Source organism: Mercenaria mercenaria, chromosome 17 (genome assembly GCF_021730395.1).
Source record: "Mercenaria mercenaria strain notata chromosome 17, MADL_Memer_1, whole genome shotgun sequence".
Taxonomy (NCBI): Eukaryota; Metazoa; Mollusca; class Bivalvia; order Venerida; family Veneridae; genus Mercenaria; species Mercenaria mercenaria.
Genome location: NC_069377.1, coordinates 22,839,907 through 23,128,264, shown reverse-complemented (window position 1 = coordinate 23,128,264; position 288,358 = coordinate 22,839,907). Strand labels below are relative to the sequence as shown.

At 34.6% G+C, this 288,358-nt stretch overlaps 7 protein-coding genes and 1 long non-coding RNA gene across 37 annotated transcripts; 5 read left to right on the top strand and 3 right to left on the bottom strand.

Annotated features, from left to right (window-relative positions):
* The first annotated feature begins 3,012 nt into the window (after positions 1-3,012).
* Positions 3,013-56,462, top strand: LOC123536168 (uncharacterized). Its single transcript, XM_053529258.1, has 11 exons — positions 3,013-3,182; positions 7,062-7,101; positions 15,009-15,176; positions 17,267-17,394; positions 17,594-17,732; positions 21,632-21,822; positions 26,843-26,890; positions 41,688-41,793; positions 42,803-43,066; positions 44,879-45,013; positions 54,970-56,462. Exons 1-11 carry the CDS (start codon positions 3,096-3,098, stop codon positions 56,238-56,240), a joined length of 2,577 nt encoding a protein of 858 aa, XP_053385233.1. The 5' UTR covers positions 3,013-3,095; the 3' UTR covers positions 56,241-56,462.
* A 13,133-nt stretch (positions 56,463-69,595) lies between these two features.
* Positions 69,596-111,182, bottom strand: LOC123537534 (uncharacterized). 11 transcript variants are annotated; one of them, XM_045321333.2, is made up of 2 exons: positions 111,045-111,182; positions 69,596-72,145 (listed from the first exon to the last, which is right to left on the bottom strand). In XM_045321333.2, the coding sequence occupies exon 2, from the start codon at positions 72,125-72,127 to the stop codon at positions 71,012-71,014; it is 1,116 nt and encodes a 371-aa protein (XP_045177268.1). In that variant the 5' UTR covers positions 72,128-72,145; positions 111,045-111,182; the 3' UTR covers positions 69,596-71,011. The 11 variants fall into 11 exon arrangements, with proteins under 11 accessions (XP_045177268.1, XP_045177258.1, XP_045177264.1 ...); XM_045321323.2 differs by lacking the exon at positions 111,045-111,182 and adding an exon at positions 99,587-99,745; XM_045321329.2 differs by lacking the exon at positions 111,045-111,182 and adding an exon at positions 93,127-93,222.
* Positions 111,183-112,357: 1,175 nt separating this feature from the next.
* Positions 112,358-118,811, top strand: LOC123537345 (uncharacterized). 3 transcript variants are annotated; one of them, XM_045321029.2, is made up of 6 exons: positions 112,358-112,491; positions 113,959-114,011; positions 116,271-116,414; positions 116,998-117,111; positions 117,578-117,706; positions 118,145-118,811. In XM_045321029.2, exons 2-6 carry the CDS (start codon positions 113,990-113,992, stop codon positions 118,216-118,218), a joined length of 483 nt encoding a protein of 160 aa, XP_045176964.1. In that variant the 5' UTR covers positions 112,358-112,491; positions 113,959-113,989; the 3' UTR covers positions 118,219-118,811. The 3 variants fall into 3 exon arrangements, with proteins under 3 accessions (XP_045176964.1, XP_053385231.1, XP_045176966.1); XM_053529256.1 differs by lacking the exon at positions 112,358-112,491 and adding an exon at positions 113,481-113,499; XM_045321031.2 differs by lacking the exons at positions 112,358-112,491; positions 117,578-117,706 and having other exon boundaries at positions 113,720-114,011.
* Positions 118,812-123,276: 4,465 nt separating this feature from the next.
* Positions 123,277-133,408, top strand: LOC123536292 (glyoxylate/hydroxypyruvate reductase B-like). Its single transcript, XM_053529255.1, has 10 exons — positions 123,277-123,609; positions 123,863-123,991; positions 124,712-124,749; positions 125,089-125,231; positions 126,469-126,545; positions 128,256-128,352; positions 128,590-128,710; positions 129,433-129,500; positions 130,251-130,380; positions 130,952-133,408. Exons 1-10 carry the CDS (start codon positions 123,468-123,470, stop codon positions 131,048-131,050), a joined length of 1,044 nt encoding a protein of 347 aa, XP_053385230.1. The 5' UTR covers positions 123,277-123,467; the 3' UTR covers positions 131,051-133,408.
* Positions 133,409-133,537: 129 nt separating this feature from the next.
* LOC123536290 (glyoxylate/hydroxypyruvate reductase A-like) lies at positions 133,538-175,206 on the top strand. Of its 8 annotated transcripts, none has more exons than XM_045319339.2 (11): positions 133,538-133,748; positions 146,870-146,998; positions 148,068-148,105; positions 148,894-149,036; positions 149,612-149,688; positions 150,349-150,445; positions 154,584-154,704; positions 155,411-155,478; positions 156,302-156,431; positions 157,258-157,380; positions 157,666-159,440. In XM_045319339.2, the coding sequence occupies exons 1-10, from the start codon at positions 133,601-133,603 to the stop codon at positions 157,354-157,356; spliced, it is 1,050 nt and encodes a 349-aa protein (XP_045175274.2). In that variant the 5' UTR covers positions 133,538-133,600; the 3' UTR covers positions 157,357-157,380; positions 157,666-159,440. The 8 variants fall into 8 exon arrangements, with proteins under 8 accessions (XP_045175274.2, XP_045175276.2, XP_053385227.1 ...); XM_045319341.2 differs by lacking the exon at positions 133,538-133,748 and adding an exon at positions 136,884-137,041; XM_053529253.1 differs by lacking the exon at positions 133,538-133,748 and adding an exon at positions 139,635-139,855.
* Positions 175,207-180,021: 4,815 nt separating this feature from the next.
* On the bottom strand, positions 180,022-195,224 carry LOC123535564 (transgelin-3-like). Of its 5 annotated transcripts, none has more exons than XM_045318240.2 (7): positions 195,074-195,224; positions 191,137-191,223; positions 188,841-188,927; positions 188,246-188,304; positions 184,952-185,174; positions 182,983-183,048; positions 180,022-180,485 (listed from the first exon to the last, which is right to left on the bottom strand). In XM_045318240.2, exons 2-6 carry the CDS (start codon positions 191,203-191,205, stop codon positions 182,983-182,985), a joined length of 504 nt encoding a protein of 167 aa, XP_045174175.1. In that variant the 5' UTR covers positions 191,206-191,223; positions 195,074-195,224; the 3' UTR covers positions 180,022-180,485. The 5 variants fall into 5 exon arrangements, with proteins under 5 accessions (XP_045174175.1, XP_045174176.1, XP_045174174.1 ...); XM_045318241.1 differs by lacking the exon at positions 191,137-191,223 and adding an exon at positions 192,053-192,238 and having other exon boundaries at positions 195,074-195,195; XM_045318239.2 differs by lacking the exon at positions 182,983-183,048 and having other exon boundaries at positions 195,074-195,222.
* A 15,145-nt stretch (positions 195,225-210,369) lies between these two features.
* On the top strand, positions 210,370-229,750 carry LOC123535642 (transgelin-3-like). Of its 7 annotated transcripts, none has more exons than XM_045318383.2 (7): positions 210,370-210,522; positions 216,907-216,993; positions 219,202-219,288; positions 219,932-219,993; positions 223,958-224,180; positions 225,227-225,297; positions 229,258-229,750. In XM_045318383.2, the coding sequence occupies exons 2-6, from the start codon at positions 216,928-216,930 to the stop codon at positions 225,290-225,292; spliced, it is 504 nt and encodes a 167-aa protein (XP_045174318.1). In that variant the 5' UTR covers positions 210,370-210,522; positions 216,907-216,927; the 3' UTR covers positions 225,293-225,297; positions 229,258-229,750. The 7 variants fall into 7 exon arrangements, with proteins under 7 accessions (XP_045174318.1, XP_045174316.1, XP_045174315.1 ...); XM_045318380.2 differs by lacking the exon at positions 216,907-216,993 and adding an exon at positions 216,362-216,542 and having other exon boundaries at positions 210,379-210,522; positions 225,227-225,292; XM_045318378.2 differs by lacking the exon at positions 216,907-216,993 and adding an exon at positions 216,362-216,542 and having other exon boundaries at positions 210,379-210,522.
* Positions 229,751-245,895: 16,145 nt separating this feature from the next.
* On the bottom strand, positions 245,896-258,943 carry LOC128550353 (uncharacterized). The gene is made up of 3 exons (XR_008368238.1): positions 258,785-258,943; positions 256,019-256,104; positions 245,896-249,376 (listed from the first exon to the last, which is right to left on the bottom strand). It is a non-coding gene; the product is annotated as an uncharacterized LOC128550353 (long non-coding RNA).
* Positions 258,944-288,358: the final 29,415 nt, after the last annotated feature.

The following is a 288,358-nucleotide window of genomic DNA, read 5'->3' as shown; positions in this document are numbered from 1 at the left end:
AATTCAAGTAAGGCGCCGCCATCTTGGACTCATGCATATTCATTACAAATAGTCTCTTTGACAATGTGTGAGTCAATCTTTAGTGAAATACAACTACGTAATAACAGACCTACAAGAAACAATAATATAGTTTGAATCATATAACTCCTAAATCTAACATGTCATAATGTAGAATAGAGATTAATTAAATGAATATGCATCATCTAAAAATAGACTCCCGCCCAAAATCATCGTCCGCTATTATTCTTCTTGGTTGCAATTCTTTGCTTTCAAAGGATCTTTTACAGGTTTTATTTCATATCAACTATATATAAATTTGACGTTAAGTATTACCATCAAAATATACTGTACTTATAAAGTAATTCGAGATTTTTTCGCTTGTCTGTCAATGCTATTTACTTTTTTTCACTTTTATTGAGCTATAAAATGTTCCGAACTTACTTTAATGCCTTTTGATAAATTGTTTTGTAAGACTCAAGCTGTGAACATTTTGTACGCATTTTTTTCAAACCCACACGAGTGTTGGTTCCCTACTTATATATATGCCCTTGTTCTTCTAACTTAATTTTAAGGGCCCAGATGGCCATATATCCCGAAATTTTGATAGAATGATGATCTGTATTATTTATTGCCGGTTGATAATACTTAGGTAGAATCGCTTATCAAAAGAGGAGTGATTATTATAAATTAAATAAATGTTTGTGTGAAATAACTTTAATACTTTAAAAAAGACAAGAATGCACGTAAACTTACAAAACACTTTTTTCATAATTGTTTTATTAAACATCTGTAACAGGACCCTTTAAAAGAATATTAAATATGCGCTAGAAGGAATCTTTTGGTAAGCTAAATCTTGTTTATTTATTAGTTTTGTCCGTCTTTAAATATTTTTGAAATACCAACAGAAATGCATGAGATGAAGTCATAGTGGTAACTGTTTTTTGATATTATATCAAGCACTGGAATATCATTCTTCGGTTTGGAATATAACTTAGATGGACAAACCTTCATCAAATAAGAATAACCCAATTTGTCGCCGAAATTCTATAATCGAGACTTTTTGTATGTGCAACAGTGAACCATGTCATCTGACAGAAACAGCGGGTCTGAACAATGAACGTATGCCTCTAAACTTTTCGCAAGCAGTCCCAGTTCAATCACCCTTCTTCCATCGTTCCATCCTAAAATGTCGTCTGCGTCGACTGTATCTTGTATTTCCTTAACGTTTATAAGCGAAATGTGTCGAGGCATAGTTTTATTTTTGTTATGTCGTTTTGAAGCAAGTTTTCACTCAATACGGTCTTGCATTGTGAATTCACGTTGACATTTCAAACTTCTTGCACTAAGCGGCGCCAGAACGAACTTTATTCAAGAAACCGTTACAAGTACACAGACTGAATTACATTTTTTTACCGTGAGATGCATTATCTCATTTATTCATCATCTGCTTCAGATTCCATAACAGAACATATTATATAATAAAACACATTGATTTTATTCATTGAAATATTCAATGTTAGAATGTAATACACAATAAGGTTATAATGAAAATCAAAATCCCTAAAAAAAGTTATATATAAAAAAAAAAAAAAACCCCACAACATATTAATGTTTTTGCCACCGTTCAAAATGTTACTTTTTGTTAAATATGTATTTCATTTTTGTCTGGAAAGCAGTTTCATCACATTTTGTATCTTATAAATAGTAGATTCGTTGTTAGCTTCTAGTCACTTGAACGATTGAAAAGCATGCATAAGGAATAACATTACAAAACTGACGTTCAGTTTCGTACTTGAACATTACATACAAAAGGTAAAATGTAAATTTGCAAAGTATATGTCGTGAAGATACCTCTTTTTATTTTATTTTCTTGTCGGGAAATAATTAAAGAAATCAATTTTGACCGCTCCGTTTTAATTCATAGTGGCCAAACCGATATATTTTTTCTCTTAGATTACCAAAACAAATAAAAAGTAAATTTACAAAAAAAAAAACAAAATGCCGTGAAACCCCCCTTTTTTATTTCATTTTCTTGTTGATTAAAGAAGAAGCTATTTTCCCGACCCTCGGGACAGCTTGGATAAAAAACCTCGCTAACGCTCGGTTTTTCATTCCACACTGTCCCTCGGGTAGGGAAAAACCTGTCTTACACAGGCAGGCATGTAAGATCCTTATATGTAAAAATTTAAAGATTGATTTCAAAGAGGGTACTGAGATAAAAATGTTTATACGAAAAATAGGAAAGGAAAAAAAGAAAACTGAATTTGCACAACGAATATCAATAGCGATGTAAGACGTTATAGAGTTTTACAGTTGGTCCATTGGGACCATGGAGTCAAATCAACATATGTGTTATAGAGTTCCGCTTCAGCCGGTGCTATGGGGCGTGAGAAGGGCAGAAGAACGTTTCATTACTTCTCATTAACAGACTCAGTCAAACCAAGTCTGCAATTATTCCTTTGCTTCCAAAGGATCTTTTCAGGCAGATCACAACCGAAGCAAATGTAAGCCTCACAAGTGGTCCAAAATATTAATAATGCTAATCTTTTTTCCTTTCCTATAGTGTATTTTCTAAATAGCAAATTTACCCTACCGCGTTTCAGTATGTATCACCTTGCACTTTATTGGAATTGGCATCGCATGCTAGGTAGAATTTAATGTCTCTAAAAGTGTAATTGAAATAAGCGAAAAAGTGGTAAATTAAGCGGGTTGTATTTAACAAACTGTAGATTTCTTATATAAAAGTTAACATCCCCTTTTTTTGTTTTTCTAAAAAAGCAATATAGTTCTTTACGGGAATATGTCTCTGAAAATCTGATATGCTAGAAAATGTCGAAAAAACGTTAAAAAGTAAGTGCATTTTATATGAAATAAAGAACAGTCAGATTTAGTAGTGTTCAGCCTTTATAGATTTTATTAGTGTATTGCGACCAAGAAAGAGAACCAGTCTACAACTTCGGTAATCTCCGTTCACCAATCATTAGCCGTCATTCCTTCCGTAAAAATCCGTAGTTCCAGGAAGTAAACAAACTTTACACAGAATCGGCATGTCAATATCTCCAATTGTGGATTATAACAGAAAATCATAACATGTCATGATGCGAACAATTATCTTTGTTTTTATAAGTGTTATTTTTAAATCAAGGGGATATGGGAAAATTGTTGGTGATTGTTCACCTCAGGTAAATTTTAATTTCTCTGTGTTGTCAGGTTAGGCCAAAATAATTTATTATTAATTTAGACCTGTAGCATGCTCATTTCACCTTCAACATTCATTATCATTTTTTTCTTATTTTACATTTTATTTTCACATCAACGTCTACTTCCTGTAAGTGGTTTGACATGAATGGCAGAGAGTTAGATAGACCAATAGTCGAACTAATCCGACGTATACAGTTTGTTTTATATTGTGACGGTCAAACTGTAACGTGGCTGCAAAAGTCAGAAATTAAAAAGCAGCTGCTCAGCGACAGTAAGCTTGTCTAGATAGACCAACAGACCTCAACATGTAAAAGAACACCCAGCAGGCACAGCAACCTAAATAATTCAAATTTGTCGAATCAACGTTGAACTTCAACGTTTGAATTTATATTTGATTTTGAAAGTTGAAACAATGTTGCAGCTTCAACCATTATTCAACATTGATTTTAAGGTCGAAATAACATTGATTCAACATTGTTTCAACGTTGATTTAACATGATTACATGTATTTAATATTATTTAATTTAGGCTGATTCCCAGCAAGTAAAATTTTTGCTTATCTAACACTTAATTGTAATCAGCATGTATATTTTCTGTTCTTTATTTCATAGATCTGTGATCGTATTTTATCTAAGTAACATAGTAAGTCCATTTATAGCTTAATTAGTTCTCAAAATCTTCATCACGGCAAAACAACTGCACCTGGTATCACCTGAAATGTATTAAATTACAGTGTTTTATCATTTTCCTTAAATTAAATGAAAATGCAAACTGCACAGTGTTGATGAATAAAGGACTGATAAAACAGTTGATGGAAACATTTAAAATGTTATCAAATTTTTCTGATTAAACAATCCCCTCCAACTTTTTAAATGAGATATTAAGAAAAATGCAGATTAAAAGAACTAGATAATTTATAAATACACAAATTCAAATTATTAAGTTATAATAATGTTTAAAGTATTATTTATGTACTCACTTCCTCTGCACCAGGGTACCCTTTTGTACATCATGTATAAACAGCTTAATCCTCTATCAGACTAACTGAATATTGTGTAAACTAATACCGGGATACAGGCATGACTAATATAGGTAAAATGTGTAGAGAGAGATGGACCCTTGGTTACCACTTTAACAAATGTGTGATAAGTATTCCCAATGAAGTGCAAAAATATGAAGTTTTAGTCCAGTTTCATGAATTTTGGAACGCTTAAGTAAATGATTGTATTTTGAAAATGCAACAAAAATATGCTATACCTGTCACTTCTATTATGAATTAAGGAAATTATCAACCTTTTGAACCAACATCTATCTACTATCTGATATGATAGTTTTTTTCCAAACAGTTTAGATACATATTCATTTTTTCATGGAAAGTTAAGGAAGATTTCTTATACATGCATGTATAGATGTATGCCTGTAATTTTATGAATTTTATTGACAACTGTACATAGAAATAACTAGAGTTACATGTACACACTTAATTCAGATATGTTAAAAATGTATCATGCCACATGCACAGGCAAAATTTATATTATTTATATATGATAAATAACACTGGCAATCTGAGTGTACAAGTTATAAAGGAAAGTCAGTATAGTATTGATCTTGAAACAATTATCAAAGCACCTCCTTTTATCTTAACATTGAAAGAAGGTCAAAACATAACCAATATTCAACATTGATTCAACGTCAGGTAAGCGGCCAAATAGCAAAAGAGCATCTCCTATGGTTGTTGAAGGTTGAAATAAGCTTGATCAACGTCAAGACCAAATTTCGACATTGAATCAACGTTGTTTCAACATTGTATGCCTGCTGGGATATGTGTCTAGGGGTACAGATCCACACCTTTAGAATCTGATGCTAGAGGTACGGATCTGTACCTCTAGACAAGCCTGTCTAAAGGGGTTTTCTAGGGCTATGGACCTCCGTTTTTCAAGAGATACTTTCGGAACATAAATAACTGAGGAACACCAAATAAATCACGAGGATTCGAACTGGCAGAAAAAAGATATGAAGATGAAGAAAACAAAACAATGTTGAATATTTTGGGGAAAAATATTTTTAATGATAATTAATTCTTAGTGTATTTATGTTTTCCACACATTTGGTAGCCGTAACGAGATACAAGGGACATTTTCACAAACACTTTCTTTTACTTAATGTTGATTATTAAACAATCAGTTCCATCGCAACACAACTTTAAAATGACCAATTTTTAACTAAGTCAGGAGCCATAACTCCTACATGACTGAATGAATCTGGATGCGAAACCCCAGGTGCACAACTGCACATGCTGACCAACATTCCTGTAAACTTTTGTGACTCTATGTCAAATACTTTTGGAGCTATGCACGACACAACTTTAAAATGACCAATTTTTTACTAAGTCAGGAGCTATAACTCCTATATGACTGAATGAATCCAGACACAAAACCCCAGGTGCACAACTACATATGCTGACCAACATTCCTGTAAAGTTTTGTGACTCTATGTCAAATACTTTTGGAGCTAGGCGTGATACAACACTAAAATGACCAATTTTTAACTAAGTCAGGGGCCATAACTCCTACATGACTGAATGAATCTAGATGCGAAACCCCAGGTGCACAACTACACATGTTGACCAACATTCCTGTAAAGTTTTGTGACTCTACTACGCGCGACAAAACATTCTCGAAAGAACGGATGGAAGGAAAGAAGGACGGACGGATGGATGGACAAGAGAAAATATATAATTATGCCCCCACCACAATTGGGGGTGGGGGGGGAGGGGGCACAAAAAAAGGGCTTATTTTCTCTATGTGTCAGCTTGAATACTGTTCTTATACATCAACATCTCCTGTGTACTGCCCATCAATCAATTCTGATTATAACTGGGAGGCACGTGTCTCTAGAGGAAAGACATTCTTCTATATGGCACCCTTGGCAAAAATCCCTCACATACAAAATTGAACGAATACAGTGAATTGCAGTTCGATATGTATGTAGCAACTATTGCCAAACAAGCAGCATCACTCAGATGCGTAAAGATCTCAAGAGGGGGCCTCCGTGGCCGAGTGGTTAAGGTCACTGACTTCAAATCACTTGCCCCTCATCAATGTTGGTTCGAGCCTCACTCGGGGCGTTGAATTCTTCATGTGAGGAAGCCATCCAGCTGGCTTACTGAAGGTCGGTGGTTCTACCCAGGTGCCCGCTCGTGATGAAATAATGCACGGAGGGGCACCTGGGGTCTTCCTCCACCATCAAAGCTGGAAAGTCGCCATATGACCTATAATTGTGTCGGTGCGACATTAAACCCAACCAAAAGAAGAAGAAAAGATCTCAACTGGCAATACCTTGAACAACGTCCTATCAAAAATTCTCTTATCATATCTTTTTGAAATAAAGTACAGTCTTGTTGCAGTTGACCATATATAACCATCTCATGCCTACAAGGAACCTGAACTACTTGATCCGGCAATCTCATACCCCATTACCTTTTTTTCAAGAACAATTAATACATTTCTGGAATGATCTCCCACTATACATACGGTCCCTATGCATTATAGATTAACCTCACAAACAATTTATGGCAATAATTCAATACTTTGATAGCACCAACATTATGTAGTATGGATGTAGAGAATTTCTATTCAGTTTCTGTTCATTTTGCAAAGTGAATACTTGTCAGGCAGGGTACATGTACATGTAGGTTACGAGGCAGAGCTGTATGAAAAAAGCTTGTCAACTCAATATCTTACAAAAACTTGCACTTCAAGGAAAGCTAAAATGCAGTGTCATAACCCCAGACAGTAATGCTATGGTTTCAGTGATGATTTTATTACTGGTCACTACTTAATTATTTTGTTTTCTTTCAGGTGGACATGCCATGCATATTACACAGGTTGAAAGGAAATGGTATGTAAAAGCCTTGTGTTTTCCATGTACATTTTATTTCAAATATAATATTATCTGCATTGTGTGAAAATCATCATTGCTGTTAATGTGAAACTTCATTACTGTCAAATCATTTAATTTCATGGGCACAAAGTTTCATGTATTGTGCAAAACAGGTGTTTTTATGGTATGAATTGTGAATTTCAACTTTTTAATGTAAATGAATGGGATTTATACTTTTACTTTGGCATGAAATTTCATTGTTGACTCGATCAGCCACTGAATCCATGAAAAAAAATCAGTGCCCCACAAACATTAATGATATCACAGTTTATCACAGTTTATTATAAAATAAAAATTATGTTGGGCATTAACTCAAAACAGACATTGATATGAGGGAAAATGGAATTATGTTTGTGAAAAAATCTTTGTTTCAACACCTAGGTCTTGTGATAATATGTACTACATGTAAGATACATATAATATTATTTAAACATTAAAATATAAGTTATTACTGTCCTCTCAAGCATCTATCACTGTTTTTTATCTTAAGTTGGACTAGAAAATTCATTCTCTGATCCATACTTAAGTTTTTTTGAGATTGTTGCCGGACTGTTTATAACTTGCCTTAGGATTGACATACTGTTATCAAAGTTAGTGTAAAGTTGAATGTATTTGGGGACACTGTTACTAAAAATAGAAAAAAGATTTATGTTCAGTAACATTAAGACAGACAAATTTTGTGGCATTATGTCAATGTCATGTTACTCAGGTCAAGCCATTTATCAATTTCTTTATAAGTTGCAGAATAGTGAAAATAACCTTAGTTTTTTATGCCCCCAAAGGGATGCATATAGTTTTTGAACCGTCTGTTGGTCTGTCAGTCTGTTGGTCTGTCCGCAATTTTCGTGTCCGGTCCATATCTTTGTCATCGATGGATGGATTTTCAAATAACTTGGCATGAATGTGTACCACAGTAAGACGACATGTCGCACGCAAGACCCAGGTCTGTAGCTCAAAGGTCAAGGTCACACTTAGACGTTAAAGGTCATTTTTCATGATAGTGCATTGATGGGCGTGTCCGGTCCACATCTTTGTCATCCGTTGATGGATTTTCAAATAACTTGGCATGAATGTGTACCACAGTAAGGTGACGTGTCGCTTGCAAGACCCAGGTCCGTAGCTCAAAGGTCAAGGTCACACTTAGACGTTAAAGGTCATTTTTCATGATAGTGCATTGATGGGCGTGTCCGGTCCATATCTTTGTCATTCATGCATGGATTTTAAAATTATTGGGCATGAATGTGTACCACAGTAAGACGACGTGTCGCGCGCAAGACCCAGGTCCATAGCTCAAAGGTCAAGGTCACACTTAGACGTTAAAAGTCATATTTCATGATAGTGCATTGATGGGCGTGTCTGGTGACGGTCCATATCTTTGTCATTCATGCATGGATTTTAAAATAACTACGCATGAATGTGTGGCACAGTAAGACAACGTGTCACGCGCAAGACCCAGGTCCATAGGTCAAAGGTCCTAAACTCTAACATCGGCCATAACTATTCATTCAAAGTGCCATCGGGGGCATGTGTCATCCTATGGAGACAGCTCTTGTTTTTTGTGCAATTTTAACTGCTCTTATTTTTGCCATGTTTTCCATGAGGTACATGCACTGCATTGAATATAGGGAGTTTTCTAATGTCATTAATTTAGTTTCATATCTATTTTTAGTGTCTTGTAACATTGATAAAATGTGTCACAAGGCATTTTATTTTTTGCATACCTATAATATTAAAGCATTTATATTTAGATTAATTGGAAAGAGATAACATATGGCATAGAAAGGGTTTAACTTAACCTTATTAATAAATTATGAAGTTTGATGATATTTTTAAGAATGAATAATTCTATTAGAATGACATTTCCTTTGAAGATGCAATAATTATCAAAATATTTTGATATATTTAAATGATTAATGAAGTCCTTAAAAGATTTGTAATGCAAACTAAAAAAATTTAATTTTAAGTGATATATATATATATATATATATATAAGTAAATTTTCAGATTTAGACCAGAATCAAAAGATTAAAAAAATATATTTTCTGTCCTAAGGAAAAAGGTTATGATATATTTATCTGATGGTATATAATGGAATTTTTTATAAAAACTTTAATTTTGGGAAAAATGAGACCCCTTCCCAGAACTTAATCGTAAAGCTTGTCACTTACAGTAAGCTAAGTTTTAAATTGAAAAACATCAACTGTAACTTCAACTGTAAGTGTAGCCAGTACTGGTGTCTCTGGAAGCAGATCTACAGCATATCTTTAGTGTGCTCAAACCTGTAACCTCATGGGTATTTTAAAAGAATGGTGAGATACAATTATTGCCATTTATTGAGGTTGATAAATCTTCATAGACTGTCACCACATTGTTTTATGATTCAGTGTAAGAAGAGTCCATGTATGGATACTTTACACCTAGCATGCTTAGAAGAACCAGGGACGCTTCTGGAATTTAAGTGTGTCTTCAAAAAATATTAATTTACAGTTTTCTGGAGGAGTAACATTATATACAAATGTTTATTATCTGAGTGTATCAAGTACAATAAATTAGATTAAATATGTAAATTACAAATCAAAACTTGCAATCAGTGCAGGAAAAGATAAAACGCAGATTAAACTTTTATACATGTATGCATTGATTTTCAGCCTAAGTAATACAGTCAACATTTTATTATCCCCCGCCGATGAAATCGGGAGGTGGGTATTGAAATGGCGTTGTCCCTCAGTCCGTCCGTCCATCTGCAGCCATTTCTCAGTAACTGTATCTGGTAGAATTTCATAAAACTTGAAATAAACATGCACCAACATACTGCAATGTGCACGTCAAGTTTTTTTTGGATTGGTCAATTTCGCTTAGAGCTATTGCGCTTGATTTAATGAAAAATCCACGACTGTAGCCATTTCTCAGTAATAAGCTGGTAGAATTTCATGAAACTTTACATAAATATGAACCTACGTAGTATTACTTTGATGATGCCTGTCCTTTTTTTTTTAATTGGTCAATTTTCCTTAGAGTTATTGCCCTTTAATTGTTTAAAAATCTACAGATTTGTACATACTCCCCCCCCCCCCCCCCCCCAAAAAAAAAAAAATCATTTTCTGTTAAAATGATGTTGACTAATGAAATCATTTGCTTCTTAGTAACATCCGTAACTTTTTGGCGGATATATTTTTTTGCTATTCCTCACCACAAGCCTTTTTGGTGGCGGATACTGCTTGTTGGTTATTGTAACTGAAGAAGAAAAATAAATATTAAAGAGGCAATAAATAAATTGAAATGGTTTGAAGTTACGTGGCTTTCTATACAAATGTTTAAAAGGTATGTTTTCAGTTGACAAGCACATGTTACGAAATATTGATGTGAAACGTGACTGAGCTTTAAAGATCTTTTGTTCATTGTTTGCCGACAAAAATTTTGTAATTACAAAATAAGGTTTGAACTTGAAACTTGATATCAAAACCAAAAACTGAAAAGATTTTAAAGTGCGGGGTAATTTAGTGAAATAATGTTGGCAACAAACATAAAAGTTTCATAATTAAAACTTTAAATTTTATGCTAAAAAACATCCAAATAAATCTTGTGCATATTTACATGGTTAGAGAAGCGCTTTTAGCTCAGCATGACTTGTGAACTTTAACCTTTAGCATGCTAGGTAAATTGTCGTCTGCTGGAAATGTCGTCTGCTAAAATTGTTAAGTTCATTCAATTTGCTCCAAAATTGGAAGAAATATTGTCAGAGTAGCAAACAGCTTGGAACCTGATCAGACGCCGATTTAATCGGCGTCTGATCTGGTTCCAAGCTGTTTGCAAAGGCTGTTAAATTCGCCTGCAGCAGGCTAAGGGTTAATAGTTAGAGCCATAAAGGGAGGTAATCAGAAACAATAGGTTCAGTAAAACTTTTAGCTATGTTCATCATTTATAAATATTCATTCTTTTCACAAATATTAGAGAAAACATTTATTAGAAGTAAGATTTTAACAAGGAGTTGATATATTTTATGTTCAAAATGAAAAATGTGGCCAGGCCTTTTTTTATGCTGATTTTAAGGCCGAAATTCGGCCCCATTCCCCAATCTAAAAAGTATACTTTTTTCCCCACCTTGGCCAAAAATTCCCCATGCAAAAAAAAATGAAATTAGTTTTGATTTTCAGTCCTGATTTTAAGAACTTTTCAGCAAATATATTCCTCCAAACATTGATTTCGCGACGTAAATTTCCCCTCCAAAAGGGACCTGGTACCCTTCCCCAAATTTACAAAAAAAGGGCTGGTGGCAGTTGCTGTTTTGTTAAATAATACATGCTGTTCAATTTTCATGAACACTTTCTTTCTATGATTTGGTGTTGTTTGATTTTTGTTTCTCAATTATATTAAAATGACATTTCCCTTGAAGATACAATAATTATAAAATTATTTTCTATATTTAAATGATTAAGTCCTTATTAAACAAAGGCATTATGTCAGACATTATTGACAGTAAAGAATAGAATAATCAATTCTGTTTAAAAATCTTTTTCAATTTTGCCATTGAAGTTCTCATTTATCTAAGACAAGGTGTCAAGTCTTATATATGTAACAAAAGACTAAAATTTAGTAAGAAGTTCAAATACAAGGAAGTGTTCAAATTATTATGAAGGAGTGGCCTAGTGATCTAAGTTATCATATATCAACATAAACCCAATGACACCTTGATACTCAGTGCACTTCCTGTATGGTTCCAAGAAAGGATCTATACCGTGTACTATAAATTTATCTTTTTTTATCATTTGTTCAAAGTAATCTGAATTAAGGTCAGTTAATATTTAGAAATTGTATATTTTTTCTTATAAACCCAGTACATTTTTAGAATCTTTTAAATCACTACAGATAAAACTCAATTGATCGTTTAGCGCATGGATGACTTAACAAAAACTTTATAGGCCTCTTAATTATATGGACTAATATGTCTTACTTTTGAACATTTTAGTTTTTAGCTCGACTATTCGAAGAATAGTCTAGCTATTCTACTCACCCTGGCGTCGGCGTCGGCGTCGGCGTCACACCTTGGTTAAGTTTTTGCATGCAAGTACATACAGCTATCATTTAAAGGTATATAGCTTTGAAACTTATTTATTCTTTTTCTAGGTCAATTACCAACCTCTCTGGGTCAAGTCCCATAACTCTGACATGTATTTTGAGCAAATTATGCCCCCTTTTGGACTTAGAAAATTTTGGTTAAAGTTTTACATGCAAGTTACTATCTCCAAAACTAATGCAGATATTGAACTGAAACTTCACATGTGTCTTCGGGGTTATAAAACTAGTTGATAGCACCAAGTCCCATAACTCTGACCTTCATTTTGGCCAAATTATGCCCCCTTTTGGACTTAGAAAATTCTGGTTAAAGTTTTGCGTGCAAGTACATACAGCTATTACTAAAAGGCATATAGATTTGAAACTTATTTTTTCTTTTTCTAGATCAATTACCTACCTCACTGGGTCAAGTCCCATAACTCTGACATGTATTTTGAGCAAATTATGCCCCCTTTTGGACTTAGAAAATTCTGGTTAAAGTTTTACATGCAAGTTACTATCTCCAAAACTAATGCAGATATTGAATTGAAACTTCACATGTGTCTTCAGGGTTATAAAACTAGTTGATAGCACCAAGTCCCATAACTCTGACCTTCATTTTGGCCAAATTATGCCCCCTTTTGGACTTAGAAAATTCTGGTTAAAGTTTTGCGTGCAAGTACATACAGCTATTACTAAAAGGCATATAGATTTGAAACTTATTTTTTCTTTTTCTAGATCAATTACCTACCTCACTGGGTCAAGTCCCATAACTCTGACACGTATTTTGGGCAAATTATACCCCCTTTTGGACTTAGAAAATTCTGGTTAAAGTTTTACATGCAAGTAACTATCTCCAAAACTACTACAGATATTAAATTGAAACTTCACATGTGTCTTCGGGGTTATAAAACTAGTTGATAGCACCAAGTCCCATAACTCTGACATGTATTTTGGGCAAATTATGCCCCCTTTTGGACTTAGAAAATCCTGGTTAAAGTTTTGCGTGCAAGTACATACAGCTATTACCAAAAGGCATATAGCTTTGAAACTTATTTATTCTTTTTCAAGGTCAATAACCAACCTCACTGGGTCAAGTTCCATAACTCTTAACATGTATTTTGAGCAAATTATGCCCCCTTTTGGACTTAGAAAATTCTGGTTAAAGTTTAACATGCAAGTTACTATCCCCAAAACTGATGCAGATATTGAATTGAAACTTAACATGTTTCTTCGAGGTTATAAAACTAGTTGATAACATCAAGTCCCATAACTCTGATATGTATTTTGGTCAAATTATGTCCCCTTTCGAACTTAAAACTCTTTTAATATTTAACATTTTGGGTAATAATTTCCTGCTTCTGTGACAATATTTCGAATAGTCGAGCTTGGCTGTCTTACGGACAGCTCTTGTTATACAAAAAAGTTACTAATATAGCAATTTATGTTCTCTTAAGTCCCGGCATGTGGATGTTTTGCAGATACTTGAAAAAATTATTATCATGCTTTTTCCTTCTCCAGGAAATATGTCATTCTTCAGAAATAAAAAAATTCTCCGCATTTTGCAGTGTGTGCGTGTAGGGGAACGGGGGAGGGGCTTTGTTGGATGGTTATAAAGAAAGAGAATATTATATTGTGAATTTCCTTAATTGTTACAAGAAGGGATATAATTATTACTCATAATCTTACTGTATTTATCAGTTGTTCAACATAATATCTGTAAGGTGTGGGACTCTCACAATAATTATGTGTCTTACAAATGGGACAAATAACATGTTCTCCGCTATGTTTAAACAGTAGTCTCAGTACGTAGAATGGAAAAAAGAATTCAAGTTGGCAGCCAGACTTTTTAATATGCATTGCACCAATATGTTTGTTGATGTTGTGTGTCTACTGTAGAAGTCTGTTTAAAAAGTCAGACACTATGTTTAATATTAGTAGGAAATAACTCATGACTCTGTTACAATTTTATGTAATTATGTCCCTTTTCTTAAAGCTAGGGTGAAAGTCAAATTTTAAATATACCTCTGATTTAACTTTGAGCTTTAACCCTTAGCCTGCTGGTGGCGATTGGTTTTGCCTTTGCGACCAGTGCAGACCAAGATCAGCCTGCACTGTTCGCTATTCAGTTAGTAAATTTTCAGTGAACACCCCTTCGAATAATAAATGGTATTGCCCAAACTGAATGATGGAACAGTCCATTTTAGAAATTTAGCAGGCTAAGGGTTAAAATCAACAAAAAATCAATTCAAAGAAGTGGGTGACCATGAAATATTATGATTGATACTTTTTTTCGAAACTACTTAATAGTATAGCTAACACGATCCGATTCATTTTCCTGTTAAACAAAGAAGGCTGAAAACAGTGAATTATTATACAACAATTCACTGTTCTGACGTCACAATTATTATGTCATAGTGTCAAACGGCATAGTGGCGCGCTGGAAAAGAAACCAATTGAAAACGGACAAATATTTAATAAATGCCGTCAAGGATGTACTTCAAAGTCCTTGGTAACGGGTTAGAATAGAAATGATATATCTCATTTAGTGATTTGCTCTTGAATAAGATCAAAACATGTAGGGTTTGTAAGTTCTAATACCCTCTATGGAAATATATGGGGTTTGTGTGATAAAAAAGGGGACTAGATTAAATCGCCTTGTTGGCGTTTTATCATACTGCCCCCTATTTATCATACTGATCCCACATATTTCCATTGAGGGTCACAAACAAACCCTGAGTAATTTAAATACTGATATAACTGCTACAGCAAATAAAGAAATCTTCTTTTAATCTGTTCATTTCTCTTTTCAGCTTGTTCTCCTGTAAACCTGAGAACAGAATTTCCATTCTTTGAAACAAACACTGCGAAATTTCCTGGGAAGCCTGGATCTTTTGATGCAGTGGGAAGTTATCGATATTATCCAACTTATAACAGATGGTTTCCGGAGGTCAACTTAACGTTTACGACGCCGCAAAATGGTAAGAATAAGGGTTTTACATGTGACTTGATGTATAATATATATACTCTTTTATTATTGTTTTAATTTTAAATATTAGTATACTACATGTATATAGTTTGAAACAACACTTTACTTCAAAGTCTAGTGTTGGAAAAATTATTTTGAAGAAAATTTTCGAATTTGATTTATGTAAGCAGGTATCTTATTGCTTGCTAATGGGAATGGAGTGAAACTTCACACATAACTTATCCAGGGCTGTTGAGTAGTGGAGTGTTACTGGCCTCTCATAGCTCCTGCTTGATTTACAAAATTGTTCAATTGACACAGGCATAGTTACAGAAGAGCATTTAAGTGCCAGGTGTGTTTTATTTATTAACCTTAAATTTCGAGATAGAAAATCTACTAACGTGAGTTTCGAGTTAATAAGTCAAAATTTTGAGTTAAGTAACTCAAAATTTTGAGTTAGTAACACGAAACTTCGGCTTCTTATCTTGCCCTTCTATCCACAAAATTTGAATGTCTGTCCGTGTGTCACTCTGAGGCCAAAAATGTAATGGACGGCTTGACTCTTCAAAGTGGAATCTTCTATCTACACATCTATATATTGTACCTAATATGTAGGGACTTGAACAATGAATTATACTACTATACTTCAATGTATGACCTACCCCATAGCCACTAGAGCCAGATTTCAAACTTTATCTAGGATATATACCTTCATTTACATGTATAGCATTTTCTGGAGACAGGGCTTGAACTTGGTCTGAAACCATCCAGATATGGTCAAAATGGTGAAATATTCTAAGTTTGAATACTTCCAGTCACCTTCAGTGACCTCTTCTCAAAATCTAGATCTATCCAGGTACCCATTCTTGGTCAAACTCATTACTACATGTTCATGTAGGGTATGTCTATATTTCCTTGCCACATGGGCTAAAACTATGTGTCAAACCTTCCAGACTTCCAGACTTAAACATGGTTTTAAAAAGTGATATTTTTTTATGAACAAACGCTGCCTGGTCATCTTAATCATATGACCTTGTAGGGCTATCTGTTGACGGTAGGGTGTAGGGATATCCGTTGGATACAACAGGTACCTAATTTTGGCCAGGACCTGTACATTAACGTAAACTACTGTAGTTAGTAACTCGAAATTTCGAGTTAATAAATAACATACAGCCGGCACTAAATGCTCTTCCATACATTGATAGAAAACTATTAAAGTTATTTTTAAATCATTTTTATGCGCCTGGCATCTACTGATGTGGAAGGCATATAGTGATTGTCCTGTCCATCCATTCGTCCGTTTGTTTGTTAGTCAGTTTGTCTGTCCGTCCGTCTGAGGTTAACCAGATGGGACCGTTTCGTCTAGCATCAATACCACTTACAAGAATGAATTGATACTAATACAGATGTAACCTGTAACCATTCCTCACCTTCAAACATCACCTGACCTCAGTTTGACCTTGACCTTGACCTCATTTTGGTCTAAAGTTGCTTTATATGGGCCATCTCTTGGTTAACCAAATGGGACCGTTTTGTCTAGCATCAATACCGCTCACAAGAATGAATTGATACTAATACAGATGTAACCTGTGACCATTCCTCATCTTCAAACATCACCTGACCTCAGTTTGACCTTGACCTCCTTTTGGACTTAGCTTGCTTTGTATTGACAAGGATGCTACCGGGGGCATCAAGCGTTTATTCAACGCAGCTCCTTGTTCTATCAAATTTGTTAAACTCCTTGTTCTATCTAATTTGTTAAACTTTGCTGTCCTTGTATGTCATGAATGGAATTATTATGTAACAATGGCAAAAAGCAGAGTGTTTCAGTCATTAGTTAAAAGAGCAGTTTTAAGGTAGTGGACTGGTTTAATGACACTTGGCAATTTCCATATTATTACATAAGGCATTTATTCAGCATTCTTCAGATTTAAAATGCAGCTAAAGGTGGCTTCGCATAAAAACTGGAGAAAGTCGACATCGCATGTGTATAATACATAATTTGCTGATTGTCATTTAACAGGTCCGCTACCTTAATTCAGACTTATAACCTACATTTGTATTTTCTTTTATTGTAATGTTATCCTTCTAATTTTTTTTCAGCTGGGAAGAATTACGTGAAGGGTTTTAAAGTTACTCGTTATGATGCATCAAGTAGTAAAGGACCCACTTGCTACATACTAGATCTATCAAACGTAACTTGGGATGAAAATTCTTTGGCAGAAATGGATGTAAGTTTAAATTTGATTGTACAAAGCATTAGGAGAGTTTGCATACTCATTTCTTGGAACAATTTTATTTCATCATTGCTTTGTGTACAAGAGATTAGCACTGGAATAATTTGAAAACTATTTTAGTTGATGTGCATTTAATCATAGCTTTTACAAAACTTTGAAAGACTTAATTGTATCAGTTTGTTTCCCGTTTCAGACAAAGTTCAGATTGGACATGTATCCCCTAAATCCAGGAGAGCCTAGATATTTTGCATTTGATGTGTATGCTTTGCCAAAGCAGGAAAATAGGGAGGACAGATTTGACCAGTATTTACAAAAGTTTATTCAGTTTCCAGGTTAGTGCCAGAAATGTATTCATAGAGAATATTTGAGCCGCGCCATGAGAAAACCAACATAGTGGCTTTGCGACCAGCATGGATCCAGACAAGCCTGCGCATCTGCGCAGTCTGATCAGGATCCATGCTGTTCACTTTTAAAGACTATTGCAATTAGAGAAACCATTAGCGAACAGCATGGATCCTGACCAGACTTCGTGGATGCGCAGGCTGGTCTGGTCCATGCTGGTCGCAAAGCCACTATGTTGGTTTTCTCATGGCGCGGCTCATTTGAACTACATTGTTGTAATGTATACAGTTAAAGCTCCATGTAGGCACTGTAGGCCCAGATCTGAGTATTCTTTTTATGTTAATATCGTTCACTGAACCTATTCAAATGACTTACGGAAGGTAGATGGTTCTACCCAGGTGCTTGCCTGTGATGAAATAATTCTCATACGGGCACCTAGGGTCTTCCTCAGCCTTTAGAAGCTTGAAAGTTGCCATACGATATATAAATGTGTCAATATGACGTTAATCCCAACAAATAAGGCATGCCTGTTTGAAACCAACTTTTTTAAGTCACTTCGACAAAAAATTTAGGACACATATTATAACCTGTCTTTTTATTGAGTTAATTGTATAAGTAAATCCTGACTCTTTTAAAAATTAGGCATTCACATCAAACTCTAAATTGCAGAAAATTTTTCATTCAAGTATACAGAACTGTCGGAAAGTGGACATTATAGCCATAATATTTGCAATCGCCCTATTTTTTCCATTGAAAATTATGACGTGCATTTCGTATGAACAGCAAAAAGGAAAGGTGCGAAAGTCACGCTGCTTAGTGATAACGGACCGCTGTTTTGACGCTGTTTATAGTCATGAAGAACTTACCTTAGATGACGTCGCAGTTGTTCTGTCTGGTGAACAGAATGGCCGCGAAGCTGATTTTATTGTTAAATGCAACAAAATATTTGCAAATTATAAATAAAATCTTGTTTACAAATGGAAAGGAAATATAATGTAAATATAAGAAATGAAACTTTTTTTTGTTGTTCATGCAAAATGAATGACAGAATAGGATCGGTAAATTAAACATGAATCATGGATTTGCCGATCCTGGTCTGTCATTCATTTTCGCATGAACTCCAAAAAAAGTAAAAAATTCTTTTCTTAATTTTCAGTAGTTTCCCAAATTCTGGAAATCTAAAAATGACTGATTTTACTATGGACAGTGATTTTGTTGAGTCGGCTAAACGATGTAATCGTTTTGACGAGTCCTTGCTATCCAGCGATTCTCTAAGTCTAAATGGACCAAATAACACAGTGAAGCGATGTAGTTCCATTAGATTTCTCAAACTTCAAACAGTTCACTGCAAGAATGAAGTTAAGTTGCGTGAATTCCCTTTGCTATGACCAATATACGATGTAATCTGTCATATTTATGACTTGTAATTGTGCAATACTCGAATGTAACTCTTAAGCATAAATGTGCATTTTATGAATTGCGCAGGCTTACAAAGCTTGCGTAACATCCAGCGAAAGACAAAAAATAGTTCCACAGGGCTCCAGATAAGATGCGTATTAGCGTAAATTACGTATAGAAATAATGCAAATACGCATGTCTAATAATTTCTAAACGTATATAAAATTACAGAAATGCACACAATGCTTTTTTAAAAACAAAATCTGAATCGTCTGGATGCGTTAGGTAACATAGCCGATCCCGATCAGCCTTAATTCTCCCACATTGAACGTATACACGCATCGTATGATTTCTATAAACTTTGCGTGGGTTTCTACACACACACAAGAATTTTGCAGTCAGTAAACGGATAAATTATCGGAAGAAGAAGCTCTTACTGGTTTGTTTAGTTACTACAGATATTAAAAATGATTTTAATTCTTATTTTTCGAGAAATAAACAAATCGGAGAAACATTAAATTGTATTTTCTTGTAGTTTTTGAAATCGAAAGTAGATCGTCTATGTTTGGCGAAACGAAACAACTTTTTTTATGAAAAGATTTAAATAAGAGGTAATTTAACCGTAAACTTCAATGTCAGATACTGCCAATTGCTGCTAAATGTCTTCGTATCATCACAATTTGTAAAATATATTGTTCAAACTGGAGAAAAGTGTAATCGTATCCGTATATAATATTTTGGGTAAATATCGAGCTGTGTTATGAAATTTTAAGAAAAAAAAACTAAAAACAAACTGAAACTGGTAGACTATACTGACAGTACATCAATCATTAGCCAACTCAGGCCATTCAGGCCTTTGATTATTGTGTGTGAAGAGAGATGTACCCGGCTCATAAAACTTTGAAAGCAAAGTTGTTATGTCTTTCAGTGTATCTGTTGAAATTTAAGGCAAGTTGCATTAATGCAGAAATTTTTGAAAAATGTTATATAATATTGTTTTAAAAAGAAAAAACAGCAACCATATCTATATTGGCCACATTTTCTACTGTATAAATTATTTTGGCATAAATTCTTTTTGAATTTCTTGTTAGCTAGATTGTGAAATCATAATTTTTTTTTCTCAAAATATTATTATTATTTAATATTACTGTATTCCATTTTACAACATGGCAGCATTTTAATTTTTTTATTTCATTACAAAAGATATTGATGTAATTCTATCTAATGAATGCTTAGAGTCGTACTGCTGCTGTAACTGTATTCACTTATAAATTAAAATAATAATTTTTATGCCCCCGAAGGGAGGCATATAGTTTTTGAACCGTCTGTCTGTCTGTCGGTCTGTCAGTCTGTCCGCAATTTTCGTGTCCGGTCCATATCTTTGTCATGGATGGATGGATTTTCAAATAACTTGGCATGAATGAGTACCACAGTAAGACGATGTGCAGTGCGCAAGACCCAGGTCCGTAGCTCAAAGGTCAAGGTCACACTTAGACGTTAAAGGATAGTGCATTGATGGGCGTGTCCGGTCCATATCTTTGTCATCGATGGTTGGATTTTCAAATAACTTGGCATGAATGTGTACCACAGTAAGACGACGTGCAGTGGGCAAGACCCAGGTCCGTATCTCAAAGGTCAAGGTCACACTTAGACGTTAAAGGATAGTGCATTGATGGGCGTGTCCGGTCCATATTTTTGTCACCGATGGATGGATTTTCAAATAACTTGGCATGAATGTGTACCACAGTAAGACGACGTGCAGTGCGCAAGACCCAGGTCCGTAGCTCAAAGGTCAAGGTCACACTTAGACGTTAAAGGATAGTGCATTGATGGGCGTGTCCGGTCCATATCTTTGTCATCGATGGATGGATTTTCAAATAACTTGGCATGAATGTGTACCACAGTAAGACGACATGCAGTGCGCAAGACCCAGGTCCGTAGCTCAAAGGTCAAGGTCACACTTAGACGTTAAAGGATAGTGCATTGATGGGCGTGTCCGGTCCATATCTTTGTCATCGATGGATGGATTTTCAAATAACTTGGCATGAATGTGTACCACAATAAGACGACGTGTCACACGCAAGACCCAGGTCCGTAGCTCAAAGGTCAAGGTCACACTTAGACGTTAAAGATCATTTTTCATGATAGTGCATAGATGGGCCTGTCCGGTCCATATCTTTGTCATTCATGCATGGATTTTAAAATAACTATGCATGAATGTGTGACACAGTAAGACGATGTGTCGCGCGCAAGACCCAGCTCCGTAGGTCAAAGGTCCTAAACTCTAACATCGGCCATAACTATTCATTCAAAGTGCCATCGGGGGCATGTGTCATCCTACGGAGACAGCTCTTGTTATTTTATTTTTTGGCCATATTTGAAGGAGAGGGGAGGGAATTATTAAGAAGGGAGCGTTTAAATGGTTGTACACGGTAATCATGAACTTATTTCTAATCATTTTATGAAACCATAAAACATTTTTTGTTTACAGTCTATATACCAGTAAATAATAGAACTGCAAGAAACTGGGCTGCAACAATATATTACACAAATGACAGTAATAGTGGAACTATAAATGTCACGATAGAACAGCCTCCAGCAGAGTATAATTTCACCTTGTTTGAATACAGTTTGGTTCATAGTGGATCTTATGTGCCTTTCATGCTGGAAAATTCAAGAAAGGTAGGTAACTACAGTGTCAGAATTAGTTTGAAATGAGTGACTAAAATAAACAATCTTCATTATAAGACTAACTGCATTTTAGGAACTTGGCTTTTCTTGTTGAATATTCATCCTTGCTTTTTCCCACTTTTGCCCCTGTCCCCAATTTTTATAGTTTGAATAAAAAGTATTATAATAAAACGTACTTGCTGCTTGGTTTTTGAAGCAACCTGTCTACTGTATTTTTCCATTACAGTTTCTTTTTGTTGTGGGCCTACTTTGCAATCCGTGGCTCTATGGCTGTGTTTGGGAATTAAGCTCTGTGCTTCAGGGAAATCTACCTGTACCTTTTATCCTGTACTGTGTATCATGTTTTATCCTGTCACTTGCAGTATTTTCGGCCCGATATCAGGGTGCTGTATATCTTTCTTGATATACCGTCAGTTTACACGTGACCAGTGATATACGGTCAGTTGATCGTGTGACCTTATGATCTATATTCATTGAAACCATCACCATTGTGTTGGAAATGTATGACCTAAGAAAATGAGTGGTCAAATAATGAGTTTTTATTCAAAAACGAAGAAGTTATTGCGATTTTTCAATTGTAACCACATTACTGTGTCGGTGATGACGTCATTATATAAGTGACGTCATTACGAATATGACGTCATTAAAATGGTTGTCGCACACTAATTTTTGTAAAATAAATTGCCAAATATTGAAAAATGAAGTAATGACAAGATAAATAGAATAATAGGTTAGTGCCTAAGATGGAGAAAGTTTATCTAGCTTGGCTCCGGACGTAATCAGGTTCGCCTTCGGCTCACCGGATAGCCTACTCCACCTCGCCAGATAAACTTTCTCCATCTATGGCACTAACCTATTATTCTCTGTGTTCCATCCTGTTTTCCAGAAACACACACAGCGACCTTGCTTTTACTTACAATGTAGTTTGCTGAAGTGAATGTGCTGCCCCCACCCCCTCACCTCACATTCCCCTCCACATTCACAGGTTGTGCTTGATGCTTGTACTATGGGAACAAAAAAAACTTTATATATCAAACTATAAAGGCTTCCGAGTTGTGAGTCACTTGATTTATAAATCATGGTTCAGAGTTAGGAATTGAACCAAGAGGTTGTTTGCCTGAGAAGTTAAGTATTTAAGCGTCTGAGAGATGAACTATGAGGACAGTAAACGACAAGAAGGCCTTTATTGTTTTCATTGTTACAATTGCTCATTGAAATATTTTAATAAAGGATATGCTGGACTTCATGTATCACAGTAATAATGAATTGTAGGTCATGCCACAATTTGAAGTCATGTTATTTATTGCAGGATATTACATATTACAGCCTTTTTCTAGGCTTGAACTGGTAATCAGATTGAGCTTAAAAAGGAATTCTCTGCAAAAGATGTTTACTTTTTCATTTTATGAAAAGGAAAATTGCTGTAGTCAACAGTTACTACTTTTGTCTTTTACAGCTCACAGCAATATTCTGCCAGCTTGCAACTTCACTATACAAAATGTAACAGATTGCAGTTACTTGTATAGCATAGCCTTAAGGAAACTTTATATTTTGGCTGTATTAAATTCAGTCTGCTTGCAATCAAAATTCTGTAAAGTTGTTTTTATTAAGGATATTATTGTGATATTGATACATAAAAGTTAGCAGAAACAGAAACTGAGGAAGTTTGTTAGATTCATCGTGTTTGAACATGATATTTAAGGAAAATATTTTTAAAAAATATAAATACGAGTATAAAATTGTTGTATTGCCATGTCAATGTTAAGCTGATATAAATGTTCATACTTCCCAATGTCTATCTGACCAAGTAGTAAGTGGAAAGGTTGCTGACATTGAATCAACTCCACTTCTAAGCTCAGTGAGTTTGAAACCTGTGTAGAATTCTTTCATGTTGGGTAGCCATCTGTCTCAGCTTGCATTAAATTTTGAAATAATGTGATATACCTCCTCCTTCCAACTATTGTATTTGTTTTGCTGTTGAAGTATCTGTGTATTGACATTGATTCATTATTCAACATGACTTTGTTCTATATCATAAATCACCTTATCTGTAATGTTTACATGCTAACCTGAACATTTTTGAAAAACAAGATATTAATACAGACATTTGATTGCATTGTACATATTTCCTTCACAAAATAGCTGAAGTCTTTGGTGGTCATAAGAAATAAAAACAGCCGAACTTTGTTCACTCGATTTCAACGAGATATTGATATTGCTATCAGTTTTAAATTATTTTTTTTTTTTAAATTTTGATGTTTATCTGGACACATGTCTCTTTAAACCATATTTTTAGCTCGACTATTAGAAGAATAGGGGAGCTATCCTACTCGCCCGGGTGTTGGCGTTAGCGTGAGCATCACACAATTATGTTAAAGTTTGCGTTACCCACCCCAAATATTTTCAAAGTCCATTGTCAAAGTATTTTGACTGAATTATGGCCCCTTTTTGACTTAGAATGTGCTTATTGTAATTTTAAAGTTTGCGTAGCACCCCAAATATTTTCAAAGTCCATTGAGATATTGCTTTCATATTTTGCATACTTGTTTACCATCATAAACCCAGTCTGTAAACAGGAGCAGAAAACTCTATCAAGAATTTTGACTATATTATGGCCCCTTTTGGACTTAGAATATGCTTATTGTAATGTAAAAGTTTTACTCATAGCTTATATCATACTATCAAGCACTGAGAATAGTCGAGCGCGCTGTCCACTGACAGCAATTGTTCAAATTGTGTTAATTCAGTTATGGCAGTTTTGAACTTGATTTGTTTAAGGGCTCTCAAATAAGGATATTTGATCAAATACTGCATCTGTTGAAAAAGAAGTTAGTTTCTTAAGGATGTTTGATCAAATATTTCATTTTTCTTTAGAAATTAGTTTCTTAAAAGATCCTGTAGTTTAATATTTGACATTTTTAAGTGCATTGGTCAACATCTGATTAGGAATTTTCATCTAAATCAGGATGTTTGTTCTTAAATTTTAAAGTGCTAAAGCATTTTGATTGGCATTCAAAAAATTGCAAACACTTATAGGTATTTGATCAGGGGTTAACCTGTTTTCACATTGTCAGGGTTTAGTTAAGGTCACAATTATAAAGTTATTATTAACTTTTGTCATGCTAGACACGACTGATTCTGTCTTTGCAACCAGTGTAGATCATGATCAGCCTGCACCTCCATGCAGTCTGATCATGATCTGCACTGTTCGCCATTCAATCATTATCTTTTTGGTAAGCACCCCTTCTAACAGTCAATGATACTGTCCAAATTGAAAAATGGACAAGTTCATTATAGAAATATAGCATATGGTAAGGGTTAAATAAGGTCTTGCAGCAATGTACTACTTATTGTTACAGTAATTGCCTCGCTACCTACTGCAACTGCCTTGCTACCTGTAAGTCCAAAGGAAGAATTTAATGCTCTAAGTGCCTGCAGATATTTTTCACCAGCATGGTTTATTTCTGTAAAATATTGAACATTTGTAGGGGACAAGTTTTTTTGTTGATGTCATGATTACCTCAATATGAAATTAAATCTCAACAAACATGTAAAATTCCCAGTCATTCTCTCTACATAACTTGACATTGACAAATTTTACATTATCCCCTTAAAATACAGATAGCCACTTTTTCAGGGCAGCATACCCGCAAGATCGCACTAATTTGTGTGTATGAATGTGAGCCTGCACATTCATTTGGCCTAGTTACACCACTTTCTTGATTATATTTTCTGTAAGCAAGCCCTCTGATATAAAGATATCTTCGTTTCTATGTATTTACTATGCTGGTTATTAGATATAAACTGAGTTTCACCCCTTTACTTATCAGGAAAATGTAACATGACACATGATAAGTATTAAAGTATTAAAAGTACAGTTGATATCAATAGCAAATAAAAGTAATTGATTAGACTTGACTCCTGCAGCCAAAAATTCTTGGTTCTAGTCCTAGTACAGTCACAGTTATTCAAGGGAACTCACAGTCTTTGTCTGAACTAGATTCCAGTTTCAGCTTAAATGTAACTGGGCACCACCATTGCCGAATGGTTAAGATCACTGACTTTGAATTACTTTTAGGACACTATTCAGCTGCCTCATGATTCCAAGGTGCCTTGGTGCCTGTGATGAAGAAATACACGGATAGGGATCTAGGGTCTTCTTCCAGCATTTGTTGCTGTGATGTCAGACCCAACAAAAATATGGATCTTCTTTATGGTGTTGTTTTTTAAACTTCTAGGAAATGGTGGTGGGCCCGTAACGAGGGGAAATTTGCATCGTGATAAAAGCAGTGTTTTTTCATAAATACTTTACAATAAACAAGAAAATGATTTAAAAACACATTGTCTTCTATTTTAAATGGTACAGTTTGCTTTATAATATCATGTACATCTAGAAAGGGTTATTTTGGTTGGGATATGTAAAAAATATTTTATTTTTTTTTAGGGGAATTTTAGTCAGAAATAGGGGAAAAAACATACTTTTTTGAAAGGGGAATAGGGCCAAATTTCGGCCCCCAAAATGCCTTAAAAACACTGTATTATTTATAGATGTTTTAAATATAGTCATAATTATTGTTCTACATGTGTATGTATAGAGGCAGACTATACCCCTTAATCTAAGCATGCCTGCCCGCTTAGCTCAGTAGGTAGAGCGTCGGTCTACGGATCGCGGGGTCGTGAGTTCAATCCTCTGGCGGGGCCGTGACTATTTGATAAATGACATTGTGTCTGAAATCATTAGTCCTCCACCTCTGATTCATGTGGGGAAGTTGGCAGTTACTTGCAGAGAACAGGTTTGTACCAAAACAAACAAACAAACAAATAATCTAAGCATTGTTTATTTCATTTTCCAAGAAAGTTGCTGTACGTATTTATGCTGATGCCAAACAGCTTGTAAGATAAAAAATTACTTTATCAGTTTCACATGTTAAATTTTATTATACCTGTTAAACATTTTATCTCAATACAGAAATAAAAGAAATTTACACAGTCATATTGATTTCATTTTCAGACATGGTACCAGTTTACAAGAGTACCGACTGGGGTGTATCAAATTTGGGTAAGTTTATGGTAAAAAGCATTATGTTATACTTTTCAATTAAATACTTAAGGTTACTGTATTTGTATCGAGAAATATGCATGAGTTCTGCAAATATAATAAATAATCTTTTTATAACAATTATGCATTATCTATACCTGTAATAAGTATATTAATGAGGTAAAGTTTGTTTGTTACAGCCTTTGTAAAACTGAAAACATTTAGGAACATTTAAACATGATGACATACATGAAACTGATGTCATAAATGAGGCCACACACCTAATATGAAATTTGAACGTTATTGTGGAAAATGTTGGCTTCAGCTAGGTTCAATTTAAACTTTTTACATGAGTATGTAATAATTGGAATTATCAGTGAGACTGTGAGGGGTACAGCTTTTTCGATTTCTAATTTTTCATGTAAAATATGAAGAAAATTGTAACAGACTGGTCCCTCTTTGTTCTTTATAGTATATATATTTCATGATTAAAACTTAATTATGATTCAAATAATAAAATGAAATGGAACTTTGTATTGTGGTCATCTTCACAATGTCACAAGACGTCTGACATCATTTACATTTTTAGCTCGACTATTCGAAGAATAAGTAGAGCTATCCTACTCACCACGGCGTCGGCGTCTGAGCGTCGGCGTCACACCCTGGTTAAGTTTTTCGTACCAGTCCACATTTTGACAAAGTCTTTTGAGATAAAGCTTTGAAACTTTCAACACTTGTTTACCATCACCATGTCCAGTTATAGGCAAGAGTACATAACTCTGTCAAGCATTTTGACTGAATTATGGCCCCTTTTGACTTAGAAATCTTGGTTAAGTTTTTCGTACCAGTTCATATTTTGACAAAGTCTTTTGAGATAAAGCTTTGAAACTTTCAACACTTGTTTACCATCACCATGTCCAGTTGTAGGCAAGAGTGCATAACTCCATCAAGCATTTTGGTTGAATTATGGCCCCTTTTTGACTTAGAAATCTTGGTTAAGTTTTTCGTACCAGTCCACATTTTGACAAAGTCTTTTGAGATAAAGCTTTGAAACTTTCAACACTTGTTTACCATCACAATGTCCAGTTGTAGGCAAGAGTACATAACTCCATCAAGCATTTTGACTGAATTATGGCCCCTTTTGACTTAGAAATCTTGGTTAAGTTTTTCGTACCAGTTTATATTTTGTGTAAAGTGTTTGACATATGGCTTTGAAACTTTTATATCTTGTTCAGTATAATAGTCTCTATCAATAGGCAAGAGTACGTAACTCTCTCATCTTTTTTGTCTGAATTATGGCCCTTTTTGAACTTGGAAATTGGTTCTGTTTTGTATATGTCCATGTTTTGTCAAGACTATTTGACATATGGCTTTTAAACTTTAAACACTTGTTTATCATTATGATTTCCATCTGTATGCAAGAGTACATAACTCTGACAACTATTTTGACTGAATTATGGACCTTTTTGGACTTTGAAATTTGTTCGTTTTTTTTAGCTCACCTGTCACAAAGTGACAAGGTGAGCTTTTGTGATCTTGCGGCGTCCGTCGTCCGTCCGTCCGTGCGTGCGTGCGTCCGTCCGTAAACTTTTGCTTGTGACCACTCTAGAGGTCACATTTTTCATGGGATCTTTATGAAAATTGGTCAGAATGTTCACCTTGATGATATCTAGGTCAAGTTCGAAACTGGGTCACGTGCCGTCAAAAACTAGGTCAGTAGGTCTAAAAATAGAAAAACCTTGTGACCTCTCTAGAGGCCATATATTTCACAAGATCTTCATGAAAATTGGTCAGAATGTTCACCTTGATGATATCTAGGTCAAGTTCGAAACTGGGTCACGTGGGGTCAAAAACTAGGTCAGTAGGTCTAAAAATAGAAAAACCTTGTGACCTCTCTAGAGGCCATATTTTTCATGAGATCTTCATGAATATTAGTCAGAATGTTCACCTTGATGATATCTAGGTCAAGTTTGAAACTGGGTCACGTGGGGTCAAAAACTAGGTCAGTAGGTCTAAAAATAGAAAAACCTTGTGACCTCTCTAGGGGCCATATTTTTCATGAGATCTTCATGAATATTGGTCAGAATGTTCACCTTGATGATATCTAGGTCAAGTTCGAAACTGGGTCACGTGGGGTCAAAAACTAGGTCATTAGGTCTAAAAATAGAAAAACCTTGTGACCTCTCTAGAGGCCATATTTCTCAATGGATCTTCATGAAAATTGGTCAGAATGTTCAGCTTGATTATATCTAGGTCAAGTTCGAAACTGGGTCACGTGGGGGTAAAAACTAGGTCAGTAGATCTAAAAATAGAAAAACCTTGTGACCTCTCTAGAGGCCATATTTTTCATGAGATCTTCATGAATATTGGTCAGAATGTTCACCTTGATGATATCTAGGTCAAGTTTGATACTGGGTCATGTGGGATCAAAAACTAGGTCAGTAGGTCTAAAAATAGAAAAACCTTGTGACCTCTCTAGAGGCCATATTTCTCAATGGATCTTCATGAAAATTGGTCAGAATGTTCACCTTGATGATATGTAGGTCAAGTTTGAAACTGGGTCACGTGCGGTCAAAAACTAGGTCAGTAGGTCTAAAAATAGAAAAACCTTGTGACCTCTCTAGAGGCCATATTTTTCAATGGATCTTCATGAAAATTGGTCAGAATGTTTACCTTGATGATATCTAGATCAAGTTGAAACTGGGTCACGTGGGGTTAAAAACTAGGTCAGTAGATCTAAAAATAGAAAAACCTTGTGACCTCTCTAGAGGCCATATTTTTCATGAGATCTTCATGAATATTGGTCAGAAGGTTCATCTTGATGATATCTAGGTCAGGTTCGAAACTGGGTCACATGGGGTCAAAAACTAGGTCAGTAGGTCTAAAAATAGAAAAACCTTGTGACCTCTCTAGAGGCCATATTTTTCATGAGATCTTCATGAAAATTGGTGAGACTGTTCAGCTTATTGATATCTAGGTCAGGTTCGTAACTGGGTCATGTGCCGTCAAAAACTAGGTCAGTAGGTCTAAAAATAGAAAAACCTTGTGACCTTTCTAGAGGCCATATTTTTCACGAGATCTTCATGAAAATTGGTGAGAATGTTCACCTTGATGATATCTAGGTCAAGTTTAAAAGTGGGTCACGTGCCTTCAAAAACTAGGTCATTAGGTCAAATAATAGAAAAACCTTGTGACCTCTCTAGAGGCCATATTTTTCAATGGATCTTCATGAAAATTGGTCAGAATTTTTTATCTTGATGATATCTAGGTCACATGTGCTGAAAAACTAGGTCACTTTGTCAAATAATAGAAATAACGACATCATATTCAGTTCAACACTGGGTCATGTGGGGATAGGTGAGCGATTCAGGACCATCATGGTCCTCTTGTTTAACAAGTCAGCGTTTTGTCAAAACTATTTGAACTGTGGCTTTGAAACTTTTAACACTAGTTTATCAACATGATTTCCATCTGTAGGCAAGAGTACATAACTCTGTCAACTATTTTGACTGAATTATGGCCCTTTTTGGACTTGGAAATTAGTTAAATTTTTCATATAAGTCCATGTTTTGCCTAACATATAACTTAACATATTTGCCATCATGGTCACACATTGCCATTTAGTGTAAGACTAATCGAAATCCACAAATACAGGAACATTTTTTGTTTAATCCATTTTTTTTGTTTAGTCTGAAAATCTATGGAAATATTTTGACCCCATTCTTCAATCAATTCTTCGAATAGTCGAGCGCGCTGTCATTAGACAGCTCTTGTTTGTCTGTCTGTCCCCATACTGAGGTAAGAATTTATTGCAAAATGCAAATTTCAGTGTAAATAAGCAAACATTTCAATATAAATAAGAAGCATGTCAATGTAAATAAGCATAAAATAAAAGGATTTTTTTCTCTGAAATTATATGGAATATATCTCAGTTGTTGAGTGAGACAATTTTCACAGTTTCTCAGGTGGTTATAATTCACTAGTGAAAAGACATAAATTAATTGTTATTGTCTCACTTCTCAGTGAGAAATGTTGTATATTCACTCAAAACGAACAAAATTTAATGTCCTTTACAAATGTATATTGTACGTCATGTAATAAGCCAGTACGGTTAGGTCAGTCGGTAGAGCACATGCCTGTGAATCAGGAGGTCACTTAGGCCTATTTGTGACTGTTTGGCAGAAGACATTGAGTCTGAAGTCATTTGTCCTCCACATCTGAATCATGCGGGGAAATTGTCGATTATTTGTGGAGAAAAAGGCTTAGTATTGGTGCAGAATCAAGAAAGGATGGGTTTTTTTTTGTTACTTATAGCTTATATATTTGACAGACAGTGAAATACAGTGTTAAATCTATTAAACAGAAATAACCATTTTATGGTATCCTTATTAAAGAGATTGAGATTTCATTTGTGTACATGTATGTGTACCTGTAATAAATCCTTCTACATCAAAATATATGTGGGCTAAAATTGTCAGATAACTTTAATTAAATCGCTCTGTACAAGTAGTTTAGGAAACACCTCGGTTAAGGAAATGAATATCCTAGACAATGCATTGACTATCATGAATTTATAAATATTAATGTGTGTAATAGAGTACTGCCATCCTGTTTACTCATGATATTCGTGTCAATATTCACACAGCATCTGCTTGAATGATCATTTTGATTGAAATTAAAAATGATAGAACATGTTCTTAAGTGTTTATATTGACTGTTATCAGTATTCCAGGATGGGAAGTATTAATAAAGTCAGTCAATGGGTTCATTGAGGTTGTAGTTTATGCATGAAAATTTTGATTTGATAGTTTGAATTAATTGTTCTGTTGGTTTAAGAAGAGTTTTTCTTAAATTTTGTTAATTTTTGATACTTTTAAAAACTTGGGAAAACACAGTTCAGAATCTTAATATGTATTCAATATATAGAAAAAATTGGTGCCAATGTAGCCATACTAGTAGGGAAACCCTCAGTCCATCAATCAAGGGGTTGGGTATTTCAACCTAAAATAGGCATAAATCTTTATAATGCTGACAGGATTAGCAACTCTTTCCAAATATATTTCAAGTAGTGAACAAAAAAATTTATAGAGACACTTTACAAAACTTGCCATAATCTTTTGAAATACGGCATTAAACCTTATCCTAAGAAGCATTCTCAACTCAGCATTAATAAATTTTTTGCTCCTTATTTGCAGAGTACAGTCAAACCTGTATTAAGCAGCCAGCTAAGCGGGCAACACAATATGGCCATTTAAGACAGGTGGCTGTTTAAGACAAGCTGGAATTTGAGAACAGTTTATTTTGGAAGTTAGCTGACTCAGGCTGCTTAAAGCCAGTAGCTGTTTAATACAGGTGGCTGCTATGGCAGGCTCAGTTGTGTATGGTGAATTTGCAATCATCAATATTTCATATAGGAATTGAAACATTTTAATTATTTAAACTGTAATGCAAAGTTTTTTATCGCTTTTTAGCTCACCTGAGCACAAAGTGCTCAGGGTGAGGTATTGTGATCGCTCACCGTCCGGCGTCCGTCCGTCCGTCCGTCCGTCCGTCCGTCCGTCCGTCCACACTTTCCTTTAAACAACATCTCCTCCTAAACCAACAGGCCAATTTTGATGAAACTTCATAGGGATGTTCCTTGGATGGCCCCCTTTCAAAATTGTTCAAAGAATTGAATTCCATGCAGAACACTGGTTGCCATGGCAACCGAAAGGAAAAACTTTAAAAATCTTCTTCTCAAAAACCAGAAGCCCTAGAGCTTAGATATTTGGTGTGAAGCATTGCCTAGTGGACCTCTACCAAATTTGTTCAAATCATGACCCTGGGGTCAAAATTGACCCGGCCCCAGGGGTCACTTGATTTTACATAAGAAAATCTTAAAAAATCTTCTTCTCAAAAACCAGAAGCCCTAGAGCTTAGATATTTGACATGTAGCATTGCCTAGTGGACCTCTACTAAAATTGTTCAAATCATGACCCCGGGGTCTAAATTGACCCCGCCCCAGGGGTCACTTGATTTTACATAGGAAAATCTTCAAAAAATTTCTAAAAATAAACCAGAAGGCCTAGAGCTTAGATATTTCACATGTAGCATTGCCTAGTGGACCTTTACAAAATTTGTTCAAATCATGGCCCCCGGGGTCAAAATTGACCCCACCCCAGGGGTCACTTGATTTTACATAGGAAAATATTTAAAAAATCTTCTTCTCAAAAACCAGAAGTCCTAGAGCTTAGATATTTGACATGTAGCATTGCCTAGTGGACCTTTAGTAAAGTTGTTCAAATTATGACCCGGGGTCAAAATTGACCCCGCCCTAGGGGTCACTTGACTTTACATAGGAAAATCTTCAAAAGTTTTCTAAAAATAAACCAGAAGGCCTAGAGCTTAGATATTTCACATGTAGCATTACCTAGTGGACCTCTACAAAATTTGTTCATATCATGACCCCCTGGGTCAAAATTGACCCCGCCCCAGGGGTCACTTGGTTTTACATAGGAAAATCTTCAAAAATTTTCTAAAAATAAACTAGAAGGCCTAGAGACTAGATATTTGACATGTGGCATTGCCTAGTGGACCTCTACAAAATTTGTTCAAACCTGGTCCCCCGGGGTCAAAATTGACTCCGCCCCAGGGGTCACTTGATTTTACATAGGAAAATCTTTTTAAAAATTCTAAAAATAAACCAGAAGGCCTAGATCTTAGTATTTGACATGTAGCATTGCCTATTAGACTTTTACAAAGTTTATTCAAATCATGACCCCTGGGGTCAAATTGCCCCTGCCCCATGGGGTTACTTGATTGTACATAGAAAATCTTCAAAATTTTCTAAAAATAAACCAGAAGAGCTTAGATATTTGACATGTAGCATTGCCTAGTGGACCTCTACAACAAGTTTTCAAATCTTGTTTTTAAAGTTACTTAAAGAAAATTTCAACTATATTTTCTCATAATTCTTTTGATTGATTTCTATTATGATCTTTTGACCTTGAAGACTTGTCCTTAAGTGCAATGATAACAGGTGAGCGATATAGGGCCATCATGGCCCTCTTGTTAGGTAATCAGGTCATGTTAACATGATAAAACAGCTCAGCATTAAGAGGGAAACTCGCTTTTTGTCTCTCATACCCTCGTACTGATGGATTCCCTCAGGAATGAGGTGTCGAGAGTGATTTATATAAGTTGTAGAACAGTCAACCTAAATTAAATTAGTATAAACTAAACTATTAAAGAGCTCAAGCACTGTTTCATTTCAGCAAAACTGTCAACAGTGTTATAATGAACAAAAATGCACAACAAAACTTGTCCTTTGTTTAAGGTACTGGGACCTGTAGTGACAGTGCAATTTCATCGAGGGCTTAGAGCGATACTGGTCTATCTGCTTCTGTTTCTTTAAATAGATAGACAAGTTTCGCTCTGAGTCCTTGACATGTCCTTGAAAGGCAATTGGGCATTCTCTGGAAGTAAATGTACTCATTTCACACAGTTTTCTGTAAAAATAGGAGAATTCAGAAATCACACTTTAGAGAATACTTAATTTGCTGATTGTCATTACTGGTCCACCACCTTTAATCAAATTAATTTCATGCAAAAAAGTTGTTGTTTTTATACGACCGTTTGAAAAACGGGACGTATTATGGGAACGCCCCTGGCGGGCGGGTGGGCGGGTGGGCGGGTTGGCGGGCGGGCGGGGGGCGGCGTCCACAGACCTTGTCCGGAGCATATCTTCTACATGCATGAAGGGATTTTGATGAAACTTGGCACAGTTGTTCACCATCATGAGACGGAGTGTCATGCGCAAGAACCAGGTCCCTAGGTCTAAGGTCAAGGTCACACTTAGAGGTCAAAGGTCAAATTCAAGAATGACTTTGTCCGGACCATATCTTCTTCATGCATAGAGGGATTTTGATGAAAGTTGGCACAATTGTTCATCATCATGAGAAGGAGTGTTATGCGCAAGAACCAGATCCCTAGGTCTAAGGTCAAGGTCACACTTAGAGGTCAAAGGATACAAGAATGAAAACTTTGTCTGGAGCATTTCTTTCATGCATAGAGGGATTTTGATATAACTTGGCACAAATGTTCACCACCTGAGGTGGAGTGTCATGCGCAAGAACCAGGTCTCTAGGCTAAGGTCAAGGTTCACACTTGAGGTCAAAGATCAAGAATGAAACCTTGTCCGGAGCATTTCTTCTCATGCATAGAGGGATTTTGATATAACTTGGCACAAATGTTCACCACCACGAGACGTAGTGTCATGCGCAAGAACCAGTTCCCTAGGTCTAAGGTCAAGGCCCACATTAGGGGCCCAAAGGTCAGATCAAGAATGACTTTGTCCGAAGCATTTCTTCTTCATGCATGGAGAGATTTTGATGTAACTTGACACAATTATACACCATCATGAGACGAAGTGTCATGCGCAGTTCCCTTCTTCGATTACTTCCTTTGTTGTTACTATAAATGCTTTATTGTAACTTTTTCATTACTAGTCGTAGGGAAAAACGAGACCACTTTTCTGTAGTACAACATGCATTGCTACATCCAATTTTGAGGTGTATTTTGACCAGTCTCTACCTGGAAAAGATTTTTGTGAGGATTTTCAATTTTTTTTTTTGATTTTTTTTTTTTTTTTTTTTTTTTTTTTTTTTAAGATTAACTTCCCTTAGTTTTTACTATAAATAACTTTTATTGTAACTTTTTTATAATTGCCCGTAGGGAAAAACCAAGACCACTTTTCTGTGGTACAACATAGAGTTTACTTTCCATTTTAGGGGTATTTTAAGGTATCTCTACCTGGTAAGGAGTTTTTTGTGGACTTAAAAAAAAACAAAAACACTTAGTTATTACTAAAAAACCCAAAAAATTTAAAAATTCCATTTGCAAATACAGGTGCTAGAGTAAAGAAATTTGCTGTGACGGGCGTATATTGTGACATTCTTGCACTCTTGTTTTTCAAAGAGATTAATACGCATGTGTTTAACTTTATGGTGGAATTATATTTACATTTGGTAGTTTTGTATTTTATTAATCTAATTTGGATGTTTGAACGTGAGTTGAATGTTTACATGACACAAAAAAATTGTAGCCTTCAACTTCTCAGTGTTTATCGGATAAAAAGATGTTGAATTGCATGTGGCTGATATATGATATGTTTTTTTTCGTATATAACTTCCTTATTTTATTTTCAAATATTAGTAAGTAACACTTGAGCCCCACCATCCAAAGATAAAATCTAGATTTGAAGTATGTTTTATTCATTTTCAGTGTAGGAAAAAAACATTTATCAAATAGTATGACTCAGTTTTGACCTTTTTTTGAAAATGATTTTTATCAGTATGAATTGGCTTTAAGTAGTCAGCTTTTCAACATTTCAAATCTTCCTTCTCCAAGGTAAATGGGTGTAAGGATAATAAATTTAGAAAAATTGAAGTTTATAACACAACTGAAGAGTGTGCTTGCAACATAATAAATATTTTGTTTGATTTAAAGTCATACTGGCACAATATTAGGTCATAATTTATGTGAACTTTCCAGCTTTTTGTTGGTGGAGGAGGTCCGAGAGTGTGTCCCCAGGGGGTTTCTTTCAGGCACAGGATGGCGCCTGAGTAGAACCACCATCCTTTCATGGTTTGCTCATATGAAAGAATTTACATCCCACCCACAAAGGTGGGAGCAAGCGATTCTAAGTCTGCAACTTTAACCCTGCAGACACTGAGGTCCCCGAACTAATAAATAAGGATGTCCCCAAACATCACTACATACCCTATCATTGCCAGCATTCAGACCTTCACTTTTTGCTAGTTTTATTAAATTTGTTTTCTTCAAATTTCATTTTCTAACCTTTTTATATGCCCGCCGAAAAACGTTTTATATGCCCGTTTGAAAAACAGGACATATGGGAACGCCCCTGGCGGGCGGGTTTCGTCCACAGACTTTGTCCGGAGGAAAATTGTCTTCTTCATGCATGGAAGGACTTTGATGAAACTTGGCACAATTGTGCACCATCATGAGACGGAGTGCCGGGCGCAAGAATCAGGTCCCTAGGTCTAAGGTCAAGGTCACATTTAGAGGTCAAAGGTCAAATTCAAGAATGACTTTGTCCGGAGCATATCTTCTTCATGCATAGAGGGATTTTGATGTAACTTGGCAAAATTTTCACCATTATTTTTTTTAAACTGTTTATAAAAGAGCGTGAAGAGGAACAACATGTCAAACACCGGGTATAGTTTACTAATTTAATAAAATCTACCGGTTTCGGTCATATAATGACCCTTTTTTATTAGCTCACCTAGTGAGTTTTTGTGATCCCTTGATGTCCGGCATCCATCGTCTGTCTGTCGTCTATCAACATTTAGCTTGTATATGCGATAGAGGCTGTATTTTTCAACTGATCTTCATGAAATTTGGTCAGAGTGATTACCTTGATAATATCTAGGCTAAGTTCAAAACGGGTCATCTTGGATCAAAAACTAGGTCACTAGGTCAAATCAAAGAAAAACCTTGTGTATGTGATAGAGGCTGTATTTTTTAATTGATCTTCATGAATTATGGTCAGAATGAATACCTTGATAAAATCTAGGCAAAGTTCGAAAATGGGTCATCTGGGGTCAAAACTAGGTCATTAGGTCAAATCAAAGAAAAACCTTGTGTATGTGATAGAGGCTGTATTTTTCAATTGGTCTTCATGAAATTTGGTCAGAATGATTGCCTTGATGAAATCTAGGTCAGTTTTGAATATGGGTCATCTGGGGTCAAAAACTAGGTCATTAGGTCATATCTAAGAAAATACGTGTTATATTCAAATCACTCTGCGTCTGTGGTCCGTCCGTCCGTCTCTGTAGAAACTACTTGGGGGATTTTGACAAAACTTTGTCAGAATGATGTATTGATACCCTAGTTGTGTCCCCCTGAAAATCAGACTGGTTCAGAAATTTTTTAGTGAGTAAAGGCCCTTTGTTTATTTCTATAATTTACATAGATTTATATAGGGAAAAATCTTCTTGTCCAAAACCGCAAAGCCTAGGGCTTTAATATTTGGTATGAAGCATCATCTAGTGGTCTTCTACCAAAATGATTCAAATTATTTCCCCGAGGTCTAATATGGGCCGCCCCGGGGGTCACATTGTTTATATAGATTATATAGGGAAAAACTTTGAAAAACCTCTTGTCCAAAAAACCCCTGGGGCCCAGCGCTTTGATATTTTGTATGTGCATCATCTGGTGGTCTTCTACTAAGATTGTTCAAATTATCCCCCTAGGGTCAAATATGGCCCACCCCGGGGGTCACATGGTTTACATAGACTTATATAGGGAAAAACTTTGAAAATATTCTTGTCGAAACCGCAAAGCCTAGGGCTTTTGTATTTGTAATGTAGCATCATCTAGTGGTTCTCTACCAAGTTTGTTCAAATTATCCAGCTAGGGTCAAATATGGCCCCACCCTGGGGGTCACATGGCTCATATAGATTTATATAGGGAAAAGCTTTTAAAATCTTCATGTCAGTAACCTACAACATTCAAATTTGTCCACATGTATGGTTTTGAGTGGCAAGATGAACCTTGACATGAGTTGACCTTGATTTTAACCTAGTGACCTACTTTCACATTTCTGTAGTTACAGCCTTCAAATTTGGACCACATGCATGGTTTTGTGCACCGAAAAAAAACTTGACATTGACCTAGTGACCTACTTTCACATTTGTGAAGGTACAGGCTTCAAATTTGGACCACATGCATAGTTTCGTGTTCCGAAATGAAATTTGACCTTGATTTTGACCTGGTGACCTACTTTCACATTTCTCAAGCTACAGCCTTCAAATTTGGACCACATGCATAGTTTTGTGTACCGAAACAAACTTCGAACTTGACATTGACCTAGTGACCTATTTTCACATTTTTGAATGCACAGGCTTCAAATTTGGACCACGTGCATAGTTCTGTGTTCCAAAGTAAAATTTGACCTTGATTTTGACCTAGTGACCTACTTTCACATTTCTCAAGCTATAGCCTTCAAATTTGGACCACTTGCATAGTTTTGTGTACCGAAATGAACCTTGACCTTAAGATTAACCTTGTGACCTACTTTCACATTTCTGTAGCTACAGGCTTCAAATTTAGACCACATGCATAGGATTATGTACCAAAACAAACTTTGACCTTGACATTGACCTATTGACCTAGTTTCACGTTTTTGAAGGTACAGGCTTCAAATTTGGACCACGTGCATAGTTTTGTGTTCTGAAATGAAATTATGTCTCCCCCAGGAGACATATTGTTTTTGCCCTGTCCGTCCGTCCGTCCTTCCGTCCGTCCGTCCGTACGTCACACTTCATTTCCGAGCAATAACTGGAGAACCATTTGACCTAGAACCTTCAAACTTCATAGGGTTGTAGGGCTGCTGGAGTAGACGACCCCTATTGTTTTTGGGGTCACTCCGTCAAAGGTCAAGGTCACAAGGGCCCGAACATTGAAAACCATTTCCGATCAATAACTAGAGAACCACTTGACCCAGAATGTTGAAACTTCATAGGATGATTGTACATGCAAAGTAGATGACCCCTATTGATTTTGGGGTCACTCCATTAAAGGTCAAGGTCACAGGGGCCCGAACATGGAAAACCATTTCCGGTCAGTAACTTGAGAACCACTTGACCCAGAATGTTGAAACTTCATAGGATGATTGGACATGAAGAGTAGATGACCCATATTGATTTTGGGGTCACTCTGTCAAAGGTCAAGGTCACAGGGGCCTGAACAGGGAAAACCATTTCCGATCAATAACTAGAGAACCACTTGACCCAGAATGTTGAAACTTCATAGGATGATTGTACATGCAGAGTAGATGACCCCTATTCATCTTGGGGTCACTCTGTCAAAGGTCAAGGTCACAGGGGCCTGAACATTGAAAACCATTTCCGCTCAATAACTAGAGAACCACTTGACCCAGAATGTTGAAACTTCATAGGATGATTGGTCATGCAGAGTAGATGACCCCTATCGATTTTGGGGTCACTCCATTAAAGGTCAAGGTCACAGGGGCCTGAACATTGAAAACCAGTTCCGATCAATAACTTGAGAACCTCTCGACCCAAAATGTTGAAACTTCATAGGATGATTGAACATGCAGAGTAGATGACCCCTATTGTTTTTGGGGTCACTCCGTTAAAGGTCAAGGTCACAGGGGCCTGAACATTGATAACCAGTTCCGATCAATAACTTTAGAACCTCTCGACCCAGAATGTTGAAACTTCATAGGATGATTGAACATGCAAAGTAGATGACCCCTATTGATTTTGGGGTCAGTCTATTAAAGGTCAAGGCCACAGTGGCCTGTTCATGTAAAATCATTTTTTGGAAATAACTTGAGAACCACTTGACCTACAATGTTGAAACTTAATAGGATGATTGGACTTGCAGAGTAGATGACCCCTATTTATTTTGAGGTCAATTGATCAAAGGTCAAGGTCACAGAAGCCTGAACAGTGACTTGAGAACCACTAGGCCAAGAGTGTTGAAATTTAGCGGGATGATTGGACATGCCAAGTAGATGATCCCTATTGCAGCCAACCATCAGTGTCTCTTTGACTTTTGCTCCTGACCCCTATTGACTTCTTGCCTATAGGACTTTGCATTGGGGGAGACATGCGCTTTTTTACAAAAGCATTTTCTAGTTTGACCTTGATTTTGACCTATTGACCTACTTTCACATTTCTCAAGCTACAGCCTTCAAATTTGGAACACTTGCATAGTTTTGTGTACCGAAATAAACTTTGACCTTAAGATTGACCTAGTGACCTACTTTCAAATTTCTCAAACTACAGCCTTCAAACTTGATGCACAGGCATACTTTTGTGTACAAAGAACTTTGTCTTTGAAATTAATCTAGTGACATACTTTCACATTTCTCAAGCTACAGCTTTCAAATTTGGAACACATGCACAGTGTTATGTACAGAAATGAAATTTGACCTTGTTCTAGTCAATAAGTCATGAAATTTGGAACACTCAAAAATGGCACATTGGTGGGCGCCAAGATCACTCTGTGATCTCTTATTTAAACTCAAGAGGCCACATTCTTAGCCCAATCTTAATGAAAATTGACCAAAATATTTGTTTCCATGAAATCACTAGGTTAAACATGTTTACACTGTGAAAGAGTGTTTCTCAGGTGAGCGACCTAGGGCAATCTTGACCCTCTTGTTTTAGATTAACTTCCCTTAGTTGTAACTATAAATTACTTATATTGTAACTTTTTTATAATTGACCGTAGGGAAAAATCAAGACTTCTTTTCTGTGGTAGGTGTTACTTTCAAATTTAAGGTTATTTTAAGGTATCTCTACCCGGTAAGGAGTTTTTTTGTGAATTTAGAACAACAGAAGAATTACAATAATTACAGTAACTACAAAACCAAAGAATTAAAATTCCATTAGCAAATACAGGTGCTAGCATATGTTGTGACATTCTGGCACTCTTGTTTATCTTTGGTAAATTAATTAATGGCAAGAACTTTTGTTCTGGGACTTACATGTTTTCCCCGTCGCATCAGAACAGACAAAATAACCTGAAGCTTAAACCAGTTTTTCATAATTTTCCCAGATGTACTTTAATGTCATTACAACAAAAGAGACACATTTTTTGAGAGAGAAAAAAATCATGTAAAAAATGTCACTGTCACTTTAGGCATAATTGTTGCCCCTTATTTACTTGCTGATGTATTCATTTGGTTATTTTTTTTCTGAAACTATTGTTTATGCTTATATTCATCACACATTTAAGGAAATACACTGATATAAATGTAACAATAACATGTATTTACTTGCAGGTGAAACCAGTGAGAGACGAAGGCCACTGTCCATGTAAAGATGTATCTGGCCAGATCTGTGATCACTGTGTGACCACTAAGACAAAGAGTTTCTCCTTTACGTACAGTAAGTATTTTATACTATATACCTTTGAATAAACTGGACTGGACACAATCCTTTAAATATATAATTTATGGAGTAATGTTTTAGCTCAAACCTAGCATTCATCCTCCTGAATGTAAAATTTCAACAAAAATGGTATGTTGCTTGATAATACTTTTAAGAACACAAGTCATTTTAGCGCCTATCCCCACCCCTTTCCTTCTGGCCGAACCATATCACTCCAACAACATTTTAAAATTTCTAAGTTGGGCCATGTGAGAAACAAATTTAAGTGCTCTCAACATCATAATAAATCTTTTTGCAAAATGTTTATTTAATGTTATTCAGTGTCTGGTAATTTATTAAGGGCTCATTGATTTTTTTCTGCTACCCTATTGCTTTGTATAAGTAAGCAATGTATTTGCATACTGTGGTGTTTTTTTTACTTTGAAACTTTATATCAATATGTTGGCCTGAATGAATAGGTAGTTTCAAAAGTATATTTCTTGTTAAGGAAGCAGAAATTAAACCTGCATGAAAAAGGTGACAGATATAATAACAAATCCACACATCCACTAGCCTATTAGTCCCCTACAGGTCAAGGTCAGGTTTATAGACTATAGATTTGAACCACTTAAGTGACTCGCACTGTATGGCTGTCCTAAATTTTTTGTTTGGCCAATAACTTTGTTTTGATTTTCAAATAACATGGCACAAAATCAGAATATATATCACATGCAAGGCATGACCCTTAACTCAAAGGTTTTTCAAATAGCATTGCACAAATATTCAAAATATATATTGCATGCAAGACATGACCCTTCCCTCAAAAGTCAGGGTCACTTAAACAGAGCTTTTATTTTCCTGTCCACACTATACTTTTTGATGTATAAATGACTGAAAGAAGCTGACGTGTTGTGACTAAGACTAGGACCTCTCATAGGGCAAGGTCGCTTTTTGAGGTCAAAAGTTTCGTCAGTTTTCCGCATGCATGAATAGTCTTTCACTTGTTTTCTCTGTACTTTATATTCAGCTGGTCTGCCTTTCCCAACAACAAGGACTACATCCCCACAAGTGGAAACTGTCAAGCCTGTAAATGTGATAACAACAACTGGTTTGACATCCAAAACTTCTGGAGGTGGAACAGCTACTGAGAGTATGAAAAGATTGACAACGGAGAGTCCTGAAGTCTCCGAGGTGCAGGTTGCCATGGCAGTAGTTGGTACGATACTGGGACTCGTGTTTGCTTTGATTGTTGCAGTATTCATATATATTCGTAAATGCAGGCGTACTGATGGTGAGTAGATAATTCATAGTTTTGTTTTTTGCCGATTCAAACTTAACAGAATTTCTAACGCCTCCTCCCTCCTTTTGTCGGTGTCATTCATATTAGATCTACATAAAATACATTAATTTTGTAAATTTGTTCACACTTTTGCAGAAATATGTGAATAATTAATAAACTTATTGAGATTTGAACAAAATCAAATAATTCAGTGATACCTGTCTGTTCACTGATGAGTCTCTACTCATGTTTAAAAAGTTTCAAAAATACACATGAATGTGTTCTTTTTATTAGATGAGCTTATAACATTTATATGGATACTAAATTTTCACAGAAACATTGTTAAATGTCCAATCGTATTTCATTTTGATTATGATAGGATAAAGAAGTCATTCTGTTTTTGTAATGTATTTCCTACTGTAATGAAAAAAGTTCATCTGTAAATTTTAGCCATTTATATAACTATACAGATGTGACTTTAAAATCGGGTTGAGGCTGTAAAGTTAATAAGATGATACCATAGGACTTAAATAGCAGTAAAATAACACAATTTTTATGCTCTTAAAGTTTTTTTTAACCTTTAGCCTGCTGGATTTCTAAAATGGGCTGGCCCATCATTCAGTTTGGGCAATACCTTTTATTATTTGAAGGGGTGTTCCCTGAAAAAATACTAACTGAATAGCAAACAGTGCAGACTGTGATCAGCCTGCATGGAATCACTTGCTGCTAGCAGGCTAATGGTTGAATCATTTTTGCCATTATGCACAGGTTGCAGCATGCCAAGTGGAAAGTCTTCTATAGAAACAACCCTGCAATTGCCAGATTTTATTCTAAATGGGTCCGGCATTTGGGTGGTGTGTGTTTAAAAGACTTATTTTAGCATCCTGCATTATAAAGTATCCAGCCCCCATAAATGCACTACTATGTTGGATAGTATAAGCTTCAGGATATTAACATATTAAGTCATCTTTACTCCACTCACATGCTGAACCCTTTGGTTTATTCCTTCTTCTGTTCATCAAATATTTACTGTATAACTACCTCAATAAGTAGCCCGCCCGCTTAGCTCAATAGGGAGAGCGCAGATCTGCGGATCTTGGGGTTGTGAATTCGATTCTCGGGCGGGGCTATGTTCTCCATGACGATTTGATGAAAGACATTGTGTCTGAAATGAGTCGTCTTCCACCTCTGATTCATGTGGGTAAGTTGGCAGTTACTTGCTGAAAACAGGTTTGTACTGGTACAGAATCCAGGAACACTGGTTAGGTTAACTGCCCGCCGTTACATAACTGAAATACTGTTGAAAAGCGGCGTTAAATCCAAAACAAACCTAAGTAGGTATCTTGTCTACTATATTTACAGGATACACAAGTGTTTGAAATAACTATTGTGTGTTTTTTACTATTGTTCTTTGTTGCATTCTATGCTTCCAAAGGATCTTGTTACAGATTTTATTTTACAGAACCTTTATGTTATTTACAGTTTCTTTCAAATGAAAGTAGCATTACAAATTCCAAAAACAGATTGACAAATCTGTAGGCATGGTCAGAAGAGAATATTTCTCAGCTTGATAAACCAGGCAGAGATGGGTCTCTGGTATTGCCAGTCAAAGAGGTATATTTATTTGTTTGTTCTTCCAGAAGAGAAAAACACCCAACCAACCTGATACATTAGTCGGAGATGGATCTCCAGTATTGCCAGGCAAAAAGATATAATATGTATTTGTTCTTTAAGAGAAAATTTATAACGTATCCTGGTTTATGCAGCCTGGCAGACCAGGCATCGGTTGAAATCCAGTATATGTATATGTTTTTGTTGTTTCAGAAGAGAAAATAGCTCAACCTGATAAACCCAGCATTGACGGATCTCAAGCTTTGCCAGGCAAAAATCCAGGCTTTGACGAAATCGCTTCCATTATGACTTTTCCTATCATTGAACAGGGCATCAACAATGTGAATGGTATGATTTTATACAAGTTTAAGTTTGTTTTGTAAGTGTTAATGAAAATCGGCAAATTGCATATTCTCCATATGCGATTTTGGCAATCTCCAGATTCTGTGGTAAGCCATAAGCGTGTGGAGCTACATTTACAATCAAAGAATGCCAGATTGCCTAAAGGCAATAAGAAATCATATGGTTATTGACAAGTTCACTACATTAAGCCTAACAAACAAAATTTATGTTATATTGGGTCCTTCCAGCTTCTATTATAAGAAAAATACCTTGGGTAAAACCATCAGCCGGAAGCAAACCAGCTGGATAATTATTAACTTCTTTACATGATGACACATTCAAGTAGGCCTCAGACTGATAGAGGTGAGAGGCAATTAAGTGATGCTTTGTCTCCTGCCTTAACCACTTGGCTTTAACCTTTACCCTGCTAAATTTCTAAAATGAACTGGTTCATTGTTCAATTTGGTCAATGCCATTTATTGTTCAAAGGGGTGTTCACTGAAAATTTATTGACTGAATAGCGAACAGTGCAGACCATGCTTACCCTAGCTAGGCCTGCACAGATGTGCAGGCTGATCTTGGTCTGCACTGGTCGCAAAGGCAGAATAACTTACTGCCCAGCAGGCTAAAGGTTAAAAAGAAAGTTGATGAATTTTTCGATATTGCAAAAGTGGATTCAAGATAATTGCAGATAGGATTTTTAAGACACGGTGTTTCTGCAATATTTCATCAAATAAATTGAAAACATAATGAATGATATAAATTTACGTAAGCAAAATTTCTGAAAACTGTTAGGCTTATAAGTGTCACAAGAGCGGCTATTAAGTGCAGTGTGTCAGCCGTACAATATGTCTCCCCTATACTTGCACTCTGTGTTTTTGTATGTTCTGGTCCTTTGGGATCATGTGCATTTGTTTATTATTTTTGCATCATAGAGAGTTTAGCTTAAGCCAGAGCTAAGGGGCATGAGAGGTTTTGCATATTTCAATAGACTCGATCAAATTAAATCTGTTATTATTTTTAGCTCACCTGAGCCAAAGGCTCACGGTGAGCTATTGTGACCGCTCAGTGTTCGTCGTCGGGTGTGCGTTGTGTGTCCGTCAACATTTTCTAAAAAAATCTTCTTCTTGATAACCACTGGGCAGAATTACACCAAACTTCACAGGAATGATCCTTGGGTGGCCCCCTTTCAAAATTATTCAAAGAATTGAATTCCATGCAGAACTCTGGTTGCCATGGCAACCGAAAGGAAAAACTTTAAAAATCTTCTTGTCCAAAACCACACGGCCTAGGGCTTTGATATCTGGTGTGTAGCATCATCTAGTGGTCCTCTACCAAAATTATTCAAATTATCCCCCTAGGGTCAAATATGGCCCCGCCCCGGGGGTCACATGGTTTATATAGACTTATATAGGGAAAACTTTGAAAATCTTCTTGTACAAAACCACATGGCCTAGGGCTTTGATATTTGGTATGTAGCATCATCTAGTGGTATTCTACCTAAAACTTTCAAATTATCCCCCTAGGGTCAAATATGGCCCTGCCCAGGGGGTTACATGGTTTATATAGACTTATATAGGGAAAACTTTGAAAATCTTCTTGTACAAAACCACATGGCCTAGGACTTTGATATTTGGTATGTAGCATCATCTAGTGGTCCTCAAATTATCCTCCTAGGGTCAAATATGGCCCCGCCCGGGGGTCACATGGTTTATATAGACTTATATAGGGAAAACTTTGAAAATCTTCTTGCACTAAACCACACAACCTAGGGCTTTGTTATTTGGTATGTAGCATCATCTAGTGGTCCTCTACCAAAATTGTTCAAACTATCCTGCTAGGGTCAAATCTGGCCCCGCCCAGGGGGTCCCAAGTTTTACATAGACTTATATATGAAAAAAAGTTAAAAAATCTTCTTGTCTAAAACCACAACAATTAGACCTTTGATATTTGGTTTGTAGCATTGTCTTATGGTTCTCAACCAAAATTGTTCAAATTGTACCCCTGAGGTGAAAAGAGGCCCTGCCCTCGGGGTCCTAAGTTTTATATAGACTTATATAGGAAAAAACTTTAAAAATCTTCTTGTCTGAAACCATACAGCCTATGCTTTTGATATTTGGCATGATGCATTGTCTAGTAGTTCTCTACCAAAATTTTTCAAATTATGTCCCTGGGGTTAAAAGAGGCCCCGCCCTGGGGTCACTTAGTTACTATGTGAGTTATATAGGAAAAAATTCTTAAAAAATCATTTGATCCTATTTCCAAGACTGTTTAATTATAATTACCTGATGACCCCTAGTAATATGATGTCACTTGACTGTGACCTTGACCTACTGACCTACTTTCTTGTTTTTAGCTCACCTGAGCACTTTGTGCTCAAGGTGAGCTTTTGTGATCGCCCTGTGTCCGTCGTCGTCCGTCGTCCGTCCGTCGTCGTCAACAATTTGACTGTTAACACTGTAGAGGTCACAATTTTGGCCCAATCCTAATGAAACTTGGTCAGGATGTTACCCTCAATAAAATCTTGGACGAGTTCGATATTGGGTCATCTGGAGTCAAAAACTAGGTCACCAGGTCAAATCAAAGGAAAAGCTTGTTAACACTCTAGAGGTCACAATTTTGGCCCAATCTTCATGAAACTTGGTCAGAATGTTACCCTCAATAAAATCTTGAGCGAGTTTGATACTGGGTCATCTGGGGTCAAAAACTAGGTCACCAGGTCAAATCAAAGGAAAAGCTTGTTAACACTATAGAGATCACAATTTTGGCCCAATCTTAATGAAACTTGGTCAGAATGTTCCCTTGATAAAATCTTGGACGAGTTCGATATTGGGTCATCTGGGGTCAAAAACTAGGTCACTAGGTCAAATCAAGGGAAAACTTGTTAACACTCTAGAGGCCACATTTATGACTGTATCTTCATGAAATTTGTTCAGAATGTTAATCTTGATGATCTCAAGGTCCAGTTTGAATCTGGGTCATGTAGGGTCAAAAACTAGGTCACGAGATCAAATCAAAGGAAAAGCTAGTTAACACTGTAGAGGCCACATTTATGACCATATCTTAATGAAACTAGGTCAGAAGGTTAATCTTGATGATATATAGGTCAAGTATGAATCTGGGTCAGATGGGGTCAAAAACTAGGTCACTAGGTCAAATCAAAAGAAAAGCTTGTTAACACTAGAGGCCACATTTATGACTGTATATCCGTGAAACTTTGTCAGAATGTTAATCTTGATGATCTTTAGATAAAGTTTAAATCTGGGTCTAATGGGATCAAAAACTAGGTCACGGGGTCAAATCAAAGGAAAAGCTAGTTAACACTCTAGAAGTCACAATTTTGGCCAAATCTTAACTTGGTCAGAATGTTAACCTCAATAAAATCTTGGATGAATTTGATATTGGGTCATCTGGGGTCAAAAACTAGGTCACCAGGTCAAATCAAGGGAAAAGCATGTTAACACTGTAGAGACCACATTTATGACTGTATCTTCATGAAACTTGGTCAGAATTTAAATCTTGATGATCTCAAGGTCCAGTTTGAATCTGGGTCATGTAGGGTCAAAAACTAGGTCACCAGGTCAAATCAAAGAAAAAGCTAGTTAACACTGTATAGGCCACATTTATGACCATATCTTAATGAAATTCAGTCAGAATGTTAATCTTGATGATTCCTAGGTCAGGTGAGCGATACAGGGCCTTCATGGCCCTCTTGTTTAAGATACAGCCTTGAAATGTTGATGACATACACAGTTTTGCACACCAATCGTAAAACTGAATTTCATTGACCATGAATTTGACTTACTGACTTTCTTAGTATTTTATCATCAGTTTGACATTTGAAACATGTAGCTCATATTACTCAGGTGAGCGATCCAGGGTCATCATGACCCTCTTGTTTCACTTGGTTCCGGAGGATCTTTTTAATAGATATATTTTATTCTAAATATTTACCATTGTTCTATGTAGGTAGAAATAGACTCATACAGAGTTTTATTTGATACTACAGCAAAACATTGAGGCACATGGATGCATTTTACGAGACAAAATTTAAAAGTAAACAAACAAAATATACCTGAGATTATCTGTTAAAATTTTGCCTCCTCTGTCTATATCACTGTTCTGTTATTAATAGATCTGTCAGAGAATATATATACATGATTTGGAATAACAGTTAATAAAAAATGGATGAGGGTAAATAGGGAGATTCCATAATCTTCTTTCATTGTAAGTAAACAAAAGGAAGAATACATAAATAGATGCTGTAAACATCAAATTCAACTTGTCAATGACCAATTTCCTCAAATTAGAGTAATGTTGAAATTTATCTTCATAGACAATCTTTAATCAAGGCATGACCTTAGTGCACTTATAACATGACCTTAGTGCACTTATAACATGACCTTAATGTGCTTATGTGGTGATTGCTATCAAACAAGGAAAAGTTGCGACTGACTAAAGCATGTTCTTGACCGGGTTGAAAAGTTGCCAATTAAAAAAATTTTAGACTACAAACTGTTGAATACTTAATTACTAATACTACCTCTGCTCTTAGAATCATGCATGTAATCTTGAGGAAAATTTTGAAAATGAATGAGGCATACAACAGGATTCAGTGTACCATTTTTATTAGCTCACCTGTCACATAGTGACAGGGTGAGCTTTTGTGATCGCCCTTCGTCTGTCGTCCGTCCGTCGTCCGTCCACCTCTTGTCTGCACGATAGAGGTTTCATTTATGATTTTATTTTAACCAAACTTGCACACAACTTGTATCACCATAAGATCTTGGTTCCTTTCTTGAACTGGCCAGATCCCTTTATGGGTTCCAGAGTTATGGCCCCTGAAAGGGCCAAAATTAGCTATTTTGACCTTGTCTGCACAATAGGAACTTTATTTATGATTTGATTTTTACCAAACTTGCACACAACTTATATCACCATAAAATCTCGTTTCCATTCTTGAACTGGCCAGATTCCATTATGGGTTCCAGAGTTATGGCCCCTGAAAGAGCCAAAATTAGCTATTTTGACCTTGTCTGCACAGTAGCAGCTTTATTTATGATTTGATTTTTACCAAACTGGCACACAACTTGTATCACCATAAGATCTTTGTTCCTTTCTTGAACTGGCCAGATTCCATTATGGGTTCCAGAGTTATGGTCCCTGAAAGGGCCAAAATGAGCTATTTTGACCTTGTCTGCACAATAGCAGCTTTATTTATGATTTGATTTTAACCAAACTGGCATACAACTTGTATCACCATAAGATCTTGGTTCCTTTCTTGAACTGGCCAGATTCCATTATGGGTTCTAGAGTTATGGCCCCTGAAAGGCCAAAATGAGCTATTTTGACCTTGTCTGCACAGTAGCAGCTTTATTTATGATTTGATTTTTACCAAACTGGCACACAACTTGTATCACCATAAGATCTCAGTTCCTTTCTTGAACTGGCCAGATCCCGTTATGGGTTCCAGAGTTATGGCCCCTGAAAGGGCCAAAATTAGCTATTTTGACCTTGTCTTCACAATAGCAGCTTCATTTATGATTCGATTTTAACCAAACTTGCACACAACTTGTATCACCACAAGATCTTGGTTCCTTTCTTGAACTGGCCAGATTTCTTCATGGGTTCCAGAGTTATGGCCCCTTAAAGGTCCAAAATTGGCTATTTTGGCTTTTGCAGCCATATAGAGACTTCATTTATGGTTTTATTTGATACAAACTTCCAAAATAACTTCAACAACAATAATTCTTGGATTCCATGACAAATCAGATCCAAGCGTAGGTTCAGAGTTATGTTATATCTGATTACCTCCCCTGATTGTAATCAAAATGGATTTATATCAGTAAGTACTTATAGTACTTATTTGAAATTTCATTATTGTCATTAGTTGGACTGAGCCAATCAGGGTAGATAACTATGGACTGATTTTATATCAAATTACCTCCCTTTATTTCAAATTAAAATGGGTATATCTCCGTAACTAATGAAGATACTGATCTGAAATTTCATTTATGTCAACAGATTTATTTGGCAGATCCTTCTTTTCTTCACTTACAATAATTTTTTTTAATTACTTCCCTTTTACGTTACTAAAAATAGCTTATTTTTAGTAACTTTTTTATTATTGGCCGTAGGGAAAAACCGAGACCACTTTTCTGTGGTACAACATGGATGGTACCTCCAATTTGTAGGTGTATTTTGACATATCTGTACCTTGTAAGAATTTTTTTTTTCTTTTTGGTTAAATTTCTTCCCTTTGTTGTTACTGTCCTTTGGACTTAGATATTTTTTCTGAGGACCTTCTTGTCCTCAAGTGCAATGATAACAGGTGAGCGATATAAGGCCATCATGGCCCTCTTGTTATCACTTAAGAAAGCCTATGAGATGCTATTATTTTTTCCTTGAAGATCATACAGAAAGTTTTATGTGAAGACACAGTCATAAAGAGCTGAGAAAAAAAATGCTACTTGACATCTTTTTCCACTTCTGAGATTATACTACATTTTCTGTATCAAGATTTTTCCTTAATTTGTCTTTAAATGTAGGACAATATCATTCTTGGCATACATCTTTTTATATTTGTTGATGAATTGTTATAAACTGTCAAGATATCTTTGGTAGCAATTAATTTAACACAACATTTTTATATGAAAATTCTGAAATTTTCTTAGGCAAGAATTTTACACATGGTAAAGTATGTTTTTAGCCATAAAATTTAAAAATTATCAGAGATAACAGAAAAATTAGGAAATTGTTCCACTCCTGTATCACCCAATGTACATTATATGCAGTGGTGCATAACTTATATTTGAATCTTGCAAAATACAGCCGTAATTCATGAAAAACCCCTGTTACAGATTTGGTGATTCAAACGTTATTGTCATAATGTTGTGTTGAAATCTTTTAACTTATTTGAAGCACACTCGACACTGCTTCCTAGAAGAGTAAGTACTCATGTTAAATGAGAAGAGCTGATATGTGTAGCTGAGACCTTTTGCATAAAACCACTGCCCCCCATACTTTTTGATATTGTTGTTCAAAATTGTTTTGAAGCAGTTTCCGGAGTTCATATCACACTTCATCTTTTTCACTTTTTTCCCAGCTCGGTTCCTTGAAAACATTGTGTTTTTAGTTTATGGAAAGGCGGTAAAACGATTAATTTATGAGGGTATAATTGACATTCAGGAAATGGTTCAAGTTGTTGTTTTTTTCCTTATTTCACACTTCATGATATTATCTAATGCACACTTGAAAACTACTTGCGTGTTAATTGACATCATTTGTGTGTAAAATTACGAAAGGAAAGCAGTTGAAAGATGTTTTTTTTTTCCCTTATATTTATCCTTATATTTATCCTTATATAAAACTTTATTTTGTACACTTCTATATTGACTCAAGTGTTAACTGACATACTTTTTATGAACAATGGCAATTAAAAGTCTTTTGTTTTAGTTTTATTTCAAGTTACCTTTGAAGGTTGCATATCATCTTAAAGAGTCAGTTTTTTTTCCTTATTTACTTACAGTTTAGACACTACATCATGTGCAAATATTTGTTAAGATGTATTTAACGTTTAGCCTGCATATGATTCTGCCTTTGCCACCAGTGCAGACCTGTAGCTCAGCCTGCACTTCTGTTCAGGCTGATCATGGTCTATGCTGTTCACTATGCAGTCAGTAAATTTTCATTAAACACCCTTTGAATAATACGTGGTGCTGCCCAAATTGAATGATGGATCAGCCCATTTTAGGAATTAAGCAAGGTTAAGGTTAAGGAATTATATGCTTGTCTTTACCATCTTGTTATAAAAAAGCCCTCAAAATTCCTCATTAGATTTTGCATAATTATTGCCATCAGGTTTTAATGCAAACTTTAAATACTGTTTTCAAACTGTACATAAGTTTTTACATCATGAACGGATAGGTCTGAGTCAGGTTCCATAACTCAGATTTACAGTTTACAAAACTATGGCCCTTTATACAAAGAAAAGCTGGTATATTATGTGGATACAGCTCTTGTTACAGCTGTCCTCTTCCCCCCCCCCCCCCAACCCCTGTCTCTTCCTCCCCCTTTTTCTGTATTTTGCATAAAATTAAAATGTACCTGTTGGATTTTTAGCTCACCAGAGCACAAAGTGCTCAGGGTGAGCTATTGTGATCACTAACTGTCCGGCGTCCGTCCGTCCGTCCGTCCGTCCATCGTCCGTCCGTCCGTCCGTCCGTCCACACTTTCCTTTAAACAACATCTCCTCCTAAACCAACAGGCCAATTTTGATGAAACTTCACAGGGATGTTCCTTGGATGGTCTTCTCTAAAAATTGTTCAAAGAATTGAATTCCATGCAGAACTCTGGTTGCCATGGCAACCGAAAGGAAAAACTTTAAAAATCTTCTTCTAAAAAACCAGAAGCCCTAGAGCTTAGATATTTGGTGTGAAGCATTGCCTAGTGGACCTCTACCAAATTTGTTCAAATCATGACCCCGGGGTCAAAATTGACCTCGCCCCAGGGGTCACTTGATTTTACATAGAAAAATCTTAAAAAATCTTCTTCTCGAAAACCAGAAGCCCTAGACCTTAGATATTTGACATGTAGCATTGCCTAGTGGACCTCTACTAAAGTTGTTCAAATCATGACCCCGGGGTCAAAATTGACCCCGCCCCAGGGGTCACTTGATTTTACATAGGAAAATCTTCAAAAAATTTCTAAAAATAAAGCAGAAGGCCTAGGTCTTAGATATTTCACATGTAGCATTGCCTAGTGGACCTCTACAAAATTTATTCAAATCATGACCCCCGGGATCCAAATTGACCCCGCCCCAGGGGTCACTTGATTTTACATAGGAAAACCTTAAAAAATCTTCTTCTCAAAAAGCAGAAGCCCTAGAGCTTAGATATTTTGACATGTAGCATTGTCTAGTGGACCTCGACTATAGTTGTTCAAATCATGACCCCCGGGGTCAAAATTGACCCAGCCCTAGGGGTCGCTTGATTTTACATATGAAAATCTTCAAAAATTTTCTTAAAATAAACCAGAAGGCCTAGAGCTTAGATATTTCACATGTAGCATTGCCTAGTGGACCTCTACAACATTTATTCAAATCATGACCCCAGGGTCAAAATTGACCCCGCCCCAGGGGTCACTTGATTTTACATAGGAAAATCTTCAAAAAATTTCTAAAAATAAACCAGAAGGCCTAGATCTTAGATATTTGACATGTAGCATTGCCTAGTAGACCTCTACAAAATTTCTTCAAATCATGACCCCCGGGGTCAAATTGGCCCCGCCCCATGGGGTTACTTGATTGTACATAGAAAAATCTTCAATATTTTCTAAAAATAAACCAGAAGGCCTAGAGCTTAGATATTCGACATGTAGCATTGCCTAGTGGACCTCTACAAAATTTGTTCAAATCTTGACCCCCCAGGGTCAAATTGACCAAGCCCCAGGGGTTACTTTATTGTACATAGGGAAATCTTCATAAATTTGCTTAAAAATAAACCAGAAGGCCTAGATCTTAGATATTCGATATGTAACATTGCCTAGTCGACTTTTACAAATTTGTTCAAATCATGACCCCCGGGGTAAAATTGGCCCCGCCCCAGGGGTTACTTGATTGTACATCGGAAAATTTTCCAAAAAAATTCTAAAAATCATCAGTTTGACATTTGAAACATATTACTCTGGTGAGCGATCCAGGGTCATCATGACCCTCTTGTTTAAGTAAGTCTATAGTATTTTTCCCTTACAGCTTCTTTTTGCATGTTGTTGGCATACTTTGCAAATGCGTGACTCTGAGGCTGTGTTTTTGGTGCTCTGTGCTTCCGAGAAACCTACCCTTACCTACTATCTTTTGTTAGTTTCTGTTGTTGTGATATACTTAGTTTTTGAAATATATCTTATTCTTCATTTACTGTTCATGTATTTCAACGTAATTTCAGTTGTTTTTACTTTATTTTCAGCTGGAAAGTTGAGATTTGAGAAAACTCCGAAGTTATGTTTGTTGTTCGAAAAAGATCATGAATATCACCGTAATGTTGTTGAGAATTTTGCCACCTATTTAAGACAACACTGTCAGTGTGTGTCAATGTGTGTCGAGTGGCAGCTTGATGCACCCTGGGTACATGAAGACCTTGATCAGGCCGACTTCATCATAATTGTCAATTCAGAGGGTGCTTACACAAGTTACATGGCAAAATATGGGCAGCAGAGTAATTCAACTGTCATCAACCAGTCTTCACCAATGACAAGGCGTATGTCGAGTATAAACAGCGTGAGAAATAAATTTTTGCGTGATGAGAGATACGATAATATTGTTATGGTCTATTTTGACTACACTGATGAGAGATATATTCTTCCTGATATATGCCCGGGCTATAAATACCGACTTCCAAAACATTTCACAGATTTCCTTCTCCATATTCACAAACTGCGCCGTACAGATAATCTTTCGCAATATGATCTTCCATTTGATGGCAATCATAATAAGCGTCCCATTGGCCAAAAACTTTTAGACTCCATTGCTGCAGCTGAGCGCTTTCAGCAACAAAACCCAAAGTGGTTGCAGAAAAGGTATGAATATGATAGAATGTGGTCACATACTAGTGATGATAGCAAATTTGATTCTGGTATCACGGAAGATTTTTCCCCTGGAAATACCCCACAAATTGACAAGCCATCTCCATTCCAGATCTCTTCACAGGAGGCTGGGCTTCTTGATCTTCTTGAGGGTAGATCTGTTGTCACTGTAAATCCTTCTGATATTGGTCTTGTACTTCACCAGCAGACACACTGTTTATCACCAGAGGATGCTAATGTCTCTCACATTCCAAAACTGAGACCAAGACTGTCACCGCAAAGCTTCACAGCAAATCCGCAAAATTTGCTGAGTCATCAGATCCCTTCCCCACCCACTTGTGAAACTGTAGAAAACACCTTTGCTTTCATCCCTCCAGATGACTTTGATGATGATTTTGATGTCAAAAGTAAGACACAGTCGGAACAAATGATAAGTATTGTAGACAGGTACCAAGCTATGAAAAATCTGGAGGCCAGTCATTGTACTCCAAGGATTGAAGACGTCATTGAAAATGAACATGAAAGTAATAGCCAAACTGATGGATATGATAGGAATCGGGACCTGCTTTTGCTTAAAGTTCACAGTGGGGAGGTTCCATTCATTGCATGCAATCTGAACAGTGATGTGGTCAGCCTGGGTGGGGAAAGTGTCTGAAAGAGCCTTTAAACTGTCTGATATAACACTTGTCCAATACTTAGCTTATTGAAAATGCCTTTAACCATACACACATGACACTTGTCCAACAAAGTATTAATTTTAGTATCTAACCAGATACCTTGTATATGCAGGGGCCATACCCATTAACGGTCCAATAGAATAGTTCTAACTGGGATGACTCTAAAGAAATAGTTGCTATTTGCTAGAGAAAGGTTTCATTGAATCATGAATCAAACTCACTTTGGTGTTTAAGTGTAGCATTTTCATATGACTGCATTATCATTTTGGATGCTTGTGAGGACTGTTTATCACTGGGAAGATGTATTGTGAGGACAGAAGGTTAGGATGTCTTTATTTGTTATTAAGTAAAAGAGTGGATAAAATTTTGTAGCTGTACATGCAAGTCTTTGCAGCATTAAAAAAAGGTCTAATATGTCAGAATTTAAATATGGTCATATAATCTTGTACAAAAGTCAGAAAACAAATGACATTAGATTAGGTTAGATTTTCGTTCAAATAACAACTTAACTTGTGCATATGCAGCATGTGAAACTTCGATAAGGTAGTGGTCTGTAAGGATATTGTCAATTTTCATGTTGAAATTTAACACTATTAAGATCTTTTATCCCATATTACTTGAGTGCTTTGCTTGTATTTACAACTTGTTTTTAATTTGTATGTTCATTTGTTTTTCCCTTGCATCTACATCCATTATTTTTACTTTCATGTACATCCAGCATTTACTTGCATAGACACAAGCTTTTTTACTTGTATGTACATCTAGAATGTCTTTTTGCAGGTACATCTGGTATTTTTACTTGCATATATACATCAAGCATTTTACTAGCTCATTTTTATATTATATCATTCACTTTTCATTGCATGTACATACATTATTTTTGCATTCATGTACATACCATGTACATACATTATTTTTGCATTCGTGTACAAGTGTTTACTTGCATCTTTTATTTTTGGAAGGTTTACAGATGTTGATATTAGTAAGTGTGCCATGTATACACCTTATCAAGATGGTGCCAATATGAATTTTTTGTGCCTTAAATATATGTATTGATTTACTCACTCCAACCAGCACTTCAACCTGCTTGAATTTGTTTCAGAAAGCAATAATTAAAGGTATATTAGATCAAAATTCCATATTATTTCAATAAAGTTTTTGTAAACATAAAATTAACAAGTTTCTGTGTATTAACAGGTTTTAGATAATACACACTGTTTACAATAAAGATAAACACAGTATAAATGTGCCACACCATGAGAAAACCAACATAGTGGGTGTGCGACCAGCATGGATCCAGACCAGCCTGCGCATCCACGCAGTCTGGTCAGGCTCCATGCTGTTCGCTTTTAAAGCCTATTGGAATTGGAGAAACTGTTAGCGAACAGCATGGATCCTGACCAGACTGCGCGGATGCGCAGGCTGGTCTGGATCCATGCTGGTCGCAAAGCCACTATGTTGGTTTTCTCTTGGCGCGGCTCAGATGTGTACTACCATTAAAGACTTACATTTAAATGTGTTCGGTTGATATGGCCAGTTTAAGTTGGCTCAGTTTGTTAGTTATGAAGGATTTAGATCCCTAGTGGGCAATGTCTCAAGTTGCAGTTTGTATTTAATTACTTTTTTTAATATTATCTGTAACAGTTTAGGACAGTTTGTCTTTTTAAGACTTATAGAAATTATAAACATTCGATCATCAATTCCGTTTTTGGCGATAATCGAAGTTTTTTTTTTAACTTATTGGTCTTGGAAAGTGAAGTTATACAGAATTTACAGATTGCTTTTGGAATATGAAGTCTTGATTAGAATATGTGATGCATGGATCAATATGAGATGTTTTAAACATAAATGTGCTTGATTTATGAATTTTGATGTTGCATATAGCTTTTTTATCCTGTAGAGAGATCTTTCATTTAGAACAATATAATCAGTCAGGGATGTGTCTTTGAATTAATGTAAAAAGTCTTTAACTGTCTGTGTCTGTGTCTGTCTATCTGTCTCTGTCTGTCTATCTGTGTGTCCCTCTGTCTGTCTGTCATATACTTTTTGGACCTTTTTTATTATTGATGTTATATGTACTAAATGGCGTATAATGAAATATTTATGGATCAGATGAAATCCACAAAGATAAACATGTGCTATATGCATGTAAGTAATTAAAAAAAATAGGGCCAAATTAATTAAATAAATGCTACCATTTTCACATCAGTAAATTACTGATACAGTAATGTTAATTAATTTCTGTTAGTGCTTGAAATGAAAAATAGTTTATAGATTGGGAAATAATTACAAAGATTTTATTTTTTTAACATCCCTGAAGAATTTCACCAGCTTTTATCACAAAATGTTACCAGCTACACAGTGTGGATTGTCTGCCAGTTTTTATTGCACAGGATCAAACAGTTTTGGAAGAGATAGTAAGTTCAAGGAAAATTAAATATTTGGTGAAATATTATTGGATTTTATTATCATCTAGCTTTGTAAACTTATCTTGAAATGTATGGGAGGTAAGTCATATTGAATGGTTGAGGAGATTGATGTATAAGTTACCTACCTTTATACAAAAGGAAATAGTTTGTAGTACATGCATCATGCATTTATTGTTTTACTGTAACCATTGTGTCCTTTTTAGGGCAACTTTAAGTTTGTTTTGCTTGAAATATCTTGTACCATTGCTGCTGTTTTTGTTAAAGAGTTTTATCATTTAGTTGTTAAGTTTTGTTTCTTTAAAGATTTTTCTACCCTTAATTCATAAATGAGCCGTGCCATGAGAAAACCAACATAGTGGGTTTGCGACCAGCATGGATCCAGACCAGCCTGCGCATCCGCGCAGTCTGGTCAGGAACCATGCTGTTCGCGAACAGTTTCCCTAATTGCAATAGACTTTGAAAGCGAACAGCATGGATCCTGAGCAGACTGCGCGGATGCGCAGGCTGGTCTGGATCCATGCTGGTCGCACACCCACTATGTTGATTTTCCCATGGCACGCCTCAAATGATTTAAGCTGCTCAGTCATAATGTTTATAATGAATTATAAGATTTTAATGTCATGTTTGTGGGTGGTGTTTAAAAATATAATGATTAAATATCTTTGAAAAAAGTCACTATTTCAATAGTATGATTATCATTTACAGTAATGGTGAATAGTTGTTGAAAAAAATTCACTGTGACATAAGTGTGGTAATAAATTCCGAGGGTTGAACGCAATACTGTCGTAAGTCCTTTATTTTATAGGAGTTACTACAGTTTTGCGTTCAAGTTACTATGATGATGTATATTTTCACTGGTACAGAACTGTGGAATATGAAATATGTATAATCAGAGCCTTATCAAAACTGTACTTCAGTAAAGATATATACCATCAAGAACATAAAAATTATATATGTTGACCATATTAAACAAAAACTTTGCCGCTGTTTTGCTACATGGCGTTAATGCTTGCTGTATTATTCCATTAACCTTTAGCCTGCTGGCGGCGAGTGATTCTGCCTTTGCAACCAGTGCAGACCAAGATCAGCCTGCACATCCGTGCAGTCTGATCATGGTCTACACTGTTCGCTATTCAGTCTGTAAAGTTTCAGTGCATGACCCCCCCTCTTCGAATAATAAATGGTACTGCTCAAATTGAATGATGGACCAGTCCATTCTTGAAATTCAGCAGGGTAAAGGTTAATTCTAATATCATGCTGTTTATGTTTGCTGATACAGGTATATTAAGCATTATTACTATTATAGTGTAATCTGCATTTTTGTGCCCCCCCCCCCCATGAGTGGTGGGGGCATATAGATTTGGTCTTGTCCGTGCGTCCGTCCGTTCGTCCGTCCATCCGTCCAAAATTCGTGACACGCCTAGCTCAAAAAGTATTTGATATAAATTCATGAAACCTTGCATGAGTCTTTATCATGATATGAACTTGCGCACCTCCTATTTTTCGTCTGGCTCCGCCCCCTATTTTTAGGGTTATGGCCCCTGAAATACTCAAAAATGCTTATTATCACTTCGTGACGCGCCTAGCTCAAAAACTATTTGATATAGATTCATGAAACCTTACATGTATATTAATCATGATATGAACTTGCGCACCTCCTATTTTTCATTTGGGTCCACCCCCTATTTTCAGAGTTATGGCCCCTGAAATAGTCAAAAATACACATTTTCACCTTGTGACACGCCTAGATCAAAAATTATTTCATATAAATTAATTAAACCTTGCATGAGTCTTTATCATGATTTGAACTTGCGCACCTCCAATTTTTCATCTGGCTCCGCCCACTATATTTAGAGTTATGGCCCCTGAAATAGTCAAAAATGCACATTTTCACCTTGTGACACGCCTAGCTCAAAAAGTATTTGATATAGATTCATGAAACCTTGCATGTGTATTAATCATGATATGAACTTGCGCACCTCCTATTTTTCATTTGGGTCCGCCCCATATTTTCAGAGTAATGGCCCCTGAAATAGTCAAAAATGCACATTTTCACCTTGTGACAGGCCTAGCTCAAAAAGTGTTTCATATAAATTGATGAAACCTTGGGTGATTCTTAATCATGATATGAACTTGTGCACCTCCTATATTTCATTTGGCTCTGACCCCTATTTTTTGAGTTATGGCCCCTGAAATAGTCAAAAATGCACATTTTCACCTTGGGACGCGCCTAGCTCAAAAAGTATTTGATATAGATTCATGAAACCTTGCATGTGTATTAATCATGATAAGAACTTGCGTACCTCCTATTTTTCTTTGCGTCTGCCCCCTATTTTCAGAGTTATGGCCCCTGAAATAGTCAAAAATGCACATTTTCACCTTGTGACACCCCTAGCTAAAAAAGTATTTCATATAAATTGATGAAACCTTGCATGAGTCTATATCAAGATATGACATTGCGTACCTCCTATTTTTCGTCTGGCTATGCCCCCTATTTTTAGAGTTATGGCCCCTTAAAGAGTCAAAAATGCACATTTTCACCTTGTGACGCGCCTAGCTCAAAAAGTATTTAATATAAATGGTTGAAAACTTGCATAAGTCTTTTCGTGATATAAACTTGCACACCTCTAATGTTTTGGCTGGTTTCACCCCTATTTTTAAAGTTATGGCCCCTGAAATAGTAAAAAAATGCACTTTTTCACCTAATTATGTGCCTAGCTCAAAAAGTATTAGATGTAAATTCAGGAAACCTTGCAGGAGTCTTTATCATGATGTGGCCTTGCACTCTTGGCATTCTTCTTGAGAATCTTACTCTTATTACAGAGTTATGGCCCTTGAAATAGCCAGAATAGTGGATTTTTTGTTTGTGATGCTCATAGCTCAAAAAATATAGGGCCTAGAATAATGAACCCTTTTCATAAAATGTTTGTTGAGGCCATTAAGACTGCAAACATTTGAATTATTGCCCCTTGTTTGTGACTAATGTACCAGTTGGGGGCACACCCTGTGTCCTACAGACACATTCTAGTTTTAGCTGAAGAGAAATCATAAATGAGCCACGCCATGAGAAAACCAACATAGTGGCTTTGCGACCAGCATGGATCAAGACCAGCCTGCGCATCCACGGATGCGCAGGCTGGTCTGGATCCATGCTGGTCGCAAACCCACTATGTTGGTTTTCTCATGGCGCGGCTCAAATGTTGATTTCATGAAGAGAATATTTACCAAGACTAGGAACCGTCAAAATTTTTTGTCGATATCCATACTGAAACATTTAAATTGTTGTCCCATATTGTGATAGCATAGTATTGCACTTATGATTCAGTAATTGGCAAGTGATGGGGGTAAAGTTAAAAATGGCATAGAAGCATATCTAAGTTAACAATATATGCTGTTTGTAATTGGTGCATATGAATTTTTCATAAGCATTTTTGTTTGTTTGTTGTTTTTTTTTCACACAAAAACTTTCTGTGATTATTTTTGTCTGTTGTTAACAGTAATGGCTCTATATATGCAACTTATTTAGTTAGACCCGCTTGTAAGCTCAACAGGTAGAGCATGGAATGGTAGCAAATCCAATCCCTAATAGTAATGACTGTTCCCTGTGTTGATTTAATAAACGATGGCATATCAGTAGGAAATATTTTAGCAGACTATTATAATAAAACATACTTACAAATGTACACATACATGTATTGAAATCTCAGACTCTATTTTGTTTATTTACAATATTATGAGATGATTGGTGTATGCTGTACAGTGTTATCTTTATCTCTTTTACCTGTGTGCTTAGAATATTACGTTGTTTCATGGAAGTTCTCCCAGGTACCATAAATATTCTAATTATTGGCCATACTCTATTAAGACACCCTTGGCTTTTCAGTGCAAAGCTGTTGGCATATTGTGCCTGAATTGGCTTTTTGCACTCTGAAGTTGGCATTTTGCACACTTATATTTGGCATTTTGCACTCTTAAATTGACATTTTGCACCTCAATTGGTATGTTGCACCTAAATTGGTATATTGCACCTAAAGGCTGCAAATGGTGACTTTTGATATGTTTAAATGGTGACTTTTGATATGTTTTTGAGAAACAGTTAAATTAAATTTGTTCATGAAATAGCTCTATAATGCAAGAAAAGCAGAGCATTATATATTTATTAGTTTTGGCTCCACTGGAGTCTGCACCAAAGATGTTGTTCTTATTGAGTATGAAGATAATTATTTGCTAGATAATTTCTTCAAATAATCACCCAACCTGTATTTAGGAATTTACTGTGATTCTAGAAAGTGATGATTAGAATATTTACGGTACCTATAGCATAACCTATAGTGCCTATAGCATAGTATCTGCTTGTGTATAGCTTTAAAGATAATCAGATTTGTGCCTGGCATAGATATTTGTTTGGAACTCTTTTATTTTTTTGACTTTGCTTATGCTATTACATGATCCAGGAAAACTGATAGAAATTTTATTATGTCTAGACTGGTCTAAATCATTACTTACCTTACTAAGTTTTCTTAAAAAAGGGTGTGATCTTACTTTTGTTAGGTGCTTTAATTAATCATTTCACTCTTACATTACTTTCATACGTTTTTGATGCATTTTTACTCTGTTGAGGATGGTGCTGGTCACCTTTACACATTCATGCAACATATTGAATTGACAGGCAATAAATTTTTATAATCATTATATAAGTTTAAATGTTGTTAAACTGTTTAACGTTTTTTATTGTCATAATTTACACACTTTTAAAGATTGAACATTTATGGTCATTATCTCCCTTCCATTGACTACAAAGGAATAAACTTAAATATCAGAACAATTATGTAATTAAGATTATCAGATAAATCAAGGCAATTCAATTTTGCTCGGACTGAAATAGGTTTTTGCTCGTGTTAAATTTTCAGTTGTTAATATACAGTTAAATTTCTTCCTTAACAATGGATGTGTTTTTACTCTATTTAAGTCAAATTTAGACAGACTGCAACTTTGGTTGTTCAAGGTTCCATCAGTCTAATTAATGATAAGTATTTATGTGTCAGTGTGTTGCAGAAAAAATGTTTTTTAACTTACATAAAAGGGTTATCGTTTATTGCTGATATAACAAAAATCTATGAAAACACAGGATTGACACAGTTCTCCACTCTCAGAAAGTATATTAAGATGTAAATGTTATGTTTAATTGTATACATATAATATATTTGAGAGCAAAAAAAACCTGCACCAAGTGTCATTATTAAGTTTGAATTGGAAATACAGATTTTCATCTATTTGCTCAGAAACAATTGTTTTATTTTAGTATCAAGATCCAGAGCTCCAGATAAGATGCGTATTTGCGTAAATACGTTTTGAAATTTACGAAAAACGCATTCAAAATCAAACCTACGCGTACTGATACGCATTGAAAAAAATGGGATACGTATTTTACTCGATTTAAGTGCGTAATCCAATTTTATCGTAAATCAAGCACATCCATTTTGTAATCGAGTACAACAAACAAAAATGGCGTCTCATAAAAGCAAACGCAAACGATATTGTAAAATAATGCCATTTTCTTCTTCAAGTATATAAGTGTGTGACAAGAGATGACTCGGACAATGCCTATCGCTAAGCACGTGATCTATGATATATTATGGGTAACTGTTGAAAAAGCCGAAGCACCATACACATAGGTGTTTTTGGAAAAAAAAACATTGACAGTCAAAGTATCTCTGGCTGTTGATATATCGCAGTGGTCAGTAACTGGAATTAAGATGTAGTGTAAGATGTAATTTATGCAGTAAACAAAATGTTAAAACTATTTGAATGAAGGCTCAAAAAATATTCAGGAAAACAGCATTGGCCGACAAAGGCACTTCAGCAGAGCACATGAATATCAGAAAATTATACAAACGAACAGTTATTATTATTACCCTTTTAAATGATTTCGAATTCTGAAAAACCATTTAGAATTCTAAAATACCCTTTTGAAAAAAAATCTAGGAGTAAAATACCATTTGAAAAAAAAACTAGGGGGTAAAATACCCTTTAACCTAAATTCTTATCTGGAGCTCTGAAGATCAAGTACAAAATTATAGGATTTAATTGCAAGATATGACGGGGTTAGCATATAGTCATAGAATCATTAAATTTGTCCAAAGTAGCTGCCATAAAATTGTGATTAAATGATTGCTCAATGTACATTTGAGCAGCGCCATGAGAAAACCAACATAGTGCATTTGTGACCAGCATGGATCCAAACCAGCCTGTGCATCCGCACAGTCTGGTCAGGATCCATGCTGTTCGCTTTCAAAACCGATTGCAATTAGAGAAACTGTTAGCGAACAGCATGGATCCTGACCAGACTGCGCGGATGCTGGTCGCAAATGCACTATATTGGTTTTCTCATGGCACGGCTCATTTATCAAAACTTAAGAGTTGCCTTGGGGAAAATTGTTGACTGTGGAATAAAGCAAAACAAAGTTCTAGTCTGTTCAAGACATGATTTTCTGTTGCTTTGCCATCAGTTATGTCCCAATCAGGTTTTATTTAGAACAGTTGGCACATGTTCCAAACATTCCAGAACACTGTTCCATTTTACTCCACAGACATAAATTGTGTGCAGGGCATACTTGTAATGTTCCATGGAGTATGCAGAAAAGTGTGCTGGAAGATATTGTTACCAATGTATGAGTTATAAATCTAATTTTCTTGCATAGGATAGAATACTTAATTTATGTTGTTAATGTAAGGTTCTCAGAAAAGAAAATTTCTTTATTGAAATCTATGAATGTACATTTATTGGGACAAGAATCAAAGAAAATTTAGTTTAGAATATTCCAGTTCTAACGTTCCATTTATTGTTTTTTTTTTTTTTATTGCATATCAGTTTTTTTTTTTTTTTTTTTAAATGTGTTCATTTTTACCTCAGAGAGTTTAGTTTAGGTCCATATTATATAAAATTAAAAAAAAAGAATTTAGACTTGAACTTGAAATTGGTAACGTCCCATGTAATAAACACTTATTGAATGGTTTGGCAGTCAATAGTCAAAAGTGTTTGTCCAGTTTAGGGCTAATTGTCTTTCCTATTGATTGGCAAGTCATTCAATATTTAAGTGTTTGATTACATGACATCATATGTCAAGGTGTTTTTTCTCTCTAGTTTTGACTTAAATTAGCCCAACAAACCAGTATTTGAACTATAGGCTGATCAGTAGCACAGACTATTGCCCTGATGCTTTATTTATGGAGTCATATAGTAAATTTTAATATATGATACTGTAACAGCACATATTTTCAGTGGGTCAAAACTTCGTGAATTTGAAATTTTGAGTATGTTCGCGAGGTTTAATATTCGCAATATTGTGAAAATGGTATCCTACTTGAATTTGAATAACACTAATGGTGATTACTTACATGAGGATTAATTTTCGCGATGTGTAGGGCCTTGCGAATATAGCGAATTTAAACCCATGCGAAAATTTCTGCTTTTATAGTACATATTGTCAGTTTACATGGTAAACTGACAAATTTTTGTGGATTACATGGCTGCATCAGTCAATGAATATAGTCCAAAAGAACATAATAATTCTTTCCATTTTACCTGCAAAAGTTGAAATCCATAAACTCATTATCATATTCCATTGAAATAGCTATTTTGGCTAAAATCATAGAATATCAAGCCAAACATTATCAAATAATTGTGTGTACATTTTGTAGAGATTTAAAAAAAGTTAATTTACATATTTTTTTTTTTTAAATGTATTTCTAATGTTCAAAATATCTATATTTATACTTTCCTCAAATAACTAAGTGTGCAGGGAAATAATAGTTCATAAAATTAATAAGTTTTAATATGAAATTATATGGACGGCCGGTATACCATGCTAATTGCCAAATGTTTAATGCAAAATGCTTTTTCAAATGCTTATTGTCAAATATTGACTGTCAAATGGTTATTGTAAAATGATAAATGAAAATTTTAAATTGCGAAATGCGAAACAGTAATTGCCAAATGCTTACTACTAACTGCTTATTGAAATAAAGAGCTGAATATATTGATAGATGAATGCATCCTTTAGTAATTGGCCTTTATTACATAACTTTCCTACAAAAAACTTTTTTCATAGTGTTTAGAGCAAACATTTTTGGTCACATGTTTCCATGACTGGTAGAACATTATTGCTTAAAATCAGACTGGTAGAGCTACATTTATTGATTTAAGAATTACCACTTATTAACTCTGATAGTTCAAGAATTTGATGATCAGACTTTATCATTTGGCAATTAGCATTCGCTATCTGACATTTAGCATTTTGCCTTTAGCACCAATTATTTGACATATCGAGGGTTCAGCGCAATAAGGGCGTATCTACATATATTAATCATATGATAATCAGATACGCCCTTATTGCATTGAACCCTCGATATACTGTTTAGTTTGTTGCATTTAGCATTAAGTATATGGCATTCAGTATTTGTCATTTATAGCATTTGGCAATTAGCATGGTGTACCGGCCTTCATAGTAAGAAATTGTATATGATACCTGACATTTTTGTCATCAAAGTTGTTTTATTTTGAATGTTGACATACGCTGAAACACATTTATGTGCTATTTTTAGAACTTTATATATTTTATGTAATGTGAGCAGATTCTAATACTATAAGAATATATCAATAAACATAGTATGCTTGTTTGTTTGTTGTTGTTCTTCTTCGTCTTTAGTTACTTCTGATTTCTTTTCTGTGGGGCAACTGTTTCAAAGGAAGCCGTTATTTTGGTCATGTCAGTAGGTTTTACATTATCCTACTGACTGCTGAGTTTGTGTAGTATATCGAGAGGTAGTGAGTTAAATGCTTAGGTTCTCCGAGACAGTTTGACAGATGATAGTGTCTGGAGTCCTCCACCACTGATTGATGTGAGCAAGTTGTCACTTATGGAGAACTGGTCGGTATGGAGACAAATCTATGAGCAGGATTATGTTAACTGAAACTTTGAATACTGTTAAAATGATGTAAAAAGAGACCAAACAATCATCACATATCCCACAAGTCCTCAGACTACTATCTGCAAGGGGAAATTTCCTGTTCAGGAACTCTATTCGTTGTTCCCGAAACAGAAAGGGGTTAATAAATATAGGGCCTGTTACCAAATATAGGAATGTGTACTACTTGCTATATATTTACATTGCGACACTGCCCTATAAAAGCCGTCTGAAGAGGTATTTTGAAAATTCAAAAAAATCTCAAACATTACTTTCATTTGAATTATTTAGAATGGTATATAAAATGAACGGTATTTCCATATGTTTAAAGAGAAAACGGAAAAGCTGGATCAAATAGTAACTCAAACAAGGCAGTCTGAAAGACAGCTATATCCCCCGCCACTGCTATGGATAGTGAAAGGGTAAACCTTTGATTTTAGCTGTGACCTTGACCTTGAACTGACATGGCTGACTCATGAATTCTGCACAACGTCTTGATGAGGTGATCATTTGACCCAAGTTTCATGAAAATCCTTCAAGGGGTTTAGGAGATACAGAGCTGAAACCTTTGACCTTCAGTTGTGACCTTGACCTTGAGTTGACATGGCTGACTCGTGAGTTCTTGATGAGGTGATCATTTGACCTAAGTTTGATGAAAATCCTTCAAGGGGTTTAGGAGATACAGAGTGGACACAAAATGGAAGGCTCAAACCTTCGACCCTTAGTTGTGACCTTGACCTTGAGCTGGCATGGTTGACTCAGAATTTCTGCACATCGTTCTGATGAGGTAATCATTTTACCCAAGTTTTATAAAATTCCTTCAAGGGGTTTAGGAGATATAGAGCGGACACGAAATGGAGGGCTCAAACCTTTGACCCTAAGCTGTGACCTTGACCTTGAGCCGGCATGACTGACTCATGGGTTCTGCATATCGTCTAGATGAGGTGATCATTTGACCCAAGTTTGATAAAATTCCTTCAAGGGGTTAAGGAGATATAGAGCGGACAGAAAATGGAAGGCTCAAACCTTTGACCTTGAGTTGTGACCTTGACCTTGAGCAGACAAGGCTGACCCATGGGTTCTGCACATCGTCTTGATGAGGTGATCATTTGACCCAAGTTTCATGAAAATCCTTCAAGGAGTTTAGAAGATATAGAGCGGACACAAAATGGAAGGCTCAAAACCTTTGACCCTAAGTTGTGACCTTGACCTTGAGCCGGCATGGCTGACTCATGGGTTCTGCACATCGTCTTGATGAGGTGATCATTTGACCCAAGTTTTATAAAATTCCTTCAAGGGGTTTATGAGATATAGAGCGGACACAAAATGGCAGGCTCAAACCTTTGACCTTGAGTTGTGACCTTGACCTTGAACCGACAAGGCTGACTCATGGGTTCTGCACATCGTCTTGATGAGGTGATCATTTGACCCAAGTTTCATGAAAATCCTTCAAGGGGTTTAGGAGATATGGACCGGACACGATTTTGTTACGGACGGAAGGACGGACGGACGGAAGGACGGACGGACGCAGACCATTCCTATAATCCCTCCGCCACGGCGGGGGATTAATAAAAAAAATCTGATGCTTTTATGACTACAACACCAGACGTTCTTATATTTGGCTCACGCGAGAACCTTGAAACAGTCATAGTTACATATATATTTGACTGAATACAATTGACAGATGGAAAATAAACTGCAAATCATAGTATACGACAGACGACAAAACTTTTTTTTCTCCCTCAGAAATTTGAAATCTTTTGGACTTTAATCTTATCCCAGATCGGATCCCGATAGCTGATAAAATGTTTCAGTAAACATCCGATTTAAACTGCTCTCCCTAAAGAAACAAGAAGACAAACAAACAGACGGACAGACGACTGGTTGTAGTCTTCGGTACCTCGAGGGGCGTTTTCATTCTAAAAGAACAAAATATGTGCGTTTCAAATGCATAAAGATTTAATACAGACATTAAGACAATTAAATATGAAATGGAAAATAAACTATATTTTACATACTGGCATATGTCATGCTTAAATACATAAATGACAGGTGTTATAAATAACTTCAATTAGTGTTTCATTTTTCAACGTATGTATTTTTCTTTGGCTTAATGCTGTAAAATACTTCACATTTATAAAAACCGAATTACATCATCATCAAGTTCATGTGGACTATTTTATTGTAACATTTACATGATGACGGCTATTTCTGTGTGTCCGAAAGTAAGAGCAAATTTGTAACAATGATTTATGGAGTCTGTAGCAATTTTGACAAATGTTCATTTATCTAATAGGTGTGGACAGTATAGACATACATATACATTCGTTTTCATTTACATGTATCTTATAACAAATTACCTACTACAATCATGCTTAAAAGCAATAAATTTTTAACTCCCCTTAAACATACCTGACAACAGACTGTAAATTAGTCATTAACTGAAAAAAAGTCTTGTAAAGCACTATTCTAATACACTAACTCAAAATTGCAGACGACAGTATTAACATTTATCGTCTGCTTATTAAACCATATTTATCTACACTATATTTAGTTTTACTGCTTAATCTCAGAATGTAATAAATACTTCAGAATGCAACATATTTAACATCTAGCTAGGCATAAAATGTCTGTTTCTTGTCCGTCAACCAGTCGTCAATAGAATTCGACCATAATTTTTCGTCTTTCTAACATATGACTACTCATTGAGCCATGATACTGTTGTGCTAACCATATGTAAAAGTACACTATAACTGATCCCTTATTCTAAATATAATGAACTTCAATTTTCACACTAGCAAATTCATCAACCTACATTTTCACGTCAAATTCTTCAAACTGCACTTTCACATTATCAAAATTTTCAGCTTTCATTGTCACGAAGAAATATACCACTACTATATAGAACTGTAAAGAAAAGTCAAGGAAATACTGTTTTTCACTCCAACTTGTAGTTATTAGATCGTTTGCTTTTGTTTCGTCGAGTTACTAGTAAGTCACAGACGCCCATTACGACTCTTTCAAAACCTACGCAAATTAATTCATTCACGAGAGAGTATGAATCAAAGTCATATGATATATTTTTCCGACGTATGTTATCCAAACAGGTCTCTCATAGACCTAACATGTGAGTGGCGCGGAGGCATGATAATGTTGTCATAGTTTTGCTTCTAAATGTCCTTCCGTGCAATGCCTTTCCGTGTTAATGCCCTTCCGGGTAAAACAGAATATAAGAACTATCTGATTCCCCATAACGCGTGATAAGTAGTTCTAGTTAAACCAGGGACAACTTTGTTGATAATGAAAATAGACAAGAAACAGATCATTTTTCCTTGGCCTTACTTTCTTTAATGTTATCGTCCGGCTACGTTGCTAAATCCGTCTGAATAATGCGAAATCGGCACAGATCTTACATATGGTGCTTCTACAATCAATTTCCCAGTGTCAGAAAAGAAAGCTTTCACAGAATATGGATCAACAGTGTCCGGAAGGTGTATTTCCCTATTCAATTCTTTTGTTGATGTTCTGTTTCCTAACTTTTCTTCCCTTTTCGCGCTAATAACTAACTTCCGGTCTACCGTTTTAACTGAAAGTTCTTCTGGCGCAAAATCTTCAATATCCACATCAACTTTGAACTTTCTATCTGATTCTTGTATATTGCTGAATGAACTTGCCTGAGGTGGCGGTGGCGGAGGTGAAGACATTGCCTGTGGAGGGCTTTGCGGCGGAAATGACGTCACAGGCTGTGTCGTCTGGCTTTTCTGTGGTGATGCTCCCGACAAGAAAGTCGTGAAGGTTGACGAATGCTTCTGCTGTTGTGGTTGATGCTGTAGCGTTTGTTGTTGTTGTGGCTGCACTGGTGGAGGTGTATTGCGAGCTCCACTTGCTACAGGCGGCGGCGCAGTGCTTGTTTGGATGATGTGCTCCATCGGAATAGCTCGCGGTGTTCCGCCGTCTTTGACCGCTCCGTACTGCTGACTTGGCATTGGTGCTTCGACGGTTAGAATTCCGTCAGTTGAGATAGAACACTGAAGGGCCATAGCATCGATATCACGTGGTAAATCCACTTCGCGGCTATATTCGCGACTGACACTTTTGTTGCCAGATTTTTCCTCATGCTTTGCGTGTACAATAAGCTTATTCGTATCTATTTTAACACTTACTTCCTCTGGCTGGTAAGTAGCAACATTAAACCGTACGCGAAATACTGGTTTGCCATGTTCGTCTTGTTCAACAACACCTCTTGCCTCATCCTTCAAGCTATCTCCCATTTTAAATTTGTCACTGATCGATTCTAATCGTCCATTGTCTTCCGGTTTTAGAGTGAAAAAGTCTTTGCGCATGCGCTCAATTTCATCCTCCCATTCCCGTCTGCGTCTTTCCAAATCTCGCTCCATGTCTCCCCAAACTCGACTTTGGCGTTCTGCGAAACTGAGATCGTCTTTAAAGATTGGAATTCTCTGCGCCATCACGGCGAATCACAGTAACTGGAAAGATAAAGTGAAAAAAATATAACACTCCCTTACGATCGCCCTAATAGTATTCCAGACACCTGCAATGAAATATGGCAGATGCAATAAAAGACTTTCTAAAGTTTTTTTTTTAATTGATAAAAGATGATACACATGAACATTTAAGAGCGACACAATTTGTTGTTGTTGTTGTTTTTTTTTTTGTATATTTGTTGGGTTTGTAGTCACACTATTTAAATAGAGAAAGACCCCTGGTGCATCTCCAGGCATTATTCCAGATATAAACAGGGCACCTGGGTAGAAGCAGGGACTTTCCATTAGCCAGATGGGTTGCTTTTTCAGGGACACATGGGTCCAATGTCAGCCACCTTAACCACTCGATCATAAAGGCTCCTATCTGTGATATAAAGTAATGATCATATTTGTTCGTGTTGGCCAAGGTTCTTTCCCGAGCACCGCGTTGCATGAATTGTATTGTTAAAGTTCAGCGCTCTGTGACCTTTCTAGAGATTTTTTTTATTAATACATTGTATTAGTGAAAATAAAGACATGATACACACGAACATTTATGAGCGACGTTTTTTACATACAAATCTTTTCAAAATCTTACACCCACTGATATATAAACTATATAAAACAAGAGCTGTCAGTTGACAGCACGCTCAACTATTCTCATTGCTTGATAGTATAATATAAGCTATGAGTAAAACTTTAACATTACAATAAGCATATTCTAAGTCGAAAAGGGGCCATAATTCAGTCAAAATGCTTGATAGAGTTGTCAGCTCCTGTTTAGAGACTGGGGTCATGATGGTAAACAAGTATGCAAAATATGAAAGCAATATCTCAATGGACTTAAAAAATATTTGGGGTGGTACGCAAACTTTAACATTACAATAAGCATATTCTAAGTCAAAAAGGGGCCATAATTCAGTCAAAATGCTTGATATAGTTGCCTCCTCCTTTTTATAGACTGGGGTCATGATGGTAAACAAGTATGCAAAATATGAAAGCAATATCTCAATAGACTTTGAAAACAGTTGGAGTGGTACGCAAACTTGAACATTTGTGTGACGCTCACGCTAACGCTAACGCTCATGTTCACGCTCACACTCACGCCGACGCCGGGTGAGTAGGATAGCTCCCCTATACTTCGAATAGTCGAGCTAAAAATAAGATTGCAAATTAATTTATCAGATGCTAATTGCAAACGATGGATCTTGTTTAGTTATGACTAAGACATTTGTTAATTTATCCACGCATGTACGATACACATTTATAATTTATTCAACAGCTTTCAAATCTGACATTTTGTCCATTTATGGTAGATTTATCCAAAGGCAACCTTAAGGTTACAGGGTGTCAAATGTAGCAAGGAGAGACGCTGATTGATGCTGTTTTATAACTTATTTACATTTCGTAAGTTACAATGTAAGAGGTATGTAAGAAATAAAATACAGGTGCGGCATGTTTACGATTCGTTTGTTCTTTTTTAACGTTTTTTTTTAAATACAAGTACACTGTGTTTATTGTAAACAAACTGTTTTTACCTTATTTAGATGTGTGCATGTATTATTTTTTTTTTTGCAAAAAGAAAGGTTTACTTAAGTGGGAATACAGTTTCAAAATAATTCAAGGAGTTGGAGCCCGAACGAAGGTCGTAATAACATATAGGGAAATGAAGAAGCTTACTACCTTCTAACTACCTTGAAATATATCCTATAAAAGTATATGATATGATATGAGTCAATCTGACGAATCATTGAAACAGAAGTAGTAACCTGATATGTGATTTCCCACAGCAGAGACCATAGCGATATTTCTCTTATCGTACCGGATGTCTTTTTCTTTTATTTATTTGTTCTTTTTTGTGAGTTTTGAGTCACACTGACATGATTTAGGTCATATAGCGACTCTTGTAGGTTTTGATGGCGGTGGAAGGACCCAAGGTGCCCATCCGGGCATTATTTCAAGCATGGGCGAACACCTGGGTTGAACCACTGGCCTTCCTTAACCGGAATGGATTGCTTCTTCTCATGACACCATTTCAACACCACAAAGCGGGGTTCAAAACCCAGTCTGGGCATTTAAATAGCGTCAGCAGTTATCTCCCGTGGACAAAAAAACCAAAACAACAACGAAAAAACATAGGCTCTGAATACAGACTAATGAAACGTTTATCAACGACTGTCGATAACTTGTTTTTCTAGTTTAACCTTGAAATCATATTACCGTTATGCACTATTTACGATGAATCTCCCAATTTTCTCAGAATCTGCAATGTGTTTATAAATCTGTTGTTCTAGACAGTAATTGCGAGTAGGCCTATATCTCGTACATTCCCTCCATGTTTGATGCTATCTTACCCCTAACGTTGATGGTATCTTGCCAGATCATGACAAAATGTCAACACAAAGTGTTATGATATGATCTTATACAGATATTTTTTTTACTTGTTTTAATGTCGAGTCCGGGTTACTACTTTTTGTTATTAAAAATGGCGGTGACAGTCTTCGGTACAATAACCACAATGCTGCTGCTACAAATGACGATTATACAGATGATGATGATGATAATGATGATGATGACTAAATGAGTTTGATGGTTAGATTGTTGGGTTAAGGATGATAAGCACTAGTGATGATGGTAACATACTGGTGTTGTAATCACTCAGTAGTGTGCTGTTGTTGCTACTGTTACTGGTAAAACTGTTAGAACTAGGTGGTGAAGGTGATGATTATTTAACTATTTTTACTATCCGAACCAGACGATATTGGAACCAAGTTGACTGGCTGCTGCCGCTTCTGCTGTTGTTATCTATGGTGATGATGATGATGTTTATATAATGATGATTCGGATAAGGTGGTAGTCTGACTACCGATAAGATCATTTTAATAATTTGATTTTTTAATCATTCTGAACAATTTTTGTGGGCTCTGATTTTCTCCTGTTTTGAGAAGAAAAGGAACAGAATTATATAAGATTTGAATAGCCTCAAATTATCTCTTGGGTCTAAACACAGACTAATAAAGTGGTTGTGGTAATTACAGAATCTTTATGCCATCTTCTTTCGTTCTGTTTACAAATGTATCCGCAATTTGGAAAATCGATGATGAACGCTGATAAATATGTAAATGTTCAAGATAACCGTGAGTTCTCCGTATCAGATAATATGCTTTCAAGTGGGCCGAGATGTTTCAACTTGATCTCTGTCTCCAGCAATGATGCTAAAACAAACAGAAGTTTCTAGAGAGGCACTGGCACGTGTTTTATGATAATTTGCACGATTAACATGGTGTCGAGAGAAATGTCTACTTATTTAGAAACACTTCAACTTTAATAACCATGATATTTAAAAGTTCATTTACAAATTTCAATCTCGCATTGTTTTGTTTGGTGTTTATATCATCCCCGAGGTCATATTGCAACTTTAAAAGTCATAATGGTGGTGAAATATCTATGATGTGCTATTTTGACCAGGCATAGTCAGGCCTATTCTACAAGCAAGCGACATGGAAGAAACTCCGAGCCCGCTAATGCACGAGACACTTAGTATGTCACAAGAATGATCTGAGGTCAGGCATAATTGGTGCTAATATTGGTCGTTGATTGAAGTAATCGAGGAAATATACATCGGATATAATATACGAAATATACGTGAAACAGTACCACAACTAAAGTGCACAGGGCATCAGTAATACTTAAGTACTTGATAAAGTCTGCCACACACTCGAGATCAAAGTACAGCAAGTATATAGCCTGCCATGATACAAAAACAGCCCCTATCAGGTTACATATTTATTTACTGCAGCTGCCTGTCACAACCAAAGAATCGCAGAAAAAAAGTTTAACATGTCCAGTATCATTTTTACAAATTTTACAACAAGAAAACTATTCTGGACGTATTCCTGCTGAATTTTTTCACGTACCTTTTTAACAGCGGAGAATCCAACCCAACAAAATCTATTAAATCCTTTTAAAACACCAACCAACAAATTGGCAAAAACCATTCAAGCAAAAACAAACAATGTCACATGTAACGCGTTTATTCCCATGGGTACCACACGTCTGACTGCAGACAGCAGATTATCTTCTATGTAATACTCAGCATCCTATATATCTATAATTCATTCACACAAAACACAACACACACGGCAGAGAGTATACTTTTTCTCGTGTTGTCTAAATGCATAAGAGACTACAGCCTGTGTTTCATTCTAGACCAGGGGTGGATATGAAATATTGATATTGGTATTATGTCTAGATGGATCGATTCCAGGCAAGATTTGTTACATAGCATAAACCAGCTGGCGCTGAAAGCTATGTTTGATAATGGATTAAAGTAATTTGATGAAAAGCTGCTTGCAACAATACACAGAAGTTCAATAAAGAAATATGTATATAAATAATTGTGTTTTAGTATACCTTGCACTTGAATGTTTGAGGATTGTATCTTTTTATTGCAGTAGTTCCTTTTATTTTATGTAGTAAAATTAATTCGAAACAAATTTCAAACTTTGAAATTGCGCCAGGAATTCACTAATCGTTATATACACGTTTTACCTCATACTTACTGAAAGCCTAACGGACAACCCAAAATTCAGTAATAACCAAACATCGATAAATATACAGCCTCGTCTAAAACACACGTGCAACCCTACTTTAAATATCCCCTAACACATGTACAGCGGCACATTGATCCAACATATGCACAGTGGCACCCTGAATGTCTCCAAATACATTAAAACATAATTCATTCTCAGTCTTGGGCTGGTTGATCTCCAACGTACGTGTTTCAAAGACCAAAGCATGTACAATTTTGCATATGTTGTACAATTTTGCACTGTGTGTTATTTCTTAAGTTTACATCGAAACTAGCATGTGAAACACAACTGAAACATTTCTTCATATACTATAGCGCGATTGAAATTAAATTACTTCCCTTATAACATTTAGATACCTCCCACTAATAGTAACTACTGAAATATTTCCTCGCAGATTATAGCGAAACAAAAACATCATATTCCATAGCAAAACTGGAACCTTTCTTCAAATACCATAGCACAACTGAAACTCTTCTTCATATACCATAGCACAACTGAAACTCTTCTTTATATACCATGGCATAACTGAAACTCTTCTTCATATACCATAGCACAACTGGAACCTATCTTCACATACCATAGCACAACTGGAACCTTTCTTCAAATACCATAGCACCTACTGAAACCTTTCTTTACATACCATAGCACTAATGAAACCTTTCGTTACATACCATAGTACAACTGAAACCTTTCTTTACATACCATAGCACAACTGAAACCTTTCTTCACATACCATAGCACAACTGAAACCTTTCCTTACATTCCATAGCACAACTGAAACCTTTCTTTAAATACCATAACACCAGCTGAAACATTTCATCTCATACAATGGCACCTACTGAAACATTTCTTTACACACCACAGCACCAGCTGAAACAATCGTCTCCTACGATAGCACCTACTAAAACATTTCTTCACATACAATAGCACCTACTGACATCATCTCATACCATAGCAGCTACTGAAACATTTCATCTCATACAAAAGCACCTTCTACAACACTTCGTCTCATACCGTAACACCTACTGAAGCCTTTCTTTACATACCATAGCACCAGCTGAAACATTTCTTTACATACAAAAACACCTACTTAAACATTTCTTCACATACAATAGCACCTACTGAAACATTTCGTCTCATACCATAGCACCTATTGAAACTTTATTCACATATCATATCACTTACTGAAACCTTTCTCCACATACCATAGCACCTATTGAAACCTTTCTTTACATACAACAGCACAACTGAATCTCTTTCTTTTATTCCATAGCTCAACTGAAACCTTTCTTTACATACCATAGCAAAACTGAAACCTTTCTTCACATACCATAGCACCTATTGAAACATTTCTTTACATACAATAGCACAACTGAATCTCTTTTTTTATTCCATAGCACAACTAAAACCTTTCTTTACATACCATAGCAAAACTGAAACCTTTCTTCACATACCATAGCACAACTGAAATCTTTCTTTACATACTGAAATCTTTCTTTACATACCATAGCACAACTGAAACCTTTCTTCACATACCACAGCAAAAGTGAAATTTTTCTTTACATACCATAGCACATCTGAAACCTTTCTTTACATACCATAGCAAAAGTGAAACCTTTCTTGACATACCACAGCATATCTGAAACTTACTAAAACATTTCCCTCATACAACAGCACCTAATGAAACCTTACTTCACATTCCATAGCACCTATTGAAACCTTTCTTTACATACCACAGCATAGCTGAAACATTCCGTCGCATACCATATCACCAACTGAAACATTTCTTCACATACCTTAGCACCTATTGAAACCTTTCTTTATACCATAGCACCTACTGAAACATTCCGTCTCATAGTCTACGACTGAAATATTAGCAGGTCTAGGAAAGTGGAGTATTTACAGATTATCTGTAAATTTACAGATAATCTATAAATTTACAGATTTTTCAATCTGTAAATTTACAGATTGTGTGTATGAAAACTGATGAAATTACATTTATCCTCAAAACCGCAGCTTGGAATTAATTGGTTTATTTACAGCATGCATAAATTAAGGTCATTTGTGGGTTTCAGCCATTTTTGTTGACTTTGAGTTTTTGGCATTTTAAGAAAAATCAAAGTCAACAGAAATGACTGAAAGTTACAATTGACCTTTATTTATACATACCATAAGTAAATCAATTAATTTCAAGCTGCGATTTTGTGTTTAAATATAATTTTAGCAGTTTTCAAACACTTGATCTGTAAATTTACAGATTGAAAAATCTGTAAATTTATAGATTATCTGTAAATTTACAGATAATCTGTAAATACTCCACTTTCCTAGACCTGATTAGTTTACATACCGTCACATTCCGACACTAAGTTATTCTACACACGCCATAACACTTGCTGAAACAGTCCGTCTCATCCCAGAACAAGGACTAAAACAGGTCACTAATCACAGCACGACTGGCTATAGCACATCACCAATTGAAACATTTCTTTACATACTTTCATACTGGCTTAAACACGTCACAACAGTTTTACCATATATCACAGAACAGTACAAAAATAACATCTACTTACATGTTACCGGACTGCAGAAAAATGAATACTAAAATAGATCTAGTACATAATATTCATTTCATTCACCAGCGAATTAATCCATCAACATTTACAGCACATTAATTCAATTACATTTGCATAAAATTTGTTATTTTAATTTAACCTTACCGATGTCAATAGACCTTGCGGTGGCAAAACATGAAATACACTATATATATAACATGAAGTAACTGAAAACTCTAACATAGCGTTATACATCAGTTTTGAATTACATTGCACTTTTAAAAGATGCCGTGTTTACATACCTATGAAGTCGCCACGCGGGTTATAGCGGTTATAACGGTAAATCGGTGTATGACTGACGACTTTATCAAAATTTTCCTAAAAAGGAAATAAATATGTTACTGTTTGTTACACTGCATTGATTTTTACTTCCATAAAATTGAAGTTAGTAATAACATAAACATAATATTTTGTAACAATGATTCAGACGAATGAAAAAGAAGTGCGTAGTTCACAGTTCAATGACCTTATGCTTATTTTTCAAAATTGCATTTACAGCATAACAAATTTAATATTCTTTTCTACAACTCTTACCAAATGACAAAATCCGCAGCTGGTGTAAATGAAAAGAATTTAAAATCAACTGTTGCTAAATGCAAGTGAACAGTTCAGCTTCATTCACCGTACACTGTTTGACAGTCATACACTCACATTTTTCATTGAAAAATGAAGTTGTTCGGGTGACAGCTTGCACTGCGACCTTGGTGATTCATTTCTTAACCTTAATGCGCACTTAGCAGGCATTCGTTTAGTTCTTCTAACGTAATTATGCATCTAGATTTATGCATTAATCGAATGTCTCATATTCTGAATCATTTTCTTTATCTTTCGTCTTGTTGACCTATATTAATTTCTTTTCGGCAAAACGCAGTGAATGCAAAAACATAAGTAAGGTTGTCACAGAAATACTGCATAACGATTAAGTCTATTTCTCCGTAAAATAACGAGTTTCTCTCATTCCGGATCGTGTACAAAGTTTGAGTAATCTATGCTGACAAATATTTGTAATGATGATAATTGTAATAATGACTTGAGGAATGGAACAAATGATTACATAATGTCTGTATAATGCATGATTTGATATCATTTTAAGCGTAGTTTGTAAATGTTACTGTCTAGGCAAAACAAAAATACTACAAGCATGAAGACATAATTATGAAGCATTTCTATCAGTAGCACATTGTTGGTTACAGTGTGGCTACTTCAGCAGTTTGAAGCATAGGCTAAGACTTATATCGTCTCAAAAATATGTTCTAATATATAAGCATAACTATTACAATTTTTGCTCGAAGCGACTCTGATCCTAGCCTGTTAATGAAAATGAATACATTCGTGAAACCCCTTTTGTCTTAAAACTGGAAACTGGCCGCATTCGTCAAACATGTACCTGTACAACAATTGTGTAAGCAGTCACGATAACTAACGAAGTTCCAACTTCATGCTTTGACTACCTAGTTTTTCTTACTGACCCTTACTTTAACTTGTAAATAAACAATACTCACGATAAAAACAAAAACAAAGAAAAGATGTAAAACACAAACCTGCTTTCATAGCGATAACTGAAGAGAATAACATCCTTCACAATACATCAACAAATCAAAAAGTTAAAGTAGAAGTCCACAAGGTTTCTGATTTCAAATGTATTAAATGGATATCGGATCTCTATTCAAGCATCTTTTATCAGTGTTTCAAATAACAATGGGGATAAATCACACCGAATTTATTTCCCTTAAAACCAAGCCTATCCTATATGCATAAAACTGCAAATCTACAAAACAAAATAATGTCGTTCCCTGGCTAACTGAGTGCAGAAAACTGCAGGTAATAGCGAACGATTAATAAATGTCTTATGAATGAATTAATGTTTTACTTTCACTTTGTATGACTCAGACGTGCACAATGAAATAAGTAAAAACGTTCAAGAAAATGCGTAAAATATTTGACCTGAAAAGCTTCAGTTTATCCCCGAATAACGAGATACTAGTATTCATTTATAGCTTTTATATAACGTCTCTTAACATTTTAGAAATATACTTGAGGGAAAGTTATTCTACTTTAAATGAAAAAAAGACTAAACAAAAAACAACAACAACAAAAACACGACAAGGCATCATTATTACAAACTAACTGTAACAATTAACATCTATATACATGTAGCATGCTACTTTACAAAAAGATTTTACAAAATGGACATATTTTAGAGATTTAACTCACTTACGATATATAATTATGTAAATAAAAACTTGGCGCACTGTAAAGTTATAACAGCAGCATAAAATAACTAATTTATCTACGAAGGTATGGATTCACATTAACAGTCTATTCAACTGCTTTCAAAGTTGACATTTTGACCATTTATGGTAGATTTACCCAAAGGCAACTTTAAGGTTAAAGGGTGTCAGCAGTAGCAAAAAAGGACACGCTGATTGATGCTATTTGATGTCTTATTTACATTTTGTAAATTACATGTAGACCGCAAAAACGTAACAAGTATATGAACCGCACCATGAGAAAACCAACATAGTGCGTTTACGACCAGCATGGATCCAGACCAGCCTCGCACAGTCTGGTCAGGATCCATGCTGTTCGCTAATGGTTTCTCAATAGGCTTTGAAAGCGAACCGCATGGATCCAGACCAGACTGCAAGGATGCGCAGGCTGGTCTGGATCTATGCTGGTCGCAAACGCACTATGTTGGTTTTCTCATGGCGCGGCTCATATACGTAATAAAATACAGGTGCAGCAGGTTTAACGACCCACTCGTTCCTTTTAAGGTAATCTAAAATATATTTACGCTAGGTTTGTAACAAATATACTGTTTTTAATGGAAATATTTATTGCAGTATAGCTGTTTTTATTTTAATACACGTGGGTGTATCATAATTCGACCTATATGACTTGTTACTCCATAAAATATCGAACGTAAGCAGTAATGTAGACTAGCTCCTAGACTATTTTATATTTTTATGATTGAATGTAGTGAACTGAGCCAGTCTATATCCTATGTCCATGATAATTTTAACATCATTCCTCTGTGAAAATCTCTAAAACAGACTGGCTTTTGTCTCTGTGAAATTGAATTCGATAAAAAAAGGGGGAAATGTAGAAATATATTTATTCAGTCTAGTGGCTAGTCTAGCTATAATGTGACATATCGAGGGTTCAACGCAATAAGGGCGTATCTACATATGATTATTATATGTAGATATGCCCTTATTGCGTTGAACCTTCGATATATGATCCTGCTTCCCTTGCTGAATACCATAATATTTATAGGTTATTAGCTTTGTATCGGGAAATATGCACGAGTTCTTCAGCGGAAATATTGCGCGACTTTAGGAGCGCAATATTCTTCCGCTGAAGAACGAGTGCATATTTTCCGATGCAAAGATAATAACCTTTTTATTACATACGCATCTACACGTATAAATATTATGTAAATATCACATATATGTTCAACAGCATGAATAGGATTGACAAAACTGAACTAAAAAAAAAAACAAAATAGTGCAACAACACACACTGAATTACGTCACGCACCCGATATGAAATTCAGGCGTCAGTGTATGGAAAAATATTGGCGTTTCCGGTATCAGTGTAACTTAACGGGGAAGAGAAACGAGTATGTAATAATATCTTTTATTCAAGTTGTTAGTCTTCATAAAAGGAAAACAATGAAAAGTATAATATTATGAAGAATCACACTCCTTATTAGAGTGTTATTCTTTATAGGCTCTTTGTTTTCAGTTTGGACAGGGGGAAAAGATCCGGCCTTAAAAAGTCTTGAACTCTCGCACCGTCTGTCTGTGATATTTTGCTATCCTGTATCGATTTAAAGTTGCATTATTCCCTTGACCTTGAAATCAGAATTGCGCGAGATAAACTTCTTTGCTGCACAGCGTGTATAAAAGCTGTTGTTCCAGACAGTAATTGTGATTATATCTCGTATATTATTTCCATGGATGATGTTATCCTATTCCTCACGTTGGTGGTATCTTGCCAGAAAACACACAATTATATAATGTGATGCATAACTTGTATGTAATTGATTGAAATTTAATTTTTTTTATCTAAGATTCAAGTTTTTGTCCATATTCTGGTATGATTCGAGTAGCAATTAGAATAACACATTCATTATCAAAAAAAGTTGTCGTCGCAGTTGAAATGATGACAGCGCAAATGATGATTACACAGATGATGATGATGATAATGATGATAATGAAAATGATGAGGATGAGGAGGACTGCGGTGGTGATTAAATGAGTTTTGGTTGTATGATGATGTCAGCGATAATCAATGATGATAACATTATATAGAGTTAGAGTAAAATAGTGAGGTTTTGGTTGTTATATATGACTGTAGTAGTTAGAATTATTGTTTTTGGTGATAATAATGATGTCGATGTTCATTCTATTGTTGTCGTAGCTGTTGATAATGCTGTTGTTACTGCTGCTGATGATGATGATGATGAATGATGACTGTGCGACTCAAACGGCTATGACAATGTCGACTTGCTGTTGTTGTTGTTGTTATTATTATCAATGGTGGTGATGAAAGTGATGATTTTTGTAGTTGTTGATGAAGATGATAGTGATATGATGACGATGATGGCGGTGATAAAGAAGAAGATGATGATGATAATAATGATGTTAACTATAATGATTCTAATAACGTGGAAGTGGTATTTACACAACCTTCATTCCATCTTCATTCGTTGTAATCTTAGAAACTGGAAAAAATCTATGATGAACGCTGATAAATATGTAAATGTTCAAGATAACCGTGAGTTCTTTATGTCATATAATACGCATTCAAGTGGGCTTGATCTCTATCTATAGCAATGATACTAAAACAAGAGGTTTCTTGAGAGATAGCCTTACTCATCATCTGGCTTATCGGGATGACTTATTTAATGATCTGATATTTTATAGTTGTCATACCTCTGAGGGAGACAGCCACAGTCAAAAGTTATCACGCTGTCCCGTAACGCCCTATTATTTGGATTACTAGAGAGACACCGGCACGTGTTTCATGATAATATGCACGAGTCCCAGATAAATATCTGAATGGCATTGGAAACTTATACTAAAATATTTCAAAATATATGAAAATCATTGGTTATTCCAAACTAAATCTCAACAAACGCTGAAATATTTAAAACATATTTTCTGACACCAAAAACTAAGGTCACAATGACTTTTCTAAGGAAGCTGAAAGACCTTTGGTCAGACTACAGGCGTTTGCGTAGAACCACCTTATTTCTCGAAGTAAGCTGGACTCAGTCCCAGTATTTTCAAAGTTAGCTGAAGTCAGTACTCCTTAAAATGTGTATCAATGCATTTAAACTATAAAATGAGTTTAGATTTAAAAAAAAAACAAGCACTGCAACGTTCCTTTGTTCAGACTAAGTGTGGAAACAATAAAAGCTGTGATTCCTTCCATAAAAATACAGAAACCTTCTGAGGTCAGTCGTACAATCAACTGATAGTAATAGGGGAACTGTTTTTTGATTGAAGTAAAAGGAACAAAGGAACGATATTATATCAATTTCAAGTAACATACGTAAAAATGTCGAATAAAACCACAAATAGAGTGTTTGTGGTCTTTCTAAAGACATCATTTGTGATTAATACTATTAATTCGTTTTCACAACTGCCTCGCAAAAAGGGTCAAATTTCAAACAGACAGAAACGCCCATTTGTATGTACATATTTGCATACATTTTGCTATCTAGCTGTCACTCCAAAATGACAATAATTATCTGAGCCGTGCCATGAGAAAACCAACATAGTGGGTTTGCGACCAGCATGGATCCAGACCAGCCTGCGCATCCGCGCAGTCTGGTCAGGCTCCATGCTGTTCGCTTTTAAAGCCTACTGGAATTGGAGAAACTGTTGGCGAACAGCATGGATCCTGACCAGACTGCGCGGATGCGCAGGCTGGTCTGGATCCTTGCTGGTCGCAAACCCACTATGTTGGTTTTCTCATGGCACGGCTCATTTTATAATAGATATAAGGTATATATTTTACACATTAACCCACAAACGGACACAAATGGTGTACATTTTACCAGAATTACCACATTCTGATATTTTGTTGACAACTATTAATTCATTTCTTTAATATTACCGTTGAAGAATTTTACGTACCTTTCAACAGTGTATATCCTACAAACACTATAATGTCTAGTAAATCCTCAGACAAAAAAAATCGCATCCACAAAACACCATACAAATCAACAACAGTGCCACATGTAACTCGTTTATTCCCCTAGGTACTACAAGTCTGATTGAAATAGCAGATTATGTGCTGTGTAACATCTAGCATCTTATATATAATTTATTCACACAAAACACAACACACACCGAGTTGTATAAATGCAGAAGACTATAACTTCATTCTAGGCCAGAGACTGATATGAAATATTGATATTGGTTTTATGTCTAGATGGATCGATTCCAGGCAAGATTTGTTATACAGCATGAAACAACTGGCGTTTAATAGTGGAATTAATGTAACTATATGAAAAAGCTTGTTGAAACAATACAGAGAAGTTCATTAAAGAAATATGTATAAAAATATGTACATAGGTGATTGTGTTACTAGTATACATTGCACTTAAATGTTCTGAGAATTGTACCTTTTTATTGCAGTAGTTACTTTTCCTTCGCATTGTACATTTGATTTAGAATTCATGACAAGTTTCCATCTTTAAAAATGTGCCATGATTCAACCGTTTTATAAAGGTTCAACAATATATTGAGTATTTCGAGTGCACGCCGTCAACCAACAACCCGAAAATCAAACGCACATTATTAAATGAACTTAAAAATATCCGATAATTCATTTACAATCCTACAAAACATGTCCAGCATTGAACTGACGGACCGCCAACATTCGTACAAGAGACAACCGAGTTTCAGCAAGTTTTAAAATTATGCACTGTGTTATACTGAGGGACTTCAATCGCTCATAATCTAAAAAAAAAAGACAAAAAAAATATATAGATTTATTGCCACCAATGAAAATTCGTGATCGAGTGTGTAACCACCAACATCTCCAGTTTTACTTGCAGAGACAATACGTTAATTGACGTACTCTCTTGAGTTATTTCTAGAGATGAGAGTACATATACGAGTAAGTATTACTGATGGATATCATCGTAACGTGTCCCTGTCAACAGAAGAAAATGGTATTTTAGTTAAATTGTTTTTGTAAAATTCGTCTGAAAACATTATGTTTTTGAAACGTTGATGTAAAAAATACGTTATTTTAATAACATTTCCCTTAAACAATTTTTAACCTTGGCCGTCAAACTTTTAAAAGATTGATACTTAAACTCTTATCTAAATATTTTGTTTACGGATAATTGATGCATGCTATTAACGTTTAAAATCAAAGTGAACTTGTTTTCATCACTCCATCAATAGAATCGATTAAACATCAGTTCGATTTAACATCTACTAATTACATCTGATGTTAAATATACTTGCTAAATATGTTTTAATACTGTCGAGAGGTTTGGGATCATGATCAAAAAGGAAAGTACCTCGATGACGACAGATACATTTCAACACACTAAATCATCAACTGAAACATTTATATTTATATACATTTTTTCACAAATCAAAGAACCAACCAAAACATTTCTTTACATGCCAAAACACCACCTGAAATATCCTCACTTACAAAACTTACAACTACCAACATTTTTTTTTTCATATTTCCACGAAACACCCAGAGAAACATTTTTTCAGACACAAAAGCACAGCCGAAAAAATCGGGCACCTAGGAAACGTTCCCTTGCATACCAAGGCACCTTGGAAACATTCATTCGCATATCACAGCTCCTTAGAAACATACCTTCACATACCACAGCACCTTGGAAACATTCCTTCACATACCAATGCACCTTGGAAACGTTCCTTCACATACCACAGCACCTTGGAAACGTTCCTTCACATACCACAGCACTTTGGAAATATTCATTCACATACCACAGCTCCTTAGAAACATACCATCACATACCACAACACCTTGTAAATATTCCCTCATACACAGCACCTTGGAAACATTCCTTTACATACCACAGCACCTTGGAAACATTCATTCACATACCACAGCACCTTGGAAACATTACTTCACATACCACAGCACCTTGGAAACATTACTTCACATACCGCAACTCCTTAGAAACATACCTTCACATACCACAGCACCTCGGAAACGTTCCCTCACATACCACAGCACCTTAGAAACATACCTTCACATACCATAGCACCTCGGAAATGTTCCCTCACATACCACAGCACCTTGGAAACATTCATTCACATACCACAGCTCCTTAGAAACATACCTTCACATACCACAGCACCTCGGAAACGTTGCTTCACACACCACAGCACCTTGGAAACATTCATTCACATACCACAGCTCCTTAGAAACATACCTTCAGATACCACAGCACCTCGGAAACGTTCCCTCACATACCACAGGACCTTGGAAACATTCCTTCACATACCACATCACCTACTGGAACATGTCTTCAGTTTTTCATCACCTAAAGGAACGCGTTTTCGCCTATCATGTGAAACATTTCCTCGCATACCATATCACCTACTGAAATATTTATTACATTCAATATCATAAACTGAAATATGTTTTCATGTGCCAACAATTATCCAAAATCAATATTACCTACTGAATACCATATCACCTACTAAAATGTCTTTACATATAGCACCTACTTATATTTCCTCACATACCATATCACCTTTTGAAATTAAACATTTCCTCACTAATTTAAACATTTCTTCACTAATTTAAACATTTCTTCACTTATCATATCACATACTAAAACGAAACACTTTTTTCACATACCAAATCACATTCTAAAACACTTTCTTCCTATACCATCATTTTGTCAAATACAATACCATCTACTGGGAACTATCTTCGTCACCTTCTGAAATATTTTCACCTACCAAACATTTCTTTAAATAGTAACTAACCATTTCTTCGTATACATTCCTCACTTACCGCATTTCATCAAAGAATTGTAGGGTAACTTCTCACATGCTACTCAATCATGGCACATAATAATGCTTATTTCATTCATTAGCATTGTTGAACAATCAATTAATCCATCTATAAATGGCACAATGAATCAAAATACATTTGCATAAAATTTGTAAATGCCATGGCAAAACTTGAAAGGCGCTTGAATGAAGTAACAAAACAGTATATTTTTTGTTTAAAATTACATGTACTTAAAATTCAAATTAAGTTTGAAAAGATGCCGTGAACTCGTCAGTTTGTGTTATCACCGTTATAAAATGGTTTTATGATATGATTTTATCAAAGTTTGATTCATTTTGCTCTGCTTACAGACCTACACATTTCGTTTTCCGGGTCATAGCTTGCAGTGATCTTCATGAGGTAAAATTGGAAATCCTCAAAGAAGTAAATTAAATTTGTTCGTAAAGTTGTCATAAGATGGGATACGTATTCTTAAAAAAGTAACATTCAAATAATGATGGTCTATTCTAAGCTTTCATTCCGGACTGACAAATGTATGCAATGATGATGACAATAACTGAAATTGTGATTTGAATAAATGAGTTGGATTGTACGGCGAATCAACACGATTTGAGAACATAATTTGTAAATTTTTAACTGTATTAGAATGAACCTATAACGCAGTTTGTTACCGAAGACGCTGGTGGAACGTATTTTTGCTATAAATATTGCCAGCTTTCATAGCCAAATCGCTGGCTTATCGATCAAAAACGTTTTCATTTTTGATAATTTTTTGAGAAAAATATATATTTGAAAATGTCGCGTAAAGGGTTATAATAGGATAGAGTCAACCAGAAAAAAAAAACATATTTTCCTACATATTTTTTAAGAAAACATTTTAAGGCTAAGACGTGCATAATATTCTAACCTTCGGCAATATATTAGGTTATCAGTAAGGTCATGCATGCCGTTTATCTGCTTCATGCTTCGACTACCTGCAGTTCAGTCCAAGTTCAAAAATGATTTTGGAGAACCTTACCGCATCTTGTATTAAACAAATTTTCGTAAAGTAAAAAGAAACAAAAATGCCAAAGAAAACATAAAAACAAACAAACCTGTTTTCATAATGAAAAGTGTAGAGCATATTATCCTTAACAGTATTTGAATAAAATCACAATGTTAAGGGAAAGTATTCAGATTTCACATGGATTAAATAGATATCAAATATCTATTAATGCATCTTAATCACGAGTTTCAAATAACAATGGGGGTAAATCACATCAAATTTGTTTAAATTTCATTCAAGTTAAGCCTATCCTTCATGCGTAAAATTGTAAAACTGCAAAACAAATATTTCGTTTTCTGCTTAATTAAATGCAGAAAACTACAGGTATAAATGTTTTGTGAATGGGCTAATGTTTTTACTTTCACTTCGTATGACTCAGACGGCTACAATGACATAAGTATAGAATTTCAAAAAATCGTATACAATATCTGACCTGTAATCACCTTAAATTACTTTCCCATACCCCATGAATGTTATGGTCTATAAACATATTTAGAAAGTTATTCCATTAATTAAAACAATTGCAATGTATTTTAACTAAAAGCCACTTCAATCTTTAATGCATGACCTATCGACCTATCTACTGAAAGAGGCGGAGGGGAGGGGGTGGAGGTTATTTATTTGTTCAAGAAATGATATTAACCTATTTTGCCAAGTGTCTGGGACTGAGTCAACTCTTTCGCTGAGGGTCTTGGACTGCGAGTTTCTTGAACTGAGTCCACTATTTTGTCGTTCATTTTAATTGTTAGCTATCAAAGATTCAATATTGTGTCTGTGTCGACCATGGTTTTGATTCTTTATTTAACATGACCGTTTGTCTCGTCAAAGTGAGTTACTGTTATGGTAATTCTTACAAAATGGCAATAATCCCATTTTTTTCAACATAAACATATTTTTACTCTTTGAACAAGTGGTCATACAAGTAAGAAAAAATAGCATCTTTATTACTTATTTATTAGACAGGCGGTATTTTTGCAACCAATTTTTACAGCATTAATTTATCCACGCATGTACGATACACATTTATAATTTATTCAACAGCTTTCAAAGCTGACATTTTGACCATTTACGGTAGATTTACCCAAAGGCAACCTTAAGGTTACAGGGTGTCAAATGTAGCAAGGAGAGACGCTGATTGATGCTGTTTTATAACTTATTTACATTTTGTTAGTTACGCACATACTGCAATAATGTAACAGGTATTTACGTAATAAAGTATAGGCGCAGTATATTTTTCCGATTCAGTAGTCTTATTTTCCTTTTAAGGTATTTCAAAATATATGTACTCGTTTATAGAGCAAATAAATTAATTGTTTTTACTTAGAACAATTTATCGCAAAACAAAATGTTTTGCTTTTTAGTTAAATTAACAAGTGGGATAAAATCCTATAATTATTTTTATTGCACTCCTTTGGAACTAGTACGCCAACATGTATATTGTGACGACAATATAAATAAGAATACAGCACGCATTGCATGATTCACTTTCTTTATATTCAATTTGTCTTGGCAAGTAATAAAGTGCTGGATTACCAGGTCTTGATTTTTCGATTTAGAATAATAGCTTTTGTAGACAAAATGCACTGAAATAGAACTTTTCAGATTTATACCAACTGAAGTTAAGCTCTATGATCTTGAAATTTTTCAGAAATGTGCGAGCTAAATATGTCCGCAAAAATAATGACGGAAAGCATAATTTGATTTCCCAGTTTTCTCAGAATATCTGCAGTGTGTTTATAAATCTGCAGTTCCAAACAATAATTGCGAGTATAAATCGTGCATTCCTGCCACGCTTGATACTCTTATCTTACTCCTAACATTGATGGTATCTTGCCAGATCATGACAAAATGTCAACATACATGTACAACGAATATAATATAGATTAAATCTTGTTTTGTTCTGTTTCAGATTTTGTCATTCAGTCTAGATATTACTCTGCTCTGATTCAGGTAACTGCTAGAAAAAAACATTGTTATAAGAAATGGTGCTTATACAGGTGAGAATGTTAATGATGGTGGTGATGATGATGATGCAACATGATTTTACTGAACAGTTACAATGATGGTGTCATGGCGACACTGCAGAAACGTGTTACTGCCAATTATAATAATGACATATACTATAGGTTTTTGGATTAATGATTGTGGCAAAGGAAAATAGTGTTGTTGTTGATGCTGCTGTTGCTTAGAATGACAATTTTGTTACAATTATTAATGATGTGGGTGGACGGATAGCTCAGTGGTATGCACACTGGCCTTCCAATCCTGAGGTCGGGGTTCGATCCCCGGCAGCTACTCGGGAATTTTCAGAAACGCTTTTCAGTGTTTCCCACCTAACTAGAGGTTAACTGGTCAGGAACCCAGGCAATCCTTGCGTGTATCAGTGCTATACACTGGGCACGTTAAAAGAACGAGGCTGTCTATTCGAAACGAGCTAGGCTAAGTTAGCCGGACAAGCCTGTATCTGATTTCTGATCTCTCTGTCGTGGGGGCTTTGTCTCACTCTGTCCCTCTGGTCAGATCGCTCTGTGTCTGTACTAGTAGAGGATGAATTATGCGCCCTGTGTGGCTGCATTTGAACTATGTAAAGCGCCTTTGGCGCTATATAAATCTAGTATAAATTAATGTACAACGCCGGTGAATATACTATGTGTAAAATTAGGCGTTAAATCAAATAAAGCAGTTTTTTTATGATGAACAGGACGATGAGGAAGATGATGATGATAGGGACGATGAGGAAGATGATGATGATGATGATTATGACAACGATCATGATTATCGATACAAACAATTGCAACCGTGTCGATTTACTTTTGTTGTTGTCAATACTGACGGTGAGGCAATAATGTTGCTATCGTTGTTCATATTGTTGTTCATATTGTTGTTAGTGATAAAAACTATGCTGATTACGATAATAGAAACACGTGTGTGTTGTAATTATACAATCTAAAAGTTCACGCCATCTCCACTCGTTATGTGTATAAATGCATCCACAATTCTGGAAAATCAATGATGAATGCTTAACGATACTGCAGGTATGCAGTTTCTGACAAGAAGATATAAAGTTTCCGCAATATGCATTTACAGATTACTCTATATTACAAAATAGCCACGACAATTAAAGATAAAAACCTTACTAATACAAGATTGAAGAATCCTATTTTTCTTTTCGTATAAAAACTTGTACTCGGCCCGAGCAGAGATTTGTGTAGTCCAAATAATAGGACGTTTCGGGAGAGCGTAATAGGGATGACAACTATAAAATATCAGATTATGAAATAAGTCATCCCGATAAGCCAAATAAGTATGGCTAAGATTTGTGAGACAGTACTAAAAGGACACTATGGCATTTGATATCTCTGATGTCAGTCATGCATTTGGTACTGAATAGCGGAATCTGTTCTTGAGAAAATAATAATAAAACCACAAGGCAGAGTGTAGGTGATATTTCTAAAGACACTCGTTTACTTAACAATTTTCGTCTTGCAGAAATGAAAGCTAAATCACAACACCAGACAAAAACACTCAGTCTGTACAAAAATACCTACACTGTATCTATTTCTTCTATATTAGCTACACATATACTTCAACCCACAGCTCGATTCACTCTAATCCAATTTCAAGAGCCATTAGACCAAGACCACGTCACATACTCAAGTCAATTGAAGTCGTTTTTTTCTGAACAATTTGACGTACCTTTCAACAGTTGAAAATCCAACAAAAACTATAGTAATCCTTTACTATAAACTTCAAGCAATAAATCGCATCGGCAAAACACCATACAAATCAACTACAGTGCCACATGTAACTCGTTTATTCCCTGAGGTTCTACAAGTCTGATTGCAACAGTAGATTATGTGCTGTGTAACATCCAGCATCCTATATATAATTCATTAACATAACACAGTCATAATAATAATAATATAAAAACACTTGCTGAGTTTATTTTTTCACGTTGTCTAAATGCATAAAAGACGAGAGGATAGCCTGTGTTTTATTCTAGGACTTGTAATATGAAATATTTATATCGATATTATGTCTGTTTGGATCAATTCCAGGAAAGATTTGTTGAAGCAAAAACCAGTTGGTTTGATAATGGACTTAATGTTATTAGATGGAAAGCTTGACAAAAACCAGAGGAAGTCCAATAAAGAGATTTGCATGTAATAGTATTTTACTAGCAAATCGCAATTAAATGGTTTGCATCAGTTGTAGCCGTTTCTCTCGTTTTCAATCGTACTTTCTGGTTGTTGTTAATGACAGACCTATTATTTCAACCTTTAATATTGCGTGTGATGCCTGCGCCGTTTTAGTGTCCGTTCTGTACGTTTACTAGAATTGACCACATATGATAGGCGGCCTCTCTTTGATTTAAGCATTATCAAATTTTCTACAGACGAGGATACGTTTAAGGCAAAATAATGACGGAATTCTACTGAACATTTGCCAAATATATCTGAAAACATTACGTGTTTTGAAATGGCAATGAAACAAGTTACATTATTTAAATAATGTTATCTTAAACGAAGTTGAACCCTGTCTTTCACACTCGAGATTCATACTTAAACTTTATCTAAATAAATTATGTTTCTACAGATAATCAATACTACATATGTTTACAGTCGTCAAAGTAATTTATCTTAATGCAAAAAAATACATGTGCTTAACAAATACGAGTTAACATCAGTTCAACATTAACTGACTAAATTGCGTAAAGGTTTCAAGCCAATGGTCATTATATTATGATAATAAATGATGTTTTTCAAACATGTATAACTTGTAACAAAATATGCAGTACGGTCGAGACGGGTTTTAAATGATACCGTAGCGCCTCTGAGACATCTCTTCACCACATATTCTAGAATTATTTCTTCACATCAAAGCAAGGCTTAAACATTACTTCAGATATCATAGCACGACTTGAAACATTTCTTCACATATCACAGCAAGACTGAAACATTAAATTACATATCATAGCTCGAGTTAAACATTTCTCCACGTATCATAGCACGACTATCGGGAGAAGACCTCTATAAGCTAGGCTTTCGGTCGTATCCCTTTTTAAATTAATTGTATCATTGTTAATATCTCTGTTGTAATCATACCAATTTGTTTGAAATAAAATATGCTTACACTAAGACTGAAATAGTTCTTCACATACTAAAGCACGACTGAAAATTCTTCACAAACATTACTTCACAGATCGTAGTGCGACATAAATATTTCCTCACATATCATAGCAAGGCTTTTACATTTCTTCACAAACCATAGCACGACTGAAACATTTCTTCGCAGTATAACGTAACACTAACACATTATTTACCTACAACAGCACGACTGAAACATTTCTTCGCAGTAACCACTTACACATTTATTTACGACTGAAACGTTTTTTCACAAGTCACAATAACCACTAAAACATTTATTTACCTATAACAGCAGGACTGAAATATTTCTTCATACTGGTACCGTAGCGCATTCTAAAACATTTCTTCACATATCATAGCACAACCGAAACATTTTTATTAGCTTTTCATATTCAAAGAATTGCCACCAATGCCAACTCACATCACAGAACTGTACAAAAATACCATCTTTTTACATGTCAGCATAGCACACATTATAGTATACAGTCCAGTCCATCAAGAACAAATTAATCCATCAGTATGTACAAACAAAATTATTTTGCATTTCCATAAAATCTATAAATTCAATTTAAATTTACCCGTTGCAAATAACCTTGGGGTGGCAAAACATAAATGGCGTTAAAACAAAGTAAATAAACACGCAAACACATTGGTATACATTGCTTTTGAATCAATACTTTCAAAAGATGCCTTGTTTATATATCGATTTTTAACGTTTCTTTATGACCGTCAAATAATAAACAACTTTTATTTCAAAGTAAATAAACATAGTGCACTCTACCCGTTTTGTTTTTAGTAAGATAAAAGTAAAACAAATGTATTTTTATTACATTATAACATGTATAAATCAAAAGCCCAATTGAAACACGTGGTTCCCAACATTGTACTGGTTAATAAGTCTGAACTCAAACAGTTCATCATATCGCATTTCATCTCGATTGAAACTAGAAGTTACTTGAAGCAAATACATTTTTAAGTCGCATAATCCGCACAACAGGAGTATGCTTTCTTACCTCTTTATAAGATGGAAATATCCAGTGACAAAATCCACAGCACGAGTAAATGAATATGGATTTAAGATTACTATTCAGATAATGATTTTACAAAATTAATGCATGAACCCAGGACAACTTGATTCAGTGTGCACTATTTGACAGCCAGGTACATTCCTTTCACTTAGAAATGATGTTGTCCGGGTGACAGCTTGTAGCGTAGCCTCAAACACCACTAAAGTTAATACCTTCTTTATTATGTTATATATATTGTGTACGTATTATATTTTTTTTTCACAATCATATTAACAGAATGCAAATGTGTGATTCATTCTAAGCATCAAGTAAGAATAAAAAAAATATTGCGCTGACAAATGTATGAAATTATCATCATGAGAAAAAATGCGTAATTTCTGTAAAGTAAATGATAAGATTAACATTTTAAGCATACTTTGTTAAATTAATGTTACGACACTAGTATGAATGACGATCTGTATCAACTATTTGTAGTTTTTACATCTGCCATTTAATGAAAATTTCATTCCTACATGCATGAAACTGTAAACTGCTTATTAATAACTGAACTGAAAGAAGAAAACTACAATTACGAGGAACGTTTGAAAAGTAGTGGCAACAGTGGCGGGCTATCCATTTAAAAATCAGAAAAAAAAAACGATGACGAATTAAGGTCCGATATTTCCCCATATCTGCTCCACTTTCTCGATTATTACTTTCGCAGCATCATTTTTTGCCAGACACAGCAGTCAGAGGGCGCCCAGAGCGGGCGTCATCTTTGGTGCTGGTTCTCCTCTCTTTAAAGAGAGATACCCATCGGATAATAGTACGGTATGGCAGCAAACTGTCCCCGTACACGTCTATGTCGGCTTTAATTTCTGATGCGCCGATGCCAAGCAGTCCGCGTATTATACAAAATGCCCTCTGCAGCTGAATTCAGCCATTTTTTCAGCCAGTATGATATACAACATGCATTTCAACTGCTAATTAAATGTGCTTTTGCACATGATTTTAGTGCCATTTCTAGTAATCAATACTCTTTCCATTGATATGCCACACTTGTGGGTGCACGTGCAAATGGTGAAAATACTGGACTGTTGCCACTACTTTTCAAATGCTCCTCGCATAAGCGAAAATGTTTTATGTTTTTTCTGCATGTTTTAGTGTGCAAGGAAAATATCAGTAGCAAGTTTATACAAAACGTTTGGTTAAAATACATCACTCTGTGTCACTTCATCCAATTTTCTTACTTCGCCCTTATTGGCTAGAAAGTCAAAGGGACTAAATTCTGAATAGCTTTAAATTTTGAAAAGACAAAGCATACGGTCTAAATATAGCCTAACAGGCAAAATATAGATGTCATGGAAACACTTGGTGTGAAACAAATAATTTTTGCAAACCTGACCATTCTTCATATTCTACGATGTCTGGTTATGTGGGAGCTGTACAACTCTGGCTTAGCTTTTTGTACAAAATAGCCATCGACCAGTTTATTATGTAACATAACTGAGACTAAAGGATCTATGAAGTACCTAAACTAATATACCATCGACCAGTACAACTGTCTCTTTGGTTTTATATATTGCAGTAGGTGGTTCACAGCCTATCAGTGCATTAATTTGCAGTTGCCCGCTAAAATTTTTCTTTCTTTGAAAAAATAATCGTAATATCGACCAGTCGAGACGAGTCTTTGCTTCCTCACAGAAAATTGGAAATAACAGAAAAAAAATTAAAATCAAAGGAATGTACGTATGCCAGTAAAGCACCCTTGCTGTTTCAATGACACTAGCAAACGCGAAGGTATTTATCTATGTAGTCTATGTTTAACTCATGAAGCTTAGTTATTCCAATTTTATGTAATTATGTCCGTTTCCCCTCAAAACATAGATAATCAAAGCTAACATGACGAACTTTTTCTGAAGTAGTGAACACAGGACAATAACTTGTCGGTAGCCAGCCAGACTAGTGTCAAAGAACCTTGATCATTTATTATTTGTGTATGTCATATTTTATTGTTTATAGTGCATTATTTACGATTTAGGTACCAAGCTATGTCTCCGACTAGCTCAGCTCAGCAGAATCCCCTCTTACCTACCAATATCACCAGATATAATCTTCAGGAAAATAGGCTTATCAGTTCCTTGCTTCCGTATCCATAGCAATTCTCTATAATTATAGCTAATATTGATCTCTGTAAATAAACCAGAATTTCAGGTTTCTATTTATATATTACGAGAATTTTATTGCTGGTAAAATGAGTAAGCATTTGCGTTGATTGTGGCAATGCTTATCAGAATAAAACAAACAGATTTCATGAAGAAGTTTAATGCTTGCAGACAAATTTCAGGTTTCTTTCGAATTTCCATTACTCTGTGTTAGACATTAAAAATCAGGCAAGGTCAGACCAGACAGCTCCCTATGATCAAACACCAATCATTTACACTTTAAAGATACACACAAGAACAAACGCTTTTATACATTCTTTTGAAAAATAACAACAAAAACCAACAAAAAAACCCAACAGAGAGCAGTCCCAAAAACAATTTAAGAGAAATGGTTAAGCTAGCAGAAAACGACAAACGATAAGCACTTCTTGGCCCTTATTGAAAACCCCAGAGAGGAGTCTTGAACGTGATCTGTTCTATTTCATAGATCATCCACTGGGTCTTTTGTACACAATTTGTTAAAAAAAACCTGTGTGGAAAAATAATTAATGGTAGCTATCAGTTATAAGTTGGCAAACGGTACCTTTAAAATATCTGAGTGTAAGTTAAACCGAAGGACTTTTGTGAAAACCGGTTGTTGCCCATGTACTTTCGAAACATCCAGAAGTACATTCTTTGCTTCTTCATAATTAAGTGGAGAAAAATTCAGCAGATGCCAGAGATATTATCAGTGATATTTCACATAGTCAAAGCAAATAAACACAACATTTTCTTGAAATATTTCTACCAGTTTCTGTAACGTTTCCACAGCGATGCCAGCAAAATGCCATTCCAGTGATTTTGGACTCATCCCGCGGTGAGAAAGTCTGCTGGTTCTAATTTTAGTTATTTACGTAGGTGAGACAAGATTCATGGTACAAGCATTTCAAGCATTCATATCTCATATTTTGCTTTCTATGTCTCTCTCTTTATTTATTATGAAAGGAAAAACGCTGATGACTCTTTCAATACGAGTATGCTGGACAAATGCTTCTTAATTGGAATGAATACGTCGTCAATAAGCCTACTGACTTTTATTCAACGGTTGCCTCGCGAGTGACCTTTGAGTGGGTCATGTTAACATTAAGTATTCTTAAAATGCGTTGAATAATGCAAAATTGACCTTTGATAAAGAATTATTGACACGTGAATTTTGACAAAGCACACCTAAATTAATTCACAAAAAAAAGACCCCAGAAAGACGCCCGAGCCACTTTTGACACAGTGAATATGACGATCGTTGAAACGTGTATTTTACATACATTTTATTTCGATTTTTACGAATTGTGCAAGATGAACATTTTATATTTAAGACATGCAACTTTTCATATAATTATGACCAGCAGTTTCAATGTCGACTGATAGAACTTTATTACGCTTGCTCATTAATCATGTGCATTAAAATGTATGATTTCAAATACTGTATAAATAACCATCCAAGATGATTTGTTTTTTTAATTCTAAGCAAACAAACATTTGCACTTGTCCTGAAGTTGCATTTTCCATTATCAATTCTAAGTAAAGAACAATTAAAACGATACTTGTATAATAGTTTTTTTTCTTTTTGTTAATCTCGTTTTAGAATCTAAATTTATGGTATTTAATACAACGTTCAAGGAATAAAATCTGTCAAATTTTACATGACATTATATTGAAATACTAATGATCGTTTTGAAAATATTATTTACTTTCAAATTCTTCGAACAGACATAAACATAAAAAAGCTATTTTCCAACATTCCAATTACATTCGCTCATATATATTATGTAGTATTTCAAAACTTAATTAATAGACTCACCGAGAAAGTACGCCATCCTTATCCACAGTGAAAAACAAATGAAAATGAAAACACTGTGTACCCTCCCACTGCCACCTTTCAAATTGTTGACGCATGCACCGTACACTCCCTGTACACCTGTTAACCAGCTAGATATGCAAATTTGTAATGGCGGTTATGTCTGCGAGAGCCTGGAGATTGGCAGCATTTTCTTAATAATTTTCGATGATTTTCATTTTTTTCCCAGTTGCTCCTTTCTACCTTTCAATTAATAAAAAATAAAAAAGTACGGAAAAACTTAAATTTCGATACATGTAACATGATATGCTTTAAACTCTATCTGTTCGAAATCCCACTGATATAAAAGTCTGCGAAACAAACTGATTTACAAGTTCAATACAGAATTTAACTAAAATTTAAAACGTTGACTGGACTTTTAGTCGGATATACACACCATGGTGAGAAACAATTCAAAGACCCCCAAGCACGAGCTTCAAGGCACGTGCAATTTTTCTTGAGTTTGTGACTGAGTCACGCGTTGCTTTAGGCGTCATATTCATTAACGTCATTATCTAAGTACTTGTTTCTCTGATATATTCTTTGAAGTGTATATTTACGCGACAGCTGATTACTTCCCTTTAAAATGATATTTTGCAATGGTTATTTAGGTTGTTTATTTAAGTATCGTAGATGTGTTGAAATGTTTTTTCTTCCGTTTTTGTCTTCGTATTTTTTTTGCAATGAAATCTATAATAAGATGCTAAATAAAGAATGGTAAGTAGCAGACATGGTTTGGTTGAGTAATTAAAAAGCTCAATAGAGATCAGATGATTTCTAAGTTTTTGTTCCGTTTACAATATCATATATGTCGGTCCCAAAGCTTCTATGTCGGTCCCAAAGCTTCTAACTTTATCTTATAGCTGATAATGAGCAAGAATCATTCTTCATGAACTGATTCAGAGGAGAAACATCGAGGCCATTTCCCTACTTTAATTAGGAGTAACGTTTAAAGGTCAATTATTTTGATGCATTTCTTCATTAATTAATTCATGACCATTGCCACTAATCACCTGCATTTAACATTTACTGACGAGATAGACAGTCGGCGGTTATTTCAATTTTAGTGTCATTGTTACTTTTGCCTTTAACAATTAATATACGTTAGACTGTATGTAAGAAATCCACCTTGCAGGAAGTACTTTTATTTACACTGTCCTGTTATATAGGTGCATGTGAGGTTGTGGGTGAAGGCGTAAATAAAGAGTGATCGAGGTTTGGCGTCAGTAAACTGGTTTAACTCCTTAAATGTATGTGTACCGCTGACCGTTTAAAGGCTGTGTCCTGCTGTGCTTTTGGTTACTCCTGTGTTTTTATTGATTTGTTTCACGTGTAAATGATTTAACTCATTCTCCCTTAATCTATAATTCTTAAACTGTAAGTATTGATACATGTTCAGATAAGTTGTCTGATCTTCCTCTCTTGTAATCAATACCTAATTACGTTTGTTAATAAACTGGTGGTGTCCAACACTTGAGTGATGAGCAGACTGTTTGTACTTATGAACTCTGAACAGAACAAATATATTTTTGATTGTAGACACTCAGATTTACTTGGATTGATTGCTATGGAAACTGCATGAGAAAAACGCAAAGCTATATTTATTTATGAACTTATGGGTCTGTCTCATATTTAGGTGAAATGAGCCGCGCCATCAGAAAACCAGCATAGTGCGTTTGCGACAAGCATGGATCCAGACCAGCATGCGCATCCTTGCAGTCTGGTCAGGATCCATCCTGTTCGCTAACGGTTTCTCTAATTACCATAGAGTTTGATAGCGAACAGCATGGATCCATGCTGGTCGCAAATGCACTATGTTGGTTTTCTCATGGTGCGGCTCAAATACTGCTCGCTTTATAGGATGTCTCTGCTTTTCTTATTCAATTTTATGCAACGTATGAAAAATCGACACAGGAAATAACATTTTCTTTTATAATAAAAAGGTACAATTACATATTTCTTGTAAGCATTTCTGTTCCCATCATACATAACTGTACTGTTTTAAATTACTATATTTTTTAGCCCAAAGTTAGTTGACATCACATAGAACATGTACATCGATCCACAGATCTTAGTTTTGACTGCTATGAAATAACTAAATTCTGACTAATGTAGTCACGATATTTTACTTTGAGGATTTCATAACACTACTGGACTGGCAGCTGACAAGTAAAACTGTCATAGTGACAGTCCACGGTGCGGGGGGGGGGGGGGGGGGGGGGGGGGGGGGGGGGGGAAGGAGGCGGGTCAAGAGTTAACGGAGGGGGATGGGGGTGATACAAGACAAACCTATCCAAATTCTCCCATAAAATGTTTGGACAACCCCGCCCGTTCCCCCCAAAAAAGAAACAAATAAAATGTTCTTTTTGTTATACATCATACAATTGTTTTGCAATTAAACTCTATTTCGGTTCAAAAATCAGGTTTAGTAGGGCCCTAGGTAAGAAATGTCCGTTTCTGGCACAATATTTAGTGTAACTGCTACTCACAAATCCAATGGCACATGTCAAAAGGCTTAGTGTCGTTGAAAAATGCATGTGACAAGCTACAATACGATGCCTTTCAAATGTATTTTTACATATTGCAAGGCCCAGAAGTGAAAGAGCGAGGTACATGTATCTGAGTTTGGGCTTAATATTGTAATGCCATATAGTAAGTGCTTTGATTGCAAGCATTCAGGTCAAAAACAGCTACTTTCTACGAACATATTACATACATATGCAATAACGTGTAAGAAATGTCCTTTTGTTGGCACTGTGTTTAGTGTACTGCTGCTCACCCGTTCAATACAACACTTCAAGAGGCTTAGTGAAGTTGGAAAGTGCATGTGTAAAGCTACATGGGCGGTTATGGAGGCGACCCCATGGCGCCCATGATGCACTGTTTGTGTCAGACCGAATATGTCCTTTAAGAAAACAAATCTTCAGAATATGTGTTACAAAACATAATATGTTTGAAACATAGCCCCACACAAAAGAACTTTCATATTCATATACAAGTATATATGAAAACATGAAGATGATATGATCAGCATAATGCTCCTGCGGCACAAACAAATATAAAATAAACAAAAGAAGCCCAGGAAAAGCATATATATCTATGCATACCTGTAATCAGTTCTAGCTATTCTGCCATTGTGCATTGTTAGCAAGAACTGGCGTGATTCCAAATGCTGTAGAAGAAACAAGCAAGTTGTGGATCGAATTCTTGTTGTCAAAGAATCACAGAAGTATCATTTGACTCGAAGAATATGTGCTGTTAAAAGATAATTAAAGGTTTTCACTAAAACAACGTTACTTTGATTAAATAAAACTCTCGATAACACAAAAAAGGTACTGTATATATGAACAACTTTTGAGAAAACATTATTTCAGAATCATTTCAGTATAAAATTGTTAGACCAATCAATATTGTTGATTATACGGAAGCGTAAAAGGGCTATCAGACACTAATACGTTTTATTTCGTTACAGGCGCGGAAAGGATAGATAGAATATGTACTATGTCGTACATCACACAAGACTTTAAGAATTATTTTAGATAAATATCCTAAGGTATACGGGCACATTTTTATACAATCTCGCCAGGTATATGTATGTTTTTTGACAACACAGAAAGTGACGTCAGACGAACTCAAGCTGTTTTTCGGAAGTAAAGAAAATGAAAGTAAACAGGCTAAACTTGAAAACGTAAGTCGTTTTTGCATTGGTCTATAGTCAGAGGTCACGCGCAAGGGTCACCTCGTCTAAGTGTTTGCGCGTGGACTTCTTTTGTTTTTGCTAATCAATGTAATGGGGACACTTTCTAACGATTTGAAAAAAAAAAAAAAAAAAAAAAAAAAAAATTACAAACAACCTCGGCTGTAGCTGATGTTATGTCAGCTTTTCATCTGCGAAAAAATATTTGAACTCGGAATAAACACAAATCCCACAGGGGTCCGTAACGGAGCAAGTGTATATAGAGAATTTTGGAACTTTGTCAAATCGTTTATAAGTGTCAGTATATGCCTCGGATATTAGATATTTCCATATTTGAGAGTTGCAGACATAGACACATCAGAAATAGTTTCAAAATGAATTTCCTAATAGTATGATAATTCTTGATTCTACGGAAGCATGAAAGGGCTATCAGACACTAATACGTTTCATTTCGTTACAGGCGCGGAAAGATAGTGCGCATTATTATAAAGTTACTTTACTCCCGCTTGGAAAAATGATGTTTAGAATTCACAATGTTGTCTTAAAACTTTCTTAGTCTCTAACAAATATCAGATAACGTTCATGCATGGACATAATCGATGACAATGGTCTTTATCGTTCCAAATATTCACATAGAGAAAATCCTCTCTAAATATTGATACATCCCAGTGTTTTGTTTATGTAATCTATTTTTAGCACAGTGTCAGTACCATTTTACTAAGATTTCTGCCAATACTATTGATGTCATCAATTATTTATTAGGTAAATCATTTCTTTACTTACTATTGCATTATTTTAAAGTCAGACTGTCATCATATTTGTTGTATTTTGTAAGTTATTGCATTTTAAATTGATTACAGTGCAGCATCCCTGTCTGGCTGCAGCCATTTTGCCCAATTGCATTCTGGGTAGTTACCCTTGACAACCTAGTAGAATTCCAGGAATTATTCCAACTGTCAAAACAATTCTAAGCTAAATTTCTTTAATTTAAGCAAAGGATCAGAGTTTTTCAGGTAATAGTCATTTTATTTAGGAATTATACCTTTGATTTATGTCCAGTTTTCATGCAACTTAATTTATTTTAGTAGTTTAAACTCTGATTTTTCTGATTTAACCATAGTTTTGGCTGTTCCATGTACACATTGTTTTGATGTGTACATTCTGCACACAGTTGTACATTCACTCAAGAGTTTGGTTGTGTGCACCCATACAGTTGGTGTGTGCACACATGTTTTTGGTGTGCACTTGGTCAGTATAAAAGCTTTTTGTAGCTCCATTGAAGGAACTCTCCAGACTTTGAACTTCAAGAGCTTAACCTATTTTTGGTAACTGCCAGTATTCTATTTTGACTTTAGAATTTTTCAAGACTTGATTATTTTTGGCTTAAGTAAATAACTTTTAACAGTAAAATAAGATTACTTTTAAGATTTAAGACTGAGGTTTATAGGCAAGCATTTGTTTCATTTAAAGATTCTAAATATTTAACAGTTTGTTGTTAACTAAGATGTTTTGCTGATACATTATTAGTATTTATTTAGAGTCAGTATTTTATATGCATTGTCTTAATTTTTGTTAGGGATAAAATAAATAAATTTGCAATTTAAATTTATTTGATCTTAGTGATTTCTTATTAGTGTTAAGTAGAACTTAAGTAAATCTTGGTAAAATAAGTAGTCTAACTGGAGTAAAATAGCCTTAGTGAATCGGCCACAAAGCAGAATTGTATTCGAACCCAATCTGTTCTTAACCACGAAACCGGAAGTCGCAAGCCTGCATGATAGTCCAGTTTTACGTAACCACATAGCCAGAGTTCGAGATCCCAGCCCGGTAAATCCTACTCAACTTCTCTTGCCGAACCACAACCAGTCCCGAAACCATCCGAGCTAGCCAGAGCGCAACAATATCAATACACAATACAAGAGAAGTGTATTAATAGAAAGTTATAAAATACAGCTCGTTCAAAGTCCTGATGGGGTATAATTGAAGTAAACCATAAAATCTGCTTTAGTAATTATGCTCGACGTTCGTTGGCATTTCTGGAGTCCGAGGCAATTTGTAGGACGATAATCTGTAAATTGCCACTAATTAAGAGAAACATACATGTGGTAGAAAGCTCGGACCTATTCACTATACAGCTATCTTTTTTTTTTCAGCACAAAACAAAAAAAGAAGGAAACAAACAAAAGTTTAAACATAAAACCCATGAAGAATGTTTCAATATAGGTAGCTTAATTTGATTAGATTGTACAAATGTGTAAGAGATGTTAAGCTAGTCTCCTGGGTTGCAACTGATAATCGCGATTCGGTGATCTCGTTACTGTAAAGCATTGTGATTCTAATTTTTTGACTTCAAAATGGTCACAAATAAGAGATATGCAGTGGCTAATGTAGTCGCTTTTACTTTCCTTACGTTCAAGACTTAATATAACAATGCAAATATGTAGAATAAATGTTCCGCGTGTTTCGTCAACATTTAAGATTTAGTTTTGATTCATTCCGAATCATCATCTAGCTGCGATTCGATTGATTCGGTACCATAAACTACTCTCTAAATCCGGTGTCAGTTTCGGGTAAATCAAATGCACACCAGATTTTCATAACTGAATAGTAAGAGTTTCTTCCCTTCGTTTGAACTAATCCAACTTCAGTGTAATATGAGCGCCCTTAATGACATGATCAAGCTTTATTCTTTTTTAGAAATATTAACTCATTATACCGTAATAATTCTCTGTATTCACTAGTTTTACAAGATAATACCGTGTTCACACTAGCCGATAGGTTTTATTTTTATCAGGCATTAATTGGCTATAATTGGTATCTGACATTTAAAACCCATCAAAATCCGCACTAGGCAAAGAAATGTGGTTTAAATATAAACATGCAATGTTGGAAGTTTACAAATATTTTGCAATAAGCAAAAAAAAAAAAGTTCCAAAGAAGGAGGCTAACAGAAACAAGGAGTCATCAATGTTTAAACTTCTGTGTTCATCTAAGAATTTATGTTCATTCCATCTATAGTCCATTTTGAGCATCAGCATGACTCCATTTCGTAATTTAATGTTTTTGTTTCATCAACACTCCAATTAATTTTGCCAGCAATAGCATCAATTGTTTGTTTCAAAAGAGAAATACCTGATATTCTTACGCCAAAAGGTAAGATCTGTGGATTTGATATTGTAAAACCAGTTATAACTCACATTTGCATTCACACTTGTAAAATAATGCAGTATTACTTTTTAATATAGTATTAAAACCACCTCCCGAGGTAGTTTTAATGCTACATTACAGAAACCACTTGACCTTTACATAATTCACGGTTTACACCACATATACCGTGTTCAGACTACGTTTTTAATCCTACATTAACTTGGGTTTATTTTTTAAACTCGTTTGCGTCCACACTATATGTGGTGTAAAACGTGAATTTTGTAAAGGTCAAGTGGTTTCTGTAATGTAGCATTAAAACTACCTCGGGAGGTGGTTTTAATACTACATTAAAAAGTAATGCTACATTATTTTACAAATGTGAACGTAAATGTGGGTTATAACTGGTTTTACAATCCCAAATCCACAGGTCTTACTTTTTGGAGGAAGAATACCATGGGTTTCTCTTTTGTATCAACAATTGATGCTGTGGCTGGCAAAAGTAATTGGACTGTTGTTGAAACAAAAACATTAAATTGCGATATGGAGTCATGCTGACGCTCAAAATGGACAATAGATGGAATGAACAGAAATTCTTAGATGAACACAGAAGTTTAAATATTGATGACCCCTTCTTGTTTCTGTTAGCCTCAATTCTTTGTAACCTTTTTTGCTTATTGCAAGATATTTATTAACTTCCAACATTGCATGTATATATTTAAACCACATTTCTTTGCCTAGTGTGGACGCAAACTAGATTATATTTTGATGGGTTTTGAATGTCAAATACCAATTATAGCCAATTAGTGCCTAATAAAAATAAAACCGTTCTGCTAGTGTGAACACGGTAATATAGTGTGGACGCAAACGAGTTTAAAAAATAAACCCAAGTTAATATAGGATTAAAAACGTAGTCTGAACACGGTATTAGTCGACATTTCAAATTTATTTTTGCAACTACAATTCTATTCTAGGCCGTTAACTGTTTGTTTCCGGTATCCCGACCTACTCTAAATTTTTGGCCCGACCCTAAATGTTTTTAAGCCTTGGAGAATTTTTATGTCCCCGAAGGGAGGCATATAGTTTTTGAACCGTCTGTCTGTCGGTCTGTCAGTCTGTCGGTCTGTCCGCATTTTTCGTGTCCGGTCCATATCTTTGTCATCGATGGATGGATTTTCAAATAACTTGGCATGAATGTGTACCACAGTAAGACGACGTGTCGCGCGCAAGACCCAGGTCCGTAGCTCAAAGGTCAAGGTCACACTTAGACATTAAAGGTTATTGCATTGATGGGCGTGTCCGGTCCATATCTTTGTCATCGATGGATGGATTTTCAAATAACTTGGCATGAATGTGTACCACAGTAAGACGACGTGTCGCGCGCAAGACCCAGGTCCGTACCTCAAAGGTCAAGGTCACACTTAGACATTAAGGGATAGTGCATTGATGGGCGTGTCCGGTCCATATTTTTGTCATCGATGGATGGATTTTCAAATAACTTGGCATGAATGTGTACCACAGTAAGACGACGTGTCGCGCGCAAGACCCAGGTCCGTATCTCAAAGGTCAAGGTCACACTTAGACATTAAGGGATAGTGCATTGATGGGCGTGTCCGGTCCATATCTTTGTCATCGATGGATGGATTTTCAAATAACTTGGCATGAATGTGTACCACAGTAAGACGACGTGTCATGCGCAAGACCCAGGTCCGTAGCTCAAAGGTCAAGGTCACACTTAGATGTTAAAGGTCATTTTTCATGATAGTGCATTGATGGGCGTGTCCGGTCCATATCTTTGTCATTCATGCATGGATTTTAAAATAACTACGCATAAATGTGTGACACAGTAAGACGACGTGTCGCGCGCAAGACCCAGCTCCGTAGGTCAAAGGTCCTAAACTCGAACATCGGCCATAATTATTCATTTAAAGTGCCATCGGGGGCATGTGTCATCCTATGGAGACAGCTCTTGTTTTTTCAACTTTTTAACAAAAAGTTACAAAACTTCACCTTTTATGCTTTGAACATGGTCAGTGATGTTAGAAATCAACTTACTGATGTTCTGAAGGCATAACCCCCTTTTTTTGTATTCATTTTTTGACATAAAAATAATTTCCGAAAAGTCTCACTTAATAACACCCCCACCCCCTCCCCCGCCCCACCAAAAAAAAAATCCGACCTACCTATCCTTTTTTTTAGCATGTTACCGAAAACAAATATTTTTTTAGGCCTTAACTGGGTTAGCTGAGTGGACTGTCGATACTTTTGGTTCTGATTTGTTGGTGCCTGTCAATGTCGCCATGTCGACGCGAGCTTGAATCCTGGTAAGGTTTAATTGACTGATGTTTGATAACAAAACAAGCTGACTGGAAACAGTTTTAAATGTATTAGGCATTTGAAAATATGATGATAGTGATTTTATTTATGATAGGTGTATGATAACACTGTACACATTTTTTTTTGAGACTGCCCTCTAGATTGTACTTGAAAATTGCGATAAAAATCAAGACGATATTACTCTTATGAGAAGTCGTAGTTATTTTAATATCTCCTATTTTCGCAAACATGAATGTTTTTGGTCGCCTTTACATGTCTAGAATCGTTGCATAATGACAAGGAAAAGTTTGCTTCAACATCATTTATACGGTCTGGCCCATGTCGTCCATAATATGATAGCGTGGAACCGGCTAAATATTCTTTAAAGAAAACTTTTCTAAAACTCTACTCTTTACTTAAAAAAATACTGATATATTAACATATTTTGAGAAGACCTGTACTTGAAAATTAATTACAGACTTGATATGATTATGAAATATAAAGCTATGTTATACAATCGCTTTATGGATTAAGAAGAGAAGGGGCATAATTATACAAGATTTGAATGGCCTCAGGAGTTATCTCCTATGATTAAAATACAGACTATCCGTGTATGCCCTAGCTATATCCCCGATTTTAGAAAATTTAGCCACCTTTAGTTGTTCTAAAACTGTATAAATGGTTTTAAAACCACAAAGACTATCAGGTCAGTTCTTCTCCACTGGCATTCAATAACTAATTACGGTTCATGTTGCCGACAGTCAATAAACTGTTGGTGTCTATAACGTTTAAGGAAACAGTGAGTGATTCACAAACAATTTGTTCTTCTAAAATTACACTATCGATTGACGACATTGGGATTTATTGCTATGGTAACGGAACAAGAAAAATCTCAAAGCTATATTTATTTATAAACGCATTTCACTGTGAATGATTGTTTGTAATGTTTATAGAAAAAAATTGACTTTGTCGATTTATAAAACTTTCCGTATACTAGCCTTAGAGTATGTCCGGGAAAATAAGCGAAGATGAAAAAACAAGAGATTTTTCATAACAGAGGCATTTAATTTAACAGGAGTGTAACGACTGATGCAAAAAAAAAAATGTATAGTTACATAGATTCAATTTCATTTCAATTTAAGTATTAGATATTTTAAAGTCAGGGTTTAAGACATATAAACCATTTGAAAATATAAAAATGTATGAAAAAAAAAAAACAAAAACAAAAACAAAAATAACATATTATAACAATGGTACATCACAAAATGTACAATAACATTATAAGAACCTGTCTTATTAGTACGTTGCTGAGCCTTCAATACTTCTAGTCTTGTTCATATTTGATCGCATGCTAAACTCAGAATATAGGCTGTTAACCTTTTCCAAAATATTCAATTTGGGCAGTATCATTTATCATTCGAAGGGGTGTTCACTGAAAATTTACCGACTGAATAACGAACAATGCAGACAAAGATGAACCTGCACGAATGTGTAGGCTCATTTTGATCTGCTCCAGTCTCAAAGCCGGAACTATGTGCAGCCAGCAGGCTAAAGGCTAAACTGGTGGATGTCCTCTCGTACCTTATGCGTGCTAACATACCCTCACGCACATATTAACATACATGCACATTTAAAAAACTGACTTTTAGTCAGTAGCTTCACGCAACCTATCTTTTTATATATATATAATACTAACACACGTGAAGAACGTGAAATACTGATTAGTTTCCATGTTCTGTACAATAATACCGTGGCAAAAAACAGCAACAGGCAAAAAAGCACAGGTAAAGCCTATATATTTGCAGGTATGCGCAATGCATTATTAACAAGAACTGACGTGATCCCAAACAATATTTACTTGCATGCATTTTTAGTTGATTGATTTGATTAAAAAACGAGAGTGAACTAAACTTTGGAATTTCCTCCCAAAAGATTAATAAATATTATGTTAGATAAAAAACGGATGGATAAAGTTTTAACTTAATGGAGAAATCACTATCCTTTCAATATAATGTTAAATAAAGTAACTTAGCTTGCAAGCTAAAACGCACACAAGCAAAATGTTAGCAAACTCGGGTTTTCTAAGTATGTTCGCGAAAAGTAATTACAAGAGAACATCGCCCACATCCCCTTGTATAACACCAAGCAACTGTTTGGTTTCTATAAATAATAATATAACAATATCGTTAGAAATATCAAAAGAGCGACCCTACAATGCGTGAAAGTCTAAAATTACACATAAGAAAGAATCATTGGAGAACTTACTGTGCAGTGTTATGTAGTTAGTTTTTTCTTCCTTAGATGAAATTCGTTTTTGTAATGTCCTTTTAAAGTATTTTCACAAACAATGCCGTTTGTAACCTCCTTATGCGCGCTCTGGATGTTCCTGACCAGAATCGATGACAGCAGTCTTTGTTAACTGAAAATACGCTTTAAAATGAGAAAACGGAACAATAGAATGTTGATCTAACGTCCTGTGGGAGTGTATTTGCAGGGAACCATGAAATCTGCTTAAGTAATTATCTTCGACGTTCAGTGGCGTTTGGATGTAATATGGCAATTATAGTAGTAGTTGTACGTTAGTCTGTAAATCGTCTCTGATAATAACAGCATTTAGGCTGTGTCCAATAGTAGGAAATCTCGGAAATTTGGAATGGACTATTTTGACTGTCATGTTCAATATATCGTACTTGTTGTTTTCGAGTGTTGCTTTTTTTATTTATGCGTATTATAACGATCTTCTTACCAGCACGAAATGTATGTTTCACAGTAGAAAATGTTGATACAAATAAAACACAAGGTTTACAATTAAAACACTTTTGTTTAATAATTTACTAGTAGGAGTTTCTTCCCTTTGTTCAAGGATTTATGGAATTTCCTGAATAAGTGTGTACAACATGTATACTATTTACCGATTTCATAGAATTTTGTATAAAAAAAAATTAACAAGCCGCAAACACTTATATATACCTATTAGTTTTAAAAGCCAATATATATGTTTTAAATTAAAGTGTAGCTGGGCAGGGAAATAGGTGGGGGCGTTCTCGGGGTGGAGGTTTGGAATATCCAATTTTCTACTCAGTTGCATTCTATGCTTCCAAAGGATCTCTTCACAGATTTTATTCATAACTGACCTTGTTATCAAGACAAAGTGACATGAACGGTAAGATCAAATTCCAAATTTCATCGAGGATTCATATTTCAATGTAAAATGTCAATTACTATATAATTGATAACTTTTGCGATTTACGACACTGTTGGAGACCTTAAACTTCAATTTTCTTTTGAGGGGGATTTAAGTCTAAACTTTACTTATCCAAAATGAATAAATCTGATAACATGTAAAGACACATAAGTAGCATTATCTAATGTTCAAGTAATAGTAGTGACGGTGGCGATGACACAGTGTTTTATTTGTAATGCCCGTTAGGTTATAAATCACTGATTGATTATTCCGCTTGATCGTATTGATCCTTTTGGCGGGGGGAATTTCAAATTTAACCCCTCTTTTAAATGTTGATATGATAAATTATACACAATTTGTGTTGCCAATGTAAACAATGTTTATAATTTGTACATTTCAGTTATGAATACTTAAAATTCTTATTGAAAAAAGCAAAACAAGGCAATTGTATTAAAGGGAAAACAAGAAATACTTGCATGATTTCGTTAACTTTCTATGACTGGATAAGTTTTTCCATTAGCTGGCGAGGTAAGCTGGATTATCGCCTTTTGTCTAGTACATTTAGATAGTAAGACTAAATTTCTTCGAATTCACTGATCTGATGTTACTATTTGATTCACCAGTTGTTTGTTATCTCTTACTAATTTTCCAAGAACCAGCTAGAAGTTAAATATCAGTCTACGTATCTCTATGGGTTGGCAGAAGACACTGTTTGACTTTTAAGATCTTTTTAATAATACTGTTTTATTTCTTTTTGTTGCCACGATGAACGTTTTCATGAGTTTTTCTTGAATATAATCGACCCAGGGTTCCTAACCTGCCATCTTATCTATAAATGGAATCCGGTTAGCGCCATCGTAATGCCGTCAATCGTCTCATTAAGGTAGATGCACGACATTACGACACGCCAATACGACTTGATACCACGACAATGCGACACGACACAAAGACAGTGTGACACGATACAAAGACAGTGCGACAGTGAGACGATACAATATGACGTTTGAAATTACCACACACCTACATTATATTTTTTTAACATGACAGAACGACAGCACCAGTGCGAAATTACTCGTATTGTGTCCAACTGTTGGGTTTTGCGTCGTACTGTCATTATGTCGACTTGCACTGTTGCAATGCCATGTCGTACTGTCCTGATGTACGGAATCCTGTCCGGGCCACGTCATATGTCGTCCGTCGCGCTTTGGAGTCGGATTGTTGTAAAGTTGTTTTGTATTTTGTTGCCATGTCAGGTCCCATTACTGTAATGCCGTATCATGTTTTCAGTTTGTCACAATATTGTGTCATATTGTCGAAATACGGCGTTGCATCGTCATGCTTCAACATAAACTTGCACAGGGCGACATGCGACGGTCTCAGCCCAGGATTAATTTAATCCTAAAACAGTGTGATCGTGACGAAGCAAAGAAACATCATTCAACCTCTTTTGTCATCTCTAAGGTGTCTCATGAGAAATTACAATCGGGCGCGGTTATAAAGTATTGTCAATTTCAAGTAGTCTGTAATTTAAAACGGGTATAAAGGATTTTATAACAGCACTTGATTTTCATTGATTTCGTAAATTATTACCTCTATATTCGTACATTATTTATCGAACTTTGGTACGTATATATATGTATACATTCAATTACCTTAATTTATTCTTATATCTTGTCTTTCTATTGATTCTCGTTACAGAGATAGCGATAATGTGCTAAGTGGCATTGCCAAAAATAAATGTCATTCAATATGTTGTGTATAAAACGACAATTTGTACATTTTTTGTTCGCATGTTTATAGACAGACAAAACACTTTGCACTGATTTCGATTTTCGCTAAAATTGGAAATATTATACTTTTAAGTGTTAAATAAATTATTAATTTGAAGCTGAACGTACTTGAATTGAATGTGTTTGTCTGGAGTTTTTTTTAATGGAAATTAAATTCAGATCGCGTAATGTTTCACCATTAATATATATTTGTAATTTATTACAGAAACCTCAGTTCTAAACTGATATTCACAAGGATGTCGGGCGAAATTAAAGAAGGTAAGGCAATTTTGTTTATAATTTATAACTACAGAAAAGCACAATAAAGAGGAACAATAGTGTTCAGTGCTAGAAACCTTTTTCATTATGAAATAAGATGGAATTTTCAGATTTGAAGTTGACATGAGAAAGAAAATTTCACAGGAAACAGAAAATTTAACAATATTTTTTTTCATAGACGCGTAAGAATTTTTTTTTTAAATTTTGGTTAAGTGATTTTTTTTTCTAGATCGAGTTAATTGCCATATAGATATGTTACATTTTTTTTTAATCACGTCACTAATTCCTTTTTATCTCCAACAATAAAGCTACATGAACTTTCTTTCGTATTGCCTTTCACAAGATGAACTCTTGTGTCTTATTTAAATAAAAAAGTTAGTTCGTAGAATATGTTTATCAACATTATTTGAGCCAATCGCTGACGAAAATAATGACCATTTTGAAATATATGATATGATTATTTTGAACGATAGAACACAATGAAGCAAAAGAATGGCAGTCCTATTTTGATAGACTCTGTTCACGAGAGGTATTGATATAGAGGCTGTTCACGAGAGGTTTTGAAATGTGTATCACCACTGCTTAAAGCCCTCTTGGAAAGACTTTAACAGTAACAGTAAGGTGACACAATGATACCAAAGGACGAAATAAGTTGAAATTATCGGCTACGTTTTATACTCAAATCCACAAAATACGCACGTACGGACGGACAGACTAGCGGTCATACACACAAAGCAGGTATATTTATATGACAATGACGTGGTCAGACGTTTCGATGCATGTACATCACATTAGTAAAATATGATGGACAAAAATTAAATTTATGCTCACATTAATACTACACAGTGAGATAAAAAGGGTAGATGTACACGCGGTTAGGTTCACATATATGGACAACACATAGTAAATTAGATGGACATATATGCAAATAGACGGGCTTCATGTATATGAAAATTACACAGACATACAGGCGTACAAACGGACATGTTCACATGTACGAACATTATATGGTCAAAGAAGACGGTCATATGAGCCGCGCCATGAGAAAACCAACATAGTGGGTATGCGACCAGCATGGATCCAGACCAGCCTGCGCATCCGCGCAGTCTGGTCAGGCTCCATGCTGTTCGCTTTTAAAGCCTATTGGAATTGGAGAAACTGTTAACGAACAGCATGGAGCCTGACCAGACTGCGCGGATGCGCAGGCTGGTCTGGATCCATGCTGGTCGCACACCCACTATGTTGGTTTTCCCATGGCACGGCTCATATATTCAAACGGGTATGTTTACATTTAGGAACATTATATAATTAAATAAGACGGACAGACGTACACACGGAAAGTTCACATACATGAATATTACACGATAAAGTAAACGAAAAGACAACATTACAAACGTTTAAAACAAAAGACTTATAAATGGGTAGGTTTATAAAATGTACATTACAAAATGATAAAAACATTCAACATGTAATGAAATATATATTACTAAATCTGACATGGAAAATGTTTTCCACAGGCGGTCCTGTACATTTCTGAGATTTAAAGAATGTCAAAATAAACTATATATATAGACACAATCTAATAATAAAATCTCATTTATTTGACATTTACTTGTAAATGATAATATTGATGTAGCTTTCCATTATGTGACACTGAATACCAGTATCTATTTTAATACAGAACGGCTGAAAACGATTGATTAATATTTCTTTTTATACATAAATGGTTTCATCACATTATCATGTACATGCATACCTCATTATTGACTAAATTGAAGCTATTAATATATAGGTAATATCAAGGTATGTTTAAAAAACATTAATGCTACGATATTATTATATTCACCTTACGAGTTGAAGCCAATTTTGAAAAGTCACAAAAATACATAATATTATACATATCTAAATTTTACAAAAGAGCAAATTTCATTATATGGCAATAAAAACACATTTTTATCCTGTCATATTTCAGAAAAGTTAAATATTTGAACATATTTGTGAACATGTTATATATAAACTTCTAAATCTTTACAGATAATATTTATTCGTGTTATAAAAAGAAAATATATGCATTTTTTATTTTTTTTTTATGAATTGCTCGAGGTCGTACGAAAACAAAATTTTATCATTCAATTTGTATTTCTCAGTTTTATTAATAAAAAAATTCTGATATTACGGGTAAACTCTAACTTCGATTTACATAGATAATTCATTATTCATTGATTTCATTTCTACCAGTCATAACACCTTTGTTTACAGCATGTGCACGTGCGTTTGCTTCCGTTGACGTGAATGGGCGTGGCTACATATCACGTGACCAGATGATAATGGCTCTCAGAATATTAAATTTCAATCCTATTGACAGTGAGGTGGAAGAAATGCTACAAGAAAACGACAATAAAAGTAATTTATTTTCTTATATTCATACAACAAAGTTTTTCTACTTGCCAAATCTAATTTACATATACTTAGTATACTTGAAAACAGATTTTGTTGCATCAAATACGGTAGGAAAAGACATTGTCACCAGTACGCAGATAGCTGTTTTTTGGTTGTTGTGTTTTTTTGCAGCTAATGGCATATCCTATAATGTCTACAGGAACCAATGGGATACTTGGTGAATTGATTACCTTTTTCAAAATGTAATACTACAAACATGCGTGAATGTCTAGATCTAGACATATGTATTGTAAGCTTTACGATGTTTTGAATTTAACGTACCTCATCCAAAAGACAAATGAGCCGCACCATGAGAAAACCAACATAGTGCATTTGCGACCAGCATGGATCCAGAGCAGCCTGCGCATCCGCGCAGTCTGGTCAGGAGCCATGCTATTCGCTAACGGTTTCTCTAATTGCAATATGATTTGAAAGCGAACAGCATGGATCCTGACCAGACTGCACGGATGCGAAGGCTGCTCTGGATCCATGGCAAACGCACTATGTTGTTTTTCTCATGGCGCGACTCAAATGCTTTATTATACAGGTTTTACCTATGACCAATTCGTGGACTTTGTGACTGACATGAAACTACCATCATTGGAAGAACAGAAGATGGATCTAAGAGAAGCATTCGCATTGTTTGACAGAATGAATACAGGTTGTTGAATTTATCGCTACGGGTAGTACTCTTTATTCTTTGAGCATAAAGTGACCAAAGATTTAAGACTGAGCTGGTCACCTTTTAAAGTCACATAATATTTGTCTTAAATTGACATAATTGGGACATTTGTATTTACAGAAAGGTAAAAGAATCAATCGAATTCCAGGACAGAGATTTTGCAAACTTTTGTCACCGAATATGAAAATAAACACCCCAGAACACCTTATATGAGTAGCTCGCACAAGTTGGCCAACAATGTTAATTGATATGTGATAACACAAAGATAAATCTGATGAAATTTTAAACGCTATTTTGCAAGTGTCATCGGATTGCAACTTAAATAACAACTTTTTGGCTTCTGATCAAGTACAGCTAAACAAAATGTAAAATATGCAAGATTTTCTACACAAACATACGCAAATAAACTGATATCATTTATTATCTACTTTATTTTAAATTCTAGGTTTCATTTTAAAAAATGAATTTATCGAAATTCTGACTCAGTGTGGAGAAATGAAAATTGATGAAAAAGAAGCCATGTCTTGGGCGGAAATGCTAGATCTTCATAAGGATGGAAAGCTTAGAATTTCAGGTGATCATCTTTAAGGGTAAACATTGACACGTATAGCGTGAAAGACATGTCCAAAGTTTTTCAAATTTTGTATTTTCCATAGGTTACCAGGAATATCTTTAATCTCTTTGGTATACTCAGGGCTATCGGTTCAGTGAAAGTTGTTTCCGTTCGATAATATACCAGTCGATAATACTGGTCGATAATATACCAGTCGATAATACTGGTCGATAATATACCAGTTTTTGTACTTTACAGATCTTTCAGTCTTATGTTGAACATTTTCATAACGAACAGGCGGCTGACTACCTTCTATAAAAAGATAACGATGTATAACAAATTATTTTGTGTCAGCGGGATCACCATTGAATAATATTTCTTGTGATTAACAGCATTAATAACGGGCATATCTTGGCTTCTTGTGCTTAGATAGATATAATGATCATTATATGTTTACAGAGCTGGAAGAGCTATTTGTTAACGATGAAGATGTACAGAGTATAATGGACGCACAATCATGGGAAATGGTGTGAATACAAGCACAGGATGCTTAAAATGTGTGACAGGCTGTTTCTACAACCGAACCCTGTACGTGACTGTCGTGAAGGTCTACTTGAAGGACACACACTAAATAGCACGAACATTTATGTTACTGTCAAATCTTATACACACTTTTACAAAAGTGCATGTAAATTGTCATCACATTCTATATAATGCACAATACGGCATAGTCTGTAAACGTTCAACTGTTAATAACCTTTAGTCTGCTAATGGCAAGTGATTCTGCCTTTGCAACCAGTGCAGACCAAGATCAGCCTGATCATGGTCTGCACTGTTCGCTATTCAGTCAGTAAATTTTCAGTGAACATCCCTTCAAATATTTAAGTGGTACTGCCCAAATTGAATGATGGACCAGTCCTTTTAGAAATTGAGCAGGCTAAAAGTTAAAATGTCAGGCCATTCATCTTTTGTTTTAAATTATTTTAAGTTATTCACGAATAAAGCCCAAACAAATGGTAATTATGTTAGCAAGTATGCTTGTGTTATTGTGATAATATTGCTTATAATAAATGCTTATACAAAAGTATGTAACTATGCAATTGAAGTAAATGTATTGCAATTTTAATATGACTTTATGAATCTCACTACAAACAAACACAAAATACAAAAGCCTGACATGAAATTTGATAATTCTTCAAGTGAATTTTGCAAGGAATGTCTCTTCGATTCTTAACAGACCAGAATAGTTTTTATCCACTACGTTAAAAGTTTGGAACTATTAGTAAGAGTAATTGAAATAGAATTTGCAATGCAAAGAACCTTATAAATGTTTTTTGTGTGTGTAGTTTTAGAACCCAATACATAGTACTTAATTTAACTTGTTTATCACCAGCCGTGACTCCAAAAGTGGATACATTAGTAGTTACTTTATGATCCTCATTGGAAAGGAGTCAAAGAGCATGAACCTGATTGATATTAGCTTATGATTTGCTGTTTTTTTTTCTACTGCAGTGACTATAACATGTTTTGTGTGGAATTCTTGCATAAGTTCCCTACTTAAAATACCGAAAAGTAAATCTAGGTCTTCAGGGGAAGAAAGATGTAACATTTATATTGCTCAATTTGAGTATCAGTTCTATTAGAATCGGCACGTTTAAAGGTGTTTTTCCCCAACAAAACATGACCACATTTTGTGTTCTCCGGGTTGCGAAATCTTATGTCGAAAAAAGCTCAGTTTCACTACGAATAAAGTCGTCGGCTACTTCATTGTTTCTTATTTTGTAATACCCCAGTCACACATACGGCGCGGATAACTACGTCTAGCAACGGATAGAAACGTAGTTATCCGTATCGATCCGTACCTGAGCCGTACCTTAAAGTAGTATTCCCTATCAATCCGTACCAATCCGTACGGCTCAGGTACGGATCGATACGGATTACTACGTTTCTATCCGTGGCTAGACGTAGCTATCCGCGCCGTATGTGTGACTGGGGTATTACAGAATAAATCTGGAAAGAAGCTAAAAACGTGTGCCATCATGCTACTTAAATTCCCCTGAGACCCCTGTAAAAATAAACATTCCACTTTGAGTCAGCTGAAATTGTAACATGCATTCTTATTTTAGAGTTCAACTTCTTACTTGACTCTTATTTCTAAGAGACCTCCGTGATCGAGTGGTTAAACGATGACTTTGTATCATTGTCCCTCACCGATGTGTGTTCGAGCCTCACTCGGATCGTTGAATTCTTTATGAGAGAAAGCCATCCAGCCGGCTTACGGAAGGTCGGTGGTTCTGCCAAAGTGCCGGCTCGTGATGAAATAATGCACAGGGGGTTACCTAGGGTCTTCTCTACCATCAAAGCTGGAAAGTCTCCATATGAACTATTTGTGTCAGTGCGACTTAAAACCCAACCGAGGGGCCTCCGTGGCCGAGTGGTTAAGGTCGCTGACTTCAAATCACTTGCACCTCATCGATTTGGGTTCGAGCCTCACTCGGGGCGTTGAATTCTTCATGTGATGAAGCTATCCAGCTGGCTTACGGAAGGTCGGTGGTTCTACCCAGGTGCCCGCTCGTGATGAAATTAATGCACGGAGGGGCACCTGGGGACTTCCTCCACCATTAAAGCTGGAAAGTCGCCATATGACCTATCGTGTCGAGGCGACGTTAAATCCAACAAAAAAAGAATTGATCCCTGGCCATTCGACACTAAACGCTGAAAACTGTACTGCCCGCTAATCAAATACATATATGTACAAGTGATATTTTTTGGTTGTTGTTGCATGCACTGTGATATATCGTTAGTTTATAAAAATGATACAATGCTAGAATAATTTATGGTAATGTTCATGATAGCTGAACCAGGATTGTGAAGTACGTCTATAAAAATCAGCGATATAATGTTTCCTTGTTCTAAGTTAAAGTGTAGAACTGGTATATAATATTTCAAATTGATCTTTCACAAAATGATATATCTATTGTCACAGTAAAATATAAAGATTAATTTTCTGTATGCGTCTTCAGGTCAAAAAGACATTGTCTTCCAACAATGATCGCCCGACTAGTCTGTCCGCGTGATATAGTTCTCTGTTTATTGAACCATCATAAGATTCTCGTAAAATGCGCACAAATCACTAAACAACATAATTCAGTATTCTTTTTCCCCATATCGTACATTTGCTAAACTGTACTTTTAATTGATTTCTTAGTGGAATTAAGTCAAAGAATTGGGTGTGATGACGGTGAAAAAACAATATCTTAAATCCTCCAACAAGGACGGACTGGTTTGATAACTATCATATTTCCTACTGCGTCGAACCCTTGATGGTGTTTCTTTCTAAACATCATTGAGTATATATATTTTATGAGCACATCTGTGTTTTACAATGACTGGTTCTTCTTTGTTCAATCTTCATATAAGTAAATGTATACTGTGTTACTTCTACGTTTCTATTACTGCATTCATTAGCGTTTATATATACATATGCCCATTCGATACGCATATCCCTTTGTCTATGCCGAGGTCTGTATGGGTGATTGAACTTTTATCTATCCCTTTGCAGACAAATTAATTCACAGCAGTGAAAGTCCAAGTCATAAAGGAGAAACAGTAAACAAAGCCGGTAGAGGTATTACACTGACAGCTTAATTAACATGAAATAGATGTTAGGTGAGAACTGGGATACATACTGGAAGAAGCTACAGACGTTTTACTGCAGATACAGCTTTAAAATGACATTCTAGTGACACTGCAAACCACTATACTGCAGATTCCTTAGGTTATAGCTCCTCGGGGAGCTATATTCGGGGCAGTTTTTCGTAAATAGCTCCCGCGGAGCTATATTCTCCGTACATAGCTCCCTTTCTAAAACTGGAGCTATAAACGGAACACCTGTAGCTTTGTTCCGTATATAGCTCTCCGGTTTTTTCTCTGCGACATGGACCACGTGGCTTATTGTCGCGATTTTAAAGACCAGATAGTGTCAACATATTTCATATAATTATGATGCCTTAATTCTAATGCAAGGGTCATAACTAGTACTAAACCACTATTTTCCAGTCAACATTTCTGGACAGTTTTGGGACTTTGGGGCAACTACCTTATTTCGTCAAGTCCGACATAAAACTAAAATCTTCAGGTACACCTAATTAACGTTTGTTCCAAATTTGATAATTCTGTACATAGTACAGAAGATGAATACCTGTCACAGTATGATCAAGTATGGGTCATAACAGCTAGACCAGATACAACACTTTAAACCCATGTTCCTAACTTCAATTGCCAGTAATTATTTTTTGTACAGATTGGTGATTCTTGGTCTAATTGTATCCGTTTTTGAGACTATATACCTACGCACTATCGCTCTCTAGCTCATACTTAATCATTCTGTGACAGGCACTCATCTTCTATACTATGTGACAGAATTATCAAATTTGGAACAAACGTTAGTTAGTTATACATGAAGATTTTAGTTGTTTTGTCGGACTTGACGAAATAAGGTAATTGCCCCAAAGTCCCAAAACCGTCTAGAAATGTTAACTGGCAAATAGTGGTTTAGTAATAATCATGACCTTACATTAGAATAAAGGCATCATTGACACTATCTGGTCTTTAAAATCGCGACAACAAGCAACGTGGTCCATGTTGCATAAAAACACCGAGGAGCTATATACGGAACAAAGCTACAGGTGTTCCGTTTATAGCTCCAGTTTTAGCAAGGGAGCTATATACGAAAAGGTGTCCCGAATATAACTCCCCCGGGGAGCTACATCCGAAGGGAGCTATATAGGGTGTGACACGGTTATACGTCGAGCGTAATAATTTAACGAGAGCGTAGCCCGAGTGAATTATTTCGTACGACGTATAACCGCCGGACTGTATAAATAGTGTTAAAACATGGTTTTGCTATAAATTATTTCGATTCTAATATATCTTTTATTGTAAAATTTAGATCAAAGTTGATAGCACTGTTTCTTCGCGGATGTATGACGCCAAATGGTAGGTCGTCAGCTTCCACTGGACCGCAAATGGTAATACGTCTTGCGGAATAGTTCAGTTAAAGAGCAAATGATTGCGAATTAATCTGCACAGCGAATTACCAACTCAGTGTTACTGTAAATGTGTTTAAATTAATCAAGATAATTGTGCTGTGTGACATTTCGTTTTAAACGTGTTTTTAAGTAATCTATTCGATCAAATTTGAAAGAGCTATTTCTCGATCGTACATGGCGCTAGACATCACGTCGACGTGACGTCAACATAATACTGTTGTGAAGATTTAAGAATTGCCTAGTCATATTATTCTAACATGCTTGTCTCTGTTAAAACACTCTTACGCTAGAATGACGTCACGTTAAGTGCGGTGACGTCAATGTTTTTGTTGCAACCAAGAAAGAGCGCTTCTATACTTTATCTACTGTTTTAGATTCAGGGCATATTAGAATCGAAATAATTCATAGCAAAAGAGTGTTTTAATACTATTTATACACTCAGGCGGTAATACGTCGTACAAATAATTTCACGAGGGATGGGCCCTCGTGATATTATTACCACCCATCGTGCATAAATAGTGTTAAAACACTCTTTTGCTATAAATTATTTCTTAAAACGATTATGAAAAAAGACCTTGACCGCGTTGATAATTTTGTACACGGTCCATCATGTAACACGAGTAAACACTTTTAAACTCGTATGATAACATTTTAAGATATGCATGCATCGTTTACGTCTTTAAAATGGTGATAAAATAGCGATACGTACATGACATTGTTTATATCATAAAATGGCGGGCGAAATGCCACTGTTAAATATTTATTGTGCCACCATTTTTCAGCACCGTCAAGACTTCTTAATAAGGAATACGGATTACAACGTAATAAAGTTACAGACAACAAAATCTTTGCGGGAGGACGGCTCAGCTATATGTAAGTTTTTAATTTGCATATGTTCATAGGTTATCAGAGTTGAATCAGGAAATATGCAGGAGTGAGTCAGGAAATATGCAGGAGTGCTGAACCCGAATCATGAAATATACTATAGACTGGATATGATATTTGAACTACGTGTAATGAGAGGGACCATGTATATGAGGTGACAGTAACTAAAGCTGTTTATTTTCTAAAGTTAATGTATATTTCTTACATATTTTCTGTAGACTTTTGCTTTCCTTTGTTTCAGTTGAAGTGCCTGAGCTTGAAGACGAGACTGTTGCCAGTAAGATAGAAGTGTTATTTGCAGATGTACCAGTCATAGCCAAATACCGAAAGAAGCTCGTTAATCTAAAATGGGCCCATACGTCTTCGAACGGTCAGTGTAGAATTTTATTGAATTCTTGACCTAGCTGTGCGTGAGTAAATGTAAATCAATTTCTGTTACAAATTACCATAAGTAGACATCTACTTCATACGTTTTTGAAGTCAGAGCATACCAAGACATGTTTAATTCTATACTGCAGGACCCTTTTCATTTCTCAATGGTTAAGATATGAGGAATTAATATATGTATGTTGATATTATTTGTGTTACGTAGGTATCTCTATGGATTATTTGCATGTATTTCTCTCCTATTGTGTATGAATGTTGTGCATTGGAACATCCGTGGCCAAGTGGTTAAGGCCTCTGACTTCAAATCACTTACCCTCACGGATATGGGGTTCAAACTTCACTCGAGGCGCGAGGAAGCCATCTATAGCTTATGGAAGGTCCGTGGGTCTTTGCCTAGGTGCCGTGATTAAATAATGCGCGGAGGGGCACCTGGGGTCGTCCTCCACCATCAAAGCTGGAAAGTTGCCATATGACCTATAATTGTGTCAGTGCGACGTTAAACCCAACAAAAAATGAATGTTGTGCAAAAATAAGCAAATTCATTTCAGTGGCTGATTTTCTAGAAAACTGCGGAGTTTTATATTCAGCTTGAATACGACAAGAAAATTATGAAAGAATAATAGAATATCACATGTATGTGTATCAATATTGTTGGTAATAAGAATGTCGGATTTATCAATATAATGCAGATTTTTATTTTCAGGCGTAAACTTTCTTATGGACTCATTTGAGAAAGACGAGGTACAAGCTACTGTAAACATTGCACCATTGGAAATTAAAGTTCTGACACAATCCATATGATCAATCTTACTGTTAAAAATTTACATTTAAATAAATGTTTACATATTCAAATGCTTCAAAACTAAACAAATATTATCGCAATTGACGATTTCTTTTCCGAATGTTAATTAACTAGTGTCACAATATTTCATACCATTAGCATATATGTTTTTTTTTGGAAAATGTACATACAAATTACTTTTAACAAATAATTACAAATATTTTTTTTTTTTTTTTTTTTTTTTTTTTTAACTTAGCAATAGATACTATCATTTGACTATTTCTCCATGTTTACGTCAGCCATTTCCGCAGTTCACTCTTACAAAGACGCCGGGTTCCCTAAATGCTTTACATACTACTGAATACGTTATAGGCCATATAATAGCGAATGAAAGACAATTCTTCCAGGCAAAGGAGTCACAACGAAAGTCAAAATGGGATAGGTGAATATCGTTTTGTGTTTGGTGAGGTGTTCATGCATTACATATCAAGACATCACTTTTTGCGGTATTATCCTTGTATGATGTATTCATATCTCATTTTTGCTATTCTGTAAAGAAATAATAATTTCTCTAGCAGTATATTTGTACAGTGACATCTATATTTTGGTTCAAATGATCTTTCTTTAAATTGAAATTTGGTCATGTTAAGAACATTAGAATATTAGTTTTTGTTTCTAAACTATCTTAGATATGCCAAATCAAAAAGAAAAAAAAAAAACAAAAAAAAAAAAACAGACGCTGCCGTCTTTACCAATGCACCATGGAGGAATATGTATTTAACGACCGTTAAATATTAATACAAAAAAAAAATTCAGTCTTGATACATTGGATATGATGTGATATTCACCGGAAGAGAGCAATATTTACAGAGCTTTATTTTATGGGTTCAGGTTTATGAATAAGTAAAAATATTTAATGTTTGAAAGTAACAATAACTGTGTGAAACTGTAATTCTATTTTTAGAAAGTCATGTTTAATGGGGAAAACCCACTGACCATTAAACATGAAATATTTTGAAAGAGGCGATGAAATTTAGGTTATTTTAAGAGCATATAATAAAGATATTTATAATTAAGGCAGTTTACTTGGAGTACAGCGTTACAAACGCTGTTCAATTTTCAGTGTAAAAATAAGTAAAATAACTAATTCATATGTGTTTCAGTAACATAATTATAATCTGTCAGTAATTAAGTTTCAAAGTTTTCTTTACATATATAGCTTTAACTTCCTGATACCTGAAAATGTTCTTTTTTCTTTGTTGTCGTATGGTCTGGAGGCCAGCGGCTGTAAAGAAAAGATAGTATTTAAGATTTGCAAAGAATAACAGTAAGGTATAAATAAAAGTCGTAACTAAATATGGTGCATTACATGTATGTCAACAAACATAATCTATTATATACATGCTTTGAAATTTAAAAATAGGTATTGCATAAGTACATATATTAAATGGGCAGGAGGCTTTTGAGCAAATGAACTTTGTCTTTGTCATTGTCACTGCCATTGTCTATGGCATTTGTCAATTTTTTATAGTCTGAATAATATTACGGTTACTGTTATGGTTTGGATGTGAAAGAACAAAACAAAAAAAAAAACATTGGGAAATCTGGAACCTCATAAAGTTAGAAAACATTTGCATAGTAAATAAAACTAATAATTTAAGTAATAATTTTTGTTTCAGGGCGATTTATGCCTCCGGTCGAAGTCTCTCTTCTCTTTCTATCGGTATTCTTGGTGTTGGAAAAATAGGACAAAAACGTAAGTGGAACTTGAAGTTGTAAATTTTTATTTTCAGCTACCAGTAAATTGTCTTAATTTTTTCTGATTATTTCTTCCGTTGGAAATGTTGCTTATTTACAGTACTTTGTGACACAACACGTTTCAAATATGAGGACAATCAGCACTGAGCACCGAGTTAATGCAACAATCGCTTATTAACTTTCTGAGTTCAACATATTCAGTTAAAAGTCAAAGCAATACAAGTTTGATATAACCTATACTGTGTTGGTGCGCCGTAAAACCCAAATAAATAAATAAATAAATAACAATTTTGATGTTATATTTATTCATGGAATTAAATAAATCTCTCAACTAGATTTCATCACTTTAAAAACTAAAAGTCACTAAAGTATTTGGGCTCCAAAATTTTGAGGGTAATAATAATCCTTAATCGGCGTCATATTAAGGAAAAGTTTCATTCTTTAAGAGGTACATGGGCATTAAAATATTTCTAGTGGTAAAGATGCACGAAGAATTCCATCCATTCGCATTTGAGGTGTATTTGTCGCATATACTTTCGACGTCCAAAATGTACTTTTATACCAACAATCTTAAGCTTTTTACGTGGGGATGTACTTCATACAAGAATCTTGCATTTTCGCTGTTAACAGGTCGTCACATGGTGACCCCTGTACTTCTATGAAGGGTCAGTAGATATTCATCTTTGTTCCACTTTTCCCTTCAACCCCGCCCCCTTTCTACCCCCTACCTCCTCGTCCCCCTTTTTCTATAATTTGCATAAATTTAAAATGTATTTGTTGGAGTTTTGAAGCAGTCCGTCTATAATATATTTTCCGTTACAGCTTCTTTTTGCTGTGGGCCTACTTTGTTAATGCGCGGCTCTGTGGCTGTGTTTATAGTGCTATGTGTTCCGAGAAATCTCTGGAAATATGGGTGTCAGCAAGGCTAACCTTCGCTCTTTATCTATCATACTTACCCCGCATATTTCCGTTCAGATATTATAATAGTCAAGGTTTTTTTTAAACAAAATCAGTTGCGTATGGTTAGGTTATTATAACCTTGACGTTGCACATATAAGGGTTTGAAATGAATTTGGAGAAATCTGTTAACATAATGTGACACTGTTTTCTCAAGCAAGGAATTCTGTATAAATATGTAGTTAAACGTTTTGGTTCAATAGAGATTTCCAGCTTTTTAAAGCTGGTTCAAACACTGACGTTTGTGAAGACAATTTTTTTTATTCGCTTAAGCAGCCTGTATCGTTTTCCAGTCATCGGTATTATGATAATCGTTTTTGCTGTTTAGACATTTAAAAGATCCTTTCAAAAGTATTCTGTCAGGATGATATACTTTCTGAACATAGCAACATAATACAAACCATTAAAACTTTTTAACACAAACTTGTGGCTTCTCTACCAAAATATATGCATTGCTGCACAGTCACGTACTGTTGCTTAGATAATGTATAGAGTTTGAATTGACGTTTGCTAATATTTGTTATGAGTTTAGAATGAATTTTTATTTGAATTAAAGTTGTTAAAATATATACAGAGTTTGGAATGAAGTTAGAATTGAATTACAGTCTTACATTGTAAAGAGTAACGAATGACGTTTGAATTAAATTACAGTTATTTAGATATGCAAATAATTTGGAATGACGTTAGAATAAAATTACAGTTGCTAAAATATATGTAAAGAGCTGGGAATGACTTTTGCATTAAATTACAGTTGCTAAAATATGTAAAGAGTTTGGAATGACGGTGTGGGGACTAACAAGAAGGAAATATACAGCTGAAGACGGCTGTCCACATATAGACTTTTATAGGTAAATTGTATTTTGCGTTAACGCGGTCACTTCTGATATTTAAAAACACATCTGAAATAACCATATTATTTTCATTCTCGGTATCGGCATCGATTGTTTAACATTGACCACCAACTTAAGATATTGACAACATTCGTTATATGTGACTATTTGTTTAAACTGTGAACACATATTTGGAGTTATTTATCAACTCTTTCGAACCATTTTAGTAACCATGCAGTATGATTTTGTTTTAAGAACGCAAGAAAGACTGAGTGATCTTTTAGAAAACTGCGATTATATATGCAGCATTTTACCCAGCACGCCACAGACTAGAGATATGTTGTCCGGAGACGTCTTAAAAAGTTGTAAAAATAAGGTAGTAAATACAGGTGTAACATATTTTATTAATTTATCTAATTATAATGAACGTGTTTTTTTTTCCAAATGCTCAGTTTTAGATTCAAGGTCGGGCTAATATAACGGACCGAGGATATCTTGCAGGGTCATTGTTAAATCTTATGATTATGCATGATCACTATGAACTGTTTTTATTAAACAACTGTTGAGAAGCTTTCATTACATTTCACTATAGAATATTTAAATCAAAAACATGTTAAGACAATAAACTTAGTTACTAGTACCTTACAACATGCACACAGCATTTGTACTGTTACTGAAATTTGTGACTAGGCCATAATCATAGAGTCAATAAAACAAACAACAAAAAGAAGTTAAGCTGAACTGAGTAAAACCAGGATGATTGCCGATATGCCCAGTCTTTACAAACCTGGGCTTGAATGACCGTGGTAAGGTCTTTTTATTGTATTCATGTTATTCGATGAAATTAATGGTCCGTTATCTGACACGGTGAAGAGAGAAATAGAAGTTATCAAACAGATAACTAGGCGGACACATGGTCATCTAACATTTCTTTTTAAAAAGTTCTTCAACGTTGATAGACAAATCAAATCACATCTCGAAATATTAACTGTTAGAATATAGTTTTTTTTTATACCTGAGTGCAATATCGCTACAGTGGCATGGTTTCTTTCTTGAACAATGTTATGTGAAGATAAGTTTCGTTCATATTTATTTTAGAAAAGCGTTTTCATCAATGTAGGACGTGGAGATGTTGTAGATGAACAGAGTATTGTGCATGCAATCAAGTAGGTTCCAACTTTCAGCATAATAATACTCTATATATACTATGATTTTCTAGAATGAGAGGTTACAGCTAATTGGTTAAGGAAGCTGACATTGAATCGTTTGTCCCTCATTATTGTAGGTTCAAAACTGTAGAATTATTTCATGCGAGGCATTTATTCAGCTTCTTGCCGAGAATGGTAATAGTTGATTCTATTCAGCCTGAAATCTTGTCGGGGAACAGGGGATTATTAATAGTCTGCCCTCTAACATTGATGCTGGAAACTCACCAAAATAATCTTCTTGTTATGGGATAATTAACAAAACTTCTGCCGGTGCATAGACAACGCTTTGGTTAAACCTCAGCGTCTAGATATGTGACATAAGTCTTTTTTCAATGACATATCCCAACGCGTAACGGTACCAGTGTATATAGTAAGTAACGTAAAAGGGACGGCCAAAATTGTTTTGACGATCTTAAACCTTATGTCAATCACAATCATTTTACTAAGAGATATACACATTATAGTTATCGTTGGGAAAACATATGTAGTATTATAATTATTCTGACAAAACAAAAGGAAACTTGAATTATTTAAATCTACAGGAAAAGCCCGAAATATCCCAACTACAGGTCACGTTCAAATAATATTAGTTTATTGAACATGTTGCTCATTAAGGAAGGAGAAGTAATATTTCTTTCATGATAATAGATACCAGATTTTTCTTTTCATTCTTCTTTAACTCTGTATGCTTTCTACATTGAATTTCAGTAATGGTTGGCTGAGTGGTGCTGTCCTTGACGTATTTCGTACGGAGCCATTACCAGCTGCCAGTCGTCTTTGGAGTCTCCCAGGTGTTACAGTGACTCCACATGTCTCTGGTTGGTCTTTAGGCCCATCTGTGAGTTTCCTTTTCATTTTCTTTTGTATCCGTTACAGAACACTCAAGTCTGGCAATGTGTCAAACCTTACTTTTTGTTTACGGTCCTTAAATACATATATGGAATATATATGAATAAACTTGAAACTTGAAACATATCTTCAGTGGTCGTTTTCATGAAGCGATCGAAATTTTAAACAGTAGTTAGTTATCCGACAATAACCTATGATGACTCGTAAGTAGTTAGCTTAGATGACTGACGGCATTCTCAGATGGAAATGAGACGTGACTAGTTATAAAAGACAAAATGCTAAAGTATTTGAAGAAGATTTCTCTCCGAAGGCTAACTTGTTTGAAAAGCACTCCCCATACATCTAAGCATGGTAATTCAGTTTATGAGCTTTTAGTCCCAGTCGTCCGGTTCATTTGGACTTACGTAAAACTTGATATTTCTTTGGTGATGAATAATATCTTCTTAAATCATTTACATGATATTTCAGTTTACGAATGGAGTGTTTCATTTGATGGATGTTTTGATTGCATTATGATAACTATACTAAGGGTTATTATATAAGGGTTTTCCTTTTTTCAGCACACAGAGAATATAATGAGGTGTTTTATGGATAAAATTCAATGTTATGTGGAAGGACTTCCATTGAAGGACGTTTTGGACTGGTCGCAGGGCTATTAGCAATGACCTGTTTAAAGGTTGAGTGTGTTTGGAATTTAAATATAGAAAATCCAATGTGAAGTGTTCCACATACTGTACCATTGTTATACGCCCGAAGGAACGTATAATGTTATATCACCGGTGTCCGTCCGTCCGTCCGTCCGTCCGTTAGCAATTTCGTGTCCACTCTGTAACTGTTGAACCCTTTGAAGGATTTCAAAGCAATTTGACACAAATGTTCATCACACTGAGGTGACGTGCAGAGTGCATGTTTTGGATGCCTCGCTTCAAGGTTAAGGTCACACTTAGGGGTCAAATGTCATATGAGTGTGTTTTGTGTCCGCTCTGTAACTCTTGAACTGCTTGAAGGATTTCAAAGAAACTTGGCACAAATGTTCACCACACGGAGACGACATGCAGAGCGCTTGTTTCGGATGACTAGCTTCAAGGTTTAGGTCACACTTAGGAGTGAAATGTCATATAAGACTTTGCTGTGTCCGCTCTGTAACTCTTGAACAGCTTGAAGGATTTCAAAGAAACTTGGCACAAATGTTCACCACACTGAAACGACGTGCAGAACGCATGTTTTGGATGTCTTGTTTCAAGGTCATGGTCACAGGGGTCAAAGGTCATATGAATGTGTTTCAAGTCCGCTCTGTAACTCTTGAACTGCTTGAAGGATTTCAAAGAAACTTGGCACAAATGTTCACCACACTGAGGCGACGTGCAGAACGCAAGTTCTGGATGACTCGCTTCAAGGTCAAGGTCACACTTAGGGGTCAAAGGTCATCTATGACTTTGCTTTGTGCATATTGCTCAGCATTGCAGTGCTCTTGTTTCTATTTGGCAGATCCCTTTTTTGTTCTCTAACAATAATTTTTTGTTAATTACTTCTTTTTTTACTATAAATAGCTTATTCTGCAACTTTTTTATTATTGGCTGTAGGGAAAAACCGAGACCACTTTTCTGTGGTACAACATGGATGGTATATCCAATTTTTAGATGTATTTTAACATAACTTTACCTGGTAAAAAGTTTTTTTGTGGACTTAGAATTTTTTTGGCATTTCTTCTTTTTGTTGTTCCTGTCCTTTGGGCTTCAACAGTCAAGTTTTTTAAATTTTGCTCCCATCATCCGATGTAACCCTTCGGGCGTATATTGCCCCGCTTAGCGGCGCTCTTGTTTTAGAATTAGGGTTAGTTTTCTTCATTCTTCATACATTATTACTGTTTGAAGTATTTATTGAAGATCTGTCACTATATCTGCAATGTCCATTTCATTAAATCGATTCAATGTGTTCAAGATGACCAAACAAATAAACAGAACAACATTATTGTAAATGTATCTCTCAATACATATTTGATATAAAATGAAGAAAAGAAAAAAAGAAAATAATTTTTGTGATATCTTTGATTGTTTTGAACTTGGTATGTTAACAAAATATTATGAACAGTTTCACAATCTACAATACGTGGTTGTATTAATTGAAAATAATTCGAACAATTCGCCCTATTCCACCTAATTTTCTCTCACCAAAGTAAACGAATAGGCCTATTTGTGGTTTCTAATTTCTGCCAAGTCGAAGTGGCATGTAGGCGTGCCTGAATTAGCATACCAGTACGACATATATACGATATTTGTCAATATATTTTTCAATCCTATCTATCGTGTTGTTGCCCCGTGAACACGCTAACATGCCAAATTCACAGATGTTGTTTTGGCACCCCGGTGGAATTCCAGAGACCTTATGTGTCGTTCCGGCGGGCGTATTTGGCGTTTTGGCGTACTGGCGCCTTTTAAACTCACCAACACACCAGCACGACAAAATGGCGTTTGAAGGCCACTAACGTGTTAGTGTTATAATTACCAGTATACACACCAATAAAATAAATAAGGTATTTATCGTTCTGGTGAGGCGCCAAAAAGACATCTGCGAATCTGGAGTACTAGCGTGTCTACGTGGCGCTTGACTAGGCGTGACGGCGCCCTAGCCAAAACAACAATATTCTAGCGCTAAGATTTGCCATGCCAGAAAGGATGTGGTAGAACCTAGGTTTTTTTAGCAAAATCACAAAATTGGCTTGGATTTCATTATACACATCCCATGATTCACTTCGTCTGTAATATTGTCATCTCAACATACTTTTTTAAATACTAATCATTGTGACATTTGTTGTACAGTCACCAATTACCATGTAAGTGAGTGATTATGTTGGATTTTACAGTGAATCGGTACTAAAAGGTCTTATATCAAAATGTATGTAAACATATCAAATAGTGTTAAACATCATTTGTTATAATAGGAATATCATACGTAATGTAAATTTATCAAAAAAGTGTTCATATGTTTACAGACAAAAATATATTTGTTCGTATATTTTGAAACCACCACCCACGTTTATTTTCATTCTTAAATACGACTCTGATATCATTCAACAGGCCATTGACCCGGTTAATGAAGACATTGATATGATAGCAAAACCTTTATCAAATGCGACATAATTCAATGGTTTAGCAAATTTGTAATCAAATGTGTGACCACGGATTAAGTATAACAAAATATTCATTGAAATGGCGCACGAGAAGCAGCGTTTCACAGTATATTCTGCGACATTATTGCCGCGGCTTATTGACTATTTCATAAGCTCTATAAACCTTGAAGTTACAGTTTTACAACTGCAAACAAAACGTTCTTTGGAAGGGAACGCCTCCGTTCTGTGTAAGTAAGCTTTAAATAAGTTTTGAGTATTTCAACAATCTGACCCAAAAGGCAGGTTTTACCTCTAAAAGTTTCTTCTGAATCCATTTATTTCTAGTGCGCAAACAAGATAAGCAAAGGAAGGTAATGTTTGAAAATGCGCATTTCTAATGACTTTTAATTTAAGCTAAACATATGGTTTTTAAAACAAAATTTTACAAATATAACACAGAAGGTCTTATGATTATAATATGAGTATTCTTTAAGTAAAGTATGTTTATCAAATTTATACTTAAATAATTCTATCTGAAAAGGAAAATCACGTTTTAAAAACACCTTCACTGAAAATATATGAAACGCTAAGTGAACACAAATAAGTGTAAATTATTATGTTTAAGTTACGAAGAAAAGAATCAAACATATATTTCGCCAGTAGGAGACAGTAGAGACCACTTTACGTTATCGAGAAGTTCTTTAATTAGAAGCTTGGTGAGTTGCTTGCATCTGAACAGATATGCCTGAAGACTTTAGAACAGCTTTCAAAAGAAAAAAAAAATCTCTTCATGGTCGAACGTCCACCAGTTCTTGGAGCTTCATTATTATAATGTGTTGATATAAACGTATTTTGAATACCGTACTGGAATTACGGGTGTCTGATCGAAGACGAAGGAAATATGAAAACATTTTATTGCTGAAATCGCATACAATCGTTACACTTCAGAATCCTTAGTAAGAACGGAAGTAAGACACAAAATGTAGTAAGAAACATACTGAAAATTAACACCAAAGATTATAAACCTTGAGACACAATAAAAGAAGGTACATCTGTTGGAGACAGCTTGTACTTTCTTGATGTATTGATTGTAAATCTGTATTGTCGTTACATTTACAACCTCATACCTTTAGCAAAATTTGTTTGTTGCTAAATTGTTTTTGTATTTTGACCTTAACATACAAAGATCATAATCATTAACCAAACCTCTGACATACGCTGTTGTTGCCTAATGGCAACATCTGTGTAAATAATCATTATGGAAATGTAATTTGCTTATTATTCAGCACAGAAGTTAAAAAATAAGCGCATTAATATGCATGAAATTTACATAAGCCTGGACTTGAAAAAGATGATGTCCGCTTTTACCTTACTCTACCTCTATCAAAGGGTTATACTGGGTCTTATATATATCGTGCAATTTTGTGTTAAAGTTTATATAGTTCTTTCAATCTGAGTAGTTTAAATGCTTAGAAAGATCAATACTCAAAACATTACATTGCCTTTAGATAAGAAGAAGAATGCCGAAAGCTGCCAATTCCTTAACTACTAAATTGTAAATGAATAAAATATGTTTAAACTCAACGATAAAAATTAAAAGACGTGTTTGTTCATTATACAGTACGCGGTGACTTACATAATCATTGACCTCGGTATAAGTGTAGAATTGTATGATAAGTTAATGCATATGTTATAGCATGTACGTGACTGGTCATATTGATGATACAGGGGCCATTCAATAAGTAAGCATTTCATTTCTTTAAAGGGGTAAATGAAATACGTTAGTCTGAGCCTTGCTGCTTCTTATTGGCATACTATAATAAGAGTTATCCCGGAGGTAAATAGCAGTGTGTGGTCAATTACAGTACCTTGTGGAAGTGACTCTGATATACATATCTGCACAATTATGTATTTAGTACTATAGAAAGCTTATTTGAGCCGCACCATGGGAAAACCAACATAGTGGGTTTGCGACCAGCATGGATCCAGACCAGCCTGCGCATCCGCGCAGTCTGGTCAGGCTCCATGCTGTTCGCTTTTAAAGCCTATTGGAATTGGAGAAACTGTTAACGAACAGCATGGATCCTGACCAGACTGCGCGGATGCGCAGGCTGGTCTGGATCCATGCTGGTCGCATTCCACTATGTTGGTTTTCTCATGGCACGGCTCATTTCAGTTATATGCATGATGTTTTGAAGAAATGGAATCTAAGACAGGCATTAAGTGACATATTCCACTGAATGTGTTGCAAAAACGATTGTTTTATTTTAATTGTTAATTAACTTAGTTTATATCAAAGATTCTTTGATATGTCAAAATAATTTTACAAATAAATTGAAAATGCTTTCTGTTAGAAACAATGAACGTTTAACATTTTTAGACCTGTAAATGATATTGCTTTTGTAGTAAAGGAATTTTTAAACTTATACGAAACTGAATTCGCCGACTTAAAATCACTGGCAAATAAAATATGTGGGCTCGAATCCCACTCGGGGCGTTGAATTCTTCATGTGAGGGAGCCATCCAGCTGGCTTATGGAAGATAGGTGGTTCTACCCAGGCGCCCGCTCGTGATGAAATAATTCACAGAGGGACACCTGGAGTCTTAATTTACTATTAAAGCTGGAAGTCGGCTTATGACCTTTAATTGTGTCAGGGCGACATTAAGACCAACACAAACAAAACAGACAAAAATAAACTTATATATAATTAATCATAAAATAAGGGAATCAACGTGAAGCCAACAATTGTCACTACAGCCAGTCTATACATACTGTCTCCAACTGTTTCACTCAAAAATAAATTTCTCACTCTTTTAATTATTCAAAGAAAAAAGATACTTCCATTAAGAACATGTAGATCTTTATCATCAATTTATTATGACTGTCATATTTAACAGTAGCTGTATCCGGCTCAAGTGGACTTTGCCAGGACAGGGTCATACTATGAGCGCAATTATATAGCTTATCACAATGTTGATTCACGCTATCATTATTTTTTTACGATTTTTATATCATAGACAGTAAGGCGAATTTATTCTAAACGCTATGTTACTTGTTTTTTTTGATGATTTCTTATTCTGTCTGGCAACTATATGCGAAAATGCGTTATATTTCTTTACTATTGATTCCTAGAATACATATCGATGCCATTAAGATTAACCCTGTACAATCTCTCATCATTTGTTTTCGAAGCAATGGTGAAGGGTTGTACACATTAAATACAGTCAAAGTTCAATCATTTAAGAATTCTATAGATGCGTTTTGAATTTAGGTTTCCTCATTTTTATTTTAAACGTTGTGCATAATGTACAACAAAACACTGATATACTAATCATTCTGTTCTGTCCTTATTACATGACCCTCGATTATGCACCGATAATATAACAAAAGTTTAGGTGTTTGGCGAAGGTATAAAAATGGATGAAGTAACTGTATATGTATCAACTTTTCTGGAAAAAGTAAAAGTAAAAATTGTGCAAGCTCTACCAAAGGATACCACGTTTGTCTTTATTAAAATAAGACGGATTACTTTCACAGAGTGTAAGTATTTTAGCTGTATCACTGTAAGTACCTTATGACCTCATACGCGTAGACGCAGCGGGAGGGGCTGGGGCCATCACCCATCCCAAAATTTCACTTTTGACCCCAAAACTGATTTTTGTAAAAATAACCATAGATAAAGGGAAAAAAAAAGCCAATTTGACACAGCATTTAGATGTAAGGATTTTGTTTTGTGTGATATTTATTGTCAATAAGGGGAAGAATGTTTATTTTATGTTTTTGGTTGTCAAACAATTTTCAGAGAAAATATATGGACAGGTTTTGCTAACCGGTCTCCCATTGCTTCCCACCCCCTCCCCAACGTTGAGATCGCTCCTACGCCAATGGACCTTTTATACATAGGTTGACCCCTGATCTATAATTCAAAAGTACATTGGTAGACGAGAAGCAGCATTTCGCCAATACCGTCAGGTCCGAACGACGTCATCAGCGCTATTAACTTTACTATAGCAATGAATACGATCTTTTAAAGGGAACGCCTTTGTACTGTGTACAATGTAAGTAAGTTTCAAATATGCCAGGGCACGTACTCATTAACACTTTGTTTTGGACTTTAACAAGACTTCAGAATATTAACTTAAGTTTTCTGAGTTGTCAATGAGTTGGCCACTCAACTCCGGTTAGTTGGTTCGAGCCCAGTTGGGGTCACGCCCACACGTTCTAATGTAACACCTGTGTAGCAGACGCGAGGGTGGTTCAAATGACCCTTTGAAGCTTCCTTAACAATCGTACTATAGTTAATTATTATCACAAAACTTTATCTGACGGCAGGTATATCCTGACATATCAAAAGTTTATGCAGGACAGATGCAGTTTCGAAAAAAATATGTAAAGGATTTTTTTCCCTTTTCAGTGTGCTCTGCCTTCGTGAAAATATTGAATTGTCTCCCTTATCGGTGGCGGTATATTTCGAAGCTGGGTCAGGCAGAGTTCATCTTAGATATGAGGCACATTAAATTTGTATTTGTTTCTCATTCAAGTATATTCATAGACTGGCATTTAAACAGAAAATAAATCTACCAAAAACCCGCAACCATCAGACATTTCAAGGCTTTGATATTACATGCTTTTGAATGAATTACATGAAGAAATCAGTGAAATAAATATCATACTACACTGCCCAACTATTTGTTTATTGATAGTCAACTCCACATTGGCAGTGTTTTGGTAGTATTTTGTCGTTTGTGTTGTTTGAGGGTGACTGTTAAAATAGATATATTCTGGCTGACTGTACATAACTTTAGTTGGACAATTCAATAATGACGTTTATTCTCATGAAATATCGGTCTTATTTTGACCATGTATTAAACAGAATATACGTTAATTTTCACAACCGTCAATGCAAAGAGATATCTGTTGTCTCCCACTGCAGTGACGGACAGATATTGTATTTCTGAAAAATAACAAATATCACCTATCTTCTGCACGTTCTTTACTGCTTAATAATTGAGGAAATATGGACTTGGAAATCCCTCTTAAACTAACTGTCTCTCAATTGCTTCTTTGCAATTTTGATTAGAAAATCACAGCATTTTAGCAATTAAAACAGTATTTCTAAAGTAAGCTGCAAATTACAGAAGTGCGAATTTCTGCAGAAACTGCCTTCCGTCGTCTTGTTCGGGAGCGATCAAAACTCTTTTTATTTTCTTCTTGGAACCTCGAGTTTTTTGTCACATAAGAGGGTCTAGAGCTTTGATCCGCGGGTTACAAATTGTATTTACCTTTTAACCAGTTTAACATACTGATGTTGCCCAAATATTAATTTTGTAATCATTTATTTAATTACTTGATAAAAGTAGTTACTATCATTATATTCAACGGCCACCTTTCTTCATTAAGATGCAAAGACAAACTTACGTCATTTATACAATCAGATAGTTTACACAATAGAAATTCTGATATGTGTGACTTTTTCATAATAGAGTGCAACATCCTGCCGAGCATGATTGTGCCATTTTTATTCAGCAGGTTTAGTGAATTCAATGTGGAAACACAAATGAGCCGTGCCATGAGAAAACCAACATAGTGGGTGTGCGACCAGCATGGATCCAGACCAGCCTGCGCATCCGCGCAGTCTGGTCAGGATCCATGCTGTTCGCTAACAGTTTCTTCAATTCCAATAGGCTTTAAAAGCGAACAGCATGGAGCCTGACAAGACTGCGCGGATGCGCAGGCTGGTCTGGATCCATGCTGGTCGCACACCCACTATGTTGGTTTTCCCATGGCACGGCTCAAATGTAAGACTTGATTTATGAGATGTTAGCTTTGACTTAAATGAAGACGTGTATGTAAATGAAAATGATCGAAGAAAGAAATGAAGACAAACGAAAGACAATGGAATGGGGAAGGGAAACACAGATAACAATGGAATTGAACAAAAACTCAAGTTTTCATTCTGTATTACATATCAGTGACAGTGGGAATAAAGAAATACAGATATATGTTTGGCAAGAAAGAGAAATGTTACATGAACGTATGCATGCTTAGGCATATTTAAATAAAACCTAGATAGCTATTCAACCCGAAAATGTATGTTACAGTTAATGTGTTGTCTTGACATGAATAAAGCTTCGAAGGCAGTATTTATAAGTCATAGATATACGTTAAATGTTCCGTGGTGTTTTTAAATAAACAAACAAGCCGACTGTGTGTTTGGGATTTTTTAAAAAAACAATATGATTGTTTACATAGCAACATTTGTCCTGGAACAAATCAGATTAAAAATTGCACAAGCTCTACCGATCGAGACCAAGTTAGTTTTTCTTCAAAAGCAAGGTCTTACCTTCTACGATTGTAAGTATTGATGATTTTTAATAGTTGTCAAATCATTTAAGTGATTTTTTTTTAAATATTATATAGGTTAATTATTTTAAGGAGGCAGTATACTATAAAGTTTGAAAATGCGCAAGTAGTGGATGACACGTGTGATCATTTTTCAAATCAATTACAAATATGTTGTTCTTTCAAACGGCACAATTTAACAGAAAAAAAAACAAAAACATGCTATAGGCTTAAGGAGGTAGTATACCTTTTAATATGGGTCAATTCAGAATTTGTTTAACCGTAGCAATTTATTGTTTTTCGTGTAATTCAATGTTTTAGCTGCTACAATCTCAAGTTTATTTCTGTCCCATCAAGTACAATTTTTTATCCAGATCTGAAGTGCATGCCCATCAAAAGGCAATTTATATTGAAAGGAGAAGGAAAATACTTGATACTTAACACGTTTTAGTGTATTTGGGTTTCACTGTTATTCGTAGAAATCTGCGTAGTTGATAATTTTATTAGTATGCCCGTTAGCTTTCTTAAATAAGCTTAAAATGTATATATCGCAGGGCTCGTGTTACCATGATAACACATTTTCTGTCATTCTTAAACAATTATGTATGATAACGGGTTTTTTGACAGCTTCAGTGCCATTCTGTTAATGATCAACATGGAGTATTAGGGTAATATTATTAGCAGAATAACGAACACTTAACATGGTACCCTATTTATCTTAACGTTTAAAGTAACCATGACATTGGATATGTTTAAAATATCTTATATCTTGCTTTTTATCGCGGTTTCTTAGAAAAATATTAAATAAAATTATCTTTCTCGTTTAATGTAGCTTCAAAACATTTTATGGCTAAAGTAAGTAATATGTTCGTCTTTTTTTTTCTTTTTTTTTAAAACAAATTTCAAAGCTTAAAAAACTTACAGCAGTACCTCTCGTCTGACATTTTTATGGAAAAAACATTGCTGACAATTATTATTCTCATGGATAGTGTTGAAATACAGATAAAATGCTGAAGCTGTGTTCCTTAAATAGACCAGTGTCAATACCTTTGAATTGTACATTGAGATATATAGGTTACGGGATTCGTTTCCATGGTAACATTAATTTAATTAAAAAAATCAATATTTCCTACTGAAATTTGAACAATTATAGAGCACAGTTTTAGTATACATATATACCAAATAAGCAATGGAAATGGAAAAATAAGTACTGCAAATCAAACTGCACATTTTTTATTTGAAAATGGCAGTAATAAGTAACCTTTCACCCACCTATAAACCAAATAACATCGGTTACCATCATCCATTTTTTTTATATTTTGCATAACGTTTTTATATATTTACATTGTACCTAAGAGCTGCAAAATATTGATCATTATTCAGAGCGAAAAAAGACTCATAAATAATATTTCCATAAATAATGGCTCTTCAAAAATAGTTCAAAATAAAAAAGAATGCTCAGAATTACGTACTTTGAGATAAAAACTAGTAATTTTGCGCGGTAACTGACACGTAACGTCATGACATTGATGACGTCATTTTAAGGCAACAATGTTTAGTACGGTTTCTGTTCTGAATTTGTTCATTATTTCAGCATTATTAAACCATTAAGCATCAGATGAGAGACAGGTTAATGAAATAATAATAGTTTTATTTTCAGAAGAATAAATATACAAACACATTTATTTTGTCGTGAACGTTGTCGTAAATCGTCACGAAAGCTCTCGGTTGGGCATACGCACATACAGATGTTAAGATATACTATCTCCTTAACATAATTGAGCCGTGCCATGAGAAAACCAACATAGCGGCTTTGCGACCAGCATGTATCCAGACCAGACTCGCGCAGTCTGGTCAGGATCAATGCTGTTCGCTAACAGATTCTCTAATTGCAATAGGCTTTGAAAGCGAACAGCATGGATCCTGACCAGACTGCGCGGATGCGCAGTCTTGTCTGTATCCATGCTGGTCGCAAAGCCACTATGTTGGTTTTCTCATGGCACGGCTCATATCTTGTAATATGCCGTAGAGTTTTCATTTAGTTTGGTTAGTCGCGTCAGTTTTCACCTCTCCTAAGCACGAAGTGCTCGGGGTTGAAGGTTATGATCACTCACCGAGTGTCACACATTTTACGTTCGTCCGTTAGTCGTACGTCCGTCCACACCATTCTTCAGACAGTCTTTTTGAAATCATTTAGTGAACGTTGATGAAACATGGACTGGATGATCACTGAATGGTCATATACAAAAGTTATTCAAAGACATTAATTCAATGCAAACATCTGATTGCAATAGTAACGGAATAAAGGACTTTCTTAATCTTTATTTCAGAAATTTTTAAATCACTTGTCATTTTCCAAATTAAACAACAGAACAACAGAACAACAGAAATCTTTTTGTTTGACTCTGTTCCAAGATCATTTACAATTTTTACAACTCATAAAAATAAACTTTACCACCAGGGGGCTGGGGCGTAGTCACTCCAAAATACATATATCTACAAAAATGTAATGGGAAAAACATTTTTTGTTACAAAGTAACGGATCAATTTTGAAATAGTTCCATCCAAAAGTGCTTCTTGAGTAATACGTCACCAAGATTGCTATTTCTTCCCAAATTTTCTCAAAACGTGGTGACCATATTTTAAAAATACGAAAAGGCTGCAAACAGCATCGCCTACTAAACTACAGATCTGGCTTTGAACAAAGTCAAATCAGTTAAATGTTTCCTGGGCGACAATCTATCAGCATTGTTTTAAATGAAACAATTTGTCAAAAAGCAGGGCCGCTAGAAGGCGTGATCACTTTACCATATCTGTAAATAGTTGGAAGATTAAGCCCTCTTGTTAAAATAAATGCATCATGGTCATCTTCAGTTTTGAAATGTTTGGTTTTAAATTGTTTTTTTTTTTCTGGCAGGATGGCATTTTATATTGTTATATTATGCTGATTAATTCTTTACAAATTCAGATTTCTTTTTTTTTTAACTTTTGCTTTCTGTTTTCCATAACATTTTGACAATTGCCTGCTTGTGATGGTATACTTGAGCTTCTTTCCGCACTAGGCAGATATTATGTTAGAATTCTTCCTTTTGGAGTAAAGTTTTATTTCTATACGACTTATTTAACATTTTTAATATGAAACGAACCGGAGTGGCTCCGTTTATGTACTACACTCAACGCGTAATGCGTATCCCAAAAAGCCAATACACCTGAACATAACTCAAAACTCATTGTAGCGTGAAAAGAAACAAAAATAAGAAACCAAATGCTAGTATAAAAGTGTTAGTATAACATGTCGACTTATGCTTCAGTAGTTAAATATCAAACAGAATATAAACCCCAAGATAAGTCTATAAATGCAAGATAGGTCGATGTATAGGTGACTGATCATATTGGCAATACATGGGACATCCCACAAGTATACAGCACAAAACATTCTTTACTCAATATCTAAACCTAATACAAAATTATTGCCAAGTGGTACACAATATTTACACCTTTGTTCGCAGTTATTAAAATTCATTTCTTGATAAGGGGAGAATATCCTAGAAAACATTCTTCCATTTAGCCCTTCATCTTGGAAAGTAAACTCAAACTCCTGTTTGTATATATTGATATATCATTTTGATATTCATAATCTCTTAAAGATGTCCAATGCCAATCTTTCATTGAAATATTTTATCTTAAGCTATTTACTAAATCCTCATCAAATGTACTTTTATGTTTTCTAAATATATAAATTAATTGTGAATGTAGAGCTACAGTCATAAATAAATGTAATATTTATTAACAACTTCGAGATTTTAAATGGTAGTACTATAAGATTCTTTCACCGGATATAGGTGCAGATGGGAATTTCCGGCCTCGAGGGTAATTGTTTAGGCGGTAACGAGGTTCCTACCGAGTTACCGCCTAAAACATTACCCGAGAGCCGGATTATTCCATCTGCACCTATAACCAGTGACAGAATCTTTTTCTTGCATACCGTATCAAGATATAATAATAAAAATAAAATCAGTCGAACGGCTTTCTTTTTAGAACTTTTTCTTATAGCAGCGTATTTAAACAAATAGCGGGAAATCAACGTCCGTAAACAGGAAAGACGTCATGACGTTTCAAAGACAATAACATGTTTAGTTCCGGTTTTGTTTTATTCAGTTCCAGCGTAACGTTATGAATATTTTGAAAAATTAACGTGTTTTGAATCGAGAATATACTATCAGGAACAAAGAGGAACTGCAAGGTATTTGATTGTTATTCCGTTTTTCGAAATAAATATACAAATAACTACATAAATCTTCTAAAATATATGTAGTTTCGTAATACGTCATTTAAAGCACGAGAGTCATCTTACACCCCGGGGTGTAAGATGGATTTTTCCAGCACTGGTAAAAATACCGGAAAACCCCGTCTGGTATGCAAGAATATAAGATTCTTTCACTGGTTGTAGGTGCAGATGGGAATATCCGGCCTCGAGGGTAACTGTTTAGGCGGTAACGAGGCTCCCTGCCGAGTTACCGCCTAAACAGTTACCCGAGAGCCGGATATCTCCATCTGCACCTATAACAAGTGACAGAATCTTTTTCTTGCATACCGATTTCAAGAAATAATAACAAAAATAAAATCAATCGAACGGCTTTCTTTTTAGAACTATTTCTTATAGCAGTGTATTTAAACAAAGCGCGGGAAACCAACGTCCGTAGGAAAGACGTCATGACGTTTCAAAACAAATAACAATGTTTAGTTCCGGTTTTGTTTTATCAGTCGCAGCGTAACGTTATGAATTTTTGATAAAATAACGGGATTTGAATCGAGAAATATACTACCAGGAACCAATAGGAACTGTCAAGGTATTGAATTTTTATTCCGTTTTTTAAATAAAATATAAATTACTACATAAATCTTCTAGATATATGTAGTTCGTAATACGTCATTTACAGCACGAGGGTCATCTTACACCCCGGGGTGTAAGATGGATTTTTCCAGCACCGGTAAAAATACCGGAAATCCCCGTCTGGTATGCAAGAAACATTTTTCTGTACATAGTGCTATTAATACAAAAACACATGTTAATTTTATGTTTACATAAACCATTTGTAGTAATTGTACATAATTTGAAATTTGAAATTTTTGTCTTTTATACCTTTCCGACCTTTTCATGGAATATATTTAAGAATAAATTTATACCAGTCTTCTGTTTCGATTACCAGTAACAAAGGTGAATTCATTTTCATGCGCCATTTATTTTTTTATTATTTCATATTTTGTCTGACAACTTTATGCGAAAAGGCATTCCTGTACTGTTTATTCATAGAATACACCGATACATATTAAGCATATATCTATGCTATCAAAATAAACACCGCAAAGTCTCCAAATATTTTTTTGAAACAAGGATGTCAAACAGGTAAAGTTTATCACAGCAACAAATTAAGTAGATGCGATGCGAATTTATGTTAACTTATATTTAATTTATGATTCTGTTCTGTTCTTACGAAATGAGCCTCGATTATACACTACTACCTTGTGTACCGATAACAGAAGTTTCGGTGTTTGGCAAGTGTGTGAAAATTTATAATATCAAGGTGGATTTTTTAACTTTCCTGAAAAAAAAAAGGATCACACAAGCTGTGCAATAGAATACCAAGTTTTTAAAGTAAGTCTACTTTCGCAGAGTGTAGGTACTTTCAGCAGTTTTACTATTAGTGCCAGGGAATTATTACACTGTTTCAGAGAGAAGTATTTCCCTTTTTTACTAGTACATATTCAGTTTGACCGATGCGATTAGGTGAAATACTATTTAGGCACATAAAATCATATATTCGGCTGCCCAATTTGCGAGAACATGTTTTAAGAAATGCTATCGCAACAAACTCCATTAGTTTCCTATTTAATTTTACTACGAAGCGCTTTAAATGTTTATACACATATCTTTAGCTCTTAAAATGACGTGTGGCTGCATATCAAACAGCGAATTAAATATCTAAGTTGTTCATATGACTGTAGTCACATGTTGTTTAATTGGTATCAGTAAAATGATGAACATTTTTGTTGCCAGTGTATGGGTTCCAAATATTCAGATTTTTATTGAGAATGTTATAAATTGCAAGGTGATAGTATTGGACATTAGCGGGAAAGGAGAATATCCTGGTAAGTAGTGAATACTGGAGTGGAACGGGTCTTCTTCACACAGCAATTATAATAAGGGTTTTCTTGTTAGATTTTATAAGGAATTAACCTTTGATTTTTTAATTGTCAGATAAGGAAATTAAAGTTTCATTTTTGCGTAGTTTTCAATAGTGGTTTTGCTTTTATTTGTTTTTATACATTTTGTATTTTAAGTGTAACAAATACATGCAATGTTATTTAATAACGTCACGTGTTTAAAGGTGAAACATATACAAAAGACTGTTAACTTACTTTTCATTTTTGCTCTTCTTTTTAAAGCAATATAGTCAGTTACAGGTGTTTGTTAATCTGTCTGACAATGGTTAGTAACCAGGAACACAAGAATTTCGATTTAAAAATCAGTTTAAAGGTGTTTGTCGTTCAACAATTGCTGATAATAATTTAAGTAACACAACACATCTGTTAGAACTGAATTCTTTAAAGATAATAATAGCGAAAGCACACGAAACATCTACGGTAGTTATCTTTTGAATCAAAATAACAGATGCAGTTTCGATTTACTAAATAGGTAATTCAGTTTGGCATCATAAAGGTGCAATCATATCTTTAAGAAGGTCCTTTAGAGGCATAAAATGCAAGTAAAAGAATAGCAGATTTGCTTTGAATTAGTCTGTTAATAAGAGGTTATAAAAGGTAGAACATCCCCCACACCACAAACACTTGTACACGTGTGTAAAATATTTATTAAAGTCGTTTTATGTTTTTTGACAAGTGTCTGGCATGCTATTATTGAAATATGTTTGAAAGAGATTTGTACATGCGTCTTGATAACACATACATGTATTGAACAGTTAGCTTTTTTCTAAAGTACCTCTCTAGTCGTTTTGTCTTTTATAGATGAAGTGCCTGAGCTTGAAGACGAGGCCGTCGCTAGCAAAATAGAGATACTCTTTGCAGATACACCAGTGATAGCTAAATACCGAAAGAATTTAGTTAACCTGAAATGGGTTCACACGGCATGGAACGGTGGGTGCATAAAATGAATGACTCGTTTCGATAAAACATACAGAAGCGTTCTTCAATTAATATTTTGATCTATGCGAGCGTGAACAAGTGTATATGTAATATGAAATATCCGAATGAGTAACAGTATATAATAGATACTGTCAAATAAATATGTCATGACCTAGCAATGCTTAAACATAATCAAAAGCAGTCTGGAAATTCTATTATAACTAATTCCTATATTGAACCACCAATGCTGGGACAAAAAAAACGGCTTCAAAATAAACAAAATAAAACACTTAAAATAAAAATTAAAGGTGTTTGTAACAGGTATTATAATCTATTTATTGACAAAGTATGTAGTGCTTGAGAAAACAAAATCAGGAATTTAAATCGATACGAATATTACCTGTTGAGTCAATATTTCTTGAATTATTAGTGATTTAACAAATACAAATGCAATACAATAATCCGTAAATTTCTCTTTTGTCTAAAAAGTGAGAATCAAGATCATACCTTTAAAGTCAACTTGAAATTCCTGATTTCTGGTACATCAGTTGGTAAAGATTGGAACAACTTTCAAGTTATCTGGACGAAATAATACGTTTGATGTAATGTCATATGAGGAAGCCATCCATCTTGTCTATGGAAGATCGGTGGTTCTACGCGGAAGCCAGTAGAAGCGTAACGTTAAGCTCAACAACATAGAAAATAAAAGGTTTTTCATCTTTGAGGCCCTTGGGGTATCTCCGTAACTGGTATGATAGGGGTCGGGGACGTTAAAATTACATAGTTTAGAATATAATTTTACAATGTGTTTCAGCAAAATACACATTTAAATCCATACTCAAAAATGCATTATTTTATCATAATACATTTTTCATACTATGTTAAGAATCATATTTGGAAATGTCTCAGATAATGAACCTCAGCCGTTTAATATTTAACGAAATAAAAGAAAACAAACAAAATAAGACAGGGACCAAAAACTACCTGTCTTAAACTATTAAGAAAAAAATAAAGATTGAATGTGATACAAATGTTAAATGTTGTAGTTACATCAAAATTTTATTCACATTTCTATTTGCAGGTGTTGATATCCTCATGGATTCATTTGAAAAAGATGAGGTACTGTCTTTTTTTATCATGCAACACCTGTAAATCAAGCTTAATCTGCTTTCTGATTTGTTTCTGGTTTAGCGTCGTTTTCCAAATGTAACTGTGGGCAATTGACCTTAAATGAATTCCTTGATTCTGTACAAGAACCAACCAGTTTTGAGTAAGTAACTACCAACTTCCTCGCATGAATAAGAGGTTGAGGACGAATGATTTCAGACACGACGTCTTTTATCAGTCGTAATGGAGAACGTACGCCTCGTCCGGAGATTGAATTCAAGACCCTGCGATCCGTACATCAGCGCTCTCTTTGTTGAGCTATGTGGACGGACTGTCTGTTTTCAGATAAATGCCTTGCAATTCATTCGGAATTTATCAATAATAAGAGCATTCTTTTTACAATGTGAAACAAATTGTTAATTCAGGAATGTGTGATAGTTCAAAGAAAAGACTGTAAGGGCTATCTTACATAGCTCTTAGAAAGATATATGTTTGTTTATCTTGCTTTTTACTCATGTACAATTATTTTGATATATTAGCCGTGTCATGAGAAAACCAACATAGTGGGTTTGCGACCAGCATGGATCCAGAATCCATGCTGTTCGCTTTCAAAGCCTATTGCAATTGGAGAAACTGTTAGCGAACAGCATGGATCCTGACCAGACTGCGCGGATGCGCAGGCTGGTCTGGATCCATGCTGGTCGCAAAGCCACTATGTTGATTTTCTCATGGCGCGGCTCATATATATATTCTTTTCATTTTGTATCGATAATAACATTTTTTCCCCATCATCCTTACAGCCATTTCCGAAGTTTACACTCACGAAAACATCAGGTTCACTGAACGCTTCACTTATCACGGATTATATCATAGGCTACATCATTGCAAACGAAAGAAGCTTCTTCAAGGCCAGGGACTCACAACAAAGATCTAAATGGGAGCAGTATGTTCAAATTGCTCATTAGTTTTGTATAATTGTTGTGGAGGTCGTTATTTCCTCTGTTTTGACTTACTGGCAAAGGTACATTTTCAAGGTTGGTGTTGTGGCAACAGAATATCTCTTGGACAGTTGATGTTGAAATACAGAAATTTACCAGTATATTGTACACTTCTTAAATGCTCTTATCTTCATTTTTCTGAAAATTATCACTTGCCTATCACCGCAGTCGGTTTGACACCCCGATCTTTCATTTGAGAAAGCCATCCAACTATCTCAAGGAAGATAGGTGGTGATTGAACGTGCCAGAAATAATGCCCGGATGCAAATCTGGGGTCTTGCTCTATCATAAAAGGCTGGACAGTTGCCATATGATCCATAATTATGTCAGTATGAGGTTTAACTCTTACTAATAAAGAGACAGTTGCAATGATGCTAATGGTATGGGATACATCACTTGAGCTTATTGCTCTGATGAAACAATAGAAAAGATTGAAGATTGCATTTTCTTAAGAGATATGAAAAACAAGCCTTCAATCTATATTTATAAATAAGCAACCAGTTGTTTATTTACTTTTCAGAATGATTTATGCTCACAGTCGAGGACTCTCTTCTCTTACCATTGGTATTCTCGGTGTTGGGGAAATTGGCCAACATCGTAAGTTGAAATCCTGTTACACACAGGTTGTATGGGCGGCCGGATTCTTTGAATGCAACTTGCTTGAATGAGGCTTTTCATGTATACTTTTGTCATTTTGTCATGCCGAACTTCATTCTTAGTTTAATGCTTGTCCCAGGGGTCAATGACCTGTCAGTGTTTGGACAAATGCAAAAAAGGAACATTTCTATATCAAAATATATTGCGTGTGCTTTTTATCATGCCGCCTTGAAAGAAGAAGGTGTATATTGTTTTGCTGATGTCGGTTTTCCGGTTTGTCCGTACATCAATCGGTTTCCGGATGATAACTTAAAAACGCTTGAGCCTAGGGTTATGAAAATTGATAGGGAGATATATGACCAGCAAATTAGTTGGTCAAAAGTCGAGGCGACAGTTAAAGGAACAGTTAAACCGTTTCCGGACGATGACTTGAAAAATAAAACAGATTTCACATAATAACTCAAGAATGTTTTTGCCCAAGATCTTCAAACTTGACATTTTGTTCCTTATGCAGTTACTGAATGCATCAAGGGGTGGGTTTTCGTGTTCTACGAGCTCTTGTATTATAATACGGTAATGCAAGCCGTCATGGCATCTTTAAAATAAATTCTTTAACGCCTCCTATATACTAATTTCAGTCGTTTAATGTTTTGATTTCAGTCGCTAAAATCTGTAAGGATTTCGGAATGACGGTATGGGGACTAACAAGAAAGGAACGTTTGCCTGAAAACAGTTGCTCACATGTTGACGTATACAGGTAAGTACTTTAAACTGAACGCCTCTAGATGTATGTCACCATTTTCGAAATTTTAGAAAAAAAAATAGGACATTCCATAACGTTTTTGGAAATTTCATATATTCAAAAACAAGAGGGCCAAGATGGCCCTAGGTCGCTCACCTGAGAAACACACCATAACACGCCATAACAGTGTTAACATGTTTGACCTAGTGAAAAAAATATTCTGACAGTTATCATTAAAATTGGAGCAAAAATCTTGAGTATAAAAAAGTATTTTCTTTGATTTGACCTAGAGACCTAGATTTTAACCCCAGATGACCCATATTCGAACTTAACCTAGATTACATCAAGGCTATCATTCTGATCAAATTTCATGAAGATCAATTGAAAAATACAGCTTCTATCGCATACACGAGGTTTTTCTTTGATATAACTTAGTTACCTACTTTTTGACCCTAGATAACCCATATTCAAATTCTACCTAGATTTCATCAAGAGAATCATTCTGACTTAATGTCAGGAAGATCAACTGAAAAATACAGCCTCTATCGCATACACAAGGTATTCCTTTGATTTGATCTAGTGACCTTCTTTTTGACCCCAGATGACCCATATTCGCATTTGACCTAGATTTCATCAAAACAATCATTCTGACCAAATTTCATGAAGATCAATAATTGAAAAATACAGCCTCTATCGCATACATAAGGTTTTTCTTTGATTTGACCTAATGATCTACTTTTTGACCCCAAATGACCCATATTCGAACTTCAACTAGATTTTATCAAGGCAATCATTCTGGCCAAATTTAATGAAGATCAATTGAAAAGTACAGCCTCTATTGCATACACAAGGTTTTTATTTGATTTGACCTAGTGACCTACTTTTTGACCCCAGATGACCCATATTCAAACTTGACCTAGATTTCATCAAGGCAATTATTCTGACTTTCAGGAAGATCAATTGAAACATATAGCCTCTAATGCATACACAAAGGTTTTCTTTGATTTAACCTAGTGAACTAGTTTTTGAGACCAGATGACCCATTTTTAAACTCAGCCTAGATTTCATTAAGGTTATCATTCTGACTTAATTTCAGAAAGAACAATTGAAAAATACAGCCTCTATCGCATACACAAGGTTTTTCTTTGATTTGCACTAGTGACCTAATTTTTGAACCCAGATAATCCATATTCAATCTTTACCAAGATTTCATCAATACAATTATTCTGGCGAAAATTCATGAAGATTAATTGAAAAATACAACCTCTATCGCATACACAAGGTTTTTCTTAGCTTTGACCTAGTGACCTAGTTTTTGACCCGAAGTAACCCATATTCGAACTCAGTTTAGATTTTATAAAAGTTATCATTCTGACCAAAATTTCATGAAGATCAGTTGAAAAATACAGCCTCTATCGCATACACAAGGTTTTTCTTTGATTTGACCTAGTGACCTAGGTTTTAACCCTAGATGACGCATTTTCAATCTCATCCTAGATTTCATCAAGATAATCATTCTGACCAAAATTCATGAAGATTAATTGAAAAATACAGCGTCTATCACATACACAAGGTTTTTCTTTGATTTGCCCTAGTGACCTAGTTTTTGACCCAAGATGACCAATTTTCAAACTCGACCTAGATTTTATCAAAATTATTATTCTGACCAAAATCCATGAAAATTAATTGAAAAATACAGGCCCTATCGCATACACAAGATTTTTCTTTGATTTGACCTAGTGACCTAGTTTTTGACTCCATATGACCCATTTTCAAAGTCTTCCTAGATTTTATCAATGTAATCATTGTGACCGAATTTCACGAAGATCAGTTGAAAAATACAGCCTCTATCGCATACACAAGCTAAATGTTGATAGACAGACGACAGACGGAGGACGCCGGACATCAAGCGAACACAAAAACTCACTTGAGCATTGCTCACTTGAGCTAAAAACCATAGCTTTTGTCAATAAGATATGTAAAAATATCTCAAAAGCGTTACCCACACTGTTGACATTTGATTTATATCAAAATGAATCAACTGTTATTGACTTACACGTCAACATACCTGCTTATTCAGCACTTGTTTATCACTTTCGGTATATAGTGCTCCACATAAATTATCAGTACCTAATTTTGTCTACTTCTGTTTTCGAAAGGAAGTGCAATGTGACATAGCACATAGCAGTTACAAGAAAATATACGTATGTTTAATGCAATTTTAAAAGCGAAAATGATATATATATAAACAACGACAAAAGCGGAACAAGACGTGGTTAAACAAAGAATTACTTGGTTTAAACTGGTCGGTCATCAGAAAATGCACTCTGCAGTACACATGACAGAACGGTTCAGTTTTCTTTCTTTTTGAAACATTTGATGTGTTCCGATAATTGTACCGACTGCGTTAACATTCACCTCGTCTTTTTACAGAAAAATCTGTTTATATTGATCAAAAAGTCAATGATCTTCTAAGTGGTATGGAGAAAAAGGAAGTCTCGGCCCTTATTGTGATTGACTTAAGTGGGGCATTTGGCTCTGTCGACCACGACATTCTTCTAGATCTCCTAAAAGCACAATATGGTGTCTGTGATACATCTTCAATAGGTAGACTCCTATTTAAGGCCTCGTACTTGTAAGATTAATATAATTAACAATGTATATTCATCAGACGGCCATCTTGAATGCAGTGTGCCCCAAGGCAGTTGCCATGGTCCGTGGCTGTATCTCACCTATGTTGGAACTCCTTTGTATGTCATTCCAAAATCCATATCAGTCTACGGTTTTGCTGATGATCATATAGTAAAAGCTTTCGTCCTACGTCTGTTTCCATAGAATCACAAGCGATCGGAGACCTTGAAAGGTGCGCAGTTATAATCAATGACTGGATGAATATAAACAAACTGAAAATGAACACTTGCAAAACTGAATTTATTATGTTTGGTAGCAGACCTCAATTGAACAAATGTTTTCAAATTCAATTAACATTGCTGGTGATGATGTCAAACGTGAAAGCACAATTAGATATCTCGGTGCATTTCTTGACGAAACCTTGAACTTTAAAGATCATGTAAATCGCAAATGCCGTACAGCCATGTTGAATTACTACAAATTAAGAACATCCGAAAATATTTAACAAAAGCAGCCACTGAAATTTTAGTTTTGTCTCTACTTATTTCACATCTGGATTATTGCAATGTCATACTATATGATGTAGCTAATTGAAAGGTGCATAAGATGTAACGTATTCAAAACATGTGCGCAAAACTTGTCCTTAACAGGAGGAAATTTGACAGTTCTAAACAAGCATTGTATAACTTACTTTGGTTGCCCGTGAAAGCAAGAATTGAGTTCAAGATAATTTCTTTCTTTATAGCTGTCACACTGGCAGAACACCTACGTATTTAACAGAATTGCTTACAGAGTATACTCCTGGTAAGCAAGGTTTGAGATCGTCAGAAAATTTTGAATGTCGTTATGTTGTTCCATACAACAAGAGCAAACCATTCAATGATAGAAGTTCCTGTAGGTCCAAAATTTTGGAATGAACTGCCATTAGAACTACGCAAAAGTAAATCACTTGACACATTCAAAACCTTTTTTAAAACACTGTATTTTAGAGATTGTGTGGCATTGTTTTAAATTTTTTGATGACTGTTTATTATGCGATAACAGCAGGTGACTTTAAATTTTTGTAAAAGGTTTTACATTTGAACATTTATATTTCCAATGTTTGTTTAATTAAAAACACTTGTTGGTACAGGCCCTATGGGTAGGGTAGTGTGTAGTATTTCTTTTTTAAATAGTATATGATGGCACCATTTACCGGGGGTTTGAACCTCTATATGCAGCCCGTCTGGGCGTACCATATAATTCTTTAAGCACTGGTAGACGCAATAGGGGTAAAGTGACCTCAAGGGGAGGGGTGCGGTGATGACTGTTTGTTAAAATAAGGCTGTTAGTTTGATTATTATTATTATTGTAAGTATTGTCGTTATTAATAGTGTTGTTATTATTATTATTATGTACAACGCCGTGGAATATGTCATTGTATAAAAATAGGCGTTTAATCAAATTTTACAGTTTCATTTTCAGTTTTTTATTAAAGAAGTTTCACCAGTTCTGACAATCATACAATATGGTTTTATTTCAGAACACCTGATAGACTAAATGATCTTCTAGAGAACTGCGATTATATTTGCAATATTTTACCCAGCACGCCACAGACTAGAGATATGCTGTCTGGAGATGTTTTGAAAAGTTGCAGACATAAGGTATTGTAGTGTAGAAAATAGATTAAATAGCTACAATGTGATCGAAGATTACAATGCAATGCTCATATATTTCTATTAAATTGTCATTCTATGAAAAGTAATACTTTAAAAAATGTTTTACTTTAGCGTACACTAAGTATCATAACACTGTCCGTCTTAACGGAGCTTGACGCCAGTTTCAAGTAATGTTAATAAGCATGTTTTTCACAACGACCATTTAAGGACATATTTATTGACTATATTCTGATATAACCTGTCACTTCTATGTATTTTATATTTAAGATTAAAAATTAGACAACAAAATAGTAATATATCTATCAAATAATCTCAAGTGTTTTGAAACATGTATTTACTTGTACATGCATTGTCATTGACATTTTGTGGCGGTGCCATAGAAGTTACACGTCGTGAGAAAAAATATCAAAGATCGTGCTTTACGAGTAAAGTCCGGGGTTACCGTACTACGCCTTATTTATTCTTTTTATTGGAAAAGTAATTTCTGAACTTTTATATAAAAACAGGAAATAACAAATTATGGTAAATCACTATTCTAGCTGAATTATTTGATAAACTGATAATACCAACAATAAAACATGTGTTACGGTCGTCATAACAGGAAACAATCCTTACTTCAAATGTAAAACCATTAAATGAAAGGAGCTTTACTATATTTTTTGCAAGCGTTGTATTTTTAAGATTATTTCAGAAAAGTGTTTTCATCAATGTAGGACGTGGAGATGTTGTAGATGAACAGAGTATTGTGGCTGCACTTGAGTAGGTTTCAAACAACGGCTTCAATATCAATATATGATCAGAATCAAAATGTACACTTTTATATTAGATGAATGTGCAAGTCTCACAGCAAAAGTTTCTTGTAATTAGACTAAGCGTTGTAATCTCTGGTCCTTTGTGATAATTGAGTTTCCGTGTAAGAGATTTCCAAGACCTATGCCAGTAATTATAAACACTCTCCAAAACAGACATAAATTTTTACCTCTGAAGAAAAGCTGACATACCGTCTTTGATAAACGCTCTTGTACTGAAAAATTATAGAAACATTTATTCATTCATTTGGTAAAAAATTGAAGCATGGTGTTTTGGAAAACTGTATTTTCAGTATCAAGAATTAAAAATTTAGCATTTAAATGACAAAGGCTAAAATTTAGCGATCTTGACTTGAATATCTAAATAAAGACGGGAATTTGCTAATTATCTTTCATAAAAAGATTCGATCGTACCGCGTCTGATTGTATTTTGCTTAGTTGCAATCTATGCTTCCAAATGATCTGCTTACCTATTAAGTTTTCAGTGAAACAGGTATTAAGATTAAATATTGTTTTTTTCAATTTATTTGTTTTGACATTGCTATCTGATTAATTTACTTTCAAATTGTTTATGTATATTTCTGCACATGTCAGTCATTGACACATCTATAAAGATACTGCTGTAAAGTTTCGTTCTGTGAAGGCTGCTTCCTCTGATAATGAATTTTCGTATTTAACGTTTGTCCTTCTTGTTATTTGTTTCAATAATAATATGGTGTTCATACTTGACAAATATTTGTTAAATTTCTTCAATTTCATATTTTAAATTTCAGTAATGGATGGCTCAGCGGTGCTGTCCTTGACGTATTTCGCAAGGAGCCTTTGCCAGCGTCCAGTCCCCTATGGAGCCACCCTGGAGTTACAGTGACCCCTCATGTTTCCGGCTGGTCTGCGGATACTTCTGTGAGTTACTCATCTTTTGAATTACATTCCCATTTCGTCATATTCATCACACTTCGGTGTCTCAGTTAATACAAGTTTGTGCTATATATTTAAGAAATAATAAGTGTATCCACATGTTTTATCAGAAAACGAAATAAGAGTTCGGATGCGTAATAAGTAAGTCAAGAGGGCATAGCCCGAGTGATTTAATTTTCCAATTTTCCTCATTCTGAAGTTTGATTTCGTGATAAAGCTAAAGGAAAGCATTTTTCTTTCGATTTTAACCACGCAAAATTCGCAAAAAAATCAAATCTATTGAATAGCTATTTTTAGACTTTGGTCCATAGTCTGTTTCAGTTCGTAACCCGAACGAAGAGAATAGCCTAATGGAGTTCAGTATTCATAAACTAGTAATATATCATCTCATAACCTGTTGGTGAATCAATTATTTATCAAAAAATGCAGAGAATTTGTATTATGATCTTTACTTGTGTATGCCTTCAGATCGTTATGACGTCATGATGACGTAAATTACGACGTCACTGTTGAATCATTACCAAGAAAATTCACTTATAGAGTTCAAAAAGTGTTTACGACCTCGCATATAACTCAATACGACGTTTTGTTATAATAATTATATCCTGTACGTTGTTTACTACTACTTTTTATATGCATCTGTTTGTCATCCAGTTGAACTGCAAAAATGTAACCTCAGTATTATTCACTTGACTTCATATGTCGTGAGTCGTAATGTTGTCGAAGAGAGTTATAATTAAATTCATAAAGAATCTCTGCAGACATTTTCTTTTAATAATTAACTTTGATAATCATTTGTCTTTTTTTTCAGCACATCGACAAGATAATGGATCGTTTTGTGGATAACTTTAAACGTTTCGTTGAAGGTCGGCCACTAAAAGGAGTTTTAGACTGGTCGCAAGGCTATTAACACTACAACATTTAAGGAATTATGGTACACACTAAAGGCTTTTATAGTGAAACATTTAGATATCCCAGTGTCAAGTGCTGCATGTTTTATGTCATAATTATATGGTATTGAAAGTCTATTCATTTAAAAAGTTAGAAAATAAAGAACATTACTGAGAAATTTCTTTTGTATTTTATTCTGTTATCCGTTATTCGCCTATCCTTTATACCAGTATGACGATACATATTTTTATTTAATATGATCTTATTACGTTTATGTCAGCACGTACGTTATATTCATATACAAATGACAGAGTTTGATTTTTTTCAGATTTTTTATGGTGATGAAATTGTACAGACATGTCTGTACTCCTAAATATCAAGTGAAGCGGTTTAAACACAAGGATTAAGCAATGACAAGAAAATTTGCACTAGAAATACCATGAAACTTCATTCCAGAAACAATGTACCTCCGAAATATTGCACAATAAATCGCACACAATTATCAGATTCAGCTGAGTGTACGTTTGATTGACAGTGAGATGTGTGCAATGATCAGTTTATCAGATGCCTAATGTTGGCAATTGTGAATGGACCTGTCTTTAAATTTGATCTGGTTTCAAAAGATATCCGGGCATTTATTAACTTTCAATAGACCTATAGACGGATCTTATCATGTATTGAAATATCATATTAATAACTTTAACAAATATCCTTTACTTTTTCATTGCCTGTATATGTAATGAAGGTATATCTTCATATTTTTCACATAAAATCGTTTATTTAACCGCAAAACCTTCTAAATTAAGAAGCTAGTTTCGGTGTTATTCTTGAAGAAAGTGGTACGTGCTACATCCGTCTGGTGAACGAGATATCTCACTTATCAGGTAATGTATTTAAGGTAGTTCTGCACGTTTGGTAAACTGGAAGTGATGGCGTAACGTCGTTTAACCGGATAACGTAGATTAAAGCCTGGATTCGGCGTCCGGAAATGAAAATCATTTTATGAATTAACGACTACCCGTGAGTAAATTTATTACAGTGGCAACGTAACTGTCTTTCTAAAGTTAGAATATGATATTAAAACAGCTGACACGTTAAATAATTCAAAATTATGGCTTGAAACCAGCTTGAAATGTGCGAATCACTTAATCATGGGCAAATATTTCAAAAAACAAGCACACGGACCTATACATTTTATTTCACAATATAATAGGTTATATGTTTATTTACGACTGTGAGAAGTTTCATTAAAATCTACATTGTAAGAAAAATTCGGGGGATTTCAATTTCAAAACGGGAACGTCGCGTTTACTTGGTGAGGAATATATTACAACATGTTCCTATGTTCTTATGTAGTAGAAAATGTCTGTCAGTCAATTTGAACGTTTAGAGGGGATATATACTGTATATCTCAATGTATATCAAATTGTTGGTGTGTGGAAAGGAATTTCTATGCCTAGTATTCAACGAAAACTTATCGATCGTTCAGTATTGAGGTATACATGTATATCTCCACATTTTGCTGTGTAGTTAAGCCGTTCAAGCGGAACTTCTCGAAGTAACATGTACTCGTATATCTCCACATTGTGCTGTGTAGTAAGAAGTGCCCATGCCTAGTATTAAAGTGGAGCTTATTAATAGTTCATCAGTGCGGTGAACGTGTATATCGCAACATTTTGCTGTTTACAAGTGGAACTTCTCCATTGTTCGATCATAGTGAAGTAAAATGTTAACACATTAGTTTGGTGTATAGTAAGAATTCAACAGTGAAGTAACATGTGTATCTCAACATGTTGTTGTTTAGTTGGGAATATATGCTTATGCCCAGCATTCAAGTGTAACTTATCGATAGTTATATATTGATGTATACACTTACATTTCAATATTTTGTTGTGTAGTTAAGACATTCAAGTGGAACTTCACGATTGTTCGATAATAAGACATGTTTATCTCAACATTTTGTTATGTAGTCTAGAGTGTCCATACCTACCATTCAAGTCGAACTTATCGATAGTTCTGTAGTGTTTAATAAAATACGCATTTAAAATACTTCTGACAAGGATTGGATTTATACTTTAAACAAAAAATAAAAGTAAGAAAATATCTTTAGTGTTGTTGAATATTTCATATGCTTTTCGAAACAGTTCCCGTCTCATTATTCATTCAAATTGACATTATTAGAAATCAAGTACCCTGTTCCAAATGTGATACCAAATTAACCTTTAGCCAGCTTGTGGCAAGTGGTTTGGCCTTTGTGAACAGTGCATACCAATATCAGCCTGTTCGCTATACATTTTTAACCAGGTTTTCAACGAAAACCTGAGTTATTAGATTGGGGTAGATGTCGGTCGGGCGGGCGGGCGGCGGCGGCTGCGGTGGCGGCGGCGGCTTCAAACTGGTGTTTCCCGTCAATAACTTTTGTTTTGGTAAAGATATTTGAATAAAACTTGGTATGTATGTAGCTTATATCAAGACAAAGGCTGGGATTGATTTTGGGGTTTCTGGGGTCAAGGTCAAGGTCACTGTTACTTAAAATAGAAAAAGGGTTTCCGGTCAATAACTTTTGTTTCGGTAAAGATATTTGAATAAAACTTGGTATGTATGTAGCTTATATCAAGGCAAAGGCTGGGATTGATTTTGGGGTTTCTGAGGTCAAGGTCAAGGTCACTGTTACTTAAAATAGAAAAAGGGTTTCCGGTCAATAACTTAACTTAGGAATGAGCTATCATGATGAAACTTGGTGTATAGAAAACTTATATAAAGTTGTAGCTTGGGATTGATTTTGGGGTTTCTGGGATTAAGGTCAAGGTCATTGTTACTAAAAATAGGGTTATGGTTAGGTTAGGGTTAGGGTTAGCATATCTTCTACATGCATGGAGGGATTTTGATGAAAGATGGCACAATTGTTCACCATCATGAGACGGAGTGTCATGCACAAGAACCAGGTCCCTAGGTCTAAGGTCAAGGTCACACTTAGAGGTCAAAGGATACAAGAATGAAAACTTTGTCCGGAGCATATCTTCTTCATGCATAGAGGGATTCTGATGTAACTTGGCACAATTATACACCATCATGAGACGAAGTGTCTTGCGCAGTTCCCTTCTTTAGAATTACTTCCCTTTGTTGTTACTATAAATAGCTTATATTGTAACTTTTTCATTACTAGACTTAGGGAAAAATCGAGACCACTTTTCTGTAGTACAACATGCATGTTAGATCCAATTTTGAGGTGTATTTTGACCAATCTCTACCTGGTAAGGATTTCTGTGTGGACTTACAATTTTTTTTTTGTATTTTTTTTTTTTTTTTTTTTTTTTTAAGATTAACTTCCCTTAGTTGTTACTATAAATAACTCATATTGTAACTTTTTTTATAATTGACCGTAGGGAAAAACCAAGACCACTTTTCTGTGGTACAACATAGTTGTTACTTTCTAATTTTAGGTGTATTTTAAGGTATCTCTACCTGGTAAGGAGTTTTTTTTGTGGACTTAGAAAAACAAAAGAATTACAATGATTACTAAACAACCACAAAATTAAAATTACATCTGCAAATACAGGTGCTAGACTAAAGAAATTTGCTGTGACGGGCGTATATTGTGACATTCTGGCACTCTTATTTATTCTTATGAAAAGTGTTGAAAACCTGGTTTTGTGGCATTGCCGCGTTTCTTGTTTGTATATTTTTTCAATTAACATCCGTTTGAATGATAAATCGTACTGCCCCATATTGAATGATGGTTCAGTTCATTTTAGAAACTTAGAAAAAAGTAAGATTTAATAAATATAGGTTTTCCTAATGACACATTAAATTGGAGGGAATGTTTATATTTTTCAGTATGAATTAAGCAATATCTAGGCTTGTTAAATGTAGATATTTGTTACTACGACGTGTGTTTCTGAGGATGACTGACGAGCCCCGTTAGGCTATGTTTCGTAGATCTATTTTTAATTCACTAATATCTATCTTTAGATAGTTTGCATTAATTTACAATTTGTTTTGTAGCGTTTTCAAATGTTTTAAAAATGACATTTTTTTTTTTCGAATTATCCTAATATAAATATGAATGTTCGTTTTAAACACATACACGAAACTGTTATCTTACCTTAAATGAATTAAATATTGTAAACTCATTATCTTAATTTGAATTCAGATATTTGAGGGACACTCAAGTGTCCCCAGGACAAATCTAAACATTCACCCACTCTCGGGAGTTGACACTACTGTCGCTCACGTTTATGAATACAAATCGAAGCTTTCCCGAGTAAAAACGTGACCGTTTTTGTGGCAATTTATTAGAGAGCAGTTAATGAGTGGAGTTGGAGGACTGTCTATTGATGCCCTTGACTAAAAACGATTCTTTCAAAATTGTATTTTGTTGAAACAATGCTATATATATTACTCTACAATAACGCCATTCCGCTTGTTATTATTAAAATCGACACATTGTTCGAATGTAACAAAAGCTAGTTGATATGTATTTAAGCGAGAAAACTGCATTTTTCCCCAGGATGCCTCTGGTGCGTTCTTGAGCACTCTCAGACTGTGTTATATCACAGTTAAAATCGTCCTTTTAGCTCTATTTATCACAGTTACTTTCATATTAAAAAAATATATGATAACAAGGATAATTGGGGATTTATCAGTTTAATATGTCGAACAAACATTGTATTGAAAGCATCAGTTAATCAAACCACATAAAGACATACAACAACATGCTACAGTTCACTATAGTGTATAGTTTATAGCCCGACAGGATAGGTACGGAGGGTCAGGGGTCTCCTTAGAAATCTTTGAAAACAGTATAAAATGGTGCCTCTGTGCTTTTTAATTTGAGTACTGAAGGTAACCCCCTTTCTTTTTCCAAATTGTGTGGTGGGTTCGTCTGCTTTGGCCCCTGGATCCCCGAATGGAAAGGCTCTCGTATTTGCCTATTTTAGATATGAGGGTTACTCATTTTCAGTTGGGTCAGGGCTTAAACCTGAAAATTTGAAAACAGATACAAATGTATCGTAATTTTGGGTTACCCCAGTATAGTGGGGGTCAGGGGCTCTTTCCCTTAGAAATTTTGAAATATGTAAAAATTGTGGCCTCTGGTGCGTTTTTTTAAGTAATTTTTGATAATAATATTGGGTGCAACTGATAGTATCACTTTCACAAACTTGGTGGGGGTTGGGGTACGTGGCTCCTCGGCCCGGCCCTGGATCCGAGCATGGCAAGGCTCTCAGTATGACAGCTAGGATTTCTGACTCACCTTGCCCCAGTTATGTCATAAGGCAAATTATATTCTGATATAGCTCTATTCTAATGATATTAATATACTTTTTGAACTTTTGAAACTGATTTTTTCATCAGTGTGATAGGGCTACTTTTTACGTTTTTTGGCTCCTCAAATTTTAACCGATGCAACTGCCTCGGGTTGCCTCAGTGTGACTTCTACTATTGTCGCGGGCGAGAATTAAGGTGACACAAACAGGATTCCGTAAATTTTTATCCGTGATTCTTAATAAATTATTGCATACAATGTGGATTTTCTATTGTAATCTTCACTTGCAAATACCATTTATTTGTCGCATAAAAATGGACTACTGATTAAGACGTAATTTAAAAAGCACTTTCAAGATACAAATAAAATTAATGAAGAAAAAAAAAGGACAAATTTTCAAAACTGCTGTTTTATTAGGACTTAGACTAAGACTTCAGTTGTATATATATCAACATATTTTAAAGATGAAGCATCAAAACTGGTGGGAGTTTTACAAAGAGAAACAACTTTTGTTTTTCTGAAAACTGTTAGACATCCTAAACACGAATATAAATGTAAGTACAGGACAGAATATGTTTTATAAAGTCATCTCCCATTATTGGACATAAAAATGTTTCAGTGTTTTTCATTAAATAACCATTCAATTGATATCACTGTTTTCAGCAAATTGCTTTAAATATTTGGAACTGAACCTCAATTTTATATTTTTTTTTTCAATGGAGTAATCTTTTACAATATCACTTACATCTGTGTGGTCGCACAACTTTCAATTTTCACTGTTTTTCTTCGAAAGGGTCTTTGAAATTGATTTCTTCCGGATATAGATATTTCTAATTTAATTGTTTGTTCACGTTGGTAACATACACTCCGTGGAAGTTTCAGAAGGCGAAGTTATGACTCGCATCATGTTTTACTGAATCAAAAATCCGCTTAACGAAAATTTTGCGTTTTTGCTTTCGGTTCACATAAAACAGATTTGATTACACGCTCCTGGATAAAATAAATGAAGAATTCTGTGAAATGAATATTATATTTCAGTGCAAGACTCTTTTATGGCTGTTAATCAGAATTGCTACTCAATAATGGCTTTGGTCTGGTAGTATCTTGTTGTTTCAGTTTGGCGTGGGGATGGGGTGGGGTGGTGAAGCGGGGGACAGTTGAATATATATATTTAGATTCACTGTACAAAACTTTAGTTAGTACATTAAATAATGACGTATTTACTTATGGTTTATCGGTCTTATTTTGAGTTGTAAGCATGTTATAAACAGAAAATTAGTTAATCTACACAACCTTCGATGTAAAGGGAGACAACTAAAGATTAGTCGTCTCCCATTGCAGTGACTCTGACATCTATCTTTTGCATGTTTTTTACAGCTTTGTAAAATTTGTCGCAGATTTGAGCAATTGAAAGTAAACAAAGAAAAAAAAACGAAAAAAACAAAACAAAACAAACTAACATTATTTAGTGGGATCTATGGACTTGGAAATCCTTCTTAAACTAACTATTCCTCTTTTGCTGTTTAGAAAATCGCAGCACTTTAGCAAATAATCACAGTTTTTCTGAAGAGGGCTGTAAATTTCAAGAGTGCGAATTTCTGCGGAAACTGCATTAATTTCCTTCGTTTTGTTCATAAGCTGTCAAAAATCTTTTTATTTTCTTCCTACAATATCGCGGCAACTTCTTGATTATAAAAAATGTTGATCTGATGTTGCATACTTTCAAATCAATGTTCTTGTATGCTTTCCTGTACTTTTGTAACATAAGAGCGTTAAGAGCTTAGGTCTATTTATGGCTTTGAACCACTTTAACATATTTTAAGCTTCTGATGTTGCCTTGATATTAATTATTTAATTATTATTTACAGTAGCGTAGGATCGAACTCAAAGTTGTATGAGGCGGGGTGGGGGGAGGGGGGCGAGGGGGGAATAGGGCCATCTAAACTTACCTAGATTTTCCCTGAAAAAATATTCAGACAACCAAAAAAAACAGGAACAAAACAACAAACAACCCATGTCACATCAGATCGATATCAGTACATCTATAATGCTCCCCCTAATTGGCTTTTTTCCTTTACTCCTTTTTTTTTCTGTGGAAAATCAGGTTTTAGTGTCAAAAAATGGGGATGGGACAAACCGTGTGTAGCCCCTGTCCCTTTCTCAAAATTGGGGTGGGGAGGGGGGGGGGCGGCCCCGTGCCCCCTCTTCTACTACGCCTATGAATTTCTAATTAATAATAATTACTATTATCATACTTTTAGCAGCTATCTTTCTTCATTGACATGCATTGACAGACTTAATGAGATAACTTTACATAATACAAGATTTTACATGAGTGTCTTCTTTCAAATTAAATGTAAATAAAATAATACAGTGCAATATCCTGCTGAGTACTCTGTCATTTTTGTTCAACAGGTGTAATGAATTCAGTGTGGAAACGCAAATGTAAAACTTGGTTTATCAGATGCTAACTTTGTTTTAAATGAAGACGTTTATGTAAATAAAATGATCGAAAAAAGAAATAAAGACAAACGATAGACAATGGAATGGGACAGGAAACACAAATGACTCTGGAATCGAATAAAAATCTCCTTGAAAAGGACCCAAACTCATGCAAAACCTTTTGTTCGTTTGCTATGGTAGCATTTGCATTTCGTCCATTGAGAGATTTTTCATTCTGTATTATATATCAGGGACAGTGGGAATAAAGAAATATACAGATAAAGGTTTGGCCAGAAAAGTACATGAAGAATGAAATGCTACACTTAACGTGTGCATGCTTAAGCATATTAAAACAAAATTTAAATGCCTATACGACCCGAAAATGTTCGATTTAATTTTATGTCTTGATATGAATACAGCTGGGAAGACAGTCATTAAGTCATGAACATACTTTACATGTTTCGTGGTGTTTTGGGATAATTTATATAAACACGCCGTCTGTATGGTTGGGATTTAAAAACAAAAACAATATGGTTGTTTACATAGCAACATTTCTATTAGAACAAATCAGATTAAAAATAGTACAAGCTGTACCAATCGAGACCACGTTGGTTTTTCTGCAAACGAAACGACTTACCTTCTCAGAATGTAAGTATTGCAGATTATTAAAATAATTCAAATCAATTATCATTATAAATAATAAAATGAAAATGAACATTTGTAAAATATGAATTGTGTATTTTAAGGCGGCAGCATAATATAAAGTTTGAAAATATGATAATTTTTCATTTTTCCAATTCGATACAAAATTGTTGTTTGCGACCAGCATGGATCCAGACCAGCCTGCGCATCCGCACAGTCTGGTCAGGATCCATGCTGTTCGCTAATGGTTTCTCTAATAACAATAGTCTTTGAAAGCGAACAGCATGGATCCTGACCAGACTGCGCGGATGCGTAGGCTGGTCTGGATCCATGCTGGTCGCAAACACATTATGTTGGTTTTCTCATGGCACGGCCCATATTAATCTCAAGATAAGTCTATAATTGCACGATAGTACAGGTATAAGATATACGTGACTGGTCATATTGACAACATATGGGCCATTCAATAAGTATGCATGTCTTTTCGCAAAAATCTTTTAATCCTAATATAAAATCTTGTCATGCGGAAGTTAATATTTACACTTCCGTTCGCAGACAATACGATTCGGTTCTTGATACGGATAGAACATCCTACAAAAACACCTCCTGTAAGTCCTGCATACATTTAGATAACCATTTCCCGGAAATTTAACTCCTGTTTCTAAATTTGATATGTCGTCGTGCTATTTATGATGTGTTAAAGATGTCAGATGCCCATCTTCCATTGAAATATTTTATCTTAATTTACTTCGAATGTAGAAAATCCTCATCAAATGAGCCGCGCCATGAGAAAACCTACATAATGGCTTTGCACCAGCATGGATCCAGACCAGCCTGCGCATCCGCGCAGTCTGGTCAGGATCCATGCTGTTCGCTTTCAAAGTCTATTGCAAGTAGAGAAACTGTTAGCGAACAGCATGGATGCGCTGGCTGGTCTGGATCCATGCTGGTCGCAAACCCACTATGTTGGTTTTGTCATGGCACGGCTCAAATGTACTTTTAACATTTTTAAATATATAAATTAATTGTGGATGTAGAGATACTTCTTGAAACCTTCCGGGTTTTCAGTGGTACACATTTATACTGTGCTGTTAATACAAATACACATGTTAATTTTGTGTTTTTACATAAAGTTTTTGTAGTTTTTGTGCATATTTTCAAATATAAAATTTGGGTTTTGTACACGTTTAACGTTACTTTGTATTTAAGTTCCGACTATTTCACAAAATATATTTAAGAATAAATTATACAAATCTTCTTTTCCGATTTTATATCACAAGTATATTATAAGAAATTGAATTTATTATCAATGGCTAGATCTAAGTTCTTAAAATGACGTGTAGCTGCATACCAAACAACGAGATGAATATCAAAGTTCCTCACATGACTGTAGTTACATAATGTTTAACAGGTGTCAGTAAAATTATGAACGTTTCTGTTGCCAGTGTATGGGTTCCAAATACTAGAAATGTTTTTAGAGAATGTTATAGATTGCAAAGTGATAGTATTAAACCTTAGCGGGGAAAAAGAAGACTACCCAGGTAGAAGTGTATAATGGAGTCAGACGGAACTTCACAGAGCAATTGTAATAAGGGATTTTCTTGGTAGTTTTATGATGAATCAATATTATCATTGTTACGGAAAATAGAAGTTACCATTTGCGTAGGTTCAATAGTGTTTTTGTTTTTATTGTTTATACATTCTGTACCATCAAGTGTAACAAATGCATACAGGGATATCTAATTAAGTCATATGTTTAAAGAGGAGAATATGCAAAAGACTTTTAACTTACTTTTCATCTGTGTTCTTCCTTTTTATCATCATTTATTGAGAAAAATAGTATGCATTAAAGAGGAATATAGTCAGTAACAGGTGTTTGTTGACCTGTCTGAATATGTTTAGTAACAAGCAACGACAGACTTCCATGTACTTCCATTGTAATTTAAAAATCAGTTGAAAGGTTTTGATCTTTCGAGAGTTGCTGACAATTGCATGTAACACAACAAATCTGTTAGAACTGAATTCTTTGATTATATATCGAAAACACACGAAATCTTTGAATCATAGTAACAGATGTAATTTCCATTTCTTGAATTGGTAATTTAGTTTGACAACATAAAGATATAACCAAATCTGTAAGAAGGCTGCGGGTCTTTTTGAAGCATAAAATGCAAGTATAAAAATAGCAGACTCGCTCTGAAAATGTCTGTTAAAAAGACTCTGAGGTAATAAAAAGTGGAACACCCCTCACACACAAAACCCTTGTGCATATACATAGAATATTTATTGAACTTTCTTTTAGCTATTTCATCATGCGCCTGCCATGCAATTATTGAAACATATATGAAAGAGATTTGTACATGTATCATGATAACATATACAAGTATTGAAAAGTCTACTTTTTTTCTAAAATAACTCTACTCGTTTTCTCTTTGTTATAGATGAAGTGCCTGAGCTTGAAGACGAGGCCGTCGCCAGCAAAATAGAGATACTGTTTGCAGATATACCAGTGATAGCAAAGTACCGAAAGAATTTAGTAAACCTTAAATGGGCTCACACGGCATGGAACGGTGGGTGCATAAAATGAATGACTCGTTTTGGTAATACCACAGCCACACATACGGCGCGGATAGCTACGTCTAGCTACGGATAGAAACGTAGTAATCCGTATCGATCCGTACCTGAGCCGTACGGATTGGTACGGATTGATACGGATTACTAATTTAAGGTACGGCTCGGGTACGGATCGATACAAATCGATACGGATTACTACGTTTCTATCCGTAGCTAGACGTAGCTATCCGCGCCGTATGTGTGACTGGGGTATTAAACATAAAGAAGTGTTTTTCAATTAATATTTGATATATGAGTGCTTGAAGAAGTGCTTATGAAATATAGAATCTCAAAATGTGTATCTATATATTATATATGCTGTAAATATTTCAAGACAATGCTTAAGGTATAGGTCCATGTTTCGGAGAAAAAAGGTTCGAACGTCATCAAATCATAGAAAGAAAGCATTGTTTTACATGAAAATTTAACAGCGTATAAAACATTTATTTCATTCTACAAAATCATTGTCAATTAACTCATATATATATTGAATTCCGGAAAGGGACTGCATGAAGGGGCCACACTTCTGGACAGTTCAGCGCCTTTAAAAACTAACCATTTTTAAAAGCTGTTACATGTCTTCGTTTTGATGCATTTGCAACATCGTGCGAGTGGTTTAAACTTTACGTAACTATGTAAAACAGCGTTTTTGACAATTGTTTACATTTATTTCTTTACAAATGGCATTCTTATTTAAAGGGGGACAACTCATTTAGAATATTTTAAGTATCCAACTCTGTGGGACAGAACAGTAAAACATGTATTGGACAGATAAGTTGTGTGTCAAGATGCTGTTCATTTACTAAAAAAATCTTTTTTTTTTTGTGATATACTGCTAAACCTTAAACAAATCCAAAACAGTTACTGAATTTCTAACTGAAAGTTCTATTGTAACTACTTTCTGAACTGACACACCAATGTTTGAGCCAAATAAACAGCAAAAATATTCAAAATTAAAATACATGTATATATTTGTAGCAGTTGTTATAATCTATTTCCTGACAAAGCATGTAGTGTTTGAGAAAACGCAATCGGGAATTTTTAGATCGATGTGCATATTTCCAGTTGAGTCATCATTGATAACTTATTGCTTGTATTGTCAATGATTAAACAAATGCAAATGCAATAATAATCCGTAAATTTCTCTTTTGTCTAAAAGCGGGGATTTCTGATTTCCTGCTCACCAGTCGGTAATGATTTGAAAAACTTTCAAGTTAACTAGAAAAAAGTATGTGATTGATGTTATGTCATGTGAGGAAATCAACTAGCTTGTCCGTGGAAGATTGGTGGTTCTACGCTGATGCCAGCCCGAACCTGAAATAACTCCATGTTATCATACATATTATGATTGCATTGGTATAACGTTAAGCTCAATAACATAGAAAATAAAATAGTTTTTGTGTGTTTGAGGAACTTTGGGTATCTCCGTAACCGGTATATTAGGGTCGGAGTGTCGCCCACCTAGTAACATTACAAATATAATTATACAATGTGTATCTGCAAAATATACGTTTGTATTTATACATTAAAGTGAAGCAGTAATATTTATTTTTTCACATTACTATTTGCAGGTGTTGACATCCTTATGAATTCATTTGAAAAAGACGAGGTACTGTCTACTTTTAACATGCAACCCTTGCAAATCAAGTTTTGAATGTTTTCTGTTTTGTTTTGGGTTTAGCGCTCTTTTCTCAAGAATATTTTAGTTATGTAACGGCACCAGTGTTCATTGATTCTGCACCAGTAGTAACCTTTTTCCGCAACTAACTACCAACTTCCCAGCATGAATCAGAGGCGGAGGACGAATGATTTCAAACATTATGTCTTTTATAGATGGAGACATATGCCTCTCCCGGTGATCGAACTCAAGATCCCGCGATCCGTATACCAGCGCTCTTCCTAATGAGCTAAGCGGACAGAATGTCTTTTTTCCTGATAAACAATTCTTTGTATACACAAGCTGATTCTTATGCGTGATGACAAAATAATGAAAGCATTCTTTTCACAATGTTTTACAAAGTGTACAGTCAGGAATGAAAGAAAGTTCAAAGTAAAGACACTGAAAGACACAGAAAGCTTTTAGCAAGATGTATAATTTGGTTTTAATTTGCTAAAAACCAATGTACACATTTTTCAGTATATATTCCTTTCTTTTTAATCAATAATATCATTTTCTCCATCATCCTTTCAGCCATTCCTGAAGTTTACACTCACAAAATCGCCAGGTTCAATGAATGCTTCATTGATCACGGAGTACATTATAGGGTACATCATTGCAAACGAAAGAAGCTTCTTCAAGGCCAAGGACTCACAACAAAAATCTAAATGGGAGCAGTATGTTCAAATTGCTCATTAGTTTTGTATAATGCTGTGGAAGTCGTTATTTTCCTCTGTTCCGACTTACTGGCATATGTAAATTTTCAAAATTGGTGTTGTGGCAACAGAATATCTCGTGGACTATTGATTTTTAAATACAGAAATTTACCAGTATATTATACACTTCTTACATGTTCTGTTGCTCTTATCTTCATTTTTCGGAAAAAATATCAGTTGCCTATCACCGCTGTGGGTCTTCCTCTTCCATTAAAGACTGGACAGTTGCTATATGATCCATAATTATTTCAGTGTGAGGTTTAACTCTTACTAGTAAAGAGGCAGTTGCAATGATGCTAATGATATGGGATACATCACTGGAGTTAATCGTTCTGATGAAACAATAGAAAAGATTGAAAATTGTATTTTCTTAAGAGATATGAAAAACAAGCCTTCAATCTATATTTATAAATAAGCAACCAGTTGTTTATTTACTTTTCAGAATGATTTATGCCCACAGTCGAGGTCTCTTTTCTCTTACCATTGGTATTCTCGGTGTTGGGGAAATTGGACAAAATCGTAAGTTGAAATCCTGTTACACATACCTATATTAACATGTAATGTGTTGTATAAGCAGCCGCACTTGCTGGAATGAGGCTTTCCATATATAATTTTGTCAATTTTGTCATGATACCAAACTTCATTTGTTGTTAAATGTTTGACCTGACAGTGTTTGCATTAATTCAAATAAAAAAGGAACATTTCTGTATCAAAATATACAACACGTATGCATTTTATATCATATTACGCATGATGGCGTCTTTAAAGTAAATTCTTTAACGCTTCCTATTTACCAGTTTCAATCATTGAATGTTTTGATTTCAGTCGCTAAAATCTGTAAGGATTCCGGAATGACGGTATGGGGGCTAACAAGAAAGGAACGTTTGCCTGAAAACAGTTGTCCACATGTTGACGTCTACAGGTTAGTACTTTAAACTGCACGCCTCAACATTTATGTCAACATTTTCGAAATTTTAGAAAAAAAGTCAGAGATTCCATAACGTTTAGGAAATTTCAATTATTTATTAACACTTCTTTTGTCAATAAGATATGTAAAAGTATCACAAAAGTGTTACTTACGCTGTAGAAATTTGAATTAAGTCAAAAGGAATCGGCTGTTCTTGATATCATACATGTCAACATATCTGCTTATTCAGCACTGGTTTATCACTTTTGGTATATAGTATATTAATTTACTAAATTCTCCGATATATTGGAAATTTTAATATTCATCCAGATGCATTACCTTTACACTATTTGACTAGAGTTTTAATTATATAATATTAGCAATGCTATTCATTTGTTTAATATAAAGTTGTAGTTTAGGTTATGCTATTTTACGTCGATTGTGAAACAAGTTCTACTTCTTATATTATTCACTTCCGTCACTTCATTTCTGACGGTATTCATCGCCATAAGGGTATGAGGGAGGACAGACACACTTTTTTTATTCTGAGCGCCAAATAAAGGAGTGGTACGTTTTTCACATATTTTACATTACACGGCCGGGGAGCGAATCCCTCGAAACTAGAGTAAATGAAAAATTTCAAAAAGTATTGAACCACATCAACGCGTTTCAATCATAAACACACCTATATTTTCAGTACCTAATTTTGTCTACTTCGGGTTTCGAAAAGAAGTTCAATGTAACATAACACGTAGCAGTTACAAGAAAATATATTTATGCTTAATGCATTTTAAAGGCGGAAAATAATATATATACAACGACAAAAGCGGTGTAAGACATGGTTCAACAAAGAATTACTTCGTTTAAATTGGTCGGTCGTCAGAAAATGCAAACTGCACTACCCATGACATAACGATTCTATTTTCTTTCTGTTTGAAACATCTGATATGTTCCGATGATTATACCGACTGCGTTTACATTCACCTCGTCGTTTTACTGCAAAATCTGTTTATATTCATCAAAAAGAAGTTTCACCAATTCTGACATACAATATGGTTTCATTTCAGAACACCTGATAGACTAAATGATCTTCTAGAGAACTGCGATTACATCTGCAATATTTTACCCAGCACGCCACAGACTAGAGATATGTTGTCTGGAGATGTTTTGAAAGGTTGCAGACATAAGGTAGTGTACTGCAGAAAATAGATTAAATAGCTACAATGTGATCGAAGATTACAATGTAATGCTCATATATTTCTATTAAATTGTCATTTTATGGAAAGTAATACTTTAAAAAATTAAGGGTTCACTAAGTATTATTACACTGTCCGTCTTAACGGAGCTTGACACCAGTTTCAAGTAATGTTGATAAGCATGTTTTTTTTTTCACAGCGACCATTTAAGCACATATTTATTGACTATATTCTGATATATTTTGTCACTTCTATGTATTTTATATTTTAGATTAAAAAATTAGTCAATAAAATAGTAATATATCAATAAGATAATCTCAAGTGCTTTGAAACATGTATTTACTCGTACATGCATTGTCACTGACATTTTGTGGCGGCGCCGTAGAAGTTACACGTCTTGAGAAAAAATGTCAAACATCGGGCTTTAAAAGTAAAATCCGGGGTTACCGTACAACGGCGTATTTATTCTATTTATTGGGAAAGTAATTTCTGAACACTTAAATAAAAGCAAGAAACAACAAATTATGGAAAAAAAAAACACTATTCTAGTGAAATTATTTGATAGACTGATAGACATTGAATCAACAATAAAACATAATATGTTACGATCGTTATAATTGGGAAAAATCCTCACTCCAAACGTAAAACCATTAAATGAAAGAAGTTTTACTGTATTTTGTTTCATTCATATGCAATCATTGTATTTATTAATTATTTCAGAAAAGTGTTTTCATCAATGTAGGACGTGGAGATGTTATAGATGAACAGAGTATTGTGGCTGCACTTGAGTAGGTTTCAAACAAATGCTTCAGTATCTTTATATGATCAGAAGTAAAATGTACACTATTATGTAAGTTCAAGTCTCACAGTCAGAGTCTGTCTGTAATTAGACTCAGTATTGTACTCTCTGGTCTTTTGTGATAATTGAGTTTCCGTGTAAGAGATTTTCAAGACCTAGTAAAAACTATCTTGATGCAAAGATTTTTTAGAAAACCTTATTCTAAGAATAAAGATATTGTTAATTAAATATTAAGCATTTAAATGTCAAAATTGTCTATATGTGTAGACATATCCATTCAGATACTGTTGTCGGGTTTCTTCTTGGAAAAGCTGCGTTCCTTGAACATGGATTTTCATATTTCACGTTTGTCCTTGTTGTTTTGTTTCAATAATAAAGATATGGGTGTATTTGGTATATATTTGATTAGTGTACTAAATTTCATGTTTTAAATTTCAGTAATGGATGGCTCAGAGGAGCTGTCCTTGACGTATTTCGCAAGGAGCCTTTGCCAGCGTCCAGTCCCCTATGGAGCCACCCTGGAGTTACAGTGACCCCTCATGTTTCCGGCTGGTCTGCGGATGCTTCTGTGAGTTTCTTACATTTTATGAATTACATTCCAGTTTCTTCATATTTCTCTATTCATCACATTTCAGTGTCTCAGTTAATACAAGTCTGTGCTTAATATTTAAGAAAAAATAAGTGTATCCTATGTTTTATCAGTAAATATAATACGAGTTCGGATGCGTAATAAGAAAACCAAGAGGACGTAGCACGAGTGTTTAAATTATTCTCATTCTTAAGTTTTATTCACTGATAAAGCTAAAGAAACACATTTTTATTTCGACTCTTACCACGCGATATTTCGCAAAAATTAAAACTTTTGAATAGCTGTTTTAGCATTCGGTCCATAGGCTGTTTCAATTCACAACCCGATCGAAGAGAATAGCCTTACGGGCTTTAGTAGTAATCTAACAGATTGCAAACTATATGTGAATCAATAATCTATGAAGAATTTGTCATTTGCCTCAGTTGAACGATGTTAACTTATGTAAGTCGAAGATGGGTATGACGTCATGATGACGTCGTAATTAATATACGACGTCACTGTTTAATCATAACTGAGCAAATTCGCTCATGAAGTTCAAAACGTTTGCGGGCTCGCAAATATCTCAATGTGACGTTTTATTGTAATAGTAAAATGTTGCTGTGTGTCAGAAACGTTTTTTACTAATTTTTAGTGTCCAGAAGAATTGCTAATTTTGTACCACAGTATAATGCATTTAAATTCATCTGTCGTATGTCGTAATGTCGTCGAAGAATGTAATAAATAAAATTCATAAGGAATTCCTGCAGCCATTTTCTTGTAATAACTAACTTTGATAATCATTTGTCCCTATTTTTACATTTGTTTCTTTTACATTATTCAGCACATCGACAAGATAATGGATCGTTTTGTGGATAACGTTAAACGTTTCGTTGAAGGTCGGCCACTAAAAGGAGTCTTGGACTGGTCACAAGGCTATTAACACTTCAACTGTGTAAGGCTTATGGTAAAACACCAAGAGATTTTATAGAGAACATTTAGATGTCTCAATGTCAAGTGCTGCAATTATTATACCATAATTATATGATTTTGAAGGTCTATCCGTTAAAAAATAAAGAACATGATCATTTTTATTGCTTATATTACGTTAATGTCAGCACGTATGTTATATCCATATAGAAACAACAGTGTTCAGGGGCGGATACAGGATTTGGTGTTAGAGGGGGCGTAAAATAATTGTAGTGTAGAGCAAGTAGGGGTGTCCGGAGGCATGCTCCCCCGGAAAATTTTGAAAACAATGGATCCATCTGGTGCATTCTGGGTGTTCTGAGGTACTTTATTTGGTATTGACAAAAGACTGGTTTTGCGACAAAATTAACACAAATAACATGCAAACTATAGTCACATTTTATCAATTTTTTTTGTCAGACTTATTCTTGCACATGTATTTTTGGAATTTCTTAGCCCGATTTCTGGGGATTGTTTTTACCTAGGACTTTTTATTAATAACATAAAATTGTAAAGAGCTATATAGGAGCTCGTGCAAACTTTGTCTGATTTTACATGTGCGAGCGTAGCGAGCGAGAAAATGTATATTTTGCACTTATTTTACCAAGAACAGAAGACAAATTACCTAAGCTCCGGCGATTTTAGAGGGGGCGCGCGCCGGGTGCGCCCCCTCTAAATCCGCTAGTGGTGTTTGGATTTCTTCAGAATTTTTGGTTGCGGGTTTATCCCGCTACCAAAGTTGAGTGTATTTCTGACACTCATATAGCATCTTTATTTGATTCCAAATCACATCCAAAGTATGTTCATGTGCTACACAAAGTAGTCCCATTCATGAACAATTCGGATGAATTATCAATGATCAAGCAGTTCTAATTCAACCTCTATCCATTCATACTTACCATTTAGATTATACAAGATTTATCATAGATAAGGTATTCAAGCCCATTGTTACATCACTGACTTCCAGCTGTCAATCTAGATAAGTTCATGTAAGGTCAGGCAGACTTAATCTTAGATATGAGGCACATTTATATTTGATTCTTATGCATGTTTATTTATAGATTGGCATTTAAACAGAAAATAAAACCCGCAACCACCAGACATCTCAAGGCTTTGATTTTTATAGTGATGAAATTGTACAGACATGTCTATATTCTCCCAATTCACCTAATTATCCACTGAAGCGGTTAAAACACCAGGATTAAGCAATGACAAAAAACTTGCACCAGAAATACCATGAAACTTCATTCCAAAACTAATGTTCTCCCGAAATATTGCAAAATAAAATCGCACACAATTATCAGATTCAGCTGAGTGTACGTTTGATTGACAGCGAGATGTTTGCAGTGACCAGTTTATCAGATGCCTAACGTTAGCAATTATGAACAGACCTGTCCTTAAATTTGATCTGGTTAAAAAAGATATCCGGGCATTTGTAAACTTTCCATATACTAATATATATGGTCTAAAAAAACGGATCATATTATGTATTGAATAACATGATATCTTTATGTGCCTATATATGTAATGAAAGTTTATCTCTTTGTTTAACCGCAGAACCTTCTAAATTAAGAAGCTAATTTCGATGTTATGCTTGAGGAACTCCTCCCTAACATTTGTTGCGCTTTCTGAGAAAGTGGCACGTGCTACATCCGTCTGGTGGATGAGACATCTCACTTATCAGGTAACGTATTTAAATATCAACATTATTTTTTTGCAACTGATAACGTTTGAAATTGGCAAAAGTATGCATAAGATATCGCAATATTCGAGAGATTTATTGCTTTCTGTTGTTTTTCTTTTGAATGAAGCTGTATCACCGTGTCCTGTCATACATTTTTCAGTACCCAATCACATTGGTGTGAATTTCCATCATAATATTCTTTTTGGGGGAGATTTCATTTTCAAAACGGGAACATCACGTTAACTTGGTGAGAAATATAGTACTTCTTCTTATCTAGTAGGAAATTGCCTTGTTTGTCAGTCAAATTGAACGTTTAGAGGGGATATATACTGTATTTTTCAATGTATGTATCAAACTTTGAATGTGTAGTAAGGAATTTTTAAGCCTAGTATTCAACAAGAACTTATCGATAGTTCAATATTGAGGTATACATATATATCTCCACATATTGCTGTGTAGTTAAGCCATTCAAGCGGAACTTCTGGAAGTAACATGTACTCTTATATCTCCGCATTCCATTCTGTTGTGTAGTTAGAAATGTCCATGCCTAGTATATCGATGGTTCATCAGTACGGTAAGCATTTATATCGCAACATTTTGCTGTTTACAAGTGGAATTTCTTAATTGTTCGATAGTGAAGTAAAATGTTAACTCAATATTTTGGTGTATAGTAAGGAATTTCCATGCCTATCATTCAACGAAACTTATCGATAGTTCAGCAGTGAAGTAACGTGTTGCTGAGTAGTTGGGAATGCCCATACCATAGCATTCAAGTAGAACCTGTCGATAGTTTATCAAAGTGTACATGTATATTTCAATATTTTGCTGTGTAGTTAAGACATTCAAATGAAACTTCCCGATATTTCGATAATGAGACACGTTTATCTCAACATTTTGTTGTGTAGTTAGGAGTGTCCATAGCTACCATTCAAGTAGAACTTATCGATAGTTCAGTAGTAAGGTATGAAAATATCATTTATACTGTGATTGTCTCAACATGTTGTTGCGTAGTTTACAGTTGTCCCGTTTCAATTATTTCTACTGTAAGTACAAGCCTCATACCCGCCATACACTTTGGCGAATGTGTTTACCTTGGACAATCGAAATATTCACCCAAGAAAGCTATTTAAGTAATATTCTTAATCTATACAGGGTAACTAATTTGGTTGACGCTAATTTTCCATGAGACTCAATATAAAAATTTGTGAAATGATTTTGCAAATGGACCTGCTAGAAATCAGCTGCAGATATTCCAAATTTATGCTCAACCGGCTATGTATTGTTGACAGCAAGGGATTCTGTCAGGTACCATCGGAAGGATTAAAAAATGCAAAATGGAAGTATTTTTGTTTTGCTCTCTACCAAATATCTTGCTCTCTACCAAATTTCTTTAAGGCACTGAAATGGATGGAGTGGATTCCTTATTAACTTCCCAAGTGCATGGAAAAGACTTGGTTGGCCATAAGGATCCTCTTCCACCAGCAAACATTGAATAGTTGCCGTATGACCTGTCATTGTGTCGTATTGACTTTAAACTAAACAAAACAATACTTGCATGAATTAATTGAAAAGTTTAAAGTTATTACCTCCCCTTATTACTGCTTCAATGTCCCCTTTTCCGCCGTTTGACTGCATTTTGTCTTTAAATCGTATTTTTATGTAAGTTTTTAATTTTTTGATTGTTTCTGTAGTTATATATGTGTGGTTAGCTTTTAAATTAATGTTATTTTACTATTTATATAATAATAAGTAGATCTGTTGTTAATTCTCGCCTATACTTCACATGTATACTTCAAAATTTGTCATGTAGATATGTTGGGTTTTATTTTTTTCTCTGCTTCATATTGAAGAAATATGTTTTCGATAAATACCCGCCGTATCATTATGATCCGGACATGACGTCGTTTGTATTGTACGTTGTTAATCTGACGAAGACATAAAGGCCGATACTAGTAAAGAAGATGTTGTCTTGGTAATTTTAAATCCTTTTGATCTATAAAGTTATACAGCAAATGCTACGAGGAGATTAACGTTTAATAGTACACCAGAACCCATAGCCCCCGCTTCTCCAACGACAAAAACTAACATTGGGATACGAGTGGTGATTTACAATTAGCACGCTAAATAATCATTGATGCTTCCGGAATTTGTGTTGTGCTATTCTCCCATTCAAATTACAAACGGTCATCTGAAGGAGTCGCCCATATGGGGTACTGGTGGCGATTCTACATAAGCTTCGATACACACTCGCAATCGTAGTTTTAAATCAGGAATTTACACTTACTTATAAACATTTTTTTAAATGCTGTAGTTACTGTTAAATTAATAAACTTTCGTACGAAAGTAAAAACTGCAGGTACATACATTCGGCTAAATTTCATCATATTCAAAGTTATGGCAATTGGAATGTTGGCCGTCTGAATTTAACACTTTCAACGTTCAATAATAAGGTCGCAGAAAACAAACATTATTCGGCTTTAGCATTATCGAAGCGACTTACTGTAAAGGCTTTAAACATTATGGAACCAGCGTATAACTGGTGACTTTCAAAGGAGAAGTTATTGTAAAAAACAGTAACTGATATAATAAATAATTCATCATTATATTAAGCAATTTAAGTTACACAACAGATCGGTTGACAAAGAGAGAAGGCAATCAGAAATAGGATTTTCTAAGGAAATACAAAAGAATTATCAAAATAGTTCACTCGTATCCGACAACATTTCCAGAGGTCGATGTAAATTTGTGGGGGCCTCCGTGGCCGAGTGGTTAAGGTCGCTGACTTCAAATCACTTGCCCCTCATCGGTGTGGGTTCGAGCCTCACTCGGGGCGTTGAATTCTTCATGTGAGGAAGCCATCCAGCTGGCTTACGGAAGGTCAGTGGGGTCTTCCTCCACCATTAAAGCTGGAAAGTCGCCATATGACCTATCATGTGTCGGTGCGACGTTAAATCCAACCAAAATAATTAAATTCCACGTATTCTGTTGCTACTAGTACCATTTTTACGTCTTTGGTATGACACGCGCTGGGATCGACCCCAAACATCTATTTGGACAGTATAACATCTGTTTTTAACACAAAATTTAAAGCCTTATGGAACTTTAAGTGATATTTGTTTGAGCCGATCCGAACATTTACTCATTTTCTAAATTTGTTTGTAGGGTAAAGGGATCAAATTCATGAACAGTACACAAAGAAAAAAAAGAAATATTCATAAGAATACACAGTTAAATAAAACAGATACTTTATTGTTTCCAAGCAAGTTTGACATGAAAGAAAAGGTCGACTGACCAGAAGAACAAATAAGTTAAGAACAGATGGAATAAAATGCTTCTAACGAAAAGAGATCTACCATCTATATAGTACAGTGTACAACGGTGCACATCTTGTATGTAATATCATATTGCAACTAAACCATAATAGTTTGTACAAAATAAACAGCAATACATTAAGCAAATTTAAACTGTATTTCAAAAGTCTTGCGTACAATGCTTATAACCAGGAACGATTTTGGTATAGAAACCATATGGCTACGTTCAATCAAATATTTCAATGTTCTTCAAATGGGTTAAAAGAACATGAAATGCCACATGTAATGTAAAAGTTGCTTGACCTAAATGTACACTTATTCCATGTCGACGGTTTTCGTTATCTTTCCTTGATATTTCGGTGAAACTTCCTTCGTGTTTGCCTGAAGTGCAACAAATTTGACAGCTGAATATTAAAAAAGCTTAATGTGAATTACTAGAGGAAATGACAGTATTTTTCTTTAAGTAACTCCTTCATAATAGTCACTTTCAGTGCTATCAGGTCTGTATGTAATAGTCATAATGAAAACTCATCGGAAGATTTAATAATCTATTAAAACAACAACACCTGGCTATAATCCAATAAATTTACAAGAAAAAAATCCGTTACTTTAATTAGGTTCATTAAAATATCTAAATCAACTCATATCCAGTTTGAAATATTCATAACCTCAATATTCATACTTTATTCCTGATAGATAGATAGATAGATAGATAGATAAGTAAGTAAGTAGATAAAAACGAAAAAAAACAACAAAAAAACAAAAAACAACAAAAAAACCACACACTCACACAAAAAACAAAACAGATAGTTGTAAACGTAATAAAGTAAATATCCAACATATAACAGAAAAAAACAATTTATTTTTGTTATTCCATCTACGCTTTAAGAAGTTTTAGTCCATTTCGTGTGTGCTGAAAGCAAGGATATTCACGCCAATGCATTGATGGAATACAGTTAGCCATGCATTATTTTACCCATTTTCACATATCTTGTCGATGCTATATTAAATTTAAACATGTATGATTTGTCGTTTTTCTCATAACTGAATATTTTATTAATACATCAATGCGATGATTTAAGAGTTCATTGCTACGATTCTTTCTACCCCAAAAATCATGTGTCAACTTTCGAATTTTCGAATGCGTTCTTTGATTTATAAAAAAAAAACATTTTAATGAATTGTCATAAATGGAACAAAAAAAAAATAGAAATCAAAAGTCCAAAATTTGAAAATAGCCGCGAAAATGTTTTGTTGTGTTCCTACGGTAATTAATGCATAGCATTATCAAAGCATTCAGCAAAAAACTGGGGGCAAATTAATGCAATTGCCCATAAAATGAACAAACAAAACTATTTATTTTTCGTTATTTCCCACACTTGTTTCTGGTTGGTCATGCGCATATTCAGAGTTTAAGGTATTCTATTTCCTTAAGGTTTTAAAATATGTATTTAAAATGTAAATTGGATATAAATATTTATATCATCCTGTCGATGTAACAATACATTTTAAAGTGATAATGTAATTTTATTGAATACATGTTCTCTTGCTCTACGCGTGTATAACATTTTGCAAAATCAAGCGCAAATATGCTATCTGTTAGTCCGTTTACAAATTTATTTAAAGTCTTAACAAACAAAAAAAAATACAGAAGGTTACTTCTTTTCATTCAACCAAAATAGAATAGACTAGAATAGACTACTGTGAATTTCAACATTATGATTAGATATTCGCATGGCACGCTCATAGCCAATCAACATAGTGTGCACATTTCAGTTATAATGGCGGCATTTAAGCATATAGGCACTTTCTGAGCATTAAGCTTTACAATTTAGATCTTATGTTTTCATATAAGAACAAGTGCCACTAAATGTACATTGTCTTGTCAAAGATAAAGTGATTATTTCAATTACTTGGAAGGAGCTGGCAGCTCTTTTACTGTAATGTGACCAGACAGAATTGCATCTCACTGATATGTACATGAACATCCAGTTGTGTACCGTTAGTCTTTGTTTTCTTCGTTTGAAAATACAGTAAAACATCGAATGGATTAAGTAAGGTACTTTTGTCTCCTAGGGGCTTCAGGAGATTCAAAGATTTGTAACAAAGGGACAAATATCTAGTGACTACAGGATTTGCTCGATAGCACCAAAGTTTTCGAGCCGTAAATGCTCGAACGAGCGGTGGTTTCACTGTTATCCTGACTGTTACACAAGACAATGTCTTAATTTATATATAGAAGTTGAAAAATGATTACACGTGAACAATATATAGACAATTCAAAAGCAATGTTGCAGAATAAGTTGGAATGATAAAATGTAATACTCTAAGTCCTTGAGCACAAGCACAGTGATACGTGAAACTTACCAGACACCACAAAGAGATTCAAGTATGACATACATTTCGCACACTAAAATCATTGTTAAAGTACAGTTGAAACTCGATTTCTCGAACTCGCTTTTTTCAACATTCCGACTATCTCGAAGATATTTTCAAGTCCTGTCCCGAAAACACGAACACAAAATATCATTTTAAGTCAAATATCGGTTATCTCGAAGTGAAATGCTTAATCCCTTAGAAAACGAGATACCGAGATTCATCTGTATTTTATAGCCATGTTGTTAAGAAACTGCACCAAATATCCCGTAATACGTCCAATACTGTAATATCAGATATTTTTGAGTAACTCCAATTTTAAAACAATTTAAGAATGGGAACTTTTATTTCACATCAGTCGTGACTATTTCGCTGTAATGTAAGTAATAGATGAGTGTATTTCACGAAATCGCTAAAAGAAGAAATTAAAGAAACGTATTTCATCTGGAACATATCTGATTTTACGGTATACCAGAAAAACGTGATATAGAAATACACTGACTTATTCTCTGTCAAGATGCTTTCGTATTTCTCCTTTGTATGAAGGCTGAACTGATTTCTCGTTGGCCTACAGAAATAAAGAATCACCATACGTGAACATGGCGTGTACATTCCTTCCATGAAATGAACCATAATAATTATGTCAGTTGTTGCTTATTGCACATTTCACTATTTGAAGATTGTTAAAGGTAAATAAAAGAAAAGGAAAAGAGGGAAATCATAAGCATAGAAGAAAACAGTTTAGATTTTATGGGCTTAAGGTAAACGGACACAAATAAACGTGAATAGTGAACATTATCTACAATAGCTTTTTCTCATGGAGCACAGTTCCGTTGGGAATAACAAAAATAAAAAAGACTTACATTGACTCGGTGTTGTTAATTTTCTTGTCCTTTGCGATCATAGAAATCTATAAATGTTACTATAAAAGATTTCCATCTATGCCGATATTAGGCGGGATAAAAGGGTGTCGCACGTTTCATTATCTCTTACGATTTAAGTCTATGCGAATCAGCTATAAATTTGCTCGGTTGCGATCCAAAGGCCCCACTCACAGATTTTAGTTACAACCGGATTTTTACGATGGACATCAATAAGCAGACTAATCTGAAGTTAGAATTGGTACGTTTACGATATCCCTTAATATTTTAGCCATGCCATGAGAGAACCAACATAGTGGCTTTGCGACCAGCATGGATCCAGACCAGCCTGCGCATCCGCGCAGTCTTGTCAGGCTCCATGCTGTTCGCTTTCAAAGCCTATTTGAATTAGAGAAACTGTTAGCAAACAGCATGGATCCTGACCAGACTGCGCGGATGCGCAAGCTGGTCTGGATCCATGCTGGTCGCAAAGCCACTATTTTGGTTTTCTCATGGCACGGCTCATTTAAGTTTTTTTTGGTATAAGGTGGTTTGTTCTATTTAGCCCTTATTTGGCATGAAATGAAATATCCGTGTTACAAATCTTGTTACTAAGGAAAGGCCGCAAGACTCATAAATGACGTTTTAGATTTGAAAAAAAACAACAAAAAACAACGTTATAACACTTTAAAAAATAATTGAATTGCTTTAGTAGCTAGTTTATTTTGACTCATTTTGGGAGAAATATACTCAGCGTCACTGAAAAGTTACCACCCTAATGGCCCTTATATTTTAAAAATTGCATTTGACTGTGTTAAATGCATAACACGACTACATTTTTGACGCAGCTGAGACGTCACTGGTGTAAAGATTTGTCAATTCGATTAACTCTATTTGAGGCACGAGCTGCACGTGCATAATGACTCTTTCCAGCAATGTCGACATGTATGAATTTTTTATCGCAAATCCTTCATCGCACTTGAAAGTTAGTCGACAGACTAAAAGGAATACGTTAAAAAACCCAGAATATCCTTGCAAAGAATGCCATGTTTAAGGCACGATCAATGCCATCAGGCCATTGGCATGGTTGACGCCGAACTTTCTTGTCGCGAAATTGCAAGTCGTAAATGCTGTTCTCATCTGACAGTCAAGAATGGGTAAGGAGACATGATCAGACAGGGTCTATGAGTAATAGAGCGCGCACAGGCCATGAAAAGTGACGTCGTAATGTGTAAGATAGTAAAGAGGTATATATTAGGTGGTAACTTTTCAGTGACGCTGAGTATATATTATATACTATTTTATCAGCAAGCAGTTAGACTTAGTAATACTTCTATAGAACACATACACCAATCTTTTTATCTAATACTGCAATCGCATATATGGTACATTTCATGCGTAAAATATTAAAACAAAATGATAAGCTTTAAGATAAACAAAAGAAAGAAAAACAAGGAAAAGTGATGTAGCTACACAATATATAGTGCATTTTGATACAAAACGGATAAAAAGCTTAAACAGAATTAAAGAAGAAATAAAATTATGCAATAATCTATAGAGGATTTTTTAAAACTATGTGAACGCAATGTTCAAATTTCAATGTATACTTACAAGCATCCCCAAGCTGCTGAGGCAATTCAATGTGTTGAAGAATCCGGCCTTTCTAAGCTCTACTAAATCCCCTGATTGAAAGGTAAACTCTTTCGCCAAACCATAGCTCTCACATCCTTTGTTAAAGTTTTCAATATTCGTCATGGCAACAAATGGTGACATTACTTTCTTCTGGAACTGTATCGGGGATTTACCATCAGCTTTCAACAACTTGTTTATTAATCTACAATTCAAATGTGAACCTCATTTTAAACATAACATTAAATGTACAGACAAACTTGTTCCAAACAATTCTAATAATATCACATGTTTTCATACATAAATTCATAGCACACTATAAAATCCAATTTATTTTGTGAATTCTAACATGTATGTACATAATAATAAAATATATTAGAATCCATTACTGAAGCTTTTAAAACTGCATTGAAAATACAATATTAAAGCACACATTTAAAGTTTTCTTTAGATGTTACACGTGCAACTGATGTATGAAGACAAAATGAAGTACTGGCTAAAACGTTCGGTGATGACTCACATACACTCCCATACTCCTTTTTGTACATCGTCGGATACCATTTGCCTGTCAGTTCTGTTACTCTCCAATATTGCCCATTATTTTGTTCACATAAATAATCCCTGTTTTAAGATTTGCCCAATGCTTCAATGGTCACTTCATTGTTTGATGCGATTTCGGAACAAACCGCAATATTCTGGTTGACATGGGTGTTAAATACATTGTAAATTGGATATGCCATGCATTTCAGTTTTTATATACTTATTTAATTCTGTATGTGCAATATATCTATGTGCAGTTCAGGTCTTGTTAGTTGTCACTGACCTTCAGTGAGACTCTAAACAAAAAATGGTCGCATATTCTAATAAACGAATCGTCTACATCTATCATGTCACGCTAGACAATTTACATTGAAAAGTGGGTCTTACTGCGTACTTGATAAACGTCCGTGATTTTGTACAGTGGCATAACAATATTAAAAGCTCTAGTGGTTAGGTGTCTCACGAACAAATACTCCCTTAAAATACCCAGAAAGCCTGACAATTAACAGGCGGTTTACGGAAACACTTTATCCGACGAAGTTTGTGAATCACACACACACACACACACACACACACACACACACATATATATATTACTATATTATACAATGTATGCTATATTTACATCGACTGATAAGATACAAATACAGGCTGCATACGAACAATCGCAAAGCAACACATACAAGTACTATAAGGAGTTTAGTTTTCTAGAAAATTTATTTCGAAAGTTTGCAAATGTGTTTGCATTGTTGACATAAACTGTTGTAACACAAAAAGATCTTAAATTTTGAAAACAGAGTAATAAAGAATGCAAGTCGTGGAATAGAATTAGTGGATTAAAATCCCCGCACAAATAATGTAGATCAAGGAATTATCACATAGGCGTTATTTAGCGATTTCATGGATAGAAGCCTTATACACAGATTTAAGAATTTGCGAAACGTTCGCGATGAGATTATTCGCGAATAATAGCGGAAGTAAAATAATCGCGGATATAACAAAATCTACACTACTTATTCATGCAACCATCACAATAAAAATATATACACAGAGCATTCACAGACCTGAACAAAAAAGTTAGTAAAAGGGTAAAGTTACAGGGATAGCTGACTGGGACTTTATTTATACTGGTTTTGAAAAAAAATGCGGTTGAGGAAGATATGTCTATATTTGGAGTAATATTGGGTGTTCAAAAACAACCTACATATTATTGCTATCCGTCGTCTCCCTCCCCAGTGAATCAGGTTCACCTGGAGTGCATAAAAGCATATAAGGGGTTTCTCTTTAAAGTCTGTGTTAAAATTACATCTCTCGTGTTTTCAGTTTTTGTCTAATGTTGCAGTGTGGTATCTAATTACCAGAAAATGCTTACCTATCAGATTCTAAAAGTTGGCAATGTGCAAAGCCGAACAGTACATAAGCATAATTAGAACCAAAGTTCAAGAGAATGTTACACCAAAAAATATATAAAAATTTAGTAAGTGATATATTATGCGTGTTTTTGCTATATCAGTTATGAAGAGAAATAGTTCAACGACGCGAAGATTGTACTATGCAGAGTAGTTTACATACGAAAACGCGGGAAACAATGATGATTTTAAGATATTTCCAACCTGCAGGATTTGCGTCGTGTTAGTAACATTTAATGCAAAACTTTCTTGAACATTGGAATATTTGTGAACAGAATAATGTGGTTCTTTGTGATACATATGTGATTTCACGGTACATAGGAACTTGTGCAAGTTTACAGGCTTAGCAGCCATGCCAAAAATGTTATCTTGACCGAGGTTTTTTGCTCCGACTTCCCATTCTACAACTTACACAAATACAGATAAATATTGTCGCAACTACAACATAATGCATCTAATTTGTACTGTTTTCGTAACGGTGTCGTAAAATCTATTCACCCATGTCATCTAGTGGAGAGAGGAAAATATGCAGATGTCCTTTGGAAACATTGCATCGTTTCTGTATTGCTCAAAATATATAATCAAAATCCATTCTTTTTAAATATGTATATCATCAGAAACAAAACGTATATCATTATTATAAACCATGCCTTCGGCATCCCTGCTAACACCCTGCACATGTAAACGAAGCTAAAATATATTCTAACAAGTATCCAAACGAATGGCAAGGGTTGTGTATACGAAGTCGTTTTCAAATATATTAAAATATAGACAAAATCGATCAGTGCTTTTAAATGTTCATGACAAACTCATCTGAGTAAAACATGAAACTTTGCTTCTTTTGTTTAAATTTTAATCTAAGGAAAAAGCCATTCTCAGCCGTTCAGATTAAACACTGAAAAAGTTTGCTTGACATAACAAGAGCTGTTAAAACATCGCCATGTAACGTTATTTGCAGCAAAAAAAGCAAAATATATGTACAAAGACAACTTACATTCATACAGATAAATGCTATATGAGCCGTGCCATGAGAAAACCAACATAGTGGCTTTGCGACCAGCATGGATCCAGACCAGCCTGCGCATCTGCGCAGTCTGGTCAGGATCCATGCTGTCCGCTAACAGTTTCTCCAATTCCAATAGGCTTTAAAAGCGAACAGCATGGAGCCTGACCAGACTGCGCAGATGCGCAGGCTGGTCTGGATCCATGCTGGTCGCAAACCCACTATGTTGGTTTTCTCATGGCGCGGCTCATATTACTTAGTAGTTCAAATTAGGATAACTCATCGATAATGTCCGACAGGATACATTCAATATGTTATACTTACTTGCACAACATAACACCGTCTTTAAGATGTGTGTTGAAACCTTTCCAGTCTGTATTGGGCTGAAATAATGCATAGAAATGAACTAGATATAAAGACAGGATAAAGTTGACAAGAGAAGTACTGGTACAAATCAAACCCGTTATCTCGAGATTGCGGCTGCCTCGATGACATTGATAAGTTTCTTCTAAATTCATTCTCAAAACATGTGTTATTCTTCTGTTTAAGTCGAAAGAGATACTTTTCAAACTGTTTTATATATTCAAAATGTAGCGTATCAGGTATTATCTTGAAGTCAGCTACCTGTTATCTCTATTTGAAACCTTCGGTCCCTTAGGTTCTGAGATACCGATTTTCAATTTCTCGTATTCTCTAGTGTTCAGTGCCAGAGAAATTAATGATCAAGTGAATAGAATAAAAAAAGTAAAGCTGCACATAACCATAGCAGCTGGTTTGATACTTATTTTGACTGTAGTACTCTTGTGTTATGTAAGGATGTTTCAAGAGTACTTTGTAAAATCTGTTACGGATTTACAAATTCAATGTAATGGCAAGTAAAGATAATGATGTCATCAAATGAAATATAGGTGTTACTTACAATAGGGTCATGTTCTCCGTCGCAAATTGCATTCATCCAGTTGATGATATGTGTAGGGGTTCCAGCTGCTTCCTCCCTGTCATAATTCTACAAACAAATTTGGTGGTTATAGAATTTGTTCATAACAAAATCATACAGTCAAAGTGCAGTGTTCGTTATAAAAGAACCAATAATTTGGTAGAATTTGTGAAGCTGTAACCGCCACATTAATTCATGTGAATATCTAGTTCTACAACAAAATGTATAGAAGTAGAACTTTCGGATTGAATATTGACTTCACCATAGAAACTACTAGGATTTGCATGCAAATTTCGTATGTAAACTACCAAGAACAAGAATTATTTAAGAAAATCTTCAAACACAGCAAAGTTGCATATCAGTTTGAAAGCATAAGCTAAATGCATAATCTAATACCTCGTATGAAACAGAAGTTATCATTTTATAATTATCATGAAGAATTTCGGTAAAGTTTGCCTAAATATTTAATTCGATTTTCAAGAAATTTATAACTGGAACCACTCGTCACACACAAAAAAAAACATGTGGTTTTCCCATTTTTCTTTTCGTCGAAATTCGACATACAGATAACAAAACTAAATGCAACTACTTGAATGCATGATTTACAGTAGATATAGCCAAAAACATATACATTTGAACTTTGATTCTTCTATGTGTTAGAACAATAAATGATGCAAGAAATCGACAACAAAGGAAAAACATCAGCAAATCGGTAACGGCATAACAAAATGTCGTCCAAAAATCTCTATGTTTTATTGTTGTTGCTTTATTTTATAGGTCGGTTTGATTGCTAATTGTTCAGTGTACGATTCCTATGTTGTACTAATATCTTCTTCTTCAAATTGTAACCTCCTTTTTATGCAAAGAAGCTGTATTTTTCTGTTTGAATCCATTTATTTACATACAATAGTAACTAAGTATTCTATCTATGAAAAAAGACACAAAAATGTTGCAAGCTACGTAATATTAATAGAATCGTTTAAGCATTTACTAGCCAAACAATGCGACTTTATCTGAACTTTATTATGTTTTGTAAAAGAAAACCCACTACATCGTTTTTTGTCTGTGTTTGTTAAGTAAGCAATTGAACACTGCCAATATTATCACAAAGTGTGTACAATTTTGGATGTCCTGAAATAACTAATTCCACACACCTATCCCCCGCGAAAAAAAAAAAAGAAAAGAAAAAACTAATAACAAGTCAAATTAATAAATAAGAATAAAAAATCGTTGAGTTCAATAGTCTTCAACAGATTTAAAGAGATAACTTCCAGTCCAATGGTTCGGGCTAGTGGATGGTATACGATTTAATGTTTAAATATTAAAAAAAAAGAAGAAACAAACGAAGAAAATAAATTTCATCACTTGAATTAGTTTTTTGTATCATCTTACTATAATCGGCTGGTATAACAGAAAACGATTAGAATGTCAGTTACTATATGAAATTTATTTTGCTGAGGTAAAGATTTGACAATTTACTCTGGAAAAGCAATTAAGGTATCCGATCCACGAATAGGTAACATGTCGATGACTGGTGACCCCATGTTTTGTTTTGTATCATTTGAAAGAGTTGTGTCTGTTGAAGAAGAATTAGTAAATATGCCGACCATAATAATATGTACGAATCATTTCAGTTTTATGACTACGAAATGATAAAACTTACACTGTAATATTAACTGGATTATTTCTGTAGAAGTATCATTGAAAACTATAAAGTAAAGAAATACAAATTCTGGAAAACCGTTTTATCATGTAATAGAAGCTATATACTTTCTGTTTCAGTAGACGATACAATTTCAAAGGATACCAAATTTATATCAGCATCAATATTTGATACAATTTAATTGCACTGTTATATAGAACTTGCTTCTTTGTGGGCCGGATACCTTAAACACAATTTATTTGTTAGAGAGTGTTTCGTTAATGTAGAACTTTAAAGTATTAGTATAAACCACTCTTTTACAAAAAGAAGTTGACACTCCAGCAAAAACCCAAACTGTTAAATAAATAAAGCGCAGTAAAAATGTATTTAAATATTAGTATGCTAGAAATCTCTCTATGACTCAAGTTTATGTAAAAGTTTTATTACCAAAAAAAAAAAAAAAAAAAAAAAAAATGAAGATGACAAGACTGATCAAAGACGTTTTATATGATTTTTCTTATTTAAAATGGTATTATGGTAAGTTACAACTTGAAAAATGTTAAAAAACTTTTTTTTAATATAGCAACTACATAGACAAACATAGCTTGCAAAAACCATTCCTTTACTGAACCTTACTTGTTCCATTTTTTGTTCGACTACATAGCCGATTCCCGTCTTAGCGGCTCTCAATTTTTCGCCACTCATAATTAGCTTGAGTCAGATCTGGAATAGTTTTAGTTACTGGAATACCAATTTAGATATGACAAGTTTCATTTATGAAAATCTTTGAAGTCGATTCCGCAGGTCAAAATCTGCGGATTAAACGATGTTCCAAATCTGTGTAACCTGTGCAAAGCAAACAGGATTTGAACAAAGCAACATTTAGCGATTTGATATAGTCATTCTTAATAACATGTTCCAGTCTTTGCACCACATTTTTAAGAACACATGTTTTTTTTTCTAGCCATTGTCATGCTACTCTTACCTAACCTGAAAATTGCAGATTGGGTTAAGTTTACATGTATATATATAAAAACTTGCTAGCTGCCCTAAATTCATTAGAAATGATGACCTGTCTAGAAAATTAAATTAACTTTCCGTTCTTCGGAAATAATTTTTATGCATGTAAAAATGTCTAAAATTGAATGCCCCATGTAAGATGATTTTGAGACCATGGGCCCGTTCACGAAGCTTACTTAGGACAAAGTTAACAATTAGGATTAAGGTGTTTCTAGAACTGAATTAACGGTACTTCTAAAATTAATAAAGTTATCTCCTATAAAAATGTTTTGTTTTGAAAGCCCATACTTATCTCCTAAATTTCGACAACACTTGTGAACGTGTTTGTGAAACGTGCCCCAGATACAAAATGTATATATCTAAATAGATGCAATATGTAGACAAAGTTACTATCAAGTCGAAAACATCGCCAAAACCGTGAAATGAACGGCATGGATTTAAAATGCCTTAGTACTACGCAGAGAAAACAATTACACCATTCTAATATTCAAGGACAGCCAGCTAATACAATGAAAAAGCAATCGTTCCGTACTTGTTCCAACTTCTTCTCCACTTCATAAGCCACGCCAACCTTCTGAACTCGATTTGTTCCCGCTTGCATCTTCGGAAAGTATTCAATGAAACAGTTCTAGATATAATCACACCCGCGAGCTTGTTATATTAGTATGTGTTCCAACCTATCTAGGTGGATTTCGTCAAAATGAATAACCTGCAAAAACTGAGAAAATTTCTATTATTGATTCACAATGTTTATAATGCATGCGGGTTTGTAACATATACTTTCCTCTTAGGATGGCAAAACAATGAAATAGTACATCAAATGATATCATTTCGTGTTTGATACTGATAAGGCGCAATTTGTAGATTTGCATCGAGAAACAAAGACGAGTTCTACAACGGAAATATTTCACGAGCTTAGGAGTGCAATATTATCCCGCAAACTGAACATGCGCATACTTCTCGATACAAATCTTTTCATTACATACGCATCTACACTTAAAATCATTTCATAAATAGTATAAATTAGTTCGTTAGCACAGGTGTAATTGAAAATTCTGTCGTTAAGAATTTTTAAACGCGACCACACAAATGAAACTGACGCCACAAATAACGTCACGCACCCGATATGATACATGAACAGTATATTGACATTTCAGGTTCAATTAAAAGTTAACGGAGGTTAAAAATGTGAACGTAACTATATAAATTATGAATGCTAACGAAATTACAAAATATGATTGGTTGTCCTCGGGGCGTGGACAAATGTGAGAAATCAGTTCTGGAAGGAGTTTACTAATATGTCGATAAAGACAAAGTTCTACATCTTATCTCTAAGCTGAAATGCAGAATATTTAGATTATCATTCAACGTACGACTATAAAGTATCTGCCACATCATGAAAAAATAACAATGCTGACGTCACCAAGTGACAAGACAAGTCCTGTTCAAGTATATGTACGATATTTGGTGATTTACAGACATATTTAAGATGACATTTCGACGAAAATAAACTAACGAATCCAACACGCTTGCTAAGTAACAATGTTACCTCATGCATATATTTTAATACCTGTAATATCTCTCTTTTAAAACAAAGAATTATGCTATTTTTCTATAAAAGAAAGAGAAAAAAAAAAAAACAACAAACGGTTGAGTAAACAATAACTTATATGTATGCTCTCTTTTCGTATAATTCAGTTGATTAATGCAATACTCCCGTAAGAATGTTTTAAACTTAGGCACTGAAACGCCCTGAAAACGCACATCTAACATAACTTTGAAAAAAAATTCAGTTTGAATTATATTTTTTAACTTATTTTTTTAGGACTTAACACAATTAATTAATTTTAACTGAACAAATAAGATTTCATAGATAAAAAAATTAATCGTGTGTCTATATACTTGTCAAAAGACAAAGAATAACAGATACTGATTTGATAAATCTGATACATGGAGCACATAAACAGAATTCAATGATCGAAAACAACTTTTCTTGTAGGTGTCTATGTCTATTTAACAGAGTTTAAGTCGATGCAGCTTTTATTCGTGTACATTAACCTTGAGTCTGAGGCGTTCATAAAAACACTAACGTAAAGTCTGATTTGTTATCGGTAAATGAATTGCAACGATTTTAAAATAAACACTGTATTCAAAATAAATGAATGAACGAATGAAGTTCTTCGAAATTTTAAGTTATGTTGCAAACTCACAAATTTCTTTTTTTTTATTTTCCCCAGACATGACATCATAAACAATTCATCGTAAATCGAAAAACACTATTTGCTCGATACATCATCATTTCTTATTTTCACGCATGAATGAATTCAAAATCCAACACGATGACTGAACATATTAGTCTAAAATTATTTTGTAATCCAACATTTTATATAAATAAGTTTTGGTAGAACTTCAAAAAATTGTGCGTTGTCTAGGCGTTGCAGTGCATGTAAATAAAATCTTTTCGAACATTTTCATTTATATTACAAAAATTTATCAAATCAAAATATTTCTTTGACCATTTCAATTTTAATTCATACGTTTGACCATCGTGTCATATAATAAAGAATTGCATCACAGATTCCCCGTGTATCAACAGAGTACATATATTTGATTGCGCGACGTGTATAATTAATGGATTTAAAGTAAGCTTTAAAGTCTCCATATATGACTGTTAATGAACATCAGTTTATGTTACTTTTAATATTCTAATCAACATCCAATTAATTAATGTCACAACGCATATATTCTTACACTTTTATTTCCAAATCAAAAGCTGGAGCAAACTGATTTAAGCCTACCAGTTAGACACAAGTTTGTTAACTACACTAACTCCACTGATGTGCTTAGAATCATTACAAATGGCATGACACAACTCCGAAACAATTTGTGGAATCTACCACCAGCCGAATTTCTTTTGAAAGTAATCACTCTCTTGGAAATGGAAATACTCATCCGCTTCTAAAAATAGTCCACATTATTTAATCATTTATCTGGCTTTATCGAAGGAAAGAAAACTTGCGAGCTATCACGTTTGTAATTTGTAAACAGCTAGAATATCTTACACCTTGTGAGAAAATGACTTGTTTTCAAGCAGATTATTTTTCTTTTAATTACCAGACAACAAAACAACACATGAAAGTGCATATAATTGGTAACTACACATTCCAAACATATCGTTTCCATGGAAACGTGAGGATTCATTCTGCAAAATTTATATCCATAGCTCAAGCAAGCTGAAGTGAATTCTGTTTACACAAAATTCTTCAAACACGTTTTTGCAAAATGTCCAAGCTTAATAAATATCATTTTGTGAAGCATTTTTAAATCTTGAACGCAATACACAGTTTGTAAAATGTCTAACACAACTTCAAATGGTTGTTCAATATTCACATTTCCTCTGATCTTTTTATATCAATTAGAAACATAAATTCATAGAGTTTACTTAAATATAAAGTCAATTTAAATAATGTAGTAATCAAACAAAACTCCATTTTAAATATTATTTTAAGTTTCAGTTTACTTAATTACATTCAAATATAACTAAAACACCTACGAGTTTTTGGCTAGTCCTTATTTATCGTACGATATCACTTGTTTTCCGCCAAAGATCCGCAGTCAGACTGAAATATCAGGAAGCAGCCGCAGGTAGAAACTGAAAGAAAACCTGTTTAGTCATACATATCTGATATTATCATTACGTAATTTGTGGTAACCTGTATGTAAAGAGCGTACATGTTTGAATATTGATGCTTAGGTAAAAAGATGATTGGGGGCAAGATTATCATCATATCTACGTGTATTTCATACAACATTTATATGGACCTGATTGACCGAAGGGACATATAAAACGAAGAACCCTGTATGTTGCTTCATGTTTTTACACATGTTAACCCTTAACCTGCTGGTGGCAAGTGATTCTGCCTTTGCGACCAGTGCAGACCAAGATCAGCCTGCACATCCGTGCAGTCTGATTATAGTCTGCTCTGTTCGCTATTCAGTCAGTAAATCTTTAGTAAACACCCCTTCAAATGATAAATGGTACTGCCCATATTGGAAGATGGACCAGTCCATTATAGAAATTTAGCATGGTAATGGTTAATGTACGATAGGTGCGTTTTAAATGCAATTTAGTGAAAATATAATAAAGAAAAAGTACAAGACTTAGTCTTAGAATAGAAATATTCTCTTTATTAAGACGTCAGTGTTCTAGAAATCATGTAATAAAATCTATATGATCCTTCGGAAGCAAAGAACGCAAACGTGAAAAATAAAAGCGGACTCGTTTTGGATGAATTTGAAGAAGTAAAACGAATTTTAAAGTGAGATTTTATTTATTTATTTTAAAAATGAAACAAAATAATGAAAAGTTGATCGTGTGTCGATCACCTCATTTTTTCTCAAATGTTAAATTACGAGTGGTTTCAACGTCATAAAATTGCATATTACGCATTATCACAAGTCTTTCGTAGCGGGAATAATATAAAGCCATGTATTTTGAATTAAATAGTGCCATAACATTTTGACGTCGTTTAGGGTGTAGAAGGCATTTGCTATAATAGAAAAATAAGTAGGCAGTTTCATATTTCACTTTAAACCACTATTTAAAAGACCCGTAGTTGGCCTCATTAGCATAGTTCTAAAGTAAATTTACAAATAATTTGCTAATTACGGGTATGTATTTCTGCCATGTCTCGGCGTTATGTATTTTAATTCGTGTTTATTTAAAATTGCAATTTTAGTGTCAAAAAGATAATACAAACTTAGTTTTAACTAAATTTCTCTTGATTTAAGACTAGTTCTCTGTATTTGAATATTGATTCCTTCGCGATCCGTGAAAATCAACTGCCGGATAATTTGGGATCATAACGATTTAAAATGATTTTAATTATTTAAATGAACAAAAAACAATTGATGTGTTCATCACTTTTCTAAATAAACGTGTTTTCCGTATAAAATTATATACTTTTACAGTCTCGTTAGGAATAAAGTAAAGCCTGTTTTGAATTAATTAGCCATAACATTTGCGCTTTTAGGGTAAGGGCATTGCATTAATGAAAAATAAGTACAGTTCCATATTTCATTTACAACCCTTTTTAACAGTATAATTGGCTCATTGCATGCTCTAAAGTGAAAATGACACAATTTGGGTTATTGGGTATGTATTTCTTGCCCTGTCAACCGGTCGTTTTAGGGTTCTTCTCGCATTCTCCGGACTAACTAATTATGCATTAATTCGAGTTTGTTGGGATCCCTGACCTACAAATGCGAACAATCTTAGCAACCCCAGCCTTTACTTGCAACGTGGCGGCCAAAACATAAACCGCATTTCAAACACAGAATTGATATTATCTACACTTGCTTATAATTTAGAAGTTATATTCAATATTGTCATTTAATAAAGCGGTTCTAGGGGCGTGAGGGGTTCTGAAGCTTTAATACATTTTATGAAACGACTCAAGCAAATCTAACATTTTACTTGGCTGCGTTCCACATCTTTCATGTAGTATGTAGAAATGACTATTTGCATAACGGTATGTGTGCTTCTGAAGGCACAAATAATTGTAGCAACACGATTCAAAAATTAATTGAAAAACTTTCTTTTGCCAAATATTCCAATAAAATCGGATCCACATTTCAGCAGATGATTTTTAGCGCATCTCGAAGTTTCATTTTGCGATAAAAAGACCTATAATAATGCTATTAAACTCTGAACTGTTAATTTTTATTTGGAGAACGAGAATAGATTACGCCATCTTTAATATAATTTAAGAAAATAGAACTTTGCTTCGTGTTAAAACTCAGAATAATTGTCTAAAAATACATCTACATTTCTATTTGTGTCCCCAAATCCGCACGTTTGTGCCTTTTAATGAAACTTGTCTACTGTCCCCGTATCTACTACTTTTACATGTAACTACATGACCAAAAGTCAACAGAAAAAAATCACATGACTGTACTTGTATAAGGAAGTACATTCATAGCACACCGTTTCGTTTGAAAAGAAAAACGCTAAATTATTGAATATATTTCACACATGAATGGTTTCAAAATTAAACGTAAAAGCCGTCAATTTTTATCTAACTAATTTCGAATATTGACATTATTTATGGCAAAACGTCAAAATCATTGCTTTTTACAGAGATGAACAGGAAGACTTAGCTACATTTTCTTTACATGACAAGGTACAGAACGGTAAACATCCTAGATGTTGACAAATTGACGTGTGGCATTAATGTTATGTTTGGCTCCATGATTTTTTGCGATAGAATCTTCAACGAACGGATTATGGAATGCCTTAGCTGTCTCTCCCTGAGCATTTAGCAAGTTGTTCTGTAAACGTGACAAGTTGTTATGTGTATTTTACAAGTTATTTTGTACATTTTACAAGTTGTTCTGTGCGTTTTATAAGTTGATCTGTACGTTTTACAAGTTGTTTTGTACATATTATAAGTTGTTCTATACATTTATTGAGTTTTTTTGTTAATTGTTCAGTACTTTTTACAAGTTATTGTACATTTTGCAAGTTATTCTGTATATTTGTAAACTGTTATGTGCATCTTGTAAGTTGTTATGTGCATTTTGTAAGTTGGTCTGTGCATTTAACTACTTATTTTGGATATTTTGCGAGATGTTTTGTGTATTATGCACGCTGTTCTGAGCAGTTTACATGTTGTTTTATGCATTCACATTTTAGAAGTTGTTACGTGCATTTAGGAAGCTATTCTGTGCACTTTATAAGTTGTTATGTGCATATTTCCAGTTGTTATTGTGCGTATAATCGACCTGGCGGGGCGGGGTTTCGCGACGGTCCACTGCATTATTGTGCAGAATATGTAGTATATTCGGTAATCTGATTTCTTATTCAGCGGTCATCTGCCTTACATTGTAACCATGTAGCGTTGAATTTTAGTCGTTGGTTACGGAACTATAAATAATTATATTGCTCTACCTATTTTGCTCGTGTTTTATGATTACCATTATTTGCATAAGTCACCGCCAGGTCGAATAAAACGCATTATACTTACAAAACAACTTTAAAACCTACATAACAAGTTATAAAAGTGCATAAGTACGTGAATAATCGGCCCCTTTATGCTAAAAGTGACATTTTCAAGTATTTCAATTTCCAAGAATTTAGTACATGTATAATCGGCCCCTTTATGCTAAAAGTGACATTTTCATATATTTCAATTTCCAAGATTTTCTTCATTTTAGCCATACTTAGTCATTCTAAAAATATCAATGTCATATCTTGTCTTGTGTATATTACAATTCTTCATGCTATATTGGAGTCATATGTATTCTGAACGCACTGTCAATCCATGAAGTAGTTATTTGCAGTGCCTTGTACGAAAATAGAAGTCATGTTACAGTGGAACTCTTTTTGCATTGACTGTTAGTACCTGCCCTCAAATGTTATTTCATTTGTTTTATAAACAACTGAAGTTCATTTAGATTATAATCTAAAGTGTTGATTTCAAAGAAGATTGGTTTCAATCGGAAATATTATCAAAGCTGTCCAGAAAAAACGTGCATTAATCATGTTTCATTATTTGGTCTTAGAATGCATGCATTAAAAGATACGTCTTAATGTGATATTATTCACACGTTGTCCTACAATGTAGATGGAATTTTTCATTGTTTTGTTTTCATAACGGGGGTCTATGGGAAAATCACAATTTTCATAACATTTTCGCGAATATAAATTTTTCTACAATGTAGATTTTAATGAAACGTCTCATAGTTGTAAAGAAATAATTATATGGTCTATAATGTGGTGAAATAAAATATATAGGTCCGTGTGCTTATTTTTAACATTTTTGACCATGATTAAACTGAACCGCACATGTAAAGCTTATTTTAAGACATTATTTTGAATTATTTAACGTGACAAGATGTTTTAATATCATAATTTAACTTTAGAAAGATAGTAACTAGCCCGGCTTATAAATCCTAAAATATGGCCGAACCTTGCACATTTTAGTAGAGACTTAAGATAACGCATTTCTTAAAGAACAATACCAGAAGATAAATTCTGGATATGGAACACTCGAATCAGTCAACCATGAAAGCCTGGGCAAACTGTTATGTGACGTCATCTTTAGGACTATTGAATTTGTAAAAATAATTTGATTATGTTCAGCAACGTTTAAAATTGTATCGCCCTTTTCGAAATTTCCAATAATCTGGTGACAAAACAATTGGGATATGTAGAACTTCTCAAAGTTACATTATTTTAAGAAATGTCAAAGAAAGGTTACTTTTGGAATAATTTGTATGAACAGGGATAAATTATCTAAAACGACGTATCACATTTCTTAAACTTTACATCCTGTTTTCAAACAAAGACAAAATTTTTATAAAATAGTGTTATAAAGAAGAGGAAACATGTGTTCATAATTAGGTTATATCGCTTTAGAATTCTTCCAACTATAAATGCCTTGTCGGGTCATTTTAAACTTGTCCACACATACGGGAGAGATGTCTCATATTTTGCTCATTCTAAATGTTGTATGTTTCTTTCTTGTGGATACGAACTAAACCTCGTATTTATGTAATAATCAATTCATACGTAGATCTTAATTTGAATTAAATACTTTTCTATACTTTTGCAGCGATTTACTACTTGATATAACATAATGAAGAACAATGTAGAGTACTTAATTTCATGACTATTTCGCAACAGAGCTAGGCTAAGGGATGGCATATAAAATACTAAGAAAAGCAGACCCTTTCTAATTGTTAAAAAGCAAAGAACGTATATAAAACTGAAAGAAGAAATATTCCCATAAAGAATATTTGTAGGGATAGGTCAGAGAGATTTTATTAGTGCCGCGATGTTGCATACAGCTGTAAACTATATGACAACATGCACTTTCCAAATCTTCTAGCATCAAACTTAGACTTTTTCAAATACCTTTCAAATTACTACATGCACATATTTTTACTTATTTAGAAAAGTATATTGTTAGTAAAATGTCAAAAATACGGCTTATTGAAACATGCAATATCATATACTTCTATTCACATCAATGCCTTAACCCATTTAGAAGCGGCTCAATAAAAAAACTTAATTATTCTAGCTCATATTTTATTGTTTATTGTAGTCATTTAAAACATTTGCTTAGAACTTTATATTTAAAAGTGGCATGTGAGATAACGTTTTGACACGAACTAATGCAAGTTGATCCCGATAAGGTAAAATATCCGGAAAACAGGTATGTTGTGTGTGTGTGTGTGGGGGGGGGGGGGGGGGGGGGGGGGGGGGGGGGGGGGGGGGGGGGGGGGGGGAGAGGGGGCTACTCCTCCAAATATGCTTTTTAAATTATGAATAAAACTGAACATTTGCGCATGTTTAAAACGATTTCCTTACTAAATTTCATTTTTGAGGTGTTTTTACCTGTCAGAGATACATTATTCTATTATATAAATTAATGAGAAAAAATGTATGATTGCTTAATGTTTTTTCTTATAGTCTGGCGACTTTGATCTAACATATTTATATCAAACTGCATTTCACCAGTGAGATTATATACTGTGCTAGTCTGTCGTATGACTGTAGACAAAATATTTATAAATGTACTTTTACATATGTTTCTAATTCATCAAAGTACATTACAATATGGACAGGCTACCTCATTAGTATATGTTAAAATTGCTTCTGCATTATAAACGATAAACCTACGTACCATTACCACGACTTTAAGTAACGGTGAACAATTGCGGTATGGTAAATGTGTATGTTACCGGATGTGACCAATGGGAAAACTGCATTGTGACACGACATGAATACGTTTTCTGTAGGGTTCCCGAGAAGTATAACTCCCAAAATATGTAAAATTAGACTGAATATTTCAAGTGGTAGTAATAAGATACACATCACCATTGTGGTTTACAAAATTATATTTTGGTATGAAATACATGCTTTTTTAAGCGCGTGTGCAGACTACCGCCTTCTGTAAGCTAACACGTCCATATGTTTCATACCCAGATATGAACCACTAAACCAAAGTCTATTTCTTAATGAAAGGGAATGTAAGATGAACATAAGCATTTTTACACAACTTCGTACTGCATTTGATGAAATGAAAAGAAATAAATAGTTCTACCGAAGTAAATTGGCTTTCCAAAACGGAGCTACAAATATCAGAACGTTTGGATGTACGATTGCTCACAGACGTCGCGTCGTCATTCTTTTGTGATTATACTAGACATTAGTCATAAGACACTTTCATGATGATGCATGCTAGTATAAATATATGCCGTAAGTTAAAAAGTTTATTTATAAAAACAGTTAATGTAATGCAAAACTGAATCAGTGTAAACAATGTTGAAGAAAGACAAATAAAAAATGTGCTTATATGATATAAATAGCAAATTAGCAGTTTCCATTTTGGTATGTACTACATTGATGCGTTCGAAATACGCACCTCTTAACATTTAAAACACGAATATATTTAGCTGATTTTTATTTTACACTATGGCCATAGACCTTTAGGATGATAGGTAAATAATAGCTCTGTAAGACTTTTTCATGCTTTGTGTGATTAAATTATGTTCTGATATCAATTTTCTTTCACTCTAAAAATATTCATATGTCAGATATAAATACAGTTTGATTAACGTAAGAAATAAATCGGGACTTAGTACTGTTCGTTTGAGTATATCTTTAATTACGTTAGTTTGCAAAACTATATAGAATGATACACACATCATGCCATTACAAAGAGTAAAACAGCTTTGTTAGATTTATAGAAACATTTCACTTAAAATATCACACCCATGTCTTTATATAAATCACCCTATTAAAAATATCGCATTTTAATTAGATATATTAAAAACATTTTGGTTCAATTCTTGCGCATCTGAGTTCTGAACTGTGATAAAGCAGGTGAATAACCCACTCGACGGCCTTCTTTATTTTTATTCTAACATGGTCATTGAAATTTTATGATAAAATTTTGCTGGGCTTCATTTATCCAAGTAGTAATAAACCGGACGTCATGCCACCATTTGACGTCATAATGGACTTCATAATGCTGTCCAGCTTGCTTACGGAAGGTCGGTGGTTCTACCAGGTGCCCTTTCGTGATGAAATAATGCACGGAGGGGCACCTGGGGTCTTCCTCCACCATCAAAGCTGGAAAGTCGCCATATGACCTGAATTGTGTCGGTGCGACGTTAAACCCAACAAATCAAATCAAATCATAATGCTGTCTTACCGGTCCGCGCGATAACCGTTGTTTATCACATATTCTAACACAACCGAATTCATTTTCCTAGCTGATTATTGTGTACTTTAATATATCAGTACATTTTCCTGACGTCACAATTCTTTAGTGGTGGGCCGGTGGTCTAGTGGTAACACGCTTGACTGTCAATCCAGAGGTCCGGGGTTCGAATCCCGGTCCAGGCACTGGAAATTTCTGAGATGCTCTTGAGTGCCCCGCCCCCCACCTCACTAGAGGCCTATACTGGTTCTTCCCAGGAAAGACGGCTTCGCGTGTATCGGTGCTATACACCGGGCACGTTAAAGAACCAAACTGTCTATTCGAAAAGAGCTAGGCTAAGTTAGCCGAACACGTATCTGAAACATTCTTTCTGTCTAATCTGGGGGCTTTATCTCACTCTGCCCCTCTGGTCAGATCGCTCTGTGTCTGTACTAGCAGAGGATGATTTCGCGCCCTGTGTGGCTGCAGTTGCTGTAAAGCGCCTTTGAACGTGTTTATCATGAAAAGGGCGCTATATAAATCTGGTATAATAATAATAATAATGATAATAATAATTACGTCAGTCGCGCAGGAAAAAGAAATCAAGACAAAATAGAAAATAGGCAAATACTAGCATTTGATAGATGTCGTCAAAGATGTACTTTAAAGTCCTTCGTAACGTGTTAGAATCGAAATAATATATCAATTTTAGTGATTTGCTCTTCATTGTTTGTCATCTGATGCGTATTATTATATCACTCGAGCTACGCCCAGGTGATATTAATTCTTATTTCTTTAATATACAGAGACTGACTACATTCTCTTTGTTTAACTTGCAACCAAATCCAGCTATGTCAGAATGTGCAATTTATTTAATGGTAAATCGGCATGAATGATTCCACTCAATTATTCTTTTTGAGACCACGAACCTTTTAATCTAAATACATAAGTGCCTGGATACTTGTAACTTACCAATATTATAACACATTAATAACGGTAATGCGACAAATATGCACAATCTATTTACATTTACCGATTACCTCCCTTTTAATTGCGTTAACTGATTTGTTTTCAGGAAACTGATATATTCGATCGCGGATAATGTCACAGAAGTGTAATAAGTGTTGTTTTAAGGGTTTTGTATTGAAAAATGAGTATTATATTACAAACATTTTACAGTAATTTTGATAAAAAAGAAGGACCGGTAGCTGTTTATAAACCACAATGAATATTTTTGTCTTTTTCTGAAATATATTATTTATTTACATTATTTCAATTTTGCATTCCTATAAAGATAAATTATATAACAATTTTGTCAGGATTCATTAAAAAATATAACTACTAAGAGCATTTTTATCAAAATAACGGAAGTCGTTGCGCATGAATAAACTTGAGAGTAAACCTGTTTTTAATATGATAAATAGAAAGATATTAATACAAAACACTTAAATCCCAAAAATCTTAATGTTTTATTAAAAATTGAGCGAAATATGACGATTTAAAAAGAAATTTGCTGAAAATATCCTTTATATGAGTTGTCTGCCCCTGACAAGAGAAGGTGCGAAAAGTCAGTGTTCCATATCCAGATTTCTATTTGACATAACCTTCAATCATTTTATGTTCATGGCTTGTCTCTACTAAAAAGTGCAAGATCGAATGACTTATAAGCCGGGCTAAACAGTGCCATTGTAAAAAAGTTACTCACGGGTTGCCATAAATTCATAAATGATTTTCATTTCCGTACGCCCGCCAAGTCCGGGCTTTCTTCTACGTTTTCCCGATAAATGATATTACGCCATCTCTTTCGGTTTATCAAACGTGCAGAACTACCATAAGCCAACCTGTTGTCATTAAACGATTGCCTGTCAAAAGGAAGCTTACCTCGGAAGAAAAAGATAGTTTTAAAGATGATTTTAATAATTGTAGGAAGCACACAACCTACAATGACTTAACAAGGAAAATATTAAATAGACTCCAAAAGTTGACACCGTATGAAAGTAAAAGAATGCGAAAAAGACAATGCTTAAAAATAAAGATGAAACTGTAAACAGGTCTAACTGGATCAGTAAAAGGAATGATGCAGCTTTTAAAATTATAAATCAAAAGTTAAAAACATGCTCATCGGAATATTAGCAAACACCAAAAGCATTACGTCCGAATAACATTCAACACACTTAGAATAAAACTGAACATATTTTATCACAATCGACTATTGTAATAAACGTTTGCCAATTAATTAAAAACAAAAAAGAGAAATATTTGCTGCATCCTCTATAAATGTGTATATTTTGCAAAAGAAGGAATAGATTGCTTGAAAATAAGCAGCTTACAAAATTCTTGGCACAAAAGTACGAAATGCAAAACAAAATACAAAATGCACAGCCTAACTTTCAGAATGCACAGAACAACTTACAAAAATGCACAGAACAACTTAAAAATACTCACAACCAACTTATGAAATGCTCAGAACAACGTAGAAAATGGATAGATGATCTTGCAAAATGCATAGAACAAATTATTTATTCTACATTACGACTAGAAAAGCATCAAAATTACTTCTGTATTGTACAGAACAATATATGCATTTCCAGGAAGAGATAGCTGAGGCATTCCATAGACTTCAGTCAAAATGTAGATATTTGTGTCCTACATTCGGTACAGAAGCATATTTGTTCGCTACTATTGATATAACTTTAGAGCAAAACTGTTACAAAATGGACGTTTAAGAACCCCCCCCCACCCACAGTCTCACTCAAAACAACAACAACAACAACAACAACAATAAAAACAGACATCGTGTTTAACAATTGCTGTTTGACCATGACCTTTCAACCGAAACATTTCCCGATCATCTTTACATGTTTGCATATTTATGAGGTTTAGGAAACATTTTCCAATTAAATGACAGGTATAATTATTCTGGTGCCACTAAATGCACTCAGGTAACGATCGAGAGATATACCTGTTCTGATTTCTTCCGAACTAGTCCTATCTAGTCGAATCGTTTTGTTGTTTGCTCCGAAACAGCAGTGCGATTTTTATATTATACCTGACACGTACATGGCTTTTATCGACGCTAATAGAATGTTGAACATTGTTTCACCTTCCGCCCTGTCTGCCATCAAATGCATGGTATCCGGAACGACTGAACTGAATATATGATTTAATGCTCTTCCTAAATCAGTCTTTGCGACATTTATTTTTCGCAAACATCGTATGGCCAGGAATGTCCTCGGTTAAGCCGTGTTAGACTTAGGTGCCGTTTTATACATTACTACGTTATTTTCCTTCATACTGAGGATGAAGAAAGTAAAGTTTTTCAACAAATGTTAAAAACAAGGAAAAGACATAATCGCAGAACGCAGCTACTGATACAGCACTCCACCAGGAAATGTATACATCTGCACACAGTCCCTGCACACAAACTATGTACATATATACTGAAGGGATAGCTAAAACGAAGACATCACAAATCGACACAAACATTCATATAGAAGTAATACATTAGGGCACCGCATCGGAACGGTCTAAGGCAAATCAGTATAGATATAACAATCGACACAAACATTCATATAGAAGAATACAGCAAGGCACCGCTTCGGAACGATCGAAGGCAAGTCAGTACTAAAATACTTCAAGGGAACGAGTGTTTTAATAAGATACCACTATTAAGATCCTAGGACGATTTAAGCTATGCATTGCCGGTACATATGCATATTTGAAATAACAGTTAAATAAGCATGTACTCATTGATATTTAAAAAGCTGAGCAAGAAGCCAAATATCATTTAAAGACCCATATAGCAGGCCCAGTGCCTATCTTCATTCTTAAAATAAATGTTATTATAGACCTACTCAATATTACAACGGTGAGGATTGCTAATATTTAAATATTTAAATATAGCTACAACAACAACACTATATATTTGTCATTCTTCCTAGCATCTCTTTACTATTCCACAAAACCTGATCATATTAGTTGGTGAGGCCTCCATGGCCGTGTGGTTAAGGTCGCTGACTTCGAATCACTTGACCCTGACCAATGTGGGTTCGAGCGGTTCGAGGCTCAGTCAAGACGTTGAATTCCTCATGTGAGGAAGCCGTCTAAGGAAACGAAAATTGATATTACTAGGTAATAATTTATTTATATGATGTTATACACCAACATGGCATACGCTATTCAAGTAGGCTAAATCCAGGATTTGCACAGAAAGGTTATAAGGAAACAAAGATTCATTGATCTCAATTATGCATGCGAATTAAAGGTGAAGACCCGAGTCTGCTGCAAATTATACCTCCTCTTCGTTTTAACCAAGTAAAGTAAATTCATCTCGATATCCACCCTTTTGGCAGGTGGTGCAGCCCTCCCTCTTCCCGCGCATACCCCTTTGCCACAGCATATTTTTTTAGAAGGCCTTACCTTTGTTTCATAGTTAGACTACTTTAATCAATATTTTTTTCTGTCCTATCTAAATCCCTTTGCGTTTGTAACGTTTCACGATACCTTAGCAGAAGACATGTATGTACATTTAGTTACAAATATTTGAAAAAAAAAATGTATTTTGTTTTCATTACAATGTTGCAAATTTTCTTACTAGTTTAAAGGTTGAATCAAGTTTATTTTTCTTTATTATTATTTTGTTATATCTACTATTGCATTGTTTCCTTTGTTTTCTGAGAATATGAAAGTTTTCATCTCTACCATTACTGGTGTAATTAAAAGTAAGGGTGGCTTAACTTCTACATTTTTTTGGTCTATCTACTCGCAAAGCAGGGCTGTTTAACAGTTCAAATCGAGAGTCTGTTTTTAGTTTATGTTAATTAATGAGGTGTTGTGTTTGATCAGTCAGATATTATCCGTATTACCCCCTCATATTTTTCACTGTAGGTGATATCACCTTGTACATCTATTTGATTAGTGTGCATTAATTTCTAATTTCTCGCGTAAAACGGGATTAAAATTAGTTGATATAAATTTTAGCTCGATTATGATGTATACTTTAAGCTTATTTGAACCTTTGCTGAATCCACGTCCAAGAAAAACATCACTGGTGTCATTTAAGAAGCTGTGCTCGTGACCCCAGTGGTGCTCTAAACAGAGACTCACGGGTGGAGCGGCCGACACCTTAACCATAAAACCGCCGATTCTCCATGGCATGTAATGGCATGGAAAATGCAGTCGTTCTTTATTTTTCGTATATTGTATTTCTCGATTAAAATAACGTTACTTAACGAAAATTTTATAACAAATAAAAAAAATGAAATGAAACTTTATGTCGTGAGCGTCTTTATAACGTCACAAGACGCCTAACGTCATTTTCGTATACGCGCGTCTATTTCCTGTGTTGAGATTTAAATATGTATATGTTGTAAATTGCATATTTCAAAATAACTAATCATGAAATTAAAAGAAATAAGTTTTATTTTGCGAGAAAAGGGACTATCCCTCATTATTTCAACACTGCGCTTATTTCTAACGTTAAGCTTGCATTTTGAATCCATTTTATCTTTGTAATGTTTCTGGATACTTTAACGGTAAATTTACAATTAACATTAATATTATAAATCAAGCTATATATCAATTTATTGTATATTCAAAGATATTTGGTTTTGCTGATTTTCGTTATAATCTTGATCACAATGTTTTAGTTTTTCTCGCCTTCGATGCCTAGCGTAATTAAAAGAAAGATTAACTTGACTTTTTATTATTTTTTAATAGCAGCAACTGTTGTTCCACATTGCTCATAATTCAAACGGTAATCTGTCTTTATATAACTTACGGAACAATTATAAGTACATGAGATGCGATCCTTAGCACTGGGCCTTTCCGCATCAAATTATTGAACAACGTTTCGTTTTGAAAACGATTAAAGCCATAAGTTCAGTTTCGTACAATTACATGTATTTTGCTGACTTTAATCTGGTCTCGTTTCAGGTACGTACGTCAGTATCCTACCATTGCCTACAATAAACGCTGGTCAAGTTTGTCTGAATTCAGACTCTGTATCAACATGTAACACTGGGAAATATTTAGATATCTTTAACGCTCGCAAAAAACAGTGACACTTCAGAAGACACTTTCTAGTCAAGGTTAGGAGGTCACGTAAGCAAAATATTAAAACTGCATAAGTTTCAAAGCAAAAATTATGCATATTAGTTATAGATGAAGTTTAACGTACTTTGAAAAGTTACAAAGTTTATGTTTTCTTTTTGTTATTGTAAAAGACATTTATTTCACAACGCACCATTGTATTATGCCTAATCAATGCGATGGGCGGTATCTCATGCCGACCTCTTAGACAGGGCATTCTTTGGGAGAGCCCCACCTATCAATGAATCAGATAAAAAGAACAGTTTTGATTAATTTTCTCCCGTTTTTGTAGTCACTTTGTACCGCTTCAGGATACCTTTACAGTTAATTTACAATTAACACATTGATCTAATTAATTAGGCTACGGTTCTAGTAAAGCATATTTGAAAATACTTTGTAGTGTTCCATTTCCTTACAATCTTGTCGGTATTTAGTATGTTTTTACCTCAACAAAGACTAATGTAATTAAAAGAAATACTTGCTCGATATTTTATTATTTTGTTCTATCTACACCCTTGAGCAGCAGCTGCTATGTATATCACAGAGCTGTTCAAATTAAGATTCTATACATTCCTCATTATTTCAACGTTGCTCATATTTCCAACAGTAAACTGACTTTAGATTTTTATATAAGTAGGAGGAATTCATAATTGACCGTGTTTTTGTTTCCTTTGAATATTATCATATATATAAATACAAATATATAAGTATATATAAGTATACAAAATGGATGGGTCAAAATTTATTATATAACTGATTTTAATTGCCGTTATTATTTTTCGTGAAAATATAAAACTTGTTTAAACACAAGTGCAAAATACAACATGTACAGTATGGATTTTTATTGGTTTTTTTCACTATCATAACTGAGAAGTTTTAATAAAATCAGATAAAATTAGAGCAGAAACGAGTTAAGATTTATAGCCACATGCTACAAGCTCATCGAACACGGAACAGCAAAACAAATAAAACATGCACAAAATACATGAGGGTACGTCATAGGTAGGGTCTGAAGCATAATTTTGCTAGTTTGTTTGTTATTAAGGTAAAAATCAAAAGCGATCTCAATTTGACTATATTTACATATGCGCTCACAATAATATTTAAAAGTACAAATTTGACGGTATAATTAAATTATATATACTGATAATTATAGAAGTATTTAAAATGCGTTCTCGAATGTTTTAAAGTTGCGTTGAAAAGTTCAACAGTCTATAATTATTAACAAACAACACTAATTGGACATTAAATAGCATTTACATTAACTCTGTAGAGTTTGAGGTATTACTCAGAAGTAAGACCAAAATTGATTTCATTTCTGTATTAAAAAAATTATTGAGAGAAACAACGAATCTTTGCAATATATGTTTTTTTCCATAATATTTTCTCGTTTCAGTTATTTTTCCGAAAGCCACAGAATAAGCCACAATATTTTCAAATCCTACTGATATATCTTTAGATACCTGTATGCTGAAGCGGATCTGGAACTTGGCTCGTATTACACGTGCGTGCGCGTGCTCTATGCCTGGCGGCGGGTGCTATAGGTGGAACGAGTTGTCTATAAAAGGTAACCACGTAAACCGTATGTTAGAAGTACCTATACATTATAGAGTGTATACAGACGGCTGGCTTTCTCTGAATTACCCTCAAGGCATTGTGTACGTTCAAAGAAGCAGGAAGGAAAAAACATAACGCTTGATTGGTAAGTTTATTGTTTATTCGTTTGCCATAAACCCAACTTATTACTTTGATTATGTTAATGTAATGTTTGAGTAGCATACCGATGAATCATAAATGAGAAGTATTTATCCATTTAATAGTTTCGAAATGAGAAAGTTTTGAAGTTGATTGTTGCTGTAATACGATGAAAATGCTTCATATTAATATAAAGAATATTTAGTGCAGGTGTACTCTCAACATTTAGTTATTGTGTTTCTGTCGCAAAGCTTACAAATAATGCAAATTAATCTCATTATTCTAAGGTAAAAGCGTAATATTTGATAAGTAACATTGTTATCGCTATATTATCATGCCATGAGAATGATTACTTTCTTGTTAAGTCATTATGTTCGTTTTTATATGTATATCAGTTTTACAGAGACTCAATTTTCTCAAATGTTATATACATGTACTCATATTTGCATGCAATAAGTGTGTCAGGTGTATTGGAATTTTCACGGCCGTTCTTTGGGGGGAAAAAACAAAGTTCGTTTTATTATTAGCATCAGTAGACTTGTAACTTAAAAACCTTTAATGAGAACAGTTTCAAGAAGTATTTTACCTTTGCTGATTACTAAGCTTGTTTATATTTGCTTATTCTGCATCTTAGAAGACATAAAAAATTATTATCGTTTCTGCTATGCAGTGAAATTCCTTTGCCAACATTTCTAGGCGATCATCCAAATCTACCTGTAACTTTCAAGACTTATAATTACATCTCGTACAGTAGATTCTTTGAGAGATACGAAACTATGCATGAGTCATGCGGCCCGCCTTCTCATCTTTTATATCTATCAATCGTAGCATCTTAGATTACGAAACGTAAACAAAAATGATACAGAAAGATTTTTTGCATGAAAACAAGTAGTCTTGCTACTAACTATAGATATTCTATTTAAAGTTATTTTCATTCTGTTTTTTTTATTACTTACTTTTTTTCGCACTAACTTTCTCATGTAAATGCCCCCTTACTTTGAATATCTTTAATTGAGCAACAAAGGGTTATAGTTGCAGCCACAGAAGCTATAATAGCCTATTTACAGAGTAGATAAATTTGTTTTTATAAAAATAATCTTCCTAGCTACTTCCCAATTTACTATCTCAGCATAGCGTGACATTATTTGACATATTCTAGAATAGTCTTTGGTATTTTCACTGATACAAACATAGAATCTGAATTTTGGACAGGGAAGAAGCATAGGAGGATAAAACATAGATCTAAATATAGACTAGCCACTAGACTGATAATAATATATTTCTACATTTTTCTACTTTTTGTCAACTTCAATTCCATAGAGACAAAAGCCAGTCTATTTTAGAGATTTTAACAGAGGAATGATGTAAAAATTATCGATATTGGACATAGTATACAGACTGGCTCAGTTCAATATATATTCAATCATAAAAATGTAAAAAGATATATCATAGTCTAGGAGCTAGTCTAAAATTATGATATTAGACATAGGATATAGACTGGCTTAGTTCACTTCATTCAATCATAAAAATTTAAAAAGATATATCATAGTCTAGGAGCTAGTCTAATCTAGATACAGAGCAAATAATGTAGAACATACGGTCTCCTTGAGATAACTGATCAAAAATCATTAATTTAGTTTCTGTTCTATGTGCAAACATTGTAGTAGTCTCAACACAATTTTTTTTAATTGTCAATTATCAAATAATTATAGGCTACTTTTTATGCGTTTATGCTAGCCTGTCTCCTGGATTTTCAAGAAATCCCAGTGTTGTTTATACCCATAGAAACGCTCAAGAAATAACATTCAGTTATCTAATTTGCATTTCATAGCAGCTGAAATGAACGGTTTGCTTCCAACTGATTCCAGAAAATCAAAATAAATGTCAGGATATCGAGTATTTCAACATATAAATAGAACGGCCAAAACGACCCGCCCATGATAAATTTCATTCGCGTTCTTATAAAAGTACAGTTCTTTGCTATTATTTAAAATATCGTTTAATCCAGTTTGATCCAGTGGAAAATCTTATTGTCGCGTGAATTCAGTTTTAATCTTTACCGTCAGAAAAATTGATTTTGTCTCTAATTTAAGGCTCTTTTTGAAATGTTGGTGTCCAGTTTTAAAAGAATACTTTGAACGACGCCATTCTGTTCATATCTTGTTGTGAATGACTTTAGATTACACGTAGAATACCGTGGAAAGGGCTATCCTTGGTACCACTTCACCAACGCTGAATTTTACAAAAATAAATGCTGTTTTTCTTTCCATTCAAAATATATATAGTGAATGTAAATGGTTTCATATGACGTAATATTACATCATATTCAGTTTGTTAATATTGTATTGTATATCATGCAAGTCGTCCAGTAAAATTCTTATTTTGTACATTAACTTCATGATTAAGAAAGACAGTTGTTTATAAATGTTTATATACGTAACACCTGTTCAGCCTATCAAAGTGAAACTAAATAATAAGCAACTAGATTGTAGATATTCGAATTGTACAGCAGGAATTAAACGTTACACACATAGTTGTAGTTTGAGAGTTTGTATTCAGATGTGTTATTCATAGGAGATAACTTCTGAAAATTTACAAATCATGTACAATTATTCCCCTTTTCTTCTCAAAACATGGATATTCAGAGCCTGTGCTGAGGTAGTAAAAAAATAGATAAAAAGAAGTAATGTTAAATATCTAAACAAAATAAAATGATTATAAAATCGGTAATTTGGCTAGTAAATAGATTACAGAATTGAATCTGGTCAGATATTTTCTGATAATATAAATAAGGTCGTATGCATTATTATACGTAAAAAAAACTATAAAAGAATTTCATATATGTCATTAGAATTATAAAAACAGTAATTGCTACCGTAATAAAAAGAAATAAATCTATATATTAAGACATTTTAAATCAATCTACTTATGGTAAAACTAACTTTGATACATTCTTCCAGTCCCAGTTTAATATTGACGGTTTATTTGTAGCAAACACGATTATTGTTAATAATTATAACATCGCTGAAAATGACAGTAATAGTTTGAAGGACTTTGGTCTATTTTAAGGAAAACCCATATACTTCATTTCAATATTTTGGGCAGTCAACCACACTTCAACGGAAATGCTTCATTCTTGTTTAAATGTAAACGTGATGATCAAAAGACATAAAGAATTCCTAAAAAATCCGTAAAATTGTAACACTTTGCAGAACATTTATACTCATTACGTTGTCATGTTGGTATACGGCCAGCTCTGAAATTAATTCCTAGCTGACTTATGTAGAACATGAAAAAAAAAAAAAACAGTTAAAATGTATGCAACTTAATAAGTACAGATCTTTTGAAACCTGATATGAAACAACAGAGATATGATATTTATCCTACACTAATCATCTTGCTCATCCAAGCATCGAGGTTCATCAGTACTTACATACAGGTTACTACAAAGTAAGTTACGATAACATCAGAAATGTATGACCAAACATGTTTGCTTTCATTGTCTACCTGCTGATGTTTTCTAAGATATCCATCCAGACATAGATGTTTAGTTTAATGCATTGAACACGAGAGATAAAACCGATAATCTAATTCGCGTGAATGAAAAGGACTTTAAAAGACGGAAAATTTATCTATTATTACTAGGTCATCTCACATTGTTCTGTACATACGCGGCGATAAATTAGGACGACTACACATTCGAGGAAAGATAGGCAAGTCCAATATTTTTTCAGATGGGAAAGGGAGTAAACTGTGTCACAGAGTTAAAAAAAATGAGTTGCTGTACTTTTATGGTTACGGGGGTATAACACCCTGTCACTACACAAATACAATGGGAAACATTAGTCAGTTACTTCCCCTGATTATGTCCAAGTAGATTGGTCCTGCCTCTGTTTTTATCGTTGACTTCTTTATAAGTTTCAAAAGCAATATCTATACTAAATTTCATTTGATTGGAAAATGATTAAGGACAGGTTTTCTTTTAGTGGTCCTCTGCTAAATTTAGGTTTGATTAATCATTTTTATTTGGAAACCTAAACATAAAAAGCGTATTTATTTTGACCAGCCGCAACATCTTGGATAAAGATTATAACGAAAAAGTCAGAGGAATCCAACTGAAAGGGACCAATGTAATATTTGGTTATCCTTGTGCTTTATCATACAACTATTCAAGGGAAGTAACAAGCTAATGTTCCTCATTGACTTGAGAGTAGATACACTGTACTCTCATTCATGCGATGCTTCGTAAGGTGCAATCATCCGCGTATAAACCCTAGCTTTGACGATAATTGATAACAATATTTCATTCCCTTTAGTGGCGAGAAGTTTTGTTATCATATTTAATTCAATCAGTTTAATTAGTAAATTCAAAGTCATTTCTAAAATGCATATGTTTAGTTCTTTTCTAAATAAAGTGGTAAATTATAGAACCAATGAAATATATGGGTATGTTTGTTTAAAATTATAAAGAAAGATATAGCATTAATCATAGAATATCTAAATAATTGTATGTAGGACTATAATCAACGAATTCAGATGAAAATGTTATATTTCCACAATCACTTGAAGTCAAAACGCTGTTTCAGTTTGCCTCGGTATCGAGTTCCAGATTTGAAAATTCTGCAAAAAGTCTGCAAATATGCTGCAAAAATGAAATTTGTTAGGCTTAAACATTTTGCATTCTAAATATCGGAAGCATTCAGAACTTACGGCGTGTCTAAACAAAATCAATTGTAGCTTGTTTGAAGTGTGGATACAAATTTTGCAGAATAAAACCTCACGTATCCATGGAAACGATATGTTTGGAATGTCTAGATACCTATTATATGCATTTACCTATGTTGTTGTTTTGTTGTCTGGTAATTAAAAAAAATATTTTGCTAAAAATCAGGTCATTTTCTCACAAGGTGTGAAGTATTCCAGTTATTTATTTACTCATCTTTTACCAGCGTGATAGCTCGAATGTTTTATAGGTAACAACTTTACTCTTCCGATAAAACCAGATAATGATTAGCAGGACTATTTTTAGAAGCGGATGTGAATTGCCTTGAGAGTGTTTACTTTCGAAAGAAGTTCGGCTGGTAGTAGATTCCATGAATTGTTTCTGAGATGTGTCATGCAATCACTTCTGGTTCTAAGAACTAACTGTAACAATGATACTTAATAACGGGAAAGTCAAGCTAATGCAGATGATAGTAACTGTCAAGTACAATTTATAGGATAAACATAATGTAAACAATATAAAGGATTCTAAACTTTAGTCAGTAATTGCTTTAAAGTTAAACTGATTTGAATAAATCATAAATACAATTTCTGGTTATATCTTAAAAGAAAAACTTAGTTACTTTTATTAACAGCAATGTATGGGTGTACAATATGCAACAAGTTATATTGTAGAATAACAGGTGTGCGTGTTTTATGGGCAATTTTCACTGATGGATTAAGTATATTAAATTTTCACCTAATGTAATGATATAAATTTTGAAAAGCATTTGTTTTATTATTTGATGGGTGGCCTTCTTATTTTCGTTAATTATAACTCTAGCTGATACTTTATCTATATTAGTTTGATAGGATATAACTGAAAATTTTACTTTTGACTTCATTTCAGTTTATCATTACATGCATCCTGATTTTATTTGTTTGCGTTCATAAATTTTGTTTCGTAAGTTTGTTAACTATCATATGTTTGCCTTTTCAGTCTAGCATATATTATAATATTACTAAAATGTGCTTTAATGTCAAATATATCCTTACCTTGCTATTTGCAATTCAAACATAAAAAGTACATTGCAAATACACATACACATTGTGAATCAATAATAGTAATTTCTAAATGTTTACAGGTTATTCATTTTGAAGATATCCACCTATATAGGTGGAAAAACTTACTAATATAACAAAGGAGCTGACGGGTGTGATTTTATCTAGGACTGTTTCATTCAATACTTTCCAAAGATGCAAGCGGGAACAAATCGAGTACAGAAAGTTGGCATTGCCTATGAAGTGGAGAAAAAGATGGAACAAGTATGGCACGATTAATGTTTTCAAGTATATTTTGCGTGCTGGTTGCCGTAAAATAGAATGATGTGATCGTTGGTTCCGCATACATCGGGTATATCCGACTCGTGTTCCGTGAAGACGAATTTTGTTCTAAATTTTAACAATATATATGTTTTCGTCTTCATTTACCTAGTCTACTTATGATATCTATTTGGTTTCACATTTGATAAAAAAATGGCATTATCCTTTCCATTGATAAATTATGTTTTTCCCGGAACACAGAACATGAAATCGCTATGTTAGAAAAAATATCATTTCTAATGAATTTACGGCAACCAGCAATTTATTGTTCATACAAATTTAAACTTAACTACTCTACAAATTTCAGGTATTTAAGAGTATCTTGACAATGGCTGAAAAAACACGTGCTACGAAAATTGGCATCGGCTATGAAGTCGAGCAAAAAATGGAACAAGTAATTAAGAATGACAGTTTTGCAAATTGCTAAATGTTGCTTGTTCAAGTCATGTTTCGCTTTGCACAGATGCTGCCATTTTCGTATTTGGAACAATATGAAACCCACAGCTTTTGACCCTAAGACCCGACTCCAAAACTTTACAAACACGCTAACTGCTTCCTTATTCAAAACGGTTTTCCAGTACTTTAAATTGTTCCAGATCTAATTTAGTCTAACCATGAGTGGCGAAAAATTGAGAGCCGCTAAGACGGGAATCGGCTATATAGTCGATCAAAAACTGGAACATGTAAGGTTCAGTTAAGAAATGGTTTTGCAAGCTATGCTAGTGCAAATGATATATGTAGCGGCTGAAATGGATATATCTAACTGTTTAACGGAGAAAACAATAAGTTTTCAATCTGTACAATCGTCTTTGTATTTTGTGATACTAAAACTTTAATACAAAGTTGTGCCTATGAGAGGTGAATCCAAAACGAATGTGATTATCCATCATAAAGTCGACAACCAAAGGTTTATTACGTCTTAACTATCCAACACATTTTTACTGCTTTTTTTCAGTAAAATAACAATTCTAATGATACATGTCATGTAATTTTTCTAATTAGAAAGAAATTTTACATTTTAAGGAAATTTTAAAGTCTCATGTTCAAAATTTGCGACATATCTGTGATATTTCATATGGAGAAAAACTTTTTTGTTTCATTTTGGGGAATATTGATGATTTTTCGTTATGATAAACTAACGATTATTATCATTTCTGCCGAAAAATGATTACTGATATTCAAACATAATTTCCTGCGCTCTATGGCTTACAGCTTTCAGTTTTGCTGGAGTTTCAGCTTGATTTGTTATAGTTTGGTTCATACTAACAATTAAAAAGCTGTTTTGTTGCAAATCATTTCTGATTTAAAGGACAGAGTTATTCTCAAATATTTTACCGTTAAATCTCGCTATGTTTACTTTTTTAGCTTTAAAAATGTAAGGTTTTTTAAGTATCAAACTTGTATACGTTTTCGTTTCTTTTTAGGGGTTCTTTGTACTATATTTTGTGAGCTATAGTATTAATTAAAGAGGTTCAAAAACTACTTTCGTCCGCTTATTTTATTTGTTTTTATTTTCATTCAAATAGTTAAAACAGACATCTGTTTACAGAAATAGTTGATCCAAAAGCGAAAACGTAATTTAGTTGAGTTTTAATATATATATTTAGAACGAGTGTCTGTGGTCCGTAGATCTATGGCTCCTATTTTCAAAGTTGTGTTAAACACGCTTTCATTCAACATCAAATTCAACGATTAACACAATTTTCGGAGAATTAATAGTTTCAGTAGTGTATATGTAAAACTCGTTTTTTTTTATCTAACATGTCAAATACTGGTAGCGGTGAAATTTTACAGAAAATCATATTGTTTCGATGTTATGTTATTTCCTTGTTACTTGCAGCAGTTGCCTTTAAATGGGGTGCTAATGTTTTTGAATGTCTTTTTCTATGTTGTCAAAGTTATTGTTCAAATCCCAGTCTTAAAGTCTTGAAGAATCTTGTGCAAATGCATATTGTCCATAATTATACTAGCACATCTATTATATAAATGATATCTGTTGTGTTATCTGCTAAAGTCATACAGTGGGCTAGAAAGAGAATGGAATTCATGTATATTTTTTACAGAAATTGCAGTAAATTGGAATATTGCACACGTTTGCTAATTCAAAGGATCGTTTATGTTACGTAGCAGTTTGAACACGACAGTTTCTCATTTCAATTATTTACTTTTGATTTATTTTCTGATACAAAAGGAAATATGTATATTAATGTAGGAATGCTTTTAGAATTTTTCATTTTTTGAGTAACCGGCGCATTGATTCTTTAATTTATGCTATAGATTTCAGATTAAAAACATTAGTGTGCGACACTTACTTACATATTCTAGAAACAATGTCAGAACAATATGTGATCTTGATGAGTCAAAAACATGTTTAATATTTCTTTTTTAATAGTTATATTTTGAGGTCAAAACTCAGTAGCAGTTTACATAAAGTAGACCTACTCCAATACATAACAACTCAATAAATTTTTTTTGCATTATTGATTTAGTTGTAATTTCATAAATTCTATCATATGCTTTGTTCTTTTCTTGTAAAAATATTTCATTATCATCTGACGATTGTTTGATAAATGCATTGCATGAGCGTTCAACCTTTTTGTAGAATTATGACCGCGAGGAGGCAGCTGGAACACCCAAGGCTGTCAAGGAGTGGATGAATGCCATATGCCAGGGAGAACATGATCCTATTGTAAGTAGACCTGACTGTAAAATGTTTATTAACCTCGAGAATATAACTTTTGCTGAATTTCATTCCTCTCGAATTTAAACTTTTCGCGAAAAATTGAACAGAATTGTCAAACCTGATATATCCCAATTCATGTTCAGTTTCTATACGCCTCGCGAATTCAACATTTTATAAATATACTAGAAAGAACAAACCGTAACAAATTCGCGAAAAAAGTTCATGCGAATTTGAAGTGTTTTACAGTAACGAAATAGCATCTTCATTTTATCTAGTATGATTTATTCCCTCCAAACCTTAACCAATTCTAAATATAAACCTTATATCTCTCTGTCTCTGAATTATTCAAGGTACGCTCAATGATTCCTCAACACGTCTTATGATAGAATTATTCTATTAACTTCAATCACATAACCACTAAAACATAATTTTCCAATCTAAGAACCCACCCTTGCACCAGTGTATGTTTGGACAATGAAGCCCCTGTCTATGGTACTATGCAGCCTTGGTTTCACTCTACCCTTAACTAGTACGAAGAATATATTTCTTATTCACTCAATTGAAAAAATATATATATATATTCCAATGTTTCTCCTGTCATCCATGTATCCTGTTTTAGTATCTTGTTAATTTCTATACATTATATTAGCCCATAGACGCGGACTGGAAAGCTTTCAACACACACTTAAGAGACGGTGTTATGATATGCAAGTAAGTATAACTGTTTAAAGTACCGTAAAGTCTTTAATATTAATGATTATATATGTATAGTTAATGTTTTAATGTTTGCTAATTTCGCGTTTTTTAACCTATCATTTTTGCTAATTCTCGTGACAATTTCAAATATTTTCGGATTATACGAGAATTAAACCTTCGGTATTAACCTTTTTTGTAATTCGCGGAATTTAAGTTATACAAATGTATTTTTGATTCAATAGTATTTTTATCGGGGATTTTGCTTTCTTAATTGGAGCTTCTAAAATATTTCAAAACACTCAAGCTTTGTTTTGTATCAAACATTAGATATCAGAAGTACCCATTTTCATATTTTTTGCTTTTTCTCCTTGAATTCCCACATGTGAAGTCCATTAAAAGCGGTGCATTTAACACTATTTGGCGGTGTTTTAACAACTCCTTGAATGTGTATCAAACGCTATCAGTGTTTCATCTAAACGGCAGAAAAAAGGGTTTTCACTCAGATGTAAATTTCAATTTATATGCACTTAACAATTTCTTAACACAACACCTGTTTATATTGAAACCTGCTAGAAATGTTAAAGATAATTATAGGTACCGCACAGTATTATGGTGATGCTATTTTTAGCTGTTTCATTATGTAAATTTTTAGATATCACAGATGAGCTTCAAAAATATAACATAATAAACTATTTAAAGGCGAAGTGTATTTGAACAAAATTGCTTGCGTTTTCTGTTAAAATGATCGTTTCAATTTGAGAAGTGTCCAATTCAAGTAACTTTCTTTGTCTTTGTAGCAATTAGAAAATAAAAGACAAAATTCAGTGGAGCGAAAACAAAATTATTGGCATGAGAATCGAACTCGTGACGAAACTAAAATGCTCTTCAATCGTTACACTATGCGCGTTACCCCTTGGCAACCGAGGAATTACTGCTTGCATTGTAAAAGTTGTATATGGCTCTTACGTTATTATTTCATTAACACCATAATACTGTAAGAATCCTGTAGGCATGCGTTTTAAATAAGATATTATCAAAAAAAAAAAAAAAAAAAAAAAAAAAATGAATAAAAATTTCAATATAATCAAATTATATGCCATTATATGCTATTATTCATTTCATGACCTCAACACAATTGTATAAAGTTACAAAAATGCACATGACTGTCAAAATATTATTAACCAGAAAATTTCATTACAAATCTGGACCATCATGAAAAAGAAAAGAAACAAAATATCAAAAAAAAAAAAGAACATTTGGCAAAAATTCAATATCGTACACACACTTTCTTGCTAAAAAAGTGTATTCTTGTTTTAAAGAAATATTCGGAGGGCGTGAAATGGTTTGAATTGTATCGTCACCAAATTTAATTGTGTTTGCATTTCGATAAGTTATTTGCCTATGACTGTTTCTAACGTTAGGGTTAGTGTTCAAAATGGGCACTGTAGAAGATATTCTTAATACATCGAGTGTTGAGTTAGAAAATTTGTTAAGTGTATATTTAGCAAAAGATACAGAAAATGTATGCTTGGTAAAATATTTGTTAACATAAGTGATGAATAAAAATCATGTCTGTGTTTTAATTCACTCAATTCTCAAAACCCTGGATGTTCGTTTAGATACTAGTGTAGAATGCATTTTAGCTTTGTTACATCTGTAGCAATGTGAACAGGTAGATGAGGTCAGTTGTGCCGAAGATGTGGTATATTTACAGTATAACTTGCATTAAGAGAGACTATCTCGATATATATTGCTTTTAAGTTAATATATTCATGTATGTGCACTTTGCGATTAAGACATAACATGTTTTTCTGTTCATTAGCCAAAGGAAAATTATTGCCGATTTTTGCCAAATAAAAATGTGTGAGTGCTTTTGTTGGTAAAAAGTGTCCCTAAACACAAATGGTCCACCAATACTTTATCATTTGTTCTTTAATCATTAAAAAGGGAACTGTAGAAGGGGTCTCTTAATGCAAGTGGTCTCTTACAAGCCGTGATCTCTCAGTCAAATTTGATTCTATTGTAATGATACGTTTTGTTTTAATAATAAAGAGGATATTATATGAGTGTGTTTTTATATTGAATCTATTCAAATGAATTCAATGTGGAAAAACACAAATATAATATTCATTTTATCACATTGAAGCTTTTTCTGCTGAAGTATCACATTTCTTCAGTTTTTTACAGAGTCGGTTCGACCAACGTTTACTATACTTAGTTATAAACGACGTCAATGTTGTGCTAAAGAATATGTAATAGCTTTATTTCACCCCCACGGCGTCAAACATGTGATAAATGAATATCTGACGCGATGTCGGTATTTGATATGAAGTAAGACAGAAATGATTCTATGCTGAAACTTACGTTTTATTTTCATTCTCTTCTTTCTTCGATGTGACGAAAACAGGTACATGAAATAGTTTATTGACCAGTTCGTTTTTATTCTGGTCCGGAGCGTTCGCCATTAACACGAAACAATTAATTTCACGACTTCGTAATGATGGCACTTTAACAACAAATAATTCGTGGCATGTCGGTCAATATGCAATTTATGGAGTCTGTGTAACCTCAGCTTCGCTTTGGTGTTGTTAACCCGTCTGGTATGACTGCACAGTCCATAGATTTTCATCATGACCCTGATGCCATTTTTATATGTAATTGATCACAATGGACCACACCTCCCTGTTCACAAAGTTTACCAGTGTTCAATAAAGTTTTGCATCTTTTACATAGAATTTCTGAAATGCATCATTGACAACAAACCTTTATTAAGAAAAAAAAACGTGTTCGTTAACAAAGACCTCTTGATGTAAAGCTCCTTTGAACATTGGTTCATATTATTCAGAAATATATAACTTTTTACTATTGAGGTTTAACACATTGCCAACTTGCAAAATCTGCATAGGAAACACCCTCCGATAAACTTTGTTATCCCTGCTGCATTAAATACAAGATGCATTCTATGTGAGAAATGACTTAAATACTTACCACAAAAAAAATTGGTAAAACTTACACATTTATCATAAAAGAGATGATACAACTTAAATTACCATAAAACGAGAGGACTTATATACTTTTATGCACTCCAGGTGAACCCGATTCACTGGGGAGACAGCCGATGGATAGCAAATACATGTAGGTTGATTTTTAAACACCCAGTATTACTCAGAATTTAGACATATCTCTCCTAATCGATTTTTTTTTCAAAACCAGTCTAGATAAAGTTTTAGTAAACCATCCCTATATCTTACTCTTTACTAACTATATTGTACTGCTCAGTCAATGCTTTATGCATATGTTAACCTTGTCAATATCTCTTTGTTCTTACCATATATCATTGCGGAGATTTTTATTCACGTATCGTTCTATTTTTATTTTTGTTTTGGTTTTATATGTAATATCTTTTGGTCTCAGTATAGCTATACGTTTTAAATTTATCCTAAAATTTACCTTTTTAACAATGCTAACTAGATTGCAGTATCTCGAATTAAAGTTTCCGCAAATCATATAGTACTATTTCTTTTGTTTGAAATTGTTCGTATGTAGCCTGCGTGTAGTGTTCATTTACATGATATATAAATAGTATTCAGCATATCACGAAAGCTGAAATGAGTTTTATATCATATATGTTGGTAACTAAAGCATATAGGGTTCGCTGCTGAAAGTATTTTTCAGACTAGTTCAGCCAGCACAGGATGTAGTAGGAGTACATATCCAATCCCCATAGCAAAGAATAAATATGTGTTTGGCTTATTGTGAAAACAAGTTGGTTTGTATGTTAGGTACAAATATGCTGGCGTCAACAATGGTTTGTAGTATAAGTAAAATGTATGTAGAAGTATTTACATGAACTGGAATAAGAAATGGGCGATAAAATTAAATTTGAAAACAAATAGTAATGTGATAAATGTTGTAAAGTTACAACTCATGTGTTCATGTAATTTTCTTGTTTAAAATGAGTGTCAACTGTAAATTGTAGATTGATAAACAAGTTGTTGAAAGCTGATGGTAAAAGCCCGATACAGTTCCAGAAGAAAGTAATGTCACCATTTGTTGCAATGACAAATATCGAGAACTTTAATAATGGATGTGTGAACTATGGTTTGGCTAAAGAATTTACCTTCCAATCAGGAGATTTATGGGAGTTAAGAAAAGGCGGATTCTTCAATGTATTAAATTGTCTCCACAGCTTAGGGTTTGTTGTAAGTATTCGTTGGCATTTGAACAGTGCCTTTGCACATTATCTTTCTTTGATAGTAGTATGTTGCACGAGTTTATTTCTTCTTTACTTTTATTTTTCTTTTAATATTTGTTGTATCAGTTCGCACTGTATATATTGTGTAGATACATTACTTTTTCTTTAGTCTTCTTTCCATATTTAGTTTACTTTAAAGCTTTTTCCTTCTTTTGTTTTAATATTTTACGCATGAAATGTACACATATATGCGATTGTAGTATTAGGTACATGGGCACATATATTTTTTCTTTAGAATGATATTCACTAGCTTTTAACAAGCTACCTTTTATGTCTTTTTGCATGCTACGTGATATTTTGGCAGCGTAAACAAGACGGAAAATGAGGAATGAATTAGTAACTATCTTGGCTTTAGCGGTAGATACATCTTTATGAAACAGTAGTATTTGATTGTTTCAAACCTACATGTAAATTTGCCACATTTTTAGAAGCATTTCTACATAGACTGGTCAACAAAACTATGTTTTAAATATTGTTCAAAAATGTAGAAAGCAAAGCAGTTCTTAAAATCTTTATGGATTTTTGTCTGTAACAAAGATATTTAAGCCAAAAATTTCAGTTGATGCATTGTACAATTAAAAAAGGTTAGATAAATATTCAACCCCGCAAAAGAAAATCAACAGAAGCATGAATCAATACTGAGAACATACAGTCTTTGTATAGTCAAACTTCAGCTTTCTACTGTATAACATATTGGATGATATATGAAATACCAAGAAAAATTATATTCTTCTAAAAGATTCGTTCTTTTTCCCAACAGAATTGAACACCAAACGCAGCGTCTTATATTCTTACATCAATGTGACCTTTTCATTGAACTCTTCATTTAAGTCAAAGTTCGAAATAGTCTTCTTCTGTTCTTGTTTACGTATATCTATAAGCCTTAAATCATGGCGAATACGTGCGTGCCAACAGCTACAATCGAGGTATGGGTCATTTCAAGAAATTGCACGACCTTTTCCCTTATGGTCACGTTAATATTTTATCCTATAGGCTAACGAGAAAAAAATTAAACCAACATACACTGGGGAAATACAGAAGACTATTGACAGAACATAAGTCAGGTGTCATTTTAGATGATTTGTGTTTCACCGTTGTCATGCTGTACTGTAAAATATTAATTTTCGTCAACTTCGTGTTTCTTTTTTAATTTCACGAAAATAGGTACTTGTTCAAACTCATTTTTATTTGCTATTGTTGGAAATATTACAGCTATCGCCAAAATTATACCTCGCGTTTTTAAACTATTTTGCGAAATTGCAGGCACGCAAAACTATCTCATGTAACGGTACTGCAACAATATACGGTGGGGGGAGGGGGGGGGGGGGGCTTTAGATATTTTCTTAACAGCATACCCTGGAACAATTTGCGTATACAGTTCACGTATAATAGTTTTCTAAATATTTTGATAAAATGATAACATCGCATCCAGCTACAGCCAGGATTACTTTCAATTCAAGAAAACATAGACTATTCATATAATTCGACGGAAATGGAAAGGAACAACACATTGGTGCTGGCCGGTAACTGGTACTCTGCTCATGACAGCCAGTGCCGCCTGCCAAATTCAGATTATTAAATCCGGTTTTATTTTTTATCATTTTATTATTTTTTATTATTTACTTTATTTTTGCAACAATTATATGAAATCATCAACCGTTTATCCTGCATGAATATCTTAGATTTAATATTGCAAAAGTGCAGTGTGTCTCAAAACATTTTCGTAAAAAAACTTGTAATAAAGCGTTTTACAATTTCATCATAATATTAAGGGAAAATTGCCATAACCAGTTTATAATATCTAACTTTGTGAAAACCGTTTCCATAAAAATAATTTGTCGCAGAAGTATCTTTAAATCAATATTAAACTTCAAAATTCAGTCTAACTTACCATGTTAAAATTAGTAAGATATTGTCTCAGAACGTGATATCGGTAGCCCTGCTGAAGTAGTTTATTGACATACATTGAAGTCTAAAATTGGCAAGCTTATTAAACGATAAGTACCTGCTTTGGTAAGTGACGCAAGTTTGAAATAATTGAGATTAAAATCATCTCATTCTTAAAACTATTTTGTATTCAATCTGATAATTTATCATATAAGATGTAAATCCAAAAACGATGCTATTGTGTAACAGTTAAACGCTCCTTATAACGTATAAAACAATGTACAACAAACAAACAAACAAATATTTGTGACTGTACCTGTAAAATAAGCAAATTGACTGATGTAAATGGCAAAATCAAGGCATGGGTAATTGTACTTCGTCAACATATGTGAACTACTAACCTCAGGATGAAGCTAAACATGCTTTAAACCATCGATGTAGTAGATAATGAATAAAGCTTTTTTTTCGTGTAAATGTTGAATGTCTATATTAGATGCTTATAATTTTATGTTTCTTTTGATTTTAACATAAATATTGAATTTGAATAGGTAAGAAATATTTATAGAAACACTTAGAAAGTAGACTCAAAGCCATGGAGTCACGAACTTGGTAAAGTGTAAATGTATTTACTTTAGACAGTGTAAATTAATTCAAAGACCTTTTCATTTCTTTGTTCGTTATTGTCATCTTAAATGTATAATGTTTTGGAGCTTTTTGTTTAAATTCGTTATAATAATTAGCTGTACATATGACATCAAGGGAAAAAAAGTACTGTAACTTGCTCTAATAATTCAAATTTCACGTTTATATTAGTTTTTAGTTTTAGCTTTGTGATATTGACTGTTCAGAAAAATTTGTTGTTCTTCAGGCAAACACAAAGAACTTTAAACCAACATACGAGGGGCACATATCGAAGGTCGTTGATCGGGAATAAGTCACGTGTCCATTCAGATCATGTGACATTCACCTTTCACGTGGCATCTTCATGTACTGTTCAACTTACATTAAACGCATTATTGAACACTCTAATTGATTCGGAACGCAGCCACATGGTTTCTATATCAAAACTGTTCCGAGTTATGAATGTTGTACAAAAGACATTTGAAATACATTTTACAAGTGCTTAATGTTTTTCACTTAACTTAGCACCAAACATGATGTAATTCTCAAAATTTCAGTTGATCATGATACAATAAGATGTAAACAGTACAAAGATAAAAATCTCTTTCTATAAACGCCATTGATACTTTTAGCTCTAGCTTTCTCTGCCTTGTCAAACAAACTTGCTTAAGAAAAATAAAGTATTCATTTTGTTTAACCTTGTTTGTCTTAAGAATATATTTTCTCTGTTTGTTTTTTCTTGTGAAAAGTTTTAAAACTGGTTTGTTTTCGTTCCCCAAAATTTTAATTTAATACAGTACAGGAAAAATGATCCGGCTCTGAAAAATACCATATAAGAGTTTAACATATAAATCAATCCTCATTGTTGAAAGGCAAAGTTTCACTTGCGTTATCTGGTTTATTTCTATGTTGTTTTTTTTTTTTTTTTGGTTGTTATGATTAACTTTCATGATTATTCTAAAACTCTTTAGACCTTTTCCCGAAAATATAAACCAGTAAAAATATGTATATACAACATACATGTACAAGTATGTCTACAATGCGCATATATGTATAACCAATTATTCTGACTGTGTAAATTGCACCATGTTACTGTAAAAGTGTGTTATAGCTTTTGCTTATATCCCCACGTTACCAACGTTTCCGACGCTTTGGATGAGTAACTCAGAGATGACGTAGGAATAATAAGGTACGATCTCGTTCGAATATATTAATAGGTCACTAGAAATGAAAAAAAAAAAAAAATGAAAAAAAAAAAGCACTTTGAAATGTGTTACGCATTTCATATATACCATTTTTGTAACATCTTTTACGTATTTAGTAAGAAAAACAATAATTTTATAGCATGTGGAAATCAGTTAGAACAACAAGAAAAAACATGCATTTATGATATGTTTGGATAAAAAAAATGAAAGTAGAAAAGAAAATTTGCTGTAAACGAAGCATGATACACTGTAGATCACTATTTATTGGCGAGCATCTTATTTTGACTAAATTTTGCGGAGTTAATTCAGGGCTCGAAAATATAAAGTTGATGAAGGCATCCAAATAACACTTAACCGGAAGTATCTACAATTTTTCTACTTTTAAAACAGGTATTCGTTTGCCATGACATTAATATTTCAGATATTTTGGGTACTTAACAGACATTACTATTCTACTTAAAACAGATAATTGAAATGTTCACCTTTGTATAATTTATTTATGTTTAAAAATTAATGTAGTTTGATCCGAACTTACGGCGAGTGTACTAATAATTACATTAAAGATGTAAAATCAACTTGTAACTGAGCACACTGGTTTGTTTATCATACGTGTGCACTAGTGAAACAGTACAAAAACACATCGACATATGTTCAGCTGGTATTTCAAACCTAGTGTACATTATCCTCTATATTTACTTATTTATTTATTGTCTTCATTATGTACAACAAAATACAAAGCGCTAGTTGTTCGAGTCACTGTAGCAATTAAAACAGTTTTCACAAATCTGTCAAATAAATGCACAGGGTTAAAACAGGGTAACACAACGTTAATTACAGTCGGTTATTGTTAAAGTGATGGTTTTGCAGTCGTTTTATTTGTTAGATATATCAAGTTAACGGTTGTTGGAAGCATTTCTCTAAAAACGTGTTCGATTTGTAAAATTTGTGAGTTTGCCGCAGCGCGAATTCATTGTCCCCGGAAATATAAAAATCCCCATAAAATTCAGCTGTTTTCGCAAAATACTGTACTCGCGAGTTTAAGGTGGTGTACAGTATATCAAGAATTATGTATGTGTTCTAGTGATTGTATCAGTCATAACCGTTTGTGTTGTTTATGCTTTATTTCAATACATTATATTTTTATAGTATTTTAAAAGCTTCATTTACACAATACACCCTTTTCTTGTATATAAAATGTAGACTTGTAATACTTATCTGTATTTCGTAAACACATCTTATTTAATTACTTTATTGCAATGTGTAGTTACATTTTAAACGTGTAATAACCTTGATTTATTTATTTTTCTTCAGGCAAACTCAAATGGCTATATGCCAGCGTACACTGGGGAAATATCAAAGACCGTTGACAGGGAATAAGTCACGTGCCTATTTGATCATGTGAACTTCATTTTTCACGTGACATCATCATTTATTGTTCAACTTCATTGTTAACGCATTAAATATTTAAGTGAATTTATAAGAGGACAGATTCTGCAGCAGACCAAGTGGTTTTTAAATATACATCAACCATTAATCCCGGGAAATAGTTGATGTATAAAGGTCTTTTCGAAAACAAGTGCACTTTTTTAAAATTTCTGTCTTTCTTTGGTACCAATATCGGTATATTTTACGCGTAACTTTTTTCAAGATGTAAACAATTCTGTGATGTTCTGTATAGCATTCAAATGTGTTTCCCTAGAAGCCGCTGTTTCTAAATTGCTCTCCTTCACTAGCTTTCTCTCTTTATCAACCGATCTGTCATGTAAATTGAATTGCTTATAAAAATAAATTATTCATTTCGTTATTAAGTATTCTTTATATTTTCTGCTCCTCTGCACGTTGCTCTTAAAACGCCGGAACCATGAGGGTTAAGGTACAGGACTTGTAATGGTACTCGGCAATGTCCGTGCAATGACGTATTTTTAGTATGATTTTTCGGCATCCTTCAGCTGTAACTCAAAATTGTTCTTCATAACAATCGGAATATGCCGGAATCGCATCCCGAAAATAACCGAACGGAAAATGCTATTTGTCATTTCGGGTTCAGTTACCTTAAAAGCCTTTACACTATACGGCTACGCAAAGACAGTTGAAACTCGTTATCTCGGACTCGCTTTTCTAAAAATTCCGGCTATCTCGAAGTCCAGACTTGAAAACATGTGCACAAAATACCATTTTATGTCAAATTTCGGTTATCCCGAACGTTCTTTCCCTTTGAATTGGAGGTAACGAGCTTCAAATATACTATATTTAATCACTGTTTACATTTTAAACTAGTTCAGGCTAAAGAGATTCTAGAGACTGTAACAAATATGTTACTATATTCCGTATTCCCCGTGTAACATACAGATTATTATACGTTTCTCTACAGCCATATAAGGCAAACCAGCCCCTTTACCGTATAAAAGCATTGAACTTTTGTAGAGAACTACACATGGAACATTTTTGTAATTCTTTTGGAAATCCGGTTGATGGTTTAAGGCAAGATGATATTTGATATTCTGTCTTGTTTCGAAAACACATAGCTACCAGGGCCCAGTTGTTCGAAACTTTAACAGGCGGTTAACCTAACGGTCGGTTAACTTTTAGAGTTACATTTCGACATTTTAGAAGACTTAGTGAAACCTATTATAATTTAAGAATTATGAACACTAAAATGTCTTTACAGTAGAATTAAAACATCTTACTAGTGGTTCCCATCATGCTTTATATTTTGAATCAAAATTTAACAGGCCGTTAGTTTAACAGCCGGTTAAAGTTTCGAACAACTGGGCCCAGAGCTATATTTGCTATAAACATTGGTCTGATTTGGATATAGTTTCAGGCAAACTATTTCTTGAAGATGTAATTCTACTTAGAATGTTCCAGCTATGCCGATTAGTCAAAGTGCATGACCGACAGGATACATGTCCCCTTTTCCTGTATGTATATAGTGGAAACTTCAAAACTCCTCTCCAAATGCTGTCATGGTTTCGAAAGAATTTCACACAAAATATTACTAATTGACAAGTGATATCTTAACAAGTGTTCAAATTATTTCGAACTATAATAAACACGACAGCTAAAGGACATGGTCATTGTTCTGTATATGAATAATTGAAACATACCTTTCTTGTGTGACCCACTCAAAACGTTTTTAAAGTAGCATGATTTATCGAGAAAGACCTTATAGACGGGCAGATGTTTTATAGCTATGTAGAAAAGCTTGAAGGTTTGCCAGAGATATTTTTGGATGACTGTACCAAAACCGTTACGCGATTAAAAAGTTTGAAATGAGTTTAAATCAGTCAACTACTTTACCGGACCATGTCAAAAGGCCTTTACAATATAGATTCATCATGCTATTTTTCTAAGCTTAGAGAATTCAGTATTCGTGCAACCTGGTGTGATAAACCTTTCAATCAGTAACAATTAATCATTCAGAAGATACTTTCCATGTGTTTTCAATGTATAAATAACAATTTTTCTAACTCCAAATTTTCGTTTTTCCTCTTACATTAGTGTATCTCTGTCAAGTGTTGATATAATTTCAGTATAAACGGCAACTATATTTGATTAACATTTTATAAATGATATGTTCAGATAAGATAAAATGACTATTAAATATTTTGCCTAATTACTTTACTGAAATATGTCAATGTTTGACAGAGATAACAGCAAATACACATTGAAGCGTTGAATATACAATTGCTGCTGTTAATGCTCGATTGATGTAGAAATTATGAGATAGTATCGTCCACCAATCGGATATGAGGACATGTTAAACGACCGGGAGGAACATCCCCCATAGCTTAGAGGTTCTATATTGCATTGGTTCAAATCAACTAGGAAACTGTACTCTTCATTTTAAATAACCAAAGTCTTTAATCAATTTTGTTTGTTTTGGGTTTAACGCCGTTTTTCAACAGTATTCAGTTATGTAACGGCGTGTAGTTAACCTCATCAATCAGAGGTGGAGGACGAATGATTTCAGACACAATGTCTTTTATCAAATCGTCATGGAAAACATACGCCTCGCCCAGGGCTCGAACTCACGACCCCGAGATCCGTAGATCTGCGCTCTCCCTATTGTGCTTAGCGGGTGGGCTCTTTAATTAATCGAGGTTCCGTATAGTGTGCTAACTTCACGTCAAAGCTTAAAGTCGGAGAAAGCGTGCATTTTTCATCAAAACCTAAAACTACCAACATTCTTCTGAAGGAACCACCCATGCGGGAAACCCGGTGACAACTTAAGTAAACAAGGATACAAACAAACAGTTTCCTATCCTGGACGCCCGACAAAGACTGGGGCCTCCGTGGCCGAGTAGTTAAGGTCGCTGACTTAAATCACTTGCCCCTCACTGATGTGTGTTCAAGCCTCACTTGGGACGTAGAATTCTTCAGGTGAGGAAGCCATCCAGCTAGCTTTCGGAAGGTCGGTGTTCTACTAAGTATCCGCCCGGACGGTCACCTGGAGTCTTTCTAAACCACAAAAAAGACTGGAAAGTCGCTACATGATAATTATGTCGGTATGACGTTAAACCAAATAAAAACGCGTTATTTCAGCGAAAATATAAATTGAATAAATATATTTAAATAAAAATGATATGAATACAAGAAATACTTTATTAGATTTGTCAGTCGTTCAACTGCAAATGTATAACTACTCTTAACTGAAATAAAAAAGAAAATAGTCGTTTCTTTAAACACTTCTTCTTCATATAATTCTTGTATGAGTCGCACCATGAGAAAACCAACATAGAGCATTTGCGACCAGCATGGATTCAGACCAGCCTGATACAGAGAGATATCATGGTAAAGATTTTTGGTAAAAAATATGAACCCAATTTTCTGAACTATAATTTGGATATTTCTTTGTCGAATTGGAATAAATCAAATAAAAAATACAGTGTAGGAAAATGCCAAAGATACTGTACATAGTTTAGGTGTATATGCTCAAACTGTACCGTACAGACCTTGATAGTGTATTCTATAAAATATTTTACATGAATGTATACTTATTAAAAAAAAAAGATATTACAATGGACAACATACTTCCTGTTTCATTTTATCCATTTCTCGTATAAAACTATATGAATTCATATTACGCCATGATGAAGATGAAAATTTATAGATTGAAATAATTCTACAAATAATACAGCTACTCTGTCGGATATCGAAGCCACACCCACATATCGAAGCCACACCCACAAAAACAGACATATTAAAATACATATACTTACTTGTCAAGATATATAATTATAGTATCGAATCGTTCTGATTTGTAAACATTGGCTAAATAACCGGCCGTTCCATTAGACAAAAACATTGTAGACCTCAAAACTGAACTAAAGCAAGCAAATGTAAAACGTAAATATAAGAATTGAATGTTACTTTTTTATATAAACTAGTCTGGGACTTCTTGCAAGTCATCCAAGAATCGCTAGCGCGAGTAATGGATTTGCAAGTATTCCAAATAAAAATATATCCATCTAAACGCACAAAATTAGCATTTAATCCTTGAATAAAGATATGATCAAGCAATATATTCGTCTAGAAGATAGTTTACTTTACCACCATCAATTTAAGTAAACATAAAACCAGACACTGCTTTAGGGTTAAAACCGTTATATCATTTTTTTTTAAAAGTTTTTATATATTTCTACGTTGTATTTCTAAATCATGCCCGAACACGCAAAACCATTCTACAGAGGCATTGCGTAAAGGAATAGAAACTTACTCTTAGATTTGGTATTTCACCAGTTCCTTCATAAAAATGACTTGTTCACGTTATAGCATATACGTGGCGTGTTTAACTAAGGGAGACAAGTAATTCAGCGTAACTTTGTATATAACATACAGTTTTCTTTCATTATTTGGTAAAAATTTCACTTGTTGACATACATTTACCGGATAAAACATTCCATACATTATTCTTACTGTCTAATGTACTCGTATCTATACAATTATAAAACAAACGACAATAATTAGTTTTATTCATGGTGAATCTATTAGCAGTACAGAAAGAGATCTAATAACTGAGGATGGAAAATTTGTATCAAATGTTAATGAAACAGAGCTTGATGATTTATAACTAAATACAGCTGCATTTCTATATCCCTGCAATATTTCGAAACCAGGTGCAAAACGTGGTAGCGTAGGAAAATTTGGTAAATTAAACTTAAATGAGTTATTTATACAAATGTAATAGTAATGCAAATATGAGCCGTGCCATGAGAAAACCAACATAGTGGCTTTGCGACCAGCATGGATCCAGACCAGCCTGCGCATCCGCGCAGTCTGGTCAGGATCCATGCTGTTCGCTAAAGGTTTCTTTAATTGCAATAGGCTTTGAAAGCGAACAGCATGTATCCTGACCAGACTGCGCGGATGCGCAGGCTCGTCTGGATCCATGCTGGTCGCAAACCCATTATGTTGGTTTTCTCATGACACGGCTCATATATATATTACGGTGATAACAAAACATCAGCAATCTAACATCTAGGTCTGTATGAACTGTTTGTTTCCCATCTCGTAGTAAAATGAATATTGAAGTTCATGAATTTTCGGCGTTGTAGCCAAGACGTAAACATACTTTAAGTATTTGTATGGATATTTGAAGAAAAAAACTATTTAAACGACCGAAATATTAAAAGGTTCTTGTTCATTTGCATAACATTACATAAATATAGTGGATTTAACAACCCGTCCTACCTCCTAATTCATTGGTAAGTAACATCAGTTCCTAAATTTGATTGGTGCTTCGACATATTTCACTTATTTACTTTGACCAGTCATACCAATGCATATAAGCAGCATATGGCATTTATTCACCAGATCTACAGGACAGTGAGAGTGGCAATCCATTGTATTCCTTCTTTCAACTAGTTAAACCTGCCTTGAGGAGCTTATGTGTCCCCCGTGCTGACAATTTAAACATTAAGGATACTGAAATATTAATACATAAGACAGTTGTTTTCTTAACATGATCCATGTACAAACCTTATAACGTCCCTAATATAAAAACAAGGTTTTTACGTGCAGGACCTTTATCATGGTAGACACGCTAATATATCTTTCATTAAAATGAGATCATTACAAATCAATTGAGCCGTGTCATGCGAAAAAAACCAACATAGTGCATTTGTGACCAGCATGGATCTAGACCAGCCTGCGCAGTTTCTCTAATTGCAATAGGCTTTGAAAGCGAACAGCATGGAGCCTGACCAGACTGCCCGGATGCGCAGGCTGGTCTGGATCAGTGCTGGTCGCAAATGCACTGGTTTTCTCATGACACGGCTCAAGTTGAAACTTGTATTTTGTCAATGGTCTATGTATTACTAAATAACTTTTTGACACAGAAGTTTTACCATCATAATCATCCTAGTACCAGAAATGCTAAACTTTTCCATATTATTCTAGACAATACTTGTTTCTCTTACAAGTACATATACAAAATTTTTAAATGATGCATACCATTTTGAGTTTTAAGTAAATGTATAGATCATTGTTTTCAATGTATGGAGTACTCGACCTTTAGGGTGTACATTTTGTTTTATAAAATACAGGGTATAAATTAAGGGTGTTGTACATGAACTTAAACATTACCATTTACAGATAATAGTTTAGTTTTCTAAAAAAAAAACAGAATTGAAAAGTTTTAAGTTTTAGAGAGAGAATCAGTTTTCCTGGGGACTGCCAAGCTATTAGAAATGATAAATATTTGATGTGTCTATTGATAGAGACATTCTTATGTTTCAAAGGCATTAGTAAGGGAGCTTAAAAATCTTTATACGATACTGTTATATACATGTATATAGGAAAGCTTAATAAAATAGCGGGCTGAGAAAAACACAAACGAAAATTAAATGAAATATGGTAAATAATTACTTAAAACGTACCTGCAAAACGAACTGTATTTTCAAAGATACTCCAGAATACCGTTAACATGTTTGCATCGTAAGATTGATTGGTTGATTTATTATGGTCGTTTAAGCACTGTATTCGCGATTGCCATATGTGTGTGAATTCAAAACAGGCATGAGTAGTAATCAGCCATAACCTGCAAGGTTCGGCATATTCTTAAAAAAAAGGAATGTTTTCTAGTGGTTAAGGTGTCGGTCGCTCAACCCGAAAGTCGAGGGTTTGAGACCACTAGGTTCGTGACCTCGACTTCTCATTTGACACCAGTGACCTAGTCAAGAAAGCAATCGATCTAATGGACAAATTGCAAGAACCATGGATCCAGCAAAATTTGTCACTTACTTCAGATGGCGCATACTTCATAAAATTACACAGAACGTTGTCCTTTATTATGGTAAATACATTGGTCAGTTAAATTGTGTTACGTTCAATATGAGGCCTGTTTCCCTCTGCATCTCTTTCTCTCTGATTCTATCCTACCCAAGAGTGATGGCTCGATTTTAGTTTTTAGTTGCACAAACTTGCCCAAAGCTCCTACTATACCTGAGTCCTCAGACACCGATTTTTTTTTTAAAGATGCCTTACAGATGAAACGCATTTAACTTGTAAAAAGGCACACTAAGTTCATGAAAAAGGACAAATCCATAATACCATTCAATTGTTTTGTTGCATATAAATCATGCGGTTAGGGCATTTAGGATTGTGTTGGATATATATAATTATAAATCACATTAAATCTGGCTTGATTGATATACAATAACTATTCGTGACAAGTGTTCATTACATCGTAGTAGTCATGCGAGTATCAGTAACATCCACCCTTTCTACTAATTGATTTCAAAATACAAGATTTCTAATTTTGAATTAAACATCATCTCTATGACTTGTCATACAAAAGGCCAGGGCCGTTTAATTGTATGTTTTCTGTCGTCTTATTTAGCAACAATGCAAAATAAATCTCTTACTTTAAAAGGGGAACAGAAGAAGATCTTGTTCACTCACTTTTCATTTATTTGCTGTTTGTGAATATACGATATCTAAAGCATTTTAAATTTTCACTAACAGTACTTCAAATCCTTGAATAGTGAATTTTCGAACTATTAGAGCGAAATATATCTGGTATTTTTACAGTTAAAAAATCAATTGTATTTTCCACTGATAACAATCTATAAAATGGGTAAATGTAGTCAAAACATGAAATAAGAAGATTGTTTGTTTGTTTTACATGTAAGATCAAAGAGTCTTATACTATTGAATACCATATCTTACATTTTCACTCGTGCCTCTGGCACTTGTCTAGTCTCCACTCGTGAAAGATATTTCAATAACAAATAATCTTATACATTGTTATAATTGTATGTTTTGCTTTTATAAAAGCACATGCAATTGCATTAGATACACGGCGTTGCTGTGGTAATAAAATGCACTTTTATTGATTTCTGCTACGGAAGTCTCAGCATCCTCTTGCGAGTGCATACAAAAATAATACATAATACATAGTTGCATTCGACGCACTAGAAAACAGATTTCTTTATCGAAGACTGCTCTTCCATATCTGTATGAGTTTAATTATTCCCCTGATAATTGAGTCACGCCATGAGAAAACCAACATAGTGGCTTTGCGTCCAGCATGGATCCAGACCAGCCTGCGCATCCGCGCAGTCTGGACAGGATCCATGCTGTTCGCTAACAGTTTCTCTAATTCCAATAGGCTTTGAAAGCGAACAGCATGGATCCTGATCCGCTGTCTGGTCTGGATCCATGCTGGTCGCAAAGTCACTATGTTGGTTTTCCCATGGCGCGGTTCAATTTAAACATGATTTAGAATATTTATGAACTATTTCAAAATAATATAATGGAAGTAGAAATTGTGAAATTTACCAAGATAAAAGGTCTTTCGTAAGCCCATTGATTAAACTATATCGAAAATGCAGTTATTATTTGATATTACGTAAGATTTAAATTATATGCTTGTCCGACTAAGTGGGTGGTATTGATTTTTCCGTTGTCTTCCCAAACAAACCGACAAAATTAAGAACTTTCAAGGCCCATAAAGAACTCTTCCCCCTACTCTCCTTCCACCAAAACCTAAATACTGAACAGGCCCTGACCGTAAACATATACATGTATCAACTTGCATTTGTAAATTTTAATTTTGTGCACATTTTTGCGTAACGAGATTCACATATTACCAGATTTTCTAGATATTAACATAAATGTATTAAAATCTCAGCTTTCTATTTAAATAGTTTACAGGTAGGAAATAAGCTTTATTTAACTTAGACGAGATGTGAACATAAGTGACTCAGTATGCTAATTTCATCAGGTAGATAGGACTTAACATCTTAATGCGATCTTTAAGGTGTATGAAAGCTCATCCCTATTTTGAATTAATTTAAAATTGTATGGTGTTTCGGTTATTTTTCTTTCGTATTCTATTGCAGCTAATGAACGAAATGCGAACACCCCGACAATGAAACTGTTTCAATTTCCATAATCTAATGTGGTGTAACAGTAATATATTTAAATTATCAACCTGTTTGAACTAAGGTTTAATTCTATCTTTTCTTAATTCTAACAAGTTTTCATCGTCTCATATTTTTTGTTTGTTTCATAATTTATATTTACAAACAGTGTGCATATGAATTTAAATAATTATTCTAATACGCTTGTCTCTGTTAAAACTCTCTTACGCTAGAATGACGTCACGTTAACGTGTGACGACGTCACGGTTTTTGTTGCGACAAAGAAAGAGCGCTTCTATATTTTATCTAGTGTTTGAGACTAAGGAGGTAGGATACCTTGTTACAAGGGTAAATTCAAATTAGTTGAACCGCAGCATGTTTTTGTATTTCGTGTAATATGAAGTTTTAACTGCTACAATCTCAATTTCGTTTGTCTCTGTCCCTTCAAGTTCAATTTTTATCCAGGTTTGAAGAACATGACCCTGCAAAGGTATTTCATATTGAAAGAAGAAGGAAAATACGGATATTAAACACTTTTCAGTGTATATTAGTTTCATTGATATCCGTAGAAGTCTGCATAATTGATAATTTTACTGGTATGCACGTTATCTTTCTAATATAAGCTTAAAATGTATATGTCGCGGGGCTCGTGTTTCCATGGTAACGCATTTTCTCTCATTTTTAAACAACTATGTATAAAAATAGGGGTTTTCGACGGCTTCAGTGCCATTCTGTTAATGACCAACATGAAATATTTGAGTAATATTATTAGCAAAATACCAAGCACTTTATATGGTACCCTATTTTTCTTAAATTTTAAAGTAACCATGGCAACAGAGATGTTTAAAATAGCTTATGTCTTGCTGTTTATCGTAATTTCTTTAAAAAAATATTGAATAAGATTATCTTTCTGGTTGATGTAGCTTTAAAACATATTATTTCTAACGTAGGTTACATTTTCGTGCTATTTGCATTTATTCAAACAAATTTCATAGCTTAGAATACGTACAGCAGCACCCCTCGTCTGCCATTTTTCATGGAAAAACCGTTCAGCGTGCTGCTATTATTCTCATGGATATTGTTGAAATGAAAATAAAAAGCCGAAGCTGTGTTTCTGAAATAGACCAGCGTCAACGCTTTTGAATTTTACATTTAGATACATAGGTCACGGGCTTCGTTTCCATGGTAACATCAATTCAATTTAAGAAACCACAATTTTCTACTGAAATTTGAACAATTTTAGATCTTAGTTTTAGTATGTAAGTAACAAATTATCAATGGAACCTGAAAAATAGGTATTACAAATCAAACTGCTAGACTTTTTATTTGAAAATGGCCGTAACAAGTAACCTTTTACCCAACTATATTCCAAATAACATTGGTTGCCATCAACCATTTTCTTACATTCCGCATAACATTTCAATATAACTACATAAAAGAAGCAAATATTGATTATTATTCAGAGCAAAAGACTCATAAAAATATTTCAGCAAATAATGGTTATTTGAAAATAGTTAAAATAAAGAAAATGTACAGAATTACGTACTTTCAAGATAAAAGCTATTAATTTTGCGCGGTAACTGACACGAAATTAAGGCAACAATTTTTTGAAGCGTTTCTGCGGCAGTTTGTTCATTATTTCTGCATTATTAAACCATAAAGCATCAGATCGAAGACAAGTTCATGATTTGTTTTCAGAAGAATGAATATACAAACACATTTAGTTTGTCGTAAACGTTGTCGTAAATCGTCACGTTAGCTTCCGGTTGGACATGCGCACGTATATACAGGCAACATATATTTTCATGATATACCGGTAATATCATGATATGAAAGAAAAGAATAAAAAGTGCGATGGATATGTGTAAATTGTGCTCACGTGCGTCGTGCGTTCAATTTATTTGTTGTTGTGCGCGCGTGCCTGCGTGCGTTACCCATTCACAGGACTCTTATCCCATTTTGATAAGTAGGAGCTCGAGCTCACGGCCCCTCGTTTCGTAGTCAGGAAGTGTTATTACTTGACACTTCCGTCTACTCTTAGCTCATTACCTCTGCTAATAACTGATAAAATAAGATACCGATATACACGCAACATTTCCACGACATTTGTGCGATAAAGTTTTTTTTGTCGCTTCGTGTGTCGTCAGTTGCGTTTTCAATATTTGGACGACACAAGACTATTCCAGGTCATTAGTGCGATACAATGTCGCGTTGCATATTCGTGTGTCGTACTGAGTGTTGTTAAATCTCGTGCGTCGCATTTAGAACAAAACGCATGGTACTCAACGCGACATATGATGCGGCTCACGACATCGCGACGCAACACTAGATATTTTCAGTGAAATTTCGTGCTACAGTTTTCACGTTTGACAGTGCGATAGCGAGACGTTCCTACGTTCAGCTTGCGCATTCTGCATCAAATTGTCGTGCGTCACGTCGCAATATCTACTATCGTATCACATTGTCTTGTGTCGCGTCAAGGGTAGTAAACGTGTATCTGTGACACAAACTCTAAAGACTCATTCAGTCAACTCGAAAGAGACGGATAACTCATTTTACTCTTATAGATATAATATATGATAACAATTTTCATAGGTATTCCTAGTTAAGTCGTTATTTTTAAGAAACAGTTACTTCTAAAATATGGTTATAATAGTTTCTTGATCTTTAATGTTATTTTCGATTAAATGGATTTATATTGCCGATGTCCTGTTATTAATGATCGATTTTATTAATGATCAGTTACATCAATATTTTGTTTTCTCAATGTATGTAAGGTTCCTTACCAGGTTATTTGACCCGATTGACTACAATGTATGAACCTGAAATCTCAACCGCTTCTCAGATAACACTTTTTACGGCTATGACTAAAAACCTAACTTGGTTTGATATTTGATCGACATTAAGAAAATACATATTACATCAAGCAAAGATTTTATTACATGTGCTATCCGTATTTTCCACATCGCTGCAATTTTCTTTTATGATACAACGATATTATATATTAAATATAAGTCAGGCGTCCCTTTCATTTTGTAGTTTTTTTTTTTATTTCATATTTGAGCCGTGCCATGAGAAAACCAACATAGTGGCTTTGCGACCAGCATGGATCCAGACCAGCCTGCGCATCCGCGCAGTCTGGTCAAGATCCATGCTGTTCGCTTTCAAAGCCTATTGCTATTAGAGAAACTGTTAGCGAACAGCATGGATCCTGACCAGACTGCGCGGATGCGCAGGCTGGTCTGGATCCATGTTGGTCGCAAAGCCACTATGTTGGTTTTCCCATGGCACGGCTCATTTAATGACATCGCTATCATGTTATATGTTTAAGGTTACATTCCTTTCGAGCTTCTGAATCTTTCAAGTTGAGCTTCGTTAAAGGATTTTAAAAAGATATAAAGCAACAGATTGTTATCTCTAAGGAGAAAAGATTGAAAGGCGATCCTGCTGCGACGAATGCAACAGTTTTGCATACTGTAGCAGTTGAATCACAATACAAGGAAAGTTTCAACTGTTGCAGTACTTGATGGAAGATTGAAATTGTGACACTGTTAATTAGTAAACATACTACTTACTAAATGTCATCATCATGGTATAAATATATATAGTTTGAATATATGTATGTTTTCATACGTATATTGCTATTTGTAGCTTATTATATGTTCGTATGCGAAACCTTTGGTCCGATTGACAAATTAAATACCCATCCAAGAAATGTTCTCGACTTTCCGCCTGGTAGACTGGGACTGGCTTCCGTCCCAATATTTAGTCTGTCATATTTGTCATATATAATTAGGTGTTTTTTTATTGACAATGGAAAAACCTCTAGCAGGTTGCATGTATATTTACATTTTTATTGTAAGACATGAGTTAAAATGTGCAATTTTAAAGGCTTGAAATATACTTAGAAAATGTTTACAGTATTTATTAAAACTATGCAGCCTAGGATTCAGGCTATCTCCCATTTTATGTTATCAATCTTCTGGGTGTTCTCAGCCTATAGTATGTTTTCAAAGTTCTGTTTGTTCTCAGCCTTTGGTATGTTCTCAACATTTGGTATGTTCTCAACGCTCGGAATATTCTCAAATCTCGGTATGAACAAAATCTTATAAATACGGAATGAGAATTCATTTGTGTTTGAACCGTTCATGAAACTAATTCCTTCGTTCAATTACTGTTACAATTATTCTATATAAATGTTTACATTACATCAAGCTGTCTCGAGCACATGTTATATTTGCTTGTGCAATTGACTTAAAAAGCGCCATATTTTATGTTATATGTAATATGCTAGAGATAGTGTGTCAAACACTCGACATATTATACCGTGCGATAATTCATTCATAAAAAAGGTGTGTCTCCTAAACATACCACTGTAACTGTTTTTCACTTTTATCCACTTTATCGCCGACTACATGCTTGAATACTTTCAGGTATTATTACCCACTTACATAATGTTTCTATTGCCTTGTTAATACATAACTGTTTTCATATCGCGTATATCATTTTATAAATACGGCAATTAGTCTGTGAGTAGATATTGATACTAAACACGCAATGTTTCAATGTTCTTTTTATATTCATGACCCTTTAACGCTGATTTCGTTTTACATGACTTTGTTTCAGTTGTGTGTATCATAGTATAGATACTGGAGGAAGATGATTTGTTCTACAAACTTATTGTTTATTTACGAGCAGCTGAAACTGATACGATTAAAAAAAAGTTCATTTCTTAAGAGCATGAATTATAATTATATATCAAAAGGGCATCTCACAAACTGCACAACACTATATCATTTACATGCAGTAATGGGTAGAACTTTACCTATGAATTCATACAGAAACGTCAGCTTTTTTATCAGTCAAAGGAGATAATTGAACCTGGCATGCACTATATTCTACTTTCATTTATAGATTATTATGAGCAACGTTTCATTTCACAAGCATTTATGACTTAATTCATTCTCGGAAAAACAAAAGATAAAAAAAAGATTAAAGCAAACATTCATCTCGTAATATATTTTGTCTCATTCTTATGCCGATCAAACCATTCGTTAATACCAAGTTAGCATTGTAGATGTGGTCACTGGCTTTCTAGAACTTGGTGGATATTAACCCACCAACTACATTCATATATATTTTCGTTTTACTTTCCATCATTGAAGATAGAAAGGTATCACAAATGATAATTCAAACTAAGTGTAAATAAGTAATTGTTGGAAAGTTAAAATTATGGGTTTTTTTCCCTGAAAAACACGTTCAAAGGTGCTTTGCGTTACAACGACAGCCACACAGAGTAACAATCCAGCACGTACCAGTCAAACACAAAGCAATCTGACCAGAGTGACAGAGCAAGAGAAAACCTGAGAACAGAGAGAAAACTTTTTGATACGGGTATATACCCAGCTCCTTTAACCTAGCTTTTGAACAGACTGCCTGGTTCTTTATCATACCTGATGTAAAGAAGCACACCACACTGTCCTGGAAAGAGCACCGACTTCTTGCCAAAAAAAAAAACAACAACAACAAAAGTTTTCCTATATAATCACAAACAACCATACACTTATTGAATGACTTGCTGGTCAACAGTTAAAACAATTTGCTCTCATTTTCTTCTCGCATAACTCAACACTGACACATTTGCGCCTGTGTTTTCTAGAATAATTTTAACTAACGTTAAAGCTATCAGTTTGATAGTGTAGGGAATTTTCAGAGGAGACATGCTTATATGCAATTCCAAAAACAAAACAAAGTCCTGCATGACAATAGCAAAGATAATATATAGCAGTTGTTGTAACTCGTATTTGAAATACACTCTTTGAGGTGCATGACAGCAAAGCTGTATACGTATACGTGTATCAATGTACATATTTTTTAAAAGATAAATGACCTTGTGCTCTTAATGGTGTATATTGATCAGAATGAGAACTCATTAAACGGAACTATTTGAACATTACATCATTAATATTACAACAACGTTCACGCTTCAAAGTTAATTTTGTCCCATGTGCGTGCCACGCCGCTATCAATAACATTTTGTCATATAATAATGTTAACAATTTAAGCTATGACGTTCAAAAGATACGGTTTATTAATTGTTGAAATATAATTGTATTATTTCGCGCAATGAAATAATATGTGTCAGTAGACACATCAAATGCTAATAGATTCAGTGACAATAAATATTAAATGCGGATACAAAATTACTTTTGCACAATTTCATTATATCGTGATTGAAAATACTGAGATCCTTTTTGAACAAGAAGGCAATGATGGCCCTATATCGCTCTATAGAAATTCTCAACTTGAACAGGTTTAACAAGATACATTTTTCAAGATTCTTTAGAAAACTAACCTGCAAAGCCATATAGGGTATAGATATTCTTCCTCTAACTGATTGAAGAGATACAACCATTAATACAATTCAAATATGATAAGGTTAAATGAAATGCATGTACAGTTACATATTATATATTTCATAAATTAGATTTACAATATGTACATGATTATATTATGGAACATAGCTGGTTTTAATGATCTTGTTGTACAGTCGTTTTTTTTTTTTTCGTTTTTTTTTAATCTGAGTAAAATTCAATATGATTTCTGTTTAAATCATGCATAATAGTTGAACTTATTGCTTGGTCCGAAAGAAAGAGAGAGAGAGAGAGAGAGAGAGAGAGGGAGGGGGTGGGAGGGGGAAGAGAGGGAGAGAGAGAGAGTAGCTTAGGAGAAAACCAACATAGTGCATTTGCGACCACCATGAATTCTCTCTAGCATTTTGTCAGTATTATAGCCTTTTTTAACTTAGAAAATTGGCATTTGTTAGTTATTTTTGTTTATTTGATTCAGTTTCCTTGAATACTATAGCTTTGAAACATTCAGGGGTGTAAAATTCTTTTTCACACCACTCACCCTGCAGGACTAGTAGCTAGTAAAATCTACTCGCCCTTAGTGAACAGTCACTCGCCCTAATAATTGACATTTTTATACTGTCACGTTTTATGGAAGGAGTATTATGTACAACAAGCAAATTTCAAATATAACACATAGCTCGTACACTATGTTTCCTTTTTGATTTCATTTTTGTTACTCTTAAATTTCCTTTTCACACCAGACATTTTTCTTTTTCTTTCACTAATTTGTCATCTCCACCATCAAGTTGCTCTTAATAATAACTGCATTGATAGTAATAATATGAAATAAGGCACTGCCTCAATCGGGAATCGATCAGACTTCAACTCATCCCTTTAACATTTAAAAAAACTGTCTACTAGGGTATTTAATAACAGGCAAATTGTTGAGAAGCACAATGACAGACTTAAGGTGATCACAACAGCTCACACTGTGCTCAGGTGAGCTAAAAATCATACAAACTTAAAAGTTACTAGATTGCAACTCACTGTTAACAAAACTTAACAGACACACATTAACAATCTGTTTGCACCACGGCAGGTTAAGAGCTCAGTCTAGGGAGACATATTAGCTATCTTGTGCAGGCTTGGTTTTTTTCTATTTGTATTAATTGTAATTCTGAAATTACTCGTAAAACAAATTCTAATTTTGCTTTTATATACACATCACAAAGACTTGCATTACACTTTATTTATTGAATAAACTGTTAACATGTTTAAGTTTTATCTGTATACACATTTATAATGATCACAGATCACATAATTAGTTTTATCCATACATGAAATATAGCTGAACTGTGAATAACAACTTTTAATAACAGTACTGGATGCTTTTGTCAGGCTTTGAAGTAAGTATTGTCAAAATAAATAGAATGTGACTTGCTGTAATCTGTATTCTAAAATGTACGATTTCTCTTACAACAAGAACAAATAAACAAGAGGGCCATGATGGCCCTGTATCGCTCACCTGGCATATTGATATAAAGATCATCAAGATCAACATTCTGACCAAGTTACATTAAGATATGATCATAGATGTAGCCTCTAAAGAGTTAACTAGCTTTTCCTTTGATTTGACTTGGTGACCTAGTTTTTGACCCCACATGACCCAGATTCAAACTTGACTGAAATATCATCAAGATTAACATTCTGATTAAGTTTCATGAAGATGCAGTCATAAATGTGGCCTCTGGAGTGTTAACAAGCTGTTCCTTTGATTTGACCTAGCGACCTAGTCTTTAATCCCACCTGACCTAGATTTAACTTGGCCTATAGATCATCAAGATTAAAATTCTGACAAAGTTTCATTAAGATATGGTCATAAATGTGGCCACTACAGTGTTAACAAGCTTTTCCTTTGATTTGACCTGGTTACATGTACCTAGTTTTTGACCCTAGATGACCCAATATCAAATTTGTCCAATATTTTATTGAGGGTAACATTTTGACCAAGTTTCATTAAGATTGGGCCAAAATTGTGCCCTCTAGAGTGTTAACAAGCTTTTCCCTTGATTTGACCTGGTGACCTAGTTTTTGACCCCACTTGACCCAGATTTGAATCTGATCTATGGATCATTAATATTAACATTCTGACCAAGTTTCATGAAGATATAATCTTAAATGTGACCTCTGCAGTGTTAACAAGCTTTTCCTTCAATTTGACTTGGTGACCTAGTTTCAAGATGACCCAACATCAAATGTGTCCAAGATTTTATTGAGGGTAACATTCTGACCAAGTTTCATAAAGATTAAGTCAAAATTGTGACCTCTAGAGTGTTAACAGTCAAATTGTTGACGATGGACGGACACAGGGCAATCACAAAAGCTCACCTTGAGCACTTTGTGCTCAGGTGAGCTAAATGCTAGAGTTGTCACAGGAGTGACGAATTATACCCCCACAATATGGCCTTATCAAATAACTAAGCCAATAACAAAGCAGCATTTTCTTGAGCTATTACCTAATGACCTCAAATTCAATCTCCATAGTTTCATGATCCTCCGCCCAAGTGTTCTCAAGTTGTTGTATGGAAAAGGTTTAAATGTTCCTGGTCATCCTGACCTTTGGAACTCTAAATCAATACAGGTAATCTGCTGGTCAAGACCAACCTTGTACTAAATTTTGTGTTTCTCATCCCAAGCATCCTGAAGTTATTGTCCAAAAACCATTTTAAAGAACCGTTATTTATTTTGCTGAAGTTAACATCACACCGACACAGGATAGGTCATATGGCGACTTTCCAGTTTTAATGGTGAAGGAAGACCCCAAGTGCCCCTCCGTGCATAATTTTAAAGAACCGGGTCAGTGTGACCTTGACCTGTGACCTAAACATCATTAGGGGTCACCTGCTGGTCAAAATCAACCTCCCTAACAATTTTCATGATCCTAGGCTCAAGCATTCTCAAGTTATAATCTGAAAAACATTTCAGTTTTGCCTTATTGTGACCTTGACCTACTGACCTCAAAGTAAAACTTGACCTGTATTTCATGATGTGACACCTGTGTACCAAACTTTATCATCCTAGGCTCAAGGTCTCAAGTTATCATTCGGAAACAGTTCAACTGTTCAAAATCACTGTGACCTTGACCTTTGATCTATTGACCTCAAATTCAAACAACCTGTATTTTATCATGTTACACCTGTGTTACAAAAGCTATGATCCCAGGCCAAAGCGTTTGCAAGTTATCTTGACCTTTGACCTACTGACCCCAAAGTCGAACTTGACCTGTAACTATGTACCAAAAAATATTTAAATCGGTCAAGCTTTTCATGAGTTATCATCTGGAAGCCATGAAAACCTACTGACTGAAAGACAGACAAGCTTACTACATGGGGGTATAACAGAACATTCTCTTTAAAATCTCATGAAAAATATGAGAACTAGATGCCCACGGGCAATATGTCAAGCCCGCCAGCTGTCAAAAGAACTGGGAGTTGTGCATGACACTCCCTGTCTCATTGAGGCAAACATTTATGCCAAATAAAAGAGATTGCAAAAAGTTACAATATAAGTTATTTACAGTAACAACAAAGGAACGTAAAATTAAAAAGAAAAAAAAAATTAAAAAAAAATAAAAAAAAAAATATAAAAAAAATTCACACAAAAATCCGCACCAGCAGAGATAGGTCAAAATACACCTAAAAATTGGATGTAACATGCATGTTGTACTACAGAAAAGTGGTCTTGATTTTTCCCTACGACCAGTAATAAACAAGTTACAAATGTAACCTATTTATAGTAACAACAAAGGGAAGTAATTCTAGGATCTTATGCATAACACTCCGTCGCATGATGATGAACAATTGTGCCAAGTTACATCAAAATCCCTCTATGCATCAAAAAGAAATGCTCCAGACAAAGTCATTCTTGTATCTGACTTTTGACCTCTAAGTGTAACCTTGACCTTAGACCTGGTTCTTCCGCATGACACTCCGTCTCATGGTGGTGAACATTTGTGCCAAGTTACATCAAAGTCCCTCCATGTTTGAAAAAGAAATGCTCCAGACAAAGTTGTCATTCTTGCATCCTTTGACCTCTAAGTGTGACCTTGACCTTAGACCTAGGGACCTGGTTCTTGCGCAAGACACTCCATCTCATGATGGTGAACAATTGTGCCAAGTTACTTCAAAATCCCTCCATGAATGAAGAAGAAATGCTCCGGACAAAGTCATTTTTGAATTTGACCTTTGACCTGTAATTGTGATCTTGACCTTTGAAATAGGAACCTGGGGCTTTCGCATGACACTCCGTCTCACTGAGGTTAACATTCATACTATATATAAACAAGATTTCTCCATGCATGTCCAAATTATGGTCCGGACAAACAAATCCGGACAGACGCACGCATGCACATACATCAAATAGACATTAGGACAACTATGTCTTCGCTTCCGCAAGCGGGCTCGACAATAACAAAACCAATATGATAATCACATTATCTCTTAAAGTAACAGAGCTTAGTCAAACACTGCTGTTCTCAAAATATATTTAGTTTCTAAATAAATCCTGAATTCCTATCCTTAAAAGTTTTTTTTTTTAATAAAGTTCCCTTGTTCTGTCTTTTTATATTTTCTGGTGTTTCTTTCTTGCTTTTCAAGTATACTGGATTTGTTGACCTTCCATTTTGTAGCTGCCTGCTCCCAAGAAGTGAACCTGTAAAACAGAAATCAAATATTGTAAATTGATAAAAAGAGACCCCAGCCAACTTTCATAAAGATCCCATGAAAAATGTGACCTACAGAGTGGTCACAAGCAAAAGTTTACCGACGCACGGACGGACGACGGATGCCGCGCTATCACAAAAGCTCACCTTGTCACTTTGTGACAGGTGAGCTAAAAAATCAATATCTGAGAACCGCTTCCTGCGATAACACTAAAATGTAAATAAAATTAAACCATTTGTTGATGTGATTTTTGGGAAATGTTACCTTGCATTTTGGGATGTTGGGGAAAAAATGCAATATTTTTGGATTGGGAAGTGGCCGAATATAGGCCTCTGTCATATAAGGATGAAAAGCCCTGCCAGCTAACAATTTCTGACAAGAAATCATTTTCAAAGTTTTTCTTTTCGGTGAGTTCTATATGGAATTAAATTCTTTGGGTAATTTTGAGAGGACCACCCCATGATCATTCTGTGAAGTTTGGTGTAAATCTGCCCAGTGGTTCTGAAGAAGATTTTTACAAATTGTTGGCACATGACGGACATCAACTCATGTTGTCACCCTGTGACAGGTGATCGAGCTAATAATTGTTTAAATTTGCATACATGTATTAAATTTTATGGTTTTGTCCAGAAATGCTTTATCATCAAGAAAATGAAATGGAGTCTTTACTAAGGACTAAAAAAAAATTTGTTTCCGGTAACATGCTAAAAACAAGAGCACCGCCTTGCGGGTGCTGACGCTCATCTGATTTTTTTTGTATAATAGAAATATTGTCCTACCCATGATTTTCTAAGTCTAAAAAGGGCCATCACTCTTGCAAAAAGCAGGATAGAGTTATGTTTCTTGATGTACAGTGTCCACTTATGATGGTGAAAAACTGTTGCAAGTTTTAAAGCAATAGCTTTGATAGTTTATGAGAAAAGTTGACTTAAACATAATATTCAACCAAGAAAATGATTTTTCTAAGTCCAAAAGGGGCCATAAATCTTGCAAAAAGCAGGATGGAGTTATGTTTCTTGCTGTACAGGGTCAGCTTATGATGGTGAACAAGTGTTGCAAGTTTTAAAGGAATAGCTTTGATAGTTTAGGATAAAAGCTGACCGGCTAAAACAAGATCAGATAGGGAATTTATGTTGCAATTTTGCCAAAAAAATAAAGTTTTTCAAATCCTTATTTTTTCAGCCCATGTCATGGTCTAATATACCAGGGACCAAATACCAAAACCTTTTTGACTAGGACTGTCTGCTATAAAATTTACAAGGCAGCAATTATATGAGGGTAGCAGAGTCACGGACACTACAAACACAAGGCATAACAATGTGTAATTTATGCAAAACACTGAAGTAAAGATTCATTTTGACTGTAACTTGCTTAAACAAGTACAATTTAGCAAGTTTAACTCGAAAACCACTCGATAGAAGACATCATTGTGTTAATATTTGCATAAGAAGTATGATTATAATAACACAAATTGTTTATTAAACTTTTCAAATTCTTTTATTTTAACAGAACAGCTGACAATGATAGGAAAACTACTTCAGTTCACTAACAAGACATTGTGCTTTTATGCAAAACAGATGCTCAGGACTAAAAGTTTATGAGTTTTGAAAATAAATTGGTTCATTAAGACGTTTTAAAATGTCTACGGACACTACAAAACATGTTACATGATTTGATGATGATTCCAACAATGCTGTTGCAATATACAGAGAAAGTTATGTAATGACTAACTAAAGTAAGGTTTACACAATCATAAAAATACAACTGATGTGAATGTTTCTTTTTTTATGGTTACATATTTCCAAAACCTGAGTCAAAATTTTTTTCTCATGGTGTTTCTTAAGTAGAAAATGTATATCTAACCTCTATCCTGGCATAAAATATATAAAGATTTTGCATAAAAAGCACAATCTTGTAGCCACAAACAAATGCTTAACATTTTAAACATTTTAAATATCATTAACTTGTCTTAAAGAATCACTGTTATAACATCTACGGACACTACAGAAATTCATACTGTGTCTAAACCTTAGTTTTCACCATCATTTTAACCTTTTTGTTACAATTTAGTTTAGAAAATTGACTTTCAAAACAGCCATACTTCGAAAATAACAGTAGAAAACTATTGAATTATTCACAGCTATGAAATCTTTTGTTGAAAATGTCCATTAAGAAAATAAAATATAACTATTTGAGACAAAAACTTGTATTCCAAACAGTTTGTACTAACAAATTAACTCATCAACACAACAAAAAACCTACCTCAATCAACCTTGAACAAACAGCAAACAATTTGAAAAAGAATAACACATGTGACAGTTCGATGAACCAATATAGTGGTGCATTCTACGGACACTACATACTAGTGCATGAGTATTTACCAGACTGTAATAACAGTAACACAAGTTTAAGCTTCCAGTGAACTATGATATGTTTTGAAATTAGAATACACTTAGAAACAAAATCTTTTAATAGGAAAATTTGAAAAAAAAAATACACACAATTTGATACAAAATTGTATTCCAATGTGGTTTTGCTGGTTACCTTCAAACACACCCAATATCACACAGTCACACACGTAGACAGACAGACAGAAAGACAGACAGAGAGAAAGAAACACAGGTACATACAATGCTAAAATAAGTCTTAACAGTTTTTGTCCCGAATTCGACACTTTTTAGGCATAGCAGTTTACTCAGAATTGATAGCTTATGAGATTTTTAAGAAAGGTAATACTCATATCTAACCAATAAAATATAAATGCCTTAAAACACATCAATCAATTTTATTCAGAAAATTGACCGGTAGTATTTCCTGGTCAATTTTTGTTAGGGTCAGATACCACCAAAATAGAGCATAAACCAGTGGGTGTTTACCCTCTTTAACCACTGATAGAATAAACAAAGCGAAACGAAATACATTCCTTGTAGAAGTTAACGTACGTACACAGAAATGAAGTCATAACGATTCAGAGACGTACAAGATCCGGATTAGTTTTATTAGCTCGACTATTCATAGTATAGTAGAGCTATTGGACTCGCCCATGCGTCGGCGTCTGCGTCCGCATCCGTGCCCGCGTCCCGATTTATGGTTAAGTTTTTGTATGTAAGCTGGTATCTCAGCAACCACTTGTGGGAATGGATTGAAACTTCACACACTTATTCACTGTGATAAACTGACTTACATTGCACAGGTTCCATAACTCTGTTTGCTTTTTTACAAAATTATGCCCCTTTTTTAACTTAGACATTTTTGGTTAAAGTTTTGTATGTAAGCTGGTATCTCAGTAATCACTTGTGGGAATGGATTGAAACTTCACACACTTATTTACTGTGATAAACTGACTTACATTGCACAAGTTCCATAACTCTATTTTGCTTTTTTACAAAATTATGCCCCTTTTTCAACTTAGAATTTTTTGGTTAAGGTTTTGTATGTAAGCTGGTATCTCAGTGCTCACTAATGGGAATGGATTGAAACTTCACACACTTGTTCACTATCATGATCTGACATGCATAAAGCAGGTCCCATAACTTTATTTTGCTTTTTTACAAAATTATGCCCCTTTTTCAACATAGAAATTTTTGGTTTAGTTTTTGTATGTAAGCTGGTATCTCAGTATCCACTAATGGAAAAGGATTGAAACTTCACACACTGGTTCACTGTCATGATATGACATGCAGTGCAAAGGGTCAATAACTCAACTTCGCATTTTACAAAATTATGCCCCTTTTTCAGTTTTGGGTTAAATTCTTGTATGTAAGCTGGTATGTCAGTACCCACTAATGGGAATGGATTGAAACTTCATACACTTGTCCACTGTCATGAGCTGATAAGCACTATGCAGGTTCCATAACCCTATTTTACTTTTTTACTAAATTATGCCCCTTTTTCGACTTTCGTATTCATTCAAGCGACAAGGCTGTTGAATAGTCGAGCGTTGCTGTCCTCCGACAGCTCTTGTTTAAGAAATAATTTATAGTAAAAGAGTTTTTTAACACTATGCACGATGGGCAGTTATACGTCGGGCGTAATAATTTAACGAGGGCGCAGTCCTAGTGCAATTATTTGTACGACATATTACCGCCCAAATTATTTCGATCCTAATATGCCTTTAATCTTTAGAAAATAGTAGATAAAATATAGTAGCACTCTTTCTTGTTTGCAACAAAAACATTAACGTCACTGCACGATAACGTGATGTTATTCTAGCTTTTAGTGTTTTAACAGAGAATAGCATATGAGAATATTTCTTGCGCAACGTTATGTCTGTTCCGTATTCTTTATTTGAATCAAGAACTATTATAGAGGGAAATATCTATCAAGGCTTTATCTAACTTCTGTTTATTCCTAAATCTTCTCTGTTGTTCTCTTTTTTGACGTCTTAGTTCATTGCACAGTACTGGATCAGACTGTTTTGCTATTCTCTGCATTTCCCTTTCCCTTTTTTTCTCTCTTGGTCCTCAAGTTTCATCTTTTCGTATTTTGCACTGTCACTTTTAACTTTTGCCCTGTATCTACGCATAATTTTGGCCTTCTTACTCTCAAGCACATAATTCTTTTCATTCTCTTCATTGTTATCTTTTGTAATGTTTCTTTTTGGCCTCATTTTGTTATAATTTCCCTTTTATAATGTTAATTTTTCAAAAAGCTGTAAAACACTAAGTATATTAGAGATTGTGTACATATCATGCATTCTTGTAGTGTCCGTAGATCAAGTGACAATATAAAAAATCGCTCTGTTAAGAGATCAAGTGTGGTTAAATTTACTTATAGTTTGCTGATTCATATTGGATAGTTATACTGTATGTAAATAACGCAATCTGGCTAAAGTACACTTAGTGAAACTCGTTTTATAGCTTGCTAAAGTTCATTTTCACTTGAAAAGATAGACAAAAACATATTTTTCTAAAATACTCTGAAAGATGAAAGTTTTATCTCTTTGGAATCAGTATATCCTTATAAAAACATCAATAATAACCCAAGCTCATTGATTATGTACTGGTTTTAAGAAAATTATCTACAGTTAAATTATTGATCTACGGACACTACGGTCTACGGACAAATTTCTGTTGCTTCCCAATAAATAACCAGTCGCGAAAGCAGAAAGATGTTTAGTTCTGCTAATTCTCTGAGACAGTCTCAAATAGAAAATAATACAAAATAGTAAATATTATTTGTGGGTCTTACAATTTACATATTGCAAACATTGATCTACGGACACTACGAAAAAGTCATGTTACCAAATTATGACTCAGTTTTTTTCATTTGGACCTGAAGCAAAATCTTTATATTCAGAGTGGTATATGATTATCAGCAACAGCACACACTACCATACTGTATCTGGCATATCACTGTTGCCTTTGTAATAGGGTGATAGAGATAGACCTTCAAAAACCAAAAAAACATAACGAAGGCCCGTTTTCGTATTTTTTTTATTAAAACTTAATTCCTTCACTGATAAAGAAATAATTTGACTTTCTTTAATTTGAAATGCCACATTTTAAGTCTGTTATTGCCAATTCACATTAATGTAATACTGCTTTGATCACTTGCTTGCTAAAATTTGCCATTTTTTATTTGCAACACCATAACGATGAAAAAACACCATTTTTCAACCATATTATCTTTTACAGTGTGTAAGAAATTGCAGGAAAGTATGTAATGTTATACATCTTAAGAAAGCCCGAAACCTGTACTTTTACATGCACAAAGTACTTATTCCCTGTCTGTCAACAGTAAGGAATGCCATCACCATAACACGGGCCCATTTCATTTTCCCTATCTGATCTTGTTTTAGCCGTGACCTAAACATAAAACTTAACCAAGAAAACTGATTTTCTAAGTCCAAAAGGGGCAATAATTCTTGCAAAAAGCAAGATGGAGTTATGTTTCTTGATGTACAGGGTCTGCTTATGATGGTGAACAAGTATTCCAAGTTTCAAAGCAAAAGCTTTGATAGTTTAGGAGAAAAGTTGACCTAAACATAAAACTTAACCAAGAAATCTGATATTTTCTAAGTACAAAAGGGGCCATAAATCTTACAAAAAGCAAGATGGAGTTATGTTTCTTGCTATACAGGGTCAGCTTATGATGGTGAACAAGTATTCCAAGTTTCAAAGCAATAGCTTTGATAGTTTAGGAGAAAAGCTGACCTAAACATAAAACTTAACCAGGCAACGCCGACGCAGACGCCGACGCCGACAACCGCTCAAGTGATGACAATAACTCATCATTTTTTTTCAAAAAATCAGATGAGCTAAAAATTAGGGTAGGTAGGTCGGAAAAACTTTTTCCTTGGATTTTTTAAAATTATTTTTAGGGAGACTTTTTGGAAATTATTTTTGTGTCAAAAAATGAATACAAATAGGGGGGTTATGCCTCTAGACGGACCGTCCATTTAGGGTCGGGCCAAAAATTTATGGTAGGTCAGGATACAGGAAACAGACAATTTTTTTTTACGCCTAATGTTCCTTGGTATTTGATTCTATGCACCGACTCAATCGCAAAAATCTGTTCACACAAATACTAATTTGTATATACAGTATATCATGCCTTTTGAATGATTGAAACTGCTTCCCATGGTGCACAGCTGCAACTATATAATAAAGAAACAGAAAGATAGAAATACCTTATGAGCCGCAAGCAAGTGGTTTCAGTCTGTCAACAAGCACTTTGGAGCAGTACAACAATACTCTGTATAATAGACCAAGATGCCTGAAAATAGTGAAAGGTGAGCAAATTAAGAAAACATGGACAACCAGCTGTTTTGAAATTTCAAAGGTCTAAGAGCTAACATCCTTTTTGCAGTTTATCAATTTTCATGCCAATAAGATGACCCCAATTATATCATTGGCATGGCGGGAGAAATTTGTTAAATAAAACTTTTTTTAATGAAAATAAAACAGTAGCAAATTTTGTCAAAATGTATTTTGAAACGAAGTAAATGCGGTTAAAAATTTCAGTTTTGAAAAAAGAAAGTCACTGTATGAGTAGGTTTGTTTACACGACTGACCAGCCAGAACAGCCAAACATTCATAGCTGTCAAGGCTCCACAAAGGCAACGAGTGTGATCGGAGTTCGAAGGGAAGGTTTCCCTTGTGAGGGTCTGGAGGGCGATGATCCTTAAAAGCCGGAAACGCCCTCACATAGAAAATTTAGACTTTTAACACAATAGATCTGGTTTTGAATAGTCTCCCTCCATGTTTACTTTTTGTGATGTTTATTCATGCGGTAGAAATAACATGTTGCACCGGTGAATGTAAAAGCTGTACTATACGGTATAAAAACACTGTGTCAACGTCACCTTGCATGTATGATTCAAAACAACTGATTGCTTTATTTCTTTAACATGCGTGTGACCTTGAATAGTAGGCGTGTGAGCTTGATCTAAGGCCGAAATGCGTGTGGCACATGCGCAATGCGTGTGTCTTGACAGGTAAGAACATTACTTTAACCCAGTGAATTCCAGGTACCTTTTTGACTTGGTGGTCTATGACCTTCACTTTGCTCGGTATCATGAAAAGGCAAAAACAGACTGGTAAAGCAGCTAGAAGAATCTGTTCTGCCTTCCTTAGTTTAGTATGAACACAGGAGCTACAATTGTTTATTGGTATCTGACGGTCATGATTCATAAACGTATAACTTTAAACGTATTTGAGTATGTGTGCAGTGTACAAAATTCAGATTTCAACTAACCATGCTGGCAACCAGATAGAAAATTTTCCAAGCCTGACACCAATTTCACATGTCCGAACTTAAAGCTGAATTTTGAACCATAAAACAACTGGCCTAGCTCATACCCTCAAAATACTTCATCATATTGTTTGGGACATGCTCGACTGGGGATTCCTAGGAGAACAGGAACTGAATGCATCGGAGCAAAAAGTAATGTGAGCGGCTTCAGTTTGCATTTGCAGAGCTCAAATTTAACTTTTTTGACCAACGTACTGCAAATTTTAGCATGTAGCTTTTTTTCTTGTTGCTTAATCTGAAATCTACTTGCAAATTTAGACTTTCAATTAAGAATGTTAGAATATCCTAAAAATCATGCTAGAACATCAATATTGTTTGCACGGTTTTCCTTGGTGTACAATTTTGTGCGTTATAACTCAAAATGACCTTCAAAGTAATTCGGAACGCATCATTGATGGCGTAACTTAACTACTGGCTGAAACTACGGCAAGGCAAATTTTCGTACCTAATATTATAAATAGCGATTCAACTGTATACATGTACGAATTAGTGAGATAGCCTGCGTTCTAGATTTAATTATAAGATAGACCTCTATATTTCTTTATAATCAGTAATCCATTCAACAAAAAATGGCTAACCAAAAAAGATGTTGTGTTTTCTGTTATCCTCAAATGAAAGCGAATCTACAAACATTAACAAAAACCGCAACAATTTTGACTATTATTTGTATTTTGTATTTACAAAATAAATTGTGTGAAATTTTTATCTTAACTTGCATTCCATGAAATTGACTTGCATTTAGCGAGTCCAAAATTTGAGCCCTGTGATTTGTGAAAGTAATTACATCTTCTGCATGATTATGGTTCTGACTAACTCTTAAACTCTTGCATTTATGGAACAGTTTGAATTCAATTCCTTCATAATTCTGACCAACTAATCGAGCATGCTTCAGAACTCCAGATAAGGGCTGTATTTTTGTAATTACGAACTTGTTAGGGATCAGATATGACTTTATTTTAAAATGTGGATGTATCAATACGAATTTATTTTAAAATGTGGTTGTATCAGTACGACATGTAAACAGTATTACATATATTCCAAAGAAAGATCGAATTGCATGTCTGCGCCAAGTTGCGCTTATCAACGCTATCTTGACTGTTGACAATTTGCACGGTGTCAAATGAGTGTGGAATATACGAAACAAACACCAATAGCATAATGTAATGCATTAACACATAATTTTTTGGACTTCAAAAATTATGCGTCATAAAAATCTGAAAAGGGGAAATAATTCTACCAAAACTGAAGGCAACCAATTTATTTTTATTTTAATTTGTGTCATATGAACAGATGAACCAAGTTTGAAAGAAATATCTTTACTATTTTTCAAAAAATGTTAGTTTTTATGTCGAAAGCCCGATCGGGCAATGGTACCAGCCTGTTTAAAATCTATATTTTTTTCTATAAGCCGATCCGATTCCCTATAATGCTATATTTTGGCCAAGCACAGCTTATCGGCAGAATCATAAGCTCAACTTAATTACTGTGTATACATGCAGTGAGCCTTAAGAAATAATAATCTAAAAGGCCCATTTCAAATTGATGAATAAATAAAAATGTAAAAAATAAGGAATTTCTATGCTTTTTATGGGTGGGGTGTTTGTTTACATTATTATTATACAATGGAAAGTCAGTTACTCACGTTTCTAAAAATGTCAACAGGTCCAACCATGCACATGCTGTAATGGAGTGCCGTCCATATTCTATATAAAAGTAAAATAATTCCATTAATCAGTCATGCCTGCAAGTAAAATCACGGATTTCTTAATTTTAAAATTCAATATAGGCTTAGTAACAAAGAAGTTCAAAGAAACTAAAGTACCGGAAAGGAATTAAATACGATCTGAAAAGCGACACAAAGGTGAATCTATTCTCTCATTCCCCGAGCTGAAGAACTCGTTGGAGAATGTTTTTGTTTCCTCAAATTTTCAAAATGTCGGCGCCAGTGTAACGTGTATCCACTCTCACTCTAAATATAAAAATGTTCAAAATGTCGCCGTTTAAAAATGCTACTCAGTATTGAATAAAGCATGTTTGTATCACAAATTATATCAGTGTATATTGTCACGTTACAGGCTGATTAGCTTCTGACGCAACAAAATTAACAGCTTACTTTGAATATTCTTTCGAATCGCAGACATCTTATTGTGCGGATATTGCGTTTCGCCTACTGATCTGACGGACGCTTATTAACATTAACGAAGACCGTGATATCCCGAATTTCATCGGGGTCGTCGCACGCCCATGGTCTAAACCGGAACTCCATATTTTTTTATTTGGATAGTATGTGCTGTTTGGATACCCTCGTATGTTACCGTAGTGGGATTCGATCCCGATTTTCGTCGCTTCGCGACGAAAATCGGTAAGATCGATTCCCTAATAATCAAATTCTAACCCCTACTGTTGTTTCCCAAAGTGTCAGGAAAGTATTAAATATCAGTTATTTTCATTTTCTCAAGACTTATTTCCCGAAAAATAATTATTTTGAAAAGTGTCCTAAAAAAATATGGACACAATAGTCATCATCCGCCTACCCATCTTGAAAGCGAAAAAACAAGTTGGCAATCATCGGTAATTATTCTGTTGATAAACTAAATAATTGACATTCTTTTCATCATCAATTAACATCCTCTCAAAGAGCTAAAAGAAGTGTGTCGGTATCATGACATCTGAAGTGGAGATCAAAGCGGTATTGTTGCACGAGATTGTCATGGCATTACGTCACAGTTACAGTTTTCGCGCCATGTGACACATCACTGTCTGATCGAACCGCCTCGATTCTTTAAATTGATGAGAAATCAATAAAAAAGTTTCTTCCTTAATTTGTTATTAAAAGCGAATGTGCAATATCGCGTATAAACTGACAAGTAAATGTCTCAAACGATAATAGTGAAAATCCTACCTCTGTGACCTATTTGCCCTCAAGGAATTTACATTATCGTTTGAGATGAATATTTTATCAAAAAGTACAAGTACAAAGGTTCATTTAAAACTTATTAAAAACCGCAACATCATTTTGTTTTATTTTTTAAGTGTGAGAAGTTGGCGAGAAGTTCGACATTCGACATTGAACATTCGTTCTCAGAACGACATTAGACATTTGAAGCGTGAAGTTGGCAACACGTTAAACTTTCGACATTGAACATTCGATTTAAGAACGACATTGGACATTGGATACTAGAACGACATTGGACATTCAATCTTAGAACGACATTGGACATTCGAATCCAGAACGACATTGGACATTCGATTTCAGAACGACATTGGACATTCGATTTCAGAACGACATTCGACATTCGATACCAGAACGACATTCGACATTTGGTACCAGATCTACATTGGACATTCGATTTCAGAACGACATTGGCCATTAGATTTCAGAACCACATTCGATACCAGAACGACATTCGACATTCAATTTCAGAACGACATTCGACATTCTATTTAAGAACGACATTCGACATTTGTTTTCAGAATGACATTCGACATTCGATTTCAGAACGACATTCGATTTCAGAACGACATTCGACATTCGATTTCGGAACGACATTCGACATTCGGTACCAGAACGACATTGGACATTTGATACCTGATCTACATTGGACATTCGATTTCAGAACGACATTGGACATTATATTTCAGAACGACATTCGATACCAGAACGACATTCGACATTCAATTTCAGAACGACATTCGACATTCGATTTCAGAACAACATTCGACATTCGATTTCAGAACGACATTCGATTTCAGAACGACATTCGACATTCGATACCAGAACGACATTCGACATTCGATTTCAGAACGACATTCGACATTCGGTACCAGAACGACATTGGACATTTGATACCAGATCTACATTCGACATTCGATACCAGAACGACATTCGACATTCGATTTCAGAACGACATTCGACATTCGATTTCAGAACGACATTCGACATTCGATACCAGAACGACATTCGATTTCAGAACGACATTCGACATTCGAGGATTGCTGGGTCGGTGTTTTCTACCTTGGCACCGATTCCTGAAAGTTTGCGAGTGCTCCTGAAAGTGTCGCAGACCATATTAAATGATTGAAAAAGAAACATGGACTATTGTGACGATGTTTTCTCCCTTGGAACCGTTTCTTGAAAGTCTGCGAGTGCTCCTGAAAGTGTCGTAGACCATTTTAAATGATTGAAAAAGAAACACGGACTATTGTGACGATATTTTCTCCCTTGGCTCCGTTTCCTGAAAATCTGAGAGTCCTTCTGAAAGTGTCGCAGACCATTCTAAATGATTGAAAAAGAAACACGGACTATTGTGACGATGTTTTCTCCCTTGGCACCGTTTCCTGAAAGTGTGCGAGTCCTCCTGAAAATGTCAGAGACCGTTCTTAATGGGTTGAAATGATAGTTCTTGTGAACATCCAAAAGGAACAAGAACTATCATTTCAACCCATTAAGAACGGTCTGTGACATTTTCAGGAGGACTCGCAGACTTTCAAGAACCGGTACCAAGAGAGATAATACTAACCAAGTAGTTCTTGTTTCTTTTTTAATCATTAGAAATGGTCTGCGACACTTTCAGGAACACTCGTAGACATTCAAGAATAGATGCCAAGTAAGAAAACACCGTCCCATTAGCCTATGTATCAATTCAACCGATTATAAACGGTCTGCGACACTTTCAGGAGGACTTTCAGACTTTCAGGATACGGTGCAATGGGAGAAAACATCGTCACAATAGTCCGTGTTTATTTCTCTGTCATTTAGAATGGTCTACGACACTTCCAGGAGGACTCTCAGAGTTTCAGGAAACGGTTCCAAGAGAGAAAAAACTTCACAATAGTCCATGTTTCTTTTTCAATCATTTAGAATGGTCTGCGACACTTTCAGGAGGACTCTCAGACTTTCAGGAAACTGTGCCAATGGAGAAAATATCGTCAAAATAGTCCGTGTTTCTTTTTCAATCATTTAGAATGGTCTACGACACTTTCAGGAGCACTCACAGACTTTCAGGAATGTCGAATGTCGTTCTGGTATTGAATGTCGAATGTCGTTCTGAAATAGAATGTCGTTCTGGTATCGAATGTCGAATGTAGATCTGATATCGAATGTCCAATGTCGTTCTGGTATCGAATGTCGAATGTAGATCTGGTATCGAATGTCAAATGTCGTTCTGGTATCGAATGTCGAATGTTGTTCTGAAATCGAATGTCCAATGTCGTTCTGAAATCGAATGTCGAATGTCGTTCTGGTATCGAATGTCGAATGTCGTTCTGGTATCGAATGTCGTTCTGAAATCAAATGTCGTTCTGAAATCGAATGTCGAATGTAGTTCTGGTATCGAATGTCGAATGTTGTTCTGGTATCGAATGTCCAATGTCGTTCTGGTATCGAATGTCGAATGTCGTTCTGGTATCGAATGTCGAATGTTGTTCTGAAATCGAATGTCCAATGTCGTTCTGAAATCGAATGTCGAATGTCGTTCTGGTATCGAATGTCGAATGTCGTTCTGGTATCGAATGTCGTTCTGAAATCAAATGTCGTTCTGAAATCGAATGTCGAATGTCATTCTGAAATCGAATGTCGAATGTAGTTCTGGTATCGAATGTCGAATGTCGTTCTGGTATCGAATGTCGAATGTCGAATGTCGTTCTGAAATCGAATGTCGTTCTGGTATCGAATGTCGTTCTGAAATCGAATGTCGAATGTCGTTCTGAAATCGAATGTAAAATGTTGTTTTGGTATCAAATGTCGAATGCCGTTCTGGTATCGAATGTCGAATGTCGTTCTGAAATCGAATGTCGTTCTGGTATCGAATGTCGTTCTGAAATCGAATGTCAAATGTCGTTCTTGTATCGAATGTCGAATGTCGTTCTGAAATCGAATGTCGAATGTTGTTCTGAAATCGAATGTCGAATGTCGTTCTGGTATCGAATGTCGTTCTGAAATCAAATGTCGTTCTGGTATCGAATGTCGTTCTGAAATCGAATGTCGAATGTCGTTCTGAAATCGAATGTCGAATGTTGTTCTGGTATCGAATGTCGAATGTCGTTCTGGTATCGAATGTCGTTCTGAAATCGAATGTCGTTCTGGTATCGAATGTCGAATGTCGTTCTGAAATCGAATGTCGAATGTCGTTCTGAAATCGAATGTCGAATGTCGTTATGAAATCGAATGTTGAATGTCATTCTGAAAACGAATGTTGTTCTGAAATCGAATGTGGAATGTCGTTCTGAAATCGAATGTCGAAAGTCGTTCTGAAATCGAATGTCGAATGTTGTTCTGAAATCGAATGTCGAATGTCGTTCTGAAATCGAATGTCGAAAGTCGTTCTGAAATCGAATGTCGAATGTTGTTCTGAAATCGAATGTCGAATGTCGTTCTTAAATCGAATGTCGAAAGTCGTTCTGAAATCGAATGTCGTTCTGAAATCGAATGTCGAATGTCGTTCTGGTATTGAATGTCGTTCTGAAATCGAATGTCGAATGTCGTTCTGAAATCAAATGTCGTTCTGAAATCGAATGTCGAATGTAGTTCTGGTATCGAATGTCGAATGTTGTTCTGGTATCGAATGTCCAATGTCGTTCTGGTATCGAATGTCGAATGTCGTTCTGGTATCGAATGTCGAATGTTGTTCTGAAATCGAATGTCCAATGTCGTTCTGAAATCGAATGTCGAATGTCGTTCTGGTATCGAATGTCGAATGTCGTTCTGGTATCGAATGTCGTTCTGAAATCAAATGTCGTTCTGAAATCGAATGTCGAATGTCATTCTGAAATCGAATGTCGAATGTAGTTCTGGTATCGAATGTCGAATGTCGTTCTGGTATCGAATGTCGAATGTCGAATGTCGTTCTGAAATCGAATGTCGTTCTGGTATCGAATGTCGTTCTGAAATCGAATGTCGAATGTCGTTCTGAAATCGAATGTAAAATGTTGTTTTGGTATCAAATGTCGAATGCCGTTCTGGTATCGAATGTCGAATGTCGTTCTGAAATCGAATGTCGTTCTGGTATCGAATGTCGTTCTGAAATCGAATGTCAAATGTCGTTCTTGTATCGAATGTCGAATGTCGTTCTGAAATCGAATGTCGAATGTTGTTCTGAAATCGAATGTCGAATGTCGTTCTGGTATCGAATGTCGTTCTGAAATCAAATGTCGTTCTGGTATCGAATGTCGTTCTGAAATCGAATGTCGAATGTCGTTCTGAAATCGAATGTCGAATGTTTGTTCTGGTATCGAATGTCGAATGTCGTTCTGGTATCGAATGTCGTTCTGAAATCGAATGTCGTTCTGGTATCGAATGTCGAATGTCGTTCTGAAATCGAATGTCGAATGTCGTTCTGAAATCGAATGTCGAATGTCGTTATGAAATCGAATGTTGAATGTCATTCTGAAAACGAATGTTGTTCTGAAATCGAATGTGGAATGTCGTTCTGAAATCGAATGTCGAAAGTCGTTCTGAAATCGAATGTCGAATGTTGTTCTGAAATCGAATGTCGAATGTCGTTCTGAAATCGAATGTCGAAAGTCGTTCTGAAATCGAATGTCGAATGTTGTTCTGAAATCGAATGTCGAATGTCGTTCTTAAATCGAATGTCGAAAGTCGTTCTGAAATCGAATGTCGTTCTGAAATCGAATGTCGAATGTCGTTCTGGTATTGAATGTCGTTCTGAAATCGAATGTCGAATGTCGTTCTGGTATCGAATGTCTAATGTCGTTCTGAAATTGAATGTCTAATGTCGTTCTGGATTCGAATGTCTAATGTCGTTCTAAAATTAAATGTCCAATGTCGTTCTGGTATCCAATGTCCAATGTCGTTCTAAGATCGAATGTTCAATGTCGGAAGTTTAACTTATTGCTAACTTCACGCTTCAAATGTCCAATGTCGTTCTGAGATCGAATGTTCAATGTCGAATGTCGAACTTCTCGCCAACTTCACACACTTTTTATTTTTAAATCAAATTTCTATTTACGTCCACGAGGTCACGTAACCTATTCCGCCGCACTAACAGAAATCTTTTTACCAAAAAAATCGTTTTACTCATGTATTTAAAGTACTGCCGCTTTTTCATTTTTTAAGATTTTTTTATTCTGTTTTTTTTTTTGTTATTTCTTGTCAAAAGTCTGAATTTTATGCCCATAGTATGTATTACTTATTTTCTCTTAGAAAGAAATAAGTAATTAAGATCGCGCTGTTTGAAATTTATCAAATGTTTATATGAAAATTCGACCGTTTTTATACAAATTTGCTTACATTTTCGTCGTTATTTTATTGAAATCTTAACAGAATTCAAATTGTATTACTTCTCAAGCGGTGTTGAAAAATTGAAGCGATAATGTTAAAAAATGAATGCACTACGCGCGTTTTTTGTGTTCGTGTCGATAAACAAAGTAACGGCGATGTAAATTAGATATTACGATAGGTCGCACGTGCTCTCGGAATGGAAAATTACCGGCATGACGTTTGATATCTTTACGGTTCGCGGGTAAATTCCAGTCAATGAAAGTAGCAACTAAACCATCTCAAAGTTTGTTGACGTTTTTCGAGATGTAATTTTTGAATTTCATTAAAGCTACGACGTGAAAACCACTCGCCCGATCGGTCGAGTATACAGCGAGGTCCACTCGTCCTATCCAGACTTTAACTCGCCAATGCGAGCGGGCGAGTGGAATTTTACACCCCTGAACATTTTTTGTCATCAAAAGATGAGTAGGAAGGCCAAGAACCGTGATATTTTTCATCTATTTACACACAGGCGAGCGTTGACACCCGCAGATTGTTCTCCTTTTATCATTAACATCACTATCATGTTTGAACATAATGGAAGTTACACGGCAACTTGTCTCTAAATTGTATTTAAGCACTTGTAACATGCAAATGTTGAGTTCTGCTCAACGAGCCGGAAACATTTTCATTTTTGTTGCACGTCTTTTGGAAGTTCCACTTTTTCATTTTCATGTATGTTCTGCCGTCGATTACTATTAGCCGATATACATTAAAAAAGATGGAATCATTAGTTTTAACTGGATATTTTGGTTTTCATTGGCCAATGACGTTACTGTCTTTTTTTATATACATTACTAAAATTAAATGTAGGTATATGTACTTTATGTAAAGTTTTGAATTATAGTCTGTCCCACCTAATTTTGGACCTCAACTTTGGGCCGATACGAAGAAATGAAACGGGATCAATGAACATAAAACATGTTTTTGTGAATAAAAAAAAAGTCACCCTCGAGAATTTCAAGAAATTTTGAAACAATTGTCTGGTTTTCCCGTGCGACTAAATTTCAATTTCTCTATGGGAACTCGCTGTTGTTTACTTCTGGTCGTCATTGCCAAATATTCTCTGTTTTGGAGATTTTCGGGAAATTTCACATGTTATTCCGTGGGGACGTTTCACATTTATTTTTTACACTTATAGCTAATTTTCCTCCGGTAAGAAACAGAATGGGTTTAAAATAGAATTTAAAATTTAGTAGATCTAGATCTATATCAAACGAAATTTTGAAAAATGTAAAAATGAAAAATAGAAAAAGAACTTACTTTGCACAAAAGAATCCGGCCATTAAGTAATGACAATGTATTCAGTTATAAATTCCTTTAATCATTATTCCATTTATCCTTAAATCCTTCCAAACGATGTCCAGTTCAATGCATAATTTTCAAAGTCAGAAGTTTTACACTGAAATTGTGAAAATCCATCATCCGAAAATTGATCCAGTCAATCTGTGGCAGTCTTTCGAAGAATTTCAGGCAAATAACTGAACTATGCATTTGAAACAATATCTTTAATCACAGTATTTTCCAAATGCATAATCCAGGAAGAACCTGTACGATACAAAGACGTCGACTGCTTCAGCCTCCTTAGAATATAGCTTTCTACACATTTAACAAGCTCGCCATAACACAATAACTTTTCAAACGCTAAATTCCAATTATGTCATACAATATATGACGTCACTAAAATTTAATATCTCGAGGGATCAAGTGCATAGGCGGCACATGTCGGCTATCTTACGCAAAGCTACCCCAACAATAATTAATTAAGTAAATATTGAAGCTAACTGAGTCCCGAATTTAAAGAGGATAAAGCAAATTAGCTGTCGACTGTGCCAGTCTGACTACGTGGATAAAATTTAAATCAAAGGCGGGAATGATTCAGTTTGCTTTGAGCCCAGACCTAAAACTTAGAAAAATAGTTAATTTGTTTCCTTTATAACATATCGATACAGCTACTTTCAGGGGCGTACATGGGCATACGCCGATACGCCTGTGCGTACAATTAAATTCGACACCGGGGAAATGAAAAAGTGTGAAATAATGCAATACCCTTTTTTATGTTTTTTTTTTATCTTTCTAGATCTAATTCATTAATTTTTTTGGTCAGTAGGCCTAGCTTTGTTTTTTTTTTGTTTTTTTCACGAAAACTTTTTTGAGGTCCATTTTCAAAAAAAAAAAAATCCTTTTAGGCCTAACTGAGGAAATTCTCATATATATGTTTTTCAGCTCATCTGATTTTATGGACCTTTGATAGTTTAGGAGAAAAGCTGACCTTAACATAAAACTTAACCAGGCAACGCCGATCTAGAGATGACAATAACTCATCATTTTTCATTTTCCTAAACTGTTAAAGCTATTGCTTTGAAACTTGCAACAGTTGTTCACCAACATAAGCTGACCTTGTGCATTAAGAAACATAACTCTGTCCTGCTTTTTGCAAGAATTATTGCCCCTTTTGGACTTAGAAAATCAGATTTCTTGGTTAAGTTTTATGTTAAGGTCAGCTTTTCTCATAAACTATCAAAGCTATTGCTTTAAAACTTGCAACACTTGTTCACCATCATAAGCTGACCTCGTACAGCAAGAAACATAACTCTGTCCTGCTTTTTGCAAGAATTATGGCCCCTTTTGAACTTAGAAAATATCAGATTTATTGGTTAAGTTTTATGTTTAGATAAACTTTTCTCCTAAACTATCAACGCTATTGCTTTGAAACTTGCAACTGTGTTCACCATCATAAGCTGACTCTGTACATCAAGAAACATAACTCCATCCTGCTTTTTGCAAGAATTATGGCCCTTTTTGGACTTGGAAAATCATGGGTAGGACAATTTTTCTATTATACAAAAAATCAGATGAGCGTCAGCACCCGCATGGCGGTGCTCTTGTTTTAAATATATGTAGACTAATACTGTGTATGTACATGTTTTTGCAGGAATTCAAAATACATATTGTTGTATATTATATAAATTCATATTACAAGGTTAATAAGTGGAAGGCTCTCCGACCCCTTTTTTACCATTTACGGAGATAATAAACGGGGTTACCATCTGGGCCTTAAAATGCAATTAATGTAAAGCCTAAAGAGAGTTAGGCCGCTATTTCAAGTTCTTCGTTTAACAATATCATCTGCATGAGATTTATCAAATTCGTTTTTGAAATAGATTTATTTGTTCCTGTTATTATCTTGGAAAAGGTATGGGTATATTCCCTGCAAGCACAAGGCACAGCAAGTACACCCAGAGCCACACATCGCCAAATAGGCCCGCCTTAAATAGAAACACAGACGCACACATGCACGCACGCACACAAACAGACAGTGATGACAAAAAGAACACTGTTGGCACCGCCCAGGAACGGGCAGTGGTAACAACTTCGATATTTTTCTTCATTCTAAATTATATAAAGGAACAATTTTATTGGTGAAAGCTGGTCCTAGTTTTCCCCCCAGGTGCTCCTCCTTGCATTATTTTATCATGGGCGGACACCCGGGTAGAACCAACGACCTTCCGTAAGCCAGCTGGATGGTTTCTCCATATGAATAATTCAACGCCCCGAGTGAGGCTCGAACCCACATCTGTGAGGTGCAAGTGATTCAAAGTTAGCGACCTTAACCACTCGGCCATAGAGGCCCCGAGTAAAACATTGGTATTCAAGCATGCAAAGGGAGAACAAAACAGCGCTTAATATAACGTCAATATCGATGTGCAATTAAATCTAGATCAGAATACTGAAATACTAAAGCAATTTACGCAGTTCGAATTTTCGTTTGCAAAAATTAGATGTGGTTTACATCTTCTAGGAAAAGTTTACTTTCGTGTGAGAAACATATATCATTGGTTATTTGATAAAAATGGATACATTCGCAATTTATGGGTAGACGCATTTATACATGTAATGCAAAAATTAGATGTGGTTTACATTTTCTAGGAAAAGTTTACTTTCGTGTGAGAAAGATATATCAATGGTTAATAAAACCGGATGCATTCGCAATTTATGGGTAGATGCATTTAAAAAAAACTGTCAAAATGCGGATGCAGAAGTCATGCATGAAAATTAAACATTGCAATGATTTCGAAAACGATAACAACAAAAACTAGAATACCCTTACACAATCCAATCGAGACTCGTCTATCTGGCGTACTGTTCAAAATAATCCAGGTACGCTCCTGGCTTAAAAAAGAAAACGTGTAAAAAGGGATTTTTCTATCACCGACAAAAACAAACAACCTTGACGTTACCGGTTACGGAAGGTGCGTTATATTTATAAATTTGAAATTTTGACTTCTTACCTGTAAAGTGTAGATGATTGTTGGAAAGTCGCCATTATGTACGAAAGACCCATGGTGACATTTCAACTTCATTATTTCACGATTTCTTCTTCCTGATTTCACGATTTCCACTTCACGATTTCTTGATTTCACGATTTCACGATTAAACTACACGATTTCACGATTTCTTGATTTCATGATTTCCACTTCACGAATTCACGATTTCATGATTTCACCATTAAACTTCACGATTTCATGTTTCTTGTGAAATCGTGAATTCGTGAAGTGGAAATCGTGAAATCGCGAAATCGTGAAATCGTTAAGTTTTATCGTGAAATCTTGAAATCGTGAATTTGTGAATTCGTTAATTCATGAAGTGGAAATCGTGAAATCAGGAAGCAAAAATCGTGAATTCATGAAGTGGAAATCGTGAAATCATGAAGCAGAAAGCGTGAAATAATGAAGTTGAAATGTCACTACGGGTCTGTCGTAATTATGACAACGCCGTCAACATAAATTTGAAGTTTCAGGAGATTCCGCAGGCCAGGATCCAGGGCCGGATTGAGGGGGCCCGTGACCCCCTCCAGTCGGCCGAGAAGTGACCTATAGGTTTACTCATATTACTCATCAAAGATGCACCCTACTATTTATGTGCGTGAAATTAGCCAGAGCAGCCAGAGTAGCCAGAGTTCAGCCAGAGTAGCCAGAGTTTAGCCAGAGTTCAGCCAGAGTTTAGCCAGAGTAGCCAGAGAAGTCAGAACTCTGGTTACTCTGGCTAGCCAGAGTAGCCAGAGTTCAGCCAGAGAAGTCAGAACTCTGGTTACTCTGGCTGGCCAGAGTAGCCAGAGTTCAGCCAAAGAAGTCGTAGCTCTGGTTACTCTGGCTGGCCAGAGTAGTCAGAGTTCTGGTTACAACTTATTTAAAAAGAAAACATACCTAAGCATTATTTACAACGTATATAAACAAACAGGCTTTGCATATACTCGTTTATTTATTTATTTTTTTATTTTTTTTTAAGTGTCATTTCCTGATTCGTGTTACTCTTAACTGTGTTCGAAAATCATGCCGTCTTACTGTTTCTTTGTTGTTGTTGTTGTTATTTTATTTGATATTTTTAGGCTTGTTTTAAAGATTTTCAATCTACCAGAAAAATATAGACCTGTTCGCTTTAATCTTTGTGAATTTCAGCCTTCAAAATACCACACACACAAACACGCAACAGGTCTAACTTTATTTACATTATAAATTTAAATACAACAGTTAGTACAACCTAATCATGTATAATATGATTTTTATGAAAAAGGGTCATACATTTTAAAAATTGCTCTAGTTTACATGTTTGTCTGTATTTTCTCTGGCTGTTCTGGCCAACCAGAGTAACCAGAACCCGTGCGCATTTCAGTTATTCTTGTTTACTCTGGCCAGCCAGAGTAGACAGACCATGTAAAAATTATGAAACAGGTTGTCCTGGTCAGCCACAGTAACCAGAGTTCTGATTACTCTGGCTACTCTGGCAACAGGTTTTACTGTATTTTCTTTGGCTATTTCTGATTAGCAGGGTAGCTAGTACCAATGGCCATCTCGGAAATTCTGGCTGTTCTGGCTAGCCAGAGTAGCCAGAGCAAACGAAAGCATGGTCACTCTAACTACTCTTGCTGACCAGAGTAGCTAGAACATATTAAAATCCTAGAACGTCTGACTACTCTGGCTGCTGTCTGAAAAATAAGATAATGTTTTGAAGTCCGTTTTAGGAATCACTTGATACATATAAAACACTAAAAAATCAAACCTGAGAGAACCAAAAGGGTCATTTCGCAATAGGTATTACAGTATTTTCTCTGGCTATTCGGGCTAGCCTGGGTAGCTAGAACCAACGGACATCTCGGAAATTCTGGCTGTTCTGGCTAGCCAAAGTAGCCAGAGCAACTGACATCCTGGTTACTCGGCTACCCTGGCTGAACTCTGGCTACTCTGGCTAAACTCTGGCTGAACTCTGGCCAGCCATAGTGACCAGAGTTCTGGCTACTCGGCTACTCTAAATAGCCACTTGAAAATAGTTATAACTTGAACTTCAGTTTTAAACATGCTATTTAGATCGAAATGACATATGAGTCGCGCCATGAGAAAACCAACATAGTGGGTTTGAGACCAGAATGGATCCAGACCAGCCTGAGCGTCAGAATCCATGCTGTTCGCTAACAGATTCTTCAAGTCCAATACGCGGATGCGCAGCCTGTTCTGGATCCTTGTCGGTCGCAAAGCCACTGTGTTTGTTTTCTCATGGCACGGCTCCATTATTAAATTTCATAATCAAATTCAGCTAAGACAGAAAAACTTTTATGAACATGGGACCTGGTTATTCTGGCTACTCTGGCTGACCAGAGTTGCAAAAACATGTTAAAATCCTACAAACTCTGGCTACTCTGGCCAGCCAAAGTAACCAGAGCAAATGAAATCCTGGTGACTCGGGCTACTCCGGATACTCTGGCTGACCAGAGTAGTCAGAACATGTTAAAATCTTAGAAACTCTTGCTACTATGGCTGAACTTTGGCTGAACTCTGGCTACTCTGGTTGAACTGTGTCTACTCTGGCCAGCCAGCCAGAGTAACAAGAGTTCTGGCTACTCTAAATAGCCACTTGAAAATATTAATTAACTTGAAATTCAGTTTAATCATGCTATTTAAATAGAAATAACAAATTAAGTTTCATAATCAAATTCAGCTAAGACGGAAAATGTTATGTGAACCAGGTTACTCTGGCTACTCTTAAAATCCTAGATACTCTGGCTACTCTGGCCAGACTAACCAAAGCAAATAAAATCCAGGCGGCTCGGGCTATTCTGGATACTATGGCTGACCAGAGTAGCCAGAACATTTTAACATCCTAGAAACTCTGGCTTTTCTTGCTGAACTCTGGCTACTCTGGCTGGACTCTGACTACTCTGGCCAGCCAGTGTAACCAGAGTTATGACTTCTCTGGATGAACTCTGGCTACTCTGTCCAGCCAGAGTAACCAGAGTTACGATTTCTCTGGCTGAACTCTGACTGAACTCTGGCCAGCCAGAGTAACCAGAGTTATGACTTCTCTGGCTGAACTCTGGCTACCCTGGCTGAACTCTGGCTGAACTCTGGCTGAACTCTGGGCTACTCTGGCTAAACTCTGGCTACTCTGGCTGCTCTGGCTAATTTCACGCACATCTACTATTTTGGTAAAGGAATTTTTTTTTCACAAAATTTGTACCCAGAAACGCACCAGAGGCCACCATTTCATACCTGTATTTCAATTTTTTTCATTGGGAGAGCCCCCCGACCCCCCCCCCCCCCCCCCACAGCAAGAGAGGAGTAAGGAGTAACCCCTCCATTATTAGATCTATAACAGACCAAACACTGCACAGGAAGCAACCATTTTATGTCTGTATTTCAAAGATTTCCTGGGGAGAACCCCCCAGACCCCACTAAAACGAGCGGAATACACCCACTAATAAATGCACCAGAGGACACCATTTCACACCCTTAACATTGGCAAGGGCATCCCCTCCAATACCTCGCTATTCTAGACTGGTGCCCCCCCCCCCCCCCCCCCCACCCCCCGCAAAAGTTTCTTTACTCGGACCTGTTCCGTATGATAGGCAATGAAAATTCATTTGGCATGTGACTATATCACGGATTATGTACATGACCGCAGTGATATTCTGTGTAGACTATATGCTGCATTAGTTACAAGTTGTGGCAATTGATACCGTCATTTTTGCCGAGTATATTTTTGTAATGAACTTGATGGGTAGATGTATTTAATAAGCTAGTTATATACTGTACGGTAAAGTTCATGCTAGTACGAATTTTTCGACCGAATATCTATATAAAGTTTGAATTGCTACAAATATTTTTTAAGGAAAAACTGTTTTCTTTTGGTGTTTTTGTTGTTGTTATTTTGCGTTCAAAAACGTGTTTTTGGTTGAATTTTCAATATAGCTATGTACTGCCCCGTTTGTTATAGAAGTAAATGTTTCGTATACGTAGGCTCCTTCTTGGTGGAAAAAAAAACACACCAAAAAAAAAAAAATAAAAATAAAAAAAAACACCGAAAAACTCGTGTTTTATATCATCGAAAATAAAAGTAACTGACGCGCTTGATTATGGTTCTCTTTTTTTCTAGCTGAAGAACAAAATATCCCTTCAAAAGGTCATATGAGCCGCGCTATGAGAAAACCAACATGGTGTATTTGCTACCAGCATCTGCGCAATCTGGTCAGGATCCATGCTGTTCGCTAACGGTTTCTCTAATTGCAGTAGACAGTTGACCAGATTCCGCGGATGCTGGTCGCAAATGCACTATGTTGGATTTCTCATGGCGCGGCTCATAGGTCTACCATGCCTATTAATAGCACAAAAATGTTTTAGCATGCCACTTTGGATTTCACTGAACGGCCGAGCATGAGAAATAAAGACGCGAGGATGGAATTGAAAAACTGGTATTATGTTATTATAAAGAATAAAGGCAATTATTAATTTGTTTAACGTAGTCCCTTATATAGGCGGTTGTCTGAAAATGAAATATGTATATTTTAAATCATTAATTGCATAGAGGAATAATGTTTTACCTTGATCGAACGGTCAAAAAATAGTGAGCACCAGTCAGTACACAAACATGTATTCATGCTATTTAAAAACAACCTTTTAACAGACTGTTATTGTACTATTTTATTGACCTGTCAAAACATGTTTCTGGCTTTCATGTTAGTCTTATATAGGCGTGAACAAAATATAATGAAAGCCGGGAACAAATTTTGACAGGTCAAATAAATTGTTCAATATCAACCGAACATTTGATACGATTATAAACAACAGTAACCAGTCTGAATGAAAATGAGTTAAATGGGTTGCGCGCATCTCCTCTGTCCCCACATCTATTAGGATATCTACGGCTGAAACAATGATACGCACTTGACTTGAGACACGTATTTATTTTACGTCAATGCTAACGAGTAAGTACAAGCACATTTTCAGAAAAAAAAACTGAAAACCTGAAACGGAAATAACTTTAATTTGAAGTAAAATGTTAATTCATGGTCTTCCGTACAAGAAAATACTACAAGTTTTGGACCGAGTTTGTTTTAATTTTCCATGTCTGTTATTCAACAATAAATATATCTGACGTCGTTAACTGTGAGCAAACCCCTAAATGACGTTTGTATGGACGCCGCCATCTTGAAATGGACGTCGCGTCATTTTACAATGCAAGTCTATGGGGAAAAACATAAAATGTTGATTTTTAACTTCATCTTACATTTTTTCAAAAAATGAAAAAGGTGCCTAGAGATATTAATTATTAACGATGTCATTTTTGACAATTTTATATACAGTATGAATAAATTATCGGAGGTCCAAAATTAGGTGGGACAGACTATAGTAATATAAGTATTGCTGTAATGGTAGACTTGGTCTTTGCGTGTGACAATTCGCGCTCGACTGCTTAGCAGGTAAGAAAGAAAAAAACATGTTGCAATTCCCTTCTCGCCTATGTACGTAAAGTAAAAAAAAATATCAGTCAACAGTCATAACTATCTTAAGATCTACATTTTTCAACAATCGTGACAAAGCTTCTATTTTGATTTTAATATAATATTTCAAAATGTCGATATTAAGTTTATCTATAAAGTATCTTTTGGCATTTTCCATCTCGGTATATGTTTCTAGTAAACGTTTTTATTATAACTGCTTTAAAGTTAAATCTTCTACTGTTGTTTATAAACTGTGTTTTATTTTAGTCTTTTACAGCTATGCTTTCCCTCTGTAAATTTAATATTTAATGACAGCGCAATCATTCCTTGGATAAGAGAATTTGAGACGAAGTCTTGTCATTTCTTGAAGGGTTAAAAACAAATAACTACTGTTTAAGTAGGAGTAATGATTGAGACGATTTGATTTCTGTTTCTTATACATATATTTGAAACACGATAATGTTCAAAAAGACATTTTGCGTAGGTTCTAACGTGACTGAACCCTTCTCAGAAATTGTTTTCGAAATAGATTGTAAACTATTTTTGGACGAAAGGATTTAAATCAACAGAAATGCTAACACTTTTGTATATTATTAACATTCAACTTTTGACTAGCAATAAAGAACTGTTTAACGTCTTCATACTTCCTATGTTGATTCTTGTTGCTGATGAACACAACACTCGCTTTTAATTGAAACAAAACATCTAAAATTAAAACTGAATCCTGTCGAGTATACGTTAGAAGCTAATAGGGTAAATGTCAAAGACATGAAAAAAATAAAGAAGATCAAAGAAATTGAACTTTGACACTAAAGCTATCAAGAACACTATATTGATTGTTAAGCACTTATGTACAACATTTAAGACAAAGACGGTAGTGGAATATGATACTAACAAAACAAAAACAGTTTATCATAAAATGAAATTAAATCCGTAGCATTTAGCCTGAGAAGTCATTCCAGGCGTTTAAGTGTTTGTCAAACATCCATCAGTTCAACCAATTCCTGTTACATTATTCATGAAAGTTTAGTAAAACAGGCATATACGTTTTACATTGAAAATATCTCTAGCGCTTGAAATATCATCTCCGGTGCCCGAGCGACCGTTCCAATCTCTTAATCGTTTGACATTTTATCTCGACAGAGCTTTTACTGAGGATATGAATAATACATATATTAAATATACGACCCGCCCTTATGAATGAGCTCAGTCAAATCAATTTCATATTTTTGTTTGTATTTGGCTTGGTGGCGTTAAAGGATATTTCTTTTATTCTGCATGTTATTGTATATGTTGGTTGTCTTTCCTCCCTCTTTGATATTGTTCATATTATAATTCAAATTTCAAAGTATTTTGCTGTTGGGTATTAGAAGCACGCAGTCTGTATTTTGTCGTTCAACTACAGATTGTGGGTGGGTCTGGTCTATACATGCAAGTAGTCTACGTTTACTTTTTATTCTGTTACGTTTTGTTCATCTTCATTCATCGTTCACTTTAGCGTTCATTGTAAAGAAATAAAAACACTCAATATATATTTGCATCAGAGAAATGCAATTAAAGTGGAATTATGCGCATTTTTCAAGTAAACATCCAGCTGAAATAGATGTGTGTTCAAAAAGGGTTGAGGAAATTATATGTTTTAACCCAATATACCAAAACTTCCTGTAACCTTAGTTCGAAATAATAACTTTTCAAATATGACTGGGGCAGTCTTTTTAAGAAAAGTCAAATTGCACACAGGAGTTGCATCCCTTCAACATCAAAAACCTCTACCTATAGGTAAGGGAGATCACTGCGTAGAGGATTGAAGAAAAGCACTCCGATTTCTTTATTTCTAAAGCATCAACTTGTAACACTTCTGTGGCATTATCGTTAATCTAACCCATTTAAATGCATAACAACCAGAAATTGTTAAAACATTCACTTTAAAACACAGTATGTGCAGTAAGATGCGCATAAAGCAACTTTAATACAGTTTGTTCAATTTTTACCTTATATAGATTATACAATTTTTCACAGCGGTACAATTAGAACTTGTTTAATGATAGACTTAAATCATTTTAGAGTATTTCTATTTAAAGTATATTCTCTGTTCTCAGTTAATGACGACATCTAATTCGGTGTTTTCTATGGTTTGTTTACATATAACATGAATGATAGACTAGCCACTACACTGATAATGATATATTTCTAAATTTTTCCTTTTTTGATGAATTTAATTTCATAGAGACAAACGGCAGTTTATTTTAGAGATTTTCACAGAGGAATGATGTTGAAATTATCATTGGACATAGAATACAGACTGTCTCAGTTCACTACATTTAATCATAAAAATGTAAACAAAGATATATCATAGTCTAGGAGCTAGTCTACATGAATGATACTCAACGACTTTTCTAACTCCATACCAGGTGTTTTTATCCATGCAAAACAGATTTGAATGAAATATTTACACAACGTTTAATGATTATCTTATTATCGATAATAATCATAGTAATAGTCAGAAGTAAACTCATTTAACCTTAAGGGAAACAATAAGGCAACCCTTAAATCAAAAATCACATAATTAGTAAATCACAAATCACAGCAGTACAGTCACTTTGAACTTATGAGTTTGATGAAATTCAAATTATAAATGTTTAAGAAATAGAACATTCTCAGGTTTGTGACGTCACTAATGACCCATATTAATAGATGAAATGAAATAAAGAAGTACATTGGCCTCAATAATTTTCATATTTGCTCCGCCAAACAAGCAAAATATATTTGATTTTGCAGGTAAAAATGAACATTCAACAAAATGATCATAAACTTTGCATCGAGAAATATGCAGATTAATATTGCACCGCTAATGTAGATCAAAGTCTCAGCTGCAGAACTCGTGTATATTTTTCAATACGAATATGACAGTCGGCAGAGTTAAAAACAAAATACCAGGTGTATAATTAGAAATGCCATTGACTATATATGGAAAGATGTCATACCGTAATCATATGATATTTAAATAAGAAGAATTTTATAAATACTGTTTATCTTGTAAAGAACCTTTACGAGGAGCATATCTATTAACCAGTTAAATCGCGTATCGGGGTGATTGTTAACCCTTAGCCTGCTGGCGGCAGATGATTCTGCCTTTGCGACCAGTGCAAACCAAGATCAGCCTGCACATCAGTGCAGTCTGATCATGGTCTGCACTGTTTGCTATTCAGTCAGTAAATTTTCAGTGCAAACCCCTTTAAATAATAAATGGTACTGTCCAAATTGAAAGATGGACCAGTCCATTATAGAAATATAGCAGGGTAAGGGTTAAAATAACCTTTGGGAGCAAGGAACACAAGCAAGGAAATTATGACCAGTTTAGATTGTATAGGTTATTATTTGTAAGAGGTTATTTGACTGTCTGCTGCGTAACTCCATTAGAAAATAACATTGAATGGATTTCATGATCCTAAATGATCAGAAATAATAACAATAGTCATTATTATCACTTGATGTATGTCTGCTAACATCAATTTGCTGTGTATCCAATTAGTCAATTCATGGCATGCTTCAATACTTTTTACAAATTAAGATGTTTGAGCATAGCTTTATCGAGCAACGTGTTAATGGATATAGATATTAAAACAAGGATTATCTATCTAAAGTATGAACTGACCAATTAATGGCGATGAAACCATTTAACATGACTTGAGTCGTACACCATAGTTTGATTTAATCAGAAAATAATCTCAAAGAGTTAAAACAAAATGGTTTCATGTTGCTCACCGGTGCTTATTTAAAATATAGAAAACATACTTCATTTAAGTTCAGGTCGTAATTTGCATCCATGAATAAAACTGAACTTCGATTCCAGTGGGGCGAAAGTAATAGCCCGAAAAATTAAAATTTGCGTCATTCTTCCTTGTCAAAGGTATTTATTGGTCTTGTAATGCCTACGTGCTGCGAGCTTTATTGATTTGCACCCACAGCATTATCAATTCAGGCATATATCCTGTCTCAGAGCTGTAATGTTTCATAATTGCGTAGTATTTATCATAGGTGCGGGAACCGTGTCTCCTACAGGTTATGGCATAATAATGAATAATTCATATCAAGATGAAAACATGGTTGTTTCTAATGCATAACAAATTTGAAACATATCTTTATATCAATAAACAACTGAGATGTACCACAGTGAGATGTTAATTCGGGTTTTATAGGAGTGTTGATAATTAAATTCGTTTCAATTAAGAATCAATCAACACCACTATCTAAGAAAGACTTTGAAATTGTCAGTATCAGGCTTTATAAACCAGAATCATTTTATGGTAATATGTGCTGCAATAGATATGACGAATTGAGCAGTGTTATCCTACATCATGGTGAAAAGCTAACGTAATGAAATTTGTATATATATTAGGTTGGTCCTTCACAGTATTGAAAAATGATTTCTTTCTTCACATTGAAGTTTTTGTATAATTATACTCATAAAATTGTGCTTTTATATAGCTGCGTTTATTTTATATCAATTACACCATGATAGTATATTACTGTTTCGAAATAGCTAGGTACTCAATAACAAAATATGTATGTTTAACCTTGAAACCCAGGTATTTATACAAAAGCGTTACAATACAAATATAGAAATTCAACTTTTACATTAAAATATCTAAAAGTCATCTGCCTTATATGCAAGTATGAAATGTATGGTTGTTGCCGTGTTAAGGTAAAGTGAATATTTCAATTTAAGGTTTGGATAAGGTCATATTGTAAATACATTACAAAAATATTGTGCGTTTTCGTTTTGTTGAATGATCAATGCATTTTTAATTTTATTGTATTCTAGTTTGCTTGGTAAATACTATTTCACAGTTTGAACGGCAACTCTCAGCAGGGTTTACCTGCCTTAATGGATTATTTGTCACCGTCGTCGCAAATAACACATTAGGATGAACATTGCCTGACAACTTGATGAATATGCTATTGAATATTTCAATAAAAAGCAAATATTAACAGCCAAAAATGCTTGTTCTCAATGCCTTTGCAGAAGACAGAGCATCAGCAGAAACACCATAAAGGTCCCGACAAAACGGGTCAGAAGACAGATATCTAAATAAACAGCTTAGTCCGATTGGGATTCTAATACTACCCTAAATGTGCCATTAGAAGCTTCAGTGGTGTCAAACTTTGTTTTAGCCGACATATTGATTTAGTGCTTCCGTCTGTCTGTCAGTCTGTCTGTCTGTATGCAACAAAGATTGGCTACGCAATTTCATCGACAACATCAGACAGATTTACACCAAACTTCACAAGAGTGGACACTTTTAAACCTAGTTTAGCAAATCGTCGGCATTTTCTGAATCGACGATTTTAAGCGGAGTTTATGATGTTTTGGAAATTTCTCTTAAGTGATCAGTGCTTTTGCACATTTGTCGGCATTTTCCAGTTCAATGACTTTTAGAGGAATTATGGCCCACGATTCATCAATTTAAGTTACGGTCACTTCCTTTTTTATTTTTCGGGGGAGGGGGAAACATATATTCACCAATCCTTAGAGGAGTGATCAGTGGAAAGCATAGTTTTACATTTCGTAGGTTTGTTCAGATTCAGGAATTTTCAGCGGAGTTATGACCCTTGATTTGTCGTATTTTATCTTACCTAGACAACTGCTCTGGTATTACAAGGAGGACTTACATCAAGCTTCGCAAAAAGTAATCATTGCTAAGCCTACAAATATAGTTATGTATATCGTTGGCATGTTCTGGTTCCGTAATTTTTTCGCAGAGTTATGATCCTTTATTCGTCAACTTTTCTAATGTTTTAACCACTTCTATTATAGAATACGGCTAATTTCCATCAAACCATAAAGGAATAATCAGTCGAACGTCTTATTATGCATATATCGGGATGTTTTTTTTATTTATTTAGAGAGTTGGGACCTTAAATGGAATTCCTATTGTTTTTTTTATGCGCATCTTTCTGCGCAGCAGACACTATCTATGGAAAATTGAAGTGAAGTCAACATTTGTTGAAACATGTGACAGCCAATCTTAAATATGAGGAATCTTGAATAAAATAACATTTTTCAATAAGTTTTATCAGTATTCAAATGTTCATACTGGTTTATGTTGTACTGACATGTATCATGCTTGACATGTATCATGCAACTTGCCATTTGTGTTTTGACAGCGCATTTTCGTACTAAGACAGTATTGTTCATATAATTAAGAAATAATTTATCGCAAAAGAGTGTTTTAACACTTATTTATGCACGATAGGCGGTTATACGTCGGGCGTAATAATTTCACGAGGGCGCAGCTCGAGTGAAATTATTTGTACCACGTATAACCGCCCGAGTGCATAAATAGTGTTAAAATACGATTTTTGGTATAAATTATTTCGATTCTAATATAGTAGCGCTCTTTCTTGGTCGCAGCAAAAACATTGACGTCACCGCACGTTAACGTGACATCATTCTAGCGTAAGAATGTTTTAACAGAGACAAGCATATTATAATGTTAGACAATTGACTTTGTATTGATAAGACAATATCTCCTGTCAGATCATTTAGTATTAAACTAAAGAAAGGATTGAGATTTTTTTAAAACTTTTGTTTTTAACCTCTAGCAGACATAATCAGTTTGGTCAGGTTCGCACAATTTTTTGTCCGAACAAGTGTTGTATTCAAGCGGTCTTAAAATTCAATTTAGCCTGGTGACCCATACATTTTTGGCCATTTTTTATGTGCACAAAACAATTATCTTTACACAAGGAAAACAGGAAAAAATCTATGAAACAGTTTTTTTTTCAAAATGTACAAAAAAAAAATTATTTACTATGAGTATTTTTTTATTGAAAAATGTCACAAAAGTGAATATGAAAGAAGTGTTTTTTTTTTCATTTGTACCAATTATTGTAATGATAAGGTATTACAAATATGACTATGATATCAAATAGGTATGTAATAAAATCTGTAAAAAGAATAAACCTTATTGTGCTGTCTTGATGCATAATTGGTTGGTATTTATAAAAAAGCAGAAAATTATGAAAAATGTTGAAAAATCGCTATCAGTTTCAGCAACAGTGTGTGTGTTCAAAACAATTTTTCACTAAAACAAGCCTGATGACCCATTGTTTTTATTTGTTCATTGTTTTCAGGACAAAATTTCCTATCATATATGTGAATTTGAAAATATTTTACGAAAGGAAAAATCAACTATAGGAATTATCTTTCATATGACAAATATTCAGATATTTTGCCAATTTCTCTTATGATAAAATGCACCAGTGGGCAGATACTATCAAACCATATTTGAGTTACCAGTGCCAAGCCTAGTTATACATATCATCGGCATATTTCGGTTCAGTGATTTTCAGCAGAGTTTAATCCGTTTATTCCTTTTTTCTATTATTTCACTTGCTGTGTACAATTTTAGGTTAACTTTTACGAAGCCTCACAAGTGTGAAGCTTAGTTCTGCCTACTATCGTCGTGTTCTGATTAAGTGATTTAAAGCAGAATCATGACAAATTCTTTGATCTGTGCTACTTCTCCTTGGAATTCCGCAATACTTCACCGAAATTACCAATACCAAGACTATGTGTACATATTGTTGCAATGTTCAGTGATTGCCCCTGCAGTTATGGTCGTTATTTTGCGGCAGTTTACAATTTCCAATTGTTATGTGGCAATATCAAGTTTATAATGAATATAGTGCAGTAAGATTCCATTTAGTTACAAATTACTGGTCGCTAAATCAAATAAATGCAAAATGCTTTATATGCAGTAGTTCCTGTTTTATTACACAAAATATAAATGAGCCGTGCCATGAGAAACCAACATAGTGCGTTTGCGCCCAGCATGGATCCAGACCATGCTGTTTGCTTTCAAAGCCTATTGAAATTAGAAAACTGTTAGCGAACAGTCTGGATCCATGCTGGTCGCAAACGCACTATGTTAGTTGTCTCATGGCGTGGCTCAAATGATTCTACATACTGCGACCGCTTACTGAGTAGAGCTGAGCTACATGAACAACAGCTTGCTCGACTAATCATTGTTATTGTAAATGACGCAAAAAATGAATGGAAAAGACAAAGTTGTTTTAAACTGGCTGTAACTTCAGGCTGTGGTGTAATAAAGAAGGGGTACAGGGTCACAAAGGAAATAAGTGAAAACTGAAACTATTAAATTTTACAATTGGGCTTTTCATCATGTTATGGTTTTAGTTTCTTGAATGGAAAAAATATCATGGAATTTTGAAGTGAAGTTTTATATGTAAGAAACTTTTTACTGTCAATATTGATATCAATAGAATTATTAATAAATAGAAACTTATTAATTTGATAGATCACGTATGAAATTAATAGGTAAATGTATTTGATCTATACATGTGAGCCAAATCAAATATATATTTGCGCCTACGATTTTTTTACACGCGGTGTAAAATTAATATTTGTCGTGTGAATAGGACAATAGATTATGACAGATTATAGGGATGTAGCTGGATTAGACAACTGGGCTGGTATTCATAAAGCTCCTTAGGGAAAGGTTTAACTAATGGAAAAGTTGAAAAGGATTTTGTGGACAATCGTAGAGATAGTTGGAATGTGTAACAATATTGTCACATACAGTCTGGCATAGTAATGAAAGTTATCAATAAATCTTATAAAGTCTACACTTTTCTTTTGTGCTATGTTGTTCGGGAAATTTTACAAAATTAAAGATTTTCCTAAGTTTTCTCCTTAGGAGCTTTATGAATATGGGCCCTGATCAATAGTTTTGGCTTTCGAACATCTTGAACATCTTGAACGCCCATAATCCAAAACCTTTCCCAAATGATCTGTATTATCTTGAGTTAAAATTCGCCTATCTTTGAAATTCCTATGTGTATTTTTAAACGTACAAGAAAGTGTTTCGTTTATATTTTTTTTCGTATCTGTACACAACAACTTGATCCGACACCAAAAAACAACAACAAAAAAACGTATCAAAGGAAAAAGAAAATACCAGGAAGTAAACGAGACTTTTTAGCCAAGTTTCGCATTATCGGTTTTCAATAATACATTAAAATAATAATAAAATTTTGCGAGATAAGATTATCAGTATGCGTGATCTTGTCTGTGCACTCGCTTATTTCGGGCGCTTAATTAATTTTCTTCTTCCTTCTATTAATTTTGATAAAATTCAATTACGTTGAAAAAAATTGATCATTTTCAATGCTTGAGCATCTTTTTGTTTTATTGCTTTTTAATTAAATTTTCTTTCATGTTAATATTAGAATTGTTTTAATCATTGTTGCTGTAGTTGCTTAGATATAAAATTTATTGAATGCAGTAGTAATTACTTGTCATGGTTGGTGATGACAACAATACCGCGTCAAATTCTAGATTATGGACAACGGAATATGATGCAGGCATGTTATAAACACTGTAGGGAAATAATGAGCGGACCAAAACGCGTCTTTGTTTTTCCCTTTTTAAAAAAAAATGAATAAAAGATCAAATCAAAATTAGCAAAAAATAGGTGCGATTCAACTTAACCCTATTTCAACATGAATTGTCCAGACAGTGGATACAATTTTGTAGTTCCGATAATCTTTTTAAACTGGTCAAAAGTGAAAGAAAAATATGTTCAAACAACGATGTGAACATATGAATTCGATACTTGTATTTTGGGTACAAATGGCTAATGTCTTAAAAATATATCTGTCCTACATGATACTATCACGAAACTGTATTTCTATCTTCAGATTATATAAACGGGTCTGTAGCTGTATGCTGAAAATTCAAAATATTAAATTTAGGCTAAGAATTAAAATATACAAAATCACCTGTTTTGTTGTTTTATAAATGTAAATTCAAGCTGTTGAAATTAAGATGAACAATCACGAATTCCAGAAGAAATTAAGCAATTTAAGATTTGTCTAAATTTCAAACTCAGAAACCTCTTGGGTACACTAACCTGACAAAAACGAATATGCTTACACAAGTTATATATGTAAGCTATAGACCACTTATCGATATCACATTTTCTCTGATAAGCATCATTCTAGTGGAAATTAACAATTCTGATTTGTAAATCTTTATTTTTATGAACGTACGTACGCTCGTTAACGAAAATCAACGTTCAATTTTATTATTTTCTTCATGTACATTTCACAGATAAATGAACAAAATGGAACTCACCACCAATATCATTTATGCTAAAGGGACATTTGTTTTGATGGAGTGGAAAACTTCCTTAGTTGCTCTGCTCTGTTCGATGGATATACTGGTTTGGATAATTCCGCTCTGCCTTTTAGATAAAGTGACACTGTAGATACAAATTTATGACTTTATAACTGCTTGACTTACAAAAACTCGTCGGAACAACTCAGGCGTTCATTTATCAAGGTTCGATACTGCTTTGCTTAGCTATTCTCTAACCATTACAACATCACATTTTATATTATGCATGTTTTAATGAAAATGTAGCAGGTCTTTCAATATAGCATCATTTAATTTGTCATATGATCAATACTTGAGATAAAGGCGGTCATTAAATCAAGGTTTTTACGACATATTTGCATGACAATTTTCATCTTATTTAAGTTTGGCATTAAATGTATTGAATATCATATGGCATTCTGTCATTTTATGTTTGTGTAAAATGGGAAAATGCGTAACAAGATCCTTTATTTACCGTTTATAATGACTTTATGGTGTAGTTAACATTTCGGCAATAAAACTCCATATCAATAAGATGTTTGTTTAGCATTTTAATGGCAATATCATTATGGCATATGTTAAAGTTAAACTTTTCCGTTGAAATTGTACATGGTCTTACATTACATTTTATAACCTTACCTTACCTTATACAACTTAAATGTATTTTACTGTTTACCCGATAGAATAGTATACAATTATGTTCTTTCAATTAGAACGTAAATATACTGCATGCACATGATGCCATGATTTTCGCCACCTGGGTCTCAAACCGTCTTTAAATTATTGAATCAAAGAATTTATTTTGTTGCAATTACTACGTTGTTTTACATGCGTATGCCTTGTGTGAAGTCATATATCACGAATAAACAGACTGAGAAAACACATAGAGATCTTAATGTATGTCTATGTTTCATGCGGACCTGCATGTACATCGGCAAAAATGTTGTAGGTAAGAATCGACAAATGATGTATGGTGTGCACTGAATGCCTATTGCCGAGTGGCCATAACCTTAAGGTAAGGAGTATTATGTTTGTACTGTTTCCACACCTGGGTTATCTATTACTAATAGGTCATACGTCAAGTCGTTAACGTACTTTTATAGACATATTTCAAACCCAGAGTTATATAAGACTTAATGCATGAAAATTGTTTTTGAAGTGGAAACAGTTTTGCCCACAAAATAAAACACTAAACAAAAACAAGGGTTTTATTGCATGTTGGCTTGCACAGTACCATCGTCGTTTAATAGTTATTATTAAGTTCTGCAAATATTTTGCTCTATCTATTTGGTAGGGATATCCATAACTGATAGGTTAGGATTCATGGACCTGACTCATTCCGGAGAGATATGCAGCTGGCTTGCGGATGATCCAAGCGAGCCAGCACGTCTTTGAATTAACATATCCGGAGAGTACATTTGGTATTCCATGATAATCTCTGAATCGCGGATAACAAAAAAAACCCATAAATTACCATCAGGTTTGATCGAGATTTCTAATAGGATACCTTATGTACACATATAAATGATTTTTTTTGCACACGAAAATGTCTTTATAAATCAAGTTTAAGGCTATTTCGAATCAAAGTATCCACTTTCAAGCAATAAATTGTATATTGTAACTTGTATTTTTAATTTTTAATGAAACTCTTATAGTTATCTTATTCTATCTTCTTTCCAAAAAACATGAAAATCAAACAAAGTGTTATTTTTTTTATCTTAAATTCAATTAAGGTCTACTGTATTCACGATGCCTTGTACACAGTTTGTCTCATTTAATGTTTATCTGGTGAATGAGACTGAAACAGCACATCAAATATTTTTTCAACTACTTTGCCATTTGTTGGCGACCTGCTTTACACGATGTGTTTTGCTTGATGCCTCACTGGTCACCATTTCCATGGAATTCTACCCTAAAGCTTACTTTTCTACGAAAAACATTCCAATATTATGCATTTCTAAAACGACAGCATTTGTTTTACACTTATCAGAGTAATAAACCTATGCCTTTTTCACATTGGTGAAACATTTCTTCTATTTTACTATCAACGATTGAAATGATGTTAAAATGGTCTTTGAACATATTGATTTTAAACCATCATTTTGAAATAGTGTTACATTTAGCATGTGGATTCATGCCACCATCAGCCATGTCATTTCATTATTAAAGAAGTTTTAGTGTTAATAATTCATGTTAGTTTGACGGAATAGTAATATGTTGCTTTTAAAATCGTATCGTTTGACATCGTGCTTCGATTATGGAAAAAACTATCAACAATTTATCTTAATGTTGTTGCAGCTCCTGGTAACATGCTTTGATTATATCTCTTTCGCCATTGTTTATTTCGCTCACACCGTTGCTTCAGCAGTTTATATTTATGTTGTTTCAGCTCCTAGTAACATGCTTTGTTTATATCTCTTTCATCATTGTTTATTTCGTTCACACCGTTGCTTCAACAATTTATATCAATGTTGTTTCAGCTCCTAGTAACATGCTTTGTTTATATCTCTTTCATCATTGTTTATTTCGTTCACACCGTTGCTTCAACAATTTATATCAATGTTGTTTCAGCTCCTAGTAACATGCTTTGTTTATATAGCTTTTATCATTGTTTATATCGCGCACACCGTTGTCAGGTATGTGGATGTCAGCCAGTATATTTCATCTAACTTTACAAAATAATGTATTCAAATAGTTAAATCACTCTAAAAAACCGCATTCTAAGAACGTTGATCCATCTTACCAATGTATGTATATTGTTTTGTATTGATGTGACAAAGTAAAACATACAGAAAGCGAATAAATTAAAAGTAATACACATATAAGGCATTTCCTTGGAATGGTCAATGTCAAAAACACCACTGGGGAGTTAAAACGGATAAACAGTGTCTAGCATCCCTCTTAAACCCCGTCATGTTCCAAAGTTAATGTTCATTAAATGTACTTCCGGCAGGTTACAAACGCTATGGTAAGGAAACACACA

Coding starts and splice junctions, on each gene's coding strand:
- LOC123536168 (XM_053529258.1), top strand. CDS start 3,096: ATGATGCGAACAATTATCTTTGTTTTTATAAGTGTTATTTTTAAATCA. Junction 7,102..15,008: donor ACACAGGTTGAAAGGAAATG/GTATGTAAAAGC, acceptor TTCTCTTTTCAG/CTTGTTCTCCTGTAAACCTG. Junction 21,823..26,842: donor TGCTGGAAAATTCAAGAAAG/GTAGGTAACTAC, acceptor TTTCATTTTCAG/ACATGGTACCAGTTTACAAG.
- LOC123537534 (XM_045321333.2), bottom strand. CDS start 72,127: ATGGCGCAGAGAATTCCAATCTTTAAAGACGATCTCAGTTTCGCAGAA.
- LOC123537345 (XM_045321029.2), top strand. CDS start 113,990: ATGTCGGGCGAAATTAAAGAAG. Junction 114,012..116,270: donor GTCGGGCGAAATTAAAGAAG/GTAAGGCAATTT, acceptor CTTTGTTTACAG/CATGTGCACGTGCGTTTGCT. Junction 117,707..118,144: donor TGGAAAGCTTAGAATTTCAG/GTGATCATCTTT, acceptor ATATGTTTACAG/AGCTGGAAGAGCTATTTGTT.
- LOC123536292 (XM_053529255.1), top strand. CDS start 123,468: ATGGCGGGCGAAATGCCACTGTTAAATATTTATTGTGCCACCATTTTT. Junction 125,232..126,468: donor CGAAAGTCAAAATGGGATAG/GTGAATATCGTT, acceptor TTTTTGTTTCAG/GGCGATTTATGCCTCCGGTC. Junction 129,501..130,250: donor AGTATTGTGCATGCAATCAA/GTAGGTTCCAAC, acceptor ATTGAATTTCAG/TAATGGTTGGCTGAGTGGTG.
- LOC123536290 (XM_045319339.2), top strand. CDS start 133,601: ATGGCGCACGAGAAGCAGCGTTTCACAGTATATTCTGCGACATTATTG. Junction 133,749..146,869: donor AGGGAACGCCTCCGTTCTGT/GTAAGTAAGCTT, acceptor TGTCTTTTATAG/ATGAAGTGCCTGAGCTTGAA. Junction 150,446..154,583: donor TCACATGTTGACGTATACAG/GTAAGTACTTTA, acceptor GTTTTATTTCAG/AACACCTGATAGACTAAATG.
- LOC123535564 (XM_045318240.2), bottom strand. CDS start 191,205: ATGAGTGGCGAAAAATTGAGAGCCGCTAAGACGGGAATCGGCTATGTA. Junction 188,928..191,136: donor TCGAACAAAAAATGGAACAA/GTAAGGTTCAGT, acceptor ATTTGTTTGTAG/AATTATGACAGGGAGGAAGC. Junction 188,305..188,840: donor ACGGAGAACATGACCCTATT/GTAAGTAACACC, acceptor GCATTATTTCAG/CCCAATACAGACTGGAAAGG.
- LOC123535642 (XM_045318380.2), top strand. CDS start 216,474: ATGCAAGCGGGAACAAATCGAGTACAGAAAGTTGGCATTGCCTATGAA. Junction 219,289..219,931: donor AGGGAGAACATGATCCTATT/GTAAGTAGACCT, acceptor ACATTATATTAG/CCCATAGACGCGGACTGGAA. Junction 224,181..225,226: donor TCCACAGCTTAGGGTTTGTT/GTAAGTATTCGT, acceptor TTTATCCTATAG/GCTAACGAGAAAAAAATTAA.